The sequence below is a fragment of the Thamnophis sirtalis genome, unplaced genomic scaffold (genome assembly GCF_051295495.1).
Source record: "Thamnophis sirtalis isolate CommonGarterSnake01/CBP01778 unplaced genomic scaffold, rThaSir2_p1.2 scaffold_10, whole genome shotgun sequence".
In the NCBI taxonomy this organism is placed as follows: domain Eukaryota; kingdom Metazoa; phylum Chordata; class Lepidosauria; order Squamata; family Natricidae; genus Thamnophis; species Thamnophis sirtalis.
The window spans coordinates 58,989,445-59,277,802 of record NW_028261390.1 but is presented as its reverse complement, the minus strand read 5'-3'; the positions used below and the strand labels follow the sequence as shown (position 1 = coordinate 59,277,802).

The window sequence follows — 288,358 nt, the reverse complement described above, 5'->3', positions numbered from 1 at the left end:
CAATCCAGAAGCTACAACTGGTACTGTGTAATGTAGCATCTAAATTTCTGCTTGTTCAATGCTGCCATTGCAGAATAATATTCATTGGAAAATCATTTCAATGACTACACTAAGTTTCCAGTTTATAATAGTATTTTTAACCTACATCTATGAAGCATAGCATTAAGGTATATCAGGCATCACTTTGCCTAGATTGAATAGGCTTATCTGACACAAATATCTTGAGAAATCCTACTCAGAGGTCTCACATGAGAAATATGTGGGATGGAGGGTTTATTGGAGTTTGTGTATTGGAAATGGAACATTTTTTTCTTTGCTGATTGTTTTGGCTTGACACTGTAAGGTCTTACTGCTTGGTTATAGAGAGTGATAAGAAGGGAAGCACACAGATGTCCCTTTGAAGTATATCTCTAACCAGAGAAAAATGAAAACAAACGTTTTTGTGAATATATGTTTAATTTTTTTTAACCTTCCAAGCTAGAGCAACTGTGTTTATTAGCTGGAAAGAATGGCACAATTTCAAAAGCAGAGAGAAATCTTGAGCTTGCAAAAGATATTTTCAGAAATACAGAAATTATCAAATACATAAGGGAGGATAGACAAGAAGTTGGAAGGCTTAGAGCACATAACAGCAAAATATGACGAAAAAGTTGAAGATGATTATCAAATGCAAAATACGATGGTTAAAACTAAAAAAATCAAAGTGGAAAATTAATATAAAGAGATTAAATTTGCTGATATTTATGGTGATTGGCCGGTCTCTGAAAATGGAAAGAGTGGAATTCTGAAAGAGGAATTAAAGGGAGGGGAAATTTATCCCAGAGAGCAAGATACAGAAGAAGAAAAAAAACAAAGAATCTATGGATTTAAAGAGAGAAATCTCATTAGCAATAACATGGATAACACCACTGACAATCAAAGATAAACTGATTAAGGAAACAGAAGAAGGGCATCAAGATTACATGAGAGATCTTATAAGCAAGGAGTTGCTAAGAGGAGTCCATACTAAGTTGATCAAGGAAATGATTAGAGGACTGGCACCACAAATGGCAGAAGATATGATACTGTTTTGCTATTGGAAAGATACAGGTCAATAGATGGAAGAATATAATTTAAAACTAGTTAAACTTAGTGAAATTTATTGACAATAGATATAGTTTAAATAAATAATTGATAATGTTACTAATGTATACAATGTGTAGTGTTATTATGAGTATAATTGGATATGAATATGGAATGGTACCCATGTAAGGAAGATTAGAAATCTCTTTGTATTATACATAAAGGTTAATAATAATAAAAAGGAGAACCAATTTAGATACAGCTAACGCTTCGATTATTAGGGGGAAAATGTTATGATACAGGATATAGTCAAATAAAGGAGGGATAAGAATAACAATGTATATATAGAAATGGGTATAATATAGAAACTGGATGTAAATTTTAAACAGTGATTTGGAAAGGAGGATTAGAAAACTTTGTTATTAAATATTATGGATGTTTAGCTAGAATAGGACATAAGGATTTAGTGTTAGTGGAGGATCTTAGAAGTAGTAATTGAAAGGCCAGTATGTGGTTATGTATTAAACTTTGGTATATTTTATGATGAAGGACGCTTAAACAATTATAGTCAAATGAAAATGGAGATAGCAATAGCAATAGCAATAGCAGTTAGATTTATATACCACTTCATAGGGCTTTCAGCCCTCTCTAAGCGGTTTACAGAGTCAGCATATTGCCCCCAACAACAATCCAGGTCCTCATTTTACCCACCTTGGAAGGATGGAAGGCTGAGTCAACCCTGAGCCGGTGAGATTTGAACAGCCGAACTGCAGAACTGCAGTCAGCTGAAGTAGCCTGCAGTGCTGCATTTAACCACTGCGCCACCTCGGCTCAAATTAAAGGGAAGATATGATGATGGTGACATGTTTAAATATCTGAGTAAATGCTTGAGTTAATATGAAGTATGTTTGTTGACTATGGAAGAGATGCACAAAAGTCTTTTTGTAACCAACTGATACACTTTCTACAGCATGTAAAGGAGGATTGTGTTTGTTTTAAATTAAAAAAATTAAAAAATGTAGTCTACGTGGAAATTTTTTTCCTGTGCTGCTCATGCTTTATAATTTATTTTCCATAGAAGTCCACATAGCTCTTTCCATCTAAGCATTTTGTAAAATAGTTATAGCAGTTTTACCCCTGTTAGTCTCTCAACTGTTAACTCATTTACAAAGATTAATACTGCCCTAATAATACAGATTGTAAAAATAAATGTTTGATTTAAAATTATACTAGTTTAACTTGAGATTAGATTGGTTAATCCTAAATCTATATTCTGTGATAAAAGCTGAGCTGAACCAACACAGAAGTATAATTTATTAATACCTTGCCATATAAATAGTGTAACATAGATATGAATAGAATTTAACAAAAGAGTAAATCTCCCTGCTCCCCACCTACTCATTAGTATTAGAAAGCCATCACACACCATATTTTGTACATCAGAGGTCCCCAAATCCTGGTCCACAGCCCTGTATCTGGCCATGGCCTATGGGGAAATGGGCCACACAAGCAGCAGGTGAGTGGGTGAATGTGTGAAGCTGCGCTTGTACAAGTGGCATGCAAACATATGAAACTATCTGGTCCCACGTCACTGATGGTGGTACTCAGAGCCGAAAAGGTTGGCGACTGCTGTTCTACATATAGAAATTTCAGCTTAGATGTTTGATCATCCAAGAAGCAGGAGAAAAATCCATCCAATTTGCAAAATGCATCCAACAGCAATAGAACATGCCAAGGGCATTTGATTTGGTTTGCTCCTTCAAAACAAGTTTCTATTTTAATTTACAAATCTGCCTTGATGATGTGATTCAAATTAAACTTGGCTAAACTTTGAATCTTTGTACAGTCCTTACTTAATGTATTTTAAATTCAGCCAATGATACCATCACTTTCCAAGGCAATTTGTTAGGTGAAAAATTTATAGCCTCCTTCACATGGTCTAAATTGCTATCAAATATTGGGCGGTACAGTCAGTTACGAGTGTATAAGAAAACAGTCCTAAACTAGCCATATATCTTCTGTCATAATTCAAATATATTGCAGTTAGAAGATAGTAAATATTCCAAGCTCATATGTTTTTATAAAACTTTACTTGATCAACATGTCAATATGCAGAATGGCCTCTCCCCAGCCATTAATGTCAGTTAGCAATTGCTTCATAGAACTGACGAACCAGCAAGGGCAAGAATAAACTCTGAAGGACCCTTAGGTAGTGAAAAATGACCTTTATCAAAGGAGAATATGGATGAAGAACATTTTCAGACAACCATTCATTATCTCAATCATTGTAGAAAACTGATACTTCCCCCCTTCTGAATTACTGATCTCTTTTTACTGGGTTTCAATGAACTATGTTTTGACTGATTATCATCTTTTTCTAACATAATATCACTCTGCATCGTGCCATTTATTACTAGCAAGTAAATTATGTCATTCATCCTATATGATTTATTAGATTTATCATGGTGAAGCAAGGATAATTGTATCCTTTTAAAAAATAAATCAACCTTCACAAAGAATTTTAAGGAAGAGAAGTGAAGGATAAATAAATGTTTCCAAGGTATAAAGACAATAAATTCAGTCCACCAAAAAGGAAGCAGGCAACAAGGCTAGCTGTGCATTTTTGGTAGACGTTTGGAAAATAGTAGAATACTATATTTTAAACTTGTGCAGTGTTACAAAACTTTGGAAGAAGTGAGATACAAAAATATAATCTGTCTACAACTCTTTAAAACAGCTGAATCTGTTCCCAGAAGCATGTAAAAGCTTTAAATTGTTGCAGAAAGGTTGCTAGAGTACTGTTAGAATAGCAACAGCACTTAGACTTATATACCACTTCACAGTGCCCTACTGCCCTCTCTAAGCGGTTTACAGAATCAACATATTGCCCCCAACAATCTGGGTCCTCATTTTACCAACTTCGGAAGGATGGATGGCTGAGACAACCTTCAGCTTGATGAAATTCAAATTGCCAAATTGCAGGCAGCTGGCAGTCAGCAGAAGTAGCCTGCAGTAGTGCATTCTAACCTCTGCACCACCGCAGCTCTTAGTCTTTTCCCATAGACTCCAAGGGACTTTTTTGAAACTGAATCTAAAGTACTAGTACAGAGTTCTAGTATATTTGGTTGACAGTTCTACATGGTCGGGAAGGAAAATGCTCAAGAAAGAAGGTCAAGAATTCCACAGTGATTTCAAGATTATGGCAAAATTAACATAGCAAAGATCAATTGTAGGCCTATTTATCTGGGAGGAACCCAGTAGCACTTCAAAATATAAAAGCAACACATCTGAGAAATAAATGCTAATATTTTTTTAAAAGATAATTAATTATTCTGTCCTCCCCATTGACAATATTGGAAACAAGAAGTGCCTAAGCCTATTTATTGAAATAATATTGAGATATGTATAGGCAGATATTTAAATCGCCTTATATGCAATAGGTGTATACTATTTACTCTGTGAAACAATAGTAATCATCTTCTCAAACCACAGGAATTTCCTAGCATTAATTTTCTTCTCTGATGAAAATGTAAATGTCTGTGACATTAAAGGGATTTTTGTTTCTAAGAGATTGAAGATGTAGAACTTGGTTAGCCTTCTAGTAATGCTGATGTCACCCATTCTTCTTTTACACAAATAAACTAAAATATAAGCATTTTTCAGTCTACCTTTCTGTTTTGTTTGCACCTGAAATAAGAAAAGATACCTGATCCTTACTTTAGTCCATACACTAGAGTGTTAGACAAGTTTCTAATGCCAGATTTGGGAATAAAATTTAGCACCTGCTTAAAACTCATCCCAAAGGAGATTTAATTTTCAGCATCTAATTTGTGGTGGATATTCCTGAGAAGGGCTATACATGCATGCTCATAAGAATGACTTCAGAATCCCAGCCACAAAATCTGTTCAACTCTTAGGACTGAAGAAAAGTCTACTCATATTTAAAATTGACATTCATATATGAAGCTAAATAATAAATTAAATAGTGGTGGTTATATACCGTAATTCTTTCTTCTTCTGGTACGGCAACGGATTGATCTTACTCCTGGTATAGTGGAATGTGGGGAAGGAGGAGCAAAGGAACAGGATAACACTAAATATCTGATGTGTAGCATTCTATATTTATTTATTTTATGGAAAGAGTTCTAAAAATTATTTTCATCTTTTTCACACAACTTTGTCACATTAAAATAGGTGAGCTGTAAGCTATAAGCTTACAAGACTGAGCTCAATGTCCAGTGTTGCAGGAGAGAAAGTGATGCTGTGTGAGTCATAAAAATGATTGTTAAAAAAGCTTAAATATAGATTTTTAAGCTTACAAAGTCTAAGACAGTTTTTGTTTTGTCCATCTTCAAAACAGCTACTATAGGCTGTGCTATTTTCTATCAATCTATCGATCAGTTTTTTGTATACATCTTGACAAAATTCTAGTATCTCACAGTATGGTAACTATTTTTCTTTGCTTGTAATTTTTGTCTATATAATGCTTCTTGTGCTCAGAGCCGCAAAGATCTTTTGAGCACAATGTGGGTTTGTATCTATTCCATATTCTCAATATGACGTGTCTAACTGTGCTTTTTAAAATCTACATTAATCTTAATTTTAGGTAATTTATTCTCAGTTCTCCATGACATTTCCACTCTAAAATAATAAGGATGTACATTGCCATTACTGTGTTTTCTATTTTTGCTATTGTTTTTAGCATAAATTGCCTAGAGTTACTTGGGCAATTGAGGTGGCTTATAAATGGATTCAATCAATCAATACTTGAAAAAAAAAGCTGAAAAAATAAGTTCTTTCTGCAGCTTTTTCCCCATTGGTTCTGATTCTAAATGTGTAGGTTTACAATATTAATCACAAGATTTTTATGGTAGTGATTATGTAGCAATATTTCTGTCTTTTCAGATGCAGCTATCTGCCCTAATGTGCTTTAATTGGAATAAAATACAGTTAAGATATAAATCATAACTCTGTGTTTAATGTAGTTATTCAGGAGTACACAAATGATTGAGAACTGTGAACATTAGCATTTTATAAGTATTTAAACGAGACAACTGGAAAAATCAGTCTCCAGTGAAACATGGAAAAATGCCATAACTGTGAACCTTAGTGAGGGACTGTATGTTTTCACCAATTTATTAGCTATTTGAGGCCACATTTTCTGCTGGTGGCATCCCATTAATTTCAACAGAGCTATGTAGTGGAGAACTTATTTTTAGACTCTAATAAAATTATTATGAAAGTGGGTTTTTTTTTAAAAAAAATCTGCTGTTTGCATAAGCTCAGCACTGACTTATGTTTGCAAAAGAGATTACATTTCTATAATATCATAAATATTAAAATCAAGGATATATAATAGCAATTTTAGCAAATAGATAACTATATTGAAGTTCGTAATATAGTAGCAGTATGCCACAATGCATAAGATGCTATTCTTTAAGAAAATGCAGTGCAATTAATAGCTTCCCGTTAATTCCAGCTTTGAAGGGAACACAGCCATCAGGATTTTGAATAGAATGTGTTGTATGTTAGATATGAGATTAGGTTAACAGAGTTGGAAGAGACCTTGTAGCCAGAGGTGGGTTGCTAATCTCTTTACCACTGGTTCAGACGCGCTGTCGTGCATGCTCACATGCAGGTGGGTGGAGCCTCCTGCAGCCGCTACTACCGGTTTGGCCAATCCAGGCCAAACCGGCAGCAACCCACCTCTGCTTGTAGGTCATCTACAATCCCCCACTGCCACCTAAGCAGGAGACCCTACATCATTTCCGACAAATGGCAGTCCAATCTCTTCCTGAAAGCCTCTAGTTATGAAGCTCCCACAACTTCTGAAGGAAAGCTGTTCCATTGGTTGATTGTTCTCACTGTCAGAAAATATCTCCTTATTTCTAGGTTGGATCTCTTCTTGGTCAGTTTGCATCCATTATTCCTTGTCTGTCCCTTCAGGTGCCTTGGAAAATAGCTTGACCCTCTGCTCTCTGTGGCAGCCCCTCAAATATTGGAACTCTGCTATCATATGTCTATTGGTCTTTCTCTTCAGACGACTAGCCATGCCCAGTTTCTGTAACTGTTCTTCATATGTTTTAGTCTCCAGTCCCCTAATCATCCTGGTTGCTCTTCTCTGCACTTTTTCTGGAGTCTTCTTTATAGTGTGATGACCAAAATGGATGCAGTGTTCTAGGTGTGGTCTTACTAAGGCTTTAGGAGTGGTATTAGTATCTCACTTGATCTTGATTGTATCCCTCTGTTAATGCAGTTTAGGATTGCATTGGCTTTTTTAGCTGCCATTGCACACTTCTGGCTCATATTCAGCTGGTTGTCCACTAAGACTCCAAGGTCTCTCACACAGTTACTGCTATTAAGCCTGGTTTCACCCAATCTATATATGTACTTTTGGTTTTTCTTGCCTAAGTGTAAGACTTTACACTTCAATGAAATTCTCTACATTGAATTTCATTTTTAGATAGGGCCCAGCGTTCAAGTCTGTCAAGATCCACCTGGATCTTGAGCCTATCTTCTAGGGTGTTGGCTATTCCTGCCAGCTTAATATTATCTGCAAATTTGGTAAGTTCTTCTTCTATTTCCTCATCTAAGTCATTTATGAAGATATTGAAGAGTTGGTGGGACCAGTTCTATTATTAGATTATTATCAATTCCACCAGGAAGTAATTTACACAGGTAATGAAAAGGCAGCATAGCCTTTCACAATTACTGCATTTTTACTAATAAGGAGGGGGTATTGAATGTCTTATTTTATGCCTCAAGTCAAAGAAATGGGCTAGTTTTAATATTGTGCAATGTGCATCTTGATGGATGGATGAGAGCTATCCATCAGACAGCAAAATGCCATTAATACCTCCAGTCCCAGGACTTCCTTGGCATAACAGCATGAATATCAGCAAGGAGAAACAAAAATGTCCATAATAGCATGTTATGCATCCATAAATGTCCAGAGCAAGCTATGATGATGAAAAAAAATATGGCATGTGGATAGCGACATAGGTATGCAAGTCATGATAATTACATCATGACTTACCATCATGATGTAAGTCCATGACCATCATGCATTATGTCAGTGTATAAATTATGCAATTTATGTAATTTGATGATGTAAATTACAAGATTCACTGAATTTGTCAAATGATTGCATGGCATTCTGACACTTGCCTGCATTGCTTTCTTATTGTTCACATTCAACCAATCAGAATAGAGCTGGAAGGTCTTCTAGTCCAACCCCCTGCTCAAGCACCCTTATACCAGGGTGTCAAACTGCAGGCCCATGGGCCGAATCCAGCCCTTGGGATGCTTAGATCTGGCTCTGAGGGCCACCCTGGAAACAGCAAAGGACTGGCCAGTGGTGCCTCTGCCAGTGAAAGCGGAGGTTGGGAGGGCTGTGTGTGGCCCTCTCGAGTTTCGTTTTTGGCTGTGACAGCCTCCTGCAACCGTCTGCCAGTGAAAACAGAGTTCAAAAGTGTTGCGCGTGGCCCTCCCAAGCTCCATTTTCACTGGCAGAGCACTTGGGCCACCACAGGCGCCTTAACACGAATAACGTCAACCTAGCCATGTCCAGCCTGGCCATGTCCACCCAGCCCCCTGAGGTCAAACACAACCCTGATTCCGCCCTCAATGAAATTGAGTTTGACACTCCTGCCCTATATCATTTCAGACAAATGGCTGACCATTCTCTTTTTAAAAGCCAGTCATGAAGACCCACAACTTGGGTCTTCCACTGGTTAATTGTTCTCACTGTTATGAAGGTTCTCCTTAGTTCTAGGTTGTTTCTCTCCTTCATTAGTTTCCACCCATTGTTCTTGTGTGGCATCCATAGGAATTATGCCAGATAAACCAGACAGGAAGCTTATCAGTGGTCAAAGACTGTGAGTGATAAGGTGTAATGAATGTAATTCTTCCTTCTCTCCCCTCCCTTTTCCACTGTCTTTTTATTCTACTTACAACAATATCATTTTTGGGGGGTATTTTGGCTCAAGAACATTAACTTTACTACAATTGGAGGCAAAGAGCAGAGAAGCAAATGAATTCTAGATAGTTAATAGTTGTCTACATGACAGCAAAGTCAGAAGTAACTAATTAATTCCAAGTGTTTTAATTTCTAGCCTTGGTTTTTATTAGCATTCAAATATTTATTTATATCCATATCACATCACAGGAAAATAAAGCAACATGAATAACCATACTGTTATATATCTGATATCTGCACATACCTAAAATATGCCTGATCGGGATATTTAACTGATCTGAAAGATATTGCATTCTCCAAAGTTGTGTGTTGTTAAAATAGTTAAATCTGACGTATATAAGAATTTGGATTCTTTAGAATATAGGCCACAATGTTTACAATTTTCTTTCAGTAGATTTACTTCATGCTTTGTTTTTGTTCTGTCTAGTATTTAATATAATATGTTGAAATCATTTCTTTTAATTCTGCCTTTAATACTCTGTACGGACAGAAAAAAACCCACAAAGTTTGGAAAAATGAAATTAAAAAAATACAGATCAGGATTTATTGCCAACTCAATACGTACTGGATTGCAGACTTGATTATAATTAACAGTGCATAGACTGAGTCAATGTCTCTCTCAAATTCTCTGGCACTGTATTTTGACCGTGCTTTTTTTTCCAAGATAAATTGATATCCCTACCAAATTTCTTTTTTTTTTCTTTTTATGTACACTGAGAGCATCTGCACCAAAGACAAATCCCTTGTGTGTCCAATCACACCTGTCCAATAAAGAATTCTATTCTATTCTATTCTATTCTATTCTATTTTTATTTATGTTTTATTTGTGTTCAATGTATTCAAATATACTGGTAATGGGTCATCCATTTGGTTACTCCTATTCAAAATGGATCTTTCATGTGGTTAATAAACTGATGAGTTTTCAATCATGGGTCAAGCTGGATAACTACATTCTACATAGTTCTACACAGTTCTACACAGTTTTAAGACCTGAGTTGTCTGAAATCTGCGTAATTTAGTTAAATTGCTTTAGACAACTTCCACTGTCTTTTAGACAGCTTCCATTGATCCCATTGGTAATGTCTTGTCAACCTTTTAAGATGGACCAGGTGAAAAAAAATCAATGGCATATAGATCAGGACTACTTTTATTGTAAAAGCCATGGCAACAAGAATCTTAAAAGTCTGAATGTACTTTTTCACATGAATTAGAGAGAGACCTGTCTGAGGTATTTTTTTCAAATTATTTATTGGAATGGACTTCAACTATGCTTGTCTGAACATTGCCTTGGTAACAGATCTTCCTATTATCCTTCAGGGCTATTTCTTATGCCTTCAATAGATCTGAAGTGAGGCAGATGGAAACATGGATTACTCTCCTGTTAGAATTATCTTATAGGGAAACATACTGGCACCTATACTGATGTCCTAGGAAGAAAATAAGTGTTCTAACTACTTATTGACAGCTGGACAACAGAAATAGATTCTACAGGCCTTTATTATCATCAAGAGTTAGTTCTTCAACATTGGAGAGACTAATGTATGGTCCCAATTACCCAATGGGCTGAATATCTGATGTTATTTGTGTCCTGTGAACAAGTGACCTATAGGCCTAGATAATTATAGTGGAATATGTTTTATATTAAATTGAAACTGTTATGTTGAAAATTTCACACACTCACACCTCAACTTCTCCACACTATTAGATAAGTTATCTATGCCTGAGAAGCCTTATAAATATAATTTATATTTTTGTAATTTAATTGTTTTTCTCTTTTTATATATATATATATATATATATATATATATATATATATATATATATATATATATATATATATATATATATATATATATATATATATATTCTTTATTCAGGAGGGAGGGAGGGAGGGAGGGAGGGAGGGAGGGAGGAAGGAAGGAAGGAAGGAAGGAAGGAAGGAAGGAAGGAAGGAAGGAAGGAAGGAAGGAATTTTGTTAATGTTATTTTATGATTCTTATGTTGAATGTAAAAATATTTTAAAATGATTATTTAGATAATATACCATCTGGATTCAAATGACTTGACAAAGTTGCCAAATCTACCTACAAAATTCTGGCAGTAAATATATGTCTTGTCTTCACTTGTTTTTACTTTCTCAATATTTAGGAGCACATACAGTATGTGTGCTAGATAAACATTGCAGAAAAAATTATTGATGAAATCATAGGTGTGTTCCTATGAAATTAATTTTTAAAAGTTTATATTTATGTGGATACTACATTAAGGTGAGAAAAAAATGCAAACATATTAAGGGGATAAAATATGTAATAAATCACCAATTTCAGAATGTACAATGTGAAAAAATGTGCGTGTGGGGGGGAAATGACTGGATATTTTTTTTCCTAATCAATTTCTATAATTCAGTGGGGATCCTACTTTAGGTATTATTAAACAAATGTACTAGAGTTGGCCCACAAGTTAACTCAGCAGCTGGAGCAAGATATCCTTTTTCATTCAAAAAAGTCCCATACTTAGTTGTGTTAGCCATTAGAGAATTATCTCATTGTTGAAAAGCTTATATATGTTTTTTTTCTTTGTGAAGCAGACATGACTGTTTAAGGACATACAATTCATTTATCATAGTGGCTCTAACTGACAGCTAATTGTTGGCAGTTAGAAAAGCTGCTAATAGCCTGAGGCAAAAATCAAAACTACAACTATATAGGTCAGAAGAATACCAGATAACTTTTCAGAGGCCTTGCTCATATACACTGTAATTCTGTGCCATTAACCATAGTTTTACATACTACAGAATTAAGAAACAGCTTCTTAGTGGAAATCAGGTGTTCATTTTCTAGGAAAGGATCATCGTTATTCAAATATTCCATGAAATATTGATTTTGGTTTGTTTAGATGAAGTAAGACATAATCATACTTACCGTAAAATGAAACTATTTCAATTCTCTTTTGTTTGGGAAGAGATGCCCAAAGAAACCATGAATAAATTATATTCATTTCTGCATTGGACATTACATGTACTGCATAACGAAGGGTTTCTGGCTTAGAATGAGATATTAATGTGGTCTGTGTTGAAAGGTATATAATGTAAGATTTGAATTTCAGATGGTTTTGCCTCCGTAGTTTCTGTGTTTTCACATTACAGTACCAATTATACCATCTGTTTTACAGTTTTTCAAGACAAATTTCTAGAAAGTAATCCAGGGAAATTTTAGCATCTGTCTTCTTGGATATTAATATTTGCTTGTATATAAACTTTCAGCTGGTGCAGCCAAACCTTTCACGATTTTTAATCCTATGATTAACAGACAAAATCAAAATAAATGTTTCAAAGAAAAAATGGAAATAAGCCACCCAAAGTTGTTTCTATAAGAGATGGATGGTAAATGTAGTTATGTTATGTTAGACAGTAAACACAGGGTCAATCAAAAGGAACTCAAATGTCTATACACCAATGCACAGAGTATGAGGAATAAACGGGGTGAATTAGAAATTCAAATAAATGAGGGCAGATATGATATTGTTGCCATTACAGAAACTTGGTGGGATGAAACCCACAAATGGAACATATAGCTAGAAGGATTTAAATTATTTAAAAGAAATAGACCAAATAAAAGAGGAGGTGAAGTCGCACTATATATAAGAAATAACTACATCTCTACAGATGTCTACATCTCTCTAGAGCACAACAATGATGAGAACTATCTTGAATGCATTGGGTCAATATTAAAGGTTGGGGGGGGGGAATGACATTGCCATAGATCTTCTACTACAGGTCACCCAACCAAGCAGAAGAAGTAGATGAACTTTTTGCTAGTAAGCTAACTAAAGTATGTAGGAAGCACACCACAATAGTAATGGGGGATTTTAACTATCCTGACATCAACTGGGAAACAAACTCTGCACCGAATGGAAGATCCAACAGGTTCCTAACAAACTTAGTAGACAACTTTGTTTCCCCAAAAGTAGAGAAGGGAACAAGGGGATCAGAATTTGACTTCATTCTCACTAACAGAGAGGAAATGATAGAAGGTGTTGAAGCCACAGGAACCCTGGGGGTAAGTGACCATGCAATATTGGAATTCAACATTATGCAAACACAAGTAGTAGAACAAAGTCAAACTAAAGTCTTGGACGTTAAGAGAGCTAATTTCAATAAACTTAGAGAGAGCTTGGGAAGAATTCTATGGATGAGAATTCTCAAGGGGAAAACAACTCAAAAAGCTTGGGAAATTTTGAAAAATGAGATTACAAAAGCCCAGTCTAGCACAATACCAATGAAGAAGAAAAATAACAGTCCCCAAAAGAAACCAGCATGGCTGCATAAAGAACTCTCTGACAAATTGAAAGACAAAAAAGATAAGTATAAAAAGTGGAAAGAGGGGGACATAACTAAGGCAGAATATCAGGAAATAGCCCGAGCCTATAAAGATGAAGTGAGGAAAGCTAAGGCTCACAATGCAGAAAGGCTTGCCACAAAAGTAAAAAAATAACAAAAAAAAAGCTTCTTCCAACATGTTAAAAACAAGAAAAAGGTTAAGGAAACAATTGGTCCATTGCTGGGAGAAAGTGGCAAGAAGGTGACAAGCAACAGGGAGAAAGCAGAACTATTTAACTCATTTTTTTGCATCTGTCTTTACACAAAGGGATAAAACAGTCCAACCTATCAAAAACAGCACCATAAAAATCAGATTAGGAACACAAGTTGAAATAGGAAAGAAAATGGTAAGTGAGTAACTGTCTATCCTAGACGAGTTCAAATCACCAGGACCTGATGGATTATTCCCCAGGGTTCTGAAGGAACTGGCAGATGAAATCGCAGAACCACTGAACTATATCTTTCAGAGATCCTGGAGTACTGGAGAACTGCCAGAGGACTGGAAAAGAGCTGTTGTGGTTCCCATCTTCAAAAAAGAAAAAAAATAGATCCAGGAAACTACAGAACTATCAGCGTGACCTCAATACCAGGAAAGATTCTGGAAAAGATAATCAAGCAACGAATTAGCAAACACCTAGAAGTAAACAAAGTAATAGCCAAAAGCCAACATGGGTTTGTCAAAAACAGATCATGCCAGACTAATCTTATTGCATTCTTTGACAAAGTGACAAAATTAGTGGACCAGAGGAATGCCATCGATATAGTTTACTTGGACTTCAATAAGGTAGACCATAACCTACTACTAGATAAAGTAGAAGAATGTGAGTTAGACAGCACCACCACCAGATGGATTCATAACTGGCTGACCAACCGCACTCAACGTATAGTCCTCAATGAAACTGCATCTACATGGAGGGAAGTATGCAGTGGAGTACCCCAAGGCTCTGTTTTAGGCCCAGTACTCTTTAACATCTTCATCAATGATTTGGATGAGGGAATAAATGGGGAACTCATCATTTGGAGATGACACCAAGCTGGCAGGAATAGCCAACACTCCAGAAGATAGGTTTAAGATACAGAAAGACCTTGACAAACGTGAACATTGTGCACTATCTAATAAAATGAAATTCAATGGTGAAAAGAGTAAGGTTCTACATTTAGGCAAGAAAAACGAAATGCATAGGTGGTACCTTGCTCAATAGTAGTAGCTTGGAGTTCTAGTGTACAAACATTTAAATATGAGCCAGCAGTGTGCAGCAGCTGCCAAAAAAGCCAACACAGTTCTAGGCTGCATAAACAGAGGGATAGAATCAAGATCACGTGAAGTGTTAATACCACTTTATAATGCCTTGGTAAGGCCACAATTGGAATACTGCATTCAGTTTTGGTCGCCACGATGTAGAAAAAATGTGGAGACTCTAGAAAGAATGCAGAGAAGAACAACAAAGATGATTAGGGGATTGGAAACTAAAACATATGAAGAACGGTTGCAGGAACTGGGTATGTCTAGTTTAATGAAAAGAAGGGCTAGGGGAGACATGATAGCAGTGTTCCAATATCTCAGAGGTTGCCACAAAGAAGAGGGAGTCAAACGATTCTCCAAGGGACCTGAGGGTAGAACAAGAAGCAATGGGTGGAAACTAATCAAGAAGAGAACTAACTTAGAACTGAGGAGAAATTTCCTGACAGTTAGAACAATTAATCAGTGGAACAGCTTGCCTCCAGAGGTTGGATAGCCATTTGTCTGAAATGGTATAGGGTTTCCTGCCTAGGCAGGGGGTTGGACTAGAAGACCTCCAAGGTCCCTTCCAACTCTGCCATTGTATTATTATTGTAAATAAATTTAACAAATAAGTAAATAGACAAGAAATAATGTTATTACAAAGTTCCATGAAAGTTGGATGTGCAAGACCTTATTCTTAAGAGCAGCATTTTAATTGATGGTGCCTATCATCAGGTATTCACATACCTTCCCTACCGGTTTGCAAATGTGAATACGTGAGCCTCCGTTTTGGCCAGCAAAGTGCCAGGCGAGGCCTCCGCACACAAAAATGTATCTGTGGAAGGACACACATGGTTGAGAGGCTGGAGAGAAGACAGCTTGCTATATCTTTGCACAGTAAGTGATCTGGCACAGAAGGTTGGGGGGGGAAGCAATTTTGGGGAGCATGAGGTATTTCAGTGGGTCGGAGAGACCTTGGGTGGTCTTAAGTAGGTGACCTGTTCCATCACTAGCCCTCCCATGGCCTTCCCCACCTTGAAATAACTCATGTGCACATTGATTAGCAAATGTGTGGGTGAAAGGAGGGAGTGATCACATTCAAGATTCACTCTCACGAATCCTCGGGTTACAAATGGAATACATTACATTTGTAACTAGAGGACTAATTAAAGAAATAAAACCTTCATGCTATCGAATGTGAAAAATGTTCAGCTGTTTGGGTGCCTTAAGTGGTTTCAAGATCCCAGTACTGCTTCTATGCCTCTTTTTGCCCCTAAGCTAAAAAAGAACAAATTGTTTTTAAGAACGATCTTCTTTCTTTACTCTGATAAATAATTTCTGAAGGCTAAGCTTATGTATTGATGGGAAAGAGGGAGCCTTTTCCTTGCTGACTTATTTCAAAACTTGTTAGAGGAACTGCAATTGTAGTTCTGCCATTGTCTGGATACAGAAAGTAGCTGAAGAACAAATTCGGTATGTTTTGTCCTTCTTAAAAAGGGCGTGATGATGTACACATGGCTTCTCCATTTTGCTTTTCCTTTTGTGAAATAAATGATGACATGGTGTAATATGTTATGTGTTGTTATTCATCACATATTGTATTTACCTGCTTTAAAGAACTGCTAAAAACCAGATGATTTTTACTATGTCCTGATACAAAATACCATAGAACTCAAAGAGGATGTACTTACTTTTTCATATGGCGTGCACAGTATGTATGGCATAGTTATTCTGTGTATTTGTAATTGGCATTGTCCACTAGTTGTTGAAAATAGATTGTCACTGGAGGGGATGGGAGCATGAAGTTACAATCAGGGAGAGGTCAGAAAAATACAGGTAGTCCTTGACCTATGACCACAATTGAGCTCAAAATTTCTGTTGCTAAGTGAGACATTTGTTAAGTGAGTTTTGCCCCATTTTTTTTTGACCAGACATGCCACACTTGTTAAGTGAATTGCTGCGATTTTAAGTGAATATGGCATCCCCATTGATTTTGCCAAAGGTGGTCATATGACCCTGGGACACTGCAACCGTCATAAATGTGAGTCAGTTGCCAAACATCTGTATTTTGGTCATGCGACCATGGGGACGCTGCAATGGTCATAAGTGTCAAAAAGGACAATAAGTCTTTTTTTTTCTTTTTCTTTTTTTTATAGTTTTTTTATTTTTTTCATTTTTATAACAAATAACCACATGTATACTATTACATAACCAACATTATATTATATTGTTAAATGTTTACATCAGTTTGTCTTACCATCAACTCCCAAAAACAATCCTTGGCTCTTCTGTTCTCCATACACCGTATTTGTACCCTATCCATCACTTTCTTCTCTCTCTCTCTTCCCGCTCCCTACCTCCTTTCTTCCCTCCGTCATCCTTCTCTTCTCTACTTCCCCTTCCTCCCTCCTTCTCCTCTCTCCCCTTTCCACTCCTTCTTTCTCTCCTCCTCTTTTTTTTCAGTGCTTGTAACTTTGAATGGTCACTAAACAAATTGCTATAAGTCAAGAACTACCTGTACCACCTGTTGTGGCCCAGCAGGAGCCGTTGGAGCTGCCACCAGACTCCGACAGCAAGGGGCCCTATGAGTCGGCTCTGGAGGATGTGGAGGACCCTGGACAGGGTTCCAACTATGAGCAGGGCGCAGAGAGGCTGGTTGGCCACCAGGAGGCACCTGAGCCTTGGACCAGTGGTGAGGAGACAAGGGAGTGTGATCCTGACGTCAGCAGTGAGTTGTTCCTGGATGCCCGGCACCGAAGAGCTAATAGGCGTCAGGAACAGTTGCGCAAGTAGAGGACGTAATTGCACTCAGCTGGTGGTAATTAGGCTCCTCTCCAGACTATAAAAGGACTGCTTGTGCACACGCCCCTCTTGCAGAAGTCAACGCAGGAACGAATGTAGATGGAGAATGTGGAAGAATGGGTTCCCACAAGGAAGTGTATTGTCTCCGACATTGTATAACATACAGTATGTACAAATGATCAACCAGTCCCTGACAACTCACATCCATTCATCTATGTGGATGATACAGCAGTGGCTACACAAAGATCAACTTTTTATCAGGTAACTGGAAAAATTATGGCAACACTTGAAGAATTAAGATGACATTACACTATCAACCATTTAAAGCCCAACCCAAATAAGATCCTAGTGAGTGCTTTCACTTCTGAAATCAAGATGCAACGCAAGAGTTAGATATTATGTGGCAAGGGAAATGACTACAAGCATTGTCCAACATTGAAGTATCTCGGTGTGACAGAGATAAAAGAGAGCATCTTTTAAACAGCATTGCCTGAACACACTAAGCCTAAAGTCAGCTCAAGGAATATTATCACAAGGAAATTAATAAACTATACATGGAAAGCTCAACCACCTACATTGTGCATATCAGCTTTAGCCTTGAGCATCTTTACAGCAGAAATGCATATCCAGTGTAGGGTGCATCTGTAAACACGAAACAAGTTGACATCACTGTCAATGAAGCAGTACATTTTGTGACAGGAAGTCTCAGGCCTATACCAATTGAGAAAATATATCCTCTCACTGGCTTTGCCATATCAAACATTAGGAGAGAGGTAGCAGCAGATGCCAAGAAAACTACACAAGAGAATGTTCCTTGATGTTCTCTGAACAGACATGTGCCCCAAGCCTCCAGATCTAGGAAAAGCTTATTGAGGATATGCAAGAACACAAGAACAAAATCGAATTAAAAGATGAAGGAAGAACACTATCAAACAAAGAATAACATTAAAGGAGGATATGGTTGAAGGATCTGTCCTCCCTTATACTACTTGGAAGACTCTGAATAAATTGAGAGTTGGCGTGCCTAAGTGTACAACCAATATGCTCAACTGGAGGTTCTTGGTGGATAAAAACAAGCTGTTTGAATGTGGAATGTGGAGAGATGCAGACCGTGGCTGGTATGTCTGCTACTATCAGAAACATGTACTGATAATGCCTTAGTTTTGACAAAGCCAAGAAGATGGCTTCATTCTGGTAGTCTAAAGTTTGATCTAAACACAGAAGAAGGAAAAAGTAGTATGATCATACTAGGGCTATTCTAAAATGCAGCAGTGTGGCAAACACAGCAATTGTTCAAATATTACACATACACACACACATTCAAACACATATCTCAGTGACCCGTCCTACATTGGATGAATGCATTTTTCTGAGAAGAAAGGAAAGCAGATGTGAGGACATCTGATTAGGACAGTATGTATAAAAATATGCCTCCTCTTTAAAAACTTAATAATTGAAATTGTTTTTCTTTAAAGTGTGTGAGCTCTTTTGAATGTTTTTTTTTTAAAACAATTCAATATTTCTGGATAACCAGATACATTATCTGTTGTCCAGACAAGTCCTAAAGGTAGACGAAAAGAAACTAATTAAACGAATGAGTCAAAAGCATAATACTTGTTCATTTATTTATTTCAAAAGAAAATTAAGATTTTGGAATGACCAAGTTAGAAATGTTGTTGAAGGACCTGAAGTTGGGATGGTTCATAGAAGAAAGCCCAGCAACATCCCATAACTCTTCTCTAAAGAGGGATGGACTAAACTTTCTCCAAGCTGAAGTGCAGCATTGATCAATGGTTATAAGAAATAGTGAAGTGCAGTTATCACACCATTTACTAAAAGCAAAGGTTCACATATTTTTGCCATATACCAATATTATGTTTTTGTCACTCTTTTGCCATTGACTGCTGTTTAACTAGTTTTAGACTTCTGTGAAAACAAATCACATTTTGTATCATATTTATGCAGAAATATGAAGAATTTAAAAGGGTTCACAAACGTTTGTATAACACTGTGTCACATATGTATGCTTTACAAAAAGTGATTTCATACCGCAATTGCTGCCATGGAAAGTATCTATGGCAATGGAGGCTTAGTGGAATCTCCTCAAAGTTCCATACAACCAGCAGGTCAGTGGTGGGATTCAAATGATTTAACAACCAGTTCTCTGCCCTAATGACCAGCTGGGTAGGCATGGCTCAGTAGTCATGTGACCGTGTGGGTGTGGCCAACTCAACATCACTCATGTCAATAGGTGCTTTGCCTTAGCTGTTACAATGTAATAAGGGTTAACCAGAGAGCCAGTTTCTGTAAACAGGCCAATAAAAATTAGGCTAGAAACAACACCAGAATCTTTTCTTCCTGCCTTTCTTACAGGATTAGCTCTGTAAAGTGGAAAAAACCCAAAATTAGATTTCTTCGAACAACCGGTTCTCTGAACTGCTTAGAAAGTTAACAACTGGTTTTCCTGAATAGTTGCGAACTTGCTGAATCCAAACACTGCAGCAGGGTATAATAGCTCCCTCAAGAAAAAAACATTCTTACGCTATTGGTAAAGGGCATATTTTTATTAACCGACAATGATAGGGTTATTGTTCTGTGAATAGTGAATCTATGTCATGTCTTGTAAAGCATTTTGGGAATTTCAGAATGCCAACTAATTTTCTTTGAATCCTCTGCTCTTTTTGCCATTTACTGAAGGACATCATTACATTCAACATTAGAAGTATGTCAGCAGAAACGCCACAATTTTTCAGCTCTGACATCTCTCACTTTCTGTAATTCATTTTATTCTAGAAGTACACTATTAAATAGCCTACCAATATCATTGAAGAAACTATATAAAAATGCAGACATTGAATTCTTTAAAAATATTGACTGAAATGCAATATAAAAGCAATATACTGTGAGTTCCAGAGGTGGTATCCAGCCAGTTCTCTCCGGTTCGAGCAAATCAGTAGTGGCGGCTGCGGGAGGCTCCATCCCCCTACCCTGATGTAATGCACGAGCACTATGCATTCGCAGAAAGTGGTGCGCGCATACACAGACATGGCGCATAAGAGCAAACACATTCGCGTACGGGTAGGGAAGGTAAGTGAATCCCACTGTGGATAAGTTCCACCTAATGACTTGTTTTTTGAAGGGAAAATATGATAACAGAAATGTAAGACAAAAGATTTATGTAATATAGTAACCCGTAGTGTCCTTAGCATCTAAGAAGATACAGATGGGAAAATTACAAGTAGGAATGAAAACAATAGATCTTTCCTGACCTTGTATCTCAGCAAATCATACACTGAATTTTATTTCATTTTTATGTCATGAATTACACTACATTTAGAATTATATTTATTTATTATATTTGCTTATTTATTCAATTATTATAGCCTAGCTATTTACCATTTACAAAACCAACACTTATAATATCAGTCACCTTTTTTAAAATTTTTGTAGAGCTTTAAATCTTTTTATTCTGATAGTGTAGAAATTTTGTCTGGAATTTAGGAGCCTTTATCACTCCAGGGGTGTATCTTGAGCTGTTATTAGACTTGAAAGATGTTCAGAGTTAACAATCAGACTTTTGTCTACTTGCAAATTAGTTGCACAGATTATTTTGTCAATGAAGGGTGCCCTCTGATCTTTTGCAGTAAAAAACAGACTGCTTAACTTTGTAAAGGTGTCAGGAGAAATTACTCACAGAGCCTATTGTATAATATATCTATTCATTGAACATCTGTCTTCAAGGTGATTTTATAGAATATTTTCGTAGTATTTAGAAGTGAGGAGAGAAGCTATTACGTTTTATTTTGTTGGTCAGGTCAGAAAAGGTTGAAAGAATCCTTTAAAAAATACATTGCAATTTAATATAAAAATGGATTGCAATTCTTTTTCTTTGGGTTATTTTCACTCTCTTCAAAGAGCTTCTCCCATGAACAAAAAGAGACTGAATTAGATTTATATGAATATATAAAATCCCAACTGAATATTATAATAGAACGACTGAAAAACTTTACAAAAAATTGCAAAACAGTTTCTTCTCTTCAGGAATATTTTCAGGGTCGAAATTTATAAGGAGTTCAGTATTATTTACACATTTAGTTTACAAGGAGCTAAAAGAAATGCTAAAAGAAATCCAGGAGCAAACATCACATATGCGTACAACTAAGCTGTGCATTACAAAGTTTTACTTCTTTCATTTTTAAAAGGTTCTTCTATAATTCATCTCCTACTAAGAACAGGACAAGAGAGGAAGGATGATAAGAACTGTGGATATCCTTAACCCATCACCCACAGTATCCATGGTTCTGGTGTACATACTTTAAGTCTGAATGGAATATTTTCCTTTAAAATACATGAAGGGGTGGTGTTATTCACTTATGCCACAACTGATATCTCCCCTTATGATTTTTCCTAGCAAAACTTAAATCCTTCCTTGGCATGATTTTCAAAATCAAATGAATACCAACAAGCAAGGTTCGTTCAATAATTAAGCACTATGTGACATTGACTCAAAATGAAATGTCAGGATCAGTAGTGAAATATTTCCTAATTGAAGATTTGAACCCCATAGAATAATATCTAGCTACCCATGTCTGATGAATCAGATATTCTTCATTTCATGAAAGATGAAACAGATCACATGGTTTCTTAAGTTGAAAGATAAAAGAAATTCTCCAGTTCTGCAATGCCTGTCTGCCTGCCTATCGTGCCTGTCACCAACCATCCATCCATCCATCCATCCATCCATCCATCCATCCATCCATCCATCTATCATCTATCTATCTATCTATCTATCTATCTATCTATCTATCTATCTATCTATCATCTATCTGTCATCTATCATATTTTTCGGAGTATAAGACACAGCTTTTTCCAACAAAAAAAGGCTGAAAATCTGGGTGCATTTTATACACTGAATACAGCATTTTTTGCCTCCTGAATCCCTGCCACCTTCATCAAAATGGACATGCATATCCTTTAGGAGGTCTTCAGATTGCTCCTGGGGGCTGGGAAGGGCAGAAATGAGCAAAAAATGGGCATGTCCTTTTTTTTTTGACAAAAACGGTACATTTTTTGCTCATTTTTGTCCCTCCCCCAGGAGCACTCTTCAAGCCTTCTAAAGGATATTCATGCCCTTTTTTAAAAAGAATAATGGGCCTGTTTTCATGAAAAATGGGCCATTTTGGGGAAGTTTGCAGAGTGCAAAAACCTCTTTTTTAATTTGATTCTTCAAAATCTTGGTGCGTCTTATATTCTGAAAAATATGGTATCTATCTATTGAAAGGATCCCCGAAGGATTAGAGCATACACAGAGTTAACCTGATTCGGCTTTTGTTAAATTGCTGTTGAGAGAAGCTCCATTGTAACCTAACGTGCCAACTTCATAGATAAAACTTCTAGGCGAATTGCCAAGCTTAGCCTAGTAAGGTAACTACTTATGAAAAGTAAAAAGTGGATTCTGCAAAGTAACCTTGCTTGTAACTTGAAATGTGTGTTCAGCATTCCCTAACAAAGCTCTGTATTATATGCCAGAAAATGTATTTTTTTTCCTCTTCTAAGGTCCATTGTTTTCAGGGCGTTGAGAAAAATCATGTTTGCGTAACATGAAATAATGTTTCTAACACTATGAAGATCTGTGCAAGTTGTGTAAGACTATAAGAAGTTTGACAAAAAGTTTTTTTTTTATGATAGTGAGGCTCGAGCATGTTTTTTTTTCTCTCTCTCTCTCTGCCTAAGGTGGGAGACAAAAATGCCGTCAAGTCTTTTTGCTTTCTGCAGAAAATAAAAACTGACTATTATTAGTAGCTTCGTGTTCAGAGTTTCATTTGAATTATCAGATTCTGAGCTGAATTCAAAAACCTTACTCTCTCTGTCTGTCTGTCTGTCTGTCTGTCTGTCTGTCTGTCTATCTATCTATCTATCTATCTATCTATCTATCTATCTATCTATCTATCTATCTATCTATCTCTTGTAAAGCACTTTTAGTAGCCAACTCTTTTAGACAAGGTTAGGTTATGCTCCCTATTCATCAGTTTACTAAATTTGTTAGACATGATGATTAATGTAGTTGTTAATGCTTTCTTGAATGAATATCGGTGCCTTCTGCACTGAAAAATACAATGTAACAACCCTTCTTCAAGAAACACCAACTATTTTAGCCAACTATCAGTCTCCAACATTTCCTTTTTTAGGAGATGAGAAGATGGTTGGAGTACAGTTTCCGAGAGTCCTGGATGAAATGGTTTATATGGAACCCTACAGTAAGGATTAAAGAGTGAGCATGAGACCAAAGTCACTTGGTGGGACTGGGATGGAAAGTATGTGCCTATCCTGGTTCTGCTGGACTTCTCAGTATTCCTGAAGATTCTCACAAAGACTAATAGAAGAGGAAGGCTCCTGAGGGTATTCTGCCATGAGGACGAAGCCAGGGGTTGGTTGCTCCTGGTTAGGCCCGGATCAGGCAAACTGGTAGTGGCAGAGGCTCACCCACTCACCCGAACGCTTCTGTGCATGCGCAGAAGCATTGGACGCGAGCACACAAGCGATCCAGTAGTAAAAATAATTGAAACCTAACACTGGATAAAGTTTATTCCATTGACTAGCTTGAAGGAGGTAAGCCCCTTGATACTGTGCACTGCATTGTTATATGCCATTTCAGCAAAAGGCAGTAGTTCCACTCAATTAGTCTGCTGGTAGTTGACATAACACCTTAGGTACTACTCCACCATGGCATTAGCCTGTTCTGCTGTCCCATTGGATACATCTGAGTATTATTAAATGTTGGTTTAATGTCATGGTTCTGAGTAATGCTGCAAATCTATTCAAGACTCCAAGGCCGTGGCTTCCTCAGAAATCCTGTTTATTAGGTACATCATATCAGCATAGTCAAACGTGAAACCAATTCTGAATAATTCCTGTGCTTTGGTACAATTAAAGAATAGATACTGCCCACTCCTCTTGTGTCACAGGTCCTGAGGTGGTATTCAGCAGGTTCTGACCAGTTCCAGAAAACCGGTAGCAGAAATTTTGAGTAGTTCAGAGAACCGGTAAATACCACACCTGACTGGCCCACCCCCATCTATTCTCAGTCTCGCGAGTTCCAGCGGAAGGGAATGGGGATTTTGCAGTATCTTTCCCTGACATGCCCACCAAGCCATGCCACGTCCATCAAGCCATGCCCACAGAACCTGTTGTCAAAAATTTAGAATCCCACCACTGCACAGGTCACATTAGCCAACCAAGCAGGTGATGAACCACTCAGCATTCCCTCCTGCCATTGTGAGGGCAGGTTGATCTGGCCTTGGTTCTCAGGAGCCATATCGTTGTTATGTCTGGCACATTCTACATTCCATAAGCCCCTCCTCCCCCCATAAGCATAGCAACTAAGAATCATCTCCAAGTAACTCAACAAGATGTCACCCAAAGATGCTCCCTCTGTCATCTCAACAAATTATGTCCATCTGACTTCTAAATCAGAATGAATTCTCAATTAACCCCAGGCATGAACATTATTACTCTTGAATTTCATCACGGAAATGCTAATAGAAAGCTGTTGTATAACTCTGCCTCCTCCGTTTCAGACTCTTAAAGGAAGAGGATAATTGATAGATCTTTGTTAAGTATCTTTGCAGTGTATCATCTCAGAAATAAGCTGAGTAACCCTTCACATAAGGTGAAGGGTTTTTTTTAATTGTATAAAATTCTCATGTAAATAGTCATTTTGGAACAATCAGCAGGTTAAAGTAAAGGCATTGCACACAAGGCAAAAAAAAAAGGAAGATTCTGGATTAACTGTTTCATATTGTTATTGGTCTCTGAGGGTTCTTTTTTAGCATTTTAACTTCTCCAAATAACTTCATATCTGTAAAAGTTAACAATCAATGTTTGTCAAAAATAACATTATTTTGACACATTTGCTTTCAGGAAAACTTTTGGGCACTGAATTCCAGATTTCATTGTCCCCTTCAGAAAGTGAGTAGGTTAAAACATTTTCATACAGTGCATACATACATACATACAAAAAGGTAAAGGTTCCCCTCGCACTAGTCATCCCCAACTCTAGGAGGCAGTGCTCGTCTACATTTCAAAGCCAAAGAGCCAGCGATGTCCAAAGATGTCTCCATGGTCATGTGGCTGGCATAACTAAATGCCGAAAGTGCATAGAACACTGTTACTTTCCCACCAAACGTGATCCCTATTTTTCTACTTGCATTTTTATGTGCTTTTGAACTGTTAGGTTGGCAGAAGCTGGGACAAGTAACTGGAGCTCACTCCATTATGTGGTGCTAGGGAGTCGAACCACTGAGCTTTCTGATTGACAAGCTCAGCGTCTTACCCACTGAGCCACCGCATCCCATTACATATGTACGTACGTACGTACGTACGTACATACATACATACATACATACATACATACTGTACATACATACATACATACTGTACATATATATATATATATATATATATAATATTTACAGCAGACCAACTTCCTGCTTCCTAATTTTTGACAGCATATATACAGTACGTACTGAAGAGGTGGATGATAGGAGTGGTAGCAATTTTTTATTTTATTTTATACATTATGATTAAGAAGGCAGTTTTGTTATTCCGGATGCTGTGTCAGTTCAAAGATTGAAGCACGGTTTCATTCCCATTTCTGATTGATCAGCTGGAAGATAACATAATTGATTGATTCATGATACTTCCATATATTCTTAATATTTCAACTCCAGCAAAAAAAAATAAAAAAATAGCTTACTACATGATGAATTAGATCATGGAAACTGAGTGAAAACTGCCGTAAGAAAGTGGTCTAAATTAGCAGGAGAAACACAAGTTAACAAACTGAGTTCTGTTCCTGTTTATTGTACATACAAATGTTCACCTTCTTGATTTATCCTTAATAATAACTCATACATCTTCCAAGGATATTCTAATCATCTCCTCGATCCTATCCATCCTGCTCATCTATTCTCTTCTGCTTCTTCTAGTTCAGAGGTATTAAACTCAAGGCCTGCAGGCTGGATCTGGCCTATGGGGTACTTAGATCTGGCTGGGGCTGCCCTGGAAACAGCAAAAGACTGGCCTGTGGTGCCTCTGTCAGTGATAACAAAGCTCAGGAGGCTTGCGCATAGCCCTCCTGTGCCCTGTTTTTGGCCCGCGATCGCCTCCTGGACTCCGCTTTTGCTGGCAGAGGGCTGCGGGAGGCTGTTGTGGCTTAAGACTGAGCCTGGGGGGCTGCACATGCCCCCACCCCCCCGAGCCTCCTGGCAGAGGGTTAGCAAAACAAATTAAAAACAAAACAAAAGGAGAAATGTTTCCCCTTTTGCATTTGAGCATGCAAGAAGGGACAGGAAAGGAGAAAGGGAATGAGGGAAGATAAGGAACAAGAAGGGAAGAGAGCAAGGATGGAAAAATAAGGAAAGAGGGGAAGGAAGAAGATTGGAGAATGAAGATGGAAAGAAAAAGAAGAAAAGGAAGGAAGGAAGGAAGCAGTGGTGGGATTCAAATAATTTAACAACCAATTCTCTGCCGTAATGACCAGCTGGGTGGGCATGACCCAGTGGTCATGTGACCATGTGGGCGTAGCCAACTCAAAGTCACTCACGTCGATGGGTTAACCAGAGAGGCAGTTTCTGTAAGCAGGGCAATAAAGATTAGGCTAGAAAGAACACCAGAATGTTTCCTTCCTTCCTTCCTTCCTTCCTTACAGGATTAGCCCTGTAAAAGTGGAAAAAAACAAAAGGAGATTTCTTCCAACAACCGATTCTCCGAACTGCTTCAAAAGTTAACAACCGGTTCTCCTGAATTGGTGTGAACTGGTTGAATCCCACCACTGGTAGGAAGGAAGGAGATTATAATGAGAGTGAGGGAAGGACTGAGGGAAGTCCTGCCTTAGCACTTGGCTACCACAGTTGCCCTGACACAAGTGACATCGAGCTGGCCACGTACACCCTGGCCACACCCACCTCAGCCCCCCGAGGTCAAACACAACCCTGAGGCGGCCTGCAGTGAAATCAAGTTTGATACCCCTGTTCTAATTATTTCAGCTTTGCCAAGCAAAATAATGTTTATACTTTATCATAGACATACATTAGACATCCAAAGTGCAACCAGCATTTATTTAGTTCAGGATTGATTGACAAGAATTCTTCTTGCTCCATATTAGTCCCATAAATCACATTTGAATCCATAATTCCAAGATAGACCTTTTCTCACTATAAATCTCTCACATTGCCATTGAAAGGCAATTGCTCTATTTACTTTGAACTTTGTTTCCACCAAAATGTCCTTATCCTGCACAATCCAAAGTATTAATGCAGGTCTTCCTTCCTCTTTACTTTTTCAGCACATTTTCAACTTTTACATATTCTTTATCTCCCAGATACAAAGTTATCACTTTGTCATTTACCATCAAATGTATGTCCCTCTAAACCAGTGGTAGTCAACCTGGTCCCTACCACCCACTAGTGGGCGTTCCAGCTTTCATGGTGGGCGGTACAGGTTTTGTCCGCTATTGAAGCACTTTCCTTTTTAAAATTTAATTGACTTCCCTACTTTATAAATCACCATTACTGGTTCCTGGGCGGGACTTACTGATGGTAGCAGCTAAACATAGCTGCTCCCGTGTTACCAGTCGCGTTATCTGTTAAGATGATCACCTACCAGACATCTGACAGACACCTTACTCTTCGGGGAAAGAAGGGAAAGGAGAGAAGTTTTGTCAGGCAAATGCCTTTCTGATCTCTGCAGCTTCTGTGTCTGTGAAGAGAAGGGGGGCCAGCTGAAGGCAGAACTGCTCCGTGCTGGAATTATCCGGCTGCTCTGCAGCCCCAAGTAAGCTTCCCTCCCACTCAGTTCAAAGATTGAATTACTTGATTTCAAAACAAGCAGATTCGTATGCGAGAGCATTAATTGTTTATTTAAATACTAGCTTCTTTCTTACAAGATCCTCTTCCGTTATTTTATCTATTTAAAGAGGCATCTAAAATGGCGACGAGCCAGCTGAATTACCGAGTAACAATGTTTATCTAATTATATGGAGTTTCAAAACTTCAAAGAAAGGGAGTAAATTATTTTGCCTCACAGCCGGCCAACAGATCTTTACTAATTAGTTTCACTTTTAAAGTTTTAAAAGACTCTTTGCTAATATAGAGACATTCAAAGCAGTGGTGAATATGCTGAACTGTTTTGTTACAATGCTTATTTTTTGAAACCTTCTGCAAACCTTCTGCAAAGTCCTACGAAATTTATAAAAATAAATAAATAAATAAATAAATCACCATTACTGAGGAACCAGTGGGCGGTTAGAAAATTTTACTACTAACAGAAATACAAAACGTTGACTACCCCTGCCCTAAACTCTAGGTTTATATTACCTTTATCTTTTAACAATTAACATTCATCCAGATTTTTTACTTTCCATTTTTACTTTCACGGTTAGTTCAATTTTTGACCAACAAAATTGTGTCTTCCAAAGACCCAACATTTGTAATTGTTGGATGTCAAATTTTGATTCCATTTGTCACCTCTTCTAAGACGGTCAATAAAGAATTATGGGGATAATTTGAGCATATGTAACGATTTTTTGTATTCAAAATCCTTCTGTTTTTATCAGTAGCTTCTGATAATGGTAACATTTCCTCCAAAGAATAATCTTGCATTCAGGTGCATACATCAATTTCAGTATGTTCCATATTTTGCCATGAACTGCAGAGTTTAAAAGTCTTGGTGTAGTCAATGAAGCAAAGATAAATGTTTTTCTTCTATTCGCTTGTTCTCTCCATTATCCATCTTATGCTATTCTCATGTCCTTCTGCCTTTTCTGTTCAACTGGCATTTCTCTCTCATTCTATAGTTGTATGTTTTGTCAGATCATAAACAAAACTTTTCTTGTGCAAGGAATTTTGTTCAATTATTTAATACGTTGTGCATTTTCTCATTACTACTATTTTTGTTATGGTCTCTATGCATACTGTATATTTTACCAGTTATGTATTTATTGAGAATCACCTATCTATTTCTGCATCAGTGGGTATTTCTTCTGCACTTGGCACTTACCTATTTGATTTCTGGTCTATTAACAGTTACACTTCACTTTCTAGAGTAGTGAGTTTCTGAGAATGACCAAAATATTTATGTAAAGTTTCTCTCTACATGAGTATTTTGGTCATTCCATAAATATCTTTGCAAATGGGGTTCAGCAGAATACTTCAAGGTCAGCAATTCGGCAGTTAAAATCCCTAGTGCCATGTAACCGAGTGAGCTCCCATTATTTGTCCCAGATTCTGAGTTTGAAAGCTCCTTCAGCATTTAGTCATGCCGACCACGTGACCATGGAGATGTCTTCGGACAGTGCTGGCTCTTCGACTTTGAAACAGAGATGAGCACCATACCCTAGAGTTGGGAATGACTAGCACATATGTGCGAAGGGAACCTTTACCTTTTTTCTTTACATGCATCCTTTTTTTCAAGGATTTTCACTCCCATATTTCCCAACCTATCATCTTCGCTGTCTTTTTTTGGATCCCCAGAGCGCATGATCAGGGCAGTCTGCTACTCCAAGAAGCTGTGCTCAGTTGGCTCCTGCTGAAGCCTGCAGAGTGCTTCTGGAGGCTGGGGGAAGGCAAAAATGCCACCGTTTTTTACAAAAATGGCCTGTTTCTCACTTGTTTTGTGGCAAAACAGGGGCATTTTTGCCTCTCTTTGGGCGCCCGCTCGCAAGAGAGCAGCCACCTGGCAACTCCAAACCAATAAGGCACCTCCCTGATAATAGTTCCATTGAGGACTACACATTGAGTGCGGTTGGTCAGCCAGTTACGAATCCATCTGGTGGTGATGCTGTCTAACCCACATTCTTCTACTTTATCTAGTAGTAGGTTATGGTCTACCTTATCAAGGTAGGCCTTACTGAAGTCCAAGTAAACTATATCGATGACATCCCTCTGGTCCACTAATTTTGTCACTTTGTCAAACAATGCAATAAGATTAGTCTGGCATGATCTGTTTTCACAAACCCATGTTGGCTTTTGCCTATTACTTTGTCTACTTCTAGGTGTTCACTAATTCATTGCTTGATTATCTTTTCCAGAATCTTTCCTGGTATTGAGGTCAGGCTGATAGGTCTATAGTTTCCTGGATGTATTTTCTTCTCCTTTTTTGAAGATGGGAACCACATCAGCTCTTTTCCAGTCCTCTGGCATTTCCCCAGTGCTCCACGTGACATGTCATGTCACCTTTGATACTTTCAAACTGAAGAAAAATTGTAACAACAAATAAAAAAAAATCACCAGACCTAGCTTTCCCATTATACAAGCTTATTGCAAAGAAACTAAGAAAAATGTATTTTCCCCACTATTGTGGGAAACGTAGTATGCTGCGTTTCTCTTGATAAAATTGTGATGATTTGTTTTTATGTTATTTTTGTATTATTTGAGGCACTCAGAGCTTAGATTGGGATCAGCGGGGGGGAATGTTGAATGACATTTTATTGCATAAATAAACAAACAAACCACAAAAATATCCCCTGTATACAGACTAAGGTGTTTGGTAGTTGAGCATCCTGCATCCATCCTGTATCAATTGGTTGGGCATGAGCGCTGTGGGATCAGTCTCTGCCATCCAGTGACCATCCATCATTCTCAGTTTGTTTGTGAAAGATCCCAGAATCCTAATTCTACCACTTCTTTCCTTTTTATTTTTCTAGAGGCAGTTCAATCGGTAAACCTAAGTAGTGAAAGCAGAGTCACTGGGGTTATCTAGCAGCTGCATTCAGCAATTAAAGTGGGTGCTTTAACTGCTTGGCCAGGGAAGCCACTTTGGGAGAGAAGGTAATAGATGTTTCTTCCAAATCTTTCTTTCATTATGTAGGATTAGGAACACATTGAGTGTATTTTGAGTCATTCATTAAGCATCTTATCTCCCTTGTGGTTCGATAATTAGGAAGCCAGGCATTGTAAAAATTAATTGCCAGCACGGCTAAGAGTCACCATCTACAGAGTGGAAACCTTGCCTTGTAGAAAAGACAAAAATCCAAAGACAAGATTCAGCTAGAAAACCAAGGAGTCTACGAAATACCATGCAAAATCTGCCCAGGCACATACATTGGACAAACTAAGAGGAAAATAAATGCACGCATCACAGAACACAAGAATGCAGTAAGAAAAAAAGAAAAAAACTTCATCCCTTTTCCAGCACCTTAAAGCTACAGGACATGAAATTGATTTTGAAGGAACCAAATTAATCTCCAAAACTGAACACTTCAACAAGAGAATAATTATGCAAGCCATCAAAATAGAGAAACACCCCCACAACATGCATAAACGTGATGATACCTCCCGCCTAACAGATATCTGGAGAGAAGAAAGGAGGGAATGTAGGAGAGAAGGAAGGGGGGAAGGAAGGAGGAAAGGAAGGGGTGAAAGGAAGGAGAGAAGGAGAAAAGAAAGGAGGGAAGGAAGGAAGGAAGGAGGGAAGGAAGGAGGGAAGGAGAGAAGGAGGGAAGGGGAAGGAGGGAGGGAAGGAAGGAGGGAAGGAAGGAGAGTAGGAGAAAAGAAACGAGGGAAGGAAAGAGGGAGGGAGGGAAGAAGAAGTAGGACCGTTGTAAGATAAGATGGATCTATGGGATGTTAAGAAAGCAATCTTTAAGTATATTGTCAACTGTAGGGAAAAATTGTTATAAATACATATTATTAATAACAGTTATGAGATAAAATAAAATAAAATAAAATATCGGGAAAAAAAAGATATCTGGAAACCAGCCCTAGTCAACAAACAAGTCCCAGCCAAGAAAACTGACACCAGACCCAGAACAACACAGGACACCACCACCAATCACCCTCACCAGACTCAAACCCAAACCCATCCCATAGACGAAATGCAACCACCATCCAGAAGCCAAACCATGGTGGCATCACCAACTGCTGCATCCCCCTCCGACTCCCACACAAAGCAAACTGACACATGCCATGAACACATGGCCAAACTAAAGCCCGGGATGTTACATCACAGCCATCTGCTCAGGACATTACAAAACAGAATTCAGAATGTTACATCGCAAAGGCTTAGGATATTACAACGCAGCCAACCTCCCAGGATGTTGCAGCACAGGACTCAAGATACCAGTACACTAGAGCTCAGGATGTCATTACACAGCTCAATACCCAGGTCGTTACAACACAAAAGACTAATGGGCACACAGCTAGTACCTCAGCCACACAGGGTGTTACGAAACAGCCGACTAATCTGCATACATCAACTCCATCAACTAATCAAGATGTAACAACACAGCCAACAAACAAATATGTATGTATGCATGTACACACACACACACACACAACGTATGTATGTATGTATGTATGTATGTATGTATGTATGTATGTATGTATGCATGTATTTAGTGTCACAACCCCTGGTATGCCCAAATATTTATTTGCATACTGACAAATATTTATTAACACAAATACAACATATCTATCTATCTATCTATCTATCTATCTATCTATCTATCTATCTATCTATCTATCTCTATATCTATCTATCTATCTATCTATCTATCTATCTATCTATCGAAAATATATTCAGAATGTTACATTATATATTTTCATGGGTGTAGGTATGCTGGTCTTGTTGTATTCGGGTCTTTTCCCATGTAAGATTGAGATTGTCTTGGCAACATTTCGGTGAGGTCTCACTCGCCATATTCAAACTGGGTTTGGGGCTTAAAGCATGGCCGGAGCTGCCGTCTTTCTATAAATCTTGGTGGGGGTGTGTGGAGTGCTGGCTTTGTTTCAATAAGTGGAATGATTGGTTGTATGGTTGTATCATGATTGGTAGATTGGTGCTGATTGGTGCTGGCTGTGTGTCCATTGTTGTTTCATGTTGTAACGGCCTGGCTGGTGGGTGGGCTTGTTTGTTGACTAGGGCTGGTTTCCAGATGTCTGGTATGCGGGAAGTATCGTCACGTGTTTCGCCTTTAATAAAAAAAGTTGTTGTAAGTAAGGAGAATGTAAAGAGCTCACTAAATGTTTTCAGCTTCCATTTCTGGAGTCAGAAACGTCCTTTTTCATTGCTGTAGTGAGGAAATAAGGGAGATGCATTGGTAATCCAGGCAAATGCTGCCACTGTCACCATGTAATCTCCTGTTGTCACCTGAGTAGACTATCTGCACTGCTTTGTCTTCTTTTCCTCCCCTCTCAATATAAAGGCTAATTATGAAAAACAAAATGGAGAAGTCCTGCTTTCATGTAACAAGAGAGCAGAGAAGGAGAGAGACTTGTTGTCCTCTTTGGAAAGTCTCAAGTATCCTAGTGCTGCTCTGTTCAGCTAAGAATCCTTCCAGCAACTCATGAGTAATTTTTCAGACAAGTCATTAGATGGTTATCTAGTTTTCATTCAGAATAGCTCTCCTGTTGAAGGACAGGATCACGAGATGTGATTACAAGCCTCAAATGAAGAGCGGGAGGGGGATTATTTTGAGGAAGAGATGCCTGTACTATTGCAGGAATGTACCACAATCAGAACTCCTGTTTCATCAGCCACTGGTTTTTCTCTCATGAATGTGTAATGGAATATTCTGAGCCGGAAGATAAGAATTAAAGTTGGCAAAACAATGCAGAATAAGAACAGATGGATGCTGTCGCTGTCTCTCATAAATGATTAGCCAGACCATCTCTAAATTAAGATAAAATTAAAAGTTAAGAACCATCAAAGGCAACCTGCCTCAACATATTTGCCGATAAAAGCAAATCTAAAACACACACATGGCTCCCTTCCAGGTTTCTGTAATATAACCGGGTTTCTCTTGCAATAAATCTTACTAATGAAATGCCATTGGAATCTAACTTTTCTGGTTACTGCTATGAGGCATGTGAAGGAAAGGAACAGAAAAAATGGCAATTGTATTGGACAATGTTGGCTCTGCCATAAGAGTCTTCTGTCCATGGGCTCATCTCTACAGCATACTCCCCACAGCTCCAAGGCAGTCACTGAGGATGTAGCTACACAATGAAGCTTCCATCTCATTACCAGTCTGATACTGAAGCAGACCGAAAACAAATCAAAGCGAGAGTAACCCTGTATAGGAGACGGGCAGCATAAAAATTTAATAAATAAAATAAATGATCCAGCAAAAGAATGGAGTTTTCCACTGGAAAATATAAGAAAATCTATGCAAGCATTTTACAGTGTCTCATATAGAGGAGGGAACTGGAGAAATTTGGGCTGCACATGATCTGCTGCTCCTCCCAGCTAGACTTGGGATTTTTTCTTCCACAGCCACTTTCACTCTATCTTAAAGTGACCAGATTTTAAAATTGGTAAAGCGGGACACCATTGATCGGGAGGGGGAGGGGTCTTGATTAAAAATTTGGTCTATGGAAGTTGATAGGACATTCTGGGCCCAAGTTATCATCACCTAGTTCAATACTCAAGGAGAAAAGTGGGAGGGGGAATCAAAGGGGTGCCCAACACGTAGCCCAGCATGCCCAGGTCCTTCTTCTCGCCTGGCCTCATCTTCACCCTCTGGCTGATGCCCACCACCAGCTGCACCACGGCTGACTCACCCCGGATGGGCTGAAAGGCTTCGGGCGGCTCCTGGGCTGTGGGCATCTGGGTGGGAAGGGCCGGCGAGGGGGTGGCGATGGCATACGGTATATGCTTCAACTGAAAGAAAAGAACCCAGAGATGAGGCACACAGGTAAAATGGGAAGGCTTCAGGCAGGTTGCTCTTAACTAGCAGTAATGTAGCTGTCAGTCAATTTCCAGAATGAATGCATATTGATTTAAGTGGTAAAAATATATATAAATTAAGTGGTATAATTCTGCCTGCATTGGCCACTCACCGTTGTCCAGGTCAGAACCCAATGTGATGGTTCAGAATGCAAACTTTTTTCTTTTTGGATGTAGCCCTGTTTGACAGAAGAATGATTCCAAAATGGGATTTGGATGCTTAAGGCTTCATGCCTCCCATTTAGTATGATGAAAAAAAAAATAATAACAAGCAAGTGATTTTAGCAAACAACAAAATGGAATCAAAATTAAAGTAGAAATGTTTTCTGACCCCCCCCCCCACTTCATACGCCGAGGAACTCCGAGACAATTTAGACAATTTAGTCACAGTAAATTAAACACCGACAAGACTTTGGCAGCAATCTAGACTTCCAAGATAAGAGATACACACGAGAGCTTCTCCAGCGTTGGTATATTAGTTGAATCCTGCAAACAACCTCCTCCCAAAGTCTCTCCTTATATACTCTCTTGGGAAGAGCCTAATTACAACCACCTGGATCCAATTATCTTCTGTATCTGCGTAGTTGCTGTTGTCGCTTATCTGCCTACCTTTGCCTGGTGTCCGGGACCAACTCCCTTAGCTCCTCCCCACTGCTCCAAGGCCTGACGTTATGGGCACACTCCCTTTGGCTTTCACCGCTGCTCCATGCCTCAGGCGCCTCCTGGTGACCAACCAGCCTCTCTGGTCCCTGCTCAGAGTCTGAACCCTGTCCAGGGTCCTCCACATCTTCCAGAGCCGACTCATAGGGTCCCTCGCTATCGGAGTCTGTTTGCAGCTCCAATGGCTCCTGCTGGGCCACAACAAAATGCTTCCAATCCTGACAATAATTGATGGAATGGAAAAGAAGCCTAATGCAGATTCAAGGGCATATGTAGGCCACTTTGGATTTCAATGTAGTTTTTGGCAAAGTATCATTCTAGGAGGGAAATCAATTATTCTATATCCTTTAAATCATATAATTCATCTGTATGATGACATTAAAATAATTTAGAAATAATAACCCTGTCCAAGGTGGAGGCAGGTGAAAGCTTCTAATAAATCTTCAATATGATTGCTTGTTTAAAAGTAGTAAGATATATTACAACATTATTTCCTGATTAATTATCATAAATATCATTAGTTATCATAATTCTGTTGTACCCTTCTGAACATACAGCACAGTATATTTTTTTTCTTCTGTTCCAAATGTCTCTCATACAGTAGATTGCTTGGGGGAGGGTGGGGAGGAGGGATATATATATATCAGGTTAGATGTGTTAGATTTCAATGTAATTTGATACCACATGTATACTGTTTCCTTTTTTTTTCTTTTCTCTTTCTTTATTTTATATTCTTACTACTATTACTATTATTACTTTTTTCTTTAAAAATAGGATAGGCTAAGCATATTGACATGTAGCGGAAATACACCAAGGAGAGGAGGAGTTGGAAAGAAGAAAGATGGGCAGAAAAGGATGGGAGAGAGGATGGGAGATGAGAAGGATGGGGGGGGGGAGTGGATTGTGGAGAGAGGAGTGGTAGAGGGGGAGGGGAAGTAGAGTAGAGTGGGATGATGGAAGGAAGATAGAAAGTTGGAGGATGGTAGAAAAAAGAGGTGTATGGAGAGCAGAAGAGCTATAATGGGTTCCTATTTTGGGGGGCATTGTTGACAAGAGGAACTGATGTAATTATTATTTAATACTATATGATATGGGCTATGTATAGTATACATGTGAGTGTGTGTTATGAAAATAAAATAAAATATTTAAAACATACAGTAGATTGCTTGAAAGAGGTTGAAATAATTGATCAATATGTGCTGAGAAACTGTTATAACCACTGTAAAATTGCAGCCAACATTTTCAATAGTTAAAGTTTTTGCTGTCACCATCAGATTAATCCTATTAGTGTCAAAACAACACCAGATTAAAAAGGATATTTAAAATAGTGTGGATTAAATTCCTGGCATTTGTAGAAGCAAGGAGGTGCTTGTATTTGGAACCATATGAGCTCTACCTGTGGACATAATAGTTAGAAGGACCAATTGTTTGATTTGGTACAAGGTATTTTCCTGTGTTCCTTCAACTATATCTTATGAAGAAACTTTTAGAAACCCTATACTTTTCTTTGAGGAAAGTCTAGTTTTAGTCACATTTTAGTTAGAAAATCAGTGATAAGAGTGACATCAGAGGGGCATAAGGTAGGGGGTAAAGGTTCCCCTCGCACATATGTGCTAGTCCTTCCCGACTCTAGGGGGCAGTGCTTATCTCTGTTTCAAAGCCAAAGAGCCAGCGCTGTCCGAAGACATCTCCGTGAAAATTTAAAAAAAAGAAAGAAAAAATATATAACCAATATATAGCCTGCTTTAAACACGTATGAACTCTTCACTGTCTCTAAAGTTACAAACATTTATCTCTTCATCCAATATCCCATCTGTTATCTATAAACAAATCCATAAAACATATTTTTAGTCCTGGTATCAGCATAAAAGGCTTTAACCTTAAACGAACCAACTTTATATTCCTCTCTTTTGCTTTTAACACTCTTAATTTTTAATTTGTTCCAATATTATTATAGGGTTTGAAATTGAATTGCAAAAAATTCTTCAAGTTCTTCAAGGTTTTAAAAAATCTTTTTTTAATAATTCTAGTCTACTGATACTAAAACTCTCAGAAAAAAAGCTGTTCTGCTTTCTCTTTGGGGTAGCAGCCATTCAGAACACACCTGGGCAACTTTTGTTCCTCTCTTTATCTGGAGAGATTCTACAATTTCTTTGCCATGGTTGTTGGCTTTGTTTTTGCAGAGCTATCTTACCTCCCCTGGAAGCCCCCAATGAAATAGTTTGGACCAGGGATTTTGGCAGCTTTAAGATTGAAGGTGCCTGATGAATTCTGGAAGTAGAACTCTACAAGTCTTAAAGTTGCCAAATTTGGAGAGCCCTGGCTTGGACAGTATATAACCCGTAACTCTGCTTTGTTAAAGGCTCTTTTATACTGGTATTATTTTGGCAGAGACTCCAATGATCAATGTAGTTATTCATCATGTTTTAGTGAAGTAAGGACTTTTCCCACAACAGTATCTTGTTGAGATGACTGAGCTAATTTATTTTCTGTGAGACAGTGCATCAGTGATGGGTTCCGGATCCCGTTGCAACCAGTACGTTTGCAACAGGGCCCGGCATTCTCTGCGCACATGCGTCGTATCTGCCAATGACACCTTCGCAAGCCTCCACAACGCTCCAACTGCTTGGTGGAGTGTCATGCAGGCGCTGTACACGCCATGCACATGCCATGCGTGGAAGTGCCGAAGGCTTTAAAGGACAGGTAAGGAGCTCGGGGGGGGGGGGCTCTGGAGCGCCATACTTGAATGGTACCCGGTGTTCCGGGCAGGCTCCGGTATGCCCATTCTGGGGCATATTGCCTGCAACCCACCACTGTAGTGCAAGTAGTGAGTGTGAGTGATATGGAAAAGGGAACTTACTTGTATATCATGGTGTCATTTTCTTCTTCAATCAAGTGTTTCTCATATTTAGTTCATTTATAGCTGAGGCAGTGCTTTATTTTTTTCTGGGAAGGAGTATATGTTTATGATGTTTCTGTACAGTAGCTTGAACTGCTAATATTGGCAGGGATATGCCTTTGTTCCTACTAGTGCCTTGATTAGGGTATTATTTTCTGCTCAATTGTTTGTCTGATGTTTTATCCTTTTCAGAGTTTTCCTTAGTTGTATTAAAGTGGATTGAGTGGTCAGGCACTTTTTAACAAAATTGCATGAAAGCCTATTTTGTTGAAAGATGGTTATCTGTTTCCTTTGTGTATGTATGTGTGTGTGTATGCTCTAGGTTGCTGCAATGTGTTTGAATGAGTATGAGTGCATATCTGCTAGATATGTGTGATATGAGTCTTGGGACTGGATGAATGCACATCTGCTAGATATGAGTGTATATCTATTAGGCACAAATTTGTAAAGACCAGAGGTGCGATTTAGCCAGTTCAGACTGGTTCAGGTGGACTGGTTGTTAAAATTCTGCCCAGTTAGGTGAACTGGCTAATCCCACTACTGGCTGGCTCAGTGGTGGGTTTCAAAAATTGTCCGAACCTACTCTGTGGGTGTGGCCTCCTTTGTGGGAGTGGCTTGCTGCCCATGTGACCGGATATGAAGATGCCAATGACACTTGTCAGAACCACCTTAAATTACCTCACACACAGCACTGGCATGCATAAGAATATGATGTAAACGTTTTTTAAAAGGCATCTTTGGTTTGCGTTAAAACAACTTCAACACACACAATGTTCTGATTGCACCACAAACGCAGTAGTCATCCTTACCTTCCACAGAGGCACTGAGTTTTATAAATATGAGCATGATAGTGTAGAATAATCCTATCCAAGGACCAGTGGTGGGTTTCAAAAATTTTTGGAACCTCTTCTGTAGGTGTGGCCTGCTTTCCAGGTCCACTGGTGGAACCTCTTCTAACTGGTTTGGTAGATTTGACAAACTGGTTCTACCTAATAGGTGCGAACTGGTAGGAACCCACCTCTGGACTGGCCCCACCCTGCTCATTTTTGGAGAATTTTCAGGCCATTTATTGGACATTTTGGGCAAAAAAATGGCCAAAACCAGTCCAAAAATTGCCCCAAATGACCAGGAAAATGGCTGAAAAACAGTCAAAAATGCCCCCCAAAATAGGCAGGATCAACCAGTGGTGGGATTAGTCCAAACCGGTCCAAATTGCTGAATCCCACCTCTGCCTTTGAGGCAAATGGCTGGGAGGTGGGGCTGGGTATGATGAGTGACATTGAGTTGGCCACACCTATCTAGTCACATGGCTACCTGGCCACGCCTACCCAGCCAGAAACCCAGTTGTTAAATTATTTAAATCCCTTTCCTGGTAAAGACATCCCTACCACACTCTTCCTTGTGAACTTCATGGAGGTAAATGGTTCATTGTTCTGTGACAAAATCTGATCCAGATTAGAACCTTAATCTGATACAGCATTATGTTCCCATGATCCAAACTACTTAACAACAATTTAGTCTGGCAGGTTGAACCAACAAAAAATGATTAGTTCACATTTCAGTATGCTTGTGAACCCAGAAAATTGGATTGAATAAGTCACAATTCAATTAATTTTGGGTAAGTGTATTGTGCAGACACAGCTGCCTTCTTGACTGATTAAAATGTTGCTTTTTTTTCTACTCCATTTGGATGATTCAGCTAGATAGTTACTTAACATTTATTGCTGAATTACCTAGAGATAATATTGTCTAGGGATAATATAATGAAGCATCAGTAACTGAATGCCTGCATCCAATTTTTTGGTCATGCTTGATGATTATGAATGATGTAGTTTAGAAATACCTGGACAGTCCCATATTCCCATATGTACTGTAATAGCTTTTATATATGGCAATTGGTCCTATTTACCATTAAATATTACAAATATTTTTTAACACTCTGACCCATCCTCTATTAGAAAACAGGTGTAATAAATAGCGATAGCAATAGCAGTTAGACTTATATACCACTTCATAGGGCTTTCAGCCCTCTCTAAGTGGTTTACAGAGTCAGCATATCGCCCCCCACAGTCTGGGTCCTCATTTCACCCACCTTGGAAGGATGGAAGGCTGAGTCAACCTTGAGCTGGTGAGATTAGAACCGCTGAACTGCAGATAACAGTCAGCTGAAGTGGCCTGCAGTACTGCACCCTAACCACTGTGCTCTTGAACACCTCCTCTTTAGAAATTCCATATTCATGACTCAGTTCATTTTGACCAGGTTCATACTAAATGATGGCATTTTATTGTACATTAATTACTCTAACACTCTGGACAAATTCAGTGACAAACCATAAAGCATTTTCCGGAGAAATAAACCAAATAGAGGAGTTTTGTGAGCTTTACAGATTTAAATACTAATTATCCACTTACTTGACTTTTCAAGTAAGTTTTGAAAATTAATTATGCAAGAGTCAATTGGCATAGAAGGTAAAACTACTTTCAAGAAAATAACAGATTTTCATTACACAAAAATTAATGTTCTGCACAGTGCAATCTTATACAAGTTTACCAAGAATTAAGTTCCACAATACTCAGCCTCTTCTCAGTAAGTATTTTGGAGCAGGGATGGTATTCACTTACCTTTCCTATCGGTTCGCAAATGTGAGTGCGCACGCACGGTTGTTTTCCGTGCCCCGTGCATGCGCTCAGCCTTTTGTGCATGTGCTTTGGCTAAAAGAAGTACCTAAATCGGACATCATTGAGCTGGGGGGGGGCAGGCCCACCCGTGATTTTCACTACTCGTTCGGGTGAACCAATCTGAACAGGCAGATTACCACCTGTAGTTAGGAGTGCAGCCTAAAACTATTTAAATATCTGAAAAACAGGGAAATATTAATCCACTTCACATAATTTTCCTTGTCTTTGAATTACTAGATTGCCACAATTTTTAAAAAGATTCTAATTAGGTAATCAAGAACAAAAGAAAGCTTCTCTTCTTGCCATGGAAGGCAGCCTCTTGACTTTTATATAAGGCTTTTGTGAGAAGAAGCAAATTCTAAGAACAAAACATCCTCAATCATCAGGATTTACAAGTTTACCTTTGGGAATAAATCCTGGACTGAAGATGGTGCCATGAAAAGGAAGAGTGGGCAAGTAAACAGGCTCCTCAATACTCTGTAGAGATTCTCCATCATCCAGGTCATGGTTGTTCCAAAGGGGCTTTTTCAGGAGGCGACTGGACTTCCTTGTTTTTTCTTTTGAAGATGTTTCGCTTCTCATCCAAGAAGCTTCTTCACTATCCGCACTATCTGTCAAAGCTGAAGAAGCTTTGCAAGCAAAGTCCAAGTTATCACTTGCACAGAACCATCCCCTCCCCCACTCCCAACTGGTCCACCAAGCCAGAAAGATTGGGCATTGCTGATTTGGAGAGTTTATCCTTATTAGAGGGCATCCATTGTTCTGTTTTGTTCACTGTTTTATGTCTTTCTCAAAGGAATCTTAATTATATGAATCTGCGATGAATCTATGACTGCCAATCATATAATGGCCTGTTCTGACCCCCTCCTCCATCCAGTAATGAATGCCGAGACAAGCTTAACTGGAATGTCCTTTAATAGCAAGACACCAAAACCTCGGTGGCTGAAAGCCAAGCAAAACAAACAGATAAGGCCCTTGGCAGCAACTCAGACAAATTCAGGCAGCAATAAACACAGATAAGGCTTGGCAGCAATCCAGCTTGCCAAGCTCCAGTACTGTCCTCCAACATTCAATCCTGCGTTGACTTCTGCAAAGAGGGCCATGTGCACAAATAGCTTTTTATAGTCTGGAGAGGAACCTAATGACCACCAGCTGAGTACAATCACCTCCTGTAATTGTGTAATTGTTCCTGATGCCTAGTAGCTCTTCGATAGTGTGCATCCAGGAACAACTCACTACTGGCCTCCGGCTCACTTTCCCTTGTCTCCTCCCCACTGGTCCAAGGCTCAGGTGCCTCCTGGTGGCCAACCAGCCTCTCTGTGCCCTGCTCGGAGTCGGAACCCTGTCCAGGGTCCTCCACATCCTCCAGAGCCGACTCAGAGGGGCCGCTCGCTGTCAGAGTCTGGTGGCAGCTCCAACGGAACCTGCTGGGATACAACATGGCCCCACTTCATATATATCTAAATTTCATTGTCCAATATCCATGAGGGCAACAGCCCGCTCTGTGAGTATGCGCACCGTTGCCAGTTGTTCTTCTGGTTTCCGGCAGCTGTCTTCACGGGTGCCGAAGCACCAGAAAATGACCTGAACACAGCTCAAAAAACTGCCTGAAAACTGCCTGAAAATGGCCCCCAAAATGGCCCAAAAACAGGCATGCACACACTGGCCAGCTGGTCTATGGGTTTCCAGTACTCCAGCACACACACATATCCACATGTGCTCCAGTTTGGGCACTCATTGCCGAGAAGGTTCTCCATCACTGTCCTATATGATTTTGATCACGATAAAGAAGTAACTGAAGACAAATATATAAACAAAAAGAACAAACCTCATTATGTTACCTCATTGATATGTTTGTTTTTAAACGAAAATGCGGGACATATTATGTCGCTGGTTATGAATCTAGTTTAATTCAGATTTAACATTTGCTTTAACAAATCTTTATCTGTTCCACTGGATACTTTAACATTTCCTTTCTTTTCACGTGAGCCAAGAGATCTTTTTAAAGTAAGAAGGCTGGCAGCCAAAGTGTATTCTCTTTTCCTCTGCCAGCTTGTTTTCTGGGAAACTTATAGTGTTAGATCTGGAAACAGCTACATGGACAGATGGTGAGAGAGACCTGTTCTTCAGTGTCATTTCTTTTTTCCAAAGTTGAACACCCATCCCAAGAATGGATTCATTCCAAATCTTTACTGGTTTCCAAACAAAAGTCATATGTCTATTACCATCACCCAAGAGAATAGAATGAATCTTGCATCATGGATGTGTTCATGAACTAACTGGCTGACAGCTGAGATTCCTTCCTGCTGCTCTGCATTTATGAATCTTGAAGAAGAATACAATATTATTTTGGCTGTGAATCTTATTTAACAAATGAATAAAATTCAAATATGGAGGACAGATGCATTTAGATTAAATGTTTATCTGAATGTAGCCAGGGGTGGGCTGCTGGGGGTTCATAAGGGTTCGGGTGATCCTCTAGCTAGAATTCTGCATAGTTCGGTTGAACCCCCAAATGTGACCCCTCGATGGCCACACCCACCCTGCATTGCCACTCCTGCCCTGCCCCTCCTGGGAGTCTCCATGAGACCCATTCATTATTCATCAAAGCCGAAGTGGTGCAGTGGTTAGGGTGTAGTACTGCAGGCCACTTCAGCTGACTGTTATCTACAGTTCAGCGTTTCTAATCTCACCGGCTCCAGGTTGACTCAGCCTTCCACCTTTCCGAGGTGGGTGAAATGAGGACCCAGACTGTGGGGGCGATATGCTGACTCTGTAAACCGCTTAGAGAGGGCTGAAAGCCCTATGAAGCGGTATATAAGTCTAATTGCTATTGCTATTGCTATACCAAGTAAGTACAGGGCTCGTGCAGAGGCTTAGGGAGGAGGGAAAACAGGTGTACCAGAATTTCTGGAAGTCCAGAAATGGCCCTGCTTCCATCCTCCTGAGGGTCTCCGGAGCCCAGGGGAGCAGTTTCCACCCTCCCAGAGGCTCGAGGAAAGCCTCCAAGCCTGGGAAGGGTGAAACCCCGCTCCATGGTGCAGGAGGCCAATTAGGCCACACCCACCCTGGCCACACCCACCCAGCAACCAGGCAGTGAACCTATTGCTGCATATATGTAGCCCATATTCCATCTAAGCCAGTGGTGGGTTGCAGGTGGTATGCCCCGGTACGCGCATACTGGTGCCTGACAGAAGCAGCAGCCACCATACCAGAACGGTGCTTTGGAAGCCCCCCCTGCCCCCCCTTGTTTCTTACCTGTATTTGAAGAAAATGGGCCATCTGCGCACGCACGTGCAGCATACGGCGCCTGCGCGACACTCCACCAAGTAGCTCCACCAAAACATGACTATTCATTCTTCTTGGGAGAAAGAAAAATAGTCTTGAATCCCTATACTTGATTGTCTTCATCAAGTGTTTGAAACCACTTGATTCCGTAAAATGTTGGAAGATGTCCCAAGTAAATCCACACTGTTCTGTTATATGTTTTCTACCTATTTGTCATTCAGTTCAAGAACATGATACTTTAGGAATCTTCTTTTTCTTCCTAGTAATATTTACAGCCACTTGTCACCTGGTGCTCTCTAAAGAACAGATCCTTTAAATCAGGACTGTCAAACTCCAGGCCTGTGGGCTGGATGCGTCACATGCTGGCCACACCCATGTCCAGTTTAGCAAAGGGGCAAAAAGTCCTGATAGTCACGTGACGCCACCGCGACAACATGAGTTTCACATATCTGCTCTGAATGATACAGTCAAATCTCCCATAGACCTATTAGATCCCACAGACTAGGCCTCCTCCGAATCCCATCTGCCGGCCAGTGTCGGCTGGCAACTCCCCGGGGGAGGGCCTTCTCTGTGGCTGCTCTGGCCCTCTGGAATAATCTCCCCGTTGAGATCCGGACCCTCACCACCCTTCCGGCTTTCCGCAAAGCAATTAAGACCTGGCTGTTCCGGCAGGCCTGGGGCTGTTGAATCTCTCAGCCCCACTCGAGGATATAACTGTTGTTGTTTTTGAAAATGTGTTTCTCTTTTATTTTTTATTCTATACCCCCTTCCCTCTTTGATTGTTAGCCGCCCTGAGTCTCTCGGGAATAGGGCGGCATACAAATTGAATAAATCCAATCCAATCCAAACTCTCAAAATTCTCACCAATAATCATATAAGTAGCAAATTCTGATAACTGAAATCCAACACATTTGGAAAGTATCATGTGGGATGGTTAGATAAAGCTAGATAAAGCTAGATAAAGCTAGATAAAGCTAGATAAAGCTAGATAAAGCTAGATAAAGCTAGATAGATAAAGCTAGATAAAGCTAGATAAAGCTAGATAAAGCTAGATAAAGCTAGATAAAGCTAGATAAAGCTAGATAAAGCTAGATAAAGCTAGATAAAGCTAGATAAAGCTAGATAAAGCTAGATAAAGCTAGATAAAGCTAGATAAAGCTAGATAAAACTAGACCAATGGCAGCCAAGCTCACATGAGTCTGTCATATACAATTCATAGAACTAATATATAAAATGAGAAGAAGAGGATTCTCCCAAAAGATATTAATTGGAGGCTTTTAAATGTTACATTGATTACATAATTACAATTACTTTGCTTTTTACCTTATTCTTTGTCATAAACATATGGGGATGACTCAAAAAGGTTTAACATGAATTATGCAGAGATATAATGTACTATTACATTATACAACAGCTTCACTTACCATCAAGATAACAATGATGACAGCCCAATTAATAAAGAACCAAACCTCTTGAAACAAGAAGTAGAATAGGCCATGGGGAAATTGCCGAACTGGAAAGCTCCAGGTATTGATGGAATACCTGCTGAATTACTAAGACAAGTGCCAGTTAACATCATCACTGATCTGTGTAGAGATATAGACTTCATGTCATGACCTCAGAAATGGAAAAGACCTGTTTTTCTTCCATTAGTAAAGAAAGGAGATGCCAGAGACCAGTCCAACTATTGCACGATTGTATTGATTTCTCATGCAAGCAAGATTCAATTAAAAATTATTAAGCAGAGGCTATAGTTACCTGATGCACAAGCTGGCTTTAGAAAGGGGCATGGCGATCAAGATCATATTGCCGATAATAGATAGATTATGGAAAAGGTATGTGAATATCAAAAGGATCTTTATATGTGCTTTATCAATTGCAGAAAAGCTTTCAATTGTGTAGAACACAATAAGCTATGAGCAGCTTTGCACAATCTTGGTGTCTCAGACACCTGATTGGACTCATCAGATCACTATACACTAATCAAGAGGCAATAGTGAGAACACTTTATGATGACACTGATTGGTTTAGGACCAGTAAGGAAATTAGACAGGGATCTATTACATCACCATTTTTGTTCAATCTGTATTCTGAAGTGATCGTTCGGAAATTTGATATTGAAATTAGAAATTTGATCACTAACTGTTCTGACCCCCCTCCTTGCTCGTTCAGAAACGATAGCCACACACAGCTTGCAAAGGAATGTCTTTATCAGTCCCGGCTTTTGCTGGCTGCGAGCCCAAAATAAACATAGATAAATTCTCTGGCAAAAAGTTAAACAGCAAATGCAAAAACAAACTCTTACAGCAAACCAGGTTTATATAAAGCCAATCACTTATCCAAGTGGTTTCTCTGAATCATGAACAGAAACTGGGAACCTAGACTAGAACAGGAACAGAATGAACAAACGAATGAACGTTGACTTCTGCAACAAGGGCGTGGCACCATCAGTCTTTTATCCACAGGAGGAGATCCTTAACGAGCCACAGCTGCTTGTTATCTTCTCCTGTGAGGATCCTGAAACCACTCACTGATAGCAGCTCCAAAGGCTCCTACCGAGCCACAACAACTAACTGCCTGATGTTGGAGTGAAGATTTGGAAAGAACCAGAAACAGTTTGAGGCACGCAGATGATACAACACTTTAGGCTGAAAATAAGGAAGACCTGGAAAAAAAATTACCTGGACAATTAAGGATGAAAGTGAAAAAGTAGGGTTTAGTCTTAACATCAGGAAAACAAAGATAATGACAACAATTGCAGATGGACATGAGACATTTAAAATCAATGAGAAGGAAAAGGAAGCTAAATTAGTTTGATAAATTACCATGTTTCCCCGAAAATACGACATGTCCTGATAATAAGGCCATGGCACAATTTTCTGGTGGGCAAAAATATAAGCCCTCCCCCCGCAAATAAGCCCCCTGGACAACCCCCACCACCGGCCAGGCAGAGCGCCGCTCACCAACATAGCGGTATCCCAAAGGTGCCAAGCCACAGGAACCGGCAGGGAGGCAAAGGTGATTGCATTGCTTGGCGCCTTCAAGATACCACTAGGTTGGTGGGCAGTGCTGTGCCCAGCTGAAGAGGGGGGTTTCCGGGTGGCTGCTCTCTTGCGAGTGGGCTCCCAAAGAGTCGGGCACAGCCAGTGAAAACCAACCCTGAAAGTTCCCACAGTTTTCACCTAATTAAAAAAGTATAACTCCCCCCCCCTCAGGTGTCAACAGTCACATGGTCCAATGAATACAGCTGGCAGGATCCTCTCCTCCTTCACCAGCCACCTGTTCTAATGACCTTGGCTCCCACAGGAAACCCTTTTTATTTTGGTTGTTAGCTGGGCTATCTATTTCCCCACTCTCTTCCCTCTCTCAGGCTTTGTGGGAACTATGAGGCAGCAGAAGATGGCTTCAGCCAGGTTCAACTTCAGAGTTGCCATAGTCTTCCCTATATTGATATATGGGTGTCAGAGTTGGACACCAAGAATGGCTGATCGAAGAAGAATTATGAACTTTGAACTATGGTGCTGGTGTAAATTATTGCATATATCATGGCAGCCAGTATAACTATCAGAGAAGTATTAAATTGTATAAAACCAGACACATCACTAGAAGCTAAAATCATAAGGCTACATCTAATTTACTTTGGCCATGCCATGCATCCAAATTCATTGGAGAAGGCAATAATGTTAGGAACAAGAAGAAGGAGCAAACAAAGAACATGCTGGCTTATGACATCAAATTTGATTCAAAATTAGATATCCAGCAGTTGAAAGAAGCTGCGCTTGACAGAAAGGCATTGTGAGCACTTGCCTATCAAATCACCAAGAGTTGGACGCAACTAAATGTTTAAAACAACAGCATAATGTTATGTGTGTAGACAGCGCCACTGAATATGTCTCTGGAGTTCTTTTGTATTTGTGATCGTTTTAAAATTGTTTGAACATAAAATTGACCTGATATTTAGAGGTTTAGGATTGCTCATTTTTTAGAGAGTTTTGCAAAAGAAGAGCGAAGAATGAATCAGCTGAACCTTTCCAAGCAATTAACTATGCATAAGATAAGCTGGTTTTTTTTTACAGCTGTACACACATCTCTTTTCTGATTTGGAATTCAAATTAACTCATAAATATTGAAATTCTGAGCTTAAGGAAATTGTGTTATTTGATGCATGGCCTATTTTAAGTAATTAGTTTTATGGATAAATTGTAGCAAAAAAGAGAGTCGGCATTCTAGGTTATAAGCAATGCTTCTTAGAAGTACATATATTTGATTCATATTTTAATTATACAGCCCACCCTGTCTGGAAGGCTTTGAGGCTTTTAAGACCACCAACTCATCTATTTCGCAATGAACATTTACATAACTTGGAATACTTCCAAGTTACTTTATCCCTTTGTTATCTATGCTGTGCTTCATAACACTATATTCTTGAGAGATCTAGATTTTTCTGGATCTAGAAATTGCAGAGACTATTGGTAAACCTGAACCAATATTTATTCTAGCTCTTTCCAAATTGGTTAAAAAGTTTTAGTGTCCATAGATCCCACCAACATAGTTAATTGTAATTGAACAAAAAGTCCATCCTCTACAATATTCTGCAATAATTATACTTGAATTAAAGATTAAAGAAGTAAAGATACACTTCCTTTTACTGATCCTGAATCAGCATTTTTTTACTCAAATTACATAATTTATGTCTTTTGAATAATTCCATGATGATCTGATGTCACTATGGCTGATATCAAATACTTATGAATGCCATTGCATTCCTCCTAACCTCAACCCCAAAAGAGTATTTAATGCCTTCTGATATCATTGAAAGAATGCCTTGTTATTGAATGTCATCTGGTTAGATTAGTCCCACTGCACAGAAACTCTACAATGACATCTGCTGATATCAGACTTCTGGTTATAATAAACCCACTACTAGCAAGGATGTTACAACATAAATATGTTAGTAAAGAGGATAGTAAAAATAATAATTATCCCATCAACCAGCTTCATTTGGCTGATCTTAGAAGGTAAGCAAGATCAGACAAGGTTAGTATTTAGTATTTAGTATTTAGTATTTAGTATAAGTTTATTTATAGGCCGCCCTTTTCCCTGAGGGGACTCAGGGCGGCTTACAACTTATGTAGGAGGGGATACATACAATGACGTATAGAACAATACATAATTAAAAAATAGAGCAACATTCATCATTTGGGCGGGGACGGATTATAATCTTTAACCCCAGGCCTGACGGGATAGCCAGATCTTGAGGGCTGTGCGGAAGGTCTGGAGGGTGGTGAGGGTACGAATCTCCACGGGGAGATCGTTCCAAAGGGTCGGAGCTACTACTGAAAAGGCTCTCCTCCGTGTAGTTGCCAGTCGACACTGACTGGCAGATGGAACTCGGAGGAGGCCCAATCTGTGAGATCTGATAGGTCGCGAGGAGGTAATTGGCAGGAGGCGGTCTCTCAAGTACCCAGATCCACTACCATGAAGGGCTTTATGGGTGGTAAGTAGCACCTTGAAGTGCACCCGGAGATCAACAGGTAGCCAGCGCAGCTCGCGGAGGATAGGTGTTATGTGGGTGAACCGAGGTGCACCCACAATCACTCACGCGGCTGCATTCTGGACTAGCTGAAGTCGCCGGATGCTCTTCAAGGGCAGCCCCATGTAGAGTATTGATGAAGACTACTTGGGAATTTCAGAGATATTGACTGGACATCAACAAAAACAATAAATAAATCCCAGAAAGTAATGGCAAGGAAAACTACTTCATTAATGCTACCAAGGAGATTATATAGATACAGGAACTAGGAGTCAACCTTTACTTAAAGGAGATTGTACTTTACTGCAGTAATCCAGTACCATGGTACTATAATGTTGGGAGCTTAGATGTTCTTAATAGGCATAGAATTGCAGTTCTAACTGACTATCAGATTGTTTCTTAATTGCCATGTATAGTATAGACCAGATTTGGAGCTCAATCTCAACTGCTGAAAAATATGGCACTGAGACTGAGAACTAATCTGAACCACGGACTGCCACATTCAACAAAATCTCCCATGGCCTTCATGAAAAAATAATAATGAATTTTCTGAAAATTGAGCAGTATCCATTCTAAAATTTAAGCATGGAGCTGCCACTGGGGGGACACTTTCCCCCATGATAGATCTACCTGCAATACCAAATATCACTGGAATGCCATATTTGGCAGAAGAATTAATTATACAGCAGAGACTCTGCAGCCAGCATATAATATTGATATTTGGGGGAGGAGTCCATATAATCATTCTGTGGGACACAGAAGGACAGATCTATAGTTGTCTGCTACTATAAATTGTTAAAAAGTATTATAACTCTACTCAGATTGTCATTATTTACATGTCAGATGTCTACTCCGAAGCTGCAGCAGAATATGGGGTGGGGGATTAGGAAGGGGGGGTTAATGAAGCAGTGAAACTTTTTAACCTGTTCTTAGGGTAGAGAGAGCGAGAACTAGAAAATGGGAGACACTTTAAAATAAATACAGGGGAAAGAATATCAAACATTTTAACATTCATATTAAATGTCACCATAAAAATATGAAATATCTGATTTACCTAGCTATTTTTTTTTCATGTGAGGTAAATCTTAAAGTGATAGGTATTAAGATTTCTTCTGGTAATTCAATCTATTTTTGGTCGGTCAATAGCCATTTAACTGAGAAAGTTGATAATACTGTACTCTGTCAACATGTTATTACCTTCGATAGTCATATTGGTAATGGAGAAAAGGGAACATTTATCTTGGTTCGGTGATTTTAGAATATTGAATGGCACATAGAAGTTGACACAAGTTTTCTAACATAGGCTTTGGATTTCCTGGCTGGATTTTTTCCCCCTTTTAACTCTTATTTATCTGGCTATTATTTAAGAAGTTGTCATTTACATGAGGAATTAATACCTAGAATCATGATGGCAATGCATGGCACACTTGCCAGAGTGACAAAGCCCTCTCTGTTGGCATGCATGCCATTGTCCCAGGTCAGATTTCCATAGTGTTTCTTTTGCGAATGTCTGTTTCCCTGCAAATGATGGGATGCCCCACCTCCCACCAGCCACTAGTCTTCGGATCTTAGCTATGCATGCACACGTGTCCGTGTGTAGCTTTCAGTTTGACATGCACAAAGTTTGGGCACTCGGTATCTAAAAGGTTTACCATCACTGACCTAGAACATAGAATAGAGCTGGAAGGGACCTCAGAGATCTTGTAGTTCAACCCTCTGCTCAAGAAGGAGACCTTATACCATTTCAGACAAATTACTGCCTAGTCTCTTCTTGAAAGCCTCCAGTGATGGAGCACCCACGACCACTGAAGACAAGCTGTTCCACTGGTTTATTGCTCTCACCATTAGGAATTTTCTCCTTAGTTCTAGGTTCCTTCTGTCCTTGGTTAGTTTCCATATATTGTTTCTTTTTTAAAAAAAACAATTTTGTTTATTTTTACTAAAAAAACAACACACAAAAAAAATAACCATCTTACATTACATTTTGTAGAAAGTGCGTCAATTGGTTACAATTAGCTTTCGTGCATCTCTTCCAGTCATTACTTACATTCATATCGAATATCAAAGTTCTTGATGAGTTGGTGCATCTTATACTCTGGTGCGTCTTATACTCCGAAAAATACGGTATGTACTCTATAAACTTCCATGCAACATCTAGCACACAAAAATCCCACACTATAATGTCAGATCCTAAGTCCCTTCTTCCCCACTTTTCAATAAACTTTTGGCTGCTGTTTTGAACTTTGAACATTGAAACTCTGTGCCATCTATCCCTTTTTTTAAAAAAAAATAGTGTTATTTGTTATGTCAGAAAAACTTTAGTTCATAGGCAAAGAACAATGCAGAAGCCATTGTCTGAAATGTTTCAAAAAGTATCTGGATGACTTCCCAGACTTTTAAATCAATGTTCTAGGAATAGGTGAGACTTAAATGCAATTTTCCAGGCTACATGGGTATAATTATGTGTGGCAAAAGCCAAACACTGATTTCACAATACGAAATGCAGTTATATATAAAGATATTGTGGTGTGAGGATGGTTTGCTGGATCAAGCCTTGGACAACTTGCCATTATTAAAGGAAGCCTGGTTTTTTTCTTCTTTAGCACGTTTCATTGACTCAGATAATAGTACAATAGAGCATCATGCTCCATCTATCAGCTGATGCCAAACTTCAAGGCAGTGATCACAAACTTGCAAACAAGAGTGGATAAAGAAAAAATAGTGCTTTAGAATGGCTATCAACAGAAATATTGTAGCAGGTTCTCAAACAAAACTTCAAATTAAGAACTTTTAAAAGTTTACAGAAGAAATAATATTCATGGAAAAATGGGCTAAAATCTAAAAGGGAGTGAATATTTTTTCATGGAATTTTATGTAAGACAAACATAAACAGGCTAGGAAAGATTCAGAGAAATTCATTCTCACAGGGCATAAATGTACAGATTCATTAAGGTCCTTGAATCAGTGCAAAAGTATGTTGATGGAGAATTTGCTGGCCTAATGCTTGAGCTTCTATTGTGCCTTAATACAGGACAAGTTAAGAAAAACAATTGTTGGATTTCCATATCTTCATTTCCTCTTCTAAGTTTCAACTGTTGGTGGAAAAACAACCACTGCATAAATTGGGATGAGGTTTGGCAACTGAAGTTGGGTGTTTATTATGGTGTGTTTAATGACATATCAAATTGCTCATGAACCAATCACAAGGTACAGAGATTATCCACAAGTATGACTGATGACCAGGCTATTTTAAAATATGCAACTAGTGCTTTTCTAAAAGAAGCTGTCCAAAAAACAGATGGCGGGACAGCAGGATACAAAGTGAAGTGTTAACATAATTACCAAGTGCCTACAAACAGTTCTCCAGATAGAGCTCAGGTTTATAAATGACAAAGGTTACCTTTTTTGCTTAACAATTGCATAGGAAAAATATAGTCATTTTTTTCCCTGAGAATAGTAATTCCTGTGAGTTAAACTGGGGTCTGATCAGAGGTGGTTTCCTACCGGTTCAGACTGGTTCGGCCAAGCAGGTAGTAACTCGGCCTGCCACGCCCCCAAACCAGTTCTATCGACGATGGCGCCATCTTGATTTTCAGCCCTGCGCATGCACAGAACAAACTTCATTGCCATTTTTTTCTCCCTTTTCTAACATTTTGTTCATGGACAGACCTTTTTAGGTGCAAATATGCATGCACACGGAGTAATGCCAGTAGCAACCCACCCCTGAGCCTGATATTTCAGAAAAAGGAGATTTCTTGTATCAGTGCAACAGTGGAAGAGTGAGGCAATCCCATCCTAAGAGCGGTAATTCAGAAAATAATGGAATGCACAGAAATGGACAGATTAATGCTTATTATCAAGGATAGAGAAGAAACCTCCCACCCTCGTCGCTACCGTTTTGGCAAGAGCCAAGGTGGCGCAGTGGTTAGGGTGCAGTACTGCAGCCACTTCAGCTGACTGCTAGTTCTGCAGTTCAGCGGTTCAAATCTCACCGGCTCAGGGTTGACTCAGCCTTCCATCCTTCCGAGGTGGGTAAAATGAGGACCCAGATTGTGGGGGCAATATGCCGACTCTGTAAACTGCTTAGAGAGGGCTGAAAGCCCTATGAAGCAGTATATAAGTCTAACTGCTATTGCTATTGCTATAACTGACTATTTTTGGATGTGGGATGTATTTTATCAATGGCTAGAGTACAGAAACAGAAGTTAGGAAGGAGGAAATATAAGAAGAGAAAATGTTACCCTGGAGAGAGATTTATGATGATATTATGTATTATTGTAATTATCATGATATATAGTTGTATTATTACATTTTCTATATTATTATTTTAGAAATTACAATTTTGTATAGTTTCATCAAAGGCTAAAGTATATTCTACTATGAAAAGTCTTAGAAGCCTTTCAAGAATTTTGTACTCATCAGCCAATCACATGTTAAGAACTAATTTTTAGACTTCTGGAACTTCTATTGTAAGTAGAAAGGTAGCTCATGCACACAAGATTATACAGCATACAGGCTTAGACAATATTATACATCACTCTTGATAATTCTAATTTGACAAGCATTATGCTAACACAATATTTATCCCTGAAAAAAAAATCAGCTTCGACAGACTGGAAAGGGAGGGAGGGAGATAAGTAGACAGGTTTCATAGCGAACAGTCAACATTGTGAAAAGTCAAGATCTCTCATAAATAATTTTTCATAAAGATGTGTCAACTTTCATTAGTTAATAAAGTACTGGGAACCCCACTGAGAACAGCTTCTCAATGTGACAGAGCAATAGAGGCATTTCCACTCTTCTAATGCCTACACTAAGCAATGTTTGTATGAGTGGGTGGGTGGGTGGGTGGGTGAGTGAGTGAATGAAGCAGTGGTGGGATTCAAATAATTTAACAGCTGGTTCTCTGCTCTAATGACCAGCTGGGTAGGCATGGCTCGGTGGTCATGTGATCATGTGGGCATGGCTAACTCAATGTCACTCAGGTCGATGGGCGCTTCGCCTTAGCTGCGACAATGTAATAAGGGTTAACAGGAGAGGCAGTTTCTGTAAGCAGGGCAATAAGGATTAGGCTAGAAATAAAACCAGAATGTTTCCTTCCTGCCTTCCTTACAGGATTAGCTCTGTAAAGTGGAAAGAAACAAAAGGAGATTTTTTCCGACAACCGGTTCTCCAAATTGCTTAGAAAGTTAACAACCAGTTCTCTCGAATAGGTGCGAACCAGCTGAATTCCACCACTGGAGTGAAGGAAGGAAATCCTATGTTCACTGACTAAAAAACAAAAATTTCTAAGTCAATTAGAGGAGAAACATAAATAACTTAGAAACAGATTCTTTTCCGCCAATGATGGGATAGGCTTCGTCACTAAAATGTGCATTTATTAACAAGAATGGTACCATAGGTTGAAAAGTATCATGGATGTTTTCCAGGTGTAATCCTTAGTTCTCTAAACATTTTGCTCTGGGACTCACACCTGATAGTAGCCCTGTTTTGTTGTTCAGGACATAAGAACTGTTTATCGGAAATATATTATATCTGTGTGATGAAATTTATGTGTCAGTCAGTATGATACTAATGAATTTCCAGTTTAGCAATAATTAATTATATATATATATATATATATATATATATATATATATGTATGTATGTATGTATGTATGTATGTATGTATGTATGTATGTATGTATGTATGTATGTATGTATACATACACACATACATACATACACACATGTCAGTATACTGCATATACTTTATCTCCTAGTTAATGAATACAAGTAGCTGTATTTTTATTTAAAGACAGTCTCAGGACTAAAGGGTCTCCGTTGCATTAAATAGTTTAAGTACGCTTGAAGAAAAATGGGTTTTAATTGTACTATTCTTATCATTAGCGAGGAATGCCACATTTAACATACATATGACTAAGCCTAATAAATTAGCTTATTCTTATTGTCTCCTATTAAAAAGTGCTTTGTGAAAGCCTTAATTGGCCAACACAGAATAGGGTGCAGAATCTATATGGCATTCCCCCCCCCCAAAAAAAAAATTGAAGCCAGATTTGAGTTTTCCATGAGCTGACTTCTTTCTGTTGCCTACTTTTAGGCATTATCGATTTTCTGTGTTGAAATGACATATGTATCTAAAAAGAAATGTTTTCAGCATATCAACTATCTATATACTTTGCCATTAATTGCATTATATATGTGGATCCTATACAGCTCATAAACGCAAAGCATTCATATAGCCTTCCCTCTAAGATGTGCTATAACTCTTAATGCACTTGGCAAGCCTATGATAGTATTTCCTCTATAATTAAGCTGTAAGTGTCCTGAGATCAGTTTTCCTTTTTTAAACATCATATATCATTCACTAGCTTTTATGTTTTGTCCATATTCCAGTAAAGTTCAATCAGTGCTTTGGCACAAACAGTGAAATAAAAGATTTTCCATATTAGGATTTTCATTTTCACTGCTTCCCTAAATATCCATACAAATGTCAGAATTCAATTGTCATATATGTAACAATGATAACCTCTTTGAAAATACATTGTGTGGTATTTGGCTTGTCTTCACATTTGAACTAATGGGTAACAAAGGAAATGTTCTTAGATAACTTATATATAATGGCAGAGTGAATGGGAAAAAATGAGTTTGCGTGGGGAAATATACCATTTATTGTTTAATTTCTTATTGCAGTAAAGTCAGGTAGTTCCGTCAAGTTCAATCTTAAATTAACATTGTATGCCATTTGTTAGCTTAATACCAACATGACAAATCACAATTAATTTGTATTTATGAGCCGTGGTGGCGCAGTGGTTAGAGTGCAGTACTGCAGGCTACTTCTGCTGACTGCTGTCTGCCTGTAATTTGGCAGTTCAAATCTCACCAAGCTCAAGGTTGACTCAGCCTTCCATCCTTCGGTGGTTGGTAAAATGGGGACCCAGATTCTTGGGTGCAATAGGTTGACTCTGTAAACTCCTTAGAGAGGGCTGTAAAGCACTGTAAAGCAGTATATAAAAGTCTAAGTGCTATTACTATTAAGTCAGTTTAATAATCATGAACAAATTATGTAATTAACTAACAAACCCATATGTTTTATCAACCATATGCCAGTCCCAAGCCCAGAAAATGGTGAGGATTAAGAAAAGTAATGGTGAACTACTCTGATATCACCGGAATATTTTATGGTAATTACTCAATATGGTTCAAATATGGAAACCAACATAAGATGTTCCAGGCTGGATGGTAGCCTGAAAGCTACTGGAGAAGGGCAAGGACTAACTTTCAGTAGCCAGGGTTTATATGACATTGTTGGAGGAAAGCCTTTGGGAAGTCCAACAATTGACAGTGCCCTTTACAAAAGAAGTCTCCTACCCTGTACAAAGGGTATGGAATGCTAGAGGCATGTCCCTTGGAAACCTGAAATTGTAAAAAGAGAAATAAATAGAGCTAACACAGACATCATTAGCATCGGTGAGTTACACTAGACAGGAAGTGGTCAATTCAATTCAGACAATTTTATGATTTATTCTTCTGGAGACAATATAATCAGATGAAAAGGAGTTGCATTTTGCATAAGCAAATAAATGGCTAACTGTGTTGAGAATCACAGAACATACAGCGATCACACATCTATCCAAATTTGAGGCAAACCACTCAACATCACCATACTACAAATCTATATCCCAACTGTAGACTCAATTGATGATGAATCTGAACTGTTTTACAGTGAGCTTCAATGTGCTTTCAAACGACATCTGGAATGGAGGAAGCACAAGAGGTATCACATCAGAGAGACAGGACATCACTAAATATATGGATTAATTTAAAAACTAGGCCAACAAAAATTCAACATCAACTGAATAATACTGTGTGTTACTTTGTCTAATATCCCTCCATAATTTATTTTTTTTACATTAAACAAGCTATTTTTATAATTAATTAATTAGTTTTAACATTTTACAATTTATGATGGATTAAGAAAATGTATATAGTATATTACAATATTACATATTTATTAATTTTAAAACTTTGATAATTATATTTGTGTATAATTGCAAACTTCAGATCACCTGCGTATATACACCTGGATGTTTGTTTGTGTGTGTGGGTATGTATGTATGTATGTATGTATGTATGTATGTATGTATATGTATGTATATGTATGTATGTATGTATGTATGTATGTATGTATGTATGTATGTATGTATGTATGTATGTATATGTATGTATGTAGGTCTTCGGTTATTCGGGTTTTCTCCCACATAAAATTGGAGGTGTCTTGGCGACGAGATGTCGCATTGCTCCTGGAAGCACGAAGCCTGAAGATGACTGATGAGACTTCCTCAAAACGTCGCCAAGACACCTCCAATTTTACGCGGGAGAAAACCTGAATAACAAAAGACCTACATACTAACACCCGCGAAAACCTCAGAAAACATGTGTGTGTGTATACATACATACACACACACACACACACACACACACACACACACACACACACACACACACACACACACACACACACACACACACACACACACACACACATATATATATATATATATATATATATATATATATATATATATATATATATATATATATATATATATATAATGATGTTTGAACAGAGCTGCAAGGAAAAACAACATCAAAAGCAAAAAGCCTTGGTAATCTTGGGTGCCTTTTATACTGATTTGGAAAGAGTAATTCTCTGGAAGACCTCAATATTCCTAGTGGATGTTATGTCTTTACATTTGGTTAAAGATAATTTATAAAGATGATGACTGTGAGCAGAAATTGAGATTGAGTAATACAAGTATAGTGTTTCTCTTATTATTTTTAATAAGAGAGAATGTGAAGTAGGAAACAAAAAGTATGAAAGAAATAGATAAAACATAATTCAAAGAATAATAATTAATGACTCCAAATTCAACTACTGGTGATGGAATCCAATAGAAAACTGATCTTCCTTCCTTCCTTCCTTCCTTCCTTCCTTCCTTCCTTCCTTCCTTCCTTCCTTCCTTCCTTTCTTCTGTTGGTACCTCTGTAAAGAGTAACCAGATTCATCAATCACTTAATTCTTGAGGTCAGTGCATGTCAGTTGGATGCTTCCGTCTGATGAAGAAGTAGGAAAAAAAGTCAGATGTTTTGCCATGGGTACAGATCAAGAAAGACAGAGACTTAGCAGAATAGAAATGGAAAAGTAGTAGTATATGTAGTATTAAATTGTGTATTAAAATGAATTAAACTCAAACTGACAGGATTTTTTTAAAAAAAGCATTGAAGCATTAAACTGCTATTAAAAACATTCTCTACTTCAAGTTGCTTCCCTTACAAACTTTGAAAAAACATTCTAATTATAGGCATACTAATCTAGCATACTAATGAAAGGCATGCATAGTTTTTATACTTGTTGTTTCAAAAGTTTTATTTCTTTTAAGGCAAACATTTCATCATTCCTCAATCAGTAAGACATCGAAGTACAATTTTTTGTATGTCAAAATAATTCTAGTTTACCACCAAATTCTTGTTTAGCCTAATATATACCCCTCCCTCCCTCCACTCTCTCCCCCAACCCCCCTATATCTCCTCCCCCGACTTCCCAGAACCCGTACACGGTATGAATTTCTAACAAACACCATAGTTTTTATACTTGGAGCAAAGGCCAATGTCATCAAAGTAACAACACATATTCACATCCCGCTATCAAGCAAATTCTACCATTTACAGTTATTGTCAAATTCTGTCAGTACTTGCATCCTAGGACATAATACAAATATGTATGTCAGTCAGGACATTTGTGTGATGAAGTCAATGTGATTTCAATATACATATATCTTTATTTGCTCCCTTTGTTACCCATATTCACAGAAACATATCTGAATGCCTGTGTACAGGGCGGGGCATAACCTTTTCCTAGGGGGTCACAGCAACACTTGTAATAACAACACAAATAATTCATACACCATTCGAAAGCCCATCAAAAACTGAGTTTATTGACACGATTTAATAGTCAGTATGACCACCATTAGCCCTTCGAACAGCATTCAAACGAGGTGGATAAGAACACAACAAATCTTCAAACAGTTCCGTTCGATTTTCCAGATTTTTCAACACAGTTTCCAAATTCATTCTCAAAGTTTCAACCGAAACAAATTTAACATTTAATAGCTCATTCAATTCAGTTTTTTATGGGCTTTAAAATGAGGTGTCGCGGAAGTTGTAAACTGCTGTCAATCTTGCTGTGACCCCCTAGGAAAAGGTTATGCCCCGCCCTGAAAATTGAACGGAACTGTTTGAAGATTTGTTGTGTTCTTATCCACCTCGTTTGAATGCTGTTCGAAGGGCTAATGGTGGTCATACTGACTATTAAATCGTGTCAATAAACTCAGTTTTTGATGGGCTTTCGAATGGTGTATGAATTATTTGTGTTGTTATTACAAGTGTTGCTGTGACCCCCTAGGAAAAGGTTATGCCCCGCCCTGTACATACCTAACCTCCCAAACAGTGTAGTCTACATACTGTCTGAAGTTTCTTAAGCTTTGTCAGTGTTGTCTGTAACATCTTGCTATTTTTTTAATTAAACCTTGATTTGACTATAGAATTTCTAATATCATCGATAATATTTAATATAAATGTTCAATAAATGATAAGTTTCCAGAAGACAAAAATTGCATTCTTCCCTCTATACAGGTGAAACTCGAAAAATTAGAATATGTGCAAAAGTCCATTTATTTCAGTAATGCAACTTAAAAGGTGAAACTAATATATAAGATAAGACTCATTACATGCAAAGCAAGATAGTTCAAGCCGTGATTTGTCATAATTGTGATGATTATGGCTTACGGCTCATGAAAACCCCAAATCCACAATCTCAGAAAATTAGAATATTACATGCAATCAATAAAATAAGGACTGTACATAGAACAATACTGGACCTCTGAAAAGTATAAGCATGCATATGTAGTCAGTACTTGGTTTGGGCCCCTTTTGCAGCAATTACTGCCTCAATGCGGTGTGGCATGGACGTTATCAGCCTGTGGCACTGTTGAGGTGTTATGGAAGACCAGGATGCTTCAACAGCGGCCCTCAGCTCTTCTGCATTGTTCGGTCTCATGTCTCTCATCTTTATCTTGGCAATGCCCCATAGATTCTCTACAGGGTTCAGGTCAAGTGAGTTTGCTGGCTAAACAAGCACAGTAATCCCATGGTCATTGAACCAGGTTTTGGTGCTTTTGGCAGTGTGGGCAGGTGCCAAGTCCTGCTGGAAAATAAAGTCAGCATCCCCATAAAGCTCATCTGCGGAAGGAAGCATGAAGTGTTCCAAAAACTCCTGGTAGACGGCTGCGTTGACCCTGGACTTAATGAAGCATAGTGGACCAACACCAGCAGATGATATGGCTCCCCAAATCAACACAGACTGTGGAAACTTCACACTGGACTTCAAGCATCTTGCAGTGTGTACCTCTCCATTCTTCCTCCACACTCTGGGTCCTTGGTTTCCAAATGAGATGCAAAAGTTGCTCCCATCAGAAAAGAGGACTTTGGTCCACTGAGCAACAAACCAGGTCTGTTTTTCTTTAGCCCAGTAAGATGCTTCTGACGTTGTTTCTTGTTCAGGTGCGGCTTGACAAGAGGAATACAACATTTGAAGCCCATGTCCAGGATCCCTCTGTGTGTGGTGGCGCTTAATGCACTGACTCCAGCCTCAGTCCACTTCTTGTGAAAGTCCCCAACACTTTTGAATGGCCTTTTCCTGACAATCCTCTCCAGGCTGCGGTCATCCCTGCTGCTTGTGCACCTTAAGAGCCAAGGTGGCACAGTGGTTAAATGCAGCACTGCAGGCTACTGCTAGATCAGCAGGTCAGCGGTTCAAATCTCACCGGCTCAGGGTTGACTCAGCCTTCCATCCTTCCGAGGTGGGTAAAATGAGGACCCAGATTGTTGGGGGCAATATGCTGACTCTCTGTAAACCGCTTAGAGAGGCCTGAAAGGCCTATGAAGCGGTATATAAGTCTACTGCTATTGCTATTGCTATTGCTTTTTCTTCCACACTTTCCCCTTCCACACAACTTCCTATTAACGTGGTTTGATACACCACTTTGGAAACATCCAATTTCTTTTGCAATTACCTTTTGAGGCTTTCCCTCCTTATGAAGGGGGTCAATGATGATTTTCTGCACAACTGTCAGGTCAGCAGTCTTTCCCATGATTGTGATTCCTACTGAACCAGACTGAGAGACCATTTAAAGGCCCAGGCACCCTTTGCAAGTGTTATGGCTTAATTAGCTGATTAGAGTGGAACACTTTGAGCCTAGAATATTGCAACTTTTCACAATATTCTAATTTTCTGAGATTGTGGATTTGGGGTTTTCATGAGCTGTAAGCCATAATCATCACAATTATGACAAATCATGGCTTGAAGTATCTTGCTTTGCATGTAATGAGTCTATCTCATATATTAGTTTCACCTTTAAGTTGCATTACTGAAATAAATGAACTTTTGCATGATATTCTAATTTTTTGAGTTTCACCTGTATATTTGTGGGAAAATACGTATTTATATTTTAATTATTAAGCTATTTTGGCCTAAAATGTATTTGATTCAGCAGTTTTTTTTTAAAAAGTCGTATGTTTCATTACTTGGTATTGTGGTATCTATGACAGAATAGAATTAATTACATAAAAAGGGGCCAAGATTTTACAGAGGGTTCATTTTTTTCTTGACTCCTCCTTTTCTTCATCTTTTTTTCTCTTCTCATTTCAATTCTCTTCTTCCTTTTCCACCTCCTTCCACAAATAAACACACCTTTCTGAGGTGAAAATCCATCCATCATCCATCCATCATCCTTGGCAACTCTTTGCTGACAGAACAAGATCATCTTGCTGAAACTGGCAACTACAGATTTGTATCTTTAAGGTAGGAGCCAATTCATATGGTGAACAATAGTCCAATGTCACAGCAGAATGTATGGATGGCACTACACAGAACCACAGCAGTTGTCCTCTTTGGCAGTTGAACTTTCAGCTTTTGTTTCCAGGCTCCCTTTCCAAATATTGTCAAAATAAAAGGAGCTGTCTTTCTGAAGTAGTTGAATTCTTGAAAAAAAAAAGTCCTCAAAAAACAAAAAAAAAAACAAAAGGGAAATTCTAGACAAACATGATTGAAGATAAATAGCTGAAAGGTTAAGAATGAGAAGCAATCCCTGAAAAATTACTATTGCTATTGTGCGTGACCAATTAATCCACTGGAATCCAACTTTATTGATAAATTGGATAAAGAAAAATTCAGTTAAAATCTCTTTCTCAATCCAAAGCTTGTTTGTAACTCTCAATTTAACATACCTCAGTGTTCTGACCCCCCCTTCTCCGTTCAGGAACGAAAGCCAAAACAGACGTACGAAAGAATGTTTTAATCAGTCCAGACTCTTGTTGGCTGCAAGCCCAAAATAAACAAAGAGATAATCACTCTGGCAAAAAGTCCTATAAACCTACGCAGCACTGCAAACAGGCTTCTCACAGCAAACCACTTTTCCAAGTTGGTTTCTCTTAATTCGTGAACGTGAACGTTGACTCCTGCAAACAGGGCGTGGCACCAACAGTCTCTTTTATAATCAGGAGAGGATCTTAATCAGCATCAGCTAAGCATAATCATCTCTTACAATTACTCAGTTGTTCCTTCCGTCGAGTAGCCCTTCGGCGGCGTGCATCCTGAAACAACTCCCAAATGTTTTCCTGAACACTCCCTCTGATCCAAGATTCCGTCACCACCTTGTGGCCGACCAGTCTCTCCTCGCCCTGCTCGGAGTCAGCACCCTGTCTAGGGTCCTCCATCTCCTCCAGGGCCAAATCATAACACCCCTCACTGTCGGAGTCTGGTGGCAGCTCCAACGGCTCCTGCCGGGCCACAACACCTCAGTTAGTGGACTTTGGATTTAAAGGACAAAATGTGCTAGGCCAGAAAGTGCCATCTGGTACATAATACAGTAGTTAATAATACACTACTATAATGCAAAACTATCATTTCAGTTCCTTTGGTTTCTGGATCAGTCCAGTCAGTAACACACCTTCGAGACACCCAATCCACCATACTTGTGATTCCTACTGTTGCTTTTAATTGTAGGGTTAGTGTTGTAATGCCCAGACTTCACACTGCCTCTCCCCTTTAGTTATGGCTTAATCTGCTTTTATCTTCTTTCTCTTTTGCTTCTTGATATTAAACCCATACCTCATTTACAAATCCTTAAGCTTTAATAGACATGAGTATAATCAGAATCATACAATTACAATAATTATAAAACAATTACAATAATTACAATAATAAAGCAATTACAATAATTCTTCTCTGTAGACCATGGATGTCAAACTCGCAGCTCGCAGGCCAGAAGGGGTGGGGGGAAAGTCACGATATGTCACGTGACGATGCCATGATGATGGGAGTTTGACAGCCCTACTCTAGACCTACCACTAATTCCAATTTCAAACTGGCTGCGGAATTCCGGGAGCTGAAGTCCACAAGTCTTAAATTTGCCAAGAATGGACACCCCTGATCTAGAGTCTCCAACACACTCTCAATAATTTCTATGCAAAAGTAAAAGCCAAGATTTAAATAGATGAGGTCTGCTGCAATTAGGAAATAACTCTAGCAATTATGAAAAGCAGCTTCCACAGAGCTAGGAATCTGTCAGACAGGTAGCCCCTGAGTTTAAATCCTTGGTTTCTTTTTCCCCCTTTTATATCTTCCTTTCGTAGCTGCTATTATAGGGAAAGATTGAGGAAACATGCAAAGGAAAGTAAAAAATGAACATTTGAAATGGCCTCCTCCTCCTCACTCTTTGCAGCCAGACTGTGAGTTAATGCCCAGTATAAACTTCTTTACCTACAACTGGGATAAGACTGCACACAGAGAAATGAAAAATTAATTACTTTCTTGTTCTTTGAACAGCTGGCAAAATAGATTTGCTGAAGCTGCTCAACACAGCACACAGACAGGCAGATCAAGGCATTATGTCCAATCAGGTCAAAAGCTTACCATAGCAGCACAGGGAAACATAAGTTGGTGTGAAAATATAGCTGTGGAAAACTAATTCTTTAGGAGTGCTTCTTTAGAAAAAGCAAAGAAGCAACTCCTTTATGTTTCTTTTAAGGAAAGATTGTTGCTTTAAAGGTGAGCTCTTTCATAAATCAAGCTCAGTGCTCAGTAACTTCATCAATGTAGTTCATATGGTTTTCTTTCATTACATTTTGAACTTATTCTGCATTCATGTTAATGGAAGAGTAGTTTTAGATCATAGCAATAGCAATAGCAGTTAGACTTATATACCGCTTCATAGGGCTTTCAGCCCTCTCTAAGTGGTTTACAGATCAGCATATTGCCCCCAACAATCCGGGTCCTCATTTTACCCACCTCGGAAGGATGGAAGGCTGAGTCAACCTTGAGCTGGTGAGATTTGAACAGCCGAACTGCAGATAACAGTTAGCTGAAGTGGCTGCAGTACAGCACTCTAACCACTGCGCCACCTCGGCTCTATGAGATCAAGGGTGTTAAAGGAACAATAGCTTTAGATCAGGGGTGTCAAACTCAAGGCCATTGGGCCACCCTGGAAACAGCAAAAGATCGGCCCATAGTGCCTCCGCCAGGGAAAATGGAGCTCTGTTTTTGCTGGCAGAGGGTTGCAGGAGGTCATTGCAGCTGAAAATGGCGCTTAGGAGCCCGTTTTTACTGGCAGAGTGCTTGGGCCACCACAGGCATCCCCTACAGCAGTGATGTCAAACTGGCCACGCCCACCCTGGCCACGCCCACCCTGGCCCCCAGGGCCAAACACAATCCTGATGCGTCCTTCAGTGAAATTGAGTTTGACACCCCTGCTTTAGATTTTTAACAAAAAAAGTTACAATTATCCACCTCTACAAATATTTAAAACCCATTGTAAAAATTAAGGGCTAATCCCCCTATATTCAGTAAGTCACTGCATTGCTATGTGGAGTTAAATATGAAGATAGATTCTATTAGCATTGTGTCCTGCTACACACTCTACTCTCTATAAGGATTCAAGTATTTGCCTTATAACTCCTTGTCTAGTAAAACACCAGGGGAATTCTGATCTTTTTTGTCTGTGTGTAGAGCTGTTATTTGGATCATTATGATTCAGTATTCTTGAACATAATTAAATTTTGTTATCCTTCCTGTAAAATTGTTACTTTCTTTTTATTTTTAATGTGTTTCTCTTTGCAATTCTAGTTAGCGACTATAATAAAACATTTTTTTTTTTTTAAATAACAAAGGAAGTGATGTGCAGATTTAATCACAATGGCTGGCTCTTTTGAATAAGACTTTGAAAATTAATAAACTAGTTGTATGTACTAGTTTTAAAATTCCTATTAAATGATTGTGCATTTATTGGAAACACACAATTGGGGACAATTAAAAGCTTTTCTCATCTTTAAATCAGAGAACAGCTTTTGGTATTTAGCACCAGAATAAAATTATGCTTCGTTCAACACTGTGGCTGGATGGGATTTAATATGTTCAGCATGTATGCAAGGAATGAAGTTCAATCATTTGTATGTTTTTCATTTTTCTTAAATTCTTTTATAAACAACAATCTTACATTATGTTTTGATAGATGACCAATGATAGCAATCAGAGAATGATAAAGTTGGAGGAAGTTATATGTTCAAACATATGTTTTAGAGGCAAAATTACAGAAGAAATATCTTTCAATTTTCATTTATTTTTATTTTAGTACAAATAAGATATGCCAAAAATTACAGTCCCAAATATCACTTATTTATTAATTTACTGGTTTATTTATGGAGTATACTGCCATTTAACCTCATAATAATTCACAACAAAGATAAAAATTAAAACTTTCATTTTAATATAACATAATGTCCAGAATAAACAATATGAAAAAAATATAGCATGGGTGGTAACAATATAACATAATAATCAGCAATCATTAATCCACATTTGATTAATTTTTGATCGATTTATGCCACCAAGATCCAATTTCACATTCCTTAATCTTTTACTGTTTTGTTTAGCTGTAGTTCTGAATAAGCCAGGAAGATTAATTTTGTTTTACACACAGTATGATAGAGAAATTCAAATGTCAATTGTGCGTTGACAACTCCTTCCAAACCATTAATTTGTGTCCAGGCCTTTGATCGAGTTGTAATGCCTAAGGATTCATTATATGGTATTTTATTCACTCTGACTGACAGCCATGACTTTTACACATGAATGGTGCTTGGTGGCTTAGAGATAAGAGAACAATTACTTTGACATTCTCATTAATTTGTCTGATTCTAAAATGTTGCTTTGTTTAAAGAAAGTCTTGTGTACACAGTAATTTCTATGTCACACAGCATATTGAATGTAATGTTTGAAATGCATGTTTGCAAAAACATTTTTCAGGAAATTTTAGCACTTTGCTTATGGGCAAGGGTGCTAATTTCAATATTTTTTAATAATTTCCAAGTATTTTTGATATATATGTAATGTTACCATTGTTTGCAAGACAGTTGGTTGATCACTTTTAACTTTGAAAGATTGATGTTTTACAGGTGTTCGTTGATTTTGTATAATAAAACTTCATTCCATAAGGTAATATAATGTGATGGTTAGTTTTTGTTTAGCTAATTATGTGATCTGAACACTGTGATCTGTAAACCATATTTCACCGTTTAGTGCAGTGATGGTTAACCTTTCCGGCACTGAGTGCCAAAACTGGAGAGCCTGCATGCGTTTGTGTGCCAGAACGCTGGAACCTGGAAGAGAGCAGCTGGCCAGTGTGCATGGCAGGCAGCTGCACTTCTGGGTACCAGCACACAAATAGCAGTAGACTTATATACCGCTTCATAGGGCTTTCAGCCCTCTCTAAGCGGTTTACAGAGAGTCAGCATATTGCCCCCAACAATCTGGGTCCTCATTTTACCCACCTCGGAAGGATGGAAGGCTGAGTCAACCCTGAGCCGGTGAGATTTGAACCGCTGAACTGCTGATCTAGCAGTAGCCTGCAGTGCTGCATTTAACCACTGCGCCACCTTGGCTCTTATGTGCACAGGCCAGCTGATCCAGCACACATGCACACAGGAGAACAGCTGCTCTCTTCTGGGTTTTTCAAAGACCAGCTGGCCAACGTGCATGCATACAACAGAACCCAGAAAAGAGCAGCTGGCCAGTGTGCATGCATGCAACGGAACCCGGAAAAGAGCAGCTGGACAGTGTGCATGCATGCAACGGAACCCAGAAAAGAGCAGCTGGCCGGTGTGCATGCATGCAACGGAACCCATAAAAGAGCAGCTGGCCGGTGTGCATGCATGCAACAGAACCCAGAAAAGAGCAGCTGGCCGGTGTGCATGCATGCAACAGAAACCAGAAAACCAGCTGGCTATGGCGCATACTACAGAGAGAGTTCTTTGTGCAACCTCTGACATGGGTGCCATAGGTTCGCCATCCCGGGTTTAGTGTATTATGCAAAGGTAACCAATAATTATTTATACAATGAGTCATGGCTACCAGACTTACCTACCAGTCTAGAAGAAAAGTGATTGACAAAAAGCCTCCACAAGGATAGTTTCAATATACTGCAACCAATCTTTTTCTTTTCATTTTTGGCGAGCAATTTTTTCTTGATTGATTAGCTATTCCATCAAAGTCTGGAACAAAGATTTTAAAATGAATAGAAGGAAGAGCGCAGATCGCGAAGTTACCTACTAGTGGCCAAACAATAGACTGAACTGGCACAGTCTTCGCTACGAATACACTCTACCCCATTTCTGGAACCATACATAAAAAAATGAATATATGAACATTTTATCCAAAATTACATGCCCTCCTTTTTGGTCATCTGGTTTTTCTTATGTTTGATTATATGTAATTATATATATGTGTTATACTAAGATATACGGTGTTGTAAGAATAATGCCCATGTTAAAGGTGGATATTGATAACTAAAGACTCTTCATAAGGTAGCTTTGAAAAGCGTATTTTGACCTAATAGAATCTCTTTTACCTACTATACTATAGAGTCATCTCAATTTATCCAATTAGCCAACTATTTTCTACTATGATTATTGACAGATTGCTAATGTCTTCAACAGAAGCTTTTTTCCAATACCAGAATATGATCCATTCAACTAGAAATCCAATATCTCCTGCAGGCAAAACATGTGAGGTATCACTGAACTATAGTCCCTCTCTTCTCATATTATGCTCCCCAATAAAAGCCTTTTCAGGCTCAGTGAATTGCAAACAATGCTGAGCACTAGAAGTGTATGAGTTGCAAATTTTACAATCCCCTAATTAGTTTAATTGCTAGCAGGGCTCAATGGGTGACGTTTTCAGTCGAGGTTCGGTTAGTATGCCACAGGCAGTATGTTCAAAATCAGAAGAGGAAGCTAGACATAGCTAACAGAGTTGAACATCAACAATTCCGAGCATCAGCTCTTTGGAAGCAAAATTAATTTGTTTCTGCGATGTAAACCACAGTACTTCATATAGTAGTTACTCCTTCTCCATCCCTTCCAGCTGATATGAAGTTAAGCGGCAAATGTTATCGGAACACTAAACGATGCTGCATTTAATTAAAATGCCCTTAATTTGCTTAGTTTGAAATTGTACCCCTTGCTTTAATTAACTATAATCTGATGGAAGCTTAGCTTGGAAGTGCATTTTTTGTATTGTTTTGCTGATTTCGGCAATATCCACAATAAACATCACATTGTTTTTTTCTGCCAACGTGAGTTAATTATTTATCAGGGAGATGGGAAAGTAGGTAGAGTATGCTATCTAGTCTACTTATGCATGAACCACACTACGGTGCATGGAAACTGGTGTTTTATTGGTGTGAATAAAGAGAAGTTCTTTGGCAGTGTTAACTTTAGTTTGCAGATCATATTCAATATTTTGTCTCATAGCAGTGAGTCACTGTGACATAACACAGGAAAACACCTTATAAAGACACATCATTCCCAACTGAAGAGTTGAGGTGGAATGAATTGCCTCATTTTATAGTAGTGTTTTGTGCTTGGGAGTGTTTGTGTTTGGGAGGATTTGGGTCCTATGCAGGGGTGGGTTCCTGCCAGTTCTAACCTCCTCTATAGAAGAGGTTCCACAAATCTACAGTGCCGTTTAGAACTGGTTCCAGCTCCCTCCCCCTGCCTGTCCGCACATCATCAAGATGAAGAGCGAGAGGAGGAATTCTGGGAGTTGAAGTCCACAAGTCTTAAAGCTGTCAAGTTTGAACACCCCTGGGGTTTTTTTCTAAAGGGTTAGGGGTGCAATGGTCTTGTAACTTGACAGCTTTAGGACTTGCGTGCTTCAAATGCCAGAGTTTCTGAACCAACATTTTGGTTGCTAAGCAAGAGCATTATTAAATGAGTTTCACCACATTTTACAATTTGGTCACGCCCACCCAGCCACATGACTGCCAAGCCACTCCCACAGTCACATGGCCAGAAAGCCACACCCACAAAGCAGGCCACCACTGGTCCTATGAATACAGGACTCTTAACTTTTTCCTGACAGATCAGTCCTAAGATAGTTACTGAAGATCTTCAGATCTTCAAACTTGCTAAATGTGTTTGCAATTGCTTTATTACAAACTTAGTTCTAATATATTATGAAGGAATCTTCCTTGTTAAGGAAAATGTGCAGCACTTTTCCCTCGAAAAAAGCTTTTTCTTGAAGTACTTTGGGAGCTAAGTTGTAAAAAAAGGCATACACACATCATATTTCCTTCTTCTCCATATGCTTAGTTTGATTCATATCTTTCTATTTGCCTTACGTTATAGTTCAGCTTTCATTGTGACTCATTAAAAACGTCATAAGAGGTATAAAGAAAATAAGGGTTGTCACAGAATAAGAATGAAGTTGAGTACAGCTTCAGAACTTTTTTCACAGTAGCAGCAATTATATTATTGTTAGAATGAAATACTGCAATACTGCATATTTGGAGGAGTGGACAATAGACATGTTCTAACACCTGATCCTCTGTTAAGTAATCGAAGCTCAGACAGTCATAAGCCCAAGGTAATCAAATGAACCTCAGTGTCAGTGCGTCGGCTGAAAAGGTACGTTGCTCCTGCTGCAGCTCCTCCCCAGTTGGGGAGGGGCCATGTGTGATGTCACAGGGATTCCAACCCTGAATGCAGGCCCAGCTCAACAGGTAAGTCCTCCAGCAGAAGCGAGGCAGATTGAGATGGCGTCCAAGTGGGCTGCTGGTAGGCGGTGGCTAGTTGCAGGTATGCGGAGGTGAGGCCGACTGGGGGAAGGCACTGCTTTCTGTTGGAAACCAGCACCTCAGTTGGTCAATGTGGCTCTGCCATTCTCGTCCATCCTGCAGGATGACCCTGTAGGAACAGGAGCCTGTTAAGTGTGTGATAATGGCTGGCACCCACCTAGGTTTCCCTGTGAAGTTTCTGCCGAAGACTGGGTCCCCCTCCCTGAAGTGATGAGTGTGTTGCCCTAAGCTTTGAGTTTTTGATCTGTGTATTGGGGGTGCAGCTGTCCAAGGTTGTTCACAGGTGCCAACCCATCAGCAGCTCCACAGGGCTTTTGTTGATAGTGAGGCATGGAGTGGAGTGTTGGTTCAGGAGATAGGCCGCTACCTTGTCGGGCCACTCTCCCTGATCCATCTGCCCTAGCACTTCCTTGGCCGAGTGGACAGCCCGTTTCACTCGGCCATTGCAAGAGGGGTTACAAAAAGGGCAGTGAGGGCATGGCGGATACCTAGGCCAGCTAGGAACCCTGGGAAACCTGCAGTGGTAAATTGTGGCCCATTAGTGCATATCAGTGTATCTGGCAGGCCATGGGTGGCGAACATGTACTGCAACTCCTTTATTGTGGCTTCCATGGTGGTGGACGACATGAGTAGAAGCTCAAGCCATTTAGAGTAAGCATCCACCACCACCAGGAAGTTTCAGCCATGGAATGGGCCCGCGTAGTCCACATGGACCCTGAACCAGGGTGCTCTGGGCAGTTCCCATTCCTGGACTGGCACGGTGGGAGGCACTGATCAGGATTATTGACAGGGTCAGCAATGGGCCACCCATGCCACAATGGCCTCATACATCTTGGGCCACCAGACATAGCTAACTATGCCAGGGTGGCCTAAGTGGAGGCGGTCTAAAACCTGGACCACAAGGTTGGAGGAACTACCACGCTGTCTCCCCACAGTAGACACCCCCTTTGGGCAGAGAGTTCCAGCTGGTGAAGTTTAAAGGGCTTTAACTCTTTGGGCACTTTGCCCAAGGGTCACCCCTATGCACCCAGCTGAGAACTTGGGAAGTGATTGAGTCAGCCTACGAGTTGTGGGCGACATCAGAGGTGGAGGTTGGGAGGCTAACATCCTCTATGGAAAGCATAGAGGAAGCCGAGGCAGGGTCTTTGTCAATGGTGGGGAGGGGACAGTGGATTAGGGCATCAGCCTGACCTAGTTGCTTCCCAGGGCAGTACTGCAGGGAATAGGTCTAGGCAGCCAAGAATTCTGTCCATCGCGATATGCGCGGTGACAGAATAGTGGGGGGGGCAGTCACCAGCCAGAAGCCCAAGGAATGGTTTATGGCCAGTGATTAAAGTAAAGTGGCGGCCACAGAGATATTCATGGAACCTTTTAATCCAGGAAACTGCAACCAGAACCTCCTTGTCAATCTGGCTGTAGTCTCTCTGTTGTGGAGAGAGTCTGGGACTAAAAGGCAATGGGAGCCTCCAAGCCATTTGGGAAGACATGGCTGAGGACGGCCCCCACTACGTAGGAAGCGGCTTGGCGGTCAAGGGTCTTTCCGATCTTGTAGCAGTCATGCCACAGTGCAAAAGTTTGGCGCTCTTGGTGGACAGGTGGAGGGCAGAAAAGCGGCTGGTTGGCCGAGGGCAGATTGGCACTGCAGATATGGGCCAAGTGTCCTTTTTTGTTGCAATGGCAGCACGTAGCAGTCTTGAAGGGGCAATCCCTGCATGGCTGGGCTCTGCTGCAGCCCAAGCAACCACCCAGAGAGGCTTTGGCCATAGCAATAGCAATAGCAGTTAGACTTATATACTGCTTCATAGGGCTTTCAGCCCTCTCTAAGCGGTTTACAGAGTCAGCATATCGCCCCCACAGTCTGGGTCCTCATTTCACCTACCTCGGAAGGATGGAAGGCTGAGTCAACCCTGAGCCGGTGAGATTTGAACCGCCGAACTGCAGCTAGCAGTCAGCTGAAGTGGCCTGCAGTACTGCACTCTAACCACTGCGCCACCTCGGCTCTGTGGGCCACTTGGTTTGTAGTGCTTTCAGTTGGCCCACTTGGTTGTCATCTTTGATCGTCTCTTCAAGTGGAGCGAGGTCATCAATTAGGCAGGTCTTGGGGGAGGAGGAGAACTGCTGGCACTGCTGGATTTCAGCCTGTCGACATCTCAGCTGCTCTGGCTTCATCCTTGTCAGGTCCACAAGTCTTAAATTATAACTCAGTTGTTATAATATTAAGCTTAGTTCTTTTTGTAATTTGCATTTTCATTGTTGACTTTGCCAATTTGAAAGAAAAAAATATATCCCCAATGCTGTTTTGTGGACATGTCATAGACACTCTCTGTGATGGTTAATTATTTGCAAAATGCTTATTTACACAAAGACAAATTGAGCCTTAAGTCAGGTGAGACAGGTGAATTCCAAGAGAAATCTCAGGGGCCCACTGAAACCCACGGGGAGTGTGTGGAGAAAATGCCAAATTCCCCAGACTTGATCAAAGGAATTTTTTCAGCTGTTTGAAGAAAATAGTTAGTCCTAAGATACACATTTGTTCCCTTGAGCAGAAATGCCACTGACACAGGGCAAGCATGTTGTTTGTTGATTTCTGCTTCAAAAAAAAACCTGTCTCCTTTCTAGGTTCCTGTTTTAAAATGACAAATAAAACAGGGGTCATTTTCTTATCCTGGTTACACATCTCTGATACAAGATTACATGTCTTTAGCAGCATGTACAATATATTATCGATTTGCCCAGAAATATGTCCTTTGCTTTTCAAGGAGGCAAGATTATTTCTCCCAGAGTTTAAAGCTTTAAATAGATTTATTGACACCGGGGGTTTTTTCTTGAAGAAATTTGAGCTTCTTAAGCAGGATAAGTTGTTGATATTTTTGAAAAGGCCTTTTTGCATTTATCCAACTCAATTATATTGCCTTACTTCTGGGAAGAAAAGGGGCTATTTCCTATGTTCTGTCTAGCAGTTATCCAATAGCTAATGCTATATAAGTGTTAAGACATTTAAGACATTACAAAAGAAATTCTGTATCTTTTTAATCGACTCGACAGCTAATGTTGGGAATTCCTAATTTTAGATATCAAATACTCATTGCCAGCCAGCACATTTAAACTTATAAATACAAATACATTTTGGATACCAATTTTCAGTGTCTCAAAAAGAATCTGAAAGGGAAGATTTTTTTTTTCATTTTGAAAAACATGGCACTGAGACGTGATGGGTGTTAATTGGTAGTAATATATTGATAGCTGCCTGAAACAAAGTGTTGATAGCTGGAAGCAGGACAGGAGAATTTTAGGAGTTGTTCTGAGGTGTATTATAGTGCAGTGCAAGGAATAGCAATAACACTTAGACTTATATACTGCTTTACAGTGCTTTATAGCCCTCTTTAAACGGTTTACAGAGCCAGCATTTTACCCACCTGGGAAGGCTAAGTCAACTTTGAGCCTGGTGAGTTCCAATCTGCCAAATTGCAGGCAGCCAGCAGGCAGCAGAAGTAGCCTGCAGTACTGCACTGTAACCACTGTGGTGGTGCTTCTGGAAAAAGACAAGGAAGGATGTTTTAGGAGTTTTTTGCTGGATGGCTGAAGAGTGGCTTGGCAGCCAGTGGAAGAATTTGAGCAGATCAGCTTCAGATCCAGACTAGGATATGCAAACATGGAGATTCTCTATAGAGATGATGGTGGTATGATGGTTCTAATAGTGTTGCTGTTTAGCTGGTTGGTAACATGTAGTTCCAAGTGGAAGATATTGCAGCATCGGTCTGAGGCTGGTGGTGACTATGTGTCTGCAGAACTAAATGAGCCTTCCATCTTGATGAAGACAACAACGGCATGGCAACTGTTCAAGCCGTTAAGGGTAAGCTTGTTTGGAGGTTCTAGCAGGGGAGCGCAGCTAGAGTATACCCTTGACCGAAGATCAGTACACTCCTATCTGGGATGAGTGTCCTCTTCCACCGAGCACACAGCTTCATGGAGCAGTGAGGGAGGAAGCGGACACACACCTAGCCAGCCAGATCAGCTGAATCAGCCCTGGCAATCAATGGGGTGACAGATGTTGAAGCCAGATCACACTCCCATCCGATTAAGGGTAAGCAAAAATGGTGACAATACAGAGGGATGGTTCCCCTAGCTGTGCTAGAGCATTCATTCACCCACCTGCTGAGTAGAAGTGGGAGTTAGGGTATGTCAGTAGTCCTTCCACAGAACTAGCCTAATGGTTTTCTGCCCATCCCACCAGCTCTCACAGGTTGGACATAGTGCAGACATCTTTGTGAAATAATGTCATCTAGAGGCGTGTCTTCTCTGTCACCCTGAAAATCTTTCCCCTGAAAATGCAAATGATCCTGTTGGCTTCTATGACTTGATGTCCTGGCTTTTCCCTCAGGATATTAGTGTGTTTTATTCTGTCTATGGGGAGTTTTATGAGGAACTTTGTTTATTTTAATTGTCTGTTGTCTTATGTTATTATAGCTTGTTATTCTATGCATGGCTTTTTTTTAAATCTGCCACAGGGTTTTTAAGATGATCAGCCATATGAATTCTACAAATAAGTAGGAAAAGAAGAAGTACACCACAGGATATAGTATATCTGACTAGCAGAAATTGGGTCTGCTTTACGTTTATGTATGTCAGTAGAATAATATCCCAGTCTTTCTAAATATATTTGTAATGCTTTGCAATTTTTTTTAAAAAAATATTATTTATTTTAGTTCACAATTTTTCCTCATATATGAACTGAACCTCTGAATATAATTTGACTTAATGTATACGGCGGTTGACATTAATAGTGCATGAAAAAGCTTTCAAAATAAAATTAATGAAGCCACGCTTTACTATTTAAATTTCTCCACATGCAGACTCCTTCAATGTAGGTATTCACTGGTATAAGTCTTAGCTTTTTAAAACACAGTTATACCTTTTTGGATACATTTTATTGCATTTGTCATAAAAAGTAGAAAGGTTTTTTTAAATCTGTTGACCATAAATATGCGTACTAGCGAAAAGTTTTTCAAACTTTTTAAGGTAATTAAAGCTGGTAGTTTTTAAAAAAAATCCAGGATTCCCTGATTAGTGCAATGTCACAAATTTAATTGGATGGCTTTTGCATATAGGAAACCCATGATGGTTAACAGAATAACAGAGTTGGAAGAGACCTTGGAGGTCTTCTAGTCCAACCCCTTGCTCAAGCAGAAGACCAAATCATCATCATTGTGCAGTTGCCTTATTTGTGACCAATGTTGGATAAATGTCTCTCAGAGATTTACCTGAGAGTTATCTGGGGAAATCATTCAGTTCGTATACATACTTGTTTCTTCTCCCTCGCTTTGCAGAGAAGTAAGAAAAGAATTATTTTTCTTTGCAGGCTATCTTATTTTCTTTTAACATTCCTCGGTCATCTGATGTCCGCTCTTACTACTTCTGTTTTCCAATTAATTAGAGCATTTTTCATTTACTATTACTCTGTATATCTGTAAGAAATTTCCTTTCGAATGGTTTTTGACTTGCTTGTTACAAAACGTACATGTCACAAATGTAAGTAGTTGGGAAAAGAAAGCAGAAGAATTTATCTTATTCTGGGAATATTTGCTGTTGGATACCATTTAGCATTGCAGATTGCCGCAGAGGGTGCAACAGTTGTAGGGAAAGAAGAACCTTAACTATCCACATATTTCTGAATATTAACTATAGTTAACCCTTTAAAAATAGTAGCATGTGAACCAATATTTTGAGTGCTTGCTAGTCCTAGCCCTAAAGGGTGATTTGCAGAGCAAATGGGCTTCATCCCACTCTGAGTTCCCCATGCCTGCTGGCAAAACCAGGTCTCTTTCATGAGTGTCAAAGTGAGTGCCAACCAGGTGACCATACTTAAGTTTAAGTTTAATAAATTTATATGCCGCCCAATCCCGAAGGACCTAGACCATGAGAGTCTCATATAACGTATCTAAATGTTTCCACCAAATGTTTGGCATCACTTGGGAGTGAATCGAGCAGTAACATGTTAGTTAGAACCTACACAGGGCCAACATTTTTTAATAAATGCTATTTTTTTCTAGCCCATACACTTACACTTCTTTGCACCTTGCCTCTCATTAACCTGTAGATCTGAAATTAAAATCTCCCTTTCACAGATCTGTCAGGCAATGCTCACAGATGTTGACAGAACTCATTTACAAGGTTGCAGAATGGAGTACTCGCATCTTAACATTCCAACATGGGACGGCTTGCATGTATTGGAAAAACTCTTTATCAAATTAATCACCAGGCAATGATGAGGTTGGAAATGTTGTAACGGCATGATTTGCTTATCAAATATGATTGGATTTAGATTGACAACATACATTAACTTGTCATATTGTTCTTCTCAAACTGTATGCCATAACATATTCTATTAGTATACTGTCCAATTTTCTTCTTCTAGTTGCTAATTCTCTGGCAAAATGTTATTAAAGACCCTTGGCACTTATATTTATATCAGTTATAACAGCAGCTTTCACTTTATAACTTTCAGTTTCATCAAAATAAAATAGCATTCTGCAGGGTGTGCTTTTCTTTTTCTTTTTCCTTTTGAAAATGTAGTTTATAACTTGAGTCAAACATTAATTTCAATTCCACCTTTCAAATTCTGCAGGCAATATTCCTGCTATCTGTAACTACTAGGCACCAGATTAGGTTATGCCTCCCAGGGTTTAGTTCAAACTCTCAAGTGACTTATAGCTGGAGTGCCTGTCTGAAGATATATTTTGGTGCTGTTTAACTGTGATAACAATTCTTTTTTCTTCGCAGTCCTTGCTTGAAAAAAAGTTACACATTGTTCACTGCAATTGGTTATAATTCAGGATTATTCCAGCAAAAAAGCTACTGCATCTTGGGAATTGTTGCATCCAGGAACTCACCAAATCTCTTCCTTCTATATTTTAAAATGAAAAAAATATTATACATATCAAAGATGTAAGTCTTTAATTATAAATGGAATGTAACTTTAAAACAAGAATGGATTTTTCGTTGTTATCATTATGCACTGTCCTTGTTTGGAATAAAGTTCCATTAACATTAATAAGTTTGCTTACAAGGATGCCACATGCAACTTATTTTAAAAAATACTCCCTTTTTACAACCCAGTAGCCAGTTGCATTTACTCGCCAGATGCTTTTCCTGATGCCTATGTGAAGTTTGCAGCAGATATGTTCTCTTTGCACCCTAGGAGAAAAATTCCTGCCGCTACTTAGGATTGAACTCTCAATCTTCCAAGTGGGAGGCGAGTGTATTAACCACTAGGCCCCTCATGCAACTTATAAAATATGTTATATAATTTTTACTAGTTTGATCTGTTGCAAAACAAATTGTATTTGAGTTATTCCCCCTTTCCACTGACTCTCATGCTAAATGACTAACCATCACCACTACTCCTTCCCTCCTCAGTGCCTATGCTTCTATTCGATGTTGCATAGAAATACTGAAAGAGTCAAGAGCTACAATTAGCTTATCCATGATATCCATTCCCCTTCCAAGTGAGGCATTGGAGTAATTTTTTGGGTGCTCTTTTTTTTTTTAGCATATGACATGTGTTAGCCAGGGATCGCTGAAGTGGCTGGTTGCCTCTGTGAAAGTTTTTTTTTTCAGGCGGTGTTATCTTACCCACAGGATAGCAATAGCAATAGCAATAGCAGTAGACTTATATACCGCTTCATAGGCCTTTCAGGCCTCTCTAAGCGGTTTACAGAGAGTCAGCATATTGCCCCCAACAATCTGGGTCCTCATTTTACCCACCTCGGAAGGATGGAAGGTTGAGTCAACCCTGAGCCGGTGAGATTTGAACCGCTGACCTGCTGATCTAGCAGTAGCCTGCAGTGCTGCATTTAACCACTGCGCCACCTTGGCTCTCTGAATGGGTGTCTGAAGGCCAGTGGGCAATCGGGGGAGGCTCCTTTCCTGTCCCTGTGAGTTTGTTCGCTCACGGGACCTGAGCTGCCGAGACGCCAACCTCAGCAGAACACAGGCTCAGCATCTTACCATGTGAGCCACTGCAGCACCTTGGAGTAATGGTAAATAAGTTTTGCAAAAGGTTGGGTGAGTGGAGGGCTGCATTCAGTGATGTGTGGTGAGGTTTATGGCTGGTGAGGCACTGACACAGGGGTTTCAAATTTTTTTAGACTTGTGGACTTCAACTCCCATAATTCCACAACCAGGCATGCTCAGTTCCGATTTAAAGCGACAGCATTTGTTTTTCTCCTTTGTCAAAAAGTTTTCCATCATTCTTTTTCTTCTCCCTCCCACTTCTTCCTCCCTCTCTCCCTCCCTCCCCCCTCTCTCAAACAGACACACACAGACAGAGAACTTGGATCCCTCTCTCCTCTCACTCACTCACTCTCAAACAAACACAAACACAGAAGTTGGATTGGATATATTTTCTAATGGCTTGAAAGCAGCTCCTCTGCCATACCCCCACCCACCCATTCCCCTGCTGCCTTCTGATCTGAGCCTTTGATTGCAGGTGGAGCCACGTTGCCTGTTCAAACTTGTAATCAGTGAAGCTGGGCTTATATACTTTTATCCAGGTGTGTTTGTGTGTGTGTGTGTGTGTGTGTGTGTGTGTGTGTGTGAAAAGGCAACGTAGCTCTGCATGCAATCACATACCTTTTCCAGCTGTTTCAGAGAGGATTTCAACTCTGCTCTTGCCTGCCATCATGAAAAGAAAAAAAAATGTAAAAGGAAAAAAGACAAGAGCTGAAGGCTGAGCTAGTTGCTGACAGAGTCACCGTGTGGATGACTCTGCTTAACCGTTTAAAAAAACCTCTTTAAAAATGCCCTCTACAGGAGGCAGGAGAACAACGTGCCTCATTACGTCAGGAATTTTTTGGCTTTTAACCCTTGCTTAGCTCTGCTCAAGTGATCATAAAGTCAGACTGGACTCATTCCCCTGCCTCCTCCTGTAGTTTTTAAGAGGCTTAGTTAAGCACTAAGCAGAGTCATCCACTGACTCTGGCAGCAACTAGCTCAGCCTTTTTCCTTTTACATGTTTTTTTTCTTTTCATGATGACAGTGGTGAGGCTCTGCCTCCCCTGCCTCCCCTGACTGCACGTCCCTGGCTGCATTTGAGATAGGACTGCAACAGGTCAGACAATGGGATCTTAAATTAAGGGCCACTGGGATTATTTGGGGCTATGGGTTATCCATTGGGGATTTTGAGCTAGATAAGTACATAATACCACTGACAGGCACTAGAGCAGAGGTGGGTTCCTACCAGTTCGCACCTATTCGGTAGAACTGGTTCGTCAAATCTACCGAACCGGTTAGAAGAGATTCCACCAGTGGACCCGGAAAGCAGGCCACACTTATAGAAGAGGTTCCAAAAAATTTTGAAACCCACCACTGCTAAAGGGTTAGGGGTGCAAGGATCTTGTAACTTGACAGCTTTAAGACTTGCATGCTTCAATGCCAGAGTTCCTGAGTCAATGTGACTGGAGGAGGAATTCTGGGAGTTGAAGTCCACAAGTCTTAAAGCTGTCAAGTTTGAACACCCCTCTTTTTTTTCTAAAGGGTTAGGGGTGCAAGGATCTTGTAACTTGACAGCTTTAAGACTTGCATGCTTCAATGCCAGAGTTTCTGAATAGCTACTTGGACCAACCTAAGTACTAATTCATAATTTCATATCCGGTCACATGGGTGGCAAGCCACTCCCATTCGGTCACATGGGTGGCAAGCCACTCCCACAAAGGAGGCCACACCCACAGAGTAGGTTCCAACAATTTTTGAAACCCACCCCTGCACTAAAGTCAACCTCAGAAATTTTAAGGTGTGTGGCCTGACTGAGTAGGCAATTCTAGGAGTTGAAGTCGACACATCTTAAAGATGCTGGGGTTGAGAAATGCTGCTCTAAAAGAAATCTTAAAATCTAAAAAAAGGAAAAAATATGGGATTTAAATAAAACTGGGACCATTGTATTTAAACCACATTTTTGTCGCCTTATAAGCGAGCCATGAAGTTATACTACAAGGAAAGAATTTTCTCACTTCTCAATAGCATAACTGGAGCAATAGATAATCTGACGTTTGTTTCTGGTTCAGAATTCATTATTCCTTGACTATTCCTATCAGCTAAGGGCACTATCAGGATTTCAGCATTTCCATCAACTACCAAGAAAGTGTTTGGCAGCATACCAGAGGTGGTATTCATGGTTCCACCACAAAACTGCGGAGGACAAAATCGCGCTCGACGAAAGCGCACATTTGACATCATCACAGCGCGACGAAAACATCGCGCTGTGATCGAAAAATGTAAAAATAAAGCTAAAACCTTACCCTAACCCCCCCAAACCTAACCCTAAACCTAACCCTAAACCTAACCCTTAACCTAACCCTAAATCTAACCCTAAACGTAACTCTTAACCTAACGCTAAACCTAACGCTAACCCTTAACCTAACGCTAAACGTAACCCTAACGCTCTAAACCTAACCCTAACCCTTAACCTAACCCTAACCCTAACCCTAAACCTAACCCTTACCTTTATGTGAATCGGCTTGGTTTAATTTTAATTTTATTTCAATTTTTAATTTTTTTCATCGCACTGTGATGACGTCAAATGCGCGCTTTTGTCGAGCGCGATTTTGTCCTCCGCGGTTTTGACAGGTCACGGTATTCATCAGGTTCTGACCAGTTCTGGAGAACCAGTAGCGGAAAATTTGAGTAGTTCGGAGAATCGGTAAATACCACCTCTGACCGGCTCCTCCCCCATCTATTGTCTGCCTCCCAAGTCCCAGATGATCGGGAGGGAATGGAGATTTTACAGTGTCCTTCCCCTGCCACACCCACCAAGCCACGCCCACCAAGCCATGCCATGCCCACAGAACTGGTAGTAAAAAAGTTTAATCCCACCACTGCAGCATACCAGTATATTTTTTTTTACTAATGAAGTATCAATTATGATCCCAGCCCTCTCATACAAATTTGCATATGAGCATAACACCTTTTTAAAAACTGGAGAAAAATACTGGCACTTACCTTAGTTTTGTTTAGCAGTACCATTAACTTATTTTGGCTCAGTTTGACGCAGGACCCACTGTCTCTCAATAATAGGTCTGTTCACTCTGCAAACATATTCAATTCACCACTCTGTCCCCTATTCCGCTCCCCCACTCTATCAAAACAAAAACTGGAAAAGAAACTACTGATTGACGTCTCTAGTACGAAACTTTTGTTTTTCACTGAAAAGAAATAAAAAATTTAAAGGAAGAAAAATCGTTACAGAGAACACCTTTCAAAGGGTCTCCATGTAAAGAGATTGATTGTTTCAGTATGTACATGGAGCTGCCTTTATTCAAGGTTGGAAGTGTTGAATTTTTTTTTCTCCCTAAAAGACAAGGCTGACATCTAGTGCAGATGAGAGGATTAACAATGGTTAACAAACTTCTTTATGAAGTCGTGTTATATTCTTTCTTTGGGTTGCTGAAAGCAAACTTAGCAGAGAAAAAATATCATTGGAGTAAACATAAATTATTATTATTATTATTATTATTATTATTATTATTATTATTATTATTATTTATTTGTCTTGTATGCCGCCCACTCCCGGAGGACTCCGGGCGGCTTACAAAAGACAAGAGAAAGGGGGGAACAAGACAAAGACAACATATTAAAAACAAAATTAACATTCACAATTTCTATGGAGGTAGATGCTTCTCAGCTCCCCCCAGCCTGCTGGAACAGCCAGGACTTGGTGGCTTTGCGGAAGGCTGGGAAGGTAGTAAGGATCCAGATCTCAACAGGGAGCTCGTTCCAGAGGGCCGGAGCTGCAACAGAGAAGGCTCTCCCCCGGGGAGTTGCCAGCCGACATTGGCTGGCAGATGGAATCCGGAGGAGACCCAACCTGTGCGATCTAATTGGTCTGAGAGAGGTAATCGGCAGGAGGCGGCCTCTCAAAAAAAAAAAAATAAGTACCCTAATTTAAGGAATTATGATTGCATGTTGCAAGCCACAAAGTTATAGGCAGTATTAATTAATTTAGAGAAGAGAACTTTGTTACAAGTGGGCAAAATTGGAGAGGGAAAGTAGGAATATCTCACCCTTAAAACTAAGAAATGTGATCAATTATTAATCGCTTACTGCTCATACCCTCTTTGCAATGTTCCAAATAAAAACATTCCAGAAAGAAATATTGTATTTGTATCTGAGGCAAACAACTTAGCTATGTGCGTTGCCTGCTGATTTTTCAAAAAGATTCTCCAAAAATATAGATTCATGAATTTCACACAATAATACTTGATGCTTCATGCTGCCTGAGGCCTTTTTGTGGGTTGCTGAACTACACAAGTGAGTGAAAAGACCAGAATGCTTCTAACAGTATAAATAATTCAGCCCTGCCAAAATTTAAAAATCACTGAAAAATGAAAGTAGTTTCTACAGATACTTGTAGGAATGTAGGTGACTTGTAGAAACCAAGAGAAGTTCAGTACTTCTGATCCTGCTGGATCTCCTGTAACATTCAGTTCCACTGTCCCAAAGATGGAAAGTCCAGTTGCTTCTGGAAAAAGCATATTTGGGATAACCATGACCTGGATGACTGAGAATCTCCATAAACCAGTGGTGGGTTTCAAAAAGTTTTCGAACCTACTCTGTGGGTGTGGCCTCCTTTGTGGGAGTGGCTTGCCGGCCATGTGTTCTCTCTCGCTCTCCCTCTCCCTCCCTCCCCCCCTCTCTCCTTCCTTTTCTCTCTCTGTCCCTTTTTTCTTTTTTTCTTTCATCTCTCACTTTTTCTTTCTTTTTTCTTTTTTTATTTCTTCCTTTCTTTGTCTTTCTCTCTCTGTGTGAGTCTGTGTGTGTGTGTGTGTGTGTGTGTGTATCAGTGGTGGGTTTCAAAAAAAATTTGGAACCTCTTCTGTAGGTGTGGCCTGCTTTCCGGGTCCACTGGTGGAACCTCTTCTAACCGGTTCGGTAGATTTGATGAACCGGTTCTACCGAATAGGTGCGAACTGGTAGGAACCCACCTCTGCCATAAACATTCAGTTCCACTAATAGTAATATCCTTCTGGACTACATGCAAGGGTTGAGGTTTGCAAGCACTCCAGTCCTGTTTTTTTCTGAATTGCCAGTTCCAGTAGCTGGGGAGGAGGATGAAAGGTTCTTAACCACTCTTCTGTGGAAAGCCTCAAGTTCAACGCCCTTCCCCATTTTTATTACTTATTTCTGTAGTTTTGGTCGTAGGCCACAAAAATTAATAACATAGCAACCACTCTAAAATAGAAGTAAAATTCAACAAATCAGAAGCAGAATAACAGAGTTGGAAGGGACCTTGGAGGACTTCCACAATCCTGTTGTGGCCTGTTGTCCGCCACCCCCACCCCCCACCCCCGCCAGCAGCTGAATAAGAGGAAGAGGAGAAGGTGTGGAAGTCAAGGTCAGTATTAAGGCAACCTCGGAGCTCAGAGGGGGAAGAGGGAATGGAGCTGGCAGAGAGAGAGAGAGAAAGAGGTGGAGCCTGAGCTGTCCATCAGCCCTCAGATGGAGAGTCAACAGCTCCCAGGTCTGGAGGTGGCTGATGAGGAAGAGGAGGAACAGCTGGGTCCAGTGTCTAATGCACAAATGTGCAGAAGGCCGAGGAGAGGAGAGCAGTGGAAATCTATTGGCTGATCCTTGGGAAGGAAGAGCCACTGTTGCTAACGAAGCCCTACCTTAGCTCTGAGGATAAAAGGCAGGAGTGGAGGTGAATAGATGTGGCAGGCAACTATTCATCTTCTGATTGGATGAACTTTGAGAGAGAAACATTTTGCCAGGGCTGCCAGCACGTGTAATAACGTGTTTGAGTTAACTTCAGGGGGTTTGTTGTGTTTGGGGAGCTGGGTCAGAACAAACCCCCTGCTCAAGCAGGAGATCCTATACCATTTTAGACAAGTGGCTGTCCATTATTTTCTTAAAAGCCTCCAGTGATGGCGCATCCACAGCTTCTGAGGGCATTACCTTCCACTGGTTAATTGTTCTCACTGGATATTGGTTATATCTTACATAATAGCAATATCAATAGCATCTAGGCTTATATACATACTGCTTCATAGTGCTTTACAGCCCTCTCTAAGTGGTTTACAGAGTTAGCATATTGCCCCCCAACAATTTGGGTCATTTTACCGACCTTGGAAGGCTGGAAGGCTGAGTCAATCTTTCGCCACTCAGAATCAAACTCCTGGAATGATCAGTGAGTTAGCTGGCAGTACTCTAATCACTGCGCCACCACTAAAATTGGCATAGGGATTGGGCATACTGTATCTTCTATTTACTTTTAGTCTGATCATATACTCTGTTGTATGTAATACTACAGTACAAGTTCTTCAAGGAAATAAGTTGACCTCAACAGAAGTCAAGATATTCCAGATATCTTCTAATAAACTCTTAATAGCTGTCTGGCTTATGAGTTGATATTTTGGAATTTCACAAGTTCTCTCCTCAGTTCCAGTCCCAAAAGCACCATACTTAAGTTCTTCTTCCTTAAGATAAACTAAATAAAGGAATGTGTTTTTAAGACAAATCAGCATTTTTTTTATTATGAAACATAGAAATGTATTTCTGCTGATTTGGAGAAATTGTAATTCTGCTGATTTGGAGAAAGATAAAAACCAAACCTGTGCAGAAAACACCCTTGCATAAGATGTTGCAGTTTATGTTGGATTTCCATGGTTGCATCCAGTGTTTTTTATTTGCTAACTAAGTGAAAACTATAGCAAGTCTACACTTCCCAAAATTTGCTCCAGGATGTTCCTGAATACATTTATTCTGTGTCTAAAAATGCAAAAGAAATCTGTCACAATGTATTTTATATAGAAACAGTGAACTGGCGAAATGAATTCTGATAGTAGCAATAAACGGAGTCTGCTGCCATCCATTGTTCACAGCTAAAAAGTTCATAAAACATTAGCATCCATTCCAAAAGCCTCATAAAATCCAGACTTTATTAAATTGTTACATTATTTCACTGGACTACAGGCATAGATTATAATCAAATAAACCCCAAAATAGAAACAATGTTTAATGTAATAAAATAAACCATATGCTATAATTGAAATAAATTTTATAGTACCGTTTCTCTAGATTCTTATTTTATTTTGGGGGTTAACTGCAACGTGTTAGTTATTTCGCAAATAATTGCAACGAGTTAGTAAATTTGCAAATGTCTTTGCAATAAGTTCATTAATAATTTGCATTTATATAGATGATGTAAGTTTTCTTTTAAAATTTCTTTTAAAAGAACAAACGTGAGCAGGTTTTCAGTTTTGATATAATAAAAATAATCAGAATCAGAATAATGGGAATCACACTCTAACCTAGCTGAAGATCACAAGTTTGGATAAAACTAATATCATTAAACAAATATGGAGCTTGCTGGAATGCTTCCATTGTATCCTGCTCCTCTCTATTTTGGTTTTCATTCAATATTTTCAATATAGCTTACTTCCATACAGATGTACATAGCTTTTGAATTTGAATAGCATGATGTTTGGTAATGAATATTTGATCTTGAAGGTCTATAGGAAATTATCGTACGTGTGCTTTGAGATCAATACTAAGTTCACTTCACAAACAACTTCAACTTGATCTGATACATTAACCTGTGTTTGTTTGTTTGCCTTGCAAACAAATTAGTATGAATTTCCTGTGACGTTTCCTTATCATTTGGTTGACAGAATAGCAAGAAGAGAAATACAGTGAAATGAGTAAATTCAGAAAGATATATGGTAATAAATTCAGAAGTGTTCCCCATAACCTCTCCCATTGTCTGCTAGGAATAGAATTTTCAGATGTGTTTCATTTACTTTGATGTTGCCTTTATGCATAAAAAGTAGAAGACATTTTCTTCTCTCTCTTCATTTTATTGCTCCAAACACTCATGGAAAGTTTGGAATATTTATTTTGGAAAGCGGATGAAGAAAGAACAATTTGACACGGCCTATTGCAAAGCATGTCATAGGATATCTTTATGAAAGGGAAGATACAAGCAGAAAGACTAATAAAATAAACCACAAAGGAACTACAAAGGAAGAGTGAAACTGCATGTTACTTGTAATATTACAGTGGGATTCGTGTCTCACACACACCCCTTATGAATTTAAGCTGTTTCAATTTCAGTTATATGAATTTAAGTACTGCAGTTTGAGTTTAAGAAAACTGACTTCATTAATCATAGAGAAATAAAAAAACTACAGTTATAAAACAGGAAAGCAGCATTTTGAGAGTGAAAAAATATTGAGCTGGTCGGACATATCAGAAATAACAAGAGATTAGGTCAAAAAGAAATATTAAATCAACAGATTGGTCAGAGGACATGATATACCTTTTTATTTGTTAAAAAACTAAAGACTCAATTAACCTATAGGAAGTGTAATATTTAGTATGCTTTTAGTTTAACATAAGTGCCCCGAAACAGATGCTATAAAGTCCTGGGCTACAATTCAATATAGGCATATCCAAAGCTTGACAAAATGCACTGGAAATAATTAAACTAAAATGATAATTCTCTGTTTGAATTGCAATATAGAAAATCAGTTGATAATGTAGCACAGACCTGCACAAAATATACTCAGTAATATGACATTTTGTTGGCTTCCCTAGTTCTCAGATTGTAGTAGATGATTGCATTAAAAGACCATTCAGAATAATAGTGTTTGTTTTATTTTAATATCAGATAATAAATAAAAGAATTATGACAACAGATATCTAAACATGAAGGTGGCTCTATTTCACAGTAACTTTAGTAGTGTGGCAGAGTTGAGATAGCAAAAGGCCTTTTTGAATTCAGAACATTTAAGTTTAATTACAATTATACTCTTTTCTCTGTGTGTGTGTGTAATAGGAATTCAGTTGCACATATTAAAGATATTATCAATCCAAATACTGTTATACATAGCAACAGATGGTATAGTTGTTAACATTCCTAATATCAGGAGTTTTTTTTGCTATTATTTAATATACAAGTGTTCCCCAGAATGCAAAGTTCCTTCTTCAGTTAAAAATTATGATAAAAAGGTCCCTTCCTTTCCTTTCAAATTTCTTCTGCATTCAATTGTGAAACTTACATTACTTCCAGAATGTGCAGATAGGTTGTTACTGCCTTATGATGGGCTGGAATGCAATCTTCACATTTTAAAGATTCTGAATATAACTGTCCTATTAACTATGTATTTTAATTTAAACCAAGAGATGCAGCATAAGTAAATAGAAAATCGGCAATACTCAAGAGTGATTCAGTTTTCTACAGACTGGAGAGAATTAGATACCTTTTGATAATGTGTAGTTTGAAGGATTTTTATTCAATTTGGGTAATAATGCATTTTACATTTCTCAACATTTTTTTCCAAGCCTTTCAAGCAATCACACACAAAATCTCACAATACAAGAGTTCTTAGTAAACATTCCCAAGATAAGCACTGCCATGGCAACCCTAATGTAAACTTGTTAAATAAACTGGCACAATTCATGATACAAATATCCTACATTCAAAACTACAAAATTATTGCTAGGATGTGTTTGACTTTGGTAGACATCTATGGTACTTGAACATGCAGATTGGATTTCTCAAATCATAATCGTATATCCAAATCAGCCAATATAATTCTGATCTCAGAGCTCTGCCAAATGTTTCAGAAGTTTGTTGAAGCAAAAGTTATAAACGAAACGCATACATTGCCGTAGTTTTTCTTTGTGTCTGCCCAAACTTGCTTCTGCTTCAGCGCTGTTTGTGTTTGTGTGTATATACACTCACACATGTGTGCTTCAAGAACAGCATGGGTTTGGCCATATAGCAAAAAAAGATACAGTGCTGTCTATATCACAAATCAGCATTGGAATAACAAATTTCTCCTGTCCCACTATACAGCCTCCGCTATTCTGTACTTATTAAAATATGCAGTAAAGCTCAACTTGACCATTGTTTCTTCAAGCTTCAATAGTCTGCTGAATTCCCAAGGGAAAACATTGGCTGTGTTTATATAACATGTTTGCAGGTGGTTAGCTTAAACATGGTTTACGTCACTTTCTGAGTAATACAATGAATATAATGAATTTCAAAGGATACAGTGGAGTTGGAGTTTGGAGTTTATTCAATTTGTAGGCTGCCCTATTCCCGGAAGGGACTCAGGGTGGGCTGAACAAAGCCAAGAGAGGGGAAATTACAAAAAGCAAGACAAAGACAATCAGACAATACGAACAATTTAAAAGCACAACAGATACAACAAATTCGAGTAGGGGGGGAACTCAACCCCAGGCTTGCTGGGACAGCCAGGTCTTCACGGCCATCCGGAAGGCCTGAAAGGTGGAGAGGGTCCGAATCTCCATGGGGAGCTCGTTCCAAAGGGCCGGGGCAGCCACAGAGAAGGCCCTCCTCCGAGTAGTCGCCAGCCGACATTGGCTGGCAGATGGAATACAGAGGAGGCCTAATCTGTGGGATCGAATGGGTCTATGGGAGGTAATCGGCAGAAGGCGGTCTCTCAATAATAAATTAACCGCATAGCCTGGGTTTGAACAATGCACTAAATTAAAATATCCTTACCTAGTTTTTGGTTATATGCATTATACAAACGCATCCATATTTCACCAATTTGTGATGAAATTTAATACTTGTCAGCCAGCTCTTAAATAATGTATTCTAAAGACTGTGTTAAGAAGGGGTGGTTTTTTTCCCCCCGTCATTTGCTATTGCAACATCCGTTAAATAGAAGCAATGAGAACTACACATGCTTAGTCTTATTTTATTATTTTTTTTTAAAAAAATATTAATGCCAGTATATTTATTCTCATAAGGAAACAAAAATTAAACGAAGTAGCAACCAACGTCGGATGATATCAAAATAGTTCTTTTAATGGAACATAAACATTTCATAGCTCTTGATTCTTTATTACAGTCATGTTCATGAAAGCTTTAAAGAAGTTGCTACACTCAGTTGAGATTGTGGTATAAATTGGCACATGAAGTACAATTTACCTGTCCATACAGACACAACACTTCTCACTCTTAACCCATTCATACTAACTTACATCAGTGGTTCCCAAACTTGGCAACTTTAAGGCTTGTGGACTTCAACTCCTAGAATTGCTGGCTGGAGAATTCTGGGAGTTGAAGTCCACAAGTCTTAAATTTACCAAGTTTGGGAACCACTGACTTACATGATGCATATACATTGTGACTAAATCCACATATGGTCTAAAGCACATACAACGAAATTTCTAAAAATAACATATTCTACATTAGTAACAAGTCTGTTGCGCTGTATTTACAACTAATGATCTGGTACTGTGAATGGCAATTTGCTTAAGGATTATTTTTGTGAACACACGATTAAAATGTTCAAGTTGTTATCACTATCAAATCAGATATATATATATATATATATATATATCTACAAGAAGATCTGTATGATCATGTACAAATATTCTAAGGCAATTGTAGTTTGTTCCACAGGATTTGTGCTGCCATTGTTATAATCCTTTTCTCTTGTCTAGAAAGCTGTCCCTGTTAATATGCAAAAAGGCATAACAACTCTTTTTTCTGATCAGCAGGTTATTGGCTCAAAAATCTAGTATCTTGGGATGTGGAGATTTCTTTTAAAGTTCATGGAATAGCACCATAGAAATAGTCTTTGCCACCACAAAAGAAAAAAAATCCTTTTTTCAATTGCTTTTTTTGTTGTTGAAACAACTTGTTTCCTCATTTTTATTGGCTTAAAATAATAATAAAATGATTAGTTCGTTCACAAACATTTCCCAGGAAATGTGGAGTGACAGTTCATTTTTGCCAGTGGAATGAAATTTATGATGGATGTGTTGAGTTATTCTGGTCCTGGTTCTGTCTGCTGATCACTGGGAAGAAGTTTGCCTTAGGCTGGCAAAAGACCAATTCCGATTTGGTTCATAGTCTTATGTAAGGGCTTAGCCTACTACAGTACTTCAGCAAAAAATACACTTAATACCCTCAGTTACAGACAATATCCAAAGTCTGGATGTATTCATAGTGAACCATGAATGTACAACGATCAGTTCTACTTTGTTATTGAACCAAAACTGCCCACAGATTTAATACAGTTTTCCAGGTTTTACATGAGGGATAGAAAAAAAAAGAATCAGCTTTCTTCTTCTCGCAACTTTTCTTTGTACATTTTAAATCTTGGATGTGCCACTGATGCAATTAGAATAAGAAAAAAAAATATACAAAGACAACATTTCAAGTGCATGACCTGTGTAGCAGGTGAGTTTTTCCTCCTCTCCTGGATTCAAGTCACTTGTCAAAAAGTTACAGTCAGCAGGATCTTTTTCCTGTCGTTGAAGATGGAAACAACCCTGGCATTTGTCAAGCTGTGAACAAAGCTCTTACAGTCTCCTTGGAAGCATGCAATATCTTTTCACCAGTTTGCAAAGACAACCATGAATGGAGACCATATGTCATCACCATAATGTCTCTGTCCCTCTACAAAGAGGAGTTTATTTAAGAGTGAGATGTTTCAGTTTTTCCTCTGTTTGCAATCATGGGCTAAAAAAAATCTTTGCTTTTTACTAATACTGTCAGTATTTTTTTAAAGAATCCTTCCACCCCTTCGAAACAGTCATTCTCTGTTTAATTTTGGGGTGTCTTGTGTTATTTTTGAGTGTGAACATTATCTTGATATTTTATACTTTTGTATCGTATATGAAAGCCTTTTTTGTTAATTGTATCATCTGTATGAAAATGGAGTAAAACAGAATCACCTGCTGAATAAATTTCTTCCGGGGGCTGTAGGAGAAAGAAGAAAAGAGAGGCTTACCAAGGCTGTTCTGGAAACAACAATAAATCATTACATTGTCTTTTTATCTGAAATGCAGTGTACTTAACCATAATAAAATGCATTATAATGGTTTGTGTTTCTTCTGATATGGCCAGTGAACAAGATAATACTGTTTTTTTTTAAATTAAATATTTCAAAGTTGGAATGACAGATGCAGCCATATACTGTACTTTTATCCTACATTTTTATTTAAAGAAAAGGCATATAAAGCACTGAAATTAAGATGGTAAAAACTGACTTAAGCCATTTCCTTCTTGTTATCCCCCCCCTCAAAACTACCCAGCTTAGACTCTGCATTTCTCCTGCTCTATGAACAAAGAAAACTGAAAAAAGAACAGAAGATTCTTCCTCCACGTTTCCATCTTCAGCTTAAAGACAATTTGATTAAGTTTTCCTTGAACTAAAATCTGCCTTGAATTAGAAATATTTGTTGTGTTTCCCTTTGATATTCACTTTTTATTTAGACAGAGAAGAACATTCTCTTTTAACAAATTTTCATTCAAAATATCAATAAACACAGAGGAATCGTCTTTCTTTTGGATCCTGAGCCATTTTAAAAGAAGGAATCGGTAGTTTAAATATTCTGTTCAATTAAATGCTCTGTTTGTTCATCTGCCAATGAATATTATTTTGGCAGGGTGAGGATTGCATTTGGCCTTTATATGGTATGCTGAGGTACATGCAAAAGCACATACAGCAAGATAAAAACAGCTTTTATTTAAACTTAATTATGATTATACTTGCTTAATTAAATATAGAACTTTTAAAAATACTGCAGAAATAATTAAGAATTTACCAGAAGGATGAACCCTAGATATTACTTTGCTTGTCTAAAATCGCACTATATATATTATAACTCTTCTATATTCTGTTGCTGGATTGTAAGTAAATTGGTATATATTGTCATCTTTAATGGCTGTATTCAGTAGGACAAGCCTTTTGCTTGAAAAGTTGTGAAGAAATTATCCAACAGTTTTTCACAATGAATTAATCTCACTGTTCATTAAATAACCTAAGATAAATAAATATAGGCAGCTTAAGAAATTGATTCAAGTCTTGTTAGCTACCAGATTTTTAAAGTAACAAAATAATGTAAAAAACAAAATTAGATATTCAATTCAATTAGTGGCATTTTGACATGGCCTAAAGTTATATACTCCTTTGTTATTGTAATTACTTGATTTAGATATGAGAGTGTTCCATTTGAATTAGATTATTTTTTTGTCACAAGTTAAAGGTGAAGTGGAAACATGGAAATACTACTTGGAAAACCTTTATAGTCAATCTGACAGGAAAATTTCAATTTTTCTTCAGGACTAATCCCTCCCTCCAAAAAAAAAAAAAAGTATGAGAGATACTATATTAAATGAAAAAGGTACCTGCCACAATTGTTTGGTTTTCTGTTTCCAGTCAGCACCTCTGAAATCATTTTAAACAATAACAGAATGTCTAAAATTCCTATTCTTCTAAACACCTTTGTGTATTGTTTCTATGTACCTGCTTCTCAGTAACAATTTTTTTTTGCAAGAAACAAAAGTTGTCTGATTCTCTTAGCTTTAAGAAACAAATATTTTCACTGCAAAAAACCTAAATTACTGATACAATCCAGCAAGCTATTTTAACACAATTTTTCTGAGCACAAGTTTATTTATTTTTTCCTAAACAGTAATCCTTCCACTGCACTGAAGCTTTCTTTAAACTCAGAGATATTTTTGTTATAACAAACTGTGGACATGAAAGTCTGCTAGAGAGAAAAAAGCAGAAAGATGCTAGTGCATAGGCACCTCTACGGCACATTTACACATGCTGTTCTGATAGTTTTTGAAGAAAGTTGATAATTGCAAAACTTAAAAGTGACCTACCCCTGATCCACAAAACCGGCCAATCCTCAGAGCAGATGTATCATGGCCATCAAAGGCTTCTAAGTAGTCATAGCCACAGTCTGCTTCTTCTTCCACTTCAAATGTCTGAAAAATCAACTCTATTCGATAGCCATGGTCTGACACCAGCAACCATTCGCAATCTGCTTGAACTGGGTAATTATTATCACCAAACTGAGCATGAGAGTAAAGGTCTTTCATTTTGCTTTCAGCTCTCAGGCGGCCACCACACTCTGTGTGCAAGATGGGGGAGAGAAAAGATTTGACCCTTAGTTTTAGTTTTGAAAGGGATCTAATTTATTTTTCTACTACGATTGAGAAGCACCAAGAACAAAAGAAAAACCGCTAGATGTCAGTATAAACAAGGAAATAGACATCATAAGACATTATTTGATTCCAGCAGAAAACCATAATTGCTGGCAGAAACTTTTTTTTCCATGATCACCAAGACTTATAGCTCAGCTTGATTTAAAATATATTCTGCAGCAAAACACTATGATTTGGTTTTCCAAGAAATAATAGAATGGATTATTCAAACGTATTCTGTGTATTTAGTATATGTACATAAAAATATTCTGCTTTCTGCACAAGGGACCTAATTAAACTTTCACCCACAGTGGTGTTAAACAGGTATCCATTGAAGTTATAAAAATTATTTTCACACCTGTCGAATGGGTAGCTTGGAAGCCTTTTCTTTGAACTGATGCATCAGAGATAAATCGAAGAAACATTTTATTTCCTGTGGCAATAAGAGGATCTGGTATCTTATTTCCACATAAACGCCCCAGAATTGGGGATTTTTCATTTTCTCCATCAAACACCTCCAGATGGTCATAAGCACATTCCTGATGTTGTTCAATTTCAAACTCAATAAATACCTTAAAAAAATAGCAAAATATTAATCCAGAATTTAAGTGTATCCCAATTACAGTTATACTGTACATATTGATCAGAATCACTCTAAATATTAAATTAAATATTAGAGGGCGGTATTTGAAGAAGCAAACGATGAAATAATGAAGATCTAATTTAGCCCAAATATAGATATATTTATGAGAACTTTGGAGATTTACAATACAATACAATACAATACAATACAATAGCAGAGTTGGAAGGGACCTTGGAGGTCTTCTAGTCCAATCCCCTGCCTAGGCAGGAAACCTTATACTGTTTCAGACAAATGGCTATCCAACATCTTCTTAAAGACTTCCAGGGTTGGGGCATTCACAACTTCTGGAGGCAAGCTGTTCCATTTATTACAAGTTCCTTTGGATTTGATCTAATTATGCTCTTAATAGCTTTCTCAGTTTTCAATCATCATTTGCATTACAAATAGCAATAGCAATAGCAATAGCAGTAGACTTATATACCGCTTCATAGGCCTTTCAGGCCTCTCTAAGCGGTTTACAGAGAGTCAGCATATTGCCCCCAACAATCTGGGTCCTCATTTTACCCACCTCGGAAGGATGGAAGGCTGAGTCAACCCTGAGCCGGTGAGATTTGAACCGCTGACCTGCTGATCTAGCAGTAGCCTGCAGTGCTGCATTTAACCACTGCGCCACCTTGGCTCTTCAATACCAAGATATTTATTCCTATCATCTATCCATGATAGAAGTAAGAAAATCTAGATTATGTCTAATACGTGTTAATTTTTTTCAACTTTATAGGATGGTTTCATATTTTTCAGATAACTAGAAAGAAAGCTAAAGGAACATTTCAGAAAAATGTTATAAAACTAATTTTAAAACTATATTTTAGAGCTTTTAGAAATGAATTTGTTAAATAAAGGTAAAGGTAAAGTGTTCCCCTCGCACATACTCTAGGGGGCGGTGCTCATCTTTGTTTCAAAGCCAAAGAGCCAGCGCTGTCCGAAGACATCTCCATAGTCCTGTGGTTGGCATGACTAAATGCCGAAGGCGCATGGAACACTGTTACCTTCCGACCAAAGGTGGTTCCTATTTTTCTACTTGCACTTTTTACGTGCTTTTGAACTGCTAGGTTGGCAGAAGATGGAACAAGTAACGGGAGTTCACCCCGTTACGTGGTGCTAGGGATTTGAACCGCTGAACTACCGACCTTTCTGATAGACAAGCTCAGCGTCTTAGCCACTAAGCTACTGCATCCCTATTAAATGTGTGTGTGTGTGTGTGTGTGTGTGTATACATACACATATATATGCACATACATTCATTCATACATACATACATTGGTGTTTTGACTGAATACTCAATTTTTTAAAAGGAAGAAATTTTCCTAAACCTAAACTTTCAAAGATTTCTTTTCTTTTCATTCCTATATGTTATTTTCTTTTGTTTCAATGTAAGTAATTTTCATGCTTCCTTCAGCAGTTAATAAATGTGTGGATAATAGAACTCCTTCTGATTTTCATATGTTGGCATGAAAAGTCTGTGACAATTAACATAGTTATAACTAGAACTAGACAAAAACAGCTCTTCAAAATTCTTGAACTAAATCTTGAGCACAGAAGTTGGGTGAATAATATTTCTGAATTACTCCTGGGGAAACAGAAAATCCCAATAGGTGGAGTTTATTTATCACGTCTTCCCCTAGGATTTAATTAAGTGTAGAGATCTCTGAGACACTAGATCTCTGGCGAAATGACTGTACAATGAAAGACAAAATGTACACCCCTTAGAATCTCATTACTACATAAATACAAGCACACAGCCTTTGACTCATGCTCCTTGTCTACAAAATTATGTTCTCCTTTGGTAAAATCACAGCATCAAATTATTTTTCACCAACCTGAATATACATTAGCTGGAAAAAAATTATTCCTCAGCACTTCATTATCTACAATGCTCCTTTGCAGCCCAAACTTATGCAAAGTTCATGCTTTTTAAAGGATATTAATCACATTCTGCTGGTTGTAACTTCCCTATAGACCTGCTTCTTGAACATGGGAATCACTGGCTCTAATATAAGTTAAAAGTTATTGTCATTCATTATTTTTTTCATTTACAATCCAAAGAAAATTCAGTAAACCTTTTAGGGCAGGTGTCTCCCATGCATGTTGAGAGTTTAGTTGGATTATAGGAGAACACAGAATTGAATTAGAATGGATTAAAATAGGCATTTTTCTCTGAAAGCAGGAAAAAAATGGAATCTGAAATTTGGAATTCAGGAAAAGTCAGTTAGGTTGAAGAACAGTAAGCCAGAATACAGAGATTTTATAAAAAATGTTATCCCTCATAATGCTATTAAAAGAAATATAATTTTTATATTTGGTATAAACATAAAATGGTATTCTAAATTTGCATAGGATTTCTACTGTTTATTATTTATAAAAAGTTATCAATACAAGCATTAAAAAAGAGAAATATTCATCTTTTCTGATACACACATGGTTTTATATATTAAATGAAGTTAACTTCCTTGCAGTTTTACCTCTAAGTTTTCCATCACGCATTAAAACATCAAATAGGAATAAGAGCAGCAGAAGAACCTTCTGGCAAATAAAATTAACATGCTAAAACTATTTAAAAGGAATAAAATTCAACAAGAATCAAATGCAGAGCAAAGAGATCTGTTAAAATGTCTTGGACAATAAGGCTGTTCTAATCTGCAGACTCCCTGATGGAAGTCAGCCAAAGTACAATGTGTTGCCACTTTATATTAACAGCTGTCCTTGAGAAATTTCATATCGTTCAAGTGTTGACATTTTGGCAGTAAAATGGAAATAATCAGAACAAGCACAAGTCTTGCAAGCTGAAACAGAGATACTTTCTCTTGGCGTAATACATTAAGAAAGATCAGACATTCTTATTAATAGAAAGAAGCTTGCAGATACAATATTAACAGCTGAAATATTATCCCAAATGCCACTCATAAATTTTGTTCATTATTACAGCACAACTTTCAAAAGGCAAATCATTGTGCTATTTGACATCTACTTCACTTCTATTAAAAAGAGAACTAGATCTATTCAATCTGCAGGCCATAATTATTTGATGTCTCCTTTGTATAACAGAAATATAATTAAGTATGACTAAAGTGATTTTTCCAGTGAAAGACTGCAAATGCTGCTATCAGTCGGAAGCATTACATGGCTATATCGTTTTCCCTTTTTAGCAGTGTTTCTTAGGCTTGGAGGAAAGATGGATGAAATGATTGGGGTGTGTGTGTGTGTGTTTAGGAGAACAAGTGAATACGTAGATTGTTTAGAGCCCATAAAATTGTAAAAATGGCAGAATGGCTACAGAGCAAATAGACTCATCGGAAGAATTCATAGTCAACATGGGGCTGCCCTTGAAGAGTGTTCGAAGACTTCAGTTAGTCCAGAATGCAGCCGCGCGAGCTATTGTGGGTGCACCTAGGTACACCCACGTTACACCTATCCTCCGCGGGCTGCACTGGCTTCCCATTGGTCTCCGAACACGCTTCAAAGTGCTAGTCGTTACTTTTAAAGCCCTACATGGCATCGGACCTGGCTACCTGAGAGACCGCCTCCTGCCAATTACCTCCCACAGACCGATTAGATCGCACAGATTAGGCCTCCTCCGGATTCCATCGGCCGGTCAATGTCGGCTGGCGACCCCCCGGGGGAGGGCCTTCTCCGTAGCTGCTCCGGCCCTCTGGAACGATCTCCCCGTTGAGATCCGGACCCTTACTACCCTTCCGGCCTTCTGCAAAGAGACTAAGACCTGGCTGTTCCGGCAGGCCTGGGGTTGTTGAGTTATCCAGCCCCACTTCAAGTATGTGAATGATGTGTAATTTTAAACTGTTGTTTTATTTTTTATATCCCCCCCTTTTATTGTAAGCCACCCTGAGTCTCCTTGAGAGTGGGCGGCATACAAAATTAATAAATAATAATAATAAATAATAATAACATGCAACCCATTGTGTTTTACAGAAAAGCTATTAGCTTTACTCTAAAATTGTACGTATGTATGTCTCAGTATACATCACACTGGCCACATGACCACAGAAATGTTTTTGTACAATGCTGGCTTCCTCGGCTAAGAAACAGAGATGAGCACTGATCTTCATAGATGCACACAACTGAACAGGGGAAACATTTACCTTCACCTATGCACAAAAGGAAGCATGTTTTAATGGGATATCTTGCAAGGCAGTGTGTGTAGAAATGTGGATTTATAGAACAATCCCATGTACAGACTTTCCCCTGTGCTTGGGAACTTTGCATTTAAATTATACAATACACTTCATCTTAGCCCAAAGGCCAAAAAGAATTTGATCGTAACTACATTTTTCATAAAAGGCAATGCAATTATAAGTCTTTTTAGTGCCTCAGTAATACATTTAACCCATTAATACTTAAAGGAAATGTTTGTTTGTGTATGTGTCTGTATATTTTGTGTCTTTTCCTGTTTTCCTTCTGTTGAAACTTGTTACCTTCTTGAAGACTGCCTAGTTAAGTTCCTGTAGGAGTCTACTCTGTTGCCAGGGTTGCAACTTTTTTGAAAAGTGGTTTGCTATCACCCCCTTCCTAGGGCTTAAAGTGACTGACCCAAAATCACCCCAGTTGGTTTTGTGCATAAGGTGGAATTAATACTCATGGTCTCCCAGTTTCTGATGCCTTAACTATTACATCATGTTGACTTTCATATTATGTATGTTGCATCCTTTCAAACTGATGGTAAGCCTCTTTTCATACCCTTGAATTGTAATTCATTATAAGCACAGTCAGCAAATGACATTTTTGCAAGACCATCCAAAGAACAACCTCTCAGCCCCCACAATTCTTACAATGGAGGCCAAGAGCCTTCAAGCCAGGTGGCTCTCTTATTGCTACCCCCTTTCTGCTATTAATATAACGCTAGAAAAATATCCTCAAAACATTTGTAGAAGTCAGAGAACCTGCTAGTCTCAACTGAGGCACAGGATCCTACTCTGTTGTCTGAATGGATGTGATTCAACAACTGATATCACCTTATGAGGAATCCAAGGGAATCAGGCATTCCTTTTTCTCAGGCAGCACAAGCAGATAATCAGGTAATCTTAGAGACAGATTAGTGGCTATAAATCAGGGGTGGGTTTCAACCGGTTCGCGGCGGTCCCTGCGAACCGGTTGGTCGCCAAACCCGGAAGTAAGTAACTTCCGGGAACGGCGAAGGGCGCGCCCGCCCGCCCGCGGTCCTTACCCAGTTTTGACGAGTTCTGCACTTCCATGCATGCGCAAGACGCATACAGCGCCTGCACGATCATCCAGGAGCAGCTGGAGCGTCGCGCAGATGCTAGTACGCATGCGTGCACTGCGTGCGTGCACGAGGACGCCGCCGGCCCCGTTCCAACTGAACCGGTTGGAACGGGGCGAGAAACCCACCCCTGCTATAAATGATGGATAAGCAACACTGCAAACTCAGGAAATAGAGTACAAAGTGACTTTAGAATGATGCTATTTTTGATATAGCTGATTCTTGAGTTATTTAAATTAAGTGAGGTAACTTGTCACTAAATGACAGTGAGAAAAAAAAATACTTCCTGACCAAATGAATTCAAGGCTATGTGATAAAAACTCTAAATAAGGTAGAGAAAATGTCAAACACTCTGTTCCTTTAATGCAAATCCAGAACAAATTGTCAACTTTTACACATGTCCAGTACTTGCCATATGATGATAGGATTATTTTTGGCCTCATAAATGGCTCTTCAGCCACACTCAATAAATGAAGTCATTTCAAGCCCACTTGGGAAATGAGAAACAGATATTTTTACTGAATTCCCGTTTGTATTTTTAAATCTTTTAAACTAAAATCATATGGCTACCAAGCGTTACATTATAATGTGCTAAATACCACATTGTCTCATGCAGGAGCCGAGGTGGCACAGTGGTTAGAGTGCAGCACTGCAGGCTACTTCAGCTGACTGCTAACTGCAGTTCAGCAGTTCAAATCTCACCAGCTCAAGATTGACTCAGCCTTCCATCTTTCCAAGGTGGGTAAATGAGGACCCAGATTGTTGGGGGCAAGAGGCTGACTCTCTAAACCGTTTAAAGAGGGCTGTAAAAGCACTAAGAAGTGATATATAAGTCTAAGTGATATTGCTATTGCTATATTTCAGTTCTACTACAGAAATCTCTAACCTTTTTGGACACTTACACTTAGAATCATGACAGCATGTTGCGGGGAAGGAAACTTCTCCACCAGAGATCGGATTCAAATAATTTACCAACCGGTTCTCTGTCCTAATGACCAGGTGGGTAGGCGGGGCTTAGTGGTCATGTGACCATGTGACCATGTGGGCGTGGCCAACTCAACATTACTCAGGTCGATGGGCACTTTGCCTTAGCTGTTACAATGTAATAAGGGTTAACCGGAGAGACAGTTTCTGTAAGCAGGGCAATAAAAATTAAGCTAGAAACAACACCAGAATATTTCCTTCCTGCCTTCCTTACAGGATTAGGCCTGTAAAGCAGAAAAAAACCAAAAGATTTCTTCCAACAACCGATTCTCTGAACCTCTTAGAAAGTTAAGAACTGGTTCTCCCGAATAGGTGCAAACTGGCTGAATCCCACCACTGTTCTCCACTCACGATATGGTTGCATTGCCAGTTGGAAAATTAAGAATTGACATGGGGATGAGCTCTGGATGGTGGGAGATCTGCAGCAATACTTATACCATGGATACGATTTTGGAGTCAAGCAACTGTTTTTGAAGGGCAAAAAGTGGTTCAGAGTACACATCGACGTACGCATAGGGGGTCAAGAATACTTCAAAGCAATTGCATCTTTTCTTGGGTTTCACATTTGCTCTCTGCTTATGAGGTACTGTTGTATATGTGCCAATGCAAGCTACAAATCGCTTTTTTTTTTCTTTTGGAATATGAATATGAGTATTGGCACTTATCAGAGATCTCTAATCTAACCCTCGTACTGACAAAACAATATTTTAAAAACCTGTCAATTCAATCTTCACTTCATTAACAATACTGTTGATTCACCTTAAAACTTTTGATAGATTTGTTACTAATGTTAACTACTACTTACTATTTTGACCCTGTGACCAGGTGTGGCACTTATTTCCCAGCTGCATTCCTTTCTGCTTGGGTACTTATCAGGCCAGTTGGGGCTTGTGATAATTCCATTTGGGCTGTGGATTTTCTGTTCGCATTCAGCTGCATTAATGATAGATAGAGAACATCAATGAATTGAGTGAAAATATACGATATCGCTAGATAACCCAGATATTAATTCTCTGCTTTATGAAAAAAGGAAGCATCTGTTAGAAGCTAATATGGTATAATACTTCAATCTTAACTATCAACGTTTACGATTAGCAAATTCATTACTGAGAACAATGTGCAATAATCCATAACGCTAATTTGGGGAGTTGTGCAAATAATTTGAGATCTTCATCCTTTTGAATATTTGGTGTTGCTGTTTAATGGCCCTCCCATTCACATGCTCTGTGCACAGTCACTCATGCCCTCATCCTTTCTCGCCTGGACTACTGTAACGCTCCCTACATGGGGCTGCCCTTGAAGAGCACCCGGAGGCTTCAACTGGTCCAGAATGCGGCTGTGCGGGTTATCATGGGGGCACCTAGGTGCTCCCATGTTACACCCCTTTTAGGTGGCCTGCACTGGTTCCCGGTTGTCTTCCGAGAGCGATTCAAGGTACTAATTATGACCTTTAAAGTGCTCCATGGCTTAGGCCCAGGGTACCTGCAAGACCACCTACTGCCACTGGTAGCCTCCCACCGTCCAGTGCGATCCCACAGAGTTGGCCTCCTCAGGGTGCTGTCAGCCAGACAGTGTCGGCTAGCGACCCCCAGGGGGAGAGCCTTCTCTGTGGGAGCGCCTTCCCTCTGGAATGAGATGCCCTCGGAGCTTCGTATCTCCCCAACCTCCGGTCCTTCCGATGCACCCTAAAAAGTTGGCTTTTCCAGCAAGCCAGCCAGGCCTGAACAAAACAAAATAAATTATTGATCATTGTTAATTTTAATCCGAATTTTTTTAAAAAAATGTTATTGTCAATTCTAATTGGGTTTGTTTGTTTATTTTTTTTAAAACTTTTGTATTATGTATTTCTTTTAATGTTGTACGCCGCCCTGAGTCCTTGGGAGAAGGGTGGCATATAAATCTAATAAACCAAACCTAATAAACCAAACTTGTACATTCACCTGCCTGCACAGAAGATGCTTCAGCTGACTTTTGAGGTATCGTGGTCATACAATATTTGAATATTTTGTATAGCTTGCCACATAACACTTTTGAATGAAATATCTTACAAGCTTTGAACAGGTGCAAATACATGAATAAGATAAAATGCACTCAAGCAACTTTAAAATAAGCTTCTCTGGCATATTCTTTTTTACCTTCTTTGCAGTCATGTTTGTTTTCGTGAAGCACAAATCCATTCCGACATTGGCATACATAGCTTCCAAAAGTGTTAATGCATTCATGCTGGCAGCCACCATTGTCCTTTGAACATTCATCTTTATCTATAAAATATACAACACATTTACTCTATGAACAAAATATACCTCTATATTTCAGAAAAAAAGAAACTTAATGGTTTAGTTAGGTTTAAGTGCCTGTGGAAAACTTTCCCCTTAAAGTATAGAAAAAGGAGCCATACATAATAATGATGTAGCAAGGAATTATACACTCCTTAGGATTTCCTTGATTTGATTCCAATTGCCTCACAATTGGGCAACTGTATAGAAATAAAGGTCAAAATTTTAATAATTGATAAATTAATGTATAATGAGAATATATATTTTGTTAATTGGCAAATTCTCATCACTAAAATGCTTGAAGCATTATGTATTTATATATGTGTGAGTGTATATGTACGTTTGTGTATTAATAACATACATGGTTATTCAATTATGTTGTTTTATTTAAAGAGTTTGGATGACAATCAGAGGTGGTATTCAGCAGGTTCTGACCAGTTCTGGAGAACCAGTAGCAGAAATTTTGAGAAGTTCGAAGAACCAGTAAATATCACCTCTGACTGGCCCCGCCCCCATCTATTCTCTGCCTCCTGAGTCCCAGCTGATCAGGAGGAAATGGGGATTTTGCTGTATCCTTCCCCTGGAGTGGGGAGGTAATGGGGATTTTACAGTATCCTTCCCCTGCCATGGCCACCAAGCCACACCCACAGAACCGGTAGTAAAATATTTTGAACCCCACCACTGATGACAATGTAATATTTTTCCTAATTAACACTGGGACAAAAATAAAACTGGAGAAGAATACAATAGTTTGGGACTGGTAATGAATGATGAAGTAAAAAATCTTATCTATGATTTATATAAACAAGGATTCATATTCCGGGTTGAAAAACGTATAAGTAAATAAATTCTAATTCACCAGATTAAATTTAAAAGAAGTAAACTTTTTACAGACTACATGCAAATCATGTTCAGGGATGGAAATCAGCCCTCCAATTTTAAATTGACCCTTTATCTATTTTTTCTCTCTATAATTCCTATAACTAGGAAAGATCCATTTTCAACAATACATTAGATCTGATTCATTTAAAAAATACATGGTCATCTTTCAGACCCTCAAAAACTAGACTGTGAATTATGTCACATGGCCTGTATCAAAATCTTCACCTGCTTCCAAAACAAAAATGCTCTCCTTGGAGGCACCTGTTTTGCCTGTGTGTGGGGGCGAATGTACCAGGATAGGTGATTTTATGTCAAAGCCTACGTAAACAGCCAACACGTGGTACAACAGGAACAAGGAGGGGAATCTCAAGTGTCGGAACTCGACCCCTCCCTTAAAATTGCAGAGCCTACCCTGACAAATCAAGAAACACAAGGTGACCAGGGTAGTCCATCAGCAGCAGTGAAGGATCTTCCGCAGGCAAACACACAAGCAGCTTTAGTTCACAACCTCAATGTGGAGGTGAAGGAACCCTTGGCAGACCTTCAAAGCAATTCAAGCACAGACAGAAAGATGCCTGAAATAGTAGATGTGCCAGGTTACAGCACATCAGCCAGTTGAACACTCGACAGCTTCATCAACATCCAAAGTAAACAAACACACTTTATGACATCGACGCGCATCGGGTCCCAGTGCATGGCGGGGAGGAAAGTGGATAGACTCTGCATAGAAGCATTAGATGGGAGTGCACAGTTCCCACTGTCACTATTACTAGAATGGAATGATCTACCAGATGATCGCAGTGAGATTGTGACCCCAGAGGTAGCAAGCCCCATACCTCACCTGAAGCACATGACTAACCACTTTCCTGATCTAGATCCCAAAGCCGAAATCCTGCTCTTGCTGGGAGCAGACACCTCTGATGCTTTCACCCCGCAAGAAGTGGTCAAGGGAACAAGGGGCTCCCCATTCGCCCTCGAAATAGATCTTGGAAGGGGCATCTTTGGGACAGTATGTGTCAATCAACCACAGGTCCCAACCCAGGTAAATGTCTTTGCAAACTCTGCTCTCAGTAATGGGAGAACATCCCACTTTAAATCATGCCAAGAATACTTCACGACCTCGACACTTAAACCAGTTTTAGGAGCAACAGTGTTCCAGACCAGCAAAGAAGACAACAACTTGACCTTGTTGATAGAGAACAAAGAGTTTCTCAGGCTCACGATCAAGGAACTTCAACAGGAGGCCACCAAAAATTGGGTGGCTACATTTCCCTTTTGCAAACCAAGACAATGGTTTCCAAATAACCATGAGCAACCTCTCTCTCACCTCTTCAAGCTGAGACAAATCATGAACAAGTAGCCCGAAATGAAAGCTCATTTTGTGGAGTTCCTAGACCAGATGGTCCAGAACGGACACACAGAACTTACTCCATCTCCGAGAATTGATGAGGAATGCTGGCACCTGCCATCCTTTAGAAAGTGCCAGCCACAAGAGCCAGACCAGATTCAAGCAGTTTTCGATACCAACGTGCAATCCCAAGGCCCCCCTCTGAACAAAGTGCTTCTCATAGGTGCTGACCTCACCAACAGTCTGCTCAGCATGCTCCATCACTTCAGAAAGGAAGTCATAGCCATCCTGGACAACATCCAGCAGATGTTCTACTTATTCCTTGTCTGAGAAGACCATCAAATCTACCTATGTCTCATGTGGTCCAGCGACGAACAGCACAACCAACAGAAGCAAGAACGGTCAATATGGCGAGACTCCCTGAGTTGTCTCCAAGGCGTTCCTGTCCAGCTTAAGTACGTTCCCATCTTGCCTATCACCACAACGAATATGATAATAGCCGTAGGATACATCAGAATCTACTGTGGGGAGAACAACGTTCACATCGTCTACAGCGGGGAGAACAACATTCACATCAGTTTCATCATGGGAATGGTGAAACTAGCACTACAACTACCTGTCAACCAGTCCCAAGAACCAACTCGCTTCAAACACCTCTCCAGACGAAAGTCTCTCATGTTGGGCTTAGCAGTGATTGTTTTCACCACCCTCGTGGTAGAGGGGGCAGCCGTCATCAACTCTCAAGCCTTGGTCCAGAGTTTTTGGATCCTGAAAAACCAACTGTCCTCACCCAGCCACCTTGCTGACCCAGAAGACAGGTGACTGGTCAGCACCAGCAGGGAACTTCGTTCCCAAAGACATGTATTGGAACTTATGGCCTAAGGGACTTGTGTCCACTGGAACTCATGGCCTCTGGGACTTGTGCACCAAGCCCTACCCAGTAATGATGAACTAGTTCTCCAGATGGAAGCTCAAGTCGCAAAGCAGACCTCCACCAAGAAGCTCTACACCAGACCAATCAGCGACTCAGAACTGCTGTTTTGGAAGACTGAACTAGAAGATTGAACCTCAAGTTTTGCATGCTTTGTGTCTACAAGACTGTTTGCACTGTTTGATGCTATGTCTTGTGTAACCCAGTTAATCAGTTAGATAGGTTTGCATGTTCAGTTAATTAGGCAGTTAGCTACATGTTTGATGTTATGCCTTTGTTTATCTTAGTTAATTAGATAGTCATGCTATGCCTTTGTGTAACACAGTTAGTTAAATAGTCAAGTTTGCATTGTTTTATGCCACGTTTCTGTTTGCCTTTACTTAAAAGTTAGTAAGTAGTGGAATTCATAATTCCAGGCGGGGAGTGTGCTGTCCCAACAGTATATAGCTAATGTAGGAATTAAGAACTGTCTCCTTTAAGAAACTACCTCATGGGAAATGTAGGCAGAAATGCTTTGTGGGAAATGTAGTTCCATAACATGTGACCATATCTGTGTTCCCTGATTGGGCAGCGGGTATTCTGCCCAGGAAAAGTGATTTATTACCGGTCACTCTTTGAATCGCCCTTTGTTAACTGGGATGGGGCAAAACGCATCTCCCCTCTTCATCTCCGATCTTCTCCACTCATCAAAAGGATAGAAAGACCACAGACTTTTTACATTACGTGATGGGACAGATCATGGAAAGTCAGAAGAATCTTAACACTGAACTGCAAGTTTTGCTATTAAGGATGCCTGATAATAAACTTGGTCTGAAAGAACGTCCTAAGCATGGAGTTAAACTGCTTTCCCAGCCAATCTACAATCACTGGGTCAGGACAGGAAGGATTTATACTCCTTACACACAGCTGGTCATTTGAATTGTTTTAGAGTCATTGAGGTGACTTGGGAGTTTGTGCCTTTAGGGGTACAAATGGGGGTGGAGCCTTCTTGGACTGCTGAAACAATTGTGTTGTGGAGCTGTGCTTTCTGCAGGATGTTTTCTGTCCTGTGTCCCTTCACTGTTGAACACAGACTGAAGCACAAAGGATTCCCGTAGTCTGCAATTTTTCTGGAAATCTGTTCATTTGAAAGGTGTTCATCCCAAAGTACATAGCTAAATGTCTATGGAGATTTTCAGTCATCCAGGTCACCATTGTTCCAAAGGTGCTTTTTTCAAGAGGCAACTGGACCTTTCTTTTTATAATTTTCATTTTTTTTCTTTTTTCTTTTCATTTTTTTTTTTTTTGTAAATGTGTTTTTATTTTCCATTTTCATTTCGTACACTCACATATATACTGTGCATAACCAGGGCCATATAACATTAAACAATAGACACAGCCATTCCTCTTGTCAACAATACCCCCCAAAATAGAAACCCAATGTACCTCTTCGACCCTCCATACACCCTTTCTTTCGCCCCCCTCCAACTTTCCATCTTCCCTCCAACATTCCCCTCTACCCTACTTCCCCTCCCCCTCTCCCACTCCTCTCTCCCAGTACACACCCTCCCTTCCTTCTCACCCTCCCTCCCATCCCCTCTCCCACCCTCTCTACCCCTCTTTCTTCTATCCCTCTACTCCTCCCTTCGGTGTATTTCTACTATCTATTAATATATTCAGCTTGTCCTATTTTTACAGTGAAATTAAAGAGCAACAGTATACAAGTGCAGTCGCGTTACTTTAAAATCTAACACATACTATATATCCCCCCTCCCCCCTCCCCCCTGGACCTCGCTTTTCATTGAACTTTGGGACAATCATGACCTGGATGACTGAGAATCTTCACAGAAATTAACTTGTGTGCATCCTTATTTGGGGGGGGGGGGAACATGCCATTTTTAAGGAGAAAAAAAATAAAACATTAAGAGAATATTACTGCAAACAAAGGAAAACCAATATAATTAGGAAGGTAAATGAATAATGATAGTAATTAATAATATAGGTATGTATATATTATTATAACTAATAAATTATTTCCTTGCCATGATTATTTATGTATTGAAATTAATATTAACATTTAATTAAGTGAAAAATTGGAACTGAGCTTGTTAAGAGGTTGGCCATTCATCTTCATTAGAATTAAAAAATGAAAAGCATTAACAAATCTTATCCTGGAGAAAAGATTTTGAAAAGTTTAGTTGTATTTGTAAAAACTCAAACATTCATACACAGATCACACTTTATTGCATTTGTTTTAGTACCTGAGAAGAAGTGAGCTTTGAAACCTTTTTTTGAAACTGTGTTATCAGATTTGAATTCAATTCTCATGTTGTTATACTGGGATGTGATAACTTCAGGCACTTCCGTACCACAAAATTTGCCCTGTGGTTTGGAATCAGTAGAAAGGCCACTACGGATTTCCACATAATCATATTTGCACACCTAAAAAAATGAAATGCCATTATCAATCCTAATGCAATTAATACATTTATCTCTCAACTTATATCTTCCACTATGAGACATAATATGGTTTAGCTCTTTTAATTTTATTGTTGCATTACTCATTACACCACAATTGATCAAATATACAAGGGTTCACCGACAAAAGCGCCCCTGACAAAACTGCCATGACAAAACAGTGATGTTGAAAGCGCACCCACTAAAGCGCGTCGACAAATGCGCGCCGACAAAAGCGCGCCAGCAAAAACAACGGTAACAACGTTAACAACCCTAACCCTTATCCTAACCCTAATCCTAACCTAAAAACCCTAATCGCGCTTTTGTGGGCGCGGTTTTGTCGGTGCGCTTTAGTGGGCGCGCTTTCAACGTTGCCGTTTTTGTCACGGCGGTTTTGTCAGTGCGCATTTGTCGGGCGCGCATTTGTCGGGTCACGATATACAAGAGGATCTGGATAGGTTTTTCTTTTCTTGAGTGACAGACTTGGAACTCTAATGATGCCAGGATCTTAATATTAGCTTAATTGTATATTGATTCAAATTCCTTTGCTATTAATAATAATCAGCAATGCAGAGAGTATTGCCACATCTATTTTTTTTTTCATTTAATTTGCCTTTCCATATTTTTGATTTAATTTAAAGACTTAATTTTCCATTTTGGTTACCTGAATCATGACTCTCTCCTATGTATGTAAACTGGTATTAAATGTGTTGGAACATTTCTATTAATCTGTTAACGAAAATCTTTTTACCTTTTTTTACTTCTTTATGAAAAGACCTAACATTTGGTCATCTTGGATTTTCCTTGCCCTTAGGAATTCTAATTCTGGACCTAATATTTTGATTGTGTGTTGAAGTAAATTTTTAATTATGGGAGTCTATTCATATATGTTCATGTAATAATCTCTAATCTCAAAGTGGATTTTAGAAATGTGGTCATGATTTCATTTGGGTGTTGATTTCAAGTGCATTATTCAGCATGTAGCTAAAACAGCACCAAGAAATAAGAATCAAGAGCTGATTAAGAAAACAAAAATTATGATGGATATTTTCCATTCATATTTTGCATTCTGCTACTATTGATTACCTAAGCAAATATTAGTTTCGCGTGTCATTAACTTACTTCACTCCCTTCCAGTTCAAAGAACTCAAACTTCACTGAGATTCTGTACTGGGTGGGAGCAACAAGTTGCCACACACAGTTTTTATTAGGGGGGTATTCTTTGGGCCACCCTGGTGATGTTAGAGTCCCATTCAGCTTTGTCAGAAGACCCCCACAGGCAGCTGAAACAAAAGTGAAAGGACATAAAGTTACAAGTTTGTAAAATCGTAGTTTGTACACATGAGAAGTAATAGATGAATTCAGAAATCTAAATTTTCAAAACAAACAAACAAAACAGATAAATCCAAAAGTATGGCCAATGTTGCCTATTGGCATATATGGACTGAGGTGAGGAGACTGAAGAACAAGGTGGATGCATGCATAAATATTGTTTCTTTTTTTTAAAAAAGCAGAAATTATGTACTATATATACACCATATACTCTCAGAAAATAATTTCCTCTTTTCTCTACTCATATTGTCAATGTTGTATCAATTCAAACCGTAGCTGAAAGTCAAAATAGAAAATAAAAGACAAACTAAAACAAAATTCATGGTGGGTCTAAGACCAGGATGCTAAAGAGCTTGTATTACAATATTTATATATTTTCCTACTGAAAATATTTGAAATATGTCACTCCATGATCATATTTTAAGCTAGTCCAGACAGAGGAGTATACAGTATTTATGGACACCCCAATACTTATGAAAGGCCTATGACCAATACAGTGGAAGAGCACCCACAGAATTCCAACTCTCCTCCAATAAATAAGTAATAGCTGCAAAATTTTGTGGAGACACAATTGAAATCTTATGGAATTTGTTGTGTATGTGAGTTTGCGGCTATTTTCCTTCTTTTGAAAAATGCCGACCTTTTCCTCAAAAGGCTGCCCAACTCAGGCTAAATTCGTAAATCTGTTAAGTAATTCATGCAGGATTATATCAATTTAATTTCTTTAACTAAGGTATGAATTTCATGATCATAAATTTAGAGCTGAATACTAATCTTAGGCACTTAGAAGAAAGCAAAGAAACAGATCGCCAAATAAATCAACTCAGAATTCTCATTCAAAATGCACAAGATCAGGTTCAAATTAGACTATTGTGAACATATTATATGAAATTGCAGCTCTCCAGGAAATGCACTAACACTGAGAAAGGCAGAAAGGAGAGAACAAGGTGACCGGAAATGAAGTGGAAGAATTCTATTGGTCATGAATATGCTGGAAGAGATGAAGGGACCAGGTTATGGATAGGTCATCATGAAGAAAATCTACTTATCTGGTTACTAGAAGCTGAGACTATCTTAAAGACACACTTACTTACTATACTAATGCAGTAAGAGAAAAGACATGATGCCACAAATATTTAGATGTATGATATACGTAACACTTTTTCTTCTGGAAAGTTCTCATATAGAAAGGGAGTGATTTCACAAATGAAGTATAGCTTTAGAGGTAAAATTATCCATATAAAATATTATATTTGTTTATACAAGAGGTTTTCTAGATTTTCCGAAGGTGTATTTATTGCTCTGTAATAGAAGAAAATTTGGGGAGGGAATTTGGCTTTTTCTACTGTCAAGACTAGCTCATTTAAACCAGAGGTGAGCAGTACATTGTAAGTTTCTGGACACTTGACTCCTTATTCATAAGTAGGCTTACTCAGCAAAAGATTCCCAGGCATACGTTGCCTAATTCAGGATTTCTCAACCTTTTCTTCATCGCAAACACCCTTTAAATGCCTTTTGTGGCCATGGACCATGGCCACATGTCACCATGACGCACCCTAAAAAGTTGGCTTTTCCAGCAAGCCAGCCTGGCCTGAACAAAACAAATCAAAGTATTGATTATTGTTAATTTTAATTTGAATTCTTTAAAAAAATGTGTCATTGTTAATTTTAATTGGGTTTGGGGATATCCTATTTAATTTCTTTTTAACTTTTGTAGTATGTGTTTCTTTTAATGATGTTGTACGCCGCCCTGAGTCTTTGGGAGAAGGGCGGCATATAAATCGAATAAACCTCAACCTCATTTAAGTCATAACATTTCAAGCTTCCATGGACCACCTGAGATGACATCACAGACCCGTCAAGAGTCTGCGGGCCATAACTTGAAAACCACTGTCCTAATTCTCTTTATTGCAAATATTGTGATCATGAATGAAGCTACCGACACAAAGATAATTTTCCGTCTGCGTTGGAAGCACCCTGTTTTAATTTCCATCTTTTTGAGTTACTGTAATGGACACTTGGTGGTTCACTCAGGTATATTAGGCAACTGCTATATGTTTTTTTAATAGATCTTTGTGGCCAGAGATTCTTGTTTTCTGCCTTATCTACAAAAAAGAATGGAAGCAGAGGGAAATGGGTGTATTTGCAGTAATTTGACGCCCCATCTTAACTTGTCCTTGGCAAAAATCTAAGCAACTTTATAGAATGGTAATAGTAAAGAGACTTTACAGAGTAGCAGCCTAGTTTTATCTTTTTCCTGTTTTATTTAAATACACAGTGCCACTTTTAGAACATACACATGTTAAATCTAGAGATGTTTTTCATGTTAAAAAATAAAAATAGTAATAAAATTCATACCCATCATATGACCTACTGACATTGAAAATACCCAGCTGGCTAGAGTAAACTTTTATTAAGTCACTATGCATGAATCTATTGTCAGGTCAGCATTTTTGAGAAATAGCTGATGTAAGGTTTATAATGCATATACAAAATCAGCCTTGGCAAGAATGTAAAATTGGGCTTAATACAGATACGGTACTTGCCATAAAAGCAAGCCATGTAATAAAATAGTCTCTGGAATATTGAAAATTAATGCACTCAGTTACCTTCACAACTCTTCTTATCAGGCCCAAGCTCATAACCCGGATCACAAGCACACTGATAACTGCCCAGCGTATTCACACATCGTTGTTCACATCCACCATTGTCCAATTTGGCACATTCATCTTCCTCTGAGAAATAAAAATAGAATTGCATTCAAACATCAACATATGTCTTTTTTATATTGTATTAAAGTAACAACAAATCTGCATTTATAACTCAAACTGAGTTTGATGTAAGCATTTTCACAAAGCAGGATACATCTAATGACTGAGAAGATATGCATATCCCTTTAAGCATTGGCCTTATATTGTCGAGGTTACAGTTGATTAGACCAAACCAGAAAATCAACTCTGCAATTGAAATTATTTTTATTGTGATTGGCTATAGTAACAGAATCTTGTTGTGCTGTACCTGCTCCCTCCTTTTATACCACAGGAAATCAGAGAGGTCATGGGGCACAATGGCTCAGTGGCTAAGAGGCTGAGCTTGTTGATCAGAAAGGTCAGCAGTTTGAATCCCTAGCGTCGCATAATGGAGTGAGCTCCTATTACTAGTCCCAGCTTCTGCCAACCTAGCAGTTCAAAAGCACGTAAAAATGCAAGTAGAAAAATAGGGACCACTTTTGGTGGGAAGGTAACAGCGTTCCATATGCCTTTGACGTTTAGTCACGCCAGCCACATGACCATGGAGATTTCTTCAGACAGCACTGGCTCTTCAGCTTTGAAAAGGAGATGAGCACCGCTCCCTAGAGTCGGGAACAACTAGCACATATGTGCGAGGGGAACCTTTACCTTATAGTAACAGAATCTTGTTGTACTGTACCTATTCCCCCTTTTTATACTTCAGTAAATCAGAGAGGAGTCTGCCTGAGCTGCTTCCAAGTGTTATCTCATTGCTGTAGATCTAAAAAATGTTTTAGTTCCTTTTACTAGGTAAAGGTTCTTGCATACTTCCATCGTGAATATCTGTTACAAAGAAATTTGTTCTTCTCTACCTCTGTTGCTTATATTGATCAGCCAGGGATACAGCTGAGACTGAAATAATATTCTTTGTAATTTCAAGACTTCTAAATTAGTGTAGGTAATGTGTAGGAGAAATTAGCACTGGTTAGGAGGAGTAAAATAAAGCAAAACTCCTTTCCCCCCCCCCCAATTGCTTAATCAGGGACTTGAAAAATAATAAACTTTGTCAGCTCAGCCATAAAACATTTAGAGAGCCAAGGAATGATGACAATAGAAGAGACTAGGAGGTGAGCATAAGCTCTGGGAAACAAGATAGCCCCATACCATATTTTTTATAATTATGCTCTTAGAATGCTCTCTTTCTTCATTCAGTGAAGCATAGTTTTTGCAGTAATCCATTATCTCATAAGATCCACCCCATAGTTGATTCCATTAACATGTAAAATAGTTTATGATTCCTTTGGACTTGTCCCTATCTGTCCTATCTGCTCCCTACTGCTCTGCTGATGATTACAGTTGGGTTTCAGAGGGTGCTTGGTGGAATTCTTGAGTACCTCATTGTGGTAGGTCAATTAAAACCTCCTAGATTCACTTGAGTTTTGTGGAAGTTCTCTGGAGTTGGCTGAGTTATGGGGTGATTTGGTTATCTGCAAAGAATAGTTGTCCTTATTGACAATGAAGAACTGGATAGAGACAGTGGAGCTGTAACCTCATCAGCCTATATTTTAGGATGATGCTCCTTCTTGGTTAAGATCTTCCTACAAGTGACGTATGGTTGTGTTCAAGTGATGGTGGATTCTTCCTGGAGAGAAGGAATGGTTCCATATGTGGCTAAGGAGGCAGTGGCCTGGCAGTGGTTAAGGAGGAAGGGAAGATTGCTTAGTAGATGAAAAGGATTATCAATATCATTTTCAGTTAGGTTCAAAGCTGGGCACAGTATGGGGACAATATTGGTCATCTTTGCTGAAAATATCAAAGACGTTAAATATCTTAAATGCAGGGTATGGGACTGGTGTGACTCACTGGAGGAGGAGTTTTTTCTTGGCACTTATCTGTTTGTACCTCGTTGCTTTGATGTATAGTTTTAAACTTTGATTATGGATTTTAATTGACTTCTGCTATTTTCTGATGTTAAACGCTGCCCTGGGTTGAGCAGCTGTGTAAATCAGTTAAATAAATAAGGTATATTCATTTGATTCTTGTACTGTATCCACTTAGTTTCATATTCTCATTACTCTATACAGAGAGGTTCCATCTCCACCCTGTTTAGGTTTTACTTTTTGGGCTACCTCCAGTATAATAAACAATTTGAACTCCCAAAGAATTGTGTTTCAATCTCAGCTTTATAATGAACTCTTAACAAAATTAGTGAGAGAAATTGGCTCTCGAAATGCATTCAAATCACTTGGGATCGCTTGGTTTAGGAAACCATTTCATAGTGAGAAAGGTGAAAAAGAGACCTACAATCAAATCATTCTTACTGTTTCAGTAGTGAAGGCTACAGGATCAGGGGCAAAAGCAGAAAAAAATGTCTGAACAATAAAATTTAAATTAAGGGAATTATTTTTCCTGAGTTTTATTATAAGCAATAGCAATGGCAATCTGTGATTTACAGAGTCAGCATATTGCCCCCAACAACCTGGGTCCTCTTTTTACCAGCCTAAGAGGACTGAGGAAGACTGCGTCATCCTTGAGCCACTCAGGATAAAGGGAATCAAACTTTTGATAATGTGAGCAGAATTAGCCTACAATACTACATTCTAACTACTGCGCCACCATGGCTCTTAAATGCAACTACACGACTAATTGCCCAAACTATTACCTTTAAAAAAATTAGCAGCAAATCCTGCTTTATTGACTGTCCCATCAGAAACAAACTTCATCCACAGGGTATTTGAGGTAGATCTTATATCTTCAGGTTTATCATAGCCACAAAAATGGCCAATCAAAGGGCTGCTTTCACTCATTCCATCTCGGACTTCTAAATAATCATAGGCACAATTATCATGTCTCTCAATCTGCAAATAGAAAATGATATTTGATCAAAATTATAATATGTATATTTCTGCTAACAATTTTTACTTTGTTACTTAATTTTCTAATATAAACATATCGTTTCTTGGGAAACTGTTCAAATCCTGAACAGGGCTTCTTTTAAAATTAAAATTAAATTGGAGAGAAATTATGTTGGCAACCAGAAGTTGTTTAATTGAAATCCTGTGGCCAAATAAGTATCAAGCTGAACTTAAGGTAGATGCAAAAATCAGAAATATGAAAAGTTATGAAGCTTGGAAATTCAACAGATAGTGTATTTTATTGAGCAACAAAAATAATGTTTCATATGATCACACATACAGTAGATTAGATTGGAATAATGTTTTGCCTTAGGCAAAACAATATAGTAAAAAATCAATGTCTTTACACTTATTCTGACCAGTGGTCTATTGACACTAGCAATTCTAAGTTTAAAGAGGGATATTAGCACCACAAGGCTTCCATTCTGTAACTGTGCTGTTTAAGGGATATCTTGTATCTTTCTGAGGATGCTTTCCCCTCAGTTCTTACTCCAGATGAGTTTCATGAGAATGGCTCTTTTGAAATTTCTTTAGAGTACAATTCTGCCCCTGAGTTGATTGATTATGAACAAGATTGCAGTTTGAATTCCTATTATTTTAACAGTTAATGAAAAGGAAAGAAAATAGACATATAGTAAAAAAAAATCAGCACACCCTGAATAAAAACTTTATAAAACTTTTTTATTAAGTTTCATTTATATAATTCTATTTATCTATCTACCTATTTTCTAATCCCTATGACACAAAGGGAGTTTGAACAATGCTATGAGATATATTTTCCTGGTCCCGAATAAAATTACATTATATAAAAATTAAAATTAATACTAAGAAATTATTATAAAATTCAGTACAATTTTGATCCCTTTATAAAATATCAGCATGATGTAATTGTATGAAGAGAGTAATGAGAACAAAGAGATTTTAGAAAGAAATAAAAGTCCTATTTCTTAAATAGCCTTTTGGAATGGGATTAGTTACTTGCTAAAAGAAACTATTGTCAGTTTTTAAAACATTCCTATTCAAATAGTGAGAGAATATAAAACCCTTTCATCTTTCTGCAATGGAACTGTCAGTGAAAGGAAATATGAACTACTGTATGGCTTTATGTTATACAGAGAATGCTTTGTGTCTATGTTGGCTTAATGAGGATTCCCTTAAATGTCACTGTCAGTTAGTCACAAGATGGTTTCCTCAGATCAGTTAAAAGGCTTTACCTCAAATGCCTGAAAGGTTAATCCAACATTGTAGTTCTCTGACACTGTTATTTTCCACACACATTCCTTCATTGGTCTATAGTCATCGGGATAATTAGGAGACTGGATCTGGCCTTCATTTTTATGTATCTCACCTCCACAAATTGCTAAGGAATACAAAAGAAGAAACGTAAGCTTACTTCCAGTATTTACATTTTTTTAAAAAAATGAGAAGTTACTGGTGTCTGGAGGACCCATTAAATTACAAATATGTGATTCCTTCATCAAGTGTTCTTGATAAAATGTATGTTTAAAACTGTATGCAGTCAGACTAGTAGTAGTAAAAACCAGTAGTACCAGTAGTAAACAAGTAGTAAAAATCACGGGTGGGTCCCTGCCCGCCCACTTGCCTCGGCTCTATGCCATCCTTTTTAGGCACATTTTTTATGCCGGATGCATTCACGGAAGGCACACACACGAGCAAAGTGCATGCACAGAGGGCCGGGCGCATGCACGGATGGTGCACGGGTGGTGAACCGGTGGTAACAAAATGTAAAGCCCACCACTGTATGCAGTGCAATCCATCTACTGTATGTACTGTATATAATGCCTTCAGAAAATACTCAGACCCTCTTCACTTTTGTCAATTTTGTTATGCTGCAGCCTGATTCTACAGTTGTTGAAGTTCATTTTTTTTCTCACTAATTAAAACACTTAGTACCGCATTATGACATCATGAAAATAGAATTTTAGAAACGTCTGTAAATATATTAAAAAGAAAAAAACTAAAATATCACATTGACATAAGTATTTAGACTCTTTACTCAGTACTTTGTTGAAGCACATTTGGCAGCAATTACAGCCTCAAGTCTTTTTTGGGTATGACGTGACAAGATTTGCATACCTGGATTGGGGGATTTTTCTGCCCTTCTTCCTTGCAAACCTTCTCAAGCTCAAGTCGGGTTGAATGTCAACCACCAGTGTACAGCCATTTTCAGGTCCCTCCAGAGATGTTCAATAGGGTTCAAGTCAGGGCTCTGGATGGATCACTCTAGGAAATTCACAGAGTTGTCCCTAAACCACTCCTATGTTGTCTTGGCTGTGTGTTTAGGATTATTGTCATGTTGGAAAGTGAACCTTTGGCCCAGTCCGAGGTCCTGAGCACTGTGGAACAGGCTTTCATCATGAGTATCTCGGTACTTTGCTCCATTCAGCTTTCCCTCAACCCTGACCAATCTTCCAGTCCCTGCTGCTGAAAAAAAAAAACCAGAGCATGATGCTGCCACCACGCTTCACTGTTGGGATTATATTGGGCAGGCGATGAGCAGTGTCTGGTTTCCTCCAGACATAACATTTAGAATTGAGAACAAACCGTTCAATCTTGGTTTCATCAGACCAGAGAATCTTGTTCCTCGCACTCTAAGAGTCCTTCAGGTGCTTTTTTGCAATCTCCAAGCAGGTTTTCATCAGAGGTGGGTTCCTATTGGTTCGGACTGGTTCACCCGAATAGGTAGTATTTGGTCTGCCATACCCCTGAACTGGTTCTCTCAGCAGCACTGTAGGCACCACCATCTTGTTTATGGCTTCTGCGCATGCACAGAAGCATTTTTTAGTATTTCACATGCTCACATAGTGCACATCAAGCATGCGCGCACAGTGTGTCCCTGAGCAAGCCAGAACCCACCCCTGGTTTTCATGTGTCTGGACTAAGGAGAGGCTTCCATCTAGCCCAGAGGTGGGTTCCTACCAGTTCGCACCTATTCGGTAGAACCGGTTCGTCAAATCTACCGAACCGGTTAGAAGAGGTTCCACCAGTGGACCCGGAAAGCAGGCCACACCTACAGAAGAGGTTCCAAATTTTTTTGAAACCCACCACTGATCTAGCCATTCTGCCATAAATCCCAGATTGGTGGAGAGCTGCAGTGATGGTTGTCCTTCTGGAACTCTATCCCATCCCCGCACAGGATCTCTGGAGCTCAGTCAGAGAGACAATCAGATTCTTGTTCACCTCTCTTACTAGGGCCCTTCTCCCCAATTGCTGGGATCTTGGTTGTGTCTTGGCTGTGTCAAACTTCTTCCATTTGAGAATTATGGAGGCCACTGTGCTCTTGGGAACCTTCAGTGCAGCAGAAATTTTATTGTAGCCTTTCCCAGATCTGTGCCTTGCAATAATCCTGTCTCTGAGCTCTGCAGGCAATTCCCTTGCCCTCATGGCTTTTGCTCTGCATTGTCAGCTATGAGGTCTTCTATAGAGAGGTGTGTGCCTTTCCAAATAATGTCCAACCAATTTAATTTACCACAGATAGACTCCAATCAAGGTATAGAAACATATTAGCAACAATAAAAAGAAATGGGGGAGATGGACCGAAGCTAAATTTCAAGTGTTGTTGCAAAGGGTCAGGATACTTATGCCAATGTAATATTTCAGTTTTTTTCTTTTGAATAAATGTACAGATATTTCTAAAATTCTGTTTTCATTTTTGTCATTATGGGGTACTGACTGTAGATCAAAGAGGCAAAAAAATGAATTTCAACAACTATAGAATCAGACTGCAGCACAACAAAGGTGAAGGGGGTTTGAATACTTTCTGAATGTAGTGTAAATTGCAGACTGGATAGGAGCCATAGGAAATGACCCAGCAGCTTCAGTGTCTGGGCCAATACCTGTTAATGTAGGGGTTTCCCTTTGTCGCCTATGAAAGGGAAATGCTTGGCATGCACAATGGGAAATCTGCAGTGCCTGGAAAATTCCCTTCTCATCAGAAAGGAAGCTCTAAGCATACAGAACCTGGTATGCTGCCACACTTTGAAGGTTTGTTACTACTTAGAAGGGTCCAGAAATATCTTCTAAGAGATTAGAACACAAAAGAACTTTAAGATACTTGAAAGTTGTATGAGGCAATAACTTTATCACCCAAGAATTCTCTGTATGAGGCATCTGGTAATTATTCAAGGGTAGAATGCAAGAAAACCCTTTGACATGGGTTGGACTTCACATACATTCACATCTACTCACATATCCTTACCTTTAACACATGAGGCAATCTCCCCCGGTTCACTACATTATAAATGTGCTGGGTCCGTAATTCATAAACCTCAGCAAATCTGGCCAGTAGGGAAGACTACTAATAATCCTAGAAGTAATCTAAATAATTGCTCAAATCTTCCCTGCATTTTTCTCTTTGAGCTTAAAAGCAGTCTGAGGGAAGAATTTTAGCAAGTGATTACCTCAAGAGCCATGTTTTAGCATTTTGGTATTTTCCTGCTTTTCTTAAAATTCACATGTTATACAAAATGCACATCCTGCTGAATTTGGGCCACGGAGGTATTTTAAGTTAATCTGGTATAAAGGTTTAACCTAGTTGATTTTCCTATGGACTCACCTTCATAAATGGCTGCAAAACCTTTCCCTACCCAGTTGCTGCTGCTACGGAACTCGATCCACATTCTACTATCACTAGATGTGAGAATGTTTGAGAGTTTATCTCCGCAGAATCTGCCTAAAAAAATGTAAAAAGTGAGACAGTGCATTTTAAGGCATCTTTAAAGATGATGCCATGCAGTATGATATAAGCAGTGGGGGACACAAACTACAGAAACCCGGAATAGGAATGGGCGATGCCGCACATTCTAGGCGGCATGGCTCCGCGTGCCACTTTGCACATGCTGATCAGCTGGCCAGAAGCGCATGCTCACGTTGGAAAATGGAAGACCAGCTCTTCCGGTTTCCATTACTGCTGCATGCACAAAGGCCAGCTGATCATCACATGCGCATGCGCGCCAGAAATGAGAAGAGGAATGGGCGCCGCCGTGCATGCCAGGCAACATGGTCCATGTGCCACTTCAGACATGTGTTCCATTAGTTCTCCATCATGGGAATAATAGATCTATAAACATCCAGATGAAAATAAAGTAAAATTTAATGTGGAACAAACATCGGAGAAGAAATGCAGTAGCTTCATTTATTTTTTAAAACTTTATTGTGAAGCAGAAATGAGGCAGATGTATAAATAACCAACACTAACTTAATATGCTTAAGCTAAATCACTCTTACCTATATTAATTCTGAAATCATTTCTTGAGGTACCCATCACATTACATCATCCTATAACATCTTTCCCAGCTTTTCCAGGTGCACATTAAAAAAATAGCAATAGCAGTTAGACTTCTATACCGCTTCATAGGGCTTTCAGCCCTCTCTAAGCAGTTTACAGAGTCAGCATATTGCCCCCAACAATCCGGGTCCTCATTTTACCCACCTCGGAAGGATGGAAGGCTGAGTCAACCTTGAGCCGGTGAGATTTGAACAGCCGAATTGCAGAACTGCAGTCAGCTGAAGTAGCCTGCAGTGCTGCACTCTAACCACTCAGCCACCTCGGCTCAAAAGAAGTAGGATTTTGATAGCGGCTTCAAGATTGTGGCTGCAATCTTGATTTTTTTTAAAAAACCCTCCCTACAGGCACCCCTGCCTGATTCAAAAGACTAACTCCATTTCCATTTATGTTATTGTTATTTCTCTCTTTCACTTTTCAAAACTGACCACAATAGTTTCATACCAAGCAGAGGAGATTTTCTCCAGTAGCCATCTCTTACTTCAATGTAGTCATACCAGCAGAGGCTGCTCTTATAGAGGTCCATTGTTGTAAAGTTTAGAACAATCTGGGGAAAAAAATGTAAAGTACCAGTAAATTGGTTTGTAGCCTGACAAAAGAAAAAAAGAAAAACGCAAAGCTGTTCTTACCAGCATATTAGTTTTAAAGTGGAAGAAGGTATTTCTAAGATAATTTTGGAAATCTTACCTTCTGAATAGCATCATGTGTTTATGACAGACAGAAGAAGAGATGACATTTGGGTGATTAAAGGGGAGATCAAAAACTGCTCTTAAAGACGTAACAGAAGGAAGGGATTGTTAATTTTCTGATAAAACCCAGTTGTAAAGATTCTGAACTTTTATTTTGTTAGCCAAGATGAGCCTAACAGACTGCATCCATTTCAAGGCACATATTTTAGCTAGTGACACTAGAGAACCACTTTAACAGAATCTCTCCTGCATATTCATATCCTGTACATTTATTTGAAATGCATTAACTGTGTGGCCTAGTGATTTCAGCAGCAAAACTTATCAGATGCTGCTAGAGATTTCATCACCCTTATCACATAGGGAAAAACAGTGTCTGGTTTCTTGTATCCTCCAAAGGAGTCAGCCAGATCAGAGGTCAATCTCCACAGCGGCATCTGAGATAAGAACCCTTGATTACTACCATGCTCAAGAATAGAGACAATTGATAGGTCTATGATTTCCTGCAGGGCAGGGGACGGAAACTTTGAAATGTAGGAAGGGGATAAAAGCTTTGTATTGATTTTTTTTTTTAAGTAAGGTTTAAGACTGTGATTTCAATTGGCCTATTATAGAAGTAGGCACTTATTGTAATTATAACTGTATCAGAGGTGGCCAATCATTTTCTGGAGAGTGTCTGCTTAAAGAATAAGATCAGAGTATTGATTATTTTGAATGGAACCATTTTAAGATGGAGCATATCATATTTTGAACAATTGCTTTCAAATGATTATTTGCTACTGTGCGATTAATGCAATTTCATACTGCAATGGTGTACTTCTCCTGACAACTACCTTGGCACGTGTCCTCTGTATCTGAATGGGAATCTATCCTTCCTCTACTTGCTATAAAAAAATACAATGCTGATATCTGAAAAATAAACTTAAATGTTTACTTACTGGTTTTCACCTGCCCATAATTTGCATACAGTGCACTATGGAAAGCACATCATACTGAAGTTATGGAAACATTTTTCTGATTCTACATCTAATCAGAGATTTATAACTACCCTACATATATCAAGATACAAAGTAGTATGCAATGTTTTAATGAAATATATAAATTTGTTACTTTATTTAATAGTTTATTAAACTATATCTATTTTTGGAAGAAAAGGCAACCAAAATAGTTGGTTAATTCACTGGTTTCTATATTGATGACTCTCTGTAACTGACTACACTGTTGCCTATATTTTATATAGCAAAATTTTTATATCATTGACATTGTGTTTTTTTTACTGAGCCAGTATAAACAGTACTTATGTGAGAGATCTGTGACCACATTTTACCATCCTATGTTGTTGTTATGACAATCAGGAGGAGTAGTGTTAGCAAATACTACTACACTAAATTCTACTAATACTTCAGTGTTATTATCAAAATGAGATTTGAGGATATATTTTCAATATTTCTTTTAGTTAAAATGTGCCCAGTAACAATGCTCAGATATTATCTGCAATATGCGTTCTTTTAACACTATGCCTAAGTTCTGTTTGTTTTGCCATGAGCCAAAATGATCGTGACCCGTCAAAACCGTGCTTGACTAAGCCACGCCCGATTAAACCGCGTCGCTGACATCATCAACAGGGTGACAACAGCCAGCGCGGAGAAAGAAGGGCGCTTTAAATAGCGCTTTGAAAGCAAGCCAATTCAACTTAAGGTAAGGGTTAGCTTTAGGGTTAGCTTTAGGGTTAGGTTAAGGGTTAGGGTTGAGGTTAGGGTTAGGGTTAGGGTTAGGGTTAGGTTTAGGGTTAGGTTAAGGGTTAGGATTAGGTTTAGGGTTAGGTTAAGGGTTAGGTTTAAGGTTAGGTTTAGGGTTAGGTTTAGGATTAGGTTTAGGGGGGTTAGGTTTAGGGGTTAATTTTAGGTTTAGGGTTTACAGCGTGCTTCTGTCTCCGCGCTGTTGTCGCCCTGTTGATGACGTCAGCGGCGCGGTTTAGTCGAGCGCGTATTTGTGGTGAAACCAAAATGATGGCCAAGGAGCCAGAGTGGTGAATTCAGCCTTCAGAGTTCTATAATGCTTATTAGATTAAATTATTAAGCTATGGCATTAGTAAACATCTGGACTTCTCTGTCCTTTGATCATTACTATTATGACTGGTTCAATCTGTTTATAAAGTTTTGGGTTTAAAACTGGGATCCAAACAGTTAACACATAAACTGGTTACAATGCAGTTGAGCTGACGCACATGATGGTCTGGCCCACAGCTGTGTTTACGACTGCCAACTACTTCCATGACTGAATAAAAAATTAGGCATGCTCCATCCCACCCATTGAAATGGATGGACTAAAGCTTTATGAGCATTGTTGGACAATTACCAAAAAGTTTTGATACATTAGCAATATGTTATTTTCATTTTCTTATATGCTAAAAATTGTAGGATTTCTGACATACATATTTTTATTACAGGCATGAAATATAAAATTACAATTTGCTTAATCAAAGTAAATGACGCACTTCATAATAAAATCTTAAGTATGTTTTAAATTATTTTCAAAATACAATTTCTGTTTCTTCCAAATGCAAGCACACTTGCATAACAGACTCAATTATTTGAACAAAAAGAAAGAAGTTATAGAATTCGCCTTTGTTTTTCCATTCTTTATCCTTCTGAGAATGCACAAGGCAGGATGAAAAACTATTTGTTACATTTCTTCCCCTTATGTTATGAAATGAGGCTAGTAGGACAGTATTATAGCATAGTCATTTGGTAGAGGAAGAAAAAAACACATTAGATGATGGAGAGATATGCCATATTGGACATGAAATCTCACCACAGAACAAAAATCTTTCAAAACTGGTAGTTATGATAACACAATGGCTAAATATGACATTGCTTGTGTTCTCCAATATCCATAAAATTACGTTAATATGTGTTCTGCAATTCAGCAGACACAGAAAAACTGGAGACAAAGCAGACCAAGAGTTAAAGGGGATCGCGTGACTACAAATTTCCAAAGATAAACAATCAATGAACATTTGCCGGCACAATTAAAAAATGTGTGGCTGTATAAATAAATTAGAAGTAGCAATGATGTCTGATGCAGAGTAATCTGTTTCATTTTCACAGGTCTGTCAGAATGCAGTGAGATAACTCAAATAGGTACTCAGGATTTGGCAAAACTAAAGAAGTTAAGTGCAATCTTTTGAGCCAAGGTGGCGCAGTGGTTAAAAGCAGCACTGCAGGCTACTGCTAGATCAGCAGGTCAGCGGTTCAAATCTCACCGGCTCAGGGTTGACTCAGCCTTCCATCCTTCCGAGGTGGGTAAAATGAGGACCCAGATTGTTGGGGGCAATATGCTAACTCTCTGTAAACCGCTTAGAGAGGCCTGAAAGGCCTATGAAGCGGTATATAAGTCTACTGCTATTTCATCAAATGAGCCATTTTCAAATAACCATTTGTATCAAAGAAATAGCAATAGCAATAGCAGTTAGACTTATATATCACTTCATAGGGCTTTCAGTCCTCTCTAAGCAGTTTACAGAGTCAGCATATTGCCCCCAACAATCCGGGTCCTCGTTTTTCCCACCTCGGAAAGATGGAAGGCTGAGTCAACCTTGAGCCGGTGAGATTTGAACAGCTGAACTGCTGAACTGCAGTCAGCTGAAGTAGCCTGCTAACTAACTAACTAAATAACTAACAACCTTTGATCTGGGACTAAAAGCTCTTCACATTTCTAGGAGAGCTATGGCCTGACAGTGGGTAACGGAACAGGTAGTCAGGATGATCCCTGAAGTTTAAAAACATGCTTTATTTTCCCCCCAAATTAAACGCTTCATATGAATGTCAAGAAACACTAAGAGATTTTTTTTAAAAAAAGAAGACTAGAAAATTGATTCTTTTAAATCTCTATGCTGTCTACAAAAATAATAGGATAATCTGTTTTTGAGTTTCCATCCGAGTGCACCACTAACAACATAATTAAAATCCATGATGCTAGTTTGGTAGTTATATCGTCCCAATTGTGAAATCACCCGACTACTCATTTTTACATGAGGTTTCAAACATAAATGGATCTGAAATAAAAGATTGAGTCAAAATATCAGGGATGAAGATCAGGGGTAGGATCTTACCGGTTTAACAACTGGTTTGCTGAGCATGCGCTTTGCACGCACACTCCCACTTTGCTTGTAATACGCATCAGAATGTGTGCTCTGCGTGTGTGCACAGTTTAGAGTATATTTAGCAATAGCAATAGCAATAGCAGTAGACTTATATACCGCTTCATAGGGCTTTCAGCCCTCTCTAAGCAGTTTACAGAGTCAGCATATTGCCCCCAACAACAATCCGGGTCCTCATTTTACCCACCTCGGAAAGATGGAAGGCTGAGTCAACCCTGAGCCGGTGAGATTTGAACAGCCGAACTGCAGAACTGCAATCAGCTGAAGTAGCCTGCAGTGCTGCATTTAACCACTGCACCACCTCGGCTCTCTTTTGGATTGCTGCTTGGGAAAGAAAATAGCTGAGGCTCGTCAATCCACTCTGCCGCGCAACTCAGCTGAGAAGATAAAGGTAAGTAAAGTGCAAGGGTGGGTGGGCACACTTGCTAGAGGGAGCAAACCAATTCGCTCCTAGCTGATCTTCGGAGATACCGGTTCACCTGAATCAGTCTGAACCAGTCCAAACCGGTAGAACCCCACCCCTGATGAAAACGTTGTTTGAAGGCTTTATTTGATTAACCCACTCTTCACAAAACTCAAGCGCTCAAGCCCTTCAGTTTTAACGCTTTTAACATTTCTAATAAAATAAAATGTTTTCTTTCTCAGGAACCAGAGTTGGAAATCAGAGCAAAGTACCTTCTCTCCGGGAGTCACTGAAATTCTCCATATGCAATGTGTATATGAAGGATAACCATTTGGAAATCCTGGAGAGGAAAAGTTGCCTGTAGACTCTTGCAGGGTTTCACCGCATGCTGAAAGACATCAGATCATAGAGAAATTGTGAGCTCTCCGGGAAGGGCTGCTTGGGCAAACATGCTTCTTCTTACTGGAATTCACCAAAGGCAGAAAGAGAAAAGCTGGTATTCAAATGACCATCCTTTATGCAAATCCCTTTTTTCAAGACACTGCCCTGAGTAAATACTTTTCTAGAAAGTCTTCTTTAAAACAAAATTACAGCAGGCTTTAAAAGTTGCTCTGCTATGTAACCAGGCAAGGAAACTTTCTTTTTTCACTACAATATTGTACAGGGGGAAAAAGGGGGGGGGGCAGTGCTGAAAACGTAAAACCATTGCAGGAAATCAACCACCGTTTTTATTTAATAACTATTTGATCCAGGATATATGCCAGATTGTATTTGTTGTGGCAATAATTTATTTTTAAATGTTTCATCATTAAGACACAAATGCATTATGACCCTTGGGCTGTTTAAACTACCTGAGATTAAACCTGTAAGGAAGGTTTGTGAATCATGCTGGTTGGGCACGTGAAACAGATCCAGAAGCACCAGCAAGCTCATAACCCTCCTTCCAGAATCCAGTAAAGTTACCCACCAAGATGATTAAAGCAAAGTTAGTACAACACTCAGGTCATAAATCTCAATGAATAGAACTAATACTGTAGATCAGGGGTGTCAAACCAGCGGCCTGTGGGCTGGATGCGTCACATGCTGGCCCTGCCCCCACCCGGTTTAGTGACGGAGGGAAGTCCCAATACGTCACATGATAGCAATAGCAATAGTTAGACTTATATACTGCTTCATAGGGCTTTCAGCCCTCTCTAAGCGGTTTACAGAGTCAACATATTGCCCAACAACAATCAGGGTCCTGATTTTATCCACCTCGGAAGGATGGAAGGCTGAGTCAACCTTGAGCCTGGTGAGATTTGAACAGCCGAACTGCTGAACTGCAGTCAGCTGAAGTAGCCTGTAGTGCTGCATTTAACCACTGCGCCACCTCAGCTCTTAATGATGATGTGAGTTTGACACCCCTGCCGTAGATGTTTTACCTGCAGTTGATTTGATCTGATAGCAAAATTTTCAGATTGCAGGGACCAACATTTTTGTCACCTTGATTTTTTTAAAATTAAGTTGAAACCTGAAGAAGGCAGCAATTGTTCTTTCTTCTTTTCCCAGCAATAGTCATTATGCAGCCTCCCACCTTGTTGGTGACAGGTTGTTGCTTGGGCCATATCTCACCTACTTCCATTTGTATGTTTTAACATCAAGCTATGACAAATTCATTTCCATACTTCAAGAGCCCATAACCTACATAGCTCTAAAAGAAGGGGCGCCCAACAGGGTGAGCAATATTACCTCCCAAAGACCGATTCGATCGCACAGACTTGGCCTCCTCCGGATTCCATCTGCCAGCCAATGCCGGCTGGTGACCCCCCCCCCCCGGGGGAGGGCCTTCTCTGTTGCAGCTCCGACCCTCTGGAACGATCTCCCCATTGAGATCCGGACCCTTACTACCCTCCCGGCCTTCCGTAAAGCTACTAAGTTCTGGCTGTTGTGGCAGGCCTGGAGCTGTTGAAGTATCCAGCCCCACTTTAATTGTGAATGTTGTTGTAATTTAAATTTTGTATTGTCTTATTTATTCCCCTTCCCCTTTTATTGTAAGCCGCCCGGAGTCCTTCAGGAGTGGGCAGCATACAAAACCAATAAACTTAACTCAACTCAACTCAACTCAATAGACTGATGGCCAGCAGAGTCAGGAAACTGATGCAGTCCTGAGTAATCTGGTTCTGACAAGACCACATAGTCCAAAACTTGCTCCTATAGACAAGTACAAGCCTTATGGTGCAGCATGCTTTCCCTCCCCCTTACCTGGGCTACGCATTAGTCTGTTTTGGAACCACTACTTAGATAGGAGAGTCCTAGTAATGACATATCGTTTGGCATTATATCTTTCATTTCATTGCTATATTGACAATTAGTTATTGATACATTATTTCCCATTTTACTAATCTGATATTTTGTTTCAGCAGCACTGTATGAATATATTTATTTTTCTCTTGTGTTGCAATTTTTTAAAATTTTATTCTTACCCTACCCCAGTTGACACAACAGTAATAGTAACAGAATAACCACGTTGAAAGGGACCTTGGGGGTATTCTAATCCAAACTTCTAGTTAAGCAGGAGACCCTACACAATTTTGGACAAATGACTGTCCAACAACCTCCACAACTTCTGGAAGCAAGGAGTTCCACTAATTTATTGTTATTACCATCAGGAAATTTCTCAGTTCATGGTTGGATCTCTCTTTGATAAGTTTCCAGGTCTAAAGCTGGTGTATTTCTTGGTTCTTTGTGCTGAGCTTCAGTTGTGTTAATGAGGAGTGTATCAACGCTTTGGACCATCCATTCCCTACTCCCTGATATATGAATGTCACAGGTGGAATTTCAATCACATCCTTTCCTCTTTTTTATCATACCCTGCAGACACTTCTGCTACTACACAATTTCTTAATTATCTTTATGGGCCTCAATCAACAAGTGGCTTTTTTGGTAGATCTGAATGTCTTCTGAATACCTCATATTTGAGACCTGCATTTCCTTATCTCAGTGCAGGAGGCCAGTCACAGAAATAATTAAAAGCAAATTAATTATAAGATATTTTCAAAACCTTTCGATGTTAACTCAAAAAAGATCACCGACTGGATTAAGATAGGCTGGTGATATTGCTCTCTGGCTAATGTTACATTCAGTCTTACCTACATTTAAACATGACAGCATGGCAAAAATTTATATAATGTCATATATATATACATAATATAGTAATATATAATATAGGACTATAACAATTTTAAAGTTCATTCTAAACATGCAAAGAAAGTATCGGTAATGCCATGTGAAAATGTCTAATAGCGCAAAATAACATCTTTCCATAGCTGCAGAAAAAGAATCACTGGCTTATCCTGAAATATTTTCCCTTTCACTCTATACTCCAAGCCTGCATCACATGGCATCCTAATCAAATATGAGTTGCATATTAAATAATTTATTCAGCACTAGACATTTTCAAAGTAAATACCATAGCTAATTATCAACAGTTTATTTTTAACTCTGCAATCATTACTAATTCCACTAAACAGCAGAGGTTTAGTGTCTTGGGTTTCCAGATGCTGGCTTCTGTAGAATTAAAGCTGCATTAAACTTTGTTTCTAGTCTGAAAAACTTCTTAGCGACAGAAAAGAAACAAAACCAGCAGAATGACAAGCAATAAAACCATTGAAAGACAACCAGCAAAGCTCATCTGTGGGTTAATTGCAATATGAAGTGGCCAGTCCAAAATACTCACCTGGGGTACAGATTTAAAAGATTATTTTCCCTCAGGTTTTGTTTTTCGAGTTTCGAGTTTTATTTCATTTGTATGCCGCCCTTTTCCCTAAGGGGACTCAGGGCGGCTCACAACTCAAACAAGGGAAGAGGGGATACAGACAGTTTGACAACACAAAACAATACATAATTAAAAAGCACAACAATCATACCATTCGAGATAGGGGCAACGGTTCTTTAGCCCCAGGCCTGTCGGAACAGCCAGGTTTTGAGGGCTTTGCGGAAGGCCTGGAGGGTGGTGAGGGTTCGAATCTCCACGGGGAGCTCGTTCCAGAGGGTCGGAGCAGCCACAGAGAAGGCTCTCCTCCGAGTAGTCGCCAGTCGACACTGGCCGGCGGGTGGAATTCGGAGGAGGCCTAGTCTGTGGGATCTAATTGGTCTGGTGGAGGTATTGGCAGCAGGCGGTCTCTCAAGTACCCAGATCCAATACCAGTTTTTTTTACTGTGTGGCATAATAATTTGGAAGTCCAATACAAGCTGGCAACACAGGTAGTCCTCGACTTACAACCCATCATTCAGTGACCATTTGAAGTTACAATGACATTGAAAAAAGTGACTTATAACCCTTTCCCCCACTTATGACTGTTGCAACATCCCCAGGTCACGCAATCGAAATTTGGATATTTGGCAACTGGTTCATATTTGTGATGGTTGCAGTGTCCCCCCAGTGTCACGTAATCACCTTTGTCAACTTTCTGATAAGCAAAGTCAGCAGGGAAGACAGATTCATATTGCAGCCATGTTACTAACTTAACATCTGCAATGATTCACTTAACAACTGTGGCAAGAAAGATCATAAAATGGGGCAAAATTCACTTAACAATGGTCTCGCTTAGCAATGGAAATTTGGGCTTAATTGTGGTTGTAAGTTGAGGACTTCTATACATAAAATGCCAGAAGACGTAGGACATTAAAGCCCAACAGAAAGTCAATTCTAGAGTGCGGTATGAAAGTCATCTCATATATAGCTTGACATATGTAGAATTATGGATTTTTTTTTCCAAATCTCAATTATGAAATTATTAAAGATGTAATGTAATATGAATGAGGATCTTGTTTATGAATGATTGAGATGGAGCATTAGTTTATAGATTATCATGTGTGTTTGTGTGTGTGTGTGTGTGTGTGTGTGTTTCTTAATATCATGTATTAGTTGAACATGAATTGGATGTCATGTTATGCCTGCCATATGCAATTTTTCCAGCATATCCTCTGGTTTTGACATAGTTGCATCGTAATGCAGCTTGTGAAGCATTTAGAAAAGGTAAAATCAGTGGAAGTTATTGGGGAGACACATAGATGGACATACATTCAAATATATACTGCATGTCTTGGGAATAGTTCGTTTAATGTCCCTCCCTAACTGAACCCATTAAAAAAAAAACTCCATTTCAAAATGAATATCACCGACTTGGTTCCTTGTACTATCAGATAGGACTTCATAGGCAGGAAAAGAAATTGAAACATGGAGGAATTCTAGCCAATTACATAGCTCAGAAAATGCAGTAAGGAAGGAATTTACCAAGATTTTAGGGCCACATGAATCAATTTTTCTGTAAGAGCCAAAGAATCAAGTTTCAAGGCTTCCTACAATTAGATTTCTTGATCAAATGTTGTACTTATTTTATGACTCATTACATTTTTTTAAAAAAAACATCTAGCACTACTGTTCTGCAGAGCAACTAGATTTCCCTGTTGAAGTATGCTAAACAAATGCATCATCAGTCTAAATATAGATCTGGATTTAGAGTACACTACCTTAAATAAGAAATGATAGAATGAATCATGTTTTTTTCCCACTGTCATCTCCAACAAGTAAACAGCTACATTAGGAAAGCACAGAACTGCCTCTTGAGATGGTAAACTCAGATTCAAGCCACTGATCCCTTAATGCTTTAAGAATGTTTATGATCTCACCTTAAGTAACTGCCTGAATAGAAGCAGATAAGAAAACACCTTAATTCAGAATTATAGTTAGATCTGATTAATCATATTAGATTATGCTTCTTCATGCTTATGCTCTACAATTCAATACCTGGACATCTGTACAGTTTTCTGGCTTGTGCAATATCTCCTTTACTTAATCGTGTGCGCTGACCAATGGCCGGTCGGATCCCATTATCATCACGGGAAGGAAGTATGGTATCCAGAAACATACCCCTAAAAATAATTAAGAAGCAAAAAAAAAACAAAAAAAAACAACCCAACTTATTCTTCATATCAAGAGTTTTGAATTTATATAAGATATCCTTAGTAACAAAAAGCAACCAGTGAAATGGAAAAGTCAGCAATTATAATAACATGGTTATTTGATTAGTCTGGCTTGTTCCTGACATTCACACAATAGGTAAAGAAACTGTTCTGTTCAAGGCCTTGTACTAACAGCATATCATCTTGATCTTGGCCAATTATTTTAATTATACTTATTTCAACAGAATATTAGGAACAAAAAAAATCCACAATACAATTATTGGTTTTCGTATTGTTAATTAGTTCATTAAAAGCTGCACCAAAGGTCTTCATTTGCTTTTTCAAAACCTCAGTATAGATTGTGCACACAATAATTTTCACAGCTTTTGATGTGTGTGAGATTAATGCATTGTTCTGTTGAAATTTTCATTACAGTGACAAGAATACTTAAAATATTTATTTAAAACAACAGCAAACCTTAGGGACATCATCAGAAAAGGCTTTCAGATCCTTAATCAAAAGAGGCAGTGTTGCAAATTGGAACAAACTAATTATTGTAAAATGTTACTAATATTAAAACCAATCAACATGCAACACGCAAGAGGCTATCCAAGGGACAGAAGAAACCAAAAGCATATCTCTATTCAGAAAAAGAAATAAATGTAACATAATTGTATGCAAAAGATAGGCCTGCATAAATAAGAATGGGTTGATTCATTTTGTAATTACACAAATCATTTCCAAAATAATTAATTTTAAATGGACAAATTATTTCTCTTACATGATTAAAAGATATATTATCTTCAAACTACAAGTTTTTAAATCATATAATAGCTGGAGTGTTTCTATTATCAGCACAGAGATTATTTTTTTCTATATAATACTTTTTAAAGATATTAAGCATAGCTTTTAAAGCCTTTTTTCTTCTTTCTAGCATTCTAGGAAACATTCTTCAGTTTGTTACTTCCATAGTCAAGTCAGATTCCCATGGTTCTGAAAGCAATATCTATAAGCTAAGATTGTAAAAACAGGGCATTCCTCTATCATTTCTCAAATTGGGCAGGTTTTCCAGAACAGTATTTGGAAAGAATCTGACACAAAACTTCAGTTTAAGAAACTTCCCTTAAAACAATCATTATTCACTCCCCCCCCCCCCAATACCATGAAACCTTCAATAAAGCCACAAAATACATTTGGGCACCTAGGAAAGAGGTGCAACATCACAAAGCAATTCTGAAAACTTCCTACATCGGAACAACATACACAGAATATTCACATTGAAGAATAGAATTATAAGACAAAAGGTATAACCTGTGACTCCAACCTTGAGAAGGTGTTCCTGGCATAGTGCATAATGCTATCAAAATCATACGCTTCTCCCAGAGAATTCACTTCTCCAGGCTCCATCTTCAAAAAGTTGTACTCCTGGCCTGTAATTCAGAAGATTTCAAACATTTTTTTTTCAAAAGGAAGAAAGGGGGGGAAATCCATAACTCCTTTCATAGGAAAATTATAATATATTATGGGTAGATATAAATAGTTTGTTTGCAAAGGCTAACACAGAATTAATTGTGATATATGTGCACAGGTAAAAGCAGCTTTCTCATTTTTTTTCCTTTAAACAGCAATAACGATGTACCTGTTTGCTCATGAACTGAATTACTGATGGAATAATTGTCTGAAATGTCATCTTGGTATGCAGCATATTAAGAAAACTATTATTTCCTGTCACCCTCTGACTTGATTATTCCACGCTTACTTTCTTATTTTCTACAATGCATTGTGGAAACATAAAGACATTGGTTGCAATTTTATAGCAAATATTATTAATTAACAATACAGCAGAGCCCAGGCATTATAAGGAGCAGTACCTAATTGAATTCGGTTGATCTCAAAAAGGCAAGCAAGATCAAATCTGATTGGTACTTAGATGGCCAGCCCACCAGAAAACTTCAGGTCTACAAGCTTGATTAGGACGGAAAAAATATCCCTGAAGGTGCTACTGACAAACTATTGTATAACTGTTGTCAAAATCTATATGGATGTATTAGAGAAGTTAGCAGGAGTTAGACTGGATTGGTAAAAGAAGATTTTATCATTTCTATAGACCTGACTGTTAAAGATTGTTTTAATCTTTATTGGGGATTATAATTATGTACATTTATTTCTATAATTTCTTCAATAATTGTCCTCATCTAGGTGATTTTTTTTCCATTCACAGTACTCCATTCTTGAGGTATCCTTCTTCATTTATTTACATAAACAATTTCTATGGCCACTCATCCCACTACTGGGTTTCTGGGCAGGTAGAAATAAATAACCCCACCAAAAAGAACAATCCAAATAATTAAAATAATTACAGCCACAATAAAAATACAGTATCTTAGAGATCCAATATTCATGTCTTATAAGTCAGTAATAAACAGAACGATATCAACCAACTAGACCAGTGGCCCCCAATCTTTTGGGCACCAGGGACCAGTTCCACGGAGAAAGTTTTTTTCAATGAACCAGAGGGGACATGGTTTCGTGCGCTTCCTTGTATCCTTTGAATGGGGCCTCGCTTCCAGTTTCTGGAATGCTGCGACTGATGCTTGTCCAAGAACCAGAGGTTGAGGACCCCTGAACTGAACAACCATTTAGATGAAGAGAAGCAAATAAGGAAATTGGGAACCAATTAAAACAATGCTCATTTCATTAGGAGAATTACAAGTTTAATCTACAAGATTTAATGCTTATATCCAAATCAGTTTTTACAAAAATTAACAGATTTTTAGTCACCAAAATATTAGACCAATAATTAGATGCTCCATTCTGATGGCACATCAGATACCTAGATAAGGGGTGTCAAACTACAAGGCCCGCAGGCTGCATCCGGCCCATGATGTGGTCAGATCTGGCCTGCAGGGATGTCCAGCTTTACCCAGTGTGAAGAGGAAAGATCAAGCCAGTGTAACTTTGGCCCCATCTACACAATGCATAAAGGAAACATGCCAGCAGTTTGGGGAGTAGCGTCAAGCTGGCCATGTACACAGAGTTGGCCATGCCCATCCGGTTGGCCACACCTGCCTGACCCCCCGAGGTCAACCACAGTCCTGATGTGGTCCTCAATGAAATGGAGTTTGACACCCCTGTTCTAGATGTTGAAGAACTACAATTCTCAAAAGCTGAATCCTGATGGCAATTTTAATCTGTGACTTTAGCCTAAAATATCTGGGATAGCATCCTAGAATTGTCTCACCTGGTTGAATGTTCTCTCTGATGATGGCGACATGATCATCTCTGTCTGGTCTTGTGTGCTCATGCCAAAATCCTATTACATGTCCCAATTCATGAACAACAATTCCAAACTTATCACAATTCTTGCCAATAGAGATTGCTTGAGGACCATTGCCTCTTCGGCCTACATAGGAGCAGCATCTGTAATTTATGGTAAGAAAAGAAGTGAAGTCATTTGAATGGACACTTCCAAGAAGGAGCTGAGATCTTTATTTAGTTTTTTAATTTCACATTTTACTGTAGGATTTGTTTTAATAAACAGTTTTTTATATAGAGAGACATCTCCAATTTTACGCGGGAGAAAACCCGAATAACCAAAGACCTACATTCTAACACCCGCGAAAACCTCAGAAAACATACATATATATATGTATATGTATATATATATATATATATATATATATATATATATATATATATATATATATATATATATATATATATGTATGTATGTATGTATGTATGTATGTATGTGTATGTATGTATGTATGTATGTATGTATGTATGTATATATATATATATATATATATATATATATATATATATATATATATATATATATATATATATATATATATATATATATATATATATATATATATATATATATGTTATATTTGTGCTGATAAATAAATAAAGGGAGACTAGTATAGATCTATTTCAAGCTATTTAGCTCTCATCAGCTAGCCATACCCTTACTGGGAATCGAGCCTGTGCTGTATTGCCTCTAAGGCAGATGTGTTAACCATTGAGCCACAGAGCTCAACTCCTTATCAGCCAGCCAGGGTGAAAGGTATCTATTTAGATTTTACAACCCCTGGTATGCCCAAATATTGGAGGAAGATCACTACTTCTATTCTCTGTCCTTCGGCTCGTCACAAGCCGAAGGACAGAGAATGGAAGTAGTGATCTTCCTCCCATATTTGGGCATACCGGGGGTTGTAAAATATACACACACACACACACACACACACACACACACACACACACATATATACATACTAGTATATAGTATATTATATACTAGATATGAGTAAATATAAATATATTATATAAATATGGTAGATTATAATATATATTTTATAATATATAAAATATATATTTTCTTAGATGCATGCATTTGTAACCAGGTGCTTTCATATGTTGTATATACTAGGCATAATACATATAAATGAAAACAAAATGATTCTCCAAACAGGGTCAATTGCAACCTGATCCTGTAATTAAAACAGTATATGCCCCCCCCCAAAAAAATAAACCTAGCTCACATGTTAAAGGTATACGACTGGGGGCTGGTAGTTACTTTTCAAATCAACTGTCCCTGTGATAGGTAGAAGATTCTAATGGGGATATGGTTTTGAAATAAGAAACATGAATCCTTCCACAGTTGAAATTCCTTTTCAAGAAGTGGAGCTGGGGGGTCAGGACGAAGGCAGTAAACATAAATATCGTATGTCACTTTTAATCTCCTAAAAAGCCATAAAAGCCTACACAATTTTGGCTAATGACACAGAAGCTTTTATTTACCGCAGAGAAGTCAAGTAAAACTGAATAAAATGTGCTATAATAGTCTAGGTCAAAACTGCAACCTCACATGAAGTTGACACTTATATTCGCTATTGCTTTTTTCACAGTTCCCCATGAGGGCTCTCTTAATAACTTTCAATAACTTTATGGGATAGAAGACGGCTGCAGTGGTAGTGCTGATATGTAAGAGCCAAGGTGGTGCAGTGGTTAAATGCAGCACTGCAGGCTACTTCAGCTGACTGCAGTTCTGCAGTTCGGCGGTTCAAATCTCACCGGCTCAAGGTTGACTCAGCCTTCCATCTTTCCGAGGTGGGTAAAATGAGGACCCAGATTGTTGTTGGGGGCAATATGCTGACTCTGTAAACCACTTAGAAAGGGCTGAAAGCCCTATGAAGCGGTATATAAGTCTAACTGCTATTGCTATTGCTAAATTGAAAGCAATTACCGAAGGCATTATGGAGTTGGCAAGAACAAATATTTCCAAACCATCTTTTCTTTTATTCTTTTATTTTTAATCATATAACTTTTTCATGACTTGTAGAAATGCTGCAGACATATTTTTTACTTCAGAACATTTTATAAAATTCCCATCACTTCCTCCTTAGCAGGCTAATTAAGTGTGGGATAGAAGGCGACTGCAGTGGTAGTGCTGATATGTATACGCCAAGTCCATTTCTCCTATTGTCTTTTGATATGAAGCTCTTCAACAATAAAATTAAAGGATGAAAGCAAATCATCCAGGCATATATACTGCCTATGTCATAAACTTTTTCAGGAGTTCTTCAGACTGGAAATTATACTGACACGTAGGATTCAGAACAGAATATCGCAATGAATGCTATTGAAGATCTTTGAGGATTCTACTTAGGTTATCTTGCCCTCTTTCAAAATGTTCTATTCTATTCTAATGTTGGTTATTACCTTTAATAACCTACATGGCTTAGGGCCAGGATACCTTCGAGACCGCCTGCTGCCATATACCTCCCAGTGGCCAGTAAGGTCCCACAGATTGGGCCTTCTTCAGATGCCGTCAGCCAAACAGTGTCAGTTGGCGGGTCCTCGGAGGAGGTCCTCAGAGGAGAGCCTTCTCTGTGGCTGCTCCGACTCTCTGGAACCAGCTCCCACCAGAAATCCGGACCATACCCACTCTCATGGCCTTCAGGAAAGCTGTAAAAACTTGGCTGTTCCGGCAGGCCCGGGGCTGTTGACCTCATTGTTGAGGTCCAGCCCCGACTAGAATGAATGTATGAGGGTGTTTGTTGTTTTTAAATTGTTTTCTTTATTGTTATGTGTTTTTCTTATATTTTTTGTAAGCCGCCCGGAGTCCTTCAGGATTGGGCGGCATATAAATATATTTAATAAATAATAAATAAATAAATATTCTTGTTTTTTCTGCAAATGCTTCCTAGTCTGGTAAACCTTCCTCTTGTGTAAAGAGGATATATTTGCTTCCATCATAATCCATATAAAGAAACTGAGATTGTTATGAGACTATAGCCATGATAGCAAACCTATGGCACACAGGCTGGAGGTGGCACACAGAGCCCTGTCTGTGGGCATGTGTGCCATTGCCAGCTGCTCTTCTGGTTTTCTGTGCACATGGTTTCCAGCTAGTCTTTGCAGGCGCTGGAGCACCAGAAAACAGCCTGAAAAATGGCCCAAAAAACAGGCACACGTCAGTGGTGGGTTTCAAAAAATTTTGGAACCTACTCTGTGGGTGTGGCCTCCTTTGTGGGAGTGGCTTGCCGGCCATGTGACCTGGTAGGAGTGGCTTGCCGGCCATGTGTTTTCTCTCCCTTCCCCCCTCTCTGTCTTTCCTTCCTTTTGTCTCCTTGTCCCTTTTTTCTTTTTTTCTTTCATCTCTCTCTCTCACTTTTTCTTTTTTTTCTTTCTTTCTTTATTTATTTCTTCCTTTCTTTCTCTTTCTCTCTCTCTCTCTGTCAGTCTGTCTGTCTGTGAGTGGGGGGGGCAGTGGGGGGTTTCAAATTTTTTTGGAACCTCTTCTGTAGGTGTGGCCTGCTTTCCGGGTCTACTGGTGGAACCTCTTCTAACCGGTTCAGTAGATTTGACGAACCGGTTCTACCGAATAGGTGCGAACTGGTAGGAACCCATCTCTGGCACACGTGCACCAGCCAGGGTCTTTAGGTTTCAGGCGCTCCAGCATGCAAAAGCAGGCACATGCACACATGTGCCAAAAAAGTTCACCATCACTTGGGGCTACAGCCACATAACTATTGAAACAGGGTTCACTGTATAATGTAGGTTGTATGCTACTTTACATATGAGATTTAAACATTCTGAAAATGTAAAGCTTTTGACCTATTTCAGAAATCCACTGTTTGTTCAGGACATGTAGGTCACATTAAATAAAATCACAATAGAAACATTTTTTAATAAGCACCACATTTTGGGAAAAACCATTTTTAAGTTAATCATTCTAAGTCCTTAGTACATATAATCTCTTCTTCCCATCTGTCTGTCCCACTATTTCCATCTGCTCCCTGCCTGAGCGTTTCAATTCTCTTCAGAACAGTAGCGAATACTCAGGTAACCCTCCTTTCATGGCCTTTCAGATTACAATTTGCAATAGTTATTTGACAAAAATCCATGCTTGGTTATAATGAAAGGATACAATTTGGGAAGGGTCAACCCTACCCACAATGGACGAATGGTTAGTGAAAATGATGGAACTTGCAAAAAGGGCTAAATTAATTTCTTTGATCAGAGGGAAAAAACCAGTATCTACATTCATGGCTGCGCGGCAACCCCTTGACAGGCTATTTGCATGAAATGGGGGGGGGGGAAATGCACTTATAATTTATGCCCTTAATAATTAGAAAAATTGGATAATAGAAAAAAAAGTGAGCTTTTCTTTTTGTAGAGCAAGAGATAATTTGGTAATTATATTTACTCAAAAGGAAATGGAAGCGTTTTGTATTTCTTTTTATTCTTTCGCTCTGCACTTTTCATTTTCTATCTTTCTTTCTTTCTTTGAATCCCTGTACTTTTTATTAATTTGTATTAATGTTTATGTTCTTTGTAAAAAAAAATGATATATTGTACTGCATACAGAAACAGTATATGCACATATATACAGTGGAATGTGGTTTATATTAAATTGAAACTGTTATGTTGAAAATTTCACACACATAACTCAGACTCCCCATAAGCCATCAGATAAGTTATCAATGCCTGAGAAGCCTATATATAGAGAAGCCTATATATAAGCCTATATATCCCTGCTATAGATATAATTTATCTTTTTGTAATGTAATTGTTTTTCTCTTTTTTATATATTTTTCCTCTTTATTCAGAAGGAAGGAAGAAAGGAAGGAAGGAAGGAAGGAGGGAGGGAGGGAGGGAGGGAGGGAAGGAAGGAAGGAAGGAAGGAGGGAGAGAGGGAGGGAGGGAGGGAAGGAAGGAAGGAAGGAAGGAGGGAGGGAGAGAGGGAGGGAGGGAAGGAAGGAAGGAAGGAAGGAAGGATTGATTTCTGATGCTCACTGTCAGCTTCCCATAAAGCTGTGCAGTTGAAAAGCTGAGAGGAATTCGGAGGTTACTGCTGCTCTCATCATTATACAAAGATATAATAATGCTTAAAACAGATCTGAATATTAACAATCAGAGTACATCAAAACAAAAACATAGTTAGGACATAAATATTATCCATATCTTTCTTTGCATCCCACAACCTGACACAAATATATAGGCTGTGGGTTTTGTGACTTGGAAGTTTCTCTGATCATAGCCTCTCAAGAAAATGTAGTTCCAGTCTTCTGTGGAGTTGATTTTTTGGTCTGGTTCCAGTAGGGTGGCTCACAATTCATTAGAATCCATATCTTTTATATGAACCTACCCGCAAGGCCGGTATGTAAACACTATGTAGCTTTCTTCATCACTTCTTTCGATGAATGTAACGCAGGTATATTTTTCCCAGTGTCGCATTGCTTGCTTGAACATTGCACGTTGGCTGCCTAAAATCAAAATGTGTAACAAAATCAAAACTTTCAGAAACAAAACAAAACATATCACCCCACAATATTAAAGTTAAATTTTCAATTTTGAAACAAATGAAATCAGGAAGGTCTTAAAGACAACAGAATTCTGAAGACAGGTTGGAAGGGCTGGGTAGCAACTAGTGAAATCTTACAAAGCAAGAATCTTTCTTCCAAAAAGGATTTACTCTGCAGAAATACATAAAGAAATTGCGTATGTTAAACATGTTAACCTAAGGATTTTTAATTACCCATGGTTAGAAAGAAATATATCAACTGTCAGACTGATGCTTCGCAAAACTTGTGGCCACAAAGCTGGACACATAGCCATCAGCCAAAACCTTGTACAACAACATGCTTAATTAGTTTGTCTTAGTGAATTATCATTCATGCATGAAATACACTTCATTTTTACTGATATGCCATTTGTCCAACAGCTGTTAATAACATGGAAATAATATGTCTTGGTCTTTTATGTATATGCAAGATAATAAACAGCATTTTGTTGCAAATGCCAGAGCATTAAATTATGCACAAAATGGGAAATAATTTAATTAAATAATGGGCAACACAGTGAAAAGCAATTGGGTTGCTTTTGAATAAACAATTATTCAGTGATTGATATGTTTACTGTAATCCCTAAGAAAAAACTGTTTGTGCACATACACACTTACATACATTCTCTTCACACTATTCTTTTTCAGAGTATGCAATGTTATATAAGGAGCAAAAAAAAGGAGTAAACCAATTAAGATTTCAGATAAGAAAAGGAATTTTCTTTCAACCCTTCCTCATACAGTATTTGTTTCATGAGCTAATCCTCATTTGTTCTCATTATACAACCAAATCATTTCAATGTACTTCTTTCACATGGATGTTCCCTTCTATATTTTGTACATATTCATTCAGCACCCCTTTTTAAACCCTATCTCTTCTTGTCCTAACACACACAAACACACCAGACACACTTGCATTTGCCTATCCAATGAAACCTATATCATTTTTTATATATTCATCAATTCTCCTGGACAGTATCAAAGTACAAAGATTATTAAGAAGAGACTATACAGCCACTTGTCTGAGATGGTATAGGTTCTTCTGCTTGAGTAGGGGGCAGATTAGACGACCTTCAAGGTCCCTTCCAGATTCTATTCTGTTCTGTTCTGTTCTGTTCTGTTCTATTCTATTCTACTTTATTCATGTTTATTACATCTTTCTCTTTTTTGTTAGCTTTATAGTGTGTGTTTATATGTGTATTTGTGTGTACACAGATAGATATAAATATATATAGCATAGGTATATAGGTATAGAGATAGACATATAGACAGACATTCATAGACAGATACTTTGGTCATGAAAAGATAGGCCCATAGAACCTTTTGCTGCCCATCATGTTTTTAGGAATTGAAGAATTTACTTGATGGTTGTTAGTAAGTTTAAAAAAAGTGTAGACTAAGTTACCCATCTTAATCACATTACAAGCTGCATTCTCTGCTACTGTATTGCTAAAGACAGTGTGCATCCTTTGTCGATGTGCATATCCCATTTATAGAATTAGAGCCTTGAAATGCACATGCATTCATCATTAGTTAATGGATTGCATAATAATGTTGCATAAATAAATAAAGGAATAGATTTGGCATTCCAATATTAACACCAGCATTTTCCAACTTCTGCTAGAAGTTATTGAATTACTGTAACCATTATTTCCACTCAGCAACAGTAGCAGGCAGGAATATTAGTTTATAATGCAATAACATCTGGGAAGTTAAGTCTGGAGAAAAAAAAATATAATATGCTACATTCCTCTAAAAGCAAAGTTAGTTAAATTTCTCAACAATCACTTTTCCACAGCTTTAAAATAAGCACAATGACATTATATTTCTTTTAATGATTCATAAGGTGGGTCATAACACATGGAAATACATCTGTATCATTCAGATTTCAGAATATGTAAATAATTTAAAATTTGGTATTATTAAATACATTAAGAATAATTGCCATTTCATGGAATAGAATAAAATTATAAAAGAAGGAACTGTCTTCAAGACATCTCCAGTTGAATTGCTAAATACATATATTTCTCTATTTGGGAAGGCTTAGTTCATGGGTTTGATAAATATGTGCCTTGGTCTGCCTTACCAGTGAAATTTCCTGCTATGACATATGGAATCACACCTCCTGGCCATATTCTTTCTGTGCGTGATGTAGCTGCCCGGGAAAATCTTTTTCTCTCATTGTTCCCTGAGAATGTTAAAGTTGGTCTTGCCTTTGTTTTATTTTTTTGTTCAAAACCTGCAATGACATTTATGTTGTAAAAATACCATTCTTAATATTGTGCTAACAATAACATTTTCTTCAGATAAGTGAGCATTTTCCTCTTACGTATAGTCAAGCTTTGCATTATGGTGAATATACATACATACATTCCGTGGCCCGACAAAACCGCGCTCGTCAAAATAGCGATGATAAAACCACGTCGCTAAAGCCGCAACGTCATCACCGTGACGTCATCACCGCCGCGACAACAGCGCGGCGACAGAGGGGCGCTTTAAAACAGCGCGGCGGCAGAAAGCCGATTTAAATTAAGGTAAGGGTTAGGATTAGGTTTAGGGGTTTGGTTTAGGTTTAGGGTTAGGGTTAGGTTAGGGTTAGGTTTGGGTTAGGTTTAGGGTTAGGTTTAGGGTTAGGTTAGGGTTAGATTTAGGGTTAGGTTTAGGGTTAGGTTTAGGGTTGGGTTTAGGGTTAGGGTTAGGGTGCTGAGTGCTTCGGAAGGCGCGGATTTGCCCTCCGCACTTATGTCGGCGCGGATAAGGGCTTCGCGGTTTTGTCGGTGAACCCATACATTCATATGATTTAAGAAATATATAATAACATTAATGACTGTGACTCAATGCTAAGGAACTATTTATCATAAACTCAGTATTTAGAATATTTACTTTTCTGTCCTTCCTGCTATGCTGATTCACTCTTGGTACTGTAAATATCTCCTCCTCCTGCTTTTTCCCCTTAATACTTATTTAAATAATGTGCCAATGAATCATTCCAATGTTTCTTTACCTAGAAAGTTATTTTTTAGTTAAAGCATAATAATTTTTGTAGCGAATATCTCTAAAACTGCAATAGTTATTTTATTTGTATGCAGAATTTCTTTTCAAATGTTTAATGTGAAGCAAGATAAATGAAAATGATATTTTTAAAAAGCGTCTCTAAAGTAAAAGGTTTGGTAGTTCAACTGTATGTGAAGTTCCCAAGCCAAGAAACTTTGCATTGCATTGTTTTGAATTATATTTCTTTATTGAACTGAATTAAAGTTGATATGCAGAATAAACTTTTCTAGAAACTGAAATGCCAATTGAAATCAGGACAAATTCCACAGCATGTTTAATAAGGTTTATCAAATACATCCCCTGTAGACTTATTTAAATTAGCTATTGCAAAAGGCAAAATCTAAACTTATGAATGGCATGAAAAGCAAAATATAGCCAATGGCAATGCATCAAGTTTTACTAGAAGCATACATAAATGTTAGAACACATTTAGGAAAAATTAAGTCAAAATCAGTGTTATTTGTAAGGAAAACTATGTTTGGAGAGTAAGTAAGTAAGGAGAGTTAAGTAAGATCTTTATTACGGTTATTGCTGTATGTACAGCAATATACATTTGTCTTTACACTATATTAAAAAGACTAACACTAAAATATAATTAAAAGTATTTACATTAAAAGTGGATAATAACATTATGGTCCAAAGATTGTTAAAGGTATGTCCAGATAATTGGTACAAATGGTACTATACTGTAGCCAATTTTTTTCTTATGGACATTGCAGCAGCGTAGGAAAACTATGTTAAAATTGATGGACATTGGGGTTGGCAAAATAAAAAGGAAAAATTGATTAGGTAAAATACCTGGGACCAAAACAGATCTCTTTATGTTATGATAAAAATATACCGCAAAATATACTGTACCTCTGCTTGATAGCAACTGAGAAGTTTAGAATATGGATGTATTATAGGTTTGTTTTAAAATTTCAATTTAATTTGATCACAGACGGCATACACATATAATAGGCACTTGCATAAACTGGAATTAGAACATAACTAAAATATTTCATTCACAATTAGCTTATCTACTTACTGTCATGGCTACTCAGAGATTGGACCAAGAAAGGTATGGCATGTCTTATATTGCATGCAATGATGAACCAAATTTAAGTAGCTTGCCCATACCTGACTCGATTCTTCTTATCCTGTCTATAAGCTGATAGAGAACATTGCTTTTTTTTGACACCTCACGGTCTTCAAAGCCACCTTTTAAAAGAAAAGTCAAAGTAAATGGAAAATTGCATGTGTACATTCAGCAAATGTATTTACAAAAAGTAGAGGAAGAATATGGAATATTTTAAATATTACAGTATTGAATTATTATAACATTTTCCTCCCTACCATAATGATTTTGACTAAGAATGATAAATTATGGTTTTATTTTAAAAACACAGTCTATGTGCTTGGTCATATTTGAGAGGCTGTCACAAAGAAAAGGGGGACAGGCTATTCTCCATTATTCCCGAGAGCAAGCCAAGAAGTAACAGATGGAAACTTATCAAAGAAAGATCCAATCTAAAACTAAGGAGAAATTTCCTGTTAGTGAGAGCAATTAATCAGTTGTTCAGAAGTTGTGAGTTCTCCAGCACCGGAGGTTTTTAAGAAGAGACTGGACAGTCATTTGTCCAGATTGGTATATGGTCTCCTGCTTGGGCAGGGGGTTGGACTAGAAGACCTCCAAGGTCCCTTCCTACTTGACTAGCACTGATGACTCTTAAAAAGTATTCTTTTCCTTTTGAAGGTATACTTTTTCACAATGATATTGTCAGGCCTGCATTTATATTCCTTTCGGAATTTTGGCCTGCCACACTTTCTATTATTTCATTATGCTGTTTCTTTAAGTATAGTCATTGGGAGGGGGGATTAGAAGGAGTAGAATTGTGGAATGTATTGTTTTCATTCTTGCTGGAAGTCAAGGTCATCCTTTGTCTCCGCACTTTCACACCTGAACGGAGGAAGCTGGGCATGGACGCCAGCGTGGAAGAAGATTGGACCATGTGATGGATTGTGGGTGTGGGGACAAGATCATGAACTTTTAACTGGGTGGAATTCTGATGTCATTTCCAGTATTGGGATTAACACAGATGTGCCTAAGATGTCTGTCTTATTAAATTGGAACAAAAAGGATCGTTTGCCTTGGACTCTGGTTTAATTCTGCATGATACTTGGAACGCTGACAGATATGTTGTATGTTAAATGGTTTCGTTTATGAAAAAAGTTCCAAATATATATGTTATTTGTTCAGTCGGATTCCCTTGTAAAATTTTGGGTAATAACATTCACTCATGCCTTGGGCCCTCAAGGAACCATTAATTAATGGATAAATAAATAAGCAAACATTCAAGGGCAAAAACTTCCTGAACTTTAGAAATATTTAAAAACATTTTTGACAGAAATATTTCATACACTTTAAACAGATTATTTCTCAACATCAGTATAAAGGGAAGCTACCATTTGAATACTGGAATAGCTCATCAAGGTTATGAGAGTATTTTGGGGATGATGTATGAGTAAAGTTATAAAAAAATAAGAGAAAACCCTCTATGGTCAGAGAATTATTGTACTAGTTATACTATATTAGGATCTATTATATTAGTTACATGCAAATAAGGACATATTTGTGGCCTATGATGAAATTGGCTTATATGAAATTTAGGGAAAAGATTTGAGTAAAATTAAGCATATATATTACTTAAAAATTATATTTTGGCAAGTGACCTCATCAACTCTTTTACAATTTTCACTTAAAAGCTGAATTATTTTTACTTGATAAGTACCTTTAATGATTCTATCAATTTCAAGCCTATCTTATTTAGGAACCACTTGGTGACATCAATTAAGATTCGCAAGCTTAACAGCATTTTCTGTAAGATATATTTGGCTGTGGCAGATAAATTCATTAAAAAAAAAATCACAAAGTTTAACCAAGAAGGAAAATACTACTTTCCATTTTATGTGATACTAAAAATTGTAATTCACTGACGTCCGTCACAAACGAACAAAGAATACTTTTCAAATAATACTGTATATATTATTTATATTAGTTACATTACTTATTTTAACACTTGACTGTGGTTACAATTGATTTTTTTTTTGTAATCACACTGAAAACTTTACATTATGCTGCTTCTGACTAATGAACATATACAGTATTATTTGAAACAAATACTTTTCAAATAATACTGTCTATAGCATTTGTGTTAGTTGCACTGCTTGTTTTAACACTTCAGGGTGTTTGTAACTGATTTTTTGTTAACACTGTCAAAACTTTTACATTACTTTTCTTTGAACTAATGACACTATTTACTTCCGGCAAACAAGTTTAGTTACCATTAGTAAAAAGATTATGAGTGAATGTTTAATCACTACACTTGTAGCTTATGAGATGCATAAAAAGACCTATTCAAAAGTGAGAACCAGTGAAATCAATGAAACATAGGTTAGCTATTTCAGTAATTCCTCGGGTTTTTTCAACATGTATTCTTCATGTAATCTTCTAAATTACGTGTTGAAAGGGTTACAAAAAAATGCACAGCGCCATATAAGGCAAATATGTTGTGTCATTGCTGAGTAATTTACCTAATGCCTTCCACTGTCACATAGCTGTAGCAAGCCTTGAGAAAAATGTTTTGAATTTTTCTCTTAGATTTTAGAAGAATGAGGTAATATGTTAAGACATTCTTACTCTATGAGCTATTTTGTCATCTTCCCAGAATGCAAACATTTACTGCCCAGTGACGCAACAATCTTTCAAAGTAAGGTTTAATTTCGGAAGTAATGTTTTAAGTGAAATGGTTTTTATTTTAAGGAAGTTGATACAAAGATGCAGTTTAAATAGTATTATATTAATTGCAAATTGTATTATAACGCTATGCCATCTTGTTTTCATTCATTAAAAATATTCTTTCTTTTTAAAAGTAAAATAATTAATACAAATTCTAAGCATTTTCCTTGATATTTAGGCTCATGACATACAGTATTTGTGAAATATGCAACTTAAAGAAGAACATTCTATTTTGTTTGGAGCTGATCACACATATTTTCTGAACAAAACATGAAGGAAATTGATCTGCTGGATACCATGTACTGTTAAAGATACCAGATTGACTATATCATGATTTTAAGATGTCTTTGGATGAAAAGCAGAAATGCAAGAAATACAAATATCATTATTTCCCTTACCTCATGATACTAGCAGAGAAATTAGACCAAAATGGCGCAAAGCTAAATATTCAGTGATAAAAAAGATGGCATTGATTTATATTTTAAATCAGTCTGTAAATGAGGTCAGATATGCTATTACTTAAAACAACAGATTAAATTAAGAAAAAAATAAGTGATGGTAAGGCAGTATAAGAATATCTACTCACCATATTTTAGTTATTTATTTATCAAATGTCTACATTGCCCATCTGATTTAAGTGACTCTAGATGGTTTATATAAATACAAATTAGAAACTGAGGTAAAGATGAAGATGTTACAAGGTAAGAGGCAATTCGGGCAATTTTTAGCTATGATGAACTTTCAAACTTATATCCGAGCTGAGGTGGTGCAGTGGTTAAATGCAGCACTGCAGGCTACTTCAGCTGACTGCAGTTCTGCAGTTCGGCTGTTCAAATCTCACCGGCTCAGGGTTGACTCAGCCTTCCATCCTTCCGAGGTGGGTAAAATGATGACCCGGATTGTTGTTGGGGGCAATATGCTGACTCTGTAAACCACTTAGAGAGGGCTGAAAGCCCTATGAAGTGGTATATAAGTCTAACTGCTATTGCTATTGCTATTGCTATCCTTCTATACAACTTCTAGATTGAGGTATGAGAAGCTCTGACATCTATATTCAATTTGTACACAGACCGATACTCCTATTACTTCCTGACCTGGAACCAAATGCCCTCTTTGATGGCATTTAGCATCAAATAAGTATCACAGATAAAATTTAATTCTTTTTGATAACATATTGTTCTGTATTTTTAATTTATTTTTTTGATTTTAAACGTTTCTTCTGCGCCAGAGAATAAAACAAGGATTTATTGTTTAGTTAATTATTTTTCCAACTTTTTTGTGATCATCGACATCATTTTACTAAGATTGTCTGCCAGCAATAACTTCTTTAAGTTAATGCAAACTCCTTCATAGTGTCTAGTAGCCTTATCTTCCACTGGCCTCTTTTTAAGATACTTTTTAAAAAATCAGTCATCATACTTTTTACAATGACTTTTGCTTCATTTTATGCAACCAAAATGTTTAAAACTTCACCTTCTTTATTATTGGCAGTGTGATGGCTCAGAGTTTATGATGATGAGCTTGTCAGCTGGCAAGATGACATCCTGGGTTTGAGATCTGAGTATTATGCGACAAGTTGAAAGCCTGTCTTCACTTAGCTCCTGCTTGTCTACTTGCAACTGCAAGTAGAACCCAGCCTATGGGAAACCATAGCCGGTCACAAGCCCGGATAAATGGGGAGTGTTGGTTCCCGTGGCGACGGAACCGTGAAACAAACTGAGAATCCAATGGCAGGACACACACGGATAAACAACTCTGTAATCCGTGATGTTCTGCCTTTGGCCTTCACAATGCAACGGTCACTGCCTTGTGGACGTTGACATTTACGAAGATTAAGTCCAAGTAAGTCCAACTGCAAGTAGACACATAGGTAACACTTCTATAGCACTCCACAATGTCATGCTGACCATGTGACCACCAAAATGTCTTCAGACAGCGATTACTCATGGACTTGAAATGGAGATGAGTGTCGTCCCCTATAACGGGCAATGACCTAGCAGAGTAAAATCTGCAGCGACTCTTTTCCTTTCCCTTTCTTTATTATTACATCAATCTGATTTTGCTTCATTAACTATTGAATCATTTGTTCTTCTCACAGCCCATGATATTCTCAACTATTTGTCCTGCATTGTTGCTCAGATGATCAGCTTGTTTTCATAGCAGTAATCTAGTTTTCATAGCGATAGGTACCTTTGTGGTACAGCATGATGTCACTGCACTGCATTTTTATATGATATCAAATAGAACAGTGGTCTTTCTCCAAAGTCTCTATTTCATAAGCACCTTAAACAAATGGCTACATTTATTAATTAACTGAATGAATAATATATATTATATTTATTTGAAAACTTAGAATTATTCACAACCAATAACACATTACAAATCCCCATTACAAAATATATACAATATATATAATATATACAAAATTCTGAATATATAAATGAATAAAAAATGTTTGTAGCTTACCAGTATTATGTCCATTTTTTCCCTCTGAATGTTGTGTAAGATCAATTGTCCTATCAATCTGAAAGATTTTTAAGTCTTCAACATCTAAGGCAATATCTCCCCAAAAGACAGCTTTAAATACAAAAAGAAAGCTTAATATAAATATATTAAAAGTAATATCATACAATTTTTTATTTGAAGTCTATGACTATAATTAAACATAGATCTTTAAGGATAGTTTGATATATTGAAATCAAGGATCTTTGCTTGCTTAAAGTCTCTTGCAAACATCATTATTGTGAAAGACGTTATAATGCACAAGATAAATTATACAGTTTAAATGCTACAGTGTTACAGAAGTCTTTATTGTTATACTGACTTTGAATGTAGGTGTTCTAAATATATTATTCTATACAATATTGAATATTTGAGGATAGGAAGTTAAAGATACAAATCATTAAGAGGAAAAAGAAATGATTAAAACACTATATAACCAATTTCGTTGTATTTAAGTACAATGACAATAAAGATTATACTTATACTATATGGCTATAGAAAAGAGATAGCATGTAAATATAATTCTTAATTTCTACATAGTTCCTTGGTAAAATAAACACTTTGCAATAATTAAAAATATGTTATCCTTTTTTTAATCAATAAGGAAACATTTTGTTCAGTGGTGGGTTGCAGGCGGTACGCCCCGGTACCGGTGCCTGCCCAGAGCATCGGGTACCGTTCTGTACCATTCACATGGAGCATACAGCATCTGTGTGATGCTCCACCAAGCAACTGGAGCATTGCGGAGATCATAGAGGTGTCACTGGAGGGTAGGACGCATGCATGCGCTGCACGCGTTCATGTGGATGGCACCGGGCCCTGTTGCAACTGTAATGGTTGCAACGTGATCCGGAATCCACCACTGATTTTTTTCTTAAAATATATAAGATTTAAACATTTTAAATTTCCCAATATATTCTGTCACAAATATAATATTTTCAACAAGTTTACTATGCAATATTGTTTCAATGTTTTATCAATGTTAACCCTATCAATCTGTCAGCAGAATAAATGATGGCAGCACCAGCGGTGGTCTAGGAGCAGCGGGAGCGCTTAGTAGTGGCAGTAGTATGCAGCAACAGCGGCACTGCTTTCCTGGCGGCGGTGGTGGCGATTGGCGGCAATTGGCAGTGAGGGAGAGCCAGCAGAGGCGGCAGCGCTAAGTGGAGCCTCCAAACGCCAGTGCTAAGCAGCGCTGTGACCAGGAAGCCTTTGCAAGCCTCAGGCAAAGCCAAGAGGTTGAAAGCCTCCAAAGAAACCCTGGCAGTCCCTCTCAGGAAAGCCCTGGGGCTAATTGAGAGCCCTGGCTCCAAGAGGAGCTATTATCGATTATATGTCCTTCCCTAGGAGTTTGGAAGTAAAACTTTTCAGAGGAGAAGCCAATTGAAACAGACTAAGGTAGCCAATTCAGTAATTTTAAATAGATAAATTGAGGAGAGAGCAATTAGCACAGCCAGTTCAGTGGTGGGTTTCAAAAATTGTTGGAACCTACTCTGTGGGTGCGGCTTCCTTTGTGGGAGTGTCTTGCCACCTATGTGACTGGATGGGAGTGGCTTGCCGCGCATGTCACCGGATATGAAATTATGAATTAGTACTTAGGTCGGTCCAAGTAGCTATTCAGAAACTCTGGCATTGAAGCATGCAAGTCTTAAAGCTGTCAAGTTACAAGATCCTTGCCAGTGGTGGGTTTCAAAAAATTTTGGAATCTCTTCTGTAGGTGTGGCCTGCTTTCCGGGTCCACTGGTGGAACCTCTTCTAACCAGTTCGGTAGATTTGACGAACCGGTTCTACCGAATAGGTTCGAACTGGTAGGAACCCACCTCTGAGCCAGTTCCAATCGAACTCAGTTTAAAAAAGCAGGAGGACACTCCTCAGAGGCGATGACATCACTTTGGTAGACTCAGTTCTATTAGTTACTGGCTGAGTTAACCCATGCATAACCGCTGTCTCCACCAATTTTGGAGAATGGTGAGAGGAAACTTAATTTTTTATAATCAGAGAAAGAAGAAAAGAAAATGTATAGTTCAGAAAGAAAGTAAGAAAGAGAAAGAAGGGCGGAAGGATCTTAGATGGAATATTTACATTAAAAGAAAGCTTCTAAAACTCCACATGAATATAATGAAGATGAGAAACAAACAAACAAAGAAAAACACAACTGGCTACAGTCAATCTAAATAGTTACACTGAATAAAATAGCATAACGTGCTGTATATTTAATAATCAAAGCTCTTATTTTAAAATTTTGCTTACATTTAGGGCTTTTTTGTATTTTGTTTTTACTTTTTCATGAAAACCAATTAGACTAACTCCTTATCTCTGATGCCTAATAAGCACTTAATCGAAAAGGTAATAGAAAATGTACTGTTGACAATGGAATTTATGAAAAAATAATTTGAGGCTGGTGAGATTAAGATTGTGGAATGAGGACTGCAATTTAAAAGCGTAATTAAAATGTAACCCTGGGACTGAAACTTTCAATGAGATAATTATCTGGCAGGGTGAGAAGGGAAGCCTCAGATAAATATTTTATGTGGCTCCAGTGCCAAGGCAAAGAATTAGGGAAGGTACCTACTTCGTCACACATGAAAATCATGGCAAATTTCATATACAGAAAAATGATACAGGTTTCTTAAAAGTAAGTTATTGCAAAGATTACATTTCTACTACAATTATTACTTTCTGATCATCAACACTAGCATCACGTCTGGAATATATTTAGCTTCAACTTTTGTAACATCTTCAAAATGTACGTTGTACAATACCATTCAGAGTTACTTTACTGATAGAAGTTATAAACTCTTCAATGTGACTTCTTACCTTCAACCCTCTTCTGCCTAAAAGGAGATCCTTACAGTGTAGCTACGTAGACATGATCAGGAAAACTTCCCCCCCTCAAATATCTGTTTAATTGGGTGGTTTTCATTATATATTACTCTGGTATCAGAGGTGGATTCCTATCAGTTCACACCTATTCGGTAGAACCGGTTCGTCAAATCTACCGAACCGGTTAGAAGAGGTTCCACCAGTGGACCCGGAAAGCAGGCCACACCTACAGAAGAGGTTCCAAATTTTTTTGAAACCCACCACTGGTCCTTGGATATGATTATTCTACACTATCATGCTCATATTTATAAAACTCAGTGCCTCTGTGAAAGGTAAGGATAACTACTACATTTGTGGTGCAATCAGAACATTGCATGTGTTGAAGTTGTTTTAACGCAAACCAAAGATGCCTTTTAAAAAACAAGTTTACATCATATTCCTATGCATGCCAGTGCTGTGTGTGAGGTAATTTAAGGTGGTTCTGACAAGTGTCGTCGGCATCTTCATATCCGGTCGCATGGATGGCAAGCCACTCCCATCCGGTCACATGGGTGGCAAGCCACTCCCACAAAAAAGGCCACACCCACAGAGTAGGTTCAAACAATTTTTGAAACCCACCAGTGTTTGGTATGTATTATCAGTAATACCATTATAATAATTCAGAACACTGCATAAGGATAATACCTATGGCTTAATTTATCAGAGACTCTGTTACTCAACAATCTTTCCCAAGGAGTGTTTATCAGAAAAAGTATCTTTACTGTGTTCCTTTTACTTAAAGATTATGTTTCTCTACATTTGCTGACAATTATATCCCCCGTTTAAAAATGTGTGTAACATTGACATTGATTTCGCAAAGGAAAGCAATAGCCTAGAAGAACAAATCAAGCCAAATATGTCTTCAGTCTTTTTCACTTTTTTAAAATGAACTGTAGTTCACCATTCCAGTTTGACAGGCACGTTGCACAAAGTGTAAAAAAACTGATATTGAAATACAAAATAGGCAACAAGCCAGACCGTTCTGGGAGGCAGAACAATTATATAGCAATTTAACTCTTTTTAAATTTGGAATGAATGTAAAATGATGAAATCAAGCACATGTCCAGGCTTGTCAGGAACCCAGGGAGAATGAATTATTTATATATTTTCATTAAAAAAAACTTTTAGGAAATCTATCAACATACTTGCACTGCAGGGATGCTAAACTATCAATCCATTTTGTTGGACTGATACAATTTTGTAGAAAGTAATTTTTTTTTCCAGCTCACTATTTTAACAGACTGCATAAACCACTCCACAGGGACACCTTTGCATGGCAAAAACACACATTAATATTTTACGAGTAGATGAATAAGTAAATTCTACACTATGACACTTTATGCGTACTTTAAAAGAAACTTCACTTTTCTGTTTACTTGTATCTAAGCCAGATTATTTTATGACTTAAATCCAGTTCTCAAACATTTTATAAATGTATAAACAGCAGAGAAAGTTGAGTGACAAATAATAACCTTTTCCAACTGACCTAATCCATTCTTCCCCTATAGTTGCCCTCCAGATATGTTGGTTGAGTGATTTGGGAAGCTGGAATATGTAACAAAATATCAATCAGGCCATGACTCACCATAGATGACTTCTCTGTTTCTTGTGGTGGACATCAGATGCTTTTGAGGTGCTTGTTACGTGGGAGACATACTTTTCTTCTGACATTTTTTCTATGTGACTAGTATTTAACTGCGGTTATTTACTAGGAGAAAGTAAGTGCCAAGAGAGAGTGCCCTTACCTAGTGCCTTTTCCAGCTGTTTCATAAAATGTGTCTGCCAGCTAAACAAAAAGTGATTGAATTCTATTTTTTCATTTTCCATTGTTATTTTTGTTTATTCCTAAATACAGGTGCTGAAAAAGTCTTTTGGCCCAGCTGCTACTGAAATGTTTATTGTTGTGGGATCATCTAAATTAAACCAGTATCGGCCTACTGCCACACTCTTCCCAACGGCCGGTAAGATCCCACAGTGTGGGCCTCCTTCAGATGCCGTCAGCCAGACAATGTTGGCTGGCGGCTCCCTGGAGGAGAGCCTTCTCTGTGGCTGCCCCAACCCTTTGGAATGAACTACCCCCAGAAATCCAGACCTCACCCACTCTCATGGCCTTCAGAAAAGCCGTCAAGACCTGGCTATTCCGGCAGGCCTGGGTCTGTTGACCTCATTGTTGAGGTCCAGCCCCGACTGAAATGAATGTAACTGTGTTGTTTTTTAACGTGTCTATTTTATTTTTATTTTATTTTATTTTATTTCCCCTCTCTGCAAGCCGCCTGGCGTCCTCCGGGATTGGGCGGCCTATAAATAAAATTAAACTTGAAACTTGAAACTTTCCAGCCTTTTTCATTTTTCTAGTTTTAGAAAACTAGGTCACCGAACCTCAAAGATGAAGCTCCTGCCTATGATTTCAGTATGGCCTATTTGCAATGTGCGACAGAGATAGCGACTGAGATGATAGAGATAGCAATAGCACTTAAGATTTATATATTGCTCCGCAGTACTTTACAGGCCTCTCTAAGCGGTTTACAGAATCAGCATATTGCCCCCAACAATCTGGGTCCAAATTTCACTGGCTTCAGAAAGATGGAAGGCTGAGTCAATCTTGAGCTGGTGACAATCGGACTACTGGCAGTCGGCAGAATTAGGCTTGCATTCTAACCACTGCGCCACCACAGCTCTATGGTATTTCTTTCATTTTGTTCTATTTTGATTTTTAAAAAATTAAAATTCCTATTTTTTAATTAAGGTATCAGTTGTTAAATTTATATTTTGCCTTTCATAGAGGAGTTCAAGGCACCATGCATATCATTTCCATCTTCCTTTATACCCCGTAACAACGCTATGAAGTAAGTTGGGCTGAGAGAGTGTGATTGCCCCCACCCCACCCCAAAATCTCACTTGATCCCAAATGTTGTATTTCATTTTAATTACCTCTCCCAGGAAAATATAGTTCTCCAGGAAAACAATGAAAACAAATTTATTAAATGTAACAAGCAACAAACTATTGAATAGTCAGGCAACTTGCTACCAAAGTCAGCCCTATGATGAGGTATACATATTTCAGTGTTGCTTTTAGGCACATAATGCTTTCTTTTCTGAGCATATTAGCAAAAGTTTACTATAAGTGATTATACTTAGAAATGCAATAATAGTACAGAGAGGAGAAAATGGGGAAACATTGTCCAATGATGATAGGTTCAATTCAGCTATAAATACAATACACCATTACCTGTTCAATCAATATATGCACATAGGGTAAAGTTATATATGTCTTTGTTTTGAGAAAATATATTAAAATATAATAAAATATTCTGAAAACTTTTGAAATCTATAAATAAGTGGCTTATATACATATTCTGAAACAGAAAAACCAATTATTTTGAGTAAAATATATTAATAGTGGGACAAAATTATCTCAGCAGAGGTAAACAGCTACAGCCCAATGCAAATGAAATCTGTAGATGACTAGCTAATCCGAAAAAAGTATCAAAAATTAGAATTTCACCAAGTAAAAGATAAAATTTCAGTAACATAGTATTGATCTTAATTATCCAAACATCAATGTTACATACTGTATGTTGCAACGTGTAATAGTTATTATACTAATTGTTTTTGCATCCAAACATTCTGCATGAATTTTTCCTCTTCTTAGCAGCATTCCCCGATAAATATAGGATAAATGAAGGATATGCAGTGGACTATATAATTATCATATAGTAAATAATAATTGTTACAATATTTATTAATGTATTTGTATCCCGCCTTTATTATTTTTACAAATGCTAAAAGTGGCAACCATATCCACATGCCTTCTTCCTCTTATTGTCCCTACATCAACAACCTTATCAGGTGGGTTGGGCTGAGAGAAAGTGACTGGCCCACTGTCATCCAGCTGTCTTTCATGGCTGTGGCAGGACTAGAACCCATGGTTTCCCATTTTCTAGTCTCCTACCTTCACCACTAGATCAAACTGCTCAGATTTTAGATAGATAGATAGATAGATAGATAGATAGAGAGAGAGAGAGAGAGAGAGAGAGAGAGAGAGAGAGAGAGAGAGAGAGAGAGAGATGGATGGATGATAGACAGAGATAGAAATATATATATATATATATACACTGTATTTCTGAACACATGTAAGTATTATATAAATGGGTGTAAAAATTTAAATGATATAGATTCTGTCATAGCGGAAAAAATAAAACTGGTGTTTTATTGCTCTTTCACACTTTTCCCTCTTGTCAGCTTCTCGGTAAAAACAAAACAAAACAAAAAACTTTATTCAGCAGATCTAGGAAACGAACCAGGAAAGAACCATGGCTCAAGGACATTTCTGGATCCAGCAACAGAAAGATCAGTGTTCTCCTTGCCACAGTTCCTCCTCTTCTTCTATTTTAATCCAGTGCTTCCTTGGGAAAGGCAGCCAACATGAAAGGATGGCTCTGGAGGAAGATGGAGCACTGAACATCATCAGATGTCCCCCCACCACAATGACATCCTGCCTCTGACTCTGCCACTATCTCTATCTATAATTCTATCTTCATTCACCTGCAAATATATATGTGTGTGTGTGGTTTTTTTAAAAATTTGTGCTTATAAATAAATAAAGGGAGACTAGCATAGATCTATTTCAAGCTATTTAGCTCTCATCAGCTAGCCATACCCTTACTGGGATTTGTATGTACGTATGTACATAGATAGATAGATAGATAGATAGATAGATAGATAGATAGATAGATAGATAGATAGATAGATAGATAGATAGATAGATAGATAGATAGATAGATAGATAGATAGATAGATAGAGATAGAGATAGAGATAGAGATAGAGATAGAGATAGAGATAGAGATAGAGATAGAGATAGAGATAGAGATAGAGATAGAGATAGAGATAGAGATAGAGATATATATATATATATATATATATATATATATATATATATATATATATATATATATATATATATATATATATATATATATATATATATATATATATATATATATATATATATATATATATATATATATATATATATATATATATATATATATATATATATATATGAGATTTCACCAGTAGTTAAAAAAGTGTTGCTACTACTGGGGTAGAACCTTAACAACTACACTGAAATAATTGTTTATATACACATGTTAGTAAAAGGTTTATTAATTTAAAACTATTCTTTCCATCTCCCCACCAAATACAAATAAAAATTGAACATATTGTTCATATTGTTTTGTGGTATTAACGAGCTGTAAAATAAGAATGAACCAAAAAAAAACAACCCGCAAACAGAAATAAACCATTATATCTAACTTGCTACTTATACAAAACAACTGCTAAAACGATGAACCAGCAGCTAAGATTAACATGCTCTGATGCTAAAGGGTTCTAATCCCCCTCCCCACCTGAAAAGAATTCTGTTCCAACTGCCATCTGGGTGTGGGCATGGCCATCACGTGACTCATCTGGCTTGCGGGCTGGGAGTTTAGATATTCTACTCCCCCCTCCCCAACTGAAAAACGCTTTGATAGTAAGGAGTTAGACTGAGGGAGAGAAGGGGATAAGATTGGAGAGGCTTCTGTGAGGAAAGCCTGAGGGAGAGAAGGGGAGAGGAGAGGATCAATGGGGCCAGCCTGAGGGAGAGAAGGGGAATATGAGAGGAGAGGCTTTTGTGGGGCAATCCTGAGGGAAAGAAGGGCAGAAGAGAGGCTTCTGTGGGGCAAGCCTGAGAGAGAGAAGGGGAGAGGAAAGGCTGATCGTAACTACTCATTAATTTTTAAACTGTAAGTGTCAATCTATCAAGCCCAATTACATAGTTTCGTAGTGGAGCACGGGTATCCAGCTAGTAAGTAGGTAAGTAAGTAAGTAAGTGTGTGTGTGTGTGTGTGTGTGTGTTTGTGTGTGTGTGTGTGTGTGTGTGTGTGTCTTTTAATGACCCCATAATCCTTTGCAGGGTGGAGTCGGGACAATTGAATGGAGCTGAGTGTTATATATATACACTATATTGCCAAAAGTATTCGCTCACAACTGAATCTGATTATGCGGATGGGTGAGCAAATACTTTTGGCAATATAATGTATATATATAACACTCAGCTCCATTAAATTGTCCCGACTCCACCCCGCAAAGGATTTTGGGGTCATTAAAAGACATATGTGTATGTGTATGTGCAAATGTGTGTATACATACATACATACATACATACATACATACATACATACATACATAGGCTCCATTTATTATATTTCTGGTGTTAGCACTGTACTGTTTTAAGAAGATGTATACTTATTTAATCTTGTATGAGCTTGTTCTTATAAAAGTAATTGCTGCTGATTCACTGAGGAATGAATTTTCTAATCTGCTTTCTAATCTGCTCTTGTGCAAAGACACAATGTTCAGTCTTAACAAAAACATTACCACTCCATTACTTGATGCACGAAACCAACCCAGTAATTTGTAATAAAATATTGGATAAGTCTAAAGAATCAAGGCAACATGATTCTTTGAACAATATTATGAATTTTCAAATGCCTCCAAACCAATCCTGGACCCTGTATAGACCCAGACATGGAATGGCGATATTGATGTTTGCAAATGAATGATCATGGTTGGGACATGAGTGGAGAACAGGCATTCATCTGTCCTTTTGGGCATCTTAACAGTTTTCAATACTACAGATTATGGTATTCTTATATAAAGGCTGGAGTTGAGAAACACTGTTGCCCTGATTCTATTTCATTTTTTGAAGGATGGTTGCAGTTTGGGGCAGGGAAGAGGAGAGGTCAGTACAATGGTTACTCTCATACAGGGTGTCACAAGGGTTTGTTCTCTCCCCCCTCTTATTTAAAACACGAAGCCATGTAAATTTCAGGAGAGGTCGTCTGAAGATGGGGCCTGGTATTGTCAGTAATGATACCTAACTCTGTACCTTTACCCCAAAACTGACTTGTTGATATTGCTGAAGTCTTGTCATGATCCTTAAAGGCTCTGGATGAGAAAGGACAAGTCTGAACTGAATCCTAGTAAGTTGGTGTTATTGTTTATCCATTGTTATAGTATTACAGTACAATACAGTATTCTCTCTCTGCTCTAATTGAGTCCCTTGATAGTGGGGCAGCACCCCTTAAACAATAGATTCATGTTTTGAAGGTCACAGCCATTGCCCAGAATGGGGGGGGGAGGGCTTTTCCCATCTAAGGTAGGGATGCCTATTGCAACCCTACCTGGAGGGGACAGGTTGCTACACTGATGCATGCCTTTATCACCATGCACCTATGCCAATGAAGTATGATCTACATAGACTTGCTTTTGAGGAACACTTAAAAGTTGCAGTTGATTTAGAAAGCAGTGGCTAACCAACCTTCACTGATGGGAACACATTACACCAGAGCTCCAAGTCTTGATACAGAATAGGAAGAACAGTAAAATACTCAATAAGCCATACAGTTGCTATATTTATATGATACAAGGTGCATTGAAGGGTTAACGTACACAGATTAGTGTAGGGCCCCTATGCTCGTGGGACCCATGGCCAAGTGCCCATCAGACCCATGCATTAAGACAGCCCTGACCGGAACCCTGAAGTTCAAACCCTAACAGTAAGAATTGTCCTTTCTTTTTGTATGATACTACTTATGTTGTCCCAGAAGTTACGGAGAACTGCCGAAGACATGAAAATGAAGTTCTTTATCTCCAGAAGTTTCTGACAACCTCTTTTAACCATGTTGATTAACTCGTTTACAAAAGCTTAGCAGAGTCTTTGAGACAACAAACTACTTGTTAACTTGAGAGCTGTATATTTCTCTTGTGGAACAAATAGCAATTGTACTTGAGACACATCTGATACAGAGAAAGAGGATTTCCCCCTGTTTTCCAGAGCAGTAATTTATGATCAATTGATCCCTACAGTTGTAGTTAATATTTTAACACACACCATAGTTCTAATTATGTATTTTCTGCTTAAGAATAATATCGTTTTACCTGACAGATTTATCTAGGAAAAGGTATTAGTTATTGTAAATGTTTTCCTTAAAGTCTAAGGAACAATAAGTTGGTTGGACTCAATATTTGGGTTTTTTTTAAACATTAATTCATTCTCAGTGGCTAAATCATGAACCTTCCTTAACATGATACAAGAGTATAGACTTTAAAGGAGTCATTTTAGACTATCAACTCAAATAACTGCTTGGGGCAAGAATCCTTATTAAAGTATCCCTAACTTATAGTATAGCTATGAGCCTCCATTTGGACATCTCTATTGATGAGAAACCCCCAACCTTTCTGGGTAAATTGGCCCCATTTAAATTGCTAAATATACCCAGGCTGAGTATCTAAACATCTAATCATCCTGAAAGCCTTTCAGTGAATGGATTCTTAAAGCACAATGTAAGAAAAGAACATAATACTCAAGAGGCAATCTGTTCAAAGCAGAGTAAAGGTGGAACTCTAATTCTGTAGATTAGAATATATAAACTCTTCCCTTATAGTTTAAATTATATTTGCCTTTTCTACAATCACACTACACTGCCAGTTCCTGTTATTATTATGTGATCTAAATGTGTTGAGATAGCAACTCCTAGATTTCCAAGCCTACATACTACATACATAAAAAGTTGCTCACAGCTGCTTGAAATATTGAGAGATGCAGCCTTGACTTCTCTGGAGTATTATGGCTGTAATAAAGCACAGAAACAGGAAAAAATAAAACATTACTGAGTGCACATAAGCCAAAATTAGTTCGTGTTTGCTGCTTGTCTTCAGCAAAGGAACTATAGTAAAATGAACATCAGTAGCACTGGAAATATTGCTAGAAATACATAACTGTTTATTGTAGAATTGAACAGTCTACTGATTGTTCTGTGATTTCACTGTTACCACAGAAGCATAAAAATATGCTTGCTTCTGCAGAATTTTCCATTTTGTGAGCACAGTTGTCCAGTTATGCTTTTTTAAATGTATCAAATTAACAGGGTGGGGACTTTTTTTAAAATCATCTAATTGCCTTTTTTTATTTAGAATTCCAAAGTGTGAATATCAAACTGGTACAAACTTAAAATGTGAATCTTTTATTAACAAAAACAGTTTGAACAACTTGTTTTGTTTTGTTTTTTGTCCCCCAAATTCATTCTCCCTTTTTTAGTGAGTTCAAAGTAGTCTGTAGCAATATTAGTCTGACTAACATTGACAAACAAGCAAATTTTGAACAAAAAAATGCCTGCTCTCTCAATTGAACAGAAATAGTTTACAATGGATTGACTGTTTATGACTATTGTTTATAGGAGATTGCAACCTCTTGACCAGTCTGCTTAGTCTTCCTCTTCATAATAGGGTTTCATAAATGCTATTTCCTTAGCATGCCATCCTAGGATAAGCTGTTTTATTATCAACAATTTTTCTCCTATTTAATCATGCCCTATTTTGAGTCACTGCCTGGACAATACTCTGCAGTTTTTTGAGTAAAAGTTTCTCAGAAGTGTGGTTTGCCATTTGCCTCCTTCCCAGGGCTCTGACGCAGGGGCTGGCCCATGGTAGGACTAGAATTGATAGTCTCCCAGTTTCTAGTTTCATGCCTTAACCACTTCAACAAACTGGCTCTTTACTAGCAAAAACTTCATCCTATTGAGACTAGGTGGTCTGTGAGAGATGCTATGAAATAGAAGCCTAAAACTATGCTGTACAAGCAACTGACTCTTCTTTATTTCTCAACTATTTCTGTTCCTGCTATAGATTTAGAATGCTATAAAATGGAATGGAATGCTGCAAAATGCTTTAATGGGATGGATATCACCACTGAGAATCACCTACTTCAAACACCCAGGGACAGATTTCATTCTTGGGTTTGAAATCATAAAGAAACTGTATAACATTCTTAAAATATTTTAATTGCAAGGTAATGTAAATTCTGCTACAATATAATCATGTCATTCTTGCAATTCTTTGTCCATTCCAACATTTTCTTTGGATTGTACAACTTCTCCAATAATGCATTAGGAAATACTTTAAGTAATGTAACATTAAGATTTTTCTGATGGCATAACATCCATATATCTAAGCACAAGGGGGGAGAGAGGAAAAGTATATACATATGATTTTTTTTAAAGGAAAGAAAATGCAATTATTTACTGAAAAGAAGCTTGAAGCGGATTCAAAATTCAACAAATATCTGAAAAAATGTGTTGAAGAAGGTGGGGGGGGCCTGACTATAACATTACAAATATCTATTTCATATAATTTTCCACTAGCTACGTGATGCTTATAATAGTAGATGATTCAATTCAAAGATTTCTCCTTCACAAAATAAATATTTGAATTGACTGCCATACAATCAAAGCAGTGCCTCAATGCTTTAAAGAAATGCGAGGTATTCATTGATTCTGTTGCTATTCTGGCTTTAAAGAGTCTCAATCATTATTCCATATATGGAAAAATTGAAGGCGGGTTGAATGTTATGATAGGTTCTCTAATGTTGACAGATGTAATCAGCCAGCAAATTGTTATCCTTTCTTCAAACTCTACCTATGAGAGAGTGGCACCCTGTTGCTTATATCTTTTATTCTTTTGATAAAATTTGCTTAGGTTGTTTAGCTTTTTAGCTAATTATGCAAGTAGGTAAGAAATTCTGTGCTGGCTATTTATTGCCCATAAAGACTACTTCCTTGCCACATAGCTCACTTTACACACAATAATAGTAACACACATCCTTCTGCACTTTCTTAAATTGTTGCATAAATAGCATGTAATACATCATATCCAGAAGAGCACAATCCTTGTCAATAACCCATGCCAACAATTCTACCAGCCCAGAAAACCAAGCAGTGCAAGGATTCTTTAGTAAATAATAAGACTTTTAAAATAATTTTTAAGTTTTTATGTTCTTTAAGTGAAACAGAAAACTTCCTGCATTAGTTCATACAATATCTCTGTAGACTAGGTATTTCCAACCCTTGGCCTGCAAGTAACATGCAGCTACAAGCAGTAATGCAGCCCCACAAGATCATGAACTTTTAACATCATTATATGATTAAGGTTGGGCAACCATGTTATTTATATATTTTATATGTGGCCCAAGACAATTCCTCTTCACTCAACGGGACCCCAGCAAGGCAAAAGGTTGGACAACTATGCTGTAGTCTTTATGGTAATCTGTTCTGACCCCCCTTGTCCCACACCAACGCACGCTGAGCCAAAGATACTTTAAGGAATTTATTAAAAGACAGACAGGTCCTTGGCAGCAAACCAGCACAGATAAGCCTTGGCAGCAATCCAGCCTGCCAAGCTAGCCACAAAAGTTCTCCAACTTTTAGTCAATGCGTTGACTCCTGCAACGGGGCGTGCACACAAACATTCCTCTTATAGTCTTGAGAGGAGCCTAATTACCACCAGCTGAGTACAATTATCTCCTGTAACTGCGCAACTGTTCCTTAGGCCTATCAGCTCTTCAGTGCCAGGCATCCAGGAACAACTCACTGCTGACGTCCGGACCACACTCCCTTGTCTCCTCCCCACTAGTCCAAGGCTCAGGCGCCTCTTGGTGGCCAACCAGCCTCTCTGCGCCCTGCTCGGAGTCGGAACCCTGTCCAGGGTCCTCCACATCCTCCAGAGCCGACTCATAGGGCCCCTCACTGTCGGAGTCTAGTGGCAGCTCCAACGGCTCCTGCTGGGCCACAACAGTAATCAATGGGTACACTGCTGTCTATTTTATTCATTTTATATTCCCTATTATATCGTATGGGAAAACATTTTACTGAATCAAATCTCAAATCATTTTCAATGTAAACATCTTGTCTCTGAATCCTGAGACATAAATTCCCATAAAATCTCAAACTCAAATAGGATTTTGATTGATTTTCATTGTTTCATAGTTCAACTCATATATGGTAAATGCTTAATCCTAAATAGAACATAATTCTTTACTGCCCATGTGTGTTTGGACACACAAGGATTTGTCTCTGGTGCAGAAGCTCTCAGTGTACACACAAACAACAAAGTGATAGGTCATAGATCATAGTTACTATAATTAAGCATAAGATACAATAACAAGTGATAAATCATGGATAGAATATTCCTTGTCTACATTCCTTGGAAAATCACTGGATTTTCCATTGATCTATTAATATGATTTTACTTTTCCATAAGATTTCTGTGCCACATAATTGGTAGCTATTTTGATAACAGCACTGGAAGTACCCAAACTGAATAATCTGCAGCTCTGTAAAAATGGATAGATAATGATGTCATCAGTAAAGGAGGAAGAGATCATTATGCTAAAAGGTAAGTATATTTTAAACACCATAAGAAGAGAGGAATGCCTAATATCAGCCTTGGATTAGAATTCAAACTGAAATAGAATTGTAAAAAAAGAGAGGCAATATGAGGACAGACTAGGAAAATGCTAATCACTCATTTCTCTAAGTGGGCTTAGCCTTAAAATCTGCTAAACAATATTTTTGAGTGCTTTGGTAACATACTACTACGTCATTATTACGTCTAGACATAATGTCTCTCTTCCTACTCTGGAGGAGAAAAAAGGTGAAATGAAAGGAAGTCAGAAGGGGAAATAACTGCCTTTCAGTCTCTTTTATCATAGCTAGGAAGGCAGCTGTCACATGAGTTAACTGAGTCACTGGAAATGTATGCTATCAATGCAAGTAGATGGGTTATTTTACTGGCAGTGGGGATGACTGGATTGCTTGCATCATGCAGCCAAGGCTATTCTGACTTCCTGCCTACCATCCCAGAAATCACTGCTATTTACTCTTGCGCATTCTTTGAGAAGAAAGAATGTATCACCCAAAAGCTACAGTATGTATGTATGTATGTACGTATGTAGGTATGTAGGTAGGTAGGTAGGTAGGTAGGTGTGTATATGTATAGGTGTGTATATACAGTATGTATCAGTGGTGGGTTTCAAATTTTTTTAGAACCTCTTCTGTGGGTGTAACCTGCTTTGTGGGAGTGGCTTCCTGGCCATGGGACTGGGTGGGAGTGGTTTGCCAGCCATGTGACCGTGTGGGCATGGCCAACTTGTAAAATGTGGTGAATCACTTAACAATGCTCTTGCTTAGCAACGAAAATGTTGGCTCAGAAACTCTGGCATTTGAAGCACGCAAGTCTTAAAGCTGTCAAGTTACAAGACCCTTGTGCCCCTAACCCTTTAGAAAAAAACTCCCAGGGGTGTTCAAACTTGACAGCTTTAAGACTTGTGGACTTCAACTCCCAGAATTCCTCCTCTGGCTCTTCATCTTGATGATGTGAGGACGGGCGAGGGGAGGGAGCTGGAACCGGTTCTAAATGGCACTGTAGATTTGTAGAACCTCTTCTATACAAGAGGGTAGAACTAACAGGAATCCACCCCTGGTATGTATAGTATATTCAGTTTAACTATTTGCTACTAGCCTTCATCACCACGTCTACCTCTGCAGTGCGCCTCCTGGGAGATTAGTGAGCCTTATGCAATTAGTTGGTCATTGTGAGATGGGCTAGAGGCCTATTCCTGCAGTGCATTGCTGATGTTCCTGTGTTCTATCTCTGTATTTATAAAAGTATCTCCTTGTAAAAGATATTATTTTAGCATTTTGAACCAAAAAGTACAAATTTGGCAAGAGTGAAGGCTAGTAATTACTGTACTACTATTTTAATCTACATGACACATTAAATTAAATAAGCAATAAGTTTATAACAATTTATAGAGGGCCTTTAGAAACTCCTCTGCATTATTTCTAATTTCTTTCTGCAAACTTTTTATTGACATTCCATTTCTTATAGTTTATTACAGCTATTGTACTCTGATAATTCCTGAAAGCTCTTTCCAAATTGCAAGTGTTATGATTTATTAGAAAAAAGAAGTATCAAGGGCAAAAAAAAAACCTATAATCTGTGGCCTAAAGTATAATTCTCACTTTAGAAACGTTCTCTCTCAGTATGAGTTTTTGCAAAGGATTACAGATTTTAAATCCTATGATTTTGCTTATCTATCTTCCTAAATTTAACAATTCACTTTTTAAGTAAAAGGGGATCTTCTTATCACAGAGTATCATTTTGAAAATTAAAAACAAACCAGCCAAATGTTTTCCCAATTAAATTAAATTGTAACACCTAAAGAGACATTAATGTAAGTAAAAAATAAACAGGAAATTATAAACTCTGATTATCTAGTAGAGTAGATATTTTAAGAGTTTACTAGGATGTATTTGGGCTATAACATGAAGTTTGTATGTTCTGCTTTTTGTTCCATAGACTATGTGATTATTTAGGCTAAATAAATACATATATCACTTTGTGAAAAGTACATATGTATTGTTTCAAAGTATTTGCTGAAGTTATTTAATCAACAACAGTTTTTCATGCCAGGCAGTCATCAGTAAACAGTAAATAGTAGTTCTATTAATTCAGGAAGAGGAAAAACTAATTAACAGGAAGGTGGCTCAGTTAATGATAAAACTTCTGAATAAATACTGAAAGGAAGTTAATTCTTTACTATGTAATGATTACAAGAATTTAAGCTGTTCGTGCTAATTGTACAACATAATACATAGAGATAACTTAAGTAGGATTTTCTAAGACAACTTAAGGAATTTTCAAGGACTTTATTTTTCTTACTTACTTCTTTTTAAAGAAGAATGTAATGATTTGTGCTGCCTCTAAAATATGTATTGAGAAAAGTTTTCAACCAAATATATTAAAATGTGTACTATATTAAATATTAATAATAAATTACAACTGATACAGAATGGTACAACTATAGTATTTTTCAATAAACTAGAATAGATTATATATTATCTATATAGTGAAGGGAGAGTAACAAGTAGAGTGACTGGTGGGCATATAGAGACTTCAGATTAATGTAAAAACAGAGACATAAAAGTGTGCTAATAATATAATAATGATTCATCACTTGTGTGAAATGTTTCCTATTATCTGAAGAATATAAAAATGGAAAGATTTCTGTTAGGAAACAGAAAGATACTACAGGAATTAAAGTCATACAGAAACATAGTATATAAATGATGAAATAACAAAAATAATAAATGTTTAAAGAGGAATTTGAAACTGATAAGAAAATATTACTGTAAATATATGCAACAAGTACTATTTGCATTAAATTTGAGTTGATGTATAATAAATTAAATTTGAGTTTATATGGTGAAGTTTGGTGATATAGAATACATTACAGAAATATTTGACCTTTTTCTCCATGGTATAGAAGGGGAAAAATGGAAATTCAAAAGTTAAGGAAGTGTTCCATAAATATCTCTGCATGCCCATTTTCATAGGATTAAGTCAGGTATATCTAGCTACTGGAAAAAATATGAGTAACAAAAAGGTTTTCCAGTTGCTTCAGGATACAGCCTCATGCAAACTGTTGGTGTATGTGTCAGTATGATCATATTATTACCAAGTCTGAGCACTTGAGAAGAAACTTGGCAAGGAAACACGTTGACACTTCTTTCCCTGAACAGGATGCTTGTTAAGATGCAAAGACTTTTCCAATAAATAAAGACACAGAAGTGAAAAGCTGACCAAACACAATCTTTTGGTAAGATGGAGTGAATCTACAAATCTGCTTCCTGTAGCATTTTGCTTGATACCTGACACAAGGAAAGATCATGCTTTTTGGTAAGATTTCCTTCCTAAAGAACTAACAAGCATCTTAAGCTTTGATGGAATAGCCATGAACTCCATTTTTCTCCCCAAATTGAAACTTGTTTTTTTTTTCTACAGAAATTCCAGACAGCCACATCCTTGTAAGCACTTGTCAAGACCTTCAAAATGTGGTTCAGGTTACACTAAAATCCAGAATAGCATCAGTGAAAATGAATTACAATAAGATCCCTGATATCTGAAACATAGAAACAGAATCCATAGGAAATCTGTTCTATAGAACATGGAGAGGAGGAGGCATTTGGTCATCATAACTAACCATGAATCTACTGTATCTTGAATTTATCCAATCCCGGTTTAAAACCATGTAAACTAAAATTCCATGTATTAAGGTTGGGTTGAACTCACATTACCCCATTTAAATCACTATGATAACTTAATCATATTCCATTAATTTCAAGGGAAACGGTTTAGTATGGATCTAATGCTATAGGAAAAATATATATTTTCATACACATACACATACACACACACATACACACGCACACACAAAGAGAGAGAGAGATTTTCTTTTTGTGGAGATGAGGAATAGGTTTTCAGCCTATCTGTCTTGCAAATGATTTTATTTCATTTATCTGTATGTATAGACATTTAGTTCTGCATAAATATTCTCAAAAATGTGTTAAACAAGTTTGAACTTGTGAGGAATTAAGGTGGATTAAAAACAATCTAGCTTTCATTCTTAGAAAGCATACCAGCTATCTAGTCTAATCTGTTCACTTGTCTTTTTGCAGTCTTCTTCTGTCACAAGTAATTCTCCATAAAGTTAATGGAGCTTTAAGGAATGGCATCTCTGGTATGTCCACATTAGCATGGAACATTTTTAGAGATATCTAACATTATCATAAGCAGTTAAGATCATCAGCAGTATATAATAATGCATCCCTACACAAAATGCAATTCCCACAAAATTATTTCCTCAAGGGAATAATGCAAACAAAAATAACCAGGAAAAATACAAATACAAAAATAAAATAAGGGAAATAATATAGGTTTGATTACTTTTGCCTATTTAGAAGTAGTATAAATAGATTTTTATGGCTCATTTTTCATAAAACTTCAAAGAGAGAAAGAGAAAGAGAAACTGTGGTTAATGTACTTATTTATCTGTACTATTTCTAGCCTCTTTTTTAGCTGGAATGTTTCCCAAAAAGGCTTATTTCTCAATAAAAATAGAAAGTTCCTGTCCTCAACCTTACTATTTAAAAAGATGATACAAAAAAATTGTGAGAAAAAAGAAAATCAGAGTGTTGAGGTACCAATATTACAAAGATAATATAACAGGCCATAATATGCTAGATGCTACCTCTACAGAAGAATCTGGTCAACTAATGGTCAAAGCTAAATTGAGCTAGAGAAGGGTCAATGGAATTCATGGGGGGTGGATTTAGGTTTCTTGTGGAAGCACAAAGATTTTAAACTTATGACATTTTTAACCCAGCCTTCCAGCCTTAGCCTGCTTATCTCCTACAGATGCAATGCTATATTGGCTATCAAGCATCCAGAAGCTTTTGGAAGCCAAGCTACAATAGAAATACCTTAAACAAAAGGAGAAGGTAATTTGATGCCCTTTCCCCTAACCTCACATTTATCTTCTTTCTTTTTCCACAACATGAATGAAACATCCAGGGCCTCCACGAATCCCTTAAATTTATCAATCTATTTTTAAAAATTAAAATAACAACCCAATTTTATTTTAAAGCCTGCATCTCCCAGAAATAAAAAAATTGACATTTTTAGGGATGCCTCTTCTATTTTGGACACTTTATTTTTGCCATTCTCTTTCAAAGGACAGATCATTGTCAGCATTTTTCACCATAATCACTGCAACTTTCGGCAATATAGTTCCTCATTATCATTTAGTGTCTGACTTGATTCCTGGATGACAACTGAAGTACAGATAGTGAAGCTTTGGAAGGAAAGAGAAAAAAGAAGTGCAGTCAAGGAGATGGACTCAACCACATCAATAATGGATGCACCATTAAAAGACCTGAACGACTAAATAACTCTTTCACATAAAAGGATTTAAAGGAATGCAATGTCAAGAATACATTTCAGGTCATTACAACTTAATAGAAGAAATAGAGAAATTTTAGTTGTTGGACTCTATCTACCATGAGCTCCAACTAGCAAGTTCCACAGCTGAGTGACTAAAGCTGTATTTGTCAAGGATGATGAGAACTGTAATATCACAAGAGCCAAATCCTTGTTTTTAAAATAGGTCCCAAGGAAGCATTGTGCTTGCATTTAATCTATGATGTGAATTATAATTGAGACTTCAATGTTTTTTTAAAAAAAATAACTTTAATATTTATATTTTTATCCTTGTTTACTATCCATGGTGGGGGATGGCAATTAAATGTGATAGTTAGATGAGATGGATGGATGGATGGGTGGGTGGGTGGGTAGTAGGTAGGTAGGTAGGTAGGTAGGTAGGTAGGTAGGTAGGTAGGTAGGTAGATAGATAGATAGATAGATAGATAGATAGATAGATAGATAGATAGATAGATAGATAGATAGATAGATTTCTTAACAGTTTTCCAAAAAGAAAGAGAAAGAAAGGATATGTGCAACACTGCATACTCTCGGAGTACTTAAATAATTTTTCCTAAAGATGAAATGTACACTGAAAGCAATTGAAAAAGCGCAAATAATCTTTTCAAAAAATTAAAATATGAACTTCAGACTTGAGAGGCAGAGGTCTGAGTGAAAGAAAATTAGTTTATTTAGGAAAGACTGTATTCTAGCACTACAGCAAGATGCTTTGAGGAATCTCTTTTGAAGATGTTTGAAATGCTTTTTCTGAAGGATATCCCGTTTCTGGGCAGGACATTGCTCTTGGCTTCCTTTCAAAATCTTGATTTTATGGTATTCGGAAACTGCTGATCTAAACAATTAACTAGTGCATTTAAAAAATTCATCCAAATTCAATTTTTATTAAGCATACAATTTGAAAAAAAGCATATCTGAATGAAAGATAAATTTTAAAACTGTTTTTTAAATTAATTCCCCTTTTTCATTAGGTCAGTAAATATGTTAGTCTTTCCTAACCTTTTGACCTCCAAATACGTTAATTGTGGTGGCTATGTATTCTTTGAGTTGTAATTCCACTACATCTAGAAGTCATCCAGTTGGGAAAAGCTGTACTTCTTTAGATATCATAGCCCCTGAACCTGAACCTGAACCCAGAAAAAGAACATTTTTTTCAGGATTACTATATCTGGAATGAACAGTTCCAAACAACCACTAGAAATGTATAAATGTCTAAACGCTGCTGTGATGTCATGTAGTAGTCATCTGAATTTTTGCAATCCTCACCTCCACTGATAGCTAATTTGATATCTGCTTCCCTTAACTAAAAATTAGGCCACTTCTCTAAAGGTAGAAATTAATAAGCAGTTGTATATAAATAGCTGAAGAGGGACATAGTCAGGCCATTCTTCATGATCCTATCATCACGAGATCATGACACAAAATGATGGTGTTAGTTGTGTCATGATGCAAATGATACAGATAATCCTCAACTTACAACCATTTGTTTAGTGGCCATTTGAAGTTACAACTGCATTGAAAAAAGTGACTTATTGCTGTTTTGCCCTTAACAACCATTGCAGCATCCCCAATTCCCCATGATCTTATGATCAAAATTTGGATGCTTGGCAACTATTTGTGACAATAGCAGTATCACAGGATCATTTGATCAACTTGCAACCTTCCGACAAGTAAAGTCAATGGGGAAGCCAGTTTCACTTAACAATTGTTACTAATGTAACAACTGCAGTGATTCACTTAACAACAGTGGCAAGAAAGATGTAAAATGGGGCAAAACTCACTTAACAATAATCAAAGTTTGGACTCAACTATAAATCAACAGCTGCCCATACAGTACTGTGTCCCTTGCTCCTTTTTCCTCCTGCAGACATCATGCTTATGAGTATTGAAAAAGGAATTTTCCATCATTTTTATGGGCTAGGAAAAGAGGCAAATTAAATTGGCACACACACACATTTTTGACTGGTAGTTTGATTTCCCCCCCCCCTGAATTATTACAACTCATTTTAATAAAAGTAAAAATTATATCAACCTCTTAATCATAATACCAAACTTCAACATCTGTTATATTTGCATGTACTCTGAGAACAATTACTTTGTGTATCTAATCACACAAATAAAGTTTTCCATTATTTCTATTTCTTCCCTATCCCTGTCCCTATCCTATCCTCAACCAAAAGTTCATCTGTCTTCAAGGAATTCTATTGTACTTTTAGGAACATGGGTCTAAACATGGCATTAGCTGCCATGATAATCTCAGTAGTACAAGTAAGTTTAATAGTAATAATATAAATGTATTTAATTTTTTAAAATCTGATATTGTTACATCTTAAATTTATAAGTCATGTTTGATAAAAGGATTTTCATTTGTCAATCTTTAATATCTTTCATCAATTCCAGACCAATTCCTACTAAAGCTAATTTTTATTAATGAACACTTTTCAGCAACTGTCTGAAGTTGCAACAGAACTGAAGGAGTGGCACTTACAACTGTTCCTTGATGTTTTGGCATCACTTCACATAATCGAGATCTGAATGCTTAGCAGGGGGGCTAATTCTTATGACAGGTGGAATTACTAATATGTTGGTATGCATGAAGTCACTTGCAAATTACATTTCTTTAAAAACATTTAAAAGAATATAAATAAAAGGTCTAAGAGATATTATATATATATATATATATATATATATATATATATATATATATATATATATATATATATATATATATATATATATATATATATATATATATAAAATCTCTTATATATATATATCAGCAATCTCTTATATATATATATATATATATATATATATATATATATATATATATATATATATATATATATATATATATATATATATATATATCAGCACAAATACAACAAATATATATATATATATATGTGTGTGTGTGTGTGTGTGTGTGTGTTTTGTTTTGTTTTTTTATTTGTGCTGATAAATAAATAAAGGGAGACTAGTATAGATCTATTTCAAGCTATTTAGCTCTCATCAGCTAGCCATACCCTTACTGGGATTTGAACCTGGGCTATATGGCATACTAGGCACACTAGGCAGAGATATATATATTTAGTGTCACAACCCCTAGTATGCCCCAATTATGGGAGGAAGCTAATTGCTTCCATTATAACATTATATCCACAAATTATATCCACAAATACTACATACATACATACATACATACATACATACATACACACACACACACACACACACACACACACACACACATATATATATATATATATATATATACACACACACACACACACACACATATATACACACACAGACACACATAAAACAGAAGATAAGATACAAGTAATTATCCCTTTTGAACTTATTGAATTGAATTTATCAAATCTTTAGAGCTGAATAATGCAATTTTTGAGATAGATGAGCGAGAATTATATAAGATATTTTTAGTCTGCTTAATATCTACACTTATTTGTAAATATTTGGGGTGGGGAAGAGAAATATGATTCCTCATGTGAGAATAATGGAGAATAATTGCCTGGAATTAGCTTTATTTAGAGTATTTATTTATTTAGAGTTATCCCAGCTTTAAATACTGTACATACAATTACTTATTGTTTCATTTGTTCTTCTACATTATTAATTCCATTTTTGTAATACTTTGTGTTCCAACGCTCCAGTCTATTCCCCCTTAATATTGTATATGATACATGACTACATAACAAAATAATAATTATTTTATCTGAATCATCTTCCCCATACAAACTTTTACTAAACGCTTTCTTTTTCAGCAGTCAAATCCACACCGCGCCTACATTACACAAATGCCTACAGAGCTTGACATTCTTTAGCCAAAAATGAAGCCAATTTTCTTGGATACTTTTTCCTTCAATAGTTGTTTCTGGAATCCAGTATGTTAACATCAAGAATGGTGCTGGATTAGGAAGAATGTACAGAGAAATAGTGATTTAAGATTTTTCTGCTCTGTCACAACAAAATTGAATAATATACACATGTTGCATTAATACTGTTTTCTGTGTTAATGATGCTAAATTTTATTTTGTTGCATGACAGTGTGCATGCAGTGGATTTTATGTGGCTTTAATCAATGAGGATAATTTAAATGCACCAATAACATTTTTCCAAGGATCAAATGGAATATATTTGATCTAAAATATATTTGTTGCTTACAGACATCCATTTACATCTATATTGGTCTTGGATATCTAAGTGCTTAAAGCACTACACTAGAAACTGGGAGACTGTGAGTTCTAGTACCACCTTAGCAGTGGTGGGTTTCAAAAATTTTTTGAACCTACTCTGTGGGTGTGGCCTCCTTTGTGGGAGTGGCTTGCCGGCCATGTGTTTCTCTCTCTCTCTCTCTCTCCCTCTCTCTCTCTCTCTCTCTCCTTCCTTTTGTGTCTCTGTCCCTTTTTCCTTTTTCCTTTCATCTCTCTCTCTCTCTTTTTCTTTCTTTTTTTCTTTTTTCTTTTTTCTTTTTTCTTTTTTCTTTTTTCTTTCTTTCTTTCTTTCTTTCTTCCTTTCTTCCTTTCTTTCTCTTTCTCTTTCTGTGTGAGTCTGTGTGTTTTTGTTTGTGTTTGTGTGTGTGTGTGTGTGCGTGTGTGTCAGTGGTGGGTTTCAAAAAAATTTGGAACCTCTTCTGTAGGTGTGGCCTGCTTTCCGGGTCCACTGGTGGAACCTCTTCTATCCGGTTCGGTAGATTTGACGAACCGGTTCTACCGAACTGGTGCGAACTGGCAGGAACCCACCTCTGCACCTTAGGCAAGAAAGCTGGCTGAGTTAATTTGAGTCAGTCACTCACTTTCAGCGCAACTCATCTCCCAGGGTGTTGTTATGGTGAAAATAGGAGAAGGAAAGAATATTAAGTATGTTTGCCACCTTGAGTTATTTATAAAAATGATAAATATTCTGGAGCAAAGAGATGAGACCTGTCAGTAAAAATCAATGCTTTACTGGTACAATACAAAATGGTTCAGAAGTGAAAAAGGCACTTGACAAGTGAATCCTGTCACCTATATTATTCAACATGTACACAGAAATAATTAAGAGAAGTGTACACAGAAATAATTAAGAGAAGTGCACATTGGTCTATTGGGTTTAAAATCGGTGGTAGGAATATCCACAACCTCTGATATGGAGATAGTACAACATTGATCATGGAAAGCCAGGAGGCTCTGGAGTGGTTCATCCTGGGAGTCAAAGATAAAAGTGAAAACATTGGACTAAACTTAACATCAAGAAAACAAGGATAATGACAACTGCGGAGAACACCAGGTCAGAGTGCAGATCAACCATGAGACCATTGAAACAGTAAAGGAATTCATCTTCCTGAGCTCTGAAATCAACCAAAGTGGAGACTGCAGCCCTGAGATCACAAGGCACACTTGGAAGAATTTCAATGTCTGGCACAAATAACATCTGGAAGAATAATGTAGATTAGTTAAGGCAATAATTTTTCCAATTGCTACTTATGGCTTCAAAACTTGCACTCTGAAAAAGGCAGATATGAGAAAGGTGGACGTCTTTGAACTGCGGTCCTGGAGGTGACTATTGCACATCTTATGGACTGCAAAAATAATGAAGAAAGAAGCCCTAGACTGAATCTCACCCAAAATATCACTTGAAGCCAAGATCCTCAAACAGAGGCTGTCGTACTTTGGTCATGTCATGAGAGCTGACTCACTCGAAAAGTCAATCATGTTAGAAGTGATCAGCAGAGAAAGGAGAAGGGGTCGCTCTAGTATCCACTGGCTGGACACTATAAAAGATGACACTGAGATGACCATAGCAAATCTGAAAGAGGCAGTACGAGACAGAAGGGCATAGAAAGTGTTGATCCATTGAGTGGCCGAGGATTGGACACTATATTTCATTTTTCAACTGATTTTCAGTTGATTTTGAATACATTAGCCACGTTGTCATCAAAATAAGGAAATATTTTTCAATCTGCAGTTTTGAATATTTATTGTGTTTTCAACAATATATACTTTTAAGGAATAGCCATTTTAAATTCTCCTCTGTACCTGAAAAGTCTCAATGGATTGATTGGCATAACATTTCTCATGTAAAGATTTTATCAATCTGTATTTAAAGTATGCTCAACGTTTAACAAAGCCAACATCTAAAAAATATGAGAGAATTCTTGAAAAAAGGAGAGGACTCCAAATAAGAGGGTGGGTTTTTATGAGGGTTTTTCTTTTTTATCCCAACAAAATATCCTGTGAGAAAGCTTTTTCAATTTAACACATAACTGAAACCCATGTAATGTGATCACTTATTGTTTCAATAAACAATTTCAATATTAAAAAGTCTAAGCAAGCAGCATGAATGAACTTGAAGGGGTGCATCTCTGTCTCTCTCTGCTGAAATAATTAGACTTCCAACTAAGGGGCAGGATGCAGGCTACCAGGAAGAGATAACTAAGGGAATAGTGAACACTTATAATATGTAAGCAAGTTTGGCAGGACTCAATACTGTACTGCAACCGGGAAATTAGATAACAAAAGGTTGGCAATGTGTATTTTGTTCTTGAAGAGAACAGATTGTATCAGATAAATGAACAGTCAAATACTCACATCGTGCTTTTCCTAGCAATAATATAAACAGGAATACCTAGCAGTGATAAAGTTATGTAATATTTTGGTTGGACACAAAGCTACTTTGAAAACCGGTATACTGAACTGATTTTTTTTCCTTCTTTAAGCAAACCAAAATTCCCAGTACAAAAATGAGTGGATGGATTTAATGTAACTACTTAAATTATGCCTTAATGCCTTAATATTCTTTTCCCTACTTTAATCTTAAAAAGAAATAGAAGGACAAAATTATGAGTCGCAAAAATATATGTCTTACTATCAGAGCTGCTATGTGAATTTCACAATGCTTGCCAGATATGCATTTTTATTCTTCCCTTTGGCTACAAAGACATTCCCGTGTCCTCCAGGAGCCCAAATAGAGCTTAAAAATTATTTTAGTTAGATTCATCCATGCCTAATCTTGACTGATATGGAGCTTAAGTTTTTGTCAGGCTACCCAGCACAAAGGAAATTTAAAAAGATGAACCACCATTCAAATTTCCCAACCTCTTATTCCCGCAATTTATATCACCAGTAAAGGGAAGTCTAACCCAAAGAAACAATACTGCCACCTTGCTAACCTCACTTCTTTCTCAGCTTTTATTCATTGTCTTTCAGCAAGGAAAAGCCATATAAAAAACATTTATTCAGAGATTTTCGGTCTCCATTTGCTTATATTGGATCAAGCAGCTGTTCACAGCTGCTTGTAGCAAAATCAGTATTCTTACCATTTTGGAAAGTTATACTCAGGCAAACACTCATTCTAATCTTGTTCATATCCTTGATAAAATTTATAAAAGTACTTTTATGAAATGGCTGAAAGCAATTTTTTAACATTACCTTTCCAAAGTTTCTAAGAATAAACAATCTTATCTTAAAATTAATCTTTACGTCAGGATTAGCTTTCTTCTGAAAGCTGCAGCTTCTCTGAGTGTTTCTGAATTGCTATACCTCTTAAAGCAACATGGAGAAATCTAGAAACTATCAATGGTATGGTATTGTTGTCTTCTTACAGGAATGCTTGTTAAACAATGAAAACTCTAGCTCTTCCATGATTTCCAAAGCAGATTTCTTCCTGTAGGTAGATTTAGGAAGGAGGCTGAGTATTATGTCCCCCATTAAGTCATGTTTGAACTCACTCACATTCACCCTTGTCTCATCAGTTATTCCCAGCTTTTCCAGTACATGTTCTCTTCGGTTAGTTCTCAAACATGGTGCAAATGCAGGGTTTTTTAATATATATATTTCTTCTAGTGAATTCTGTACAGATAGCCCTCGACTTACAATTTCTCATGTTCACATAATCAAAATTCAGACTCTTGGCAACTGGCATGTTTGTAACAAGAAATGTTGTAAAATGGGGCAAAACTCATTTAACAGCTGTTTTATTTAGCAACAGAAATGTTGGGCTTAATTCTAGTCATAACTTGAGGACTACCTGTACTTATCATCTTCATTTGCCCTTCTTTCATTTTTTTTCTCCTGTTTTTCAGTCCTGAAGAAAACTCCTGAGAAATGATTCTTTGCCTTGCCTTCATCATCCCATACAGGTCCTAACCCATCAAGAAATGTGTTCACAAACCATGGTATATATGACACCAGAGAAATTATCTAGAATGTATAAAGCCACTTCAAATGTATGCTGAAAATGTGAACTACTAGAAGGAACATATATAAAAAGGTAAAAATGTTGGTGTTAAATACATATTATACTTTGATCCAGAGGATTTTAAATATTAATATTCAATTCAAGCTAGAACTTTTCATTTTAGGACAAATGGGTAAACAGTTTGGAAAAGAATATGGGAGACTATTTCAATGTGTAATCACTGCAGATTATTGTATGCACAGAGATAAAAAGTTTCAATGCTATTCACTTTGGAGGAATGGTTAGTGAAATTAACAGATCTTGCTGAGGTAACTGGAAAGGTTTTTGCATATAAATGGAAAAAATGAACTTGTGATGTATTGTTCTGATGGATTATAGAAAGAAGACTATTAGATGTAATTTTAGAGAGATTAAAATATAATTGTGTACTTTTAACTACTCTGAAGAATATTGGAAGCCTTTTCTATATCTTTATTATTTCTTTTCTATTTTTCTTAAACTTTTCCCCCATTTTCTTGCACTTTTGGCTTTCATTTTGTTCTTTCTTTTTCCTCTTCTTTACTTTATATTAATGTGGATTAGTTTAAAACTTTTTTAAAAGTTTCAATAAAAATTGTATTAAAAAAGAAATATATTTACAATCATGAGATCAGAATCTTGCTAGGCAAGAACTTCATACACTCCTCCTTCTCCTCCTCCTTGGGAATGGAACACTTTCAGGACATTCGTTGGTGGCTTAGCAAGAGTAACACACAAGAAATCATAAGAAACCTAAATAAAGATCCACTATAAACAATACTATTAACTACTTTCATGATCCAACTTTCGTATGAATTTATACTAGGTATTGGCAACACGTAGTCCATAATGGTTTTGTGTTCCTTAGCACTTTATTTGTAACAACTGTGCCACTGAAATTTGGAAGCAAAATAGCTATTTTATATATAGTGATTTACCCCCCCCCCCTTTCTCATTTCTTTGGATGGGTTTAAAGGAAGAGATTAGACATGTTTTCCAGATGGAGTCATTCTATTCCTATTCCCACATTCAACAATTCTACAAAACAAGCCAAAAATATGGGCTATATTTTTGTTTAATCATATACTTCTGGCATCAACAGGTTTCCTATAGCCTTTCAGACAATCAACAGGAGGAATAATGCCTAAACCTCAAATGTTGCCTATCCTATTTTAAGCACATGATACAATCAACACCAAAAACAGAGCAGTGGCCAAGGTATTAGAAAACATCCATTTCAATTCCAACATCAAAAAGCCTATGTTAAGGAATCTTCAAATTATCAAACAGCAGCATTTATTTCACATGGTAGTAAGGCTAACCCTAATATTTGTATTTCGGATTTCAATAGTACTTGGAATTGTTAAGTATACAAGCTGTATTCAGAAGAGAAAATGCAACAGGCTCATACGTATTTCTAAACACCCAATGGATAATGAAAAAGACAAAAGACTTCCAAAAGATGCCTATTTTTGCTTTATTTATTATAGTAAGGCTTTTAACTGTGCAGAGCATAAAACACTATGAATAGCCCCTGTACTTATAAATAGCATAAGTATGGGGGCAATCTTATTTACTTTTGGCAGAAATTCTATATAACTAGGAAGCAATCATTAAAATAAAATGTGCAACAAGTAAATAGTTCAACATTGGGAAAAATATTCTGATGATATTAGTTTAATGGTTGAATGTAAAGCAGATAGTGGAAAAAACCTTAAGATTAGAAAAATACAAGTCAGACTTTGCTAAATAATAATAATGTAAATTATTATGTCCAATTCAAATAGATGGAATTGAAGTGCTTTTATCTTCTACAGTTCAAGGTATGAAATTAAGAGATATCTGCTACTTGAGAGAAAAACAATGAAAAAAATAGTTTAAAGATTAGACAAAATATGAAAGTCAGAGCTATCATACAGAGAATAAACCTGTTGACAAACCAATATTTTCCCATTTATATAATACTAGCTAGATACCCATGATCTGCTATGAAACTATGTGATTAGGCTTGATAAATTGACACTTACAGCTTGAAAATTAATGAGTAGTTACTAATGACCTCTCCTTTCCCCTTCTCTCCCTCAGGCTTGCCCCACAGAATCCTCCCCTATCCCCCTTCTCTCCCTCAGGCTGGCTCCACAGAATCTTCCCCTATCCCCCTTCTCTTCCTCAGGCTAGTCCCATTGATCCTCTCATCCCCTCTTCTCTCCCTAAGGCTTGCCCCATGGAGGCCTTTCCTATATATATGCTGTATTTGTGCTGATAAATAAATAAAGGGAGACTAGTATAGATCTATTTCAAGCTATTTAGCTCTCATCAGCTAGCCATACCCTTACTGGGAATCGAACCTGTGCTGTATTGCATCTTAGGCAGATGTGTTAACCATCAAGCCACAGAGTTCGACTCCTTATCAGCCAAGCCAGGGTGAAAGGTATCTATTTAGAGTTACAATCCCCGGTATGCCCAAATATGGGAGGAAGATCACTACTTCCATTCTCTGTCCTTCGGCTCATCACAAGAGATATTTTTATATATAACTATATAAAAATACTAATGATCTGATGGTGGTTTCAAGAAATCCTTTCTTAGCAAGCACCTAAAAGCCAAGAACATATATGCCAAATTTCAAGTTTGTAGACTTTATAGTTCTGGAGATTACATATACATACATACACACACACACACACACACACACACACACACACACACACAGGATCATTAGAAAAACCAACAAAAAGAAATGCCTATGAAATATGAAACTAGGGAAGATTATTGAGAATCCCTTAATTGCAAAACAAAAAAAATCATTTGATATTATATGAAATAAAACCAGACTGCTACTAGAAACACTAACATTAAAGCTAAAAATTTATTATTTTTGACATACGATGCCAGATTTGGATGTTTGGAAAAATTGACATCAGATGTAATAAAGGCCTATGAAAGACAAGGTGAACAGATATTATCACCAATGTCATAAACATGAGATTATAAGAATTGAAAGAAGCAGTTACTGACAGACAATCTTGGAAAAATAATGTCAATCAGTTCACAGAATATGATAATATTTAGAAGAAAGGTACTCTGGCAATGCATGTTAAATACCGTGCAGTGTTATGGGTACCATTTTAATATGGAGATGGCAAAAAGTTTTAAATGGTCTGAAGCAAGGCCAAAATGGGCTGGGCAAGGCTGAAAGTACAGCTGGAAAGGAAGGTAGATCTGATCTTGAGAAACATATAAGAAGCCAATTGAGGGCAGACTTGTACATGAGATTATACAGTCCAAATCAGAAAGAATAGTGAGGGAGAAACTGAAAGTAATTCCACCTTGATTTTATTTAACTTAAAGTGGGACAAGGAGTAATTTGGACAGGCTTTCAAAGTTCTGTTAATGTATCGCACAACAATAAAGAATAACTCCTGGAATCTCCATGTGTCTATTTCTTAACCTGCCCCATCTTGTAGGTCTGACATTCATCTTGAAAGCATGCCTAAATTTGGGGTGGGGGAGCCAGGGGGGAGAATTTCTTAAATAAAATGTATATCAATACTTACTTCCATAACAATGCAAAAAAAAAAACAACCCCAAAACCGAAGCTTAATTAATATACGTTATGGTTAATGAAGGAATTGTGATGTTGGGTGTCATATGACCCCCCACTTGCATTCTACAGTTGGAAAAATTGGTGCAAGACTGTAACTTCAAGACGAAACATTTTTATGGACAGTATAAGATAACAAGCAACATTTCAACAAAGAATAGTAAAATGGAGACAAGAAGGAAAAGTCTACTATTTATAGAAACTGTTGACATGAACACTTGCAGATTAAAACAGATTAGGCAGCAATTGGGCAGGTGGCATAAGAGCTGAAAAAATAAGAAGGGAACAAACTAGGGAAGCAGGATAATGTTATGGCTAGACGAATGTTGGCACCTTTGACTGTAACAATGATTAAATAACTAACGTTTCTGGACACAGTATTTTCTCTCTCATAGCAATGAACACAGAGATAAAGAGTGGTTTGTCTTAAAAGAGGGTGGATTACCTCTGAACCATGTGAAATCACAGTCTATATCAGGTCAGCAGTACAAATAATAGATGGGAAAGTACCACACTGATACACTAAAATAATTGTGGGCCATAGAGGGAGCTGGCATGCAGATCATATATTTAAACTTAGCTATGTAGCAGCAGCTATGGAGCTGGCAATGTTGGCGAGGCCTGGAGGTACTTGGCAGCAGATCCTTCAGAGCAAAGGTGACTGCAAGAAACTAGATGGCATCAGATCCCTGCAGGTGATGGAGATGTTTGGTAACAGTCGATTTCTTGATTTTTTTTTTTAAATGTTAGTGAGCTGCACTTAATGGGCAACATGAAGCCCATATTTGCCATACTTGTGCAAGCCTGGTTGATAGTTTTGAAATCTTCAGAACTATGGCACATGGCAACTACTGGCCTGGCTGCCCATCAATTTTCACTTGAAAACAAGAAAAAAATAGATAGCTTACTATGCTGATAAAATTAAACCCCAAATGAGGAAGGAAAAATGGAGGGAGGCACCCTGTTGCCGTGGCACGACAAAACCGTGCTCCACTAAAGCGCGCCCGATTAAACCGCGTCGCTGACGTCATCAGCAGGGCGACAACAGCGACCGCGGAGAAAAAAGGGCGCTTTAAATAGCGCTTTGAAAGCAAGCCGATTCAAGTTAAGGTAAGGGTTAGGTTTAGGGTTAGGTTAAGGGTTAGGGTTAGGGTTAGGGTTAGGGTAAGGGTTAGGGTTAGGTTTAGCGTTAGGTTAAGGGTTAGGGTTAGGGTTAGGGTTAGGTTAAGGGTTAGGTTTAGGATTAGGTTTAGGGGGGTTAGGTTTAGGTTTAGGGGTTAATTTTAGCTTTAGCATTCACAGCGTGCTTTTTTCGTCGCGCTGTGATGACGTCAGCTACGTGGTTTCGTCGAGCGTGCTTTAGTCGAACGCGGTTTTGTGGTGGAACCCCCTGTTGCTGTTATTATGGCATTATCTTGATTCACACTTTTGAAAATCTATCCTTCTCTCATGTCAGAAAAATTACCTGTCACTGGAATATACCAGTTTCTTGATACTTGGTTTTCTATTTTTTGTAGACTAGAGGTCAATCAGAATTGCCAAGTGGTCTATGCTGTATTATATAATGAAACAAAAAATATTAAAGGTTAACAGTAAAGCATTTTGAATGAGATTCCATAAATTTTGCCCAATGTATCTAACACTTTAGAATACGTAAGAATATATTCACATTTAATGCACAAGTGAACAAAATTCACATTTGGACAGTTAACTGCCAAATCTCTTGAATCAAGCTATATTTGCTAAGTGTTTTGCATAAAAGTTTATCAGCACATAAACTAAAAATTGAGAAAGATCCTTTTTGGCTTTCTTTAAATGACAGATGGAAGTATAAGGTTGAACCATAATGTTTGCTGGAATTAATTATTCACATTGACACTTAACAGATAAAGAATTAATTAGTATTTTGGAAGAACTGCTGTGGTATGACATATTGTACCCTGAAATATATGCTAAATATCAATGATATACAGTTGGATGGGTCACTTGTTATTAGAGCTATTTATTTGTTTACTTTGCAATGGTAAAAGTTACAAAGGTTATTTTTGACTGAAATTATATCCATAATATAATTAAGCAACAGTGTTTTGATTTTCAGATGTTTTATTTCTCTCTATCTGTCTGATAAAGTTAACAATGCAGATGCAATACCACACTTACTGCTATTGGCAAATGTAGTCCCCTTAGTATTTTATTTATATAAATCTGAGTGTAAACCATACGTATATAAAATACCAGAGCACAATTCATGCCATAAGAGGAGTCAGCAGAAATTGTCCCCTCTATGTTTGTATTGCACAAAATGTGATCTGATATGCTCATTGCTCCTAGATTTACTTTCATTGAAAGGGAAATTGTATTAAAATGTTGATAGTATAAGTAGGCTAAGTTTTTTCACTTATTTATGAAATGTTATTATATTTCTATGTCATCCATCTGTCCTTTAAAGTGACACTGGGCAGATAACAGAATATAAAAAGCAAATAGAAAAATAACTAAATTTATGTCAAAACATTAAAATTATATAAATTAAAAATTATTAAATTTATTTGTTGCCCACCTCATTTCAAAGCAACTTTGAAGGACTTCAGCATAAAAACATTAAAATCACTAACCCAATAACATGACAATACAGTCAAAGTGAAATCATGGTCCCAAGATGGGGAAGGAAGGAGCCAGATGAGCAGTGGGGAAGTGGGATTAGCTCTTAATTAATCAACCACCTCCAGTGAGATGCTTTCCCATTGGGGCCCCAAGCCATCTAGCAGAGCCAGCTCTTAAGGCTCTTGCAAAAGGACAGAAAGGAGGGAGCCAGCCTCACCTCAGGGGGTAATAGGTTCCAAAGGCCAGGACCCACGGCAGAGAAAGCCTTTTTCCTGCACCCACTAGCTAGAATTCCTTGATCAACAGGGCCTGAGGCATGACAGTCCCATCAGGGCGAGATGATTCCTCAAGTAACCTGCTTTAAACGTTACAACCAACACCTTGAATTGCACTTGGAAGCAAACTGGCAACCAGTGCAATTCATGGAGCAGTAGTATAACATGGGCCACTCTAGGGGCCCTAAGAACTGTCCACACTACTGGCTCTGCATCAGCTGTAACTTCCAAATGTCTTCAAGCCTAGTACCATGTAAACCATATTAAAGGTAAAGACTACCTTCGCGCATACACTATATTGCCAAAAGTATTCGTTCACCTGCTTTTACTCGCATATCAACTTACTGTAAGTGACATCCCGTTCCTAATCCATAGGGTTCAATATGACGTCGGTCCACCCTTTGCAGCTATAACAGCTTCAACTCTTCTGGGAAGGCTGTCCACAAGGTTCAGGGGTGTGTTTCTGGGAATTTTTGACCATTCTTCCAGAAGCGCATTTGTGAGGTCACACACTGATGTTGGACGAGTTTACATGGCCTACCACTTCGTGGCTGAGTTGCTGTCATTCCCAAACACTTCCATGTTCTTATAATACAGCTGACAGTTGACTGTGGAATATTTAGGAGCGAGGAAATTTCACGACTGGATTTGTTGCACAGGTGGCATTCTTTCACAGTTCCACGCTGGAATTCTCTGAGCTCCTGAGAGCGACCCATTCTTTCACAAATGTTTGTAAAAACAGTCTGCATGCCTAGGTACTTGATTTTATACACCTGTGGCCATGGAAGTTATTGGAACACCTGATTCTGATTATTTGGATGGATGAGTGAATACTTTTGGCATTATAGTGTATGTGCTAGTCATTCCCAACTGTAGGGGGCGGTGCTCATCTCCGTTTCCAAGCCAAAGAGCCAGCGCTGTCCGAAGACATCTTCGTGATTATGTGGCTGGCATGACTAAATGCTGAAGGCACACAGAACGCTGTTACCTTCCCACCAAAGGTGGTCCCTATTTTTTCTACTTGCATTTTTACATGCTTTCGAACTGCTAGGTTGGCAGAAGCTGGGACAAGTAATGGGTGCTCACTCGATTACGCGGCACTAGGGATTCGAACTGCTGAACTGCCGACCATCTGATTGACAAGCTCAGCGTCTTAGCCACTGAGCCACTGCGTCCCTGTAGAGCACATTACAGTAGTCCAAATGTGAGATAATTAGAGCTGTAGAAAAACTAAAAGATGGATAGCATGGGGATGAGATCATCTTACCCCAATAACTACCTCTATCAATGAGCGCTCCCCTGGGGGGGGGGTCCAAGCTAATTAACAAAGTCAATTTTTAATATACTTCTGGAAAGCCAAAAGGATAGGAGCAGTGCTCAAATACAGTGGTAGATTTTTCTTAGGGACAAGGCCACAGCAGATAAGGCTCAATAACAGTAACTGCAAGAGGGATCTTGGAGTCCTAGTGGACAATCACTTAAATATGAGCCAGCAGTATGACTTCACAATGCCCGCTGGAATTCCTTAGCAAACAGAATCCATAGCAGGCCTCTAAAAGGTTCTCATGGGATCCAAGTGGTCTTCTGATCTCACTTTTAAAAACATTGCTTTATAGAACCCAACATTGGCCATTAAAACTTCCCACCTATTTTGTCTCCATCAGAAGTTGAAAAAAATAAGGTTCAGATGCTCAGAGCATTAAAGAGCAATAGACTATGAAAACATAATTAAAGACATATGGATAAAAAATGAGAAAACACCCCAAAGTGTACATACATAAATTCACAAACGTTCCTCTTCCATTTTAACAGAATTCTTAATACTTACGTATTAATATGACTTAATTAACTCTAAACAAACAGAATCTAAAATACCTACTCATTGTTTTTTCATTTAGCACTATAAGATTGCCACCCAACTAATCCTTATAGTTAATAGTGAGATAAAATTCTACCATTTGTCAAAGAGTAAAATTACATTATTATGTTTCTTTTCCTTTTCTTTTGAAGAAAATCATCAACAAATAAGGAAACAGATTAATTATTAAGTAAGTTTTATTACAGCTTTATTATAATTGTATATTACATTACCAGCTTTTACCAAATACATAGTAATATGTGAACAATGGTAATTCAACAGAATAGTAAATCACACAAACCACATAAAATAAATACAACACAAGAATTTTAAATAAGCTTCTCATTACCATATCTCAATATGAGCTGTGTTTACTCCTACTTCCAAATTTAAATACATACATTGTTCCAGTATTTTTACCTTAACTCGAGTATCTGTACCTTCCATACAAAACCCTGATTCATAAATATTATACAGTCTGCCTGTCTGCTGTATCGATGCAACAACGACTGTTTCTCTCAGATCTTGCTTAAAGAGCTCCTCTCCCCTGCTTCATTTGTGAGACTAAAATTTCCAACATTAGAGTATCAACTCCTGACCATGCTGTCTGGGAATTCTAGGGATGGAAGTCCCCAATTGTAGTGGGAAGGACAACATGACTATACCATGTTCACCTACTGAACATTTTGGTTGAATCAGAATTTGAACCCAAATATTTCTTTACCTTCTAATGCATCACTCAAGCTTCTATAACACATTGGCTCTCAATTTTTAGGTATACAAAGGAAATAACAACTAAACAAAGGAATTTTTTTTTACCCTTTTGATTCAATTGAGCAAATTACAGACACATCTACTTACAAACAATTAAAATAATCAAATTTGCAGATGACACCAAACTGGCAGGAATAACCAACACTCCAGAAGATAGGCTTAAGATACAGAAGGATCTTGACAGACTTCAACATTGGGCGCTATCTAACAAAATGAAATTCAATGGTTAAAAAAAGTAAGGTTCTACATTTAGGCAAGAAAAACAAAATGCACAGGTACAATATATGTGGTACATTGCTCAATAGTAATAGTAACTGTGAGAGGGATCTTGGAGTCCTAGTGGACAACCATTTAAATATGAGCCAGCAGTGTGCAGCAGCTGCCAAAAAACTCAACATAGTTCTAGGCTGCATAAACAGAATCAAGATCACGTGAAGTGTTAATACCACTTTATAATGCCTTGGTAAGGCCACACTTGGAATACTGCATTCAGTTTTGGTCATCAAGATGTAAAAAAGAGGATGAGACTCTAGAAAAAGTGCAGAGAAGAGCAGCAAAGATGATTAGGGGACTGGAGTCTAAAATATATGAAGAACGGTTGCAGGAACTGGGTATGTCTAGTTTAATGAAAAGAAGGACTAGGGGAGACATGATAGCAGTGATCCAATATCTCAGGGGCTGCACAAAGAATAGGGAGTCAAGCTATTCTCCAAAGAACCTGAAGGTAAACAAGAAGCAATGGGTGGAAACTAATCAAGGAGAGAAGCAACTTAGAACTAAGGAGAAATTTCCTGACAAAACAACTTGCCTCCAGAAGTTGTAAATGCTCTAACACTGGAAGTTTTTAAGAAGATGTTGGACAGCCATTTGTCTGAAGTCGTGTAGGGTTTCCTGCCTAAACAGGGGGTTGAAGACTTCCAAGGTCCCTTCCAATTCTGTTATTCTATTCTAAAAGTAAAAAAGCCACTAAAAGTGTTTGCATAATATCAAAAGTTCATAATATCAAAATACAATTAATTTCACTGGATAATGAAGATACAAATGTAAAGAGAGAGAGAAGGATAAAGTAAATGATCTGGGGATTCCTAGCAAAATCCAGATTTTTATTTGAAAAACAAAATTCTAGGCAGGAATGCTGTCGACTAGAGTTAATAACCAAAGTTGTATATCTACAATGCAATTTTCAGAATAAATTGAGAGTAACCTGGGCATACATCAGAGTAAGTCAAGGTTTAATAATGTTTGCTGAGTGAGCCACAATTGCTGGATTAACACAGTGTGCAACTTTATAATCCATTATTGCAAATTATAAAAGCACATCACTGAATATATTAAGCTAAAACCAAATTAAGTCACTATTTATTTATTTTAATTAATCAGATTTAGAGACTGCCCCTCTCACTTCCAGAGCAACTGTGACTCAGCTGCTGTTTTGATGTCACTATAAGATGTCTATATAAAGAACTGTAGGTTTGATCTGGAAGTCTAAATATACTTTCAAGGGAAAAACTCTGTTTGCTTTAAAATAAACACCTTACAAGTTAGCACTATATTATTTGGTGAGGTAATTCAACAGCCTTGCTCATTAGGGGCCAACAAAGAAGGGATTTAAAACAGGAAGAGAGGTTCAATTTGGAGATTTATACAAAGAAAGCTAAGCACTGCTCAACTATAGGGGTCACTACAGTAGAACATCTGGAATGACTAAACTTTGGTACTGTAGTGTGTTTTCTCACAAAGCAGTAAGAAAGACACTTTCAAACAGTCTAATGGTAATTAGATGCATTTCCCAACTGATGGTTGCAACTGTTTATGATCCTTTTGATATGTGTGATTAACTCCTATTAACATCAACAGGGACTTAGGCACATACGTTAAGGATAAAACAGACCATAAAGATAACTACAGATAGACTGCTATTGCCAAGACAATTAGCAGGGAAATGCTTCAAATAGAAGCCACAGCTGTGAGAAAGAAGAGATTTGTGAAATATGTCATATACATTTGTCAAAGAAAACTGACAAGAGCAAAGCTTACCATGTCATAGGGACTTAGTTTCACATATCAAAGAGAGGCCATGAGAGAGGATGTGCCCTACAGCTCCAAGTATATTGTTAGCCAAAAATGAACTGGAGGGGGGGAGGACCCAGATCCTTTTCCCATCCTTTGAAAAATAATGATGGCTCTGCAATTTCAAGATGATTTTGATGTCACTGCAAGCAAATCTGTTATTACTTTTTTGTTTGAAATATACTGTGCCTTTCATTCAGTAACCAAAGTATTAGTAAAGTCTTGAAAATTATGTTCTGTAGTGAAATGCCCAAATTCCAGGAATTTAGGGTTAAACCACCATAAATGGATTCTGAACATTGGGTTTTGATGCTGCTAATTTAATAAGATTATCTTTTAAACGGATAGCATTCAAAGACATAAATATTTATCTCTGCCAGCTACAATTGTTTTGCAGAGAATTCACACAAATTTTGTGACTTTTCATTTTTAAAAAAAATCATAAATTAATGCAATAATTGAACTCTGATTAACTGAATGAATGCATGAAAATGACGTAGTCCAGAAATAGATTGATTAATATGTCCCTAATATCTGTGATTCTGCATGAAAAATTGTGAAACCATAGCTGATAAGATTGTCAAATGAATTGTTGCTTGGTTTTAATTTGGAATTCAACTTTAATTTGAAAAAAAACAACCATGATACACATATCTATTTTACCTCTTTTTCTTAAAGCAACTAGCAAGACAAAATTCAATTAAACCAAATAACACCAGAAAGCATTTAGCAATTTGTAGAAATTTTAGATTTCAAGAGCACAATCATTCAGCTAAATTCCATTAACCATAATGGAGCTTGTTCTCAAATACATGGGATATTGATGCAGCCCCCAAAGTACTTGATTTCTTGCAGCTAACAACCACTAAGCAAATGAGTATTAATATTATTATGAGGATTATAATGATAATCCCAGGTCTACTAATGAAGAAGCCCACAAATGATTTCCCACAGAATAGACATTGTCAACAAGAATAGTAAACGTACTGTATCTACACTACTAAATATTAGCAGCGAATATGAATAGTTGAGCAAGGGTTAAAACTGATGAATATATGAACTTTGTAGAATAGGCTGCTTTAACTGTCATTTAGACATGTGTTTGAAGAAATAATTGCCCAAAATTGAATGGTTGAAGTATTTTCTTTAGCGTCTCTTTTTTTTTAAATTGAGAATCTTTGGTTTCGTTTATAGCCTTATTAGTGAATGGATACTCTTTCAACCGGATTTGGATTTCCAGTATTTCTCTATAGAATTACTGATTTATTTAGAATTGAGGATTATGTTTCTGTTCTCCAGGCATACTACAAATCTTTTGATTCATAAGAAGATATTCTTTTTGTCCAATAGAAAAAAGTATGTGGGTTATATTTTTTTAATAATGCCATGTGTAGGGTATTTCAAAGTTCTGCCCCTCTAGTGATATATCATGTAAAGATGCAAACAAATACAATGGATATTTCAAGCAAAGAAAGAGGAAATGTGAAAAACCCTGTTTTCACATCTGAAACTTGTTCCATTAATTACATGCCTTTATTTTAAATTACTGTCCCCCATTTATCAAAAACCATATTTGAAAAGAATTATATTCACTTTGCTTTTGATATAAAAAGCATAAGCCAGATCGTATATCAAAAAGTAACTTTTAGTTATTTTACACTTATTCTGAATTGTCCTACTGAGGAAATGAAACTATTTTAAGTAAAAGTATCCCAATAGCCATTTCTAGTATGTATAAACTAATATACAGATTTTAATAGGTTCTACTATACATCAGGCATTCTCTTAAACTTGCTTTGAAACTCAGTTGTAACCTCAAATTTCTAATTCTATATTGAAGTTATATAAATATTATACATTTCATGTATAAAATCCAAGCAAGACTTTAACTGAATCTTATGAAATTCTGTGAAACTGTAGATCCCCACCTTATTTGTTCATTGAAATAAATTTACCCTATTAATACCTCCATTTAGCCGATAACCCAACATATAGGCTAATTTCAGTGTCATGTGCAATAATTTTCAATATTGCGTTTTAGAAACTGCTAACTTTCGTGGTTACTCAATTTCTGTCTGATGCACAATATGCTTGTTTGCTAATAGGGTATTTAATAATATCTAGTTTTCAGGCACTCCTATTAAAATTAATCTGACACACTAATGGCATTGACAATTCACAGTGGTGATTCAGGTTCTGCAGTCATTTTAATGCTTAAAAATATTTTGGAATAATACTTTAATATAACTGTTTCATACTTCAATCTGCATTTCAAGAAACATCTGTGTTGTACCACATGCTGACCTTTGAGGCATATTTGTAGGATGTAATAAATCATGATATAGGAATAAGAAATAAATAAACCCACAACTTCATGAAGTGAGAAAAGAAGGAGACAACATTTTGCAACGAGTCATCAATTACAACATTTCTTTTTTTTGGGGGGGGGGGGCTTCCATCCAGTTGTATTTTGAAAAAAACAGGAAGTCAAAGCAGAAAAATATAGTGCCCTCCAAAAATATGCTGATCTTAGTAACCCAAACAATATATAACAGACACACCTTTACACATGATTTTAGGTTTAAAAAAAAAATCCAATACTGCTCAACATGCTCAATGTTAAGAACATACAAGTCAATCATCTTAAATTAGACGTATTGCGGGGGGAGGTTGCTTTTCAAAATTTGGCAATGTTAGTCAGCTCACTGTATTACTTCCAATAATTGTAAGTAGAATTCAACACTGCATCAACAATATAGGCTAATTAAAAAAAAAACCTAAGTAAATATCCTTCTGTAGCTAAGGTTTGCATATCAGCACTTTACAAATCTGTCTTCTCTTCCTATAGCATAACCTAAGATATGCCCTTAGCAATAGTTGGCAGGCATTAAGTCTGGGCATTGACCCATTCTGTTCATGAACATCTGACTTTCAACTACTGACCAGGAGTCATGCAGTTTTAGGTTTTTCTGTGTTTCTGTTGTTACCCTTCTTTTAGACAAGCATTCTTACATTTTATTTTGATTTCACATCGATCTCTTTAATATATGTGATGTTCAAGTTGTTTCAAATTGTTTATCTTCCACCAGTTTAAATCTTATTTTACTTAGACTAAAAATTTGAACCATGTTAACTGAAGATAACAGCAATTTCTTAAAACCTTAAAGGAACCAACTTGCTCAAAGCTTGGGTGAGAACTTTAATTTTTTTAACATTATTCTGCTAATGATCTCTGCAATTCTGCTGATTAGAATGATAATCAGGCATGAGAAAGCCAAGAATTTAACTGAAGGGTGACATCATCCCATGTCATTAAATATGAATGTCAGTTCTCAAGCAGTGTGAGAAATCCATTCTGCTAACCTTCAGTTGACTTAACATCAGAAAGATCAAAGGCAATATTTGAAAATGGTTCTTCCATCATAGAAAATATCTGCAACATGATTAAACCAAGATAAAACTGAATACTGCAAACAGCAAATATTTTCAATCCTTAGTATCCTTAGTATTTTGAAAATAATATTATGACAAATCACAGCTCTTGTCCTTTCATAAATTATCAGGTGAGACAGTAAGATCATAGTAGTGGCCAGTATGGCAGTAATTAAAGTACTGGACTTAAGGAATGAGTTTTTTACTTCTTCTTCAATGTGGTGTTCATTGTTTAACTTTAGAATAATCGCTATATCTCAGTCTAGTTTTTCTCAAGAAGATGCTATGATCACATGAATGAATAGTTCCCCTGTGTATTATCTTGATTTTTAACAAAAAAAAGTTATAATACAAATATAACACTTTTTAATTCCAATTGTTTCTAATAGAAACAATTTTTCTGCCCTGAAACCGGATATCTATTTTATACAGTATTCTGAATGGACATTTGATCCCAAATTTTATTCACTTCTCTTATAAAAATGTTCCAATACATATATTCTTCACCTGTCATGGCAAGTGGTGTCATCTCTGACATGCATGATAAGCTTACAGTTTCCCCCCAATTTTGAGGCTGCCAAGGCCAGCAAATTGTCTGAGTAATAGTGTGCATCAATGTACTATCACTAAGGATAGGAGGAAGACTAGTGATTATCTGGCAGCTGCATGTTAAAATCATCTGTAAAGAAGTAGGGAACATGGAAGCAGGGAATTGCTGGATTTTGTGCCTAAAGCCTATAAAGTATCCCTGAATCTGAATATATTTGCTGAGATGATTCTTAAAATATACATATATCTAGGTACACACATGTAGAGAAGATAGACGGAATTATGGATAAAAACATGAAAATCACCGGTGAGAAATCGATCTGCCTTTCCTTAGCCATACCCCAAATGACTCTACTGTCTTCCAGATGAATTGTCAAGAATTGAGATGCAAAATAACATTGGGAACTTTAAAAGATTTCTATGTGAACAAGACAAACATTTTTACATTACAGTTTTTAAACAAACTTAAACCATATCAGTTGCATTTGATGATGCATTGAGGCCTAATCCAGGTTCCATAAATTATGAAGATATTATTCATTAACAGATTAACAGAGTTGGAAGGGACCTTATAGGTCATCTAGTCCCGCTCAGTTAGGAGACCCTACACCATTTCTGACAAATGGCGGTCCAATCTCTTCTTGAAAGCCTCAAGTGGTTAAGCTCCCACATCTTCCAAGGGCAAGCAGTTCCATTGGTTGCTTGTTCTCACTGTCAGAAAATTCCTCCTTATTTCTAGGTTGAATCTCTCCTTGGTCAGTTTCCATCCATTATTCCCTGTCTGGCCTTTAGGTGCTTTGGAAAATAGTGTGACCCCCTCCTCTCTATGGCAGTCCCCGAGATATTGGAACACGGCTATCATATCTACCCTGGTCCTTCTCTTCACTAGACTAGCCACATGGAGTTCCTGCAAACGTTCTTCATATGTTTTAGTCTCCAGTCCCCTAATCATCCTGGTTGTTCTTCTCTGCACTTTTTATAGAGTCTCAACATTTTTTTTTATAGTGTGGTGACCAAAAATGGATGCAGTAGTCTAGATGTGGTCTTTCTAGGGCTTTATAGAGTCGTATTAGTACTTCACTTGATCTTGATTGCATTTAGGATTGCATTGGCTTTTTTGGCTGCCACTGCACACTGCTGGCTCATCTTTAGCTGGTTGTCTACTAAGACTCCACATTCCCTATCACAGTCACTGGTTTCACCCAATTTATAAGTATACTTTTGTTTTTTCTTACCTAAGTGTAGGACTTTACTTTTCTCTACATTGAATTTTATTTTGTTAGATAGGGCCCGGTGTTCAAGTCTGTCAAGATCCTTCTTTACAAATTATTATTACAAATTATTATTAAAGAACTATTCATGTAGTTTTAATGTCTTGGTTTTATTACCTTAAAGTTCAAGTGTTTTTAAAACTTCTGAGAATATATTCCTTTGATTTCATGCTTACCTTACCAGATCTACAGAACTATATTTCTCCATCAAACAGAATCAGCATTTACATTAGAGATAATATACTAATGCATACAAAACCAATATGCGTTTTCAAATAAAGTAATCTATACAATCAAGATAAAATTAAATGGCTCACCTGTTTCTAATTTAACTTTACAACATTTTTTTTAAAAAAGAACTAATATGTCTACCACTTTGCAATTTGTGAAGGATGTAATGAAATAAAATTAACAATAGCACCCCCAATTTAGCAATAGATTTGGAGCAGAACAAAATGTAAATGTTATTACCTGCCGATCACCTCCCATAGACCGATTAGATCTCACAGGTTAGGTCTTCTCCGGATTCCATCTGCCAGCCAATGTCGGCTGGCGACTCCCCGTGGGAGAGCCTTCTCTGTCGCAGCTCCAGCCCTCTGGAACGACCTCCCCATGGAGATCCGGACCCTTACTACCCTCCCAGCCTTCCGCAAAGACGTTAAGTCCTGACTGCTCCAGCAGGCCGGGGGGCTTTCGAAATATCCAGCCCCACGGAAACTGTGACTGTTGTGGATTTTAAAGTATTGTTTTGTTTATTTATCCCCTCCTTTGTTTATTGTAAGCCACCCGGAGTCCTTCGGGAGTGGGCGGCATACAAGACAAATAAAACTAAACTAAACTAAACTAAACTTATCAGTTAATCCTTGCAAGACATCAAGTACAACAAGCTCCCACTGTTAAAACTATGAACAACTGAATGTCTTGTATCAAGCTAGGAAATTAAAAAGAAAGCCACGTTCCTTGGAATAATCAGAATTTCTCCCAACTTCTGATGTTCTTCCAAAAGTGCCAACACCCACATACCTTCTGGTGACCATGAGCTCTTTATTCCCAAAATGATGAATCACTGTTAAAGTCCAGTTTAAAGCCCAGAAAGAAAGAAATTGAACCAAGTTCCCTCAACACTTGCTGTTCTGTGGCTATCTGAAAGTAACCCGATTGATTGTTTCACAGCATTTTCTACATCCTTGTCGTCTATCCTACGGCTTTGAGATATAGGTGTTCTCTGCTGCTCTAATGTCTCCAAATCATCCTTGCTCAACACATCACTAACTGAATAAATTAAGCACAACATTATTTCTATGCTAGGCATCCTAATCTCTAGTCTAAGTGGTTTAAGTATATGTCTTGGGGAAAATATATAGCCCTAAAATACTACATCATTTTTTAAAGCTGTTGTTAAATGAATGTGGCAGTTCTAAGTGCAAACACAGCGGTCATTAAGCAAACACTACAGTCATTAAGCAAACCTACCATTTGCTACAGTGCTATTTTGTCAAAAACTGGAAGTAAGCGCTGGTTTTCAGCAAAAGCAAAGTAAAATGTGGTCACATGACCACAAGAGTTGCAAACAGCTATAAACGCAACCATGTTGCTGAGCGTCCAAATTGCAATCACTTCTCCACAGGAGGTCCCAACCATCAGAATGTCAGATCTGGCTTGTAAGTCCCTTTCCTCAGATAGATTATAACTTCCAACAGTTGTAAAATAATCGGTTGTAAATTGTGGGCACCCTGTAGAAATGCCAATTTGTGCCTCATAAAGAATTTGGGTAAGAGATTTTGCCTGAAAGAGTTTTACAGTTCTAGATCAATTCTGTTTTTCTAGAGAAGACAAGTATTTTAATAGTCATTGATGATTTTAGAGCCTGACATATTTCTTGGCCTTTCAGATCCTTCTGTGATAAAATACTGCTCCAGGGTATTTGAAGTTATGACTCTATTCCAGGGGTGGGTTCCTATCAGTTCTAACCTCTTCTATAGAAGAGGTTCCACAAATCTCCAGTGCCATTTAGAATCGGTTCCAGCTCCCTCCCCCCGCCCGTCCACACATCATCAAGATGAAGAGCGAGAGGAGGAATTCTAGGAGTTGAAGTCCATAAGTCTTAAAGCTGTCAAGTTTGAACATCCCTGGGGGTTTTTTTCTAAAGGGTTAGGGGTGCGAGGGTCTTGTAACTTGATAGCTTTAAGACTTGCGTGCTTCAAATGCCAGAGTTTCTGAGCCAACATTTTGGTTGCTAAGCAAGAGCGTTGTTAAGTGAGTTTCACCACATTTTACAAGTTGGCCCTGTCCACTCTGTCACATGGCCATCAAGCCACTCCCACTCGGTCACATGGCTGGCAAGACACTCCCAGAAAGCAGGCCACACCTACAGATCCAGAGGTACTAAAAAAATTTGAAACTCACCACTGCTCTATTCCATTGCATTTTCCCAATCATTCATCTTTGTGTTTTTACCTTTAGGAAATATTACAGTTGTTATTTAATCATAACGACCTGGATCCTCTCCCCACAGTACTGGATAATAGCCTTTAGTGTTCTCATAAGGCCTGCTGGAATACGTGAAATGACAGATGCACCATCAGTGTATAGCAAGATGGGAGTGTTAATGCCTTCAAGCTGAGGGAGATTTTAATCTGGTTTACCCAAGACTTCCGCCATACAGTTAATATAGAAAATGAAATCTTTTTCCAGGTTTCAAAAATGTTCCTTATGGCTTACATCTCACTTTTGGGAAGGGGTAAATATAGCTGGATGAATATTTATCTTAAATATGAACCATATTTTTTTTCTTTCTAGATGGATTTGAAAGCAAATTTAAAGTCGGGTAAGGTGATAAAGTTAAGATTTGTAATATAGTTTTCTATTAACTGGCATAGAACTAAAATGGGATCAAATGTGAACATCTAGCCTCAAATGCTACTTATTCCTCTCCAAATATCTATATTTCTTAATTCAAATTGGCCTTCTAGACATGCCTTAAAACATGGCCTGGAGATCCCATGATAGGGTGAAGCCTGCTAGATGGTTATATGATGGTTATTTGGAATGCACTCTTTTATAGTTGTTGTCATTTTTATCTTATTAATTATGTACATTAATTAACAAATATTTATTTGTATTTTATTTTTTTTAAATATATATGAGATGGGAGGTTATATGGTGAGAGAGAGAGAGAGAGAGAGAGAGAGAGAGAGAGAGAGAGAGAGAGAGAGAGAGAGAGAGAATAAATTACAAATAATACAAATACACACTTTTTATAAATCTACATTATTTTAGCTAAGCTCCCTTTAGTAATATGAATATATTATCCTCTAATTTGCCTTAAGCATTTATTTTGCATGAATACTTATAAACAATTCTTTAAAGGGGCAATGCAGTTTCCAATAATCTATCATCCACTTTAACATTTAAAAAAATGAGCTGTTTGAAAAGACTGTTCATAGTCATTCAAATATTAGGCATTCCAATGCAGAATGATAAATTGTATGCAATAGCAAAGATTTTTTTAGTCAAACTTCCCTGACAGCTGTATTTACCACAGAATTTATATGCTAATATTTTTCCTGGATGCGTAACAACATTGGGAAAACATTATTAGTGTGAACTCATTGTAAGTATCTCGGCAACTGTGGCCCACTGAGTTGTGTGTCAGAATTGTTTCAGTAAGCCTTTAGTTAAACAGCTGATTTTGTGTGGAAGCTACAAGGCACTTGTAAGTCCATTAGTTCAAGGGAGTGGGGAAAGTCCTGTATACACTTTTTCATTCAATAAATATAATCAAATGACCTTTGAGCATCCACATATATTTGAATTTATTTGTATAAGGTCAAGGTTCCCCTCGCACATATGTGCTAGTTGTTCCCGACTCTAGGGGATGGTGCTCATCTCCGTTTTAAAGCCGAAGAGCCAGCACTGTCCGAAGATGTCTCCGTGGTCATGTGGCCGGCATGACTAAATGGAACGCTGTTTACCTTCCCACCAAAATGGTCCCTATTTTTCTACTTGCATTTTTACATGCTTTCAAACTGCTAAGTTGGCAGAAGCTGGGACAAGTAATGGGAGCTCACTCTGTTACGTGGTGCTAGGGATTTGAACCGTCGAACTGCTGACCTTTCTGATCAACAAGCTCAGCCTCTTAGCCACTGAGCCACTGCATCCCTTTGTATAAATCACTTTTAATAGCAGCTGTACTGTGTATTTTTTCTTACATCTGTGCAAGGCAAAGCAACTATGGGAATATTCACTTGTCACACTTTCAGATATGCAAACCACTAAAGTCTCCTAGAATATTTGACCCCAAAGAATAACCAGTAACCAGTAAAACATATTCAGATATATTCAAAAGAAAGGAGAAATTACACAATGGGCATGTAGGTTAAAATAATAGAACATGTCATGTCTTTATATAAACGTAGAAAATCAATTTTTGCCAGATGGTGAATTTGGGCAATTCATCTCGAAAGTTCAGCACCATCATGTTCTCACACCCACTGAATTGTTCTAAAACTATCCTACGTGAAACCAGAAATAATTGGCTTGTGTAAGTAACATACTGAAATACACAGATATTATGTAAAAAGAATCTCTGCACATTATTATCTACTGCACATTTTCTTTAACAACATCATACTGATAGTGCTATAGCAATATATATATATATAAATGTGTGTGTCTCTGTGTGCAAATATACAAAAATATAAATGACTCACTAGCTAAAACATATTATAAACAAATGGTTTGAGGGCAAAAGCTGCACATATCCTTTAAATTGCATGCTGCAAGCCTTATTCCAGAACAGCCAAAACCATATTTGCTTTAATTGAAATTGCATTTCAATTTAATTAAAAATTATAATTAATGCAACTCATAATCAACTGTCCTTATAATTTTAAAGTTAGACCATAAGGAAGGCCGAGCACCAAAGAATTGAGGCCTTTGAACTATGGTGCTGGAGGAGATTCCTGCGAGTCCCTTGGACTGCAAGGCGATCAGTCCTAGAGGAGATCAACCCTGACTGCTCTTTAGAAGGCCAGATCCTGAAGATGAAACTCAAATACTTTAGCCACCTAATGAGAAGGAAGGACTCAATGGAGAAGAGCCTAATGCTGGGAACAATTGAGGGCAAAAGAAGAAGAGGACGATGGAGAATGAGGTGGCTGGATGGAGTCACCGAAGCAGTTGGCATGAGCTTAAATGGACTCCAGAAGATGGTAGAGGACAGGAAGGCCCGGAGGAATGTTATCCATGAGGTCGCGATGGTTCAGACACGACTTTGTAATTAACAACAACAAAAGCTGTCTTTTTGGCAATATTTTAAGTCTCTCTGAAGCGTACACCTAAGATCATCTGAGATCCTAAAGCATGGGTGTCAAACTGGATCGCATCATGGGATGGATCACAACTTTTTTTGCCTTTGCAGAGCCGGGGTGGACATATCCAGCCTGCAGGCTGCCAGTTTGATAGGCCTTTATTTAGGTCAGACCTAAAGCCTGTGCATTTCTGCTTTATGAAATCTCTGAATGGCAATGGGATACAGAAGGGGGAAATGTAATTACCGTATTTTTCCATTTATGACGCTACTTTTTCTTTAAAATATTTACTTGAAAATGGAGGTGAGTCTTATACACAGGAGGCTGAGGAGGAGGCTGCACATGAGCCTCTATCTTATAGGCAGCTCCATTATTCCTCTCTATTGTAGTTGTTTCCTGTATCACATTGCCACTCTAGGTTTCATCTCTATTGTTCCTGTAAGGCATTTCCTGTTCTTGTTGTATTATTCTCTCTAACAAAGGTGGCTTCCGCACAGTGATGGCTTATAGTATTCTTACTACAACAAACTACATGAAACATGGGGGTGTCTTATACACAGGGGAAAAATAGTACTGTGAATGATTTGGATCTACATGCTAACTTTATACCGTTAATGGATTGAAAACTGTAACTTAATCCAGTATTTCTCCACCTTGTTGAATTTAAGATGTGTCAACTTCAACTCCCAGCTATGCTGGCTGGGGAATTCTGGGAGTTGAAGTCTTAAAGTCGATAAGGTTGAGAAACATTGACTTAATCCATTGATAAGCAGCAATTTTTACTTATTAGGTTAGATAGGGCAACATTGTAGATGCTGAATGGTGAAGAATAGAATAGAACAGAACAGAGCTGGAAGGGACCATGGAGGTCTTCTAACCCTGCTCAAACAGGACGACCTATACTATTTCAGATAAGTGGCTGTCTAGTCTCTTCTTTAAAATCTCCAGTGATGGAGCACCCACTATTTCTGAGGGTAAACTGTTTCAGCTGGTTAATTGTCCTCACTCTTAGGAAGTTTCTCCTTAATTCCAGGTTTCTGGTTCTTTGGTTAGTTTCCAACTGTTGTTTCTTCTCCTGCCCTCGGGTGCTTTGTAGAATAATCTGACCCCCTCTTCTTTATAGCAGCCCCTAAAATTTGATTTGATTTGATTTGATTTGATTTGATTGACATTTGTAGGCCGCCCTTTTCCCTGAGGGGACTCAGGGCGGCTCACATAAAATCAGGGAAGGGGAAATGCAAACAGTAACATAGACACATATAATAAAAACAATAAGCAACATACATTCATCATTCGGGAGGGGCACTATCCTTGTCCCCAGGCCTGACGGGCTAGCCAGTTCTTCAAGGCTGTGCGGAAGGCCTGGATGGTGGTGAGGGTGCGAATCTCCACGGGGAGTTCGTTCCAAAGGGTCGGGGCTACTACTGAGAAGGCCCTCCTCCTTGTAGTTGCCAGCCGACACTGGCTGGCCGATGGAATACGGAGGAGGCCTAATCTGTGTGATCTAATTGGTCACAGGGAGGTGATTGGCAGAAGGCGGTCTCTCAAGTATCCAGATCCACTACCATGCAGGGCTTTATGGGTGACTAATAGCACAGACAAAATACTGGACTACTGCTATCAATACTGCTATCATGTCGCCAGGGGTGGGTTTCTCGCCCCGTTCCAACCGGTTCGGTTGGAACGGGGCCGGCGGCGTCCTCGTGCATGTGTGCAGTGCACGCATGCGTACTAGCATCTGCGCAATGCTCCAGCTGCTCCTGGACGATTGCGCAGGTGCTGTATGCATCCTGCGCATGCGTGGAAGCGCAGAACTCGTCAAAACCGGGTAAGGACCACAGGCGGGCGGGCGCGCCCTTCGCCGTTCCCGGAAGTTACTTACTTCTGGGTTCGGCGACCAACCGGTTCGCAGGGACCACCGCAAACCGGTTGAAACCTACCCCTGCATGTCGCCCCTAATTCCTTTTTTCTTTAGACTAGCCAAACCCAAATCCTGCAGCTGTTCTTCCTATGTTTTAGTCTCCAGGGCTTTGACCATCTTACTTGCTCTTCTCTGAACCTTCTTCTCTGAAGTCTCAACATCTTTTTTGCAGCATGGTGACCAAAATTGGTTGCAGTATTCCAGTCTTAGTAGGGTTTGATAAATATCAATTATAAATAAATGCAGGCAAAGAATTGTCTGCTCAGTTTAAGATTAATTTCGAATTTCCAAGAAATGAAAAATCTGAGTTAACCTCACATGCAAATTTTATCATGATCCTGATGGTACCAATGTGGAGAAAGTTAGCTCTCAGTTACAGTGTACATGCTTTACATGAAAGCGTTTCCACAGTCAAATCCAAAAATATTTAGAGAGGCTCAATTTTCTAAAACAGAACATGGCAGAACTTTGCAAATTCACAAACTCTTTACGGAGTGGTACTTGCACTGTTAAAGGATGAAAACCTGGTGGCATTTCTTCCACCTTTTCTCAGCTACTACTAGTTTTTAATTAAGTTTTTTTTAAAAAAAACCTTACGCCATGATTTTAAAACGAATTAAAAAGATTAGACTGGGATTACATTTTAGCTGTCAATTTGCATAGTATCTATGTCCGGACAGAGCATAAGAAAAGGAATTAATGAGCAATTAATGAGTACTTTGCGTAATTACAGTTCACAGGTGCATACTTGTACATGAAAGCTTCAGATTTGCCTATAGAGCAATTGATATTTTATCCATATACAGAATGTGGTTCCCATATTCACCTGCTGGAATAACAAAATTAAAAACATTTCCAAAAAAGGAGAAAAAAAGATTCCAATGAAAAACAACCTTTTCAAAAAGGATGCAAATAGACAAAAACAACAACTAACAGCATTGGTTGTTTTTTGCAAATGGATTTATAAGGTAGTGATGGCGAACCTTTTTGTAAAGGTGTGTCAAAATTGTGCGCATATGCACGATAGCACACACATGCGTGCCCACACTCACAATACAATGTGCCCCACTCAACTGTGCATGCACCTGCGACCCCTGTGCACATGCGCGCATGATCCCCCCCATGTGGGGGCAGTTTTTGCCCTCCCCGGGCTCTGGAGGCTTTCCTAAAGCCTGGGGAGAGCGAAATCAGCCTTCCCTGGCCTCCCGGATGCTCTCTGGAAGCTGGAAACTGATCAATTCTGAACTTCTGTTTGGCCCATTTGCCTGTTTTTCGCCCTCCCCAGGCTCCGGAGGCTTTCCTGAAGCCTAAGGAGGGCAAAAACGGCTTCCCCCGGTCCTCTGGGAGGCCGAAAATCATCTGGCCGGTGCACATGCACACTGGACCTGACGGCTCGTGTGCCAGTAAACATGGCTCCGTATGCCAACTGTGGCACACGTGTCAGAGGTTCGCCATCACAGTTATAAGGCATATGCTAAGCACATAAAGGGAGTTGTCATTAATACCCTTATATTCATTTTGAGAGTTTAAATATTATTTCTTCCGCGTTTATATTATGCTGGTATTAAAATAGATGTAATTTAACAAGCCATATGGTTACCCCATTAAGATTTTTTTCCTGATTTTTTTTAAAAAAATCAATGCCTTTTCAATCTTGTTTTTGTCAAAAGATTTATTTAAAGAATTCATATTATTTTTTGATAATGCACTATTTCCTTATTATATGTACAATCTTAATTACCAGAATTATAAATCAAATTGAAAGCATGTAGACTGGTTTGTTGTTGGGAACGAGCTCCTAATGAGTTACTCTACATAAAAATAAAATAATTCTATTTCTACCATCCAGTTTTCTCATCCCCCTTGATTATTTTCAAAATAATAGTTTTAATCACTTCAAAAAAAATGGATATTGCATACAAATAAATTTAATCAAATAACTCCCAGAAGTCAATGTAAGACCACATAGCACTAATCCGCATTGATTTAACTTGTATGTTATCATTGTTTGTTCCTCCCAGTTGTGAACAGGAAAATATCAGCAATGAGGAACCTACAAAACTTGCTACCTTGCTTGGTACGACAAAATAGGTAAGGTATTGGACTAGAACTAAGGACACTCTTAAAATAAGAGTTCATGGGTGACTTTGGTTCTTTGGGTCAATCACTAGCTCTTTAATTTACAAGGTTGCTATTATAGTTAAAACTACAGGAAGACATGGTATTCTTCATTTTGTAAAGCTTACTTCACTTAGTAAGCTTTATATTGTTATATTTTTGTTCAGTCATTGAATGATGCATGGTGTTTGCTCATTCAAGCTCACCTTCCTTTTTTTCAGTTTCACCCAACACTAAAATAATTCACTTTACCCAAACCTGTAATATTATTTTCTCTCCTCACCGTAATTAGTAAGGAAACACCATGGCTGATAGCACAGCTTGGACAGATTTTAGTCTAAAGAAAGTGTTGGAACTGCACAAACAGTTCAACCGTAACGCTATGTACAGGATACATAAGTACAAGAACCTGGGGATAGGCCAAAATGATGTGATCTTAAAAAATGCAATTTAAGATTATATAAAGATGGATACCTTATCCAGGCTAGAAGTTTGACTGAAACAGGGCAAGAATAGATATTAATAATATCATGCTGTTCAGAAGCGTACATGGAGTTTGGAGAATGTATCAATTGGTCCATTGGATATGCATCCATTTTAAATAAAATGATTTTTTTAATGTGAAGTAAATGTGTCTATTAGCTAGATGCCACAATATTGTTCTATGGTGTGAGCACTGTTGATTAAATATATATATAAAGCAGAGTATTATAATTGCTCACCATACATTTGTTGTTATTATTTTAAGGCTCATAACATAAAAAGAGCAGTTATGTAGTTAATTGCTTCAGAGAACAGACATGATCCTCAGAAATAAATTCCCTTTGAAAATTGTATCTGATATTCTTGCCAATAAAAACAATTATAGGCTAATTATCTACCGGTATTCATTTCTGGACTTCTTGTCAAGCAAATATCACCTCAACAATCTTAAGCATGCAGAGCAGATGGTTAATGACAAAGAGTGCCTTCCCTTAGGCATCATATTTCACATAACTCAATAATATAAGAGCCCAAAGCTATTTCAGAGCAAAAATGATGTCTACATCTTTGATTCTTGACAATCTTGGGTTTAAATATTGAAGGGGGAAATCACATTCTTACATCACAGGAACTAAGCAGAGAAAATGCAACATCTAGAGTTTATGGGTTTGAGGTATCAACTCACTGATTGGCGTGTGGACAAGTCCCTCTTAGACTCACTTCATCATCTGTGAATTACAAGTATCACAGTTGTTCTTCTTCAAAATACCAGGCAAAATACAGCCATGGGACAACTTCAGAACTGCATCACTTTTTATTCTTTCTTTTGCTGAATATACTTCCATAGATTTCAGTAATCAGTCCTCAAACGTTTCTCTCAAAACTAAACATAGAAGATGACCATTGGCTTACCTGAAGGGTCATTTTCAGTACACTGCGAGGAGAGTCCAAGCATGGGTTAAACTCAGCCAATCTGCCCAGGACTGAATTGAAACTTTAGCCACGTCTCTGGTGTTGCCTTGACTTGCCAGATTTTCAATGAAGGCATGGAACTGTGCGTGTTGATAAGAAGTCCAAGACGGTCCATAAACAACAGGTCCAAATAGTCTTTGAAAGCGGAGAAAGACCCCAGGTGTCCTCTCTTGTCCTCAGCCTTGAGACCCTCCAGGAGGTCAGGGGAAAGTACTGAGGAAGACGTGAGCGCAGCCACCAGCTCATGCACAGGGGGAAGCTTCAGCAAGTCCTCCAGACTAGCATCCACTGTATATAGTCTCCTGTTACTACCACTAGGAGTGGCAGGGGTGGCTGGTTGAGCCCATTGTCTCTGTACCATGTTGAGAAACAATTTGGGAATAGGTACAATTTCTTGAGACCTGCACAGGCTCCTCGAACAAACCTTCAGTGAGATCCGAAGGATCAGGAGCAGCCTGCTCCGGAGTGGTAGAGCCCAAATGTGTAGAGGCCTTCGCCTTATTCAAAATAGTCTTGAAATTAGCCTGTTTGAATAAGCCAGAGAAGGCAGGTTTATCCAGAATAGCTGACTCATCCCCTGAAAACTCAGGCTCACGATTAGAAAGGATATCTTCCTCCCATGCAGAGTCCTCGCTATCCAACGAGGAATGGGGAGAAGCAGGCCATGGGCCTGTACCACCTCTCTGGAAGGATCTGAGGCCTGAATGTGATGTGTCTTTCGTGGGCGCTTGCCCTGCTGGCTCCTCCCACTCTCAATGCCCTGGGTTATGGTCCTGGTAATGACATCTTGCATGTCTTCCGCAGGGCACCCTCTATGAGGAGGATGGGTGAGCGGAGATTGTGGGACCAGGTGTCGCGGGGAAACTGGATCCTCTTCTCCCTCTGAGAGGAATTCAAAAAGGTCTGTATGGTCAGCCATTGAAGCCCCTGGGGAGCCTGGAGAAGCTGCCCTGGCCAGTGAAGGCTGAGGGGAGAATTCCTGCCCTTCCCCTTCACTTTCAGAAATGGGATGCCTTTGCCCTGGTCTGGCCTCTGGTGATGGATCCCTGGGGGCAGACTGATTGGAGGCCTGGGCCTGCTGCTGGGCCTTGTGGAATTGTTTTTTCAAGGCCTTTTGTCACCTGAAGGCATCCTTATCAAGGTCTGGCCCCAGCTGCTTGTCCTGTCTGATGGAAGGCTTACTGGCTTTTAGGGCCTCCCTTGCCACCTTGCTTGCCTGTCTGGGATGAATCCTGCTGGTGGAGGGACTAGGCTGGCTATTATCCCCAGGGGCCTGCTCTGCCATAACTGCAATCTGGGTGATTGGAAGGGGCTAGGGGCTCTTCACTCACCACCCAGGTGACCCTGGAACAAAACGCCTTAGCGCTCCGAAGGAGGAGACACTGAAGGCAGCAGGCAGGAGGAGTAAGCAGAAGACAATCGCTCAGGTGTGAGTCAATCTTACTCCCAGCACCAGCGCAGATGCAGAATCAACAAGCCTGATTTTCGATGCCAAGGAGGAGCTCGAGCCACAGGGAACAATTGAATTGAATTGAATTGAATTTATTGTATTTCTATGCCGCCCTATTCCCAGAAGGGACTCAGGGCGGCTCACAAACCAAGTCGGGGGGGGGGGATACAAACAGGAAAAAAAGACATGGACAAAACAATACCACAATTTAAAAACAATCAACAGCCACACCATTCGAGTGGGGACAAGAACTCATCAGCCCCAGGCCTGTCGGAACAGCCAGGTTTTAAGGGCTTTGCGGAAAGCCTAGAGGGTGGTGAGGGTCCGAATCTCCATGGGGAGCTCGTTCTAGAGGGCCGGAGCAGCCACAGAGAAGGCCCTCCTCCGGGTGGTAGCCAGTTGGCATTGGCCAGTGGATGGAATTCAGAGGAGGCCTAATCTGTGGGATCTAATCGGTCTGTTGGAGGTAATTGGCAGCAGGCGGTCTCTCAAGTACCCAGGTCCAATACCATGAAGGGCTTTATAAGTGACGACTAGCACCTTGAAACGTATCCGAAGACCAATAGGCAGCCAGTGCAGCTCGCGGAGGATAGGTGTAACGTGGGTCTACCGAGGTGCACCCACGATCGCTCGTGCGGCTGCATTCTGGACAAGCTGAAGTCTCCGAATGCTCTTCAAGTAGTCTGCAGTGGCGATCTATAAAGAGCAGGGCAGTAGGAAGGGCAACGGCAGGCAGGAAAACACAGGAAAGAAAAAGTGAAACCAAAATGGTGCCATGCCAAAAAAGGCAATACAAAATGGCCACCAGAAGCAGAAAATCACCTGCCAAGGCTCCGCGCCAACAGCCTGCTCCCTAGCAAGCACGGCCTGTGGCAACGGACACCCCTGCTTGAAAAATCCAATTGCGCAAACGAGCAGAAACAACGCGATCGCGTGGGCGTCTGCACTCTGACCCCATGCTCCTCCACCAGCTGCCAGCGACCTCTGCGGTGCCCGAGTGAGCCCAGGATACCGTGGAAGCCGGGAAAAGCGAGAAGGTAGAGAAAAAGAAAATAAGCAAAGGGAACTTCTCACCTCTCCTGTTCTCTAGGGAAGAAAAAATAAGGAAAAAGGTTCAAATTAACACAAAAAAATTTGGGGGGGAGTCCAAGCCAATCTAAAAGGACTGAAGAAAAGCTGATAAACGCATCCACTGGGCTTTGACTGAATTGAAAATCTGGCAAGTCAAGGCAACACCAGAGGTGTGGCTGAAGTTTCAATTCAGTCCTGGGTAGACTGGCTGAGTTTAACCCAAGCTTGGACTCTCCAAGCAGAGCACTGGAAAATTTAGGATTTCACAAAGAATATAATTTGTCACATTTTGCCTAGTACTCTTCTGAGATAAACTATTGTCTACAAAATAACTTTCACAAGAAAGTTACCATACTAGCAAGCCACTAAATTAAATTTCCACCTCAAGCAAACCATCACAACTCTTTATATTTATTATTTCATTTGACACCATTGTATCTCAACTTTCCACCTCTCTGCTTTTATTTTCAGTTAATTTTTGTTTAAATTTGAGAGTTCACACTTTCTCTGTGATGTTTACAAAGTTGAAAAACTACAGAACAGCCTCCAAGACAGCCAAAACAACCTCGTTGTCCACATTAACCATGTTCCAAATTATAAAAATAACCAATTTGATCTAGTTGTTAAATTTCTGAATTAAGAGCAGAGAGTCCTTATCTTATCTTAGGAATGGAAACCAACTGGATGACTTTGAGTCAATCTCTCTTCAGCTCCACGGAAAAAAACAACAGAAAACAACAAGACCAAACTGCTTAGACTTGTCCAGGCAAATACTCAGATTCAAAATAGACTTGAGGGCACAATATACTCCCCATGTCTTCGTAGGCTGCTTCATTCAGATAGTATGGGGGTGTCATTGGAAGTGATGAGTGAAGAGTAAGGAGAATGACAAGAGCATTCGTTTCCAGCAAGGTCATACAAGGCATGAAGATAATCCCAAATGCCCAGCTAAAGCAGGATGAATTGGACAGCAGCAATACAGGATGATACTAAACACAGATTATCATTTTAATCATTTCATATTGTAAAGGAGACAATAGTAAACCACTTCTGTATTTTATCAAAAAAAACCACAGAGATAAAGTGACTAATGACATAGTGCCAGAAGTTGCATCTTCAGGCTGAGTGACACTCAACATCTACTAAGGTCTAAGGATCTTTCAAAATAACAGATGCTTATGACTCACCTAAATTAAAGCTTAAGGACATCTAGTTGCTGATGTTGACATGCAAGAAAAGGAAACCCAAAGCTGAAAAGACAGAATGGCATTGAAAACACAGAATGTAAAAACTATTACCATGGGAAATCTTAAGACAGAGAAAGATAAAATGAACTGGCTACACAGTGACACTGTAGGCATTAGTTAATTGAAAAGGAATGGAGCTGGACACTTGCAATCATAAGCTCATTCTGTTTACCAACTGACACTTTCAGAACCAAGAAAGATAATAACGAAGACAGCACTCAGGTAGAATGCAAGTCAATGATTGAACAGATTTCATATTTTCATATAAGGGTTATCCAAGTTTATGCTCCAAGCAGAAAAAGGGAAAGCTGATTAGTTTTATGGCCAAGTTCAATATCAAATCCAAACAACACGCAAGCAAGAAAGGCTACCTCTGATTGGAGATTGGAATGCCCAAACTGAAAATACTAACTGATGTAAGAAACAGGAACGAAGCAGGAAAACAACTTATCAGTTTACACCAATTCAATTATTTCGTCATTAATAACCCATTCTTCAAATAAGCATGATGATGGCTATGTGCATAGAATGAATAGAAAGACCACACTGAAACCAAATTGACCACATTATTGATGCAGGGAAATGGAGGGGTTTGGTTATTATAGTGAAGATGTGGCTAGGGTCCGTCTGTAAAATATTATATGGGTAATCCTCAACTTACAACCTCAATTGGGACCAGACTTTCCATTGCTAAGCAAGGTGGTTGTCAAGTGAGTTGCATCCAATTGTATTACTTTTGTCATGGTTGTTAAATCAATCACTACACTTGTTAAATGAATCATGCAGTTAAGCTAATCCAAATTTCCCCATTGATCATACTTGTCAGAAAGTTGCAAATGGCAATCACATGACCCCAATATATTACAACCATTGTAAATATATGCTGATTATCATGTTGATGCAACAGTCTTAAGTGTGGGGAACAGTAATAAGTCACTTTTTTCACTTTGTCACTTGGAATGATCATTAAACAAATTATTGTAAGTCAAGGATTCCCCTACGTGATGAACGTCAAGTTCCACGTCAAGTTAGCAATAGCAATAGCAGTTAGACTTTTATATCGCTTCATAGGGCTTTCAGCCCTCTCTAAGTGGTTTACCAAGTCAGCATATTGCCCCCAACAACAATCCGGGTCCTCATTTTACCCACCTCGGAAGGATGGAAGGCTGAGTCAATCCTGAGCCGGTGAGATTTGAACCGCCGAACTGCAACTAACAGTCAGCTGAAGTAGCCTGCAGTGCTGCACCCTAACCACTGCGCCACCTCGGCTCTTTAAAGGGGAACAGGAAAATTAATATGTTTCCATTACACAATCTTGAACATATTCCCACCGTTTCCAAGAAATCACTTTAAAACCCTGAACGTCAGGGACAGCAAACCTGAAAAATGAATGAAATCTAAGAAAGAAAAGAAAGAATGAAAACAAAAAAAATAAGGATAAATATGAGAAAAAACTGTAAAAGACCAAGAAAGAAGAAGAAACCTAACTGGATGCTAGAACAGAAGATGAATTTTGTCACAAAGGGAAGACAAGTCAAAGCCAAGAAAGATCTCAGGATGGTACATAATGAATAATTTTAGAGAGCTGTTAAGAGACAAAAAATAGTGTTACAATAAGATCTATAATCACATTGAAGATGTCTCCTAAAAATAAAATAAAAAAATCTTCCAAAAGATCTCCAAACTCAGAAGGAGATTCCAACCTTGAACTGCTCACTGACTCCATGAGCAGAAAGTAACTGATTCAAAAAAGGATCATACTGTATGGATGTCATCATGCAAGTTTCCTTAGAAAATATTTCCTATTTTCTAGTAGAATAGAATAGAATAGGAATAGAATAGAATAGAACAGAACAGAATAGAATAGAATAACAGAGTTGGAAGGGACCTTGGAGGTCTCCTAGTCCTAGGCAGGAAACCCTACACCACTTCAGACAAATGGGTATCCAACATCTTCTTAAAAACTTCCAGTGTTGGAGCATTCACAACTTCTGGAGGCAAGTTGTTCCACTGATTAATTGTTCTAACAATCAGGAAATTTCTCGCCTTGATTAGTTTCCACCTATTGCTTCTTGTTCTGCCCTCAGGTGCTTTGGAGAATAGTTTGACTCCCTCTTCTTTATAGCAGCCCCTGAGATATTGGAACACTGCTATCATGTGTCCCCTAGTCCTTTTTTTCATTAAACTAGACATACCCAGTTCTTCATATGTTTTAGCCTCCAGCCCCCTAGAAGATGCAGTTCAATCAGCTCTTTAACCATTAGCAAGTCCAAAAGTTGCAAGAACTAGTGGAATATCTACAGAAATATGACACACAAGGGAAGAAGAGAGTTGACATCACGTGTGATGTTGGTGTTCCGAGATCACAGTCAAATTCCTGCCGCTGGATGGTCCATTTGGACCTAAACTATCCCGCAGAGATGGTGATTGAGAACGGCACCTCCTCCTGATCTCAGGGACACCGCAAAGTCCCTGAAAGATCCAGGAAATAGCCTCTTTTTTTCCGGTGACAGAAATGCAGCTAATGAAGCTGCTGAAGTTGGGACAGCTCCGGAACAGGAAGAAAGCGGAAAAAGAAAGTGTGTTGAATTGGTGAGGAAATTTTATTATTAGAGGAAGAGACTACCCAAGAAAAAAATTTAAATTAAGTTAAGATTGAAGACAAAAGACTGTAGGCGGTGAAATTGATCTGCATTGAACTTAGTGTGTTTTCTAGTTTCTAATTTTTTTTCTTTTTTTCACAAATGGAATTTTTGCAGGGGCTCCCTATTTTTTAAATTGAATGGATTAATTATTTCTTCTTCTTTTTTCACCTTTGCTTATACCTGTGGATTAAAATTCTCCTTTTTTATAATCTTGATTTGATTGATTGGATTGTTTTTGATCTCCATTTAAGGATTTTTTTTCTTTCTTAAGCTTGGAATATAAAGAAGAAAATAAGAAGGATTATAAAGAGGGTTGTAACAACAGGAGGAAAAGCAGTTACACTGCCACTTAGAGGCTGGAGGCTGGATACATTGTTTTTTCTTCTTTCTCTTTGATCACTTGAGATTCAAGGTTCTTTCAGTTTGTTTACTGACAGAGATAGTAGGAAGAGCACAAGTTGTTTATACAGGTGCCTTTTGGAAGTTCTATCACTAGCTATTGGAGGGAAGACAACATTTTGACTTGAAAGATAACAAATGAACCTGTTTGAAGTTTATTAAAATAGCCTTGAACCCTATAGTGGCAGTGTCTGCAAAATTGAAAGATGAGATCTAGAGATGAAATGAAGTACAAATGAAGGCAAAGAAAGAAAGAAAGAAAGAGAGAGAGAGACAGACAGACAGACAGACAGACAGACAGACAGACAGACTTTGCTAGTGTGCATTTTCACATTTGATAGTTGCAACAGAGATAGAAGAGGAAGAGTCATTGGAGACTGGGAAGGCCTTTTGGTTACTTCTCTGGCAAATTTTGTCTAGAATCTACACTCAAACTCTGCAACACTTGAATCTCATCACTCTATCTGGATTAGATACCACCTATGCTTATGGTTACCTGGAATTGTTCTACTACCCCAGAAAGTCCTTTTCATTTTGTCAACAACTAACTTATCTTCCATGAGAACTTCTGAATTTCTAGCTACCAAAGAGTAACCATCAATTGCATGGAAAAATAATTAAGAATTATTCACAATACATTGGAAATGAACTTTGGTATGTATATATTCCAGTGCCCTGATTCCTTAAAAGAGGTCTCACCATTCTTCTTTTAAATCACAGACTAATTAAATTGTTTATGGTATTATTGCATAACGTATCCCAAGGCAAGGTAGGGCAAGAGGTGGAGTTTGAGGAATTCCAAACCAATTTTTAAATGGGGAAAGGACAATTTACTGTTGCAGCCTGCAAATTGGATAAATCCACCCACGCACATTAGCAAATTCCCAGAATGCAGGGTAGCATGCCACCATAAGCCAGGAATTGTGACAGCTGCAATAAAAAGATGTACACTCCCATTGCAATAAAATTTCACAATCCATCAGAATCACCCATTAATTCCTTAACTCCAAGCATGTGAATGCCTAACATTTACTGGTATTATAAATAATATACATTTGTTTATATATACCATTTATTCTGTACAAAATATGAGGAGAAATATCACAATATTTTTAAAATGTCACGAATAACAAAAGCGTACCACTATCATTTATTTCTATTCAGCCATTTAAAATTCAGAGCCTCTTACTTTATGAATAAGCACTTCAATGCATGTTGACCATTAAAAAAAATATTTAAAATAGAAGTCACTACTCACATTTAACCACACACACAAGATTAGCCTTACTATAGTTAAAGGGATTTGCTACCAGTTAAGTGTAATTAAGAACTGCAAATTAGCTGCAACCACAGGCATCTTTACCTGGAATAAATGCAACTGAATATAGTTTAATTTATCCCTGAATATAGCTTTATGCAACTACCATACTGGGTTACAAACCAAAGCATATTTATTTGAAAATAAATTGTACTGGTAGCAATGAAACTTGTGTCTGACAGAGTAAATGGGGACAAACTGCCAAATTGCAGCACAAAGAACTAATTGGGAAGAAATATACTGAAATCCGGTGCTTAGTAGTCTTGCTAAAGACTGGTTCAGAAACTTGAAAGATGGTCAAAATGACTGTGATATTTAAAGCCTGTAGGACAATTTATAACTGAAACATGATTGTTTTGTTACCAATCAAGTAAAGAATATTTGTGATTTAAACATAGATGGCATACATCAGAGGGGGTATTTTGCCAGTTTGCCCTGGTTCAGGCGAACCAGTAGTGGCAGTGGCAGGAGGCTCCGCCCACCTGCCCAGATGTCATCACGGGTGCTCTGCGCATGTGCAGAAGGTTTTGAACATGCACAGAAGTACCCCGCATGCATGCTCCCGGTTCTGAAACAGTGGCAAAGGTAAGAGGATTTCATCCCTGGCATACATGTACAGATACACACAATATATTATCTATATCTATATATCTATATATCTATATATCTATATATCTATATATCTATATATCTATATATCTATATATCTATATATCTATATATCTATATATCTATATATCTATATATCTATATATCTATATATCTATATATCTATATATCTATATATCTATATATCTATATATCTATATATCTATATATCTATATCTATATCTATATCTATCTACTTTAGAGTTACAACCCTCGGTATGCCCAAATATGGGAGGAAGATCACTACTTCCATTCTCTGTCCTTCGGCTCGTCACAAGAGACCATCCAGACAGAAACCCAATATTTTTATTGTTACCTTTTTGTTACAATTGTTGTATTTGTGCTGATAAATAAATAAAGGGAGACTAGTATAGATCTATTTCAAGCTATTTAGCTCTCATCAGCTAGCTAGCTCTCGTCAGTTCAATTCCCAGTAAGGGTATGGCTAGCTGATGAGAGCTAAATAGCTTGAAATAGATCTATACTAGTCTCCCTTTATTTATTCATCAGCACAAATACAACATCTATATCTATATCTATACACACATACATACATACACATACATACATACATATATACATACATATACACACATAATTAGAAAAAAAAAGTTAACAATAAAGCACATTTACACAATGTGTAAATAAAAATGACTAAAAGCAACCAAAAACATCTACCAGGGCCAGGCCTCAAACCACTGAGTTTGGAGCACACCCATCACAATTTAGATCACAAACCACTTAATCCCATTTGTTGCTGAAGAATAAATAATTAGAAGATTGTGGCCAACATGAACACTAACGTTGACTGAACTACATCTCAAGGAAAAGAGAAATAATGTAAATGAAGTAATAGCAAAATTCAGGCACTTGTTTTAAATTCCAACTGTCTCGATGAGTCCAGATTGCATGTAACAGCTCTTTCAAAATAGTACGGTACATACATCACATGCAGACTACAAAGGTATGCCATTTAGATGTAATAAACCGTGACCCCATTCCTGGTGCCAGGAAAGCCACTGAGTAGGATTAAATGGATCCTGTATTAATTTACTCAAGTCACTTAAAGAGCATATAAATCTAAAACATATGTCTTGCAAACCAACAGATGTTTCATTAAGGTCTGGCAAAACAGTGATGTCCCTTTTGATATATTAACCAATCGTTAACAAAAGGTAATTTAAGGGATATGGAAAAATATTACTGTGGGTGGACATGGGCATTTAAATAGCTAGTAACCAGATACACTTCATCTAATATTGTATGTAAATTAATAATATAAAGCACTATTCACAGAAGTCAAGTTTTGTACCGATTTTATTGCACATCAAAATAATATCTATTTTAAAACAAGTTATCTAATTTTTTTTCTCCAAGTTCCATAAATTGATTTATTAAATGAAGATCATTAAATAAATTCTTGGTGCAAGGAAAGTTTTTGGTTTTTCAAAACAAAGGTGCTTGTAATTCCTCTGGGAGATACATGGAAAGAAGCTTTCTCTCCAGATTGACTCCTTCAGAGATGCATCTGAGTTCTTGCTTTCTGGTTCTAATAAAAAAAAATACTCATTTGAAGGAATTAGTTTTCATCTCCCACTAGAGCTTCTCCACAGTGGAAAACCAGAATAGAATAGAAATTGGATTAGGATTAGGATTAGGATTAGGATTAGGATTAGGAATAGGAATAGGAATAGGAATAGGAATAGGAATAGGAATAGGAATAGGAATAGGAATAGGAATAGGAATAGGAATAGGAATAGGAATAAGAATAGAATAGAATAGAATAGAATAGAATAGAATAGAACAGATAAGAACAGAACAGAATTCATTATTGGGCAAGTATGATCGGACAAACAGAAATTTCAAAAGGAATTTGTCTTTGGTGCATATGCTCTCAGTGTACAAAAAAACCCAAGATGCATTCATCAAGAATCATAAGATACAGCACTTAATGATAGTCAATGGGTACAAATAAGCAATCAGGAAACAATCAATATAAATCATAAGGATACAAGCAACAAAATTACAGTCCTGTGGTCATAAGTGGGAGGAGATGGGTGATAGGAATGATGAGAAGACTAATAGTAATAGTAATGCAGCCTTAGTGAATGGTTTGACAGTGGTGAGGGAATTATTTGTTTAGCGGAGTGATGGCATTCATGAAAAAACTGTTATTATGTCTAGTTGTCTTGGTGTGCTCTATAGTGTTGTTTTGAGAGTAGGAGTTGAAACAAGTTTTGTCCAGGATGCGCAGGGTCTGTAAATATTTTCACAGCCCTCTTTTTGACTCCTCCAGTGTACAGGTCCTCAGTGGAAGGCCAGTTGGTAGTAATTGTTTTATCTGCAGTTCTGATTATCCTCTGAAGTCTGTGTCTGTCTTGTTGGGTTGCAGAACTTCTGAGTTCTGCAGAGGTGCAGATGACAGACTCAATAATTCCTCTGTAGAACTGTATCAGCAGATCCTTGGGCAGTTTGAGCTTCTTAAGTTGGTGCAGAAAGAACATTCTTTGTTGTGCTTTTTTGATGATGTTTTTGATGTTAGGTGTCCATTTTAGGTCTTGCGATATGCTAGAACCTCGAAATTTGAATGTCTCTGCTGTTGATACTGTGTTGTCTAGTATTGTAAGAGGTGGTAGTATGTAGAGTTTCTTCTAAAGTCTACCATTTCTATGGTTTTGAGTGTGTTCAGTTCCAGATTGTTCCAGTCGCACCATGAGGTTAGTTGTTCAACCTCCAATCCTTTTTCATATGTAATGTGATTTACATAAAAGCCAGTTTGAATCAGCAATTAATGTAAGACATAAGAAACCACTTTTATCCTACCTTAGACACAAAGCCAATTGAATGACCTAGAACCAGTCAGTTTCCTAATTCCTAGGAAGCAGCCAATGGCCAATGCTTTCTGAAAAGTTTGCCAAAAATCTACAGGGACCTGTCCAGGCAGTCATGAAAAAATTAACACTGACATGAAGCCATGAATGTAGCAGTATGGACCACCTAGTTAGCAACTTTAAGAAGGCAGTACAAACTGATTATAACTGATTATAAACAATAACAACAAAAACAATGCAGCAATAATGTATTGGAACATGTGCAAGAAATACTAGTTGCCTGCAAGCAAAAATTGGTGGAAGACAAAATATGCAAAATAACAGAAAATGAAGAAGCTAAAGTGCTATAGACTTTAGAATAGAGGTAGAAAAACACTTGCCACCTAACAATTGTTAATAAGACTTAACAACTGTTGGTAAGAAAGACAAATAAAAAGTCCGGAGAGTGGATGTTGGAGTACTTGGGAGACAGCAGAATTGAAGAGAAAGAACTGGAGAAAAGAACAAAATATAAAGACCTAAAATAGATGTAGATTGAAGAAAGAAAAAGAAGTACCAATCATAATAGGTGTCTTTGGTGCAATTCCAAAACATGTGGAGCACCACTTCAACACCAAAGGTGTAGACAAAATAACCATCAGTCAATTGCAAAAGGCAGCTTTACGTTGAACAGGCTTATATTCTATCATAATAATTATAACACTGTCAAACAACATTTGGCTATCACAAACCCTTGGGATAGGTGGATAAAAAAGCCGCCTAAATATCTGGCTGACTGTGTAATCAACCATAATACAGCCGCAATGAAGTGGCTATGGGATTTGTATGCTCTGAAGAAGATGCCAGCTATGCCAGAGATTCAACTACACTGGAGAGGCCTCATCAGAGGAGCCAGACAAAGAATGTGTACCCCATGAACAATTTAGAGAAACTTATACCGGATTAGCCATTGGCCCAGACCAACAAAGACTAGGTGCTAAGCGTTGGAGTTCCTGGATATCTGGTGACCAAATGATTACAGAACAACCAGGGCCAACAGTTTTAGGACTGCTGGAAGAAAAAAAAATGCTCACCCTTCGCAAATATACAGATTGAAAACAAAGAAATAATGATTTGCTATTACAAATCAAGTTCAACGAGAAGAGGATATCTGAAAAGAATTCATCAAATCTAGAAATAACATCATCCAATATCAGAAATAACAAAACAGAGAACAGTAGATTGATTTATAATATAAAATAAAGTATCCACAGGAGCAGAATTGGAAGAACTGCAAAGATCCGTCGGGGTAATCAATACCATGCCAGTAGAAGCTCATACTGTAAAGGCAAACCAGAGAAATTGGCAATAGAGGAAGCCAGGATGATATTGAACCATTTTTATCAGCAAATCAGCTACTCTTCCTCTGTTTTCTCCTAGAAAGAACAATGTCTTCTGGCTGAAAAAAGGATGAACTGAAAGCAAAGAATAACTGAGTATCTATAACACCACAAAAACAAAAGAATAACATTGCCTGCTTTGAAGCTTCTAACAAAAAAAAAGAACAGCTGGCACAAATATTAAAAGATGTTAGTACTGTAGTACTGAAGATAAGCATCTGCTCGCCACAATAAACAAATTAACTGATGTACAGCATAGGTGCAGTTATAACTGAAAATCTTGGATGGAAAACCACAACCAAAAAAAGCCAAAATTTCATCACCAAAAATGAAAGATCAGTTTGGAAAATACGATCAGCATGCTATGATCAGATACAAGCAAGCTAGAACAAATGAAAGATTGTCGAGAGGTTGTATTTATCAAGGAGCACAGGTGGACATGGAATTTTGTAAGTACATCAGACAATATACTTGCAAGAAGAAAATGGGGCATTGAAAAAAAATCTGGACACTGAAGAAGATGCAGCGAAGCTAGTACTCTGTGCCATGAAGGCTTACTGAATCGTGACCCGTCAAATGCGCGCTCAACAACAGCGCACCGACAAAACCGCGGTGAGAAAACTGCGAGTTAGAAATCGCAGTTTTCTCACGCGCATTTGTTGGCGCCAACAAATGCGCGCCAACAAAAGCGTGATTAGGGTTAAGATTAGGGTAAGGGTTAGGGTTAGGGTTCTTACGTTGTTTTTGCGCTGTTTGTTGATGGCTTTTGTCAGCGCGCATTTGTCAGCATTTGTCAGCGCCCTTCTGTGGGCGTGATTTCGACCTCGCGGTTTTCTCGCCGCGGTTTTGTCGGGCGTGCTTTTGTCGAGCGCACATTTGTCGGTGAACCTTACTGAATACCAAGGGGACCAAACCCCTAAAAGAAAGACCAAACGAAGAATAAATATTGCAAGGCAAAGTACCCATTACATTAAAAAAAAAACTGGCAGACAAAGCAGATAACAAGACCTGTCAATGGCTAAGAGCAGGAAAGTTGAAGAAAGCGATGCAGGATCTAATTCCAAGTATTAAGAACAAATGTATAACCGGCCAGAATTGAGAAGACAGCAACAGACAGCAAATGCCACCTCTGCAAAAGAAGCTGAAGAAACGGTGGACTGCATAATAAACTGTGCAAGAATATGACACAGATTGATCACAAACAATGGAAAGAACAAATAACAACATTTGCACATTGGAATATCTGCAGGAAATGCCATTTACCTGCAAGCAAAAACTGGTGGGGTCTCAAAAGAGACAAAGTAATAAAAAATAAATAAAGAAGCTAAAATACTCTGTGACTTTAGAATTCAAACAGACCAGCAACTGCGATACAACACTTCAGATTTAAAAATTGTTGACAGGAAAGACAAGATAGCCTGGAATAGTAGACATTGCAGTACCTGGAAAGCATCAAAATAGAAGAGAAAGAATTGGAGAAAATCACAAAATATAAAGACTACAAACAGAAGTAGAATAATTGTGGCAAAGGAGAACAAAATAGTACTCTTAGTAATAGGCTGCTTGGGTACAATCTCAAAATAACTGGACCACTACCTGAAAACCATTGGCACTAACAATAACACCATCGGTCAATTCTAAGCTTTACTTGGAACAGCTTACACTCTTGCAAAGATCCCTTCATATTATTAAACAACATCTGTCTTATTCCAGGTTCTTGGGAAGGATATGACAAGTGGACAGAAATGCCAAATCCAAATCTAAATATCTGGCTGATATGTGAGCACAACCGTAATAAGGTCTATAATTAACTAACTTTTCCCCTCAATTATTTTAGCTACACTTGCAGTAAATAAACCATAATTGAATTTATATTTTAGATCTGTCGCACAGTAGATCCTGAAATAAATGCTACTTCTAAATTGATACTCTATGTATATTACCTGGGAGTAAGAGAACTCAACAGAAAAATCTTCAAAATAAACATAGATAGGACTGTTCTGGAAAAAAGATTGTTTCTTGGGTGACTTTTATATAATATGGAAAACAAACATGGGTAAATACATACAAAAATGTTTAATATGAAGTAGCAGCTGTCAATTAATAAGAGGGTGGGTTGTTCCTGGATATTTTTTTCCAAGGTTCACCAGTGTCCCACTGTAACATCTTCCAGGTTTTTTTGGTGGCGTTCTCTGAACTTGTTTCTTTGTTTGTTTACAGACTTTTCACTACTATACTAGGTAACATTATCAGCACTAATGAGGTTACCTAGTTGAAATATCTACAAGTAAACAGCTAAGGTCAGAGAACGCCAAGGACTCTAGTTCAACCTGAACTGGATATATTATCTTCTCTCCGAACAGTTTTTTTTTCTTTTAAAGACGAATTACAATGCACATGTAGCTTTTTCCTTGAACTCTGAAAAATCTGATAAACCTGCCTTTTGTAGCAGCTGGAAGCTAGAGGAAAGTGGGAGGGTGTCTTTCTTACATTAGAACAAAACAAAACAGAAGTTTCATTCAAGTCAAGGCCTTATCTAAAGGGCAGGTACTCCCATATCCAGCAGCAAAGATCTGCATAAGGAAGACTGGTGTTATTCCTTCTCTTGAGGCATCTTCTAAATCTTCCCCAGACTGAAGTCCTTAAGAACTGTTCCGTTAGATTGCAGTTATCTCAGTTTCCACAACTTCCACTGTGGTGGGTTGAAGAACAGCTTCCCAAGATTATAACTGCATTTCCTACCAAGTGTGTAACACCTGCTGGTTTCAATGGGCGACTGCATTAAGTGTGCCTATCCATTTCCTCATTCCAAGGTTCAGAGTGCAGATTTGCTTCCTTCTGATCTAGGTTGGTGGCCCAGCACAATATTATGGTGTACCACTTGTGGGGATAACAGAACTGTATCTACAACCTACCATTGTTCATACCGTGACCTGACAAAAGCGCGAACGTCAAAAGCACGCCGACAACAGCGCGCCGACAGAAGTGCAATTTAAGTTAAGGTAAGGTTTAGGGTTAGGTTTAGGGTTAGGGTTAGGTTTAGGGTTAGGTTTAGGGTTAGGTTTAGGGTTAGGTTTAGGGTTAGGTTTAGGGTTAGGTTACAGCGCGCTTCTGTCGGCGCGCTGTTGTCGGCGCGCTTCAGCGCTCATTCGTCGGCGCAGTTTTGTCACCGCGGTTTAGTCAGGCGCGCTTTTGTCGTTCACGCATTTGTGGTGGAACCGTTCATACACGCTGTTGTTTAATTGGTAAGAATGCTGAGAAATTTCTCCTGTGTCATACATAGACCCCATCATCAAATCCTGTCCTTAGACACATACTGCCCAGGAATAAACTTGATACATTCAGTGCGCACAGTGTTGAGTGCATCTCTTAACTGCTAGCATAACTAACAGGCCTGAAATTGTCCACAACTTCTATCCAATGGATCCTGTGTTGCCTTGAAACAAATCTTGAGTGGCACTTCCATCATAAGTCAACGGCTGGAATGCTCTACTTGACTCCGTTGTTAAACCTCAAATCCCCATAGCTTCAACCTTAAACTGTCTACTGTGGACCTCACCCCATTCCTAAGAGGAGGCATGCATAAGTGCACCAGCGTGCCTACCATCCCTGTCCTACTGTCCCCATTTATTTGTACTCATTTCATGTGCTCATGTCCATGTTTATACTTATACCTGTTACCTATTATCTCGTACATGTTTGACAAACGAAATAAAATAAAATAAAAATAAATAGTTAAGCTACTTACAGACTTTCCCCCAGGAACAACCTAGTCCAATTTACGACCTTGTAAAATAAAGAATAAAGAAACAGCTCTCTTCAGGCTTCTGGGTTGCCTTGCCCTACCCAATTAAAGCTGCCCTTCAATTATGTGCTGAAGGGACCCCAGACCAGCTTTGAACCCCGATGCCTTTGCCCTTTCCAGGCCAGAATTAAAACTCATGACAGGGGCACGACTTTCCTTTCCGACTCCTCCACCCCCGAAGCGCAGCAACGTGGAGAAGCGGCGTGCATTGTACGCCAGAGATGGAGAAGAGGACCGCCCCCCCCTCACTCCCCGAAGAATGACATTTCCAAGGCGGCAGGAGGAAACCCGGGCTAGATCTCCCCCTTCGCCCGCTGACTTTTCTTTGCTCCGAGGGCTTGGACAGCAGCAACCCGGCCGCGAAGTGCAAACGGGTGGAGGAGGATGCGTGGGAAGGTGGAGAGAGCCGGCTTGAATCCCTCCAGAAGACAACAGGTTCTTGAGAGATCTGCCCCAAAGCGGCTGGCGGTGCCACTCTAGCGGAATCCAAGTGCGCCCGCCCCGGCTTTTTTCCCAGAGCTGTTTCTTGGGTTATAGGCATTTCTCACTTCGCTCCGAAGCGAAGGAAACAGGTGAGCTTCCTTCCTCCGCCCGCCCCGTTTAAGCCACCACATCTACCCTGTGGATAGATGTGGGTGGGGTGGGGGGGTGGAAAGAAAAACCCATTTGAGCGGGGAAGCGCCCGAGAAAAAGCCGGGTTGGCGGAGGTGGGGGGGGGAGGCAGGGCGACCAGCACGAGATTAATCTCGCCTGGGAGGGAAAAGCACTTACCGGCTTTGCAAGGATCTTTGTAATCTATGGCTTCCGCCTGATCCTCCTCGCTGTTGAAATCGTAAACGTAGTCGAAATCCAAGCCGGAGCAGCGGGAGCGGGAGAGTTTGTTCCAGAGGGCCACCCCAGCCAGCCACAGAGCCATCCTCCAGCAAAACATGGTCCTGCTCCTCGGCGTCGAGATGGGCGAGAGAGCGAGGGAGGCGAGGCGCCGGGTGCCAGGAGCGGCGGAGCGTACGTGTGGCGGACGGGGGGGCTGGAGGGAAGCGGCGCCGTGGGGAGCGAGGGCAGCGAGTGTCTCGTCCGCGCCGACTGGCTTCTCTTCTCCGGGGGGATCGGACTCGGAGCTGGGGCTTCCCCCCATGCAAAGGAATCGGGAGGCTGCTGTGCGCGTGGGCGGGTGTGAGTGTGCGTGTGTGAGCGAGGGTGCGCGCGTGGAGGGCAAAGGGGTCCGAACCCCCCGCGAGGAGAGAAGTTGCAAAGCGGAGGGGCGCTGGACTCACACCGCTCGGCTCCTCTCCTCGCCTCTGTCAAAAGGCCGAGCAAACTTTTCTGCCTTCCCGCCACAGCCGCCGCCGCCACCGCCGCTGGGAAAGCAGCAGCGGAGCCTCCGGGCTACTGGGGGCTCTTCTGCCCGGGGATCGGCGACGGAGCCCCGGGGGTTGGAGGAATCCTTCCTTCTTCTCCCGATCGCCTCTTGCCAAGTTTCCCGCTGTTGCGCGCGAGAGTCGGGCTGCACATCAGCAAACGGGCAGAAAAAAGAGATGCCCTGGGAGGCGCGGGGGGTGTGTGGGTGGCGAGGAGAAGGAGGCCAGCCCTGCAGTGATGGCAAAGCGTCAGCAAAGACGAGAGGAAGGAAACGTCCAAAGGCTTCCCCGTCTTTCTTTTTCTTTTTTATAATTTGTGGAGAGTTCCCCTCCCTCCGCCTCCTCCTCCTCCCCCCCCTCCTTTTAATTAGCAAAAGCGTCTAGCAGAATCTTGGCCGTCAGCATCCTGCTTGCTTATTCCGAGCAGCGGGGCCAGGATCCGGGCTGCTCACTGATCGGCTGCCCTGATAGCCTTAGGAAAACACGCGCGCCTGTCCGGTGCGCCCCGTTCGCCATGCAGCTGCTGTCTTGTCGAGATAAGCGGAGCGGAGCAGAGCAGAACTTTTAGGGAAGCGGACAGTGACCGGAGCGGGGAGCGGCGGGGGGAGGAATCCAGAGGCCGGGCGCGATTGCTTGGCGGTGCCTCCCCCCCCCCCCCACTCCCGAGGTCGCCCGAATCCGGAAACGGAGATGGAAAGCAGGTTCGGCGAAGGTGACCGGGAGCGGTGATGAGAAAGAGTCGCGGCGCTTTCCCCAGGCTCTGCCTCCTTCGCTTTCCGCTGCCAGCGTGCAGAGCGCGAGAAACGGAAGGAAAGTTGTTTTGGTTGGGGGGGGGGGGTGTTGCTTTTTTTTAAGGCGTCCACCGGTTTGTTGGACGGGATAGGAAGACGACCATCGACGGGCAAAGTTCAGCCAAGGAAAGCAGCTGCAAGATGTAGGTTTGAAAAAAGAAACAACACGCGAAAGCAAAGGCGAGGAGCGAGGAGAGCGGAGGGATAACACGAAACAAAGCAGGTTGCAGTTCATAATATTTTTTTTTTTTGCAGGCAGCTCGGCTCCGGCTTTCCAGCGGATGCGAAAGGTTAACGGGGTTTTCAGAAGCAAAGTTTCCGCCGCAGCTTCATCTTCCCTTCCCTTCCCTTGCTTGGAAGTGCGTGCTGTGCCTCCGCTTGCAAGCGACCAGACTCCCGAACGTAGGCAAGTCCTGAGGGCTGGATTTGTTTTCTAAGCCAGCCAAACGAATCAGCGAGTTTAAAATCGGCCTTAGCCGATCAGACTGAAATGTGGAGCCTCCACTAAGAAAATCAAAGCACAAGGAGGGAGGGGGGACTGGCATAAGATCTATAAGGCATGCCAGGATTAGAATAGAAGTCCAACTTTTACATGCTCACAGGTTTATTTTTTTTTTAAGAATAAACTTTCCTGTCTGTCTACAAAGAGTCCACATACAAAAAGGGAGGGGGAAGAGACTTTAGTTAATCGGATTTTTTTTTTCCCAAGTGCTCATGTTGGGATGATACACCTAACTGGGCCATGCAAAAGAAGATGCTTTCCGATCTTCCTATAAATTGGGATACGCTTCAAGGTGCTAGTCGTCACTTATAAAGCCCTTCATGGTATTGGACCTGGGTACTTGAGAGACCGCCTGCTGCCAATTACCTCCCAAAGACCCATTAGATCACACAGATTAGGCCTCCTCCGGGTTCCGTCTACTAGCCAATGTCATCTGGCCACTACCCGGGGGAGGGCCTTCTCTGTGGCGGCTCCGGCCCTTTGGAAGGAGCTCCCCGCAGAGATTCGGACCCTCACCTCTCTCCAGGCCTTCCGAAAAGCCGTTAAAACCTGGCTGTGTTGGCAGACCTGGGGTCGATGAGTTCCCTTCCCCTCTCGAATCGTGTGGCTGTTGGTTGTTTTAAATGCCCTGTACTTTTTGTTGTAGTTTTTGTGTTTCCCTTCCCTTCCTTGGGTTTGTGCACTGCCCTGAGTCCCACTGAGAATAGGGCGGCATATAAATAAAATGAACCTGAACCTGAACCTTACATGTTGCTCCTGGTTGCAAAAAAACCTGTATCTTGATCCTTATAACAAACAGCTAAGTAGACAAGGTTTCCCTCTGCTCCCTGCGAGATAATTCAGGACACAAAGCCTGCAAGCCCTTCAGATCAAGACCAGATCAAGACTTGAGATTGTGCTCCAGTAACACTTCTAAGCCCTGAATTTCCGTCCAGAGGTTAATGTATACATGTGAGTTCATCGTCCCATCTACAATGAAATTGCTTCATCATCACATCTGCGGTCATAAATGCTGCTGACTACAGAGCCCTGGAAGGATAGTGAATGTTTGAGGAAAAGGCACAACAGGAGGCTGGTAGATGTGATGATTAAAACAAACATCTGAGAAACAGGGCATCTTGTCTCCGCAGGATTTATTAAATACACTTATATGTTTTAATAGCCTTAGTGGTTAAAAACGGCCCAGTGTCTACGCTGTCCTGATGAAAAGCTCTTTCTCCATTCAAAATTGTCCTTGTCTATGGAAAGACTGTTTACCCCCACAGCATAATGTTGTGCTGGTGCAGAATATTATTTTTGAAACCAAGCAACAAAAATATATCAAATAAAAGATGGGTTTCTTTAAAACCCTCCATGTTTGCTTTATTTTTATAGCAATAGCAATAGCAGTTAGACTTATATACTGCTTCATAGGGCTTTCAGCCCTCTCTAAGCGGTTTACAGAGTCAGCATATCGCCCCCACAGTCTGGGTCCTCATTTCACCCACCTCGGAAGGATGGAAGGCTGAGTCAACCTTGAGCCGGTGAGATTAGAACCGCTGAACTGCAGATAACAGTCAGCTAAAGTGGCCTGCAGTACTGCACCCTAACCACTACGCCACCTCAGCTCATTTTATGGATGCTATACAGTGAAATATACTATTGTATATTTTTCTGCTGGAAGCAAATGACAAAAATAGTGCCTCCTCATATTCCTCATAGAGAAGCAATCCAAGGTGACAGTTCAGAATTCTCTTTTCCTTTCCACTTGGGAAGAGCAGGAGAGCTCGGAAAGCTTGAGGCATCTTAGCCTTTTGACATCTTCCTATTGCTTCAGTATCTGGGCAGAACTGCCCTGTAAATAACAGTGAGATTTAGTTTTGAAATTCCCAGAATTGTAGCTCCTATTATATTTGCTGTCATCTGACTATACACCTCAAAAAGGATTTTTGAAGTGCTCGCTTCGGCAGCACATATGCTAAAATTGGAACGATACAGAGAAGATTAGTATGGTCCCTGCACAAGGATGACATGCAAATTTGTGAAGCGTTCCATATTTTTTGGCGCAATACTGGAAGAAGGAAGATTTGCCTACTATTCAAGAATGGACATTAAAAGTAACAAACTTAGCAGAGCTGGCTAAAATATCAGCATATCTCAAGGATCGCTCAAATGAGAAATATAAACTGAAGTGGAGAAGATGGATTGACTATATTCAAAATAAATACAGGACTAAGAAATTCCAGATAGTTTATGACTGAAGAAACAAGGAATGATATAATCTGTTTAGAGTTAGTTAGCCTAACAAAAGATGAGTTAAAGCTCAAATGAAAGATGATACTAACTTTCTTTAAGTTTATTTTAGAACATCTTTGTTAAAGATTTATACCCTGTATTTGTTCTGGGAAGTCGGGGGGGGGGAGGGGAAGGGGGTTTTTCTGGTGGGGAGGGTGGAGGAGGGGAGGTAAATATTTGTAAAAGCTTTTTTTTCCAAAAATTTTCAATTAAAAAAAAAGGATTTTTGAAGAAAACAAAGTTGGAAAATTGGAATTACAAACTTCTACTCATGATCAACAGATCTTAGCCAAATGGTGCCATAGCTTTTACCAAGACCAACATCATACAAATGTTATCCAAAGGTTTTAACACAGTGGAGCACAGTAATTATCCTCTGTATTAAGAATGGAATGTAAGATGGAGTAGAAGGCTTTTTAAGTTCAAAATGTATGACAAACTCACTTTACCTACATCTGACAGGATACTAGCTTGATTTAAAAAAAAAAAGGAACCCTGCAAAAATTCAATCAATAAAATCCAGGTCTTCAATAAAGCACTCAATTTTTACAAATAAAAATTTCAATCAATTGCCCTGATTACAAATGTACCTTGTTCTGGGCTTTGAAACTGTCCTGGGATAGAATCGGATATGAGCTAAGAGGATATTAATGACTGACTACAGGTAGTCCTCAACTTACAACTACAAGTAAGACCAAAGTTTATGTTGCTAAACAAGACATTGGTTAAGTGGGTTTTGCTCCACTTCAGAACCTCTCTTGCCTCAGTTGTTAAGTGAATCACTGCAGCTGAGTTGTTAAGTGAATCTGGCTCGCCCATTGACTTGACTTGTCAGAAGGTCGCAACATGATCTTGGGACACAACAACGGTCATAAATATGAACCAGCTGCCAAGCATCTGAATTTTTGATCACATGATTATGGGGATGCTGGAAAGATTGTAACTGTGAAAAACGGTCATAAGTCATTGCTTCAGTGCCATTGCATCTTTGAACCGTCACTAAATGAACTGTTGTAAGTTGAAGATTAGCTGTATTTCCCAAATGGTGTCATAGCTGCAAAAGGAAAGCATGCAATCTCCAGCATCCCAGTCTGCCTAAGTGAGATCAGAATCAAAAATATCTTCCTGCAGGAAATTTAATTATTCTAGAAAATTACACATACGCATGGTTTTTTAACCTCCAGATGTCCCTGACTTTAGCTTCACTAACAGATATACTTGAAGACAATTGGTCTTAAAGACCTCTAAGAAAGCTAAGGAAAGACTTGGACATGTTTATGCCAAGATACTAAAGCAACTTGACCTGGAAACTTAAGACAAAAAAGTCGCAGTTATAATAAATAGCTTAAGAAAAATGTATACCTTCAATTTGCTAGTTTCTAGTAAATTGTGAAAAACTGAACAAGTCAATGAATCATGTTTTTGCAAGCTGTTTAATTCACCAGCCATTTTTGAACCAAAGGATTTTTATCCTTCCCAAATCACACATAAACATCTAGTACCAGCCCACTCATAACTCTGATATTCCATCTGTCACTATACATAATCAAAGTCTGTCCATACAGCCATTCCCAAGTAGATAACAAAAACACACAGAGAGGCTGTCTAATTGGAGAGACCCTCCCTGCATTTTCCTGTTTATCCAAAGGTTTGTGAGGCTGTTGCAATATATTCATAAAAAATCATTAAAAAGTCAAAGAAATACTAGTAGCATTTCATTTTATTTCAAGCTAGCTTTGTTTGTCAGCCTTAAAAATAAAAGGCTGGCAAACAAAGCCTTTTTATTCTCTTTATTCTGATTATATAATGTTGTCAGATATAGTGATAACCTCTCTTCGCTGCCAGGAATGTTAGAAGCAGAAGATATTTAGATGAAAAATTCTTCATGACATGCATCGCAGTAGTCCTTTAAATTTAAATGCATCTATATTATACTATTACTCAATTGGCTACTTCTTTTAACTTACGTTATTATGCAGCAGCATTTACCAATAGTGAGCCAGTTATAGATAGAGTCCTTTTTTTAAAAAAAATGTTTTATTCAAGGGGAGAAAGTATTAATTGAATCTAATACATTTCCAACCCTTTCAAGCCTATTCATACAGTGATGGTTACTTTTCTCTTGATTTTATTCAGAAATATATCTCAATGGCTTGAAGAATGCACATCTCAGCTATCTTAATTGGCTTTCTTTAGTTTTACTTTTTCTCCGCGAGATGAAAGTGACAATAGTTTTTTCTAGTTAATCTTTTTGTTATTGTTGTTGTTCACAACCTTAACAATAACATTACCCAAGCAAATTCCCTCCAGATGTGAACTGCAACTCCCATCACTTCATATCAGTAAGAACTCAATGGAACTTCCTTCCATGTAAATAAACCTTTATAAGCCCCAGGTTAAGCGGATATCATATTAATCCTAAACTTAATCTAAATAATAACCTTTCCGTTCCCAGGGGAAAATATTGCCTGTACAAGAAAATATTTTGATGTGGGAGACCGAGACCAATTCCATCACCATGAAAAATTTTAACAGGATCAAAATACTTTTTTCATGCTATGTTAATCTTATCTAGTCTGTTACTGGATTGACATGAGGGTGGCCCAAATGCCAGTCCACTCTAAACCATGGAATCTCATTCGGTCCCTTTGGACCATTTATTCGTAGCCCAACCTACCTAATTGAGTTGTAATGAAAGAAGCGAGAACATTTACATTGTTCTGTTATCATTATTGTTTTATTTGTTTACTAATAAACAATCGAGGTGTTTGCACCTCGATTCACCCACGTAACACCTATCCTCCGCGAGCTGCACTGGCTGCCTGTTGATCTCCGGGTGCACTTCAAGGTGCTACTTGTCACCTACAAAGCCCTTCATGGTATTGGATCTGGGTACTTGAGAGACCGCCTACTGCCAATCACCTCCACTAGACCGATAAGATCGCATAGATTAGGCCTCCTCCGAATTCCATCAGCCAGCCAGTGTAGACTGGCAACTACTCGGAGGAGAGCCTTCTCGGTGGCTGCTCCGACCCTCTGGAACGAACTCCCCGTGGAGATCCGGACCCTCACCACCCTCCAGACCTTCCGCGCCGCGGAAGCCAAGGTGGCGCAGTGGTTAAATGCAGCACTGCAGGCTACTGCTAGATCAGCAGTTCAGCGGTTCAAATCTCACCGGCTCAGGGTTGACTCAGCCTTCCATCCTTCCGAGGTGGGTAAAATGAAGACCCAGATTGTTGGGGGCAATATGCTGACTCTCTGTAAACCGCTTAGAGAGGGCTGAAAGCCCTATGAAGCGGTATATAAGTCTACTGCTATTGCTATTGCTATTACTTAAAATCTGGCTATCCCGGCTGGCCTGGGGTTAAAGATTCTAACCCCTACTCGAATTGTATGACTGTTGAGTTCTTAAATGATGTAATGTTTTTATGTTGTAAATTGTTTGTCCTTCCCCTACCCCTTTTGAACTGTGAGCCGCCCTGAGTCCCCCCAGGGAAAAGGGCGGCATACAAATAAAGTGAACTGAACTGAACTGAACTAATATGAGTTGATAGCTTATTAGTAACCTTGACTATCACTGATATCTTTTTATTTTTGATGAATGTATTTTATTCTCTTTTTGTACACTGGGAGCAAATGCACCAAAGACAAATTCCTTGTGTGTCCAATCACACTTGGCCAATAAAGAATTTGATTTTATTCTATTCTATTCTAAATTGATTAAAGTTTCAGATGAAAGTAATAAAGAGATAAGCCTAAAGCAATTCTATTTGCAGAAGACATGTCAGTATGAGGCTTCAGGGTTAAATCCGTGCTGTTTCCTCCTCTCTGTTATTCCATTTCCAGCTATGCATAAGTAACTGTGCCTGAAAGGGAAGATGTGCCTTTACGCATGTTAGTGTTTCCCATTCAAAGTGTGGGAAATGCCATACAGCAATTCCTCATATGTTGACTGAAATGATATATAAGGGTCATGATTCTTATTTCTGAGTATTTTCTATGATTTTTTAAAATGTAGTTTTTAAAAAAAAACTAATGCAAATCCCAGGAAACTTTATCACTACTTAAAATAAGATCCAGGAAAATTTAATTGGGGAAACATTCAAAGTTGAAGATGTTGGATTATGCTGCTAATTATACATTAATATTTCTTATTCCAAAGTTTCTGAAATCTTCTGCTTAATAAAGAAACACTGGGGATAAACTCCTGATTTTTGTTGAGATAAATTGTGATTTCACTTCAAATTAAAGCAGGGGGCTAGAAAAAAAAATAACTCCATTCTCAAAACCAGAAAACACTCAATCATATAGTCCTGTAGCTGGTTCTGAACCAACATCAGGGTCCAGGTGAGGTTGCTGCAGGAGTCCAATGACAGATTGTACACTGCTTATAAAAGCAAAGAGAGCTTGCAAAGAAAAGTATGATTTAATTTACCAAGGCTCTATACTTACTTTATCACCTTGACTGGAAATGTTTTCAGTTCTAGTAATTACACTTGAAAATTTGCATCAAAGTGATTAATTCTAGTAAAGGTAAAAGCAAGCCAATATGAGTAGATAAATAGGTACCACTTTAATGGAAGGTAACAGTGTTCTGTGAGACTTGGCATATAGTTATGCTGGCCACATGACTGTGGAAATGTCTTCGGACAATGCTGGCTGCCTTGGCTAAGAAAAGGAGATGAGTATCGCACCTCGAGTCAGACCCAACTGGACAGAAGAAACTTGGATTGTATTGTATTGAATTATTATATTAAAATGCCTTTTCTTTCTTCCCATTGTCATTCCACGATGAGTGCTTTCTCCCCAACAAAATGAATTATTTTTGAAGGACAGTATTATTTGATTATTATTATAGTACTACGGATACATAGTTAACTGAAACTAATGATAGGAGCATCAGGAGAAGTCTATGTGTAAAGAAGTTCCAAGTAGACAATTCTTATATTTGCCTATCCACACTTCCAAAATTGGTTTGGAAGAAGTGCTTTGGACCTGATGCAGGTGCAGCCGAGGTGGCGCAGTGCTTAGGGTGCAGTACTGCAGGCCACTTCAGCTGACTGTTATCTGCAGTTCAGCAGTTCAAATCTCACCGGCTCAAGGTTGACTCAGCCTTCCATCCTTCCGAGGTGGGTGAAATGAGGACCCAGACTGTGGGGGCAATATGCTGACTCTGTAAACCGCTTAGAGAGAGCTGAAAGCCCTATGAAGCGGTATATAAGTCTAACTGCTATTGCTATTGCTATAGCCCTTCTGTTTTTCATTCAAGTGGGACTTGTGTGATACTCTGAAACAAGTGGGCTGTTTTAATCAGGACCACAGAGATTTAGGGCCTAGGCCCAATCCAAAGCATTTCTTCAAAGTAATTCCAGGTATGCATAGCATTATACTGCTACGACCACAGACAAAATTGAACCACATACAAAATTGTTAACCTGCTTTTTCTCAAATAACACTCATAAGGTATTTGTTCTTAGCTAATACTATGGACAAATCAGAGCATCATTTGAACGACAAGATGAAACAACAAAAACTGCATGCTTCCCTCCTTTCTTTCTGTTCTTCCTTCCTTCCTTTCTTTCCTTCCTTTTCTGGTAATCTCTAGTTTTTAGCTTCTTGTATAATTGAACAAATGAAGATGATGGAGAAAGCACACTTTAATGTTTATGAAACAAACATACTTTCTTCTCAGTTTTGAAATTCCAGGAAGAAAATTGGTGGGGGAGTGGGGATGGAACCCCAATGGAATGGCCTCACTAAATGGTTTAAATTTTTATATGAAAGCAAAATGGGTTGTAAATTGCACAAGGAGTAGAAAGAATTGCACTCATCTAATCTTCAGGGCAAGAACATGCAACTTCTATCACCTCAGGCATCATAGCAGACTGCTCACAATTGGCAGAGCAAGATTCATGAGGGCCTTAGATAAACATTTTGTTTGAAAAGAGCCCCAAATTCACTCTAATTGGCTTTGCATTATGTGAAAGGATTATTGGTAATTAATATGTAGCCCCTGGGTCTTACTTTCTGCACTCATGCAATAGAAGTAGAACTATGTCTTGAACGCTTCCGTGTGTGGCTTTATTCACTTGCAGGTAGAAACACAATGTAGAAGAGTTTAATTAGCACCTTTTTTCAGGTATACTAAATGTATATTTGTGGGAAATTGGGGGAGAGGAGGAGGCTTAAGAAAACCCCACTCCTATAATCTGACAAACCATAGTTTATGATATATTTACTCTGCTGCATACAAGATTCAATCAAATTAAGGGAGAGAACATGAGATGGTGGACCAACAAACTGATAAGTTGAGGTAACAACATTTTTTTCTTTTGCAAGAGAAGGTGAAATATTTCTTTAAGTTATATTTTGATAATTATATCCTATGTATATTATATGCTTCTTGGTGAGCATAAGACCAAAATAAAGCTTAGCCTGTTATTTTCCCTCTCCTTATATTTCTGAAAAATATAAAGGATATTTACAAAATATTTTTTTTGGTTTCAGTTGAACCATTTTTAATGGAATGCCTTATATAAAAAAGTGATGCTTAAGAAATCCTTCTCCTTCTAATGGAAGGTTGGTGTAGAATAAGGAAGATTCGTATTAAATTTCACGCAGCATTTGGGACAAATCGCTATGTCTCGGCCTAACCTCTTTTAAAGGATTATTATGACTATAATATTAGAGAAGGGTTACTAAGCAAGTAGGGATGTGATGGCTCAGGGGCTAAGACGCTGAGCTTGTCGATCAGAACGGTTGGCAGTTTGCCGGTTTGAATCCCTAGCGCTGCATAACGGAGTGAGCTCCGGTTACTTGTCCCAGCTTCTGCCAACTTAGCAGTTCAAAAGCATGTAAAAATGCAAGTAGAAAAATAGGAACCACCTTTGGTGGGAAGGCAACAGCGTTCCGTGCGCCTTCGGCATTTAGTCATGCTGGCCACATGACCACGGAAATGTCTTTGGACAACACTTTGGAAAGCTCTTCAGCTTTGAAACGGGACATGAGCACCACCCCCTAGAGTCAGGAACGACTACCACATATGTCCGAGGGGAACCTTTACCTTAATAAGCTAGTGTTCTTGAGCTCCTGGGGAAGAAAATGTGCTCAGGAAAACCTATATTCCTTGTCAGTCAGAACTTTCTCATGCTGTCTTAAATATTCAGTTTCAATTTTTAAAAAATCACTTTTTAATAACCTGGTGCTAATGTAATAAGCCAACATTGGGGGGGGATATAATATTCGCAACACTGAAAGCTTTAATATTGTACCTTTTTTCAAATAGTACAATTGGTGTGCAAATGATTGTACTGACAATGGTTTGTAAAGATTGGGGTTACAGCTTTGCTGCCTGATTGTTGTTAGGGTTGGGGTTTTTTTGGGTTGTTCTTTTTTTGACATACTGTTGCGACCTCTAGTGAACAGCATGACTGCCAGCATACTCACAGCAACTCTTCCTGACATATTCTAGTCTCCTTGGACTGTTTTTTCTGTAGGCATCCCAATGAATTATCTAGCATGCAACTGAATGCTTCCAATTCATTTCTTAACAAATAAAAATAGCTATGCAAGTTATCCTATGGCTGATATACATGCTAATTCGACTGGAAATCCTTTAAAAGAGGTTAGGCTGAGACATAGCGATTTGCCCCAAACGCTGCGTGAAATTTAATACGAGTCTTCCTTATTCTAAACCAACCTTCCATTAGAAGGAGAAGGATTTCTTAAGCATCACTTTTTTATATATAAGGCATTCCATTAAAAATGGTTCAACTGAAACCAAAAATTTATTTTGCAAATATCCTTTATATTTTTCAGAAATATAAGGAGAGGGAAAATAACAGGCTAAGCTTTATTTTGGTCTTATGCTCACCAAGAAGCATATAATATACCTTGGATATAATTATCAAAATATAATTTAAAGAAATATTTCACCTTCTCTTGCAAAAGAAAAACCAGAATTCATTGTTTTATAAATAAACTAGCATTAAAAAAGGGACCTTGCAAATCAGGTTTTTTTTTCCGCTCATCAAATCTTATTTTAAACTATTTTATTTACTTTATTTGAATAACGTAAGCATTCCATTTCAATCAAACAGTGTGTTGTCTGGGTGCAGTTGTTTTTAGACAATTGGAATCAAAATGCTTACAATAACATCCATCACAACACAATCACAATAATATTTAGCTTGCCTATTTTATCAGATTTCCATTTTAATATTTACTCTTTTTCAAATCTTAACTACTAAAATAAAATCTTAACTACTAAAAGAGGTTCACAATTTTTGAGAATTTGGGAGGTTTTTTAATTGAAAAAAATGTTTACAATGCTAATAAAATGTGGAATTTAAAGTATCAACACCCAATCTATAAATATGGCATTTTAAAAAATCTAATAAATAAATTCCTAATGGGAAATAAGTCTTTGTAAAAGTATTGAGGAATGCAAAACAAAAACCTGTGAATTTTTCAAAATTGCATAACATTCCATCCATACATCAAACTAGGTTTAACCATCAGTTTTTAGCAGCTTATTATCTCATCCTCGTGATCATGTTTCTTCCCCACACTTTATATACTTGAAGGGGCAAAGGATTGCTTTTTCTCTTCCTATTAGCAATAGCAATAGCAGTTAGACTTATATACCTCTTCATAGGGCTTTCAGCCCTCTCTAAGCGGTTTACAGAGTCAGCATATTGCCCCCCAAAACAATCCGGGTCCTCATTTTACCCACCTCGGAAGGTTTCACCAAGTTGATTAAAAAAATTCAATTCAAAAGTCTAGCCTGGAAGTGAAGCTCCAAAATACCTCACATACTTTACCCCAAAATAGCTTATCCAAAACCCTATGGTGATTTTTCATATTACAAAAATCAATGAGAACCTCCAGATCAAAGTGGAAGATTTCTGCCATACAAAAGATAGGCACTCAAGTTTTTTTTTCATGGAGGCATTAGCAATATTTGATATATGTGATGATAAAGGTAAAAGAATAAGTGTGTTCTTGATCAAGCATGCCTCAAAGTTAGCTATATATCTGGAAATAAGGAATTAAAATTTCCAGTGCCAAATACTCAAGAAACATTAGCAGTAGAATCAAGAGATCTGGGAATGCTTTCTACACATAATTTAAACTCTTCTGTACAATCCTCCAAAATCATTACTTTATCCTTTTTTGTTGCTTTTAAAAGTGTTCCTATCTATTTGGGATTATATTACTGTCCATCTGATCTCTGGTAATTGCTTTTTTAGAGTTTGACTGTTACTTGCCTGATTCAGTGACCAATTCTTTAGGAACCAATGTCACTTTTGGGAAATCTCAACTGTACATACTCTTTGAACGAAGACAACTTGGATGTTTGTGCTAGACAACCGTAGGAAGTTATCACCCAGCCCTCTCCCAGAAAAATGAAATATCCTAGGAAACATTGAAAAGGCAGAATATTTCTCTGGATGTGAAAAGGAAGAAACATGTTTTAAAAGACAGAATAGCTTCCTGTAGCTTCCTGCCCATCCCCACTTTGTCAATGGGCCATTAAGAAGGCCAAGCTAGTCCACCTTACATAATAAAGAGTTCTCCCCTTCAGCTCCAGGGGGATGGAATTAAGGCATGATAATATTGGTCCTTTACCCAACTCGCCACATGGCATCTGAGAACTCAACCAAACTTGGATTCAAAACGCAGCCTAGATAGTTGCCCCTGCATGGGCCCATGGGAATCTGACAACCAATCAGAATACAAGTTCAAGATCAAAGGCCAGAGCGGGATAAAACCAGGGACTCAGCATCTAAGTCGGCCCTTCTCTTTTCTCCACCAACACTGAAGCATGTGATCACCTTTTCTGTTCAGGACTCAAGCCACGTGGTCCTGTCCACCAATAAACCATCTTTCCAAGCAGCCTCCATGTCTCCAGTGTCTTTTTCCCCACTTGGAGCTGAACCCAGAAGGACATTTCTTTCATCACAACTATGGAAAGTTTGGAAACTACTGATTAGTTTGTCCACCAAACTTCTAATTATCTCCTTCCACCTGGAAAGCCCTCTTTGAATATTATCTTTCCCTGTTATTTCTAAACTTCATAAGTGGTGATTTGCAGACAAAACCATGTTAGTTGCCTCTTAGGTGGCAGGTTGCTGCCTCTTACTTAGGTAATGTACTATATAAACTATTTAGCAAAGGGCTATTTCTGTGCATAAATTTGCTATTTATAAACTTGTGCAGTCTTTTTTTGTTTTGCAGCATAAGACAAAGTAATGCCATTAAAGTTAACGCTACCGTGTGTTTTCATGAACAGTATATGAAATGTCAGTGGTAGCATCAGGCAAGCTTTGAAATTCAATGATTCACAGAATGGTTCGTTTTGATCAAGAATCAGATGATTTGATACTAAGCACCAGAAATTTGATACTAAACACCAGAAAAATCAGGATGCTACAAATGCTCAGAGAAGTACAACAACAATTCTTTCTTTTCCTCCAGAGATACCCAGGACTCACTAGTGTTCACTCAGCCTTTTTGGAGTCTAGATATGATTCTATATCTTATTAAATTCAAGCATTAATTACTTACAACTTGGAAATGATACAGTCAAAAGTGGCAATGTTACCTTGTGGTTGAAGGCAGAATTAGCCTAAATTGAAATAAATGAGAGCATGGCTACCGTGGCATGACAAAACCGCGCTCGTCAAAATAGCGGTGATAAAACCGCGTCGCTAAAGCCGCGACATCATCACCGCATGTCATCACCGGCGCGACAACAGCGCGGCGATAGAAGGGCGCTTTGAAACAGCACGGCGGCAGAAAGCCGATTTAAATTAAGGTAAGGGTTAGGATTAGGTTTAGGGTTAGGTTTAGGGTTAGGTTTAGGGTTAGGTTAGGGTTAGGGTTAGGGTTAGGTTAGGTTAGGGTTAGGGTTAGGGTTAGGGTTAGGGTTAGGGTTAGGGTTAGGGTTAGGTTTAGGCTTAGGTTTAGGCTTAGGTTTAGGCTTAGGTTTAGGCTTAGGTTTAGGCTTAGGTTTAGGGTGCTGAGTGCTTCGGAAGGTGCGGATTTGCCCTCCGCGATTATGTCATCGCGGTAGGGTCGCATTTTTCCTTAGCGCTTCGAACGGCGTGGATTTGTCCTCCGCACTTATGTCGGCGCGGATAAGGGCTTCGCAGTTTTGTGATGAACCCATGGCTACGTGTATCCAAATTCTGGTTAAGGTTTCATTTCCAATCAAAGTCTGATGCAGCTAATATTAATTGACAAATGTGATTCCTCATGGAAACCTCAAATTGACAAAAAATAAGATAGATATTCATGTCCTCGCACAAGATCAGGCAATGATGGTGCTTCAGCAAAAGCCCCCTGAGATAGAATTGCAAACAGAATATAGTAAATTATCACCAAGGGTATAGTTGATCCTCAGCAATGCATGCTTCAAAGCAGTATTGTACCTAGATTAACTTAAAAGCAATACATTTTGGCAAGCAAAATACATTACAGTTCAGTCATACACTGTCAGCTGAACTGGATAGAAAATTTCATAAAATTCTATATCCAGAAAGACTTTGTCTTTGCAAGGGTGGTTGCAAGGCTGAAACACGAAATCATACTCAATTGTATTATGATTTCTATCAAGTTATAGGAAAAGAACTATAAAGCCTCTTCTGACCCTATTTCCAGGATAGATTAAAGAATTTTATGTTCAATTTTTGCCGGCAGAGGAAGTGAACTCTTAATGTTACAAAGTTTGCTTTCACAGCTTCTAGAACTTGCACATTGTTGCAGCAAAATAGTGCAAGTATAAGTGGACATTTTCCACCTTGTTTGTCTTGTTTTATTTTTTATTTTATTATGTTCTGTAGTAAGTCTTACTTATTAAGGTTGCTGACCTGCAATAAAGGGAGGGAAAATCTACAGGTATAAACAGATTTGCCAGAACCAGTTACAAATGCCCCTTTAGAAAAAGCAGTGCATAGAAGATTCGGGGCAGCAGAGGGTAGGAGTAGGGGAGAAGTAAGGGAAGAAGGAAGGGGAAGGAGAGGAAGAAGGAAGGAAGTAGAGAAGGAAGGGAGGGAGAAAAGAAAGGGAAAATAAGGTGGTGTTACAACAGGCCCTAGGGATGGTAAACAAAGCAACTCAAACTGTATATTATAACCTTTTAAATGGAATAACAAAAGTATAAGAATAGCAAAGAAAAAGAATAACTATGTGAATGTATACCTATAATTGTATGTAAGAGAATAAATGACAGTAAGAATATAAAGCACAATATAGGTAAACAATATTTTGTTATAAATAGCTAAATGTAAATAAATATAGAATTGTACATTAAAATGGATAACGAATAAGGGGACCATGAATGCAAGATAGGAATGTATAGAAGGGAAAACACTAACTGTAAAGAAACCGATACGGAACTGTTGTATGATATATGATGGAACTTCTTGTTCCTATGTTGTTTTAAGTCATGTGTTTGTTTTTGTTGATGTGTTTATGTGTTTAAAATAAAAATTAAAAAAAAAGAAGATTTGGGGCAGCATTTCTATCACATTTACCCCACATGTGCAGAGTTTTGCAGTCCTCCATGAACATAAGTTGTTTGTGAAACTGTGCCACCTGGGGATGTTTCTTCAGTAAGGTGGAAAACCCATTCAGGCATGAGATGAGAACACTCTCTACCATCATTAACACATCATATATATTTTAGTAGGACAAAAAAAATATTCAGGAACAGAGAATATAGAAGAGGATATAGAAAAAGAGAAGAAAAACAAGTACACTGATATTCTTCTTGCTTAAAAATGCAAAGCATTTGCAGCTCATCATATACAATTACAGCTGCCAAAGGGAACAAGATTAAATAGCTTTGATGTATGTCAAAATGTTTTTGACCTTGTTTGCTATTTCTGGTGATATCAGAAATACATAGCATACTTTTGATTTCATAAAAGCGATTAGTTACTGTTATTCTGCAATGAGAGGGTGTTATATTGTCTCTTTAATATTTCCATAATTGTCAGCCGTGTTTTATGTTATTAAATAAATTGTGTCATTCTCCACGTCAAAATTTAACCAAACAAACGTAGCTGTTATTTTTGTTAGAATTTAATTACACATTAGTGGTTCATAATGTATAATACTATTATCAACCTGTGCCAAAATAACAACATTTTAAAAATTACAGTGGTTGTAGAAAATTCATCACATTGTTTAGTAGCACAAATAAATATTATAAACATTCAATAGTTCAACAATGTAGAACAGGACTGTCAAACTCTCAACCAGATGCGTGACACGCTGGCCATGCCCGGTTTAGCGATGTCGTGATATGTCACGTGATGCCACCATGATGTCATGAATTTGACATTCTTGATCTAGAATATTTCATGCTTCTCAAATATTTTCTTTATTTCAGTCTTTCTTATATTTCCCAACAATCTACACTTATGGTTTTAATTTAAGGTTTAACAGAAAGTTAAAACGTGCCCACTTTGAAGAATAATATTCTTTCTGTAAGAGAAAGAATTTTGGGGTATATACTGTATATCCAGGAGACATAACTCCAGGTTCCTTAAAGTTCAGATAAATCTGAAAATAATTTGTTTTATAGTAGCTTCAGCACCTTGCTTATACCATATAATATTAATGATTATTAGCAGGGCTGGGTTCCTGCCAGTTCCATAAATCTACAGTGCCGTTTAGAAGCGGTTCCAGCTTCCTCCCCCCCACCCGTCTGCACATCATCAAGATGAAGAGCAAGGGGAGGAATTCTGGGAGTTGAAGTCCACAAGTCTAAAAGCTGTCAAGTTTGAACACCCCTGGGTTTTTTTTCTGAAGGGTTAGGGGTGCAAGGGTCTTGTAACTTGACAGCTTTAAGACTTGCGTGCTTCAAATGCCAGAGTTTCTGAGCCAACATTTTGGAGCGTTGTTAAGTGAGTCTCACCACATTTTACAAGTTGGCCATACCCACCCAGTCACATGACTGCCAAGCCACTCCCACTCAGTCACATGGCTGGCAAGTCACTCCCACTCAGTCACATGGCTGGCAAGTCACTCCCACAAAGCAGGCCACACCCACAGAAGAGGTTCTAAAAAAATTTGAAACCCACCACTGATTAATAGTATTTATTTACTTATTTATTATTAATAATATTTGTAATCAAGCTAAAAATACATTATGGAAATTGAAAAGAAACGTAAGAGAATCAGAATTAACAGAGTTGGAAGTAACCTAGGAGGTCTTCTAGTCCCACCCCCTGCTCAAGTAGGAGACATTATACTATTTCAAACAAATGGCTGTCTAGCCTCTTTTTAAATCCTCCTGTAATGGAGTCCCCACAACTTCTGAAGGTTAATTGTTCTCACTTCAGGAAATTTCTCTTTAGTTCTAGCTTGCTTCTTTCCTTGATTAGTTTCCATCCATTGCTTCTGGTCTTGTCTTCCAGTGCTTTGGAAAATAGGTCCATTTTCTCTCTTAAATCCATTGTGTGTGAAACAGTTTGCAAGTGTTTCCCATTGTTTTGGACTGGAATTTTTCCACCTTATCTCAAGATGCCAGGTATTGAACTTGAGACTTTCTGCACACAAAATACAAATTTTCCACAAGAGCTATGATTCCCATTGATTCAAATAAATAACTAGGTTTGACTGCATACGAAGGTTTAGGCCATAATTAATATATGTTGTATTTTCAAAGTACAGTAAAAAAATTCAATTTTGAGGTAGAAATAAAACTATGTACAGTACATGTGTACTAGCAAGGAAATATTGTCGAGCCGAGGTGACGCAGTGGTTAGGGTGCAGTACTGCTGGCCATTTCAGCTGACTGTTATCTTTTTTTTTTTTTTAGTTTTATTAAACATTTATAGGCCACCCTTTTCCCTGAGGGGACTCAGGGCGGCTTACAATAATAGGGGAGGGGAGTGCAGGACAGAAACACAAAAGAAAATGTGAGTAACAAATAATTGGCAATAAAAACACAACATTCATTCAACATTCGGGAGGGGCGAAAGTAAAACCTTATCCCCAGGCCTGACGGGATAGCCAGATCTTGAGGGCTGTGCGGAAGGCCTGGACGGTGGTGAGGGTGTGGATCTCCACGGGGAGATTGTTCCATAGCGTCGGAGCTGCAACTGAGAAGGCTCTCCTTCGCGTAGTCGCCAGTCGGCACTGGCGTGAGGATTTTGAATTACTTGCTCTGGGATGGGGTGGAAGGGAGAATTTTGCATTATCTTTGTTCTTGGATGGGAGTAGTGAGGAGTCTTTGCTGTCATGCCCCTTGGCCATACCCATTCCCACCCCAGTCATACCCACCCAGCCCCTCATTAGGGGAGAGGAACAGTTGTTCAATTATTTGAATCCCATTGGGACCAGCCCATGCACTTTGAGCTGTGCATGTGCATGCACTGGTCTGCTGCTGACACAAGGGACCCCTGATCTAAAGTCTTCCATATGGGGTCTTTGTACTGAATCCACAAAAGCTTATCATCTACGTCAGTGGTTCCCAAACTTGGCAACTTTAAGACTTGTGGACTTCAACTCCCAGAATTCTGGAATCCAGCAGAGCTGGCTGGAGAATTCTGGGAGTTGAAGTCCACAAGTCTTAAAGTTGCCAAGTTTGGGAACCACTGATCTACGTGATCATTACTGTTGATTAGCTAAACTGACTTATTTCTCCCTCAGGAAGTACATCTGAATTCATATTGAGGATCGGAGGAGCTTGTGTACTGTTAGTTTTCTGTTAGCGAAGACTTTTACATTATTCTGGCTCTCAACTCCCAAATTCCCCTCAGATCTTAAAAATGTCCAATCTCTGTAGCATATTCCCCAAGACATAATTATTATAAATGTACAAAAAATGCACACTTAAAAGCAACCATGCAGTTTGTGGCAGGAAAAATCACCAAGCACATACATGAAATAAACTATGAGTAGGGCTGGGAGATTATTTGAATACCATCAAAATAGGCAGCGGAGAGAAAAATAATCATTGATACGTGCCCAGCATTTGAATGGAATGGAATAAAATCAGCCACAAATTTTCTTCAAGCCCCTTTTGAGGGATTGGGAAATTGATATGGTGATGTAGAAGTGCATTAAGTCATTTGATTCTAACCAACAAGAAACTATAGTACGTATATGGACGAAACATGTTTGTATGAAATCTTGTGATAGACATAGAAAAAATAATCTTAATCAACCACTATAAAATCGCTAGCTTTAAGCAAAGTAAAGATTTAAATGAACTTGATTAGTTACCCTGGAGCTTTTATACTTAAAGAAATGTAAGTTAAAAATTTATTAAAATACAACATAAAAGCTGGATTAATTTTCTTGAAAGTTGATAGTTTTGAACCATTCCTTTGTTTTATCTATCTAGAAGCTGTAGGGTGTTACTTAGATTTAAAGACTTGAAGATCTAATTTTGAAGACTAAAATGCCTCTTGCTTTTTACTTGATATTAAAATGGAATAATAATAATAGCAGCAGCACTTAAAAGAAAAATGCTATCACAAGAGAACACTGGAATATTATAACAGAATTTAGCAAAGTAAGATTATATGGCTATTGCTTTAAAGAAAAAGAGGCATCTACTCATTTGGCTAAATAGAAAATGATAGCTGTGGTGTCTATGCATCTGCACCTAAGATTTCCAAATGAAGCCAAAAATCTAACTCTAAATTTAAATGCAGTGATTTTTAATGTCTTTTGGAAATTACTACTATGTGCAAAGTGCTTAATTATAATTCCTTTCAAAGAAGCAAAATCTATACTTTTCTATAGGTAGCTGCTCTGAATTTTTAAGTGAGTCATTGAAAACATTTCAGTGATTCTTTGCAAAAGTTATCTTTCAAAAGACAATACTTGCATCATCTTGCAGGATATTATATAGGATCTCAATCCATTATGGGCTTCTGCAGACTCCCTACTAACCTGAGAATAACCACTACTACAATCTTTTTCAGGATGTCAGAATGTTTTACTAAACACACATACATTTGGGGAGTGTAATTGAAGGCCTGTGGCATAAATGCAGTTATTGTATATAATGCTAAGGGCAACAGCTTTTACAATATACAAAACAAAATATGGATTTTTTTAATTTTGTTTTAATCATTTAGCTGTTAGAAAGCTTAGGAATCAATGCATTAGGAAAGCATAGGAATGAAGCAAAAATAAGGTCATACAAATAGATTTTACAACCTTCTGTGTTGTAAATTCCATACAATAGGAATAAGAATGGGAGTAAGAGTAGGAGTAGTGTAGGATGGAATGGAATGGAGTGGAATAGAATAGAATATGGAATGGAATGCAAGATGGAATGGAGAATGGAATGGAGAATAGAATAGAGTAGAGTAGAGTAGAGTAGAGTAGAGTAGAGTAGAGTAGAGTAGAATAGAATAGAATAGAATAGAATAGAATAGAATAGAATAGAATAGAATAGAATATGGAATGGAATGCAAGATGGAATGGGGAATGGAATGGAAAATAGAGTAGAGTAGAGTAGAGTAGAGTAGAGTAGAGTAGAGTAGAGTAGAGTAGAGTAGAGTAGAGTAGAATAGAATAGAATAGAATAGCTTTATTGGCCAAGTGTGATTGGACACACAAGGAATTTGTCTCTGGTACATAAGCTCTTAGTGTACATATAAAGAAGTAATATATTCATAAAATACCAATGGGAGAAATAGAAAAGTATGAGAAGGATAATAGTGCTACAGCACATTGGTAAATACTGGGGAATTAGATGTTCAGCAGTGTGTTTGCACAAGGGGAAAACTTGCCCTTCTCCCTGTATCTAGTTATTTTGATATGCAATGCCCTAAAGCAGCATGAGGAGAGGAGTTGAAACAGTTTACGTCCAGGATGTGAAGGCTCTCTAGATATTTTCTTTTTCTGAACCTCTGCAGTATATTGGCCTTCTGTAGAAGGCAGGCCGTTTGCAATGGTTTATTCTTCAGTTCTAACCGAACTGTTGAAGTCTGTATCTACCTTGACAGTTATAGAATTACAGGTGACAAACTCAATAATTCCTCTGTAGAACTTCATCAACAGCTCCTTGGGGAAATCTGAATTTTCTGAGTTGACCCAGGAAGAACATTCTCTGCTGTGCCTTTTTAGTGATGGTTCTAATGTTAGGTGTCCATTTCAAATCCTGGGAGACCATAGAACCCAGAAACTGGAAGGTCTCAACTGTTGATAGTGTGTTGTCTAATATTGTAAGAGGTCATAGGAGGATTTCTCCTAAAATCTATTTTCAACTCTACAGTTTTAAGTGTTCGGTTCCAGATTGCTAAGGCTGCACCAGAGGGCCAATTGTTTAACCTCATGTCTTTAGGCAGACTCATTACGGTCTTAAATGAGACCAACAACTGTTGTATTATCTGCAAACTTCATTACTTTAACACAAGGATCCTTAAAGGAGCAGTCATTGGTATAGAACAATGGTGGTGAACCTTTTCAGCACCGAGAGCCCAAACTGAAACACATGTGCATGTGCATGCATGTGTGTGTGCCGGAGCACCAGAAACCTGAACACCAGCTGACCAGCGCGTGCATGTCTGTTTTGGAGGCATTTTTGGCCATTTTCAGGCCAATTTTTGGGCTGTTTTCAGGTTGGTTTTGACCATTTTTGGGGTCCATTTTCAGGTGCTCCTGAGCTCGCCCTGGGGTATTAAATTAAATTGGTAATAAATTAAACTGAATCAAATCTATATTAAAATTGCCAAGTTTCTATAAGGGGCATAGTGCTGTGAGCTTTAACTGGCTGCTCTGTGAACATTTAATTCAATGTGGTCTCATTTATTACACTCTATTCCCTGTCTCAATGAGGACTCAGAACCTTCAATGAACTCATAATAGATTAGTGATAGATAGACCTGAAACATTTGATTCTGGAGTGCATGTCCAATATAGTGCAAACTGTACAAATACTAGGATGTCAATTGTTTTAGAAGTGAAGTGCTGTCAATTTGTTGGAAGCAAATATATATTAATCATACAAGCATGCCCAGGTATTATTTCTATTTCAATATAATGAACTGCCTATGCTGAAGAATTTAGAGAGAAAATCCTACTTTTAGATGGAATTCATAGCTGCCTGAATGACCACACCCAGACAGTGCCAGTTAATTTCACTTCAGTTTCTACTAGAATGAGAAATTGACTCATTGGTTTAAGGTGTCAGGAGGAATTTTTGACTGTATAAGCTTTCAGCCAATGGAAGAGGTTTCCACAAAATGTGGTGGGTTCTCTTTCACTAAGAGGTCTGCAAGCCACAAATGGTAGTTGGTCAGAGGTGCTTCTGGTGATCCTGTTCTGTGGAAAGATCCTCAAACTCCAAGATTCCATCCTTCTAACGTTGTTGCAAAATTTCAAAAACCTGTTCCCAAAAGTCTCTCTCTCTCTCTCTCTCTCTCTCTCTCTCTCTCTCTCTCTCTCTCTCTCTCTCTCTCTCTCTCTCTCTCTCTTTCTCTCTTTCCCTCTTTCCCTCTTTCCCTCTCCCTCTTCCTCTCCCTCCCTCCCTCCCTCCCTCTCTCTCTCTCTCTCTCTCACACACACACACACACAAAAAATTTCAATAGGAATTGACAATTCAGAAAAGACATTGCGGCTTCAGGTTTATTGACAGAATGCTCCTCTTTGGGGAAGCAGCAACGGAAATGTCAAACCATGTGCTTTGCTGAAACTCTGGTTCATTCAGAAATCATCTTGTTGGTTGGTGATGACCGAAATGTCCAAAACTTGTTGCATAGAATGCGAGGCTGGCAAAGCTATTTGATCTTCCTGTAGTAGTAAACTGTATGAGCTACAGAGACTGGAAACAAAAATAAAAAAATTAAAGGTTTTCTCTCTTGCACACATGTTCAACTATTGAATGCAATAAGCAATACAATCCCAAAAAAATTTAAGCTGAAATCTAAGATTAGTATTTAGCTTCTAGTATCTAAATGCCTGGATAAAAACAAGTGGCAAGAGGCAATTGACCTTGAACAGTCTTGGGGGGGGGAGGAAACAGTTAGCACTTTAATATTAGCACTTTGACCAAGGAACCCCAATTAATCCTAGGACTGTAGAACAGACTGAGTAATTGAAAATATCCTAGAAAAAGACAATGGCAATTTATTTCTTTCAGGTTTCCAAGGACTTGAGATGAGCTCACTTTGAGAGCGAACATCTGTATTCAAATCCCAATTTTCTTACCCATCAAGAAAATAGATTGTTTCAATAAAAATAATACTTGATTATTTGCTGGTTTTCATCGCTTTATGCATTTCATTTTTTTAAAAATCCCCTTACCTCTTCTTCTTCCCATCCGTCTTTTCCTTGATCCTCCAGAACCCCGTTTTCGTCGTCGCCGGCTGCGGTTAGGATTCCTGCAGCTACATCGCGACATTTTCCTGGGGTTCTGGGGATGTTCTAAGTTAGTCAAGGATCAAGAGGGGGAGCATGTCTTTCAACGAAGCCAGTGCAGCTTGTTCTGCTAGATGGTGATTGGGTTTCTGAAGCTCTCCTGCTTCCTGCACTTTTATTTAAAGGGTTTAGCGATTATGACCTCATCTCTTTGATATGGCAACTTCTGTGGCTTAAATGTGACCAGATATGAGACAAAGGGATTAACTAGGAAATTATTTTATCTTGGCCGAACAACCGATAGCCCTAACTTGTGTCTGAAATACTGTACCTTCACTGAATAGAATAGAAAAGGAGAATGGAATTTACCAAAAGAAACAAGGAAATAGATAAAGAATAGTAACTTATAACTTTCATTTTCATATTCGGGGTGGGTGGGGGAGAATCAGACAGTATCTTGATGTAAGGACCTCAATTACTTTTAAAAGTAGCATAGTGACCTTGTTCCTACATGTTTACACCCCCACCATTTCTCTTGATTTTCTGGCAAACTTACCACTTCTTCTACAGGCTGCCGCCAAAATAGGCAAAAATCAAAAAAATTGTCTTCCTGATATAAGAAGGTGTTTCTCAAAAAAATTTAAACGGTCGTTTGTTTTATATTGATATTAACTTTTTTCTCCCTTCAAGGTAATAAAATCAGAGAATAAATAATTCAGTTCATTGAATCGAGCCATTTTTTCAGTGTAAGAATCCAAATGTATCCAGACTCTGCTTGGACAGAAATGAAAGCTAACTACCTCTGTAACTAAGGAAATGCTCTGGTATCAGTTCCAAAACTCCCATGTTTTCCAACCTCACATACATTCAGGTGATTTATTTCTCTTAACTATAATGCCTCCAGACTTACAAAAATGCTATTTTTTTTTCAGTTTAACAATGCTGAAACTGTAACATTTGTGGGTGGACCTGTTTTCACAATCAGTTTCTTCTCATTGATGAGGACTCTTGTGTCATTCTTTCACACCTGGGTTTGGTTTTTAGCTTTAGGAGACATAGGTGAAGTTACTGTGGGTGTGAGGGGTGCAGAGGGAAGGAAAGATGACTAAAGAAATGCACACCGATCTGCTGATTTCAACATAAAATGCTGTTATGATTTATCTGGATTATTTGGGCTCTGCAGTTCCCTGCCACTGGTCTTACTCTTAATGCAGCCCCCCCAAAAAATCAATTAAATCTGGGGTAAACCAATAGATCTTCTGTTTCCCCCAGCTCTGCTGCAGGGGGCCAGCTGTCTGCTATTTGGTTTAGCTTAGTTTGGATTGAGTAACCATCTCTTGGATGGAAAGAGAATTAAGCAATTTATTTCCTTTGCATTCTTTGTAGAGGGTGTAGAAGAATTTTCTGCTATTTTCTTCCTTCTTCTCTGGCAATCTTTAGTGTCCTGTTCCTGGAACCTGCCCATAGCAGAAGTTCAGATTGGGCGAACTGGTAGTAGCAACGACAGTAGGCTCCGCCCATCCACCTGGACGCTCCTGTGCATGAAGTGTCGTGCTTGCATGAGAATGAGCAAACTGATATTAAAAAAATTAGAAACCCACCACTGGTCCATAGCAGTGACGAGTGGTGAGGTTTATGGCTGGTGAGGCAGCAATTTGTTTAGACTTGTGGACTTCAACTCCCAGAATTCCATAGCCAAGTATGCTCAGTTCCGATTTAAAGCAACAGCATTTGTTTTTCTCCTTTGCTAAATAAGTTTCCTTCTTTCTTCTTTCTTTCACCGTGGGTGACTCTGCTTAGTCCTTAACTGTATAAAAAAACCTCTAAAAAGTGCCATCTACCAGAGGATGCAGGAGAATGACATGCCTCATCTACGTCAGGAATTTTTCGGCTTTTAACCCTCGCTTAACTCTGCTCGAGTGATCATAAAATGCCAGACTAGATGAGGCACATCATTCTCCCACCTCCTCCTGTAGAGGGCACATTTAAGAGGCTTTTTTAAACAGTTAAGCACTAAGCAGAGTCATCCACAGTGACTCTGGCAGCAACTAGCTCAGCCTGACCTCAGCTCTTGCCTTTTTCCTTTTACATTTTTTTTCTTTTCATGATGACAGTGGTGAGGCTCTGCCTCCCGTGCCTCCCCTGCCTGCATTCCCTGGTCCATAAGTATTGTTTAAATGCATCACCTCCTGCCTTTTACTCCAGATTGCCTCAGCAGTCTTAAACTAAGCTGGGCAGCTATTGGAAAAAGTGTTCGCTTGCAAAATTGACATGCTTTTTCTGTATCATCACAGCCTCACAAAAAGACTTTAAATGCAACAGAGAAATGATAACTTGGTGGCTTTTCAATTACTCTTTTAGCATAACTGCTCAGAATTTTTCCTGAGAAGGAGGGGGCAGAGAGTTGATTTTTTTTGTTCTTAAACAATCAAATAGATGTAAGTGTGTCCTTTTTCATGTGGACTGAGGATGAAGGAATTTTTTTAAATAGTCTTTCAAAAACATAATTTAAAAAATGAGGAGATAGGCTTTGTTGGGTTTTCAATATACAGTACCTGCCAACATGAATAATTCAATCCAAATAACTTTGAGAACCGTTTTTGTTCTATGAAGAGATGTGTTTGAAATTGTCCAAAAGTGCATTGTGGCACGTTCCAAGTGGAGTACCTCCTTCTAATGAAGGAAACTCTATTTTGAGCAGTTAAACCTCAGATCTACAAGGTCAGACTTGGAAAAGTTCCCACTCCTGCTTTGTTACTCAACTCTCCCATGTCAATTAAATTGCTTACTGTGACCACTTCAATTTTGTTTTCTATATAATTTGAAGTCTCTGCAGAGTAACTTAAGCTTTGCACACCAATATGGAGTCAAATCAACATCCACCAAAAGTCTTTTTTTTTTTTTTTTGCACATCCTGATGATTTATCACAAATTCAGTGAATTGGCCAGAATTAAAGTCTACAATTGCTTTAAGTCTGGGAGGAATTTTTCAAAATATTCATTCTTTTCGGAACTCTTTCACTAAACCTATTTTTGGCATGCAGTGTTCTGCAAACTCTTGCAAGTCAGCCCTATAATTTTTCCCTCTTCCTTGAGTAGGTTGCATGCTATTAAAAGCACCAACTGACACCTGCCAGTCTACACTGTTATTTCCATCGTTTGCTACATCAATGTCAAATTACTACTTAAACTATTTCCAGGATTTAACATGTTACTTGATAAATGTAATTCTTTGGTGAATTGTATATAAATAAGGTATACCGTGTTTCCCCCAAAATAAGACATGCCCTGCTAATAAGCCCAATCGGGCTTTTCAGAGCATGCACCATAATAAGCTCTCCCCTGAAAATAAGCCCATCCCCAACTATTTAAGTGCATGTGCAACCGGTCCCCGCCATTACCACTGTACCACCTATCGGTACAGCTTGTGGGGCGAAAAGAGGGCTCGCCACAAAAACAGTGGCAGGCGAAGCAAAGTGCTTCCACCTCCCGCCCTTCCCTCCCATGCAAAAACCCGCTGCAAAAACAGCAGCAGGCCAGCAATGCGATCACCCCCTCCCGCCTGTTCCTTCTCATGCAAAAAAAACACCGCCCACCCCAATGGTAAAGGCCGCCTGCCTGGTTCCCTTCCCCGCCGTCCCTTTAGCGAGGGGTGGCAGGTTTGGGAGGGGAAGAAGTGAGACATGCATCCTAGTAGTACCAGAGGCTGACAGCTCCACTGCATTCCTCGCCCTTTTGCCCATTGAATCCCCTTGTAAAAAAAAACCCTAGTGAGTTGAACTCATGAGGTTTTTTTTACAAGGGGATTCAATGGGTGAAAGGGCGAGGAATGCAATGGACCTGGAAAGGTAAGAGGCGCGTCTCGCTTCTCCCCTCCCCACCTGCCACCCCTCGCTAAAGGGACGGTGGGGAAGAGAACCAGGCAGGCTGCCTTTACCATTGGGGCAAGGTGGGTGGTGTTGGGCCACGAGACGCGCCTCTTACCTTTCCAGCTCCGTTGCGTTCCTTGCCCTTTCACCCATTGAATCCCCTTGTAAAAGAAAACCTCGCGAGTTGAACTCATGAGGTTTTTTTACAAGGGGTTTCAATGGGCGAAAGGACGAGGAACGCGATGGAGCTGAAAAGGTAAGAGGCACACCTTGCTTCCCCCCCCCTGCCACCCCTTGCTAAAGGGATGGCGGGGAAGGAAACCAGGCAAGCTGCCTTTACCATTGGGGTGAGGTGGGCGGTGTTGGGCTGATGTTTGATTGAACTCACGAGAAAGGGTTTTTTTTTACCAGCCGCTTCCCTGAGCACAATGGCAAGGAATGCGACGGAGCTGGAAAGGTAAAAGGTGCACGTCATTTCTCACCTGCCCCAGAAAATAATAAGTGCTCCCCTATAATAAGCCCAAGGCCATATTTCATGGGGCAAAAGAAAATAAGACCCTGACTTATTTTCAGGGAAACACAGTAGCATTTTGATTTTAAGCTTAAATGTGAGGAACCTCTCCCACACTGGCCAAGGATCTCAATCTAGAAATCAGCAAATTAATTCATCCGCTGAAATCTAGAAAGCCAGCTTGAGTTAGATTTGCCATAATTGATTAAGATTAGTTTGGATTGGTGGGTTCCAGTTTATTCTCATTATTGATTTATATAGCCAGAATCCCTCATACTCAAAGGATCAAGCAGGTTTTTACAGGTGGTAGAAGTACAATAGGGTTTAGCTGAGTTGTTTACTAGGGAAATGTATAACTGGAAGTACCTGGAGCAACCCATGTTTTTATTAACACAATTAAATGTTCATCATACCGATTTCTCATTCAGACACATAAAAGGCAGAATTTATATCATGGTGTCATATTATGTGTTTCATCATTTACCCCACCTCTAATAAGTATAATTGTATATAGGCAAAGTCGAAATCTGCCATGTATGCTGTACTTATAAGCAGGTTTTAATAATATATCTAGGAACAAATTACGGAAAAAGGTCAAAGATACTTCATTTGACCCATACTGTTTCCTCTTATGCATAAGAGGTGTGTAAGCTTAAGGTGATGCTGCAGGATAGTTTCTCTGATTCATTCTCTATGAAAAAAAGGATTCAACAAAACTGCAACATTGCACAGCTATTATTACATTTGTATATAAAAGGTAAAGGTAAAGGTTCCCCTCGCACATATGTGCTAGTTATTCCCAACTCTAGGGGGTGGTGCTCATCTCCATTTCAAAGCCGAAGAGTCAGCGTTGTCCAAAGACGTCTCCATGGTCGTGTGGCTGGCATGACTAAACGTTGAAGGTACACAGAATGCTGTTACCTTCCCACCAGAGGTGGGTTGCTGCTGGTTCGGCCCAGATTGGCCAAACCGGTAGTAGCAGTGGTAGGAGGCTCCACCCACCCACCCAGATGCTTCTGCACATGTGCACGATGTGCATGCGGGAGCGTGCTGGAACTGGTAGTAAAAAAAATTAGCAACCCACCTCTGCTTCCCACCAAAGGTGGTTCCTATTTTTCTACTGGCATTTTTATGTGCTTTCGAACTGCTAGGTTGGCAGAACCTGGGACAAGTAATGGGATCTCACTCCGTTATGCTGTGCTAGGGATTCAAACTCCTGAACTGCTGATCTTTCTGATCAACAAGCTCAGTGTCTTAGCCACTGAGCCACCGCATTCCATTTGTACATATATGTATAGTCGTTTATTTGATGAAATAGAATTTTTCCCATCAGATATTTCAGACAGGTTTAACAATGGTGCTAACATATGCAGATTATGCAAGGAATCTATCAGACTCCCATAGAACTACTCAGTCATTATACCTCTTCAGCATCAGTATCACAATTACATTTCAATAAAATAAAGGTTATTTTTCAAGATCTAAAAATCTAAATTGGCACATTAGTGGTCAGATGTTTGAGTAAGTGGCCCATTCTAATTATCGTAGGATGTTTCTTCATTTAACTGGAAACCAGAAATCTCACCTTTTGTATACTACTCACAAGGCACAAAGAAGCATTACCTCTATTCTGTGTCTTCTAATGAAGTGGACTGTAATACGTTCCACCATTATTGCTCATTATAACCAATCCTCTAATTAACTTCTCTACAGATGGGAATTAGGACTAGGAGGTACAATAACTTGAGAATTCTCAAGACCAAACTTCCGAGGAAAGTTGGATTGTGGTGTAGCAAATACAGCACTAAATGTAATTCTAGCTAAGGGTCAAACAAATTTTGTCCTACAGACATTAACTAATGCTGTGGTGATGTGGAAATAGAGAACAGAGTATGGACTGTTGCAATCTGGGCTTTCGCCTATGATGTTGTTGGGAATGGACGTGCCTGTGCAAGAGACATGTTGACACAGATGTATAGACATGAGTGTGTAGGAAGGCTGGAGCAGGATTTTTATCCAGACAGGAGCAGGAAGTTGACTGTATAGCCCCCAAGTAGTCTGTTATCTGATGAACTTACTCTTCCAAAGTCCCACACAGTACTCATTTAAACCTCCTTTAACCCTTCATGTAATACCATAATGTAAACTCCTCTACATCTAAGAAAAGACAGTCCACGTGGGACAAAGTGGCCCTACTTCCTACTATCAACTGCCTAGGATACTCAAAGTCCCTCCTGAAAACAAACTTCTCATAGCTCAAGAGGATCCTCGTGTAGAATAACAATTTGCACAGAAAAAGGATAAAATCAGAGGACCCTAGCAAACCTTTTGTATAGCAGCCTGCGAGATCTTTCTGTTAGATGCAGAAGGTAAATATTTAGATGGTTGGCTGTAATGTACTTTATTGTATCATCTATGTGGATATTAAATATTCTTTCTAGCATGTAACTGCAATGAATTGATCAATGGATTAACAGGGTCAACTCAAGCATTTTAATAGTAAAAGTATTTTATTGCTAAATTGCTTATTGTATTGTAGTACTATATTTATTTGTAGTTGAATCACTGAGTAGTTTATTTACAATTTTATAGTTATAATTTTACTTTTAAATATTTTATTTTTAATGTTTTCGTACTTGCATTTATGCTATTAATTTGTTTGCTTTATTTTATTCTTACAAATTCAACTAGAGCTATTTTACCAAAAATTGTTATAAAACAGTATGTAATGCTACAGGTTAGTGACTGAAAAAAATGTGTTAATACATTTGTACTGGGCATATGAGTTGCAAAGGAATTGAGGGAGTGTCTTATTCTTCAAGGGCAATTATATTCCCAGCATTATGCAACTTTATTGGATTTCCACTCATCAGTTAAATCCTAGTAGGTACATTTGTTAAATTGTTTTCAATGGGCTTTTCAAATTGCTAGGAACCATGAGCAACCAAAAGACAAAATGATGGAGTGTTGTATAATAGAAAAAAACATTAGAACTCAAAAGTTTCAATTTCTGAGGTAGAATAACATAAAATATGGAGAATTTTGGAAGGTAATTGTATTAGGTGTTTAATACTTAAGTAAGTCTTTAAGGGATACACACAAAACTGAAGCTACAGACTGTACACCAGTACACCAGGAGTAACCAAAGAAAACAGTGGCCATTCCTGGCTCAAATCATTTTACCTGATGCCAATTTGTACAGATATAAGCATCCAGTACATACAAGTCAACACCTTAATCAATGAGAATTATTGGATGGAAACTAGGCCAATTGTCACGGATCAGTTATTGGATCTAGAAGTGAATAATAATAATAGTTCTGCTAATTTTTCTAACTCTCTCTTGAGAGTTTTTGAAAAAAATAGTGAATCACTTCTTGCAAATGGGACAGAAATGACATTGATTGTTCTTGTAGTTGACCAGCAGTGAGATATACATGGGAACTGTGGTTCTTCTTATCTTTTTTATACTCTCAGTGGTATTTGATAACATCACTACTGATATTGTTTTGAGCCAAATGTCAGAGTTGGCAGTTGTGGACATTGTTTTACATAGATGCCACTCCTTTCTGAGCAGTGGCCTCAATGGGCATTTCTGGGGAGAAGAAATTGGATCTTTTGGTATATCATTGTAGGATGCCTCCATCTTCTCTGTCTTTTTCAAAATCCACTTGAAATCACAAATAACTCACTCTCTTTTAAAGTGAAATATTATCAGTATGCTTATGATATCTCTTCTGGGCACAAGAGAAGCAGTAGTGGAGATCTTGTGAGATGTATGGAAGTAGTGCTTGTTGATAAATCCTCAATTCCCAAAAGGTCTTTGCCTGTAGCTTAGATAGATGATACCATCCTGAGAGTAGATCCACAAATGTTGGGCAGGCAAGTAGAGGATGTGACTGAGAAACTTTGCCCAGCTTTGAGTTGTGTAGCAGTTGAGGTCTTTCAAAAACAAAAATCAGGAGGCTCTGGTAACCCTTATTACTCATGCTTTGCTAAGTTTGTATGTTTATTAATGCAATGCACTCAAGTTTGCAAATTACAGCCAAAAAGCACTGCAATATTTAATAAGGAGGGAAATATGGGTATCATGGCTTCTAATAAAGTTCAGCTTTTAGTTCAGTGAGGTGGCGCTAGTCGTCACTTATAAAGCCCTTCATGGTATTGGACCTGGGTACTTGAGAGACCGCCTGCTGCCAATTACCTCCAATAGACCGATTAGATCCCACAGATTAGGCCTCCTCCGAATTCCATCCACCGGCCAATGCCGACTGGCAACTACCCAGAGGAGAGCCTTCTCTGTGGCTGCTCCGACCCTCTGGAATGATCTCCCCATGGAGATTCAAACCCTCACCACCCTCCAGGCCTTCCGCAAAGCCCTTAAAACCTGGCTGTTCCAACAGGCCTGGGGTTAAAGAGCTTTTGCCCCCCTCCTCGAATGGTATGGCTGTTGTGTGCTTTTAAATTGTGTATTGTTATGTTCGTCTTTTTTATCCCCTGTCTGTACCCCCTTCCCTGACTTGAATTGTGAGCCGCCTTGAATCCCCTTTGGGGAAAAGGGCGGCATATAAATGTAATAAATCCAATCCAATCCAATCATTCTTGAGACAATGATGCAATGCTGAAATATGAAAATAACTAAATTAGAATGATATAATTCATCAAGCAGAATGGGGAAAAATCATTCTTTAAAGAAAAGACAAAAATATTGAGAAGTTATACTTCATGGTACTGGCATGAATTATGTCACAATTTATCTTTATGATGTCATCAATGTAGCAGTTATATACTGCTATTTAGTTATTAACAAAACAGTTCAGCAGTTGGGGCAGAAAACTAGTGGCAGGTAAGGCTTTTTAAATGGCTGTTTACATTCAGCATTAAAAAAAACATTTAAAAAAAATAGCTGAAGTTTTGTTTCTGGATGGATGAGTGGATGATCAGATGACCTGCAAATCTGTGTTGTTTCAAAGCTGTTGCCTACAATTCTTTGCTGGAAAATAAAGCGAAGAAAATTGATCAAATCATCTCCCAGCAACATAGTAGTCATTGTAATAACAACACAGGTAGAAAGTAGTGCTTAAAAAAGGGAGTACAATAGTACAATAATGTCTTATTACATAGCAATAATCTTAAGAATAATAATGTATTGTAATTCATATTTCCTAAAGACTGACCGAATTGTCACAAAAGTCTAGTTGTGGTTTGTTTGTGTATTCCCGTAGTCAGAATAACACCACCATCTGAGGATGACCCATTGAATTTCCGGCTTATCTTGGGCTGAAAATTGTAAACTATGTCGCGGTACACGTGCCAGAGCAGCAGAAACAGGAGGCTGCACCGCAGTAGGCGATTAAAACAAAGGAGAAGAACTGGTAGAAGACAAAGGAGGCTGTATAAAAAAGGTTTTAAAAAATAACTAACACTTTTGAAAGGAAGATTAAGAAATGTCGAATGAGAAAAGAAGGAGAGAAATTCTTATACAGAAGGAAAGCATTGTGCTGCTTTCTTTTTGGTTTCAATTTTCCAGTACAATTTATTACCTAAATACTTTCAAATGTACAAGTATTGAATAATCATGCAGGAAACTCTTTATCGTGAAAAGGTGATTAGGCAGTACTAGACCTATTATTTTACTTTGAAATTAATGAAATATATTTCTTACGACTTAATTCCCACTATTTTCAATTAATGGCGAGTTTAAGAGCCTTCTTGTGCCGAGTTTAAAGATACAGCAGCTTTTATGTATTGCTTTTACAAGTTGTAAAATGGTAATTCTTCTCTATTTACATTTGTTCATACATTTATATATGTTTGTGCCAACCTTTTTGATCATTTTAATAAAGGTGTGCGGCAGTCTCATTACCGGAGGAGCTCCTTCTCAGTCTAGCCATCTTCAGCTCGTGAAACAGGACAACTTCAATCCCCAAAAGCAACATGTCAGGAGATGAGGATTGTGATATCTGACCCACCAAGTTTCTGCAACCATTCATGCTGAACAATAAACCTTTTGAGCATCACTTGGACTGCTTTTCGTGTCTCTGTAAAATATACTGTTGGAGGAAAAACCTCTTGATCATAGTTTGAAATATGACAAATATGACAATTTGGGGGTACATTAGATCCAAACTCTTTTAGAGAGACACAAATGATTGTTTGCTTTTTTTAGAACATGTGGAATCTCATGCGGAGCAAGGGGCTTAATTCTCTGCTTCTTTTATTTGCCACACATAGAAGCTTTGATAGCACTAAGCAATAGCACTTAGACTTATATACCGCTTCGTAATGCTTTACAGCCCTCTCTGAGTGGTTTACAAAGTCAGCATATTGCCCCATAACAATCTGGGTCCTCATTTTACCAACCTCAGAAGGATGAAAGGCTGAGTCAACCTTGAACCTGTGGGATTCGAACTGCCTAACTGCTGGCAACCAGCAGTCAGCAGAAGTAGCCTGCAGTACTGCAGTCTAACCACTGTGCCACCATGGCTCTTTAAAGCTATAATAGTAGAAGAAAAGACATTGGAATGGGAACTACATTTTAGAAATTATAAAATGTGTGATTAGGAGAGCTTTACTCAAAGTGATACTATTGCTTTGCCTTGGACAGCTATCAATCTAGGTACATACTGTATGTCTAAATATGATGGGAGTCAAACTCCAAATATTTGAAAGATAGAAAAAAAAAGGTTATGATCACCAATAATTTACATGGAGTGATAATACAAGCCTTAACTAGCCTATGTTCATCAAAGATTATGGAGATGCTATAAGCAAAATATTTTTCAAATAATGGCAAAATATCTTTGTGACATAAAAATTAGTGAACCAGTTAAAAGGGTGCTAGTTTGCATGAAGCTAGTTCAAAAATTTAATTCAATGGGATTTTAATAATGCTTTTACAGAATAGAAAAAAAAGGAAGTTATAATATGACTCAAGTAAGGAATAATCTGGGGAAATTAATTGCAATATATCTATCAATTTGAAACATTAATTGAAAACTATTAGAATTCTAAGAATACATAGAATGGAAGTAATATGACTCAGCAATACTCATTGTAAATATATATATATATATATATATATATATATATATATATATATATATATATATATATATATATATATATATATATATATATATATATATATAAAGTCACAACCCCTGGTATGCCCAAATATGGGAGGAAGGTCACACTTCCACTCTCTGTCTTCGGCTCGATCAGAAAGGTTGGCAGTTCAGCAATTCGAATCCCTCGCGCCACATAACGGAGTGAGCTCTCGTTATTTGTCCCAGCTTCTGCCAACCTAGCAGTTCGAAAGCATGTAAAAATGCAAGTAGAAAAATAGGGACCATATTTGGTGGGAAGGTAACAGCGTTCCATGCGCCTTTGGCATTTAGTCATGCCGGCCACATGACCATGGAGACGTCTTCGGACAGCGCTGGCTCTTCAGCTTTGAAACAGAGACGAGCACCTCCCCTAGAATCAGGAATGACTAGCACATAAGCAAGGCAAGAAATAATGGATGGAAATTAATCAAGAAGAGAAGCAACCTGGAATTAAGGATTTTATGTACGAGACGAGGCGTGAGGTAACTTTCAGAACGCTTTATTAACAGGCTTTAACAGCAACGGTATTCAGGACTCACGCGCGGGACAGCGCCGCCTGACATCCTATTTATATGGATAGCTGTCAGGCAGCCAGCCAATAGGAGGTGAGCAAATCTCCCGCTGGCAGCCAGCCGCACCTGGACCAATCAGGATGCGGCGGGGTGTGACTTGGCTACCGGCTGCGTCAGGAGGACGCAACAAAAGAGAAATTTCCTAACAGTGAAAAAAAATAAACCAGTGGAATAGTTTGCCTTCAGAAGTTGTGAGTGCTCAATTACTGAAAGCTTTTAAGAAGAGACTAGACAGTCAGTTGTCTGGAATGGTATAGGGAAGGGCTGTTAACCTTGCAGCCCGTGGGTCGGATGCATCATGTGCTGGCCACACTCATACCCGGTTTAGCAAAGAGGGGAAAGTCCCAATATATTACATGATGCCACTCTGATGATGCAAGTTTGACACCCTGGCATTAAGGTCTCCTGCTTGAGCAAGGGGTTAGACTAGATGACATCCGTTGTCCTTTACTGTTATTCTGAACATATTCTAGGAGAGTCTCATAATTGAAATAAATAAAAGTTATTATTGGATCCTCTAATATGTTAGTAAGACTTCGATACTTCTTTCAGGCAAAATTCTGTTGTTTTCTTCCTATTAAAAGTTGAAATTTATTCGGAAGATATTTGGATGACAGTTTGATTCCTATTAGCATGAAAAATTAACAGGTTGAGATAATGTTAATTAAAAACCTGCAGGCAAATGCTTCCCCCCCCCCCTTTTCCCTCCCTTCTGAATAATGGGATAAAGGACAGAAATCTAATTATTTTTCCCAAAAATTTCATGCATTGCAAGAATATGGGCTATTCAACTTCTATTTTCTTAATGTGGATATGGACGGTTAGCACTTCTAAAGCTTACTTGTTCTATTGAAAAATGTTTCAAAATTATTTAAATTTACAGTTTACGTCTATAGACACCTGAAGAATTGCGTTCTGTATTTTTTTCTGTGGGTTTTTGTTTTTATTTAGATTCAGAAGTCTGTAGTTTTAAACTTTGCTGTAATTTGTTTTTATACATTGGAAAAATGATAAATAAGAACTGAATATGAGTCAAAAGTAATATTTCAGAAAAGGCTGGCTCACGTTTATGTTATATCAAGCATAACTAAAGAGAACTAAACTAAACATAAATAAAGCTAAAATTTGCGAAGTATAGGTTGAACAACTACACTTCCTGCATTTCAGATTTTAAAGTTCACCATGACTTAAGAGTAGGAGTAAAAGTTGCTAATGTAGTAAAACTAAAAAAAAGGGAGCAGTTGTTTCTCATTTGGACAACTGAGGCATTGATATACTTTGTTTTTATTTAAATAACCACTACTCTCCTTGTTAAAACAAAATTTAAAAAATCTGGATAAATAAAAGTAGAAACTACCATTCTTTATGATTATAAGTTACCCGATAGCAAATTAGTGGGTCTTACTTCTAACACAAATGTGTAGAGAACATTGAACTTCTACCTTATCCTTCAGCTCTGAAAAACCATTTCTAAGTGTTGCTTTTTAATAATTGTCAGTGAACTAGTCTGTAAATTTTAAGATATTTCATTTTGTTGAAAGAAAATGTCCCCCACCCCCCAATAGCTGGCAGTTGCTATATATGGTCATGTTGTATCAAACAAAGGGCCACAGTAATAGTGTCATAGTATTATAGATTTTATAAAAGAGGGACCTGAGATACTCATGCTTCAGAAACTCTCAAAACACCTGAGTAGGCAGGTTGACTAAAGAGGCCAGGTCATCATGTCTCTGCTCCTAAAATCTTGAAAGATCAGGCAACATGGCAAGGCACAAAAGAGTATCCTGCAAAAATCCTGAACGTAAAGTACCGCCGAGCAGGAGGAATAAAAGATGCCGGCAAATCTATGATTCGCCTCTAAAAAAGAAGAATGGTAAACTTCTTATTTATACTGTTATAGACTGTGTGGATATAAGGCTCTTGGGAAATAGTATGAACGGGGATATTGGGGGATCACAACTACTATTCTTTCAAAACATTGAAAGAATGCTTTGACAATCAACTTGCATTTCGTTTTGGACAGGATACATCCGTGTTTGTGCTACGTACTATTACTGGAAAGATGGAAAAAAATAATTTCCAGTGCGGAATGATTCCATCATTCACATCAATTAATCACCGCCACGATGCAACTTTCAAGATAAGAAAACACTTTGGATTAAGTCATCAGTGAGCTGAAAAGTGTGTAAGATTGGGGAGCAATTCCTGACCTGCCTGTCATTAAACTCATAAAACTGTGTTTGTTTTGCGGTGATTCTAAATGTCTTTCTCCTGAGTTTCAGTGTAATGACACCTTTTTAAACCAAACAATTATGTAAAGGAATGACAAGCTTGCTTAAAGAAAAGAAAACACTCTTAAATACATTTGGAAATAGAACAAGAAAGTAAATCATACAGTGTATATAATTCTTTGTCTTTAATATAACAGTAAAGGTTCCCTCTCGCACATAATGTGCTAGTCATTTCTGACTCTAGGGGGTGGTGCTCATCTCCATTTCAAAGCCGAAGAGCCAGCACTGTCCAAAGACGTCTCCGTGGTCATGTGGCCAGCATGACTAAACACTGATGGCGCATGGAACGCTGCGAGACATCAGCCTTACAAAGTAGACCAGAAAGGAAACATGATCAGATCAGTAAATTCTACTTTATTGTAAGGTATAACAGAATCTTGCAAGACTAAAAGTTCTTCTCTCCAACCAACCTTTACAGCTCCCAAACAGGGGAGCGTTCTTAGTCTCTTGTCCTGTTGACATTACTGTTGCCAGCTAGGCTGCCTTTTATTTGACTGTTCTCTAGGTTTCATCTCATTGGCCGGTCCCCCAAGTTCCTGTCATATATACCCATGATGGTGATTCTATAGCACACATACCAGAGTGGCATACAGAGCCCTCTCTCTGGGCATGCTCCATCATCAGCTGCTCTTGTGGTTTCCGTGCATGCACATCACTGTGGGCGTACTGGTGCCATAAATTTGCCGTACTTTTGTGTACCCATTCCACAGTGGCATGGCCACACCCCAAAAAGAAGAAAACCAGCACAGCAATTTAGGGCTAGAAGGTTACTGGGAGGTCATCTAGTCCAACTTCCTGCTGCAGCAGGAAACCTTATATTGTCTGGATTATTTTGGCGCCTCTAACAGAGAGGAAAATTGCCAGAAAGGAGAAATAGTTTACTAGGACAAGGCTGCCATGCAGAGGAAGGCAGAGATAGTCCTTGACTTATGACTACAATTGAGCCCAAAATTTTGGTTGCTAAGCAAGAATGTTGTTAAGTGAGCTTCACCACATTTTACCCAATCCATAACATCTCCTGGTGAGTGACATCAAGTTGGCCACTCCCACCCAGTCACATGATTGCCAAGCCACTCCCACAAAACAGGCCACACCTACAAAATAGGTTCTAAAAAAAATTGAAACCCACCACTGATGCGCATGCTGGCCATCTAGTCTTCAGGTAACCTAAAGGACCAGGTAACTGGGTGCGCATGCCAGGGGCCCCAGAAACTGAAAGACCAGCTAGCCAGTGTGCATTTGCATGCCAGCCATCTGGCCTTCTGGTTTCAGTACGTGCATCCATGCCAGCCAGCTGGTCTTTGCGTGCACCAGAGCCCCCAGAAATCCGAAGACTAGCTGGCTGGTGTGCATGCGCACCCAGTTACCTGGTCCTTTAGGTTACCTGAAGACTAGATGGCCAGCATGCGCATCAGTGGTGGGTTTCAATTTTTTTTAGAACCTATTTCGGTGCCGAAAAGGTTTGCCATAACTGCCATATACTATGACGTCCATTCCTATGGCCTAAGCATTGCTGATTTAAATTCAGCAAGGGATAATGTGCTGTTGAGACTTGGGAAATCAATCACGGAGGTCAGTCACCTCTTTCTCCACATGATTAGAATGGGAGTCAGGAATCTTTCTATCAAGTAAATTTCAAGTAAACTTTTTGAATTATTGTCTCTATTTCGTCACAGTTCGATTCCCGAATTCTGAATTTCCCAATATATATTGTGTTGGATTTGGATCTCTGTCTGCTGAATTGCAAAGATGGGAAAATCAAAAATGGCAAAACTCATGAAAAGTGTAAGCAGAGCTAATGGGAAATAAATATAATCCCTAAATTAATTCTGAAATGAATGTTGAAAGTTGAGTTATTTTGAATAAAGCAGTGGAATAAATTCATGAACACATAAGCACACTTACAAATACACGTATGTACTTGTTACATGCATATGCTTATTTTTATATAGAGAAATACAAAGAGAAAAGTGATAATTTAGGATTGCATAGGAAGTATAATTAAAGTCAGTGGGGCTCCTACACATAGGACAAACTTCATCCTCATTAATTTCAAAGAAATGTAGATTCATGATCTCATAATGTTTCCCAATATGATTATTGTAACAATACTCCATGTGTATCTAATGTGAAGTACTTCCTCCTGTGTTCTCCCTTAGAATTATGCTGTTATTATTGGCACTTGTTTCAATCAGCGTGAATGTCAGCAGTAAGCCAGTGAAGGATCTGGCCAATGGGTGTAACTAGCATGTGGTTACTTAAGAGAAGAGCAGTAAGAATGTGGCAAATTTTCAAAGTTTCCATTGCAAAATATTTGTTAATTTTTTTATATATATTCTAAAATACATTTAAACTGAGATTTCTTCTGCAAACTGCTTCACTTATTTGATATTGGGTAAGATTATTAATTAATTATAATCATTAATGGGGTTTTTTTTATCCTGGCTTTCTGTTATGTTTATTGTCTGTCAATTGGGCTAAATTTTAATTTGAAGATCTTATTAGAAACTTTTGGGAATATTTCACTGTTTACAAGTTTTATATTTCTTGATGCCAAAGGGCCAAAAAGAGTTTTTGCTTTTACTTTTATATTACACTAATTATAATGCTTTTATTTTGAATTAATTACACTAAACCAATTGCACTATGTAAATAACTATGTTTAGTAATTCTCTTATTTCAGAAATAAGCCCAGCATTACTTACATTTCTTTAAGAAATCCAGGATATTGGAAAGAAATCATTTGAATTAAGAGCAGATTATCAAGTCACCTGCCTTACATGATTTATTCATTCCTAGTTTCACATAAGACTTCAGCATCGCTCCATTTTAAGTACATTTTATAAATACATTTACTTTATATTTTACTAAACACTTATCAAATTTTGCAGACTGCTGTAAGTGTAATGTATTATGTATAAGAGCACAATTGTGGTTTTTTTTAATCACACAGGATCAATATGAGGTTTCTAATACTGGTAACTTTAATGTCTGAGCTGTTAGTTTATTTCAGCTGTAAAGTAGCTGTTTCTTTTAAAATTCTTTCAAATGCATGGGAAGTGATTTCATTGACTTTTTGTTTTTTTTCCTTATTGCATAATTCATTTTACAACAGAATATTTATTGTTTCCTGAATAAAACAGACGCAGCACAACACAGATTCATTTATTTTCTATTTTGAAATACTTCAGTGAGACTTATTTTCAGTTAAAAGTGTAGCTAGGCAAATTCATTTGGATGAAAATCACATCATAATTCAGCTGCACATAATCTGAAATATGCATGAATAGGATAGCAGCCGCCATGCGTATTTTCTCAGAAAATCAAATTCAAAAATGCTTAAGATGAGCATTGCAATATTGCAGATGTAATAGATAATAGAGCCCTTCTCTAAAGGCAGATAAAAAGAACCATTTGCATTTATTTTTCTTATTTTAAAAAAGCATTTTACACGTTAAAAGTATTAACAACCCCCCCTCCTCTTTCTTCATGTATATCTGTTGGTTCCCCGACAAAACCGCGAAGCCCTTATCTGCGCCAACATAAGCGCAGAGGGCAAATCCGCGCCATCCGAAGCGCTAAGGAAAAAGGCGACCCTAGTGCGACGACATAACCGCGGAGGGCAAATCCGCACCTTCCGAAGCGCTCAGCACCCTAACCCTAACCCTAAACCTAATCCTAACCCTAACCCTAACCCTAACCCTAACCCTAACCCTAACCCTAACCCTAACCCTAACCCTAACCCTAACCCTAACCCTAACCTAACCCTAAACCTAACCCTAAACCTAACGCTAAACCTAAACCTTTCTGTCGCCACGCTGTTTTAAAGTGCCCTTCTGTCGCTGCGCTGTTGTTGCCGCGGTGATGACGTCATGGTTTTAGCGACACGATTTTGTCGTCGCTATTTTGACGAGTGCGGTTTTGTCGGGCCACGTATCTGTTTATTGACAGTCCATGCTATTGCTTGGTGGCCAGCTCACGGTCTTTTATAAATGAACATTTTACCCTTCCTATATTATTAATGTTGAAAGCTGTGATTATTCCTTTTTAAATGTCAGGCTTCATTCACATACTATGTGAATAATATATTGTAATTGTAACTAAGCTGGTGCTACATGGCAGGAAGAGTCCTTAAGAAATTTCCCTTTTTTATTATAAGACTAGCTGATAAGCCGAGGCTGCCTGGCTATTTATTTATAGGGGAAAATGTCCAGACCAAACATAATTTCTAATGTTGGATTTTCCCCCTTACCAAAGGGAGCCCCCTTGTGGAGTACTGTGAAGCCGTTACCATGGCAACTCTACTGCACTGTACAATTGAAGCCATTTTAATGCACAACAGGCTGTATCTTAACAGAACAACAACACTCCCCACCGAGGGGTGTTACGGGTGTCTTACCCCCCCCCCCCGCCAGTATTTTTCTCCAGAGAGTAAGTCATCTGTGTACCAAGTTTGGTTGAAATTGCTGGAGGCATTCCAGAGTTATGCTGGGACACACAGACACACATACACACATACACATACACATACACATACACATACACATACACATACACATCATACACATACACATACACATACACATACATATATAGTCTCTTGGGATGAGCCGATAGACAGAGAAAGGAAGCAATATGCTTCCTCCCATATTTGGGCATACCAGGGGTTGTGACACAAAATGCATACCTATTTCCATGGCTCAGCTGATAAAGGAGGAGAACCTGTGGCTTAGTGGCTAACACAACTGCCTAATATGTAATACAGCACAGGCTCAAATCCCAGTAAGAGTATGGCTAGCTGATGAGAGCTAAATAGCTTGAAATAGATCTATACTAGTCTCCCTTTATTTATTTATCACCACAAATGCTACATACATACATACACACACACACACACACACACACACACACACACACACACATGGTAGCTTTTGAGTCCTATCAGAATACAACTTAGAGATTTTGACTATGGTTCATGGTTTTAAGAAAAATCAACAACAGCTGTCCTTCTCAAACCATGAAAGACATACAAGAGAAGAAGATGTTGATGGCTTTAAACTTCCTCCCCTAACATCATTCCCAATTATCCTAATTTCAGCAGCCCTGAGGTTGCAAAGATGTTTTTAGAGCTTCTATGTGTCCCTATGTGTTTACTACCTCCCCCCACCCCTTTCCAGCCCATCATTATATGCATTCACCAGAGCTGAAAAGATTGTTCACCCATGGCTTCCCCTATTGTGAGCTACAGGAACATCTTTAATGAAAACACAGATTTCATTCTGAGACAAACATAGGAAACACATTCGCTGGGTATCTGATATTGTTAGATAGTCAGTGCAGTTGGCCCTGTAATGATGTAGCGAATAAGTGAGGACAATGCTTCTTGACCTATTTGTTTTGCTCGTAATAAAAAAATAAGATCCAACTGACAATTTAGTATAATGAGTACTCAAATTACTTTATTTGCCAAAAAACCAAACAAACAAGGAATAAAAAAAAGATATTCAAAACACTAGAGTGCTGTTCGATTTTTGAATAAGGATGGAGCATCCTAAGCTCCCGGAGACCCCTACCACAGTAATTGCTGAAAATCAGTGACGCTGTTTCCCAACATTTTACAGAACAAAATACATAAAAACTCCGGCATAAACCTTTTGGTCTTTTCAATGCTGAGATTTTTTTTAAAAAAGGTTTCTTAAAACTGGAGATGTCTGTCATGAAGCTCCTCTTCCCAATTATTGTCCAAAGTCTACTATCCATACATCTTTAAAATGAGCTGATTTTATATGTTCACCTATTTGCAAAAGGACTCTCAACAAATTTCTTGGAATAAAAGGAGTTGTTTTTAATGAGCTGAAGCCCAGTCACATGAGATAATGACATGAATAGTTGGAAAGTGTTTTATGTTAAGAAAGTGCTTTCTTTTATGTTAAGAAACTGCTTATTTGCTTATTTTTAGTTTCTATGGTCACCAGCTCAGTATTTTTGGAACTTTGTAGATATAACATCTATTGATTTATATCCTATTCTGTAATATTTAATATTCTCTAGTATTTAATATTTTTACAGAATATCACTGATGTTTCTGTAATAGCAATATGTGGCTGGCTTTATATTGTATACACCGTATAAAGCAACAAAATCCAAACTACTGTGTGACCTAAACATTGAGATGGATGTATTTGGTTGATTTGATTTATTTCTTTTCAGTTATTCTTGCTTCTGTATTCCATACATTTTATGTAATTTCTGTACCAATTCCAATATGAATCGCTTCAAATATTGCCATCTTATGGTGGTTAAGTTGTGTGCCTGCATGGAAAAGAGAAGAACTAAATCAGAAACTGGTTGAAATTCAGCACTTACATCTTAAATATTTGAGGAGCTGCCACAGAGAGGAAGGGGGCCAAGCTATTTTCCAAGGCCCCTAAAGGCTAGACAAGGAATAATGGATGGAAACTGAACAAGGAGAGGTTCAACCTGGAAACAATGAGAACTTTTCTGACAGTGAGAGCAATCAATCCATGGAACAGCTTGCCTCCAGAAGTTGTGGGAGCTTCACAGTGGTGGGATTCAAGTAATATAACAACCGGTTCTCTGCCCTAATGACCAGCTGGGTAGGCGTGGCTCGGTGGTCATGTGACTGGGTGGGTGTAGCCAACTCAGCATCACTCACATCAATCGGTGCTTGCCTTAGCTGTTACAATGCAATAAGGATTAACCGGAGAGGCAGTTACTGTAAGCAGGGCAATAAAGATTAGGCTAGAAACAACACCAGAATGTTTCCTTCCTGGCTTCCTTACAGGATTAGCCCTGTAAAGTGGAAAAAAACAAAAGGAGATTTCTTCCAACAATCGGTTCCCTGAACTACTTAGAAAGTTACCAACCGGTTCTCCCGAATAGGTGTATCCCACCACTGGAGCTTCATCACTGGAAGGTTTCAATAAGAGACTGGACTGCCATCTGTCAGAAATGGTGTAGGGTCTCCTGCTTGGACTGGGTCTGGTGATTTGGACTAGATGACCTACAATGTCCTTTCCAACTCTTTTAATCTATTAAAATAAGTTCTCACCTAAAAAAACCAAATAAACATTTTATCAGTTTTCCTTGATTTAGTTTACATTTTCCCTTTCTCGTAAGTTCTATTGGGATTGCAGTTTCCAAAATTTCCAACCAGAATGAAAGTCAACTTTATTCAGCAAAGTTTAAGCTATGAAATAACCAAATAAATAAATAAAGAAATAACCCTTTGAAATAAGTGGTTTGGAACAGACTTATTGAAATTAACAATACATATTAACCGGGACTAAATTATGTCCTACTGATTTAAATAGATCTACTACTCTTAAGCCCAAAACTATATTCTCCTCAAATGCCTTTTTTATGAGGACTTTTTCATGGTATTGTATATTATTGTGCTGTGCCTGTTATATGAAGGTATAAGTATTTCTTCATGTGTGAGATTAAAAACAGCAATGTGATGAATACCTGATCTGGATTTCTATTATTGTTTTATTTTGACAGATTTACAATTTTCCCCCCTATTTCTCTACATTATGTAATGGGATATATGTATCCCTGAAAATAAGTGCAGAATGTACAACATTATTTTTCCTTTCTCATGAGAAAAATTAGTTTCATAAAATATATGGGTTGGGTTTGATCCAGAAAATACAAAGCTGATGTGGAATGGATTATAAACCTTGGAATGGTAACTGCTCTAAATGTTAGCTGTTAGTTTAAACTATTATCTTAACAAATTCCAAATTTTGATTAAATCAAGTACAAATGCCTTATTATAATTATGCTCCTTTAGGAATATCATTTATTTTTATATGGTTTTTAATTTATTTATTTCAGTGAATAATGAATTAGACAAGCTTTCTCTTCTCAAAAATCTGAGAACATTTGTGTCATTTTAAAGGAGACATGAACACATGTAATAATAATGATTCAAGGAATATGAACTGATCTCCGTGACATCATTGTGTTACTTAACTACTCCAAGATATTTGGAGGAGGTGGACCAGCAATTGAAATCAACGGATAAAGAAAAACTTGAAATGGTGATATCAATTCTTTAAGAAAAGTATAGCTTTTCTAAAAAATTTAACAGTATAGGAAAGCGTGGTACTTTTTTTAAAATCTCAAAGCTATTACTATGGCCTAAGATTTAGAACTGATTTACATTTTATAATAGAAGAAGTAAAATAGTTGGAGTAAATACATTATTAAGATAACATTCAGAAAATATAAATGTGAAAAAAGCAAGAATGTTACACTTATTTTCCTTGTGCCACTTCATCAAAGAAAGGATTATCCGTAATAACTTTGCTTGTTCCTTTATATTGTTATAAAGCCGAGGTGGCGCAGTAGTTGCAGGCCACTTCAGCTGACTGTTATCTGCAGTTCAGCGGTTCAAATCTCACCGGCTCAAGGTTGACTCAACCTTCCATCCTTCCGAGGTGGGTGAAATGAGGACCCAGACTGTGGAGGCGATATGCTGACTCTGTAAACCGCTTAGAGAGGGCTGAAAGCCCTATGAAGCGGTATATAAGTCTAACTGCTATTGCTATTGCTATAATATGGCAGCATTTCTTGAAACATTTTGAGTTAGTTTTAAATGTTTTAACATATAAAAATATTATATGTGCAATTCTTCTATTCAAGACTCAATTTTTAAAAAAATCTTAGTTTACATCTTTTTGTTATAAATCAGGATATAGTAAGCATTTCTACCATATAAATTTGCAAGTGATTTATTTATATGAAATTATAATCTATCTGAATACTTCAATAATGTTTCTGTTCTCTGTCTCATTTAAACAGTGATTAAAATTGCATGGCAGCGATAGCTATAGTATATGTAAATAAAGCTGACACACGCAGAAGTCAGAAAGATGCAGCCAAGTTCTAATTTCCTGTAATGTATAACCTTGGAAAAGGAAATACAACACAATGAACATTGGCTATTCTGAGTGAAAGTTACATTACCACTGAGGAGAGTTAGAATTCTGGAATTTCATTATATAACACAACTGTGAAGCCGCAATTTATATATAGCATATTTAACAAAGCTGCCACTCAGAGAGCAAAATGGGCAACTCCAGAATGGGAAATGTAACACCATTAAGCATTAAGTGGGTGGATTGAGATGTTCAGTTTAATACGTACTTACTGAAAAGGGAGCCCAGCAGAATTCATGGACCTTCTTCCAAGGAAGGAAGGAAGGAAAGGAGGGAGGAAGGGAGGGAGGGAGGGAGGGAGGAAGGAAGGAAGGAAGGAAGGAAGGAAGGAAGGAAGGAAGGAAGGAAGGAAAGAAGGAAGGAAGGAAAGGAGTCTCTATATATTTTTTGGAATTTGCAGTAGTTCCTTTCTAGTTATTAACCAGGAGCAGTTCTATTTACTTTCCAGAATCAGTCAAGGTCAGTTAGGAACAACTTTTTATTTAAAAAAAATAATGTAGTTATTCTAGATCAAATCCTCTTTAACAAGCAGTGTGGATTGAGATTCTTTACAGTTTTAGAAATTTAAATATATCCACAGAGTCGGGTTTTCAGGTTCTCGTGAAAGGTCAAAAGGGTGGGTGCAGATCTCCCTTCAGGGGGAACAATGTTCGAAAGCATAAACAGATCTTCTCCTGGACCCTGTCAGCCAAAAATCCTTGATTGATGGAGTCTGCAGCATGCAGTCTCTACTCAACTCAATGAAGCTCAATGGTTCTTGAGATAACCTGGACCTATGACATGAAAAACTTTAAAAGTGACAGCCAACATCTTGAATTGCACCCGGAAGCAGCGCAGTGGTTAGGGTGCAGTACTGCAGGCCACTTCAGCTGACTGTTATCTGCAGTTCAGCGGTTCTAATCTCACCGGCTCAGGGTTGACTCAGCCTTCCATCCTTCCGAGGTGGGTAAAATGAGAACCCGGATTGTTGTTGGGGGCAATATGCTGACTCTGTAAACCGCTTAGAGAGGGCTGAAAGCCCTATGAAGCGGTATATAAGTCTAACTGCTATTGCTATTGCTATTGCAAGTCCACGAGAACCCCACGTCTGTCTGGGGTAGTGCAACCTTATCCAAAACTAAAGATATTAAACTCCCAGATCTCAAAGCTCCAGGTACTCAAAGTCATTCGGTCTTGCCTGGGTTAAATCAAAGCATGTTGTACCCCATCCAAATCCCACAGGTCCAACAGGATCAAACTGTTCCCAGATTGATTGATTGATTGATTGATTGATTGATTGATTGATTGATTGATTGATTACATTTATATGCCGCCCTTTTCCCCGAAGGGGACTCAGGGCGGCTCACAATTCAATCAGGGAAGGAGGTACAGGCAGGGGGATAAAAAGACGAGACATAACAATACAAAATTTAAAAACACACAACAACCATACCATTCAAGAAGGGGGGCAAAACCTCTTTAGCCCCAGGCCTGTCGGAACAGCCAGGTTTTAAGGGCTTTGCGGAAGGCCTGGAGGGTGGTGGGGGTTCGAATCTCCACAGAGAGCTCGTTCCAGAGGGTCGGAGCAGCCACCGAGAAGGCTCTCCTCCAGGTAGTCGCCAGTCGGCATTGGCTGGCGGATGGAATTCGGAGGAGGCCAATTAAGTAAGACCTTTTCCCTGGCATCTGACATGGACCAGAGCCATGCACAGGTTCAAACTAGGAACTTATGCAAGCATCTTTGTCAGGTGTTGAACAAATTTCTCTACATGATCCTGAAGGTTACATCAGAGCACCCCTGTCCCAGGAGGGACAGGATGACCCTGAACAGGACTTCTGGATGGTGCTGCAGTTGCAATAAAGGCAGAGAAATAATGTTGTTCTATTGCTCCTACTGCCCTGAGATAGGTCTTAATGGTAGCTCTAAGTTGTGTCCAATTGGAGTCATCCCTCATCTTCCTCCAGCAACACTCTAGGCATCTCATAATCCTTTCCAAAACCCACAGCTCCTCTATAAACCACAGGAAAGGATAGACATGAAAAATCAAGAGATCAGGCTCAAACCTGTTCAAAGCCACAGCTACCCTTTGATTCTAGGATGATACCAGAGCTTATATCCTTGATTTTACCTTTTATGTTCAATTCTTATCTCCCCACCCCCACTCCCGCCCCAAATAGGGTAAAATTGTAACGTTGTTTCAAAATCTTGTTAAATTAGAAATGTTTAAAGAGCCGAGGTGGCGCAGTGGTTAGGGTGCAGTACTGCAGGCCACTTCAGCTGACTGTTATCTGCAGTTCAGCGGTTCTAATCTCACCGGCTCAAGGTTGACTCAGCCTTCCATCCTTCCGAGGTGGGTGAAATGAGGACCCAGACTGTGGGGGCGATATGCTGACTCTGTAAAACGCTTAGAGAGGGCTGAAAGCCCTATGAAGCGGTATATAAGTCTAACTACTATTGCTATTGCTATTTATTTTCTCTTGCTTACTGTCTCAGATATCAATTTATTTATTTTTTGCTTGGGGTTTTAGAAAAGACTGTTCCTGTAATGTAAAACAATGCCATGTCTTTTTTTTTGTTCTTTCTCATTATTAGATATTATATTGTCATTCAATAATATATCTAAGTCTTAGAAAATATTCCTAAATTCATTTTTTCATTACATTCTTTTATTCTACCCAAGCCCTTTTAGAAAATCGGAATAACCTCCTCTGCAATAAAATCTTACCGGTATTTTTTGATTAAATGAAGAGTTTATGTTAGGTCACATTTACAATTGTCAACATGTTTCCATTCAGCCTGAAGAAAGATCTAGGAAGATGTTGTTTTCATGATAAAGGAGACCGAAGTACAAGAACTATGGTAAGAAAATAAAAGGAAGTGCTCTAATTCAAAACACTGCCAGTAGGAAATTATTTCTTCCTCTCTGTTTGAAACTAATGACTTTTGGGGAATTTGTATGGAAGCTTAATCAGATTTTATATCTCTATCCAAAGTTGATGGGCCTGGACAATGGATCTGTTATGATTCTATTGCTCCTTTATTATTTTGTAATTTTTCAGTTCTTTAGTTTTGCTTCAAGTTGCTTTACTTTACTTTAGTAAAAAGTGGCATCCTTCTGCAGAGAGGCATATTGCATTTTATCAGGCTGAGAAGTTAACATTTCATATTTTGATCAGCAGATACTTTGAAAAAGGAATAAACCTTTGTACAATCTTAATATGAAAGCCCAAGGGACTCTCTTATTTCTATGGGTCAACCTGCATTACTTTTCCACATGGGCATACATGATAGCCAAGTTTCTGTGTCTGACCTGTTGCAAATTTTATACAGAACCAAGAGAACTGTTCGTAGCAACAGGAAGTACCAATAAAGTTAGGTATATTTGTCTCTAAACTGGGGAATTCAAGGCTTGTTTAATTTTTCCCCAATGTGATAAAAGTTCAATTAACTTCCCATGCTTGATTAAACTGGTACAAAAGAAAAAGAAGAGATAAGAGAAAGAGAAAATTAAAAAGAACTTCTGTGCCATATTATGTAATCCTATTGGAAATAATATATTTTAAAAGAAATTTAATTCAGAAGTCACAGCCGTAATATGAAAGCATTTATTCTTTGCAGCAAATTATGGAAGCTGATTACAGATAGTTAGTTGCTGCAGATTAACATATATGTCCCGTATGTTCAGAATACCTTTTATTGTGGCTGCATATTTGGAACAAACAGGCCAGAATGAAAAAAAGGTTGAACCTTTAATAAGAATTGGCTTACAATAAGCTGTGTATGTCTATTTCAGTTGGAACATAACCAACAGGAAGGGTTACGAGGCAGTTTGCTCATCCAAAGAAATGTTCAATCAAACATAGAAAGATTAAAGAAAGACCTAACAAAAGCTCTTAATTATTTCCATTTCTGAATTTGCAAAATTGTGGCAACCAAAGCCTTTCACTCATAATATACTTAAGCAGAGACTTGGAACTTTGAACACAAAGCTCCCATCAAATTTAATAACAAAATGTGAATGTCAAAAGGAGGCTGGTGGGGGGGAAAGTATTAAATAAAATAAGGTTTCTATTCATGGTCAGTGAAAATGATTAAACCCACCTTCATATTTGTCCCAAATGATCAAGGTTGGGAACAGAAAAGATGGAATTTACTGATATGGGAGTGGTAAACTACAGGGCCAACTTATTCCAAATGTGTCATCTGTATTTTTGTTTAAGCATTATGTAAAAAAAAAAAAGCATTTGGCTACTAAGCTTAATGCCAAAACCTCTTTTTAGTTCTCTGTCCTTCTTTCTCTTGCTAAGCTACTTGAAAGGCAGATTTCTTTTGTCAATTTTAAACAAATCTTTACCCTCTATGTATTTTACAAATGCAATTTTTTTTCAAATTAATGTAGCTCTCTTTCGGAATTTTTTCCCCCATCTGTTATTACCTAGTTATGTTCATGATCTAAAACTGGCAGGCAACATTGTATAAAGTAGAATCATGGCTTAGTTCTACTCTACCGATGCTTGGAAAATAAATTCTACAGTCCATGAAGCTAAAAATCCAATATTTTCAGACAGTTCAGCAGTAGAAATTTGGTAATCCAAAGGAGCAACCATTAAAGTTGAACACATGTTGAAATAAGATATAATTTTCAAATGATGACAAAACTTTTTAAAATATTGATTCCTGTGGTATTGTAGCCCATTATTTTATAGCTTGATTGTTGGATCTAAGAATCATAGATGTTCTGATGGTGTTGTAATTCAACTAAAAAAGGTCTATAAAATTTATTCAGAATTAATTGCTCTCAATCCTCTTTTAGGATGATTACACAAAAAGCAATTTCAATGAACTTTTTATTACATTTTAACAAGAAAGAATATTAATCCCGGAACTGATTTAAAAGGTGAAAATCAGACAATGCTAAATCCCTAAATATATTTACAGAATTATTCTATTAAGATGGTTACGAAAAAGACATAATGAGCTTCCTTCAGACTTCAGGTCACGATCTTAAGTAAATTATATCTCTTATTCATCTTAGTCAATGTTTTGAATTTATAAAAAGCTAAACGTTTGCATAATTAGCATCAACAAAAATTATTAGAATCCACTTTAAAATGGAAATCAAAGCAAAAGAGCCAAAGTGTTTAGATTGCTGATGTTGTATGAGAATTTTCAAGATATCAGAAGGCACAGATTGGTAAAATGAAAACGTCTAATTATATTTCTATGTAATAGAGATTCATTTAAATATATCTTTCTTACTGAAAGGGTGGCTCCAAATGCATTTTTCTGGCTTTATAGTATGAGGTAAAATAACAAAGTTGGACTTTTATTTTAAAGTTCCATTGCCAACCTGGGTGTGAAAACTTCTCTTTAAAAAAATAAGACAAGAGAAGTCCAAATAATACATTGTATTAAGTTCTGGAATAGTAGGGAAAACACCAACTGCAAATGATTTGGTGTAGTAGTTAGAATAACCTAGTCCAGTCCAGATGAAGTTGAGATTTGAGGACTTGAGCTCCTGAAATTCTCTGAGTTGAAATCCACCCATTCTGATGGTACCTAATTTAAGAAACAGTAGTTGCAACTTTGAGTAAGGATTTAGGTGACCAAGGTTCAGTTTCCCCCTAAGTCATATAGCTAAATAGCTCTTGATTATGCATTCTAATCTAAGCATTCTAATTAAAATGGAAAGCTATTAATCACCTGCAGATATTGGTGCAAGGGGAAATATAAACCTAGGCACTTTATAAATAGTAAAACCAATAATTTAATTACAGTTGCTCATAAAGAAAGAAATTAAGGTAATAATTTCAGTCATATCTATTTAACATTTAACATAAACCACAAAGGATTGTGGGCAGCAATATAATAACACCCAAAAGAAAATTTAACATCGAAACAAAAAAGAAAACATATCTCAATAAAAATGAGCAACAGCAGCCAAGGTTATTTCAGTAATTTATGATTGTAGCAGATGAACCAGGAGCAGAGACTCAACAGAAGCTATTCAACAATGAAAAACAGAAGCTGGGACAAGCAACAGGAGCTCCCTCCGTTACGCAGCACTTGGGATTCGAACTGTTGACCTGCCAACGTTTCTGATCGACAAGCTCAGCCACTGAGCCACTGCATCCCTTTCCTCACATAGATTAATCTTTGTTAAAAATTGGAAGAGATTGCAGTGTGAGATGAATGTTATACCCTCGCACTGCAGAAGACAACCATGTGGCTTCATTCTAATTCTGCAATAAAACCTCTTATCTACCCCTGTAGGTTTGGGCCTAGCAATCTAGTTAAAGCATATAGAGTTATGGTTTAGGGTTTATAGCCAAATTCCATCTGGAAACAATGACTATCCCAATCAATTCCTATTATATCTACAGCATGTATTGGTGGACAACCCCACCATGTTCTTCTTAATCCCCTAGCAAAGGCATCCTAAACTGAAAAATAGCAAGCTTGTAAATGTAGAATTTTTGCAGAATGCACAGTTTGCACAAAATGCCAGTTTATGGGGCAAAAAGAGAAAGGCTTTATTTCTTGACCAATCAGGTACGGGTGGCCACCTCTGCAAACACTTAACTGTCTCATTTGGAGTGAGCTGTGTGCTTATAGACTTTGGCCTGAATAATTGGATGACTGACTAGATCTCTTCACCAACTCAGATTGCATGTTATCAGTAAAAGGTTTTCTGCTGTGTTTGTTTCCTTTCATTGTGTCCCAAAGCTGACCTGTTTCCTGTCCATGTCCTTTAAGCAGCAAATACACAGAGGAGATCACAGTTAGTCTTCATGCTGCTTAATCTTCACTTATGGGCTGAAAAGATAAAGCTCTTAGGAATAGCAGTAATAGAGTAGTGATTACAGAAATAAGAATGACAAAGGCCTATTATTTTTCTTTCTGCAAATAATTTTTCTAAACCTGCTTGAAGAACTGATTCACTCTCAGTTGTAACCACTACTGAATATTGTTTTTACTTAATATTTTCATATCAGATTATGAGCAGAATAATATTGAAATAGAGACAACGACAGTATATACGGACATGGAGGAAAAGTATTTGCAACTCTTCTCTTATCTCAAGCCATACAGCCACATCTTGATTTTAATAGCAAAATATCACTGCGGGGTCTTGCCAAGATGTCTATGGCAGAACAGGTTATTTTCCAAAATGCTATATTTCATCACTAATGACACCATTTTCCTGTTTTATGTATAAAACAAATTAATACAGTCTCCTTAAAGACCTTTGTGGCTAAAGAGAGAAACAAGCTCTTTCAAGGTATTCACAATACTCAGGGTTTGAATATTTGACTAATTATTATTTCAAACAGTATACTTTCAGTATACTTTTGTAAATGTCACACTCCAAGTTCATATGTAATCAGGTTAAGTAGTCAGATTAAAATATGAAGAAATATCTCCATTATGCATTCTAATCTAATTAAAATGGAAAGCTATTAATCACCTGCAGATATTGGTGCAAGGGGAAATATAAACCTAGGCACTTGATAAATAGTAAAAACTTTTGTAAATGTCACACTCCAAGTTCATATGTAATCAGGTTAAGTAGTCAGATTAAAATATGAAGAAATATCCACTATATTCTATTTGAATGAAAATATAGAGAAGAATTGTAGATATATTAAGATCTATAGTAGACATATGTATTTTTTCTCCATTAAGTATTTTCATTTTAAAATGCATTTATAGCAAATAGAAACATTTAATCAGATCAAAATGGACTTTTTAAACCAGTTCACCCAATCCTTCTTTGTAGGAATGAGAGGAAAGGGTACGTAAAGACATGTGCAGTAAAATGCCATTATCTCAGTAGCACCTTGGGTACCTATGAGCTCACCTAATTAGCAGAACCAGATGTGGGAAGAGAGGAAAGTTACATACAAACATGTGCATTAGCCGGCCATGATCTCAGTGACCGATGACCTCAACTGTTTATTAGAACTAAGTAGTACCAGGGAGATATGTGGAGCTTCTACCTTGGGTGGGATGGTCTTCAAGATTGACAAGGGAAATAAGAGAAAATGTACCAATAAGATGCCGCTGCTAGCCCTGCTTTGCTTTGCTTGTTTAAACTGTATAAAAGCCAAATAAACTCTGTGTAAGGCATTTTGAACATCACTGCATGATGGATTTCTGAAACCCACACCTCTTTGGTAGCCAAAATCCAAGGCTAGAAGATTTATTTTTCTTGCTTTGTTTGCATCGTATATATTTCCGTAATTTTTTTACATGAATGTATTCAATAAGTACCTTTTACTGTTATAAGGCTTACTTTATATACTCTAATAACTTTCTTTATATTAGGAACAGTTATTTGGTTTCTAAAAATTCCATATTACAGTAGTACCTTCCAAGTACTTCATTGCATGTAATTGTGATCAACCAAAACACCATAATCTACAGTAATTATATGCAAAGGGTAACCTTTTGTCTTGCTTCTATCACTATTTTAACTTTAATTTTATTTTTGCAGCAGAGACACACAATTTATTATGGATTCAAGGGCTCTATTACTTAATCACACAGAAAAATTTAGAAAGGAACTGAACATTCTTGGATCAAATTTTTGTGAAACTTATTCGACTAGTTTCTACTGACAGTGGTACAGTAACTTGTATTTCAACTGTACTGTTTCTGGCACTCTAGGGAATTAGGGTCCCCGCATTCATATCCGTGTGTGTGTGTGTGTGTGTAGACACACATAGATGGTGCTGTTATAAAGTGCATCTCTTCAGGTCCAGCTGGGTGGCTTACAAGTATAATTTAATATTAATATTGTTATTGTTAATGGTGAAGGTAAAGGTTCCCCTCGCACATATGTGCTAATAATTCCTGACTCTAGGGGGAAGTGCTCATATCCGTTTCAAAGCTGAAGAGCCAGTGCTGTCTGAAGACATCTCCATGGTCATGTGGCCGGCATGACTAAACACGGAAGACGCATGGAACGCTGTTACCTTCCCACTAAAGGTGGTTGGTCCCTGGGAAGGACCTGAAGTTCTGCAGCTGGACAGATATGGGGGATGTGAGCTCTGAAAAGTCTCACATGAGCCCTGTCTGACAAACTGCCTCTGAGATCTGTTTTTGGATCAGAACCCCGTTCTGGAGGGGGTGAAGAAGGGGCAGCATCTCATCGGACCCAGAGGGAGTGCAACAGGTCTCTCATAGGTCAGAGATTTGCCCTCTGAATCGGAGCCAGGGTGGCAGCATGGCAACATTGCTGCACAAGAGCTGGGTCCAGGCCAAAGCAACTGAACAGGAGTGTGAAGAGGCGAGATTAAAGCCTGGTAAGATCTATTAACCCACAGTTATAAATCAGAATTTGGAAAAGGCAAAGAATCTTGAGAGCACAAATAATATTGATGGACAGATCAGGAATTTTGCGAAAAGAAAAAAGGGGGGAAAATGGAGGGTTGAATCACTAGCCCCCCAAAAAGCCATTTGCTTGAAATAATTTGGACAGAAAGGAGAAAGAAGAGATGTGACAAGCCCATTTAAACACAACCTACTTAAACACAAACTCTAAATTTGGTTTTGGACTTGAAAAGATTGTATTTTTAAAGGAATCTAGGAGCGTGAAGATTTGCTTTGTCCGAGTGGCTTTTAACTAACATATCTTAAGCAACTCCAATTAATGAGAACTGGAATGCAACAAGGGAGAAAGATCAAGAAAAAAGCATCATCTCCTTACTGTCAACTGATAACCTAATCTTGCCTGTGTGGGAAATTTTAATTAACCAACTGCCATAAATCAGAACTTGGAAAAGCAGGCAGGAAGAGAAACATACCCAAATTTGGTTTTATGCAAGTTTGTTCCAATTAATATATTTTGAGCAATTATGACTAATGAGAAGTGGAAAGTACCAAGGAAAAATAATAACAAAATCAAGAACTGGGGAAATACAAAGTCTTTTTTTTCTTTTTTGTCTGCAAAAGATCAAGATGGCTCCAGCTTCTCTTCCATTTTCACAGTAGTTGAATTAACTAAATTTAAGGTGGACCAGAATTTCAAAATAAGATTGATATAACTAACTGCAATTTTGGAACTCGACATTAAGGAAGAACAAAAAATCAAGATGGCTCCTGTTGCCCTTCCCCATAGCAGCTGAAGTAGATAAATTTAAGGTAGACCAGAAGTCTGAAATAAGAATTGTATAACTAACTGTAACTTTGGGACTGTAGATTATGGAAAGGTGGGAATTTGAAGAACTATGTGAAATTATAAAAAATATGCATAAATCATTAAAATTAAGGCTAAATAGAATTCTGAATTCAGAGAAGCAGGTATTTAAGGAAGAAGGGAAGGAAGTAGAGGGAGAGACAATGAAGGGGTAGAAATGGTGGGAAATAAAAATCAGACAAACACCCCCCCCCCATCCAGGGCTTGGCAGTGGTTTAGGAAAAATTGTAAAAGGGTGGATCTGTCCCAACAAAAGGGAATAAAAAGCAGACAAAAGATGTTTTGGAGGTTGACAGTGGCATAAGGAAAATTGAAATAGAAGGTTACGCCCCAACAAAGGGAAATATAAAATAACTTTTTGATGGAGGCTTGGGGAAAATTGAAGAGGGTGGACATGTCAAAACAAAGAAAAGGGAGAAGGCACGAATAGAGAAGTGGGACAAAAGACTTACTAGGAAAAAATCAAACAACTAGAAATTGTTATATGGGAAAATATAAAGCTGATAAGGGTGTTATTCCTAAATATGACAATAAAATGGAGTTGCTAACTGACTTAATATGATAATGGAAAGATAATTAAATAAAGGTTAAAACATATGGAATATGGACAAATATGAAACTGATATGGGGAGATTGTAAAGCAGGGATTTGTGATTCACTTTTATACATAATAATTAAACTGAGTTGCTAATTGATTGAATATGACAATAGAAGGACAATTAAGCATGAGTTAAAATATATGAAACATGGACATATATAGAACTCCTAAGATGATGAACAAAGTGAGATGTGTACTGTTTGTTATTCTATATAATAGATTAGGTGAATTGTAATGAACATTGAACAGTAAGGATTTTTATTTAAAGACAATTAAGCGTAACTGTTCTATCCCCCCTTCTCCACTCGTTAACAGACAACAGGCAGACAAACTTAAAAGGAAAGAACTTTATCAGTCCTCGGCTCTGACTGGCTGCGAGCCCAAAAATAAACATAAATCAAGTCTCTGACCAGAAGATAACAGAATACAAAACAAAACTCTTACAAAACAATTCACTTCTCCAAGTGTCTCTCCCAAACAAACCATGACCGATGAATGATGTACGAATGAATGAACGTTGACTCCTGCAACCAGGGCGTGGCACCATCCATCCTTTTATCACCAGAAGACGCCACTAACGAGCCCCAGCTGCATTGTTAATCTTGCATCCCGAAAAGGCTCACAGGAGACTTCTGCTGAGTCACAACAGGTAACCTAAGCCAAGTTATGGAAAAATGGAGAGGAAACATGAAATATACTTACAATGGGAAACTATTGAGATTTAAAGACAAAATTACAAAGTGAAGGCATGTAAGGATGTATAATTATATAAACATAATGATGAGAATAGCTGGGAATTTTAACCAGGTCTACATCTCAGCCAAAATTGGCAAGGGAGTGGGTAGGTTTAAAGTATAATGACTATATATGTATACTTTTTATTCTCTCTTTAAAAAAAAGAAGGAGGAAGATATATGTTAAAATTAAATATGTATACTGAAAAGGAATTATAAATACCATCAACATAAAATGGAGCTTGCTCGGAAGCTGAAATACACCAAGTAAATGAGATGAAGAGTGTGAAGTAGAGGAGAGAGGTAAGAGAAAAAGAGAGGGATAGAGGAGAGGGCAGGGGGGAAGAAGAGGAGAGAAAGGAGGAGTGGAAAGGGGAGAGAGAAGGCGAGAGGAAGTAGAGAAGAGAAGAGTGACAGAGGGAAGAAAGGAGGTGGTGTGGGGAGAAAGGGAGAAGAAAGTGATGGATAAGGTACAAATATGGTGTATGGAGAGCAGAAAAGCCAATAATTGTTTCTGGGAATTGATGGTAAGATGAATTGATGTAAACATTTAATAATACAATACAATGTTGGCTATGTAATAGTATACATATGGTTATATGTTATGAAAATGAAAAAATAAAAAACTTTAAAAAAAACAAAGGTGGTCCCTATTTTTCTACTTGCCTTTTTATGTGCTTTCAAACTGCTAGGTTGGCAGAAGCTGGGACAAGTAAGGAGCTCACTCCATTACACAGCGCTAGGGATTCGAACCACCAAACTGCCGACCTGCCGACAGAAGCGCGTTGTAACCTAACCCTAACCCTAACCCTAACCCTAACCCTTACCCTAACCCTAACCCTAAACCTAACCCTAAATCTAACCCTAAACCTAACCCTAACCCTAACCCTAAACCTAAACCTAAACCTAAACCTAAACCTAAACCTAAACCTAAACCTAAACCTAAACCTAAACCTTACCTTAACTTAAATTGCGCTTCTGTCGGCGCGCTGTTGTCGGCGCGCTTTTGACATCACGGTTTTAGCGCCACGGTTTTGTCGGTGCGCTTTTGTCGTTCGCGCATTTGTCGGGTCACGCAATTAGTAAACTATATTGTGGTTTTGGGGTAGGTCTATGTTATGCATAATGCTATAATAATTTCAGAATTAAATTCACAGATCACTTTAGAGACAGTGGTTAAAAACCTAATCAGCCAGAAAAGATACCCTGGTCAGCCTAGCTTTAGACTATTTCCAAGTACTGCAAGCAAGCAGTCTTGTGCGTAGCATATTGTCTACAAGGAGATTACAGTTTTATTGCTGGAAGCCGTTTCCTTTTGGCATACTGTCAAATTACATGCTCCATTCAAGATGTTAATTTCTCATGTCCAAGGAAGAACAAGCTCGCCGCTTATCTTTTCTGCAATTCAGATATTGAGGAAACGACCATTACATCTACTGGTGACATAATAGGCATATATACTAAACAACAGATAAATACGACGGTGTGGATTTTAGTACAAACAAGGCAAGAGCTTTTCTGTACAGCCCTCTGGACTGGATGTTGAAATGTGTAGCAACTGAAAGAGCAGAAGAAAGCAACAAAGTACTGCAATCAAGATAAAACCACTGCTTTTCACGATTTGGTCATAAAGCTTGAGACTAATAAGCAAGAGGGGCATTTAATTACTAGGATCCTGAGAGCTTCTTAGTGGAAAGTATTAGGGATGTCCCTGAATAATGCCCCTGAGCAGAATAACCCGCGGAGGACAGGATATGTTAGATTAAGAAAGAAATTCATGTAAGGTTTACCATGACCATTGTTGAGTGTGGTAATGGATGGAAAACAAGCCAGAGAATGAGGACCCATGGTGGTGTATGTTTTAGCTATTCATAAGAAAATAATATGTTCCTAAGAATATGATATGTTTATCTCTGAATGAAGAATCTGAAAAGTATTATGTGCTGTTCTGGTTTTCTATATTTATCATATCTTTTGGAATTATGCTTAATTTTTTTTGTTAACATTGATTTGATATGCATAATGCATTCATTCCAAATGGGCCAAATATAACATGCATGCATGCAAGCATACATGCATGCATACACACACACACACACACACACACACGTGTGTGTGTGTGTGTGTGTGTGTGTGTGTGTGTGTGTGTGTGTGTATATATATATATATATATATATATATATATATATATATATATATATATATATATATATATATATATATATATATATATATATATATATATATATATGTTATATTTATGCTGATAAATAAATAAAGGGAGACTAGTATAGATCTATTTCAAGCTATTTAGCTCTCATCAGCTAGCCATACCCTTGCTGGGAATCGAACCTGTGCTCTATTGCCTCTTAGGCAGATGTGTTAACCATTGAGCTACAGAGCTCGACTCCTTATCAGCCAGGCCAGGGTGAAAGGTATATATTTAAAGTCACAACCCCTGGTATGCCCAAATATGGGAGGAAGGTCACACTTCCATTCTCTGCCCTTCGGCTCGTCACAAGAGACCATCCAGACAGAAACCCAATATTTTTTACTGTTGCCTTTTTGTTATATATACACACCATGTTTCCCCAAAAATAAGACATGCCCTGCTAAATAAGTTCAATCAGGCTTTTCAGAGAATGCGCCATAATAAGCCCTCCCCCCCCCAAATAAGCCCGCCCCCCAACTATTTAAGCGCATGCACAACCGGTCCCTGCCATTACCACTGTACCACCTACCCATACAGCTTGCAGGGCAAAAAGAGGACTCGCCGCAAAAACAGCAACAGGCGAAGCAAAGTGCTTCCACCTCCCACCCTTCCCTCCCATGAAAAAAGAGCCCAGCGCAAAAACAGCGGCAGGCCAGCAATTCAATCACCCCCTCCTGCCTGTTCCTTCTTGCGCAAAAAAACCACCGCCCACCCCAATGGTAAAGGCAGCTTGCCTGGTTCCCTTCCCCACTGCCCCTTTAGCGAGGGGTGGCAGGAAGTTTGTTTGAACTTGCGAGAATGGGTTTTTTTGTACTAGCGGCTTCCCTGAACACAATGGTGAGGAACGTGAAGGAGCTGGAAAGGTAAAAGATGCGCCTCGCTTCTCACCTGCCCCAGAAAATAATAAGCCCTCCCCTATAATAAGCCCAAGGTCATATTTTTGGGGGGGGGACAAAAGAAAATAAGACCCTGTCTTATTTTTGGGGAAACACGATATATGTGCTGATCTTGTTGTATTCGGGTCTTTTCCCGTGTAAGATTAAGATTGTCTTAGCAAAGTTTCAACGAGGTCTCACTCGCCAGCCGAAAACACCAGCCTGAGGATGGCGAGTGAGACCTCGTCGAAACGTTGCCAAGACAATCTCAATCTTACACGGAAAAAGCCCAAATACAACAAGACCAGCATACCCACACCCATATGTTTTCTCATGTATTCAATTGTATAGCATCTTTCTAAATGTCTTGTGGGAAATGTTCATGTCCTAGAGTAAGATCAAGCAAAACCTTCTTTACATTATGATTCCTGTTACTTCCCTACTTTTAATTTCTCTCTTTGTGTTTTCTAATAATTATACATATTTAATAGGCAAAACAGGACACAGGAAAAGATGCTGTTGTATTTTAAAGGCTCTCAAATATGTTTGTGTTACTCCATCAACAGCTGACAATTACCTAGGGCAATATTTCAGTGGACAAAGGGCATTGCTAACAATGGATGACACTACTAACCGATTTTATAAAATGAGAAGAGCAGGCAGCACTGCATGAGAAACTCATGTAACAACTGGGCAGACAGTTTGCCATCACAGGGCAAAAGATAATGCATTTGCTCCTGAAATCCTGAATTGGCCAGAAAGATGTCAAGACGCAGAGATAGTATATATGCCAGCCAAGGGATGTTTCGCAGAATTGGAGGCAGAAAGAACAGAAGGTGTAAATCTGGAGCAGACATGCCAATAAAAAGGAAGAGAGGTAAATGTTAAATTTCCTAGGTGGATGATTATAAATAATTTGATTTAGAAGCCTATGCCGTATCAATAAAGACTGAAAGTTTAAGCTTCAATATATTAAATCAGCTTTTGTTTTTGTTTCGGACAGGATATGTACGTGTCTGTAAGACATACTATTACTGGAAAGGAAGGAGATAATTTTCAGTGATTATCTTTCCACTGCTTATAAATACCATCTATGTGGCCAGTGAATCATCACCAGGACTTTGTGATGTAGAAAATCCATCAAATAAGGCGTCAGTGAGCTGTGGAAGACTGCGAAATTCAGGATTTCTCCCACCATAGGAGCAATGCAAGCCTTGCTTGTCTGTCAATAAAAGTAAAAAAAAAGCATTTCTGTTTGGTGTCCCTCTAAATGCCTGTTATCATGCTTCTGTTCTCTTAAATAACATGAAAAACAAAAGGATCAATGAAGGCTACTTGTCACCTACAAAGCCCTTCATGGTAGTGGATCTGGGTACTTGAGAGACCGCCTACTGCCAATTACCTCCACTCGACCAATTAGATCCCATAGATTAGGCCTCCTCCGAGTTCCATCAGCCGGTCAATGTCGACTGGCAACCACGCGGAGGAGAGCCTTCTCGGTGGC

At 38.3% G+C, this 288,358-nt stretch overlaps 1 protein-coding gene, 4 long non-coding RNA genes and 1 other non-coding gene across 6 annotated transcripts; 4 read left to right on the top strand and 2 right to left on the bottom strand.

The window, feature by feature from the left end:
* Nucleotides 1–89,161: 89,161 nt before the first annotated feature.
* Nucleotides 89,162–225,369, bottom strand: TLL1 (tolloid like 1). Its single transcript, XM_087724687.1, has 21 exons — nucleotides 224,450–225,369; nucleotides 150,809–150,919; nucleotides 145,684–145,764; nucleotides 143,597–143,749; nucleotides 141,316–141,433; nucleotides 135,898–136,076; nucleotides 133,981–134,086; nucleotides 132,502–132,626; nucleotides 126,986–127,101; nucleotides 121,907–122,009; nucleotides 120,734–120,850; nucleotides 117,372–117,517; nucleotides 115,905–116,100; nucleotides 113,123–113,248; nucleotides 110,304–110,464; nucleotides 108,986–109,166; nucleotides 103,444–103,569; nucleotides 102,114–102,241; nucleotides 94,810–95,023; nucleotides 94,128–94,378; nucleotides 89,162–92,213 (listed from the first exon to the last, which is right to left on the bottom strand). Exons 1-21 carry the CDS (start codon nucleotides 224,811–224,813, stop codon nucleotides 92,079–92,081), a joined length of 3,237 nt encoding a protein of 1,078 aa, XP_087580813.1. The 5' UTR covers nucleotides 224,814–225,369; the 3' UTR covers nucleotides 89,162–92,078.
* A 2,893-nt stretch (nucleotides 225,370–228,262) lies between these two features.
* Nucleotides 228,263–228,369, top strand: LOC148043906 (U6 spliceosomal RNA). Its single transcript, XR_015697948.1, has one exon. It is a non-coding gene; the product is annotated as a U6 spliceosomal RNA (small nuclear RNA).
* A 19,822-nt stretch (nucleotides 228,370–248,191) lies between these two features.
* LOC148043905 (uncharacterized) lies at nucleotides 248,192–249,084 on the bottom strand. The gene is made up of 2 exons (XR_015697833.1): nucleotides 248,884–249,084; nucleotides 248,192–248,401 (listed from the first exon to the last, which is right to left on the bottom strand). It is a non-coding gene; the product is annotated as an uncharacterized LOC148043905 (long non-coding RNA).
* Nucleotides 249,085–258,239: 9,155 nt separating this feature from the next.
* LOC148043904 (uncharacterized) lies at nucleotides 258,240–259,336 on the top strand. Its single transcript, XR_015697832.1, has 3 exons — nucleotides 258,240–258,382; nucleotides 258,542–258,721; nucleotides 259,163–259,336. It is a non-coding gene; the product is annotated as an uncharacterized LOC148043904 (long non-coding RNA).
* A 3,336-nt stretch (nucleotides 259,337–262,672) lies between these two features.
* Nucleotides 262,673–263,236, top strand: LOC148043903 (uncharacterized). The gene is made up of 2 exons (XR_015697831.1): nucleotides 262,673–262,870; nucleotides 263,021–263,236. It is a non-coding gene; the product is annotated as an uncharacterized LOC148043903 (long non-coding RNA).
* A 24,281-nt stretch (nucleotides 263,237–287,517) lies between these two features.
* Nucleotides 287,518–288,102, top strand: LOC148043902 (uncharacterized). Its single transcript, XR_015697830.1, has 2 exons — nucleotides 287,518–287,731; nucleotides 287,858–288,102. It is a non-coding gene; the product is annotated as an uncharacterized LOC148043902 (long non-coding RNA).
* Nucleotides 288,103–288,358: the final 256 nt, after the last annotated feature.

Bases quoted from the DNA above. Each gene is read 5' to 3' on its own strand.
- TLL1 (XM_087724687.1), bottom strand. From the start codon at position 224,813: ATGGGGGGAAGCCCCAGCTCCGAGTCCGATCCCCCCGGAGAAGAGAAG. The intron at 145,765-150,808 runs GTAAGCTACAAA...TTCTTTTAAAAG, and splicing joins AAAAAATGGACATAATACTG to GTGGCTTTGAAGACCGTGAG. The intron at 143,750-145,683 runs GTATGGGCAAGC...ATGTCATTGCAG, and splicing joins GATAAGAAGAATCGAGTCAG to GTTTTGAACAAAAAAATAAA.